The 265,282-nt window shown below is 43.0% G+C and overlaps 1 protein-coding gene across 5 annotated transcripts; it reads left to right on the plus strand.

Annotated features, from left to right (window-relative positions):
• Nucleotides 1–13,279: 13,279 nt before the first annotated feature.
• On the plus strand, nt 13,280–240,882 carry TAOK3 (TAO kinase 3). Of its 5 annotated transcripts, XM_040416022.1 has the most exons (22): nt 13,357–13,980; nt 19,258–19,529; nt 53,796–53,862; nt 56,485–56,693; nt 58,647–58,718; nt 61,703–61,804; nt 64,624–64,669; nt 70,563–70,659; nt 73,833–73,946; nt 75,421–75,512; nt 76,106–76,199; nt 86,189–86,270; nt 102,419–102,586; nt 107,987–108,193; nt 111,794–111,928; nt 171,930–172,166; nt 211,834–211,974; nt 225,053–225,256; nt 226,088–226,327; nt 232,080–232,292; nt 234,622–234,804; nt 238,156–240,882. In XM_040416022.1, the coding sequence occupies exons 4-22, from the start codon at nt 56,547–56,549 to the stop codon at nt 238,315–238,317; spliced, it is 2,736 nt and encodes a 911-aa protein (XP_040271956.1). In that variant the 5' UTR covers nt 13,357–13,980; nt 19,258–19,529; nt 53,796–53,862; nt 56,485–56,546; the 3' UTR covers nt 238,318–240,882. The 5 variants fall into 5 exon arrangements, with proteins under 5 accessions (XP_040271957.1, XP_040271956.1, XP_040271954.1 ...); XM_040416023.1 differs by lacking the exons at nt 13,357–13,980; nt 19,258–19,529 and adding an exon at nt 13,280–13,299; XM_040416020.1 differs by lacking the exon at nt 19,258–19,529.
• Nucleotides 240,883–265,282: the final 24,400 nt, after the last annotated feature.

Raw genomic sequence — 265,282 nt, forward strand, 5'->3', positions numbered from 1 at the left:
TTAAACCCGAAAAATGTGAAAAAAAAGTTAAAGTCCATAAATGGCGGATCCGTTTTTTTCCAATGCATGTTTTCAGTGTGATCAAAATCCTGATCAGGATTCAAATGTAATCCGTTTTCACACGTTTTTCCGGATCCGGCAGGCAGTTCCAGTGTCGGAATTGAACGCCGGATTTAAACAACGCTAGTGTGAAAGTAGCCTTAATTATATTCTGTAGGTTGATACAATTATTTTTAGACCAGTTATATTATTTTAATGTTTTACTACTTTTGCACCATAAAATCGCTTTTTTAAAATTAGAAATCAGTTGTATTTTGCATCACCATGTACTAACACCCATAACATTTTTATTTTTTTGTCGACGCAGCTGTGCAAGGGCTTGTATTTTTTGCAGGATGAGCTGTATTTTTTCTTGGTTCGATATTTGGGTACGTTTGATCACTTTTTATTACAGTTTTTTTTTGGAGGTGAGGAGGTCATAAATTTTTTTATGAGGTTCACCATGAGGTATGTATGATATTATATGATTCTGTGGGTTATGGTGATACCAAACGTATACAGTATTTTTGTTTTACTACTTTTGCTTCAAAAAAATTATAACCATAATTGAGAAAGAGAGACTCTCCACTGAAAGTTCCATAATAGAGAAATTGAAAATGGGTTCTCTAAACCAGGCAACCCTTCAAAGGAGTAGAGTTTTATTTTACTAAAGTGAGGGGAGCCATGTGTCCACCCCATTCTAGTGCTGCTGCTTAATCATCTTCACCAGACTGCAGCCAGTGATGTTCTGTATACTGCTGCAGCCAACAACCTGAGTACAGCATGTGACCACAAAGGCCAGTGATTGGCTACAGAATTATAAGGGACATCACCTCTGCAACCAAAGATTACATGCCTGGCTGCAGCCTGGAGAAGAGGACAGAGCGGTGTTGCTGGATGGGAAGTTTTTTAAATTATTTTACATGGAAAACCCCCGTAAGCCACCATGAGATAAAAGAGGAAACAGAATAAATTGGACTACAAAAGAAGGATAATTCTACTTAGGTCACAGTCACGATATAATGTATAATATTGGTTAGATGTTATATAGAGTACTTCTGCTACATTCACCAGTCACTGTGGGCCAGATTTATCATCAGCTCAAGTCAAAATAATGGAGTGAAAAAGTCGCTAATTTTGTTGCAATCGCTAAAACTGCGCAAAAATTTGCGACTTTTGTTGGCTCTGCGCTATGCTCGCCAGTTTTCTGAAAGTGGGCGTGTTTTCCTATGTAAATGAATCTCTAGACAGATTTACTATTGCGACTATTTAAAAAGTCGCAAAAAATTGCGCAAGTTCTCTCCAGTGAGGACCATGCTTATCTTATGCGACTTTTTAATATAACATGCGACTTTTTCGTAAAGACGTGCGACTTTTGTAAAGCCGCTTACTGAAGGATAAACTGCTACTGTATTAGGCCTCTTTCACACTACCGTATGGCTATTTCAGTGTTTTGCGGTCCGTTTTTCACGGATCCGTTGTTCCGTTTTTTGTTTCCGTCGTGTTTCCGTTTCATTTTTCCTTTCCATTTTTCTGTATGGCATATACAGTATACAGTAATTACATTGATAAAATTGGGCTGGGCATAACATTTTCAATAGATGGTTCCGCAAAAAATGGAATGGATACGGAAGACATACGGATGCATTTCCGTATGCATTCCGTTTTTTTGCGGACCCATTGACTATAACCACCTCAGGACCGCCGTACGCAGGATTGCGTCTTTGCGGCGGTCCTGTTGTTCTGGGTGGACGCGCCGGTGCGTCCTCTCGCGAGACGCGAGATTTCCTGTGAACGCGCGCACACAGGCGCGCGCGTTCACAGGATCGGAAGGTAAGCGAGTGGATCTCCAGCCTGCCAGCGGCGATCGTTCGCTGGCAGGCTGGAGATGTGATTTTTTTAACCCCTAACAGGTATATTAGACGCTGTTTTGATAACAGCGTCTAATATACCTGCTACCTGGTCCTCTGGTGGTCCCCTTTGTTTGGATCGACCACCAGAGGACACAGGCAGCTCAGTAATATGTTGCACCAAGCACCACTACACTACACCCCCCCCCCCGTCACTTATTAACCCCTTATTAGCCCTTGATCACCCCTGATCACCCCATATAGACTCCCTGATCACCCCCCTGTCATTGATTACCCCCCTGTCATTGATCACCCCCCTGTAAAGCTCCATTCAGATGTCCGCATGATTTTTACGGATCCACTGATAGACTGATCGGATCCGTAAAAATCATACGGACGTCTGAATGCAGCCTTACAGGGGAGTGATCAATGACTGTGGTTATCACCCCATATAGACTCCCTGATCACCCCCCTGTCATTGATTACCCCTCTGTCATTGATCACCCCCCTGTAAAGCTCCATTCAGATGTCCGCATGATTTTTACGGATCCACTGATAGACTGATCGGATCCGTAAAAATCATACGGACGTCTGAATGGAGCCTTACAGGGGAGTGATCAATGACTGTGGTGATCACCCCATATAGACTCCCTGATCACCCCCCTGTCATTGATTACCCCCCTGTCATTGATCACCCCCCTGTAAAGCTCCATTCAGATGTCCGCATGATTTTTACGGATCCACTGATAGACTGATCGGATCCGTAAAAATCATACGGACGTCTGAATGCAGCCTTACAGGGGAGTGATCAATGACTGTGGTGATCACCCCATATAGACTCCCTGATAACCCCCCTGTCATTGATTACCCCTCTGTCATTGATCACCCCCCTGTAAAGCTCCATTCAGATGTCCGCATGATTTTTACGGATCCACTGATAGACTGATCGGATCCGTAAAAATCATACGGACGTCTGAATGCAGCCTTACAGGGGAGTGATCAATGACTGTGGTGATCACCCCATATAGACTCCCTGATCACCCCCCTGTCATTGATTACCCCTCTGTCATTGATCACCCCCCTGTAAAGCTCCATTCAGATGTCCGCATGATTTTTACGGATCCACTGATAGACTGATCGGATCCGTAAAAATCATACGGACGTCTGAATGCAGCCTTACAGGGGAGTGATCAATGACTGTGGTGATCACCCCATATAGACTCCCTGATCACCCCCCTGTCATTGATTACCCCTCTGTCATTGATCACCCCCCTGTAAAGCTCCATTCAGATGTCCGCATGATTTTTACGGATCCACTGATAGACTGATCGGATCCGTAAAAATCATACGGACGTCTGAATGCAGCCTTACAGGGGAGTGATCAATGACTGTGGTGATCACCCCATATAGACTCCCTGATCACCCCCCTGTCATTGATTACCCCTCTGTCATTGATCACCCCCCTGTAAAGCTCCATTCAGATGTCCGCATGATTTTTACGGATCCACTGATAGACTGATCGGATCCGTAAAAATCATACGGACGTCTGAATGCAGCCTTACAGGGGGGTGATCAATGACAGTTGGGTGATCACCCCATATAGACTCCCTGATCACCCCCCTGTCATTGATCACCCCCCCTGTCATTGATCACCCCCCTGTCATTGATCCCCCCCCCCCCCCCCCCCTCTGTAAGGCTGCATTCAGTCTTTTTTTTGGCCCAAGTTAGCGGAATTTTTTTTTTTTTCTTACAAAGTCACATATTCCACTAACTTGTGACAAAAAATAAAATCTCACATGAACTCACCATACCCCTCACGGAATCCAAATGCGTAAAATTTTTTAGACATTTATATTCCAGACTTCTTCTCACGCTTTAGGACCCCTAGAATGCCAGGGCAGTATAAATACCCCACATGTGACCCCATTTCGGAAAGAAGACACCCCCAGGTATTCCGTGAGGGGCATATTGAGTCCATGAAAGATTGAAATTTTTGTCCCAAGTTAGCGGAACGGGAGACTTTGTGAGAAAAAAATAAAAAATATCAATTTCCGCTAACTTGTGCCAAAAAAAAAAAATTTCTATGAACTCGCCATGCCCCTCATTGAATACCTTGGGGTGTCTTCTTTCCAAAATGGGGTCACATGTGGGGTATTTATACTGCCCTGGCATTCTAGGGGCCCCAAAGCGTGAGAAGAAGTCTGGTATCCAAATGTCTAAAAATGCCCTCCTAAAAGGAATTTGGGCCCCTTTGCGCATCTAGGCTGCAAAAAAGTGTCACACATCTGGTATCGCCGTACTCAGGAGAAGTTGGGGAATGTGTTTTGGGGTGTCATTTTACATATACCCATGCTGGGTGAGATAAATATCTTGGTCAAATGCCAACTTTGTATAAAAAAATGGAAAAAGTTGTCTTTTGCCAAGATATTTCTCTCACCCAGCATGGGTATATGTAAAAAGACACCCCAAAACACATTCCCCAACGTCTCCTGAATACGGCGATACCAGATGTGTGACACTTTTTTGCAGCCTAGGTGGGCAAAGGGGCCCACATTCCAAAGAGCACCTTTCGGATTTCACTGGTCATTTACCTACTTACCACACATTAGGGCCCCTGGAAAATGCCAGGGCAGTATAACTACCCCACAAGTGACCCCATTTTGGAAAGAAGACACCCCAAGGTATTCCGTGAGGGGCATGGCGAGTTCCTAGAATTTTTTATTTTTTGTCACAAGTTAGTGGAAAATGATGATTTTTTTTTTTTTTTTTTTTTTCATACAAAGTCTCATATTCCACTAACTTGTGACAAAAAATAAAAACTTCCATGAACTCACTATGCCCATCAGCGAATACCCTGGGGTCTCTTCTTTCCAAAATGGGGTCACTTGTGGGGTAGTTATACTGCCCTGGCATTCTAGGGGCCCAAATGTGTGGTAAGGAGTTTGAAATCAAATTCTGTAAAAAATGACGAGTGAAATCCGAAAGGTGCTCTTTGGAATATGGGCCCCTTTGCCCACCTAGGCTGCAAAAAAGTGTCACACATCTGGTATCTCCGTACTCAGGAGAAGGTGGAGAATGTGTTTTGGGGTGTCATTTTACATATACCCATGCTGGGTGAGAGAAATATCTTGGCAAAAGACAACTTTTCCCATTTTTTTATACAAAGTTGGCATTTGACCAAGATATTTATCTCACCCAGCATGGGTATATGTAAAAAGACACCCCAAAACACATTCCCCAACGTCTCCTGAATACGGCGATACCAGATGTGTGACACTTTTTTGCAGCCTAGGTGGGCAAAGGGGCCCACATTCCAAAGAGCACCTTTCGGATTTCACTGGTCATTTACCTACTTACCACACATTAGGGCCCCTGGAAAATGCCAGGGCAGTATAACTACCCCACAAGTGACCCCATTTTGGAAAGAAGACACCCCAAGGTATTCCGTGAGGGGCATGGCGAGTTCCTAGAATTTTTTATTTTTTGTCACAAGTTAGTGGAAAATGATGATTTTTTTTTTTTTTTTTTTTTTCATACAAAGTCTCATATTCCACTAACTTGTGACAAAAAATAAAAACTTCCATGAACTCACTATGCCCATCAGCGAATACCCTGGGGTCTCTTCTTTCCAAAATGGGGTCACTTGTGGGGTAGTTATACTGCCCTGGCATTCTAGGGGCCCAAATGTGTGGTAAGGAGTTTGAAATCAAATTCTGTAAAAAATGACGAGTGAAATTCGAAAGGTGCTCTTTGGAATGTGGGCCCCTTTGCCCATCTAGGCTGCAAAAAAGTGTCACACATCTGGTATCTCCGTATTCAGGAGAAGTTGGGGAATGTGTTTTGGGGTGTCATTTTACATATACCCATGCTGGGTGAGAGAAATATCTTGGCAAAAGACAACTTTTCCCATTTTTTTATACAAAGTTGGCATTTGACCAAGATATTTATCTCACCCAGCATGGGTATATGTAAAAAGACACCCCAAAACACATTCCCCAACTTCTACTGAATACGGAGATACCAGATGTGTGACACTTTTTTGCAGCCTAGGTGGGCAAAGGGGCCCATATTCCAAAGAGCACCTTTCGGATTTCACTCGTCATTTTTTACAGAATTTGATTTCAAACTCCTTACCACACATTTGGGCCCCTAGAATGCCAGGGCAGTATAACTACCCCACAAGTGACCCCATTTTGGAAAGAAGAGACCCCAAGGTATTTCGTGATGGGCATAGTGAGTTCATAGAAGTTTTTATTTTTTGTCACAAGTTAGTGGAATATGAGACTTTGTAAGAAAAAAAAAAAAAAAGAAAAAAATCATCATTTTCCGCTAACTTGTGACAAAAAATAAAAAGTTCTATGAACTCACTATGCCCATCAGCGAATACCTTAGGGTGTGTATTTTCCGAAATGGGGTCATTTGTGGGGTGTTTGTACTGTCTGGCCATTGTAGAACCTCAGGAAACATGACAGGTGCTCAGAAAGTCAGAGCTGCTTCAAAAAGCGGAAATTCACATTTTTGTACCATAGTTTGTAAACGCTATAACTTTTACCCAAACCATTTTTTTTTTACCCAAACATTTTTTTTTAATCAAAGACATGTAGAACAATAAATTTAGAGCAAAATTTATATATGGATGTCGTTTTTTTTGCAAAATTTTACAACTGAAAGTGAAAAATGTCATTTTTTTGCAAAAAAAATCGTTAAATTTCGATTAATAACAAAAAAAGTAAAAATGTCAGCAGCAATGAAATACCACCAAATGAAAGCTCTATTAGTGAGAAGAAAAGGAGGTAAAATTCATTTGGGTGGTAAGTTGCATGACCGAGCAATAAACGGTGAAAGTAGTGTAGGTCAGAAGTGTAAAAAGTGGCCTGGTCTTTCAGGGTGTTTAAGCACTGGGGGCTGAGGTGGTTAAGGGAGCCACGGAACGTGATTTGCGGCCAAATATAGGACATGTTCTATCTTTGCACTGAACGGAGATACAGAAACACGGAAACGGAATACATACGGAGTACATTCAGTTTTTTTTGCGGAACCATTAAAATGGATGGTTCCGTATATGGAACGCAAAAAAAACGGCAAAACGGAAAAAAATAAACGGTAGTGTGAAAGAGGCCTTAAAGGACCATTAATAAATCTGACTTAGGCCTAGTTCACACGAAAGTTTTTTTTGCGAGTGTACGGGACGTTTTTTGGTGTTCCGTATACGGAACCATTCATTTGGCATTCCGTTTCCGTATTTCTGTTGAAAGATAGAACATGTCCTATTATTGCCCGCAAATCACGTTCCGTGGCTCCATTCAAGTCAATGGGTCCGCAAAAAAAACGGAACACATACGGAAATGCATCCGTATGTCTTCCGTATCCGTTCCGTTTTTGCTGAACCATCTATTGAAAATGTTATGCCCAGCCCAATTTTTTTTATGTAATTACTGTATACTGTATATGCCATACGAAAAAACGGAACAGAAACAGAAACACAACGGAAACAAAAAACGGAACAACGGATCCGTGAAAAATGGACCGCAAAAAACGATAAAAGCCATACGTTCGTGTGAACTAGGCCTTAGCCAAAAGTGACTTTGGAGATATGTAAAAGTGGAGTAAGGCTACTTTCACAATGGCGTTTTGGCTTTCCGTTTGTGAGATCCGTTCAGGGCTCTCACAAGCGGTCCAAAACGGATCAGTTTTGCCCTAATGCATTCTGAATGGATAAGGATCCGCTCAGAATGCATCAGTTTGCCTCCGTTCCGCTTTGGTGGCGGACACCAAAATGCTGCTTGCAGCGTTGTGTCCGTGTGACGAAACTGAGCCAAACAGATCCGTCCTGACACACAATATAAGTCAATGGGGACGGATCTGTTTTCTATGACACAATAAAAAACGGATCCGTCCTCCATTGACTTTCAATGGTGTTCAAGACGGATCCGTCTTGGCTATGTTAAAGATAATACAAACGGATCCGTTCTGAACGGATGCAGACGGATGTATTATCTGAACAGATCCGTCTGTGCAGATCCATGACAGATCCGCACCAAAGTAAGTAGCCTAAGATGTAAGTGTAATGATAAATCTGGCCCTGTGTGTTTAGCCCAAAAAATAAAGACCAGGCAGCACACTCACATGAAAAAAGCTGAAGCGTTTATTCACCCATGCTGGAAGTGCGACGTTTCAGCTCTATACTGGAGCCTTTCTCAAGCAACAAGTGGAAGTGAATACAACATATCTATACAATCAGATAAGCAATTAATAAGTAATCATACAAAAAAGTGTATACAGGGAGTGCAGAATTATTAGGCAAGTTGTATTTTTGAGGATTAATTTTATTATTGAACAACAACCATGTTCTCAATGAACCCAAAAAACTCATTAATATCAAAGCTGAATATTTTTGGAAGTAGTTTTTAGTTTGTTTTTAGTTTTAGCTATTTTAGGGGGATATCTGTGTGTGCAGGTGACTATTACTGTGCATAATTATTAGGCAACTTAACAAAAAACAAATATATACCCATTTCAATTATTTATTTTTACCAGTGAAACCAATATAACATCTCAACATTCACAAATATACATTTCTGACATTCAAAAACAAAACAAAAACAAATCAGTGACCAATATAGCCACCTTTCTTTGCAAGGACACTCAAAAGCCTGCCATCCATGGATTCTGTCAGTGTTTTGATCTGTTCACCATCAACATTGCGTGCAGCAGCAACCACAGCCTCCCAGACACTGTTCAGAGAGGTGTACTGTTTTCCCTCCTTGTAAATCTCACATTTGATGATGGACCACAGGTTCTCAATGGGGTTCAGATCAGGTGAACAAGGAGGCCATGTCATTAGATTTTCTTCTTTTATACCCTTTCTTGCCAGCCACGCTGTGGAGTACTTGGACGCGTGTGATGGAGCATTGTCCTGCATGAAAATCATGTTTTTCTTGAAGGATGCAGACTTCTTCCTGTACCACTGCTTGAAGAAGGTGTCTTCCAGAAACTGGCAGTAGGACTGGGAGTTGAGCTTGACTCCATCCTCAACCCGAAAAGGCCCCACAAGCTCATCTTTGATGATACCAGCCCAAACCAGTACTCCAACTCCACCTTGCTGGTGTCTGAGTCGGACTGGAGCTCTCTGCCCTTTACCAATCCAGCCACGGGCCCATCCATCTGGCCCATCAAGACTCACTCTCATTTCATCAGTCCATAAAACCTTAGAAAAATCAGTCTTGCGATATTTCTTGGCCCAGTCTTGATGTTTCAGCTTGTGTGTCTTGTTCAGTGGTGGTCGTCTTTCAGCCTTTCTTACCTTGGCCATGTCTCTGAGTATTGCACACCTTGTGCTTTTGGGCACTCCAGTGATGTTGCAGCTCTGAAATATGGCCAAACTGGTGGCAAGTGGCATCTTGGCAGCTGCACGCTTGACTTTTCTCAGTTCATGGGCAGTTATTTTGCGCCTTGGTTTTTCCACACGCTTCTTGCGACCCTGTTGACTATTTTGAATGAAACGCTTGATTGTTCGATGATCACGCTTCAGAAGCTTTGCAATTTTAAGAGTGCTGCATCCCTCTGCAAGATATCTCACTATTTTTTACTTTTCTGAGCCTGTCAAGTCCTTCTTTTGACCCATTTTGCCAAAGGAAAGGAAGTTGCCTAATAATTATGCACACCTGATATAGGGTGTTGATGTCATTAGACCACACCCCTTCTCATTACAGAGATGCACATCACCTAAAATGCTTAATTGGTAGTAGGCTTTCGAGCCTATACAGCTTGGAGTAAGACAACATGCATAAAGAGGATGATGTGGTCAAAATACTCATTTGCCTAATAATTCTGCACGCAGTGTATATATAGTGCAGAATATCCATATGTGAACATGATTCTAAAAATGGATTGTCAAACATGATTGTCAGAGCATGAGGATACAAAGTGAATAGTGTAATATACATAAAATTAATACATTCATATTAGTGAAGCAAACGACCCACACGTGTCATAAATCAATATGAATAGGTATCATTAGTTAGCAGAGAGGGAGGAGACTCACCTAATGGGCAACTATCGTTATACTATACTATACTATACACACGCTTTGTGTGTTTAGCCTGCTATGGCCAAAAGTGTGAAGACTAGACTACCTATGGGAAGAGAAAAACTGTAAGAAAAAAAAAAAGGAAAAAGTAACATTTTAAAAAGTAACATACTGAAAAAATTGAAAGATGTCACAACGGTGTTTAAGATGAAGATGAGGAGCGACGTGGGCAGGGGCCCCTGACATTTCTGATGCTGGCACTGCCTGACATCTGGATGGAGTGGTTCTATGGTCGGCCCTGTCATCTGCATAAATAAATACTTCCTGGGTCCAGTAATATAGCCGATAGTGTAGTTATTTATACATAAGCTGTGGAGGAACCTAATACCGTTCTGTGAAGGAGGTAACAGTGTCAAGCTGCAGAAAGGACCTCTGCATCAGGAGACTCTTGGATGGATGAGAAATCTTCTTTATGTTTTTAAAGGGAAGCCTAGCTTACTATCACAGGCTGTGCTACATGATTGTATTTGTATTGTATATTTTACTTGCCTTTTATTAGATGTGCATAGTCCGAGATCATGCATTTTTACATGCATAATAAGCTAGGACTAACCAAAGTGAAGTGCCAGTCGGGTGTGCAGGAATGGATAAGTTGCACAACCAGATGTAACCATTTTGCAGTGGCTGCCGCAATATTATTGCATGATATTTCCACTACATTACAAATCAACCTAGATCATTTCCAACGGCTGGTGTCATTGCATAGTTGAAGAAAAAGCGGTGCTACACAAGGCAGAGTTGTGGGCATGGGGCTGAAGCCTCACGTAGTTCCAGCAACCTGATACTATAGAGCCAAAGGCAATAAGCGTGCCGCCCTATGGTGGTTCTGTACATTGCCATATTGTGGAGGTATTCTCCAATAGCAGGAAAGGGGAGGATAGCGCCATAATACAGCAAGGCGTTATTTTCATTTCCTGATTCATGAAATTGGAGGCTTTTGAGGGCACAGTAGGGCCCCAGAGACCACTGTGGGAGCCGTATTAACCAGATAAGGCACAGAGCTGTAATAAAATAGTGGACACAAGCCCTAAAGCTTCAGCACTATTCTTCCTGATGAAACCTGGTAGGCCCTTTTATAAGTCAGTGAGGCCCATCAGGCATTTGGTGCTATAATCATGTCAGGGATCTGGCAGAGCGTTATGGCCTCCATTATAAATGCAAATTACAACAGTAGTGTGAACAGAGCCTGATATATCGTGTAATATGCACTGCACCATATTGCAAGCAAAACAACTCCATACTGGGTAACATCATAACTCCCAACTATCCTAGATCAGTGGGATAGTCCTGGATTTTGGCAGCTGTCCCACGGTCCCGGGAGGACTGTGGCATATCGCCAATTCAACTGTATCTGCGTCTGACATAATCATGCCTGCTGACCAGGAAAGCTCCCAGGGAGAGAATCATACCCTGGCCTGTGCTCTCTCCTGCTCAGCAGGTGTGATGACACACCACATCTTTGACTTCTCCCTGGCTAAGAGCGGTGCGCTCTGATTGGATGCGCTTCTCCCTGGCTAAGAGCGGTGCGCTCTGATTGGATGCGCTTCTCCCTAGCTAAGAGCGGTGCGCTCTGATTGGATGCGCTTCTCCCTGGCTAAGAGCGGTGCGCTCTGATTGGATGCGCTTCTCCCTGGCTAAGAGCGGTGCGCTCTGATTGGATGCGCTTCTCCCTGGCTAAGAGCGGTGCGCTCTGATTGGATGCGCTTCTCCCTGGCTAAGAGCGGTGCGCTCTGATTGGATGCGCTTCTCCCTGGCCAAAAGCGGTGCGCTCTGATTGGATGCGCTTCTCCCTGGCTAAGAGCGGTGCGCTCTGATTGGATGCGCTTCTCCCTGGCTAAGAGCGGTGCGCTCTGATTGGATGCGCTTCTCCCTAGCTAAGAGCGGTGCGCTCTGATTGGATGCGCTTCTCCCTGGCTAAGAGCGGTGCGCTCTGATTGGATGCGCTTCTCCCTGGCTAAGAGCGGTGCGCTCTGATTGGATGCGCTTCTCCCTGGCTAAGAGCGGTGCGCTCTGATTGGATGCGCTTCTCCCTGGCCAAAAGCGGTGCGCTCTGATTGGATGCGCTTCTCCCTGGCTAAGGGCGGTGCGCTCTGATTGGATGCGCTTCTCCCTGGCTAAGGGCGGTGCGCTCTGATTGGATGCGCTTCTCCCTAGCTAAGAGCGGTGCGCTCTGATTGGATGCGCTTCTCCCTGGCTAAGAGCGGTGCGCTCTGATTGGATGCGCTTCTCCCTGACCAAAAGCGGTGCGCTCTGATTGGATGCGCTTCTCCCTGGCTAAGAGCGGTGCACTCTGATTGGATGCGCTTCTCCCTGGCTAAGAGCGTGCGCTCTGATTGGATGCGCTCACAGCCAGGGAGAAGAGAACCGCCCCCAGATAAACTGCGAGTCTCTGCCTAGTATAACCGAGTCGGCTCATTATAATATAAGGCGCCGAAATCAACGGGGCCAAGAGCGGACGGACGTGGGGGGAGGGAAAATAAAAAAATGTGCCGTTGGCATCAGTCGGGGCCGCCCCCTGAGGTAAGACCATAATTAGACTATGGCTGAACTGATGAAAGGTCTGCTCCTGCTTGGATTGTATTCCCCTCTACAGAGTAGTTATTCATATGGCACCCAACTGATTATGCCTAAAATCCTGCATATACATGGGTGGATTGACCATAGACCTTACTGGGAAATTTCGCAGTGGGCCGATGCCAGGGGGCCGCCTGATCTCCTTCTCACGGCTGGCCAGTGAAAGTTTTTGGGGATGTATTTTGTGGTTGACCGTGGTATTTGGCTCTGTTGGGGTGGTATAATGTGCCACAATATGGTATTGTTGGCTCTGCCTTCCATCAATTTGGAACCCACTACTAAACGGGGCCACTTTTAGTTTTTTTTTTCCAGGGCAACTTTAAGTTACCAGTCCGCCCCTGTGCAATATAGGAATATACAGGGTGCACCAGTTAACCTCTGAGTGGCTGCTGCTTTTTCTTTCTGACAGTCTTGTAATGAGTCAGAACAGAACGATGCATTTTTTATGAAGTGGCTATTATTAAAAGCGCGCTGTTTCCTCGTTTCACAGGCAGGGGGCAGCAGAGCAGAGGGCTGACACATGTCAGGAGTAGAAATCAGGACGATTCTGCCTTTATTACGTGACCCAATTTCTCATCAGCCGCCCCCACAGATTTAGCGTCTCTATCATTACAAGAGTCGCATGTGCTCCGCTCGTCTGCTCCGTGCACGACAAGTTCCCGCGTTCCGTGGAGAAGACACGCTCGGTCCGTCTGAAGAACCATAACACGGCCAGTCGTACTTTTACACGACGCACCTATGTACTAAGTAGGTAGCAGCTGCGCGCCGCGCACATTCCATTACAACGTGTGACCACTTTACGCTGGCAGTTTTTGGGTTAACAAATAACCAATGGGCTAAAAATAGCGTAGAGACTTCAGCATGTCACTGAACGGGGAGGAGCCCGCGGCCTCACGTGGGCTCCAAAAATGTAATAACATAGGAAGCACGCACTTCCCTATTCTAAACGGCCAGACCAATCGAGCGCGCAGCCGTGGATTTTTAACGGTTGACCTGCCAGCGGTTTCTCTGCGTTCGGCTTCTTCTGCCTTGAGAGTCTGTTCTCCGAGCGCTGGAGGTTCCATTTTTTTTTCTTTATCAGTAAACTCTCCCTGAGGAGGGATGGGGGCCGCGAGGGGTCAGAAAGGTGTGCTTGAGCCGTGCGCGGAGCACTGACAGAAGTGAAAGAGAGCACAAGCCGGAGACTAGCGGGAAGTGCCGAATGTGGGAGCCTGCCCCCCGACTCGCTGTGACAGGAGCCCCTCCCCTGCCCCGCATGCACTGACGAGGACACCCCTTCGCATCCTGCCAGCACTTTCTTCTCGAGGAGTCGGCGCTCCCCCCTCACCAACTCACTTTGACAGGTGTCGTCTCCCTCCGCGCACTTTTCCTGTGACAGGACCCTCGCCTTCCAGCAGGAGTTTCTCTCGGAGTTGCGCCCATTGTGCGGTAAGACTTGGTGGGCTCCGCTCTCATTGCCGTCCCGTGTGGACACCTACCTGCGGGGGACGTAGTTTGTGTGCTGCCGTTAACCCCTCGCTTCCTGCCACTGCCGCCTGGCTTACTCATCTCTGCATCACAGTGTGAGGGTGGCTCATAGTCATGCGATTGGAAGTGAGGAATTTACCAATTATAGCCGGAGTGAGTCACCCAGGTGCCAACCACTCGCTGTGTCACCGCTCTGTGCTGCAGGATGGTAGGTACCTGTGTGCTGGCCACCTAGCGCTCCCCTTGGGGGGTTTCTTCTCCTCCTATGCATAATGATACTGTGCCCAAAGATGACTTCATCTCCTCCAAGAGTTCTCTGTAGCCTGTGCCTCCCATTAGAATTAGCAGGCTGACGACATGCACGGTGCTGGGCACAGATCAGGGCACGCTCGGGGTGAGTGACATTTATTGTGGCATCTTGACCTTTTTTCTTGTAGTAGTCAAATGGCATTTTAAAGGGACGGTGCGGTTGAATGGGATCTATTGCTCGCTGTTATCAGGTCTCTTCGGTGTACGCCTTTACCGGACCTCTCCAGAGATGTGGGTCTTAGAGCGTCTGTTGGCATGCATGAGCGGAAAGGGGGTTAGCGGCTACTTCTATTAGTTTTACTTTTATAGGGTTTAGACTTGAGTGTGGTGTGGACTGAAAGCGCTCGGACCCTCGGTGAGTCCTCTCAGCCTGGGTCAAAGGGACTGGTTGTCAGGGAAGGTGGTACATGTATGATCACTGGGACCATCACAGAGCGTAACGGGGGTCCAGGGTCCCCCATTGGTCACACATCAGCATATGCAGGGCTGGCCAAATGGGGAAGAAAGTGGCATGTGAGACTCTTTACTATCTCTAACTGGCAAAGAAGGGTGTCCTCTCAAAATGGCATGTATGGGGAGGGAACACTAAATACCATCATTTTAGATGTTATGTGTCATTGGCTATCCCTTTAAGGGGAATCGGTTATTATTGTGACCTCCCTGGGGCAGACACTCTGATTTCAGCATTCTGCTTTTGTGAGATATTACTGTATAATGTGGACAGGACACTCTGGAGAAGAGTCCGGCTTATTCACCGACTCCTGCTCCACCACTTCTGATACATTTTAATGCTGTACGGAACATGGGGTATTCCCATCTCAGACAATGGGGGCATATCGCTAGAATATGGCTTCATTGTCTGATAGGTGCGGGTCCCACCGCTGGGACCCGCACCTACAACGAGAACGAAGCGGGGAGCGCTGTAGCTGGAGGACCCTGGATTTCCCGGGGTTCGTCCACCACCAAACGCTGCTCCCATAGAAGTGAATGGGAGCGTACTGCACATGCGCGGCCCATGCTCCCATTAATTTCTATGGGGCAGACGGCAATAGCCGAGCCAGTGCTCGGCTATTTTCGGTGGCCCCATAGAAATTAATGGAGGGCGGCTGCTCCGTTCTCATTGTAGAGAATGGGACCCGCACCTATCAGACAATGGGGGCATATCCTAGCGATATGCCCCCATTGTCTGAGATGGGAAAACCCCTTTAACCACGAAGGTTTTGAACAAATTGACTTTGCATCTATGATCCGAAGCTTGACTCACTCAAGCCTACTAATGACCTATCCTCTGGATAGGTCGTCAGTATCTGATCAGTGGGGGTCCGACAACCGGGACCTCTGCTGATTATCTGGAGGCAGAGGTACTCACAGTAGTACAGCGGCCTTCTCGCAGCTCACCAAGCACAGCGCCATACAATGTATAGCGGTTGTGCTCGGTATTGCAACTCTGCCTCATTCACTTCACTGGAGCCGAGTTGCGCCTAGGCCATGTGACCAATGAACATGCCGTCACTGACCTAGGCTAAGCTGCAGAAGGCCGTGGCCCTATGGTGATTGCCGCTGCCTTCTCAAATGGCTGAACACTGGGGGTCCCAGGTGTCTGACCCCCACAGATCAGATATTGATGACCTATCCCGAACATAGGTCATCAATATGAGGCCTCATGCACACGGACGTTTTTTTTGCGGTCCGCAAAAACGGTTTCCGTTGATCCGTGTCCGTTTTTTCATCCGTGGGTTTTCCTTGATTTTTGGAGGATCCACGGACATGAAAAGTGAAAAAAAAAACCTAAGTCAAGTTTGCATTGAAAATGATAGGAAAAACTGACACGGATCACGGACGCGGATGACTATCTTGTGTGCATCTGTGATTTTTCACGGACCCATTGACTTGAATGGGTCCGTGAACCGTTGTCCGTGAAAAAAATAGGACAGGAAAAACGGATCACGGACGCGGAAGCCAAACAATGCATTTTCCGATTTTTCCACGGACCCATTGAAAGTCAACGGGTCAGCGAAAAAAAAAAACCCACGGAACAACGGCCGTGGATGCACACAACGGTCGTGTGCATGAGGCCTAAGTCTCAGAAAACCCCTTTAACTGTCATGGGAAGGCCTCTAGCCTGCATCGCCTCTTGAAAGATTCATACATGCCTGCTCCCGCTGCTCCTGTTCCTCCACCTTCCAGTTTCTGGCCTCTTTTCTTCCGGCTGAGACATGGGCATGACCATGTATGCCGCTGCAGCCAAGAACTGGCTTCAGAGGTGATGCGACCCCGGGTGAGACGTCATTGCTGAAGCCAGTCTTTGGCTGCAGCTGCTCAAGTGGCCAGAAGAAAGTCAACCAGGGACTTAAGATGGAGGAGCAGGAGCCAGCATGCAGAATTGGAGAAGGCACATATGAATCTTACAGGAGGCTATGGGCCTTCAGTTCATAGTTTTAATATTTTTGGAAAACTCCTTTAAACTAAACAAGACCAAGCCTTGAAAGCGGATGGCATGTGATAAGACGTTCCTGGAATGGCGGAATCTAGAACCGTGTGGCCTTTGAGCTGTGATCATGGGGAGTTCTTCTGCCGAGACTGGTTTGCTATGTGTTTGTTCTATTTACTATGACACCGAGCCCTCTTCATACATCGCGCGCCATGACTATGGACGACTCGGGATACCTGTGAAAATGCTGCTCCTCGACGTGTGAAGCAAAGTTGAATTGTTTTTCACTTAGTAACAGAAATCACACTTGTGAATGTGTTAATTTGAATTGGTGGCTGAAAATAGTAGCGGTGATGTAACCATCCTTGACTTCTAGCAGCTGCCGTTCCTCGCTGTCTTTTCATCATTGGCGCATCTATTCAGCTTCTTTCTTTTAGATAAATCAAAGATGTTCAGCAAGAGATCGGTGTAAGGCCTCTAGCACACGGCCGTTGTGGTTCCGTTCCGTGCGGTCCCCAATGCGGCGGCCGGGACGGATCCAGACCCATTCAACTTGAATGGGTCCGTGATCTGTCCGTTCTGCAAAAAAATAGAACAAGTTCTGTTTTTTGCGGAACGGAAGCACTCCGTAGTGCTTCCGTGGGGTTCCGCTCCGTGCTTCTGTTTCGCACCGCATCTCTGGATTTGCAGACCCTTTCAGGTTAGGCCGGCTTCACGTCATTTTATTAATTTATTTTTTCCTGCATAACAGACCAGGCGGATCCGGTATGCGTCCCATAGACTTCTATTATGACGGAATGCCTCCTAAAGGCCTTCAGTTATCCATTCCGTCATAGAATTTCCTTATGGCCCGTGGTATCGGAATCCATCGCGGAATTGTAGAAAAACAGGAACTGGAATTCGCTCATCCCTATTGATGATCCCTGTACTAGAGCCTTCAGCAGCCTGTGTGTCTGTGCCTCTGTCTCCCTCCAGCAGCTCACCCTTCCCTCCTCCCCTCTCCATAGACTTCTATGGGCAGCAGCAGTTTTGTCCCACAAGATGGAATTTGCCTGTGAATTGAAGGAGTTGTCTGATTTCAGTAATGCTTGGCCTGAAATGAATGCAGTGGTATTTACTTGCAGATCCAGCGCCGTCACGCCAGTTCTACTGGGTAGGTTGTGTTTATTTCAGGCTTCAGTGGGTACACATGGCAGTTGTAACGTGATCAGATGGTTTTTACCTCGTTTTGTGGATTTTATATATTTTTTTTTTGCTTCGGACATCCATTTGTTTTTGACCTTGTTTGAAAAATGTACGTGTCAGTGTGTTAAATTTTTGTGTAATTTGTATGGCTTTTTTTAAATAGCGATATACAGAGGAAGTGACATCAGAGGGGTACATAGTTTCCTCTTAAAAACACAAAGCTTGCTTTTGATAAAAGCCACAAAAAATGCACTGGCCCCCATTTCGTTCGTCCCCATAGGGAATGTGCTGCACTGAAACTATTATTTCTTATGCCGGGAGGCACTATGGGGGCCAGTATATGTACTGGTGGGGGAGGCGCTATGGGAGCCATTATCCTAGGGGGGCTATCTGGGTCATTATCCATTATGGGGGTACTACAGGGTTGGGGTTTAAAGAAAAAAAAAATATATATATATATATATATATATATATATATATAAAATTCATCATTTCTTAATGTCCGTTTTTACAGCCCTTAAAAAAAGAAAACTGATGCAAAACAGCTGTTGAAAAGAAATAAACGGACAGAAAATGGATGCATGCACTGATGTAAAATGGCCATGAAAAACTGACAGTTTATCCGTTTTTAACAGTTGTTTTTTTGTTTAATTTTTTTCAGTTGTGTGAATATAGCTTTAGTTCTTACACACTTGGCTGTATTACAGCTTTCTACATATGGAGCTGATCCGTTTTATAACAGGTTTAACCCATTGGGAGATATTTATCAAACTGGTGTAAAGTAGAACTGGCTTAGTTGCCCATAGCAACCAATGAGATTCCACCTTTAATTTTCCAAAGGAGCTCTGAAAAATTAAAGGTGTAACCTGGTTGCTATGGGCAACTAAGCCAGCTTTTGTTTACACCAGTTTTGATAAATTCCCCACCCCCATTATCTGCTTGTTTTGGTTGTGAATCCATTCTATTGCCGGGTCATTGTTAGGGTTTCTGAGGACGTCCACTTTTTTAGGTGGTTTTATGTGTGCGCCCTGTTAGTTGGTGAGTGGCATGGGCCGTATTTCCCGATCAGGGAGTTCTGCCGCGTCATTAGTGCGCTCCTTGCTCTCGCCTCCTCCTTTGAATACTTGAATATATTTGCATCCCGTTTCTGGTCTTGAATGTTATTACACCGTGGTATTTACTGCTTTTATCTTAACCAGTCAATCGCTGTCATTCCATTCCTATCATTTAGTGTCATGTATTTTTATGGCTTTTCTTTTTACTTTTAGACGCTTTATTTTTCTCCTTTAAACTGTCCTCTCGCTTCCTTGTAGCTTTTAGTCACGGGAGTGCCTACAGTTTGTCTCTGAGAAGGAACTTTCTGTGTAGTAAAAAGAGGAAAAAAAGTTAAATGCAGGAAGTTGTCTGAAGTGGGGGAAACGGAGCATCAAAGCGAAGTAGTAGTGAAACTGCAGGCTGACCTCTCGCTGCAGCTCTGGAGAGGCTAGAGGGAAGACCCTGCAGCTGCTTCAGGCCAGAAATAAAAGGAACATGAAGTGAGGTGTGGCTGCGCTGGATCCATAGCACTTCCTTTCTTCTACGTATGGTAAGACATTGCCCAACAGAACAGGCCTGCAGATCCTGATAAGATTGGCCCATGTGCTGTGCACGGACAGTGGTAGCTGGAAGGGAATACTTACTCTTTCTGGGTCATTTTTCACCTCGTACAGTTATGTTAATTGTCTAATACACTTTTTCTGGATTATAAAGTAACATGCTGTAGCTTACAGTGATTCAATGTAACGAACGGCTTCTGACAGGAGGCGGTTTTATTCGCAGCTGTAGGACATTTGCAGCTGCTTTACTTTTCTGGGTGTGTCAGATACAATCTGCTGATCTGTACAAATACTTTCCACCTTATGTTGTTTTTAGACTGTAAGCTGCTGTTTGCTGTTGATGACCTTTACTTGTACTGTAACCAGTTATCTTCACGTACACTGAGAACCTCTTTAAAGGGATTTCTTGGTACTAAGATGTTGACACAAATACACGCGCCGACTGAGCAGGCAATTATTGAGGGGAAAATGTTCCTTTCCAATAATTGCCTCCTCGTCAGAAGATGTGAGAGCTGCATTTCCATGCAGCAATCGCCTCCATAGCCCTGGGACAAGCGATGGCTACTGCATCATACAGATTAATTATTTCTGGGCAGTGACCAGATGAGTTAGGTGTCCGCATGAACGATGAATTCACTAGATGTGCAAGCGTTTGCTCATCCGTTGGGTGATTGCGGCACCTTTGCATGGGCTGATTATCGGGCAAGAGCGCTCGCACGAACATTCATTCCCAATTGGCACACTAATAGTTCCATGTCAATGCCCCTTAAGGCTCCATTCACACGTCCGCATCCTTTCCGCAATTTTGCGGAAAGGATGCGGACCCATTCATTCTCTATGGGGACGGAATGGATGCGGACAGCACACAATGTGCTGTCTGCAGCCGCAATTGCGGAGCGCGGCCCCGATTTTGGGTCCACAGCTGCGCAAAAAGATAGAGCATGTCCTATTCTTGTCCACAGCTTGCGGACAAGAATAGGCATTTCTATGGGGGTGACGGGCTGGTGTGTTGCGGACCCGCAATTTGCGGGTCCGCAACACACCACGGATGTGTGAATGTAGCCTAAGTCATCAATATCAAAAAAGTAGAGTGTCCCACTTGACACCCTAACTGATTACCTATTTCAGACACCCTCCAAAATGGAGCTGAAGAATGAGGTTCTGTCCACTGTGTAGTGGCCATGTTGGGGTACTGTAGCTCGGCTCCCATTAGAGTTATTGGAAGCTGCGGTATGCTAGTGCCGTAAACGACACAGTGGATATTCCCTTCTGGCCAATGGATACCCTCCGGTGCTGCCCGAAACAGCTCCATCTCTGCCACACTGATGCTGCTGTGCACTTGCAGTCCCTGACGCTGGACACATTGGGCGAGATTTATCAAGACTGGCGCTTTCTGTACCTGTCTAGACATCCCCTGCGCTGCCGGAGGATGCGCCTCATTTATGGTAAGGCACATGCCTCATCCTAAATTAGGCCCATTCTCCTGCAGTCCGTGCGCCTAATCAGAAATCTACGACAGCTCGGAGCTGATGTAGATTTCTGGCTTCATTTATGCCAGAAGACTGGCATAAATTAAGATAAAGTTGTTGCAGCGGCTGGCCACGCTCCCTTCCCCGCTCCTTGCCACACCCCGTTTCAGAAAAGTGGCGAGGGCGGCGAAAGTGACTTTTTAACACCACTTTTCAGACGCACCAGGAATGCTAAATCTGGGTGGATGTTAGAAGAGGGGATCAGCAGGGGGTGTCAGAACAAGTATATAACTGCAGTATGTACAGAGGAGCGTCCCTGGAGCGGCAGGGTTTGTATTGTCTGCTTTTTAAACCCCGCATTCTCCAGTTCTGCTGCTACGGTATGTGTTGTGTATCTTGTTCTGAGTGTCAAGGGCATCTTGATAAACTGAGATTCTGGTTTCACGAAAGAAGCGGTTGTACTTAACTAGAAGAACTGCCGAGGCTTGTGCACTAGTGACCTTTGCACACACGGTCCTTGTCGTGCATTTTCTTATGTCAGTCATGTATCCATAACTTTCGTAGCTATTCAAATTTCATCTTCATAGTGCACTAGCACATACATTGTGTAGTGACTGCACTTGGTATTGCCGTTCCATCCCGTCCACTTAAATGGGACTGAGCTGCAAAAAGGCCAAATGACCAATGGACGTGACCTCACCGGCAGAGGAAGTGGCCACAGCACTTGCTATCAACTTGACCTATCCATCCATATATAAAGGGTTTGGCAAGTCTCATACATTGGAGGCATATTGCCACCTCTCGGACCCACACGTATTTCTAGAATGGAGCCTGCAAGGTGAAGGAGAGCGGATTGTGTATTTGTGACCGCCCCCCCCCCATTCATTTTTATGGGACTGCCGAAAATAGCCGAGCAATGAAAGGAGGGCAGCTGCGAATGCACGGTCCGCTCTCCTTCACTTTGTAGGCTCCGTTTTAGAGATGACTGACCAGCACCTATTAGATATTAGGGACATATCCTAGTGATCTGCTCCCAATGTATGTGATGGGCCAACCCCTTTAAGTCCTGTACATCCCCTTTAATTACAGCATAGATTGTACCTTAGTGAGCACCTCTCGTATCAGTGTAATATAGAGTAGGTTTTGCTGCTTTGTGGTTTACCCAGTGTGCTGCAGGGGAAAACATGGAAAACGTAATTTTAAAAGGGAGAGTTAACCAAATAAGTAATTGTCATCAGAAAATGACTATTTGTTTATCCCGTTGACGCCATAACTTTTATTTTTCTGTTCACGTAGCAGTATGGGGGCTTGTTTTTAGCTGGACAAGTTGTACTTTCTAATGGCAACATTTAAAGGGGTTGTCCTACAAAAAATACTTTAAGATTTTCAAACCAGCACCTGGATCTGAATACTGTTATAATTACATTTAATTAAAAATTTAGCATAGCAACTAAGTTATTCAATAAAATGTATCTGTATAACGCCACCTACTGTTAGTTTATTTTCTTATTTCTCTGACCTGCTCACTGAGATGGCCGCACATGCTCAGTTTCATCCTTCAACTGGCTCCTGAGCTGTGATAGGAAGAGCATGGACACGCCCCCTCAGCTGCAGCAGAAAAGACACTCCCCTTGAGCTGAAAATGAAACAGCGGTGGCAGCATCTCCCATCATTCCATCTTTATTAGAGCTTCACAGCATACAAAAAATCAGCAACGTTTCGGCTGTACAACAGCCTTTGTCAAGCATGCCTGTGAAGCTCTAATAAAGATGTAATGTTGGGATATGCTGCCACCGCTGTTTGATTTTCACGTATTCTCTGGCTGATTGGATCCGCGGCTGGTGCGGGGCTGTTGCAACTCCCTACAACAAGGACGGACCGTTGAGTGCTGCTCCTGCACTTTTGTTTCTACTCCCCTTGAGCTGTCAGCTTAATATAAATCTAGCAGAGTAATGAATAAGGAGATCTCTGGTTCTAGCTTTGTTAGAAAGAGACTGTCATGTACTATATGATGTCTGGTTTGCATTTTTTACATTAATCATAGGGTAACTTCTTTAATGTTCCATACAATGTATTGTGAAGCTGAAAATTTATGGGTTACAACTCAATTACGCCATTGTTTATGGGTTTAATTTTTATAGCCTTTACTGTGCAGTAAAGATTGCACATGACCTTTTATTCTGCTGCTTGGTACCTATGGTGTTCACTTTATTAATAAATAAATAAATATATATATATATATATATATATATAGAGAGATAGAGAGAGAGAGATATATATATATATATATATATATATATATATATATATATATATATATATATATATATATATATATATATAATATATCTATCCCTTTTTTTTTTTTTTTTTTTTTTTTCTTTTTATTCATGGTAATGCAAACGGATCCGTTCTGAACGGATCTAAGCGTTTGCATTATAGGTACGGATCCGTCTGTGCAGATACCAGACGGATCCGCACCGAACGCAGGTGTGAAAGTAGCCTAACATGAAGAAAAAAAATATATATATATTTTTTTTATAATTTAAAACTTTTTTTAGCCACTCAAGAGGGCCTAAAGTCTTTGCCCAAATCATAGAATGAACCGAGCCTGTAGAAGGAAGTGGTTTTGCAAATCACTTGCCTGTCCGGAGAGCCATTGTTTCCACCCTCTGGCCATGTAAACGATTTCTTAGGCTAGGGCTACACGGCGACATGTGTCGCAGAAAAGTAACGCAACATTTTTATTTTTATATACTGCGACATGACCGTTGCAAAAAATCCATCCAAGTTGGATTTTTGTGCGACTGTCCCATTGCAGCATGTTGCAGTGCAACACCGTTGACTGAAAAAATGTCGCGCAACCTTGGTGCCGCATAAATGTTGCGCGACAGTGTAGTTGTACCCTTTTTGTCATGCGACACATGTCTGCTTATAGCTGGTAGACATGTTGGGAAAAGACCCTTGGGTCGCATCTCCATCAGAAGACATGTAGGCTGTTACCATACCGTTATCTATATGATGTAAAGGGCTGCTGCGGAAAGCACGGCCTGAAGAGATTTTAATGTTATGATTGTAAATCTGTTGGCAATAAGGCTACTTTCACACTAGCAGGGCTCAGCAAAAAACGCTTCCGTTACTGATAATTAGGGATGAGCGGATGTTTCATCTGAAATCGATTCGAAGTCGATTCGCATAAAACTTTGTTCCAATACTGTACGGAGCAGGAGCTCTGTACAGTATTATAATGTATTGGCTCCAATGAGCTGCAGTTATTACTTCATAAATTAATTTGTACTGTAAAAAACCATTTCTCAAGAAATGTATATATATATTTTTTTTATACAGTCCAAATTAATTTATGAAGTTATTGCGCTTCAGCTCATAGGCTCATAACTTCAGCTCATCAAGGCCAATACATTCTAATACTGTACGGGAGCTCCTGCTCTGTACAGTATTGGAACAAAGTTTTATGCAAATCGACTTTCGATGTTTCATCCAAAGTCTATTTGCTCATCCCTACTGATAATACAACCATCTGCATCTGTTATGAACGGATCCGGTTGTATTATCTGTAACATACCCAAGACGGATCCGTCAGGAACTCCATTGAAAGTCAATGGGGGACGGATCCGTTTTCTACTGTCAGAGAAAACAGATCCGTCCCCATTGACTTGCATTGTGGGTCACGACAGATCCCTCTTGCTCCACATCCCATGACGGAAAGAAAACCGCAGCTTGCTCTTCGGTATGGGAACGCAACCAAACGGAACGGAATGCAATTTGGAGCATTCCATTCTGTTCAGTTATGAATGGGGACAAAACAGAAGCGTTCTTCTCCGGTATTGAGATCCTATGACTGATCCCAGTACCGGAAAATAGAAAAGCTAGTGTGAAGGTAGCCTAATTCTTGTCTGCTGATGTTCAAGTTGCAGAAAATTATATCAGTTAAAAAAAAAGAAAAGAAAAACCTCCTACAAGAATTAGGGTACATTCACACTAGCTTTTCTATTTTGCGGTATTGAGATCAGTCATAGGATCTCAATACCAGAAAATAGAAAAGCTAGTGTGAAAGTACCCTTATTCTTATTTTTGTTAGAGGGTTGTTTTTTTTTAAACTGATCTATTTTTTTCTGCAACTTGAACATCAGCAGACAACACTTCATGTCTAATTGCCAGCTTCTAATGCCGTGATGTCCTTTGAAGTCTGGCGGCGTGTGATCAGAGAGAATATACACTTGGCAGTTATTTGCATCTCTGCACACAGTAGCATACTCTCCCCCTTATCCTGCTCTGCTTTTTTGGGACTGCTTCAACTTTTGCCCCTTTAAATTGAAAGATTTGGATTTATCTGTTGGTTTTTCTGCAGCACGGTTCATTCCAGGTTATAAAGGGAACCCTGAGCCATTATACGTCAACAGGATGTGTCGTGCAAACAGACCATACATAATGGATCAGTATGAGGACAGGCAGGTTGTCCTGCCCTGCACACGGTCACTTACAGCTGTGATTTGGGTAGCAGCAATGGGAGCAGTGATGGTGTCTTTCCTAACTTGGAGGCCCGTTTATGCACAGTTCTTTCAGCTTCTTATTGTTCTTTAGAGACCATCTTTGCCATTATTCCCCTGTTTTTTATGTGCAGTGTTATCTCTAATTTTCTGTTCAACCACCCTAAACAAAGGGATACTTTGGGTATGGCTAAAGGTTGGTCACCAATGTGACGTGGACATAGCCTAAGTTATTAGGAGAGACTAGTTCCTTGATTACTTGATGTGTGTGGTGGGCAAACACATTCTATGCAGCTAGACCCTCACCCCTCATTTGTCTCCTCTTCTAGGAGAAGCTCATAAAGTCAGAAATTTGGTGTGCGCCCTAATTTGTGGCTTTTTAAAAAAAAATAATTTACATCTCCAAAGTGTCTGAAATACTATAGTAAACCTGCCCCTCGGTCTTTCCTTTTGTGTCCTCCTTTTATAATATGTTCCTGGTTTGAGGAACATTCCCTAAAGGTGCCATTTTCAGGTGCTCATGAGACTTTCTCATTTATACAGTACCTCCCTCAATGTTTTTCCTAACAGCTACAGTAATATTTGGGGGATACTATTTCTCCTTGTGGAGAGCACCTTAATCGTCGTGAGGAGACCTATAGTCCATACATGCTCCTCTGGAATTTGGGGAAGAAAGGGATGCAAATGAGCTCTTAACAAGCTTTGCTTCGAATGCCACCAGCTAGAGTAGTAATAATGGTCTCCTGAACGCCTGCTGCTCTCATGCCAATGCTTTTCCGAGCCCCCGTTGGTCTTTGTTTACCAAGCTCCAGTGATGTAGTGACTTCCCAACACGTGACCACTGCAGCCAGTCCCTGACCGCAGCTGTGACCACAATGGTGTTGTCACTGCTCCAGCCAATATATTTTTTTTTTTATAGCATTTGCTGCCCTTTTGTTATTTCTTACAGGTCTGATAACTCCCCTTTAAGGCATGAAAGATTGATTTTTCTGTAAAGCGTTAATGTAGCTCATCTGGCTTCGTCTAGCCTTCATCCATATTTAACTACTAGCTTTTCATTGGAAGCCATGGTGAGCTGTTAAATCGGGCTCGCTCCATAGAATATATTTATGCAAGTGTGGGACTTCTCACCAAATGTCATGATGTCATTTTTTTAGCGTGGTCTCGGTCATCCAGCCCTAGAACTCCTCTTGCTATCTGCTCGCCCTGCGATTACGTACATGGTGTACCACCTACGGGAGGATGCTGCTTAATTATTAAGTACAATGGTATTCTCTGGTCCCCTGGGTCCATTTCCTCCTATACTCTCTGAGATGGCGTGCTGAGCTGTCACTGCTAATCAAGTTGTTTCTCTTAGCTCTGCTCCTAAACAGGTTTGACTGCTCACTGAAGTTTAATGAGGCTCTTTGTTTCCCATAAGAAATTGGCACAGTACCAACGGTACCATATGACTGATATGTGCGAGGGCCTGCATAACTCTTCCAGAGGCTTTACAATAAGCATCCCTACCAGTTATGTAAATGGTAAACTACCACACATCTAGTGGAAAACATGGCTGACGATGTAATACACACATGCTCAGTACAGCCGGTTTTCCTGGATGCTGCAAACACAATATATCCTCTCCAAGAATAGGGGTCAGTGTACATAGGATACAACTTCCAGTCAGATTTATAGATGTATTCATAGTGTGTTAAATCAACACTAGCCATTGTAAAAGCTGATGAGGTTAGAGGTTTTCAGATCACACACAGACCCATTCATTTCTATGGGTCTGTAACCGTGTGTTCTCCCTATCCTTGTACCATTCCAGAAAATATAGATCTTGTCCATTTTGCAGACACAATCAATCGCTTCTGGTGATGGGAGTGAGAAAAATTCTGAAAAATGGACCGTATCTATATTTTACAGATCTGTGGTTTGTGGACCGCAATATGAATAAGGTTGTGTGCATCTAGCCCTATGGTGAAACTTGAGCCATACAGATTAGTACATTTGTAAGTAGAAAGGTATTTCATGTATCGCCCATCCTCCTTTATGCCTCTAGAATAATGTCACCCATTCACATGAAACGTGCTGTAAATTTTTATTTTTATTTTTTGGAGATTTTCGGTCACCTGAGCAGACTGAAAACAGTTTGTCATCCCTACTGTATGGGTGTGTTCAAAATGCTCGTCACCCATTCCCACCTCTTTTGTCAGATACATATTTCTTAGTTTACATCACTGAATTATAAAAAAAAATCACGAGCACAATACGTTATGTCCGGACCTGAACAGACCGCTACAGCTGATCTTTCTCTCAGTATTATTGTGCTGTCAGTAATGTCGCTAGTTAGCGGGATGGCTGCATTCTCGTGAATGTTTGTTTGCTCTACAAAATGACCACCTCCACTGTGTGTGCACTGGTTATACTTTAACCTTATCTAGGGAGGCTTAAATGCTGCTTTCTCTTTATAATACTTGTATGAACCCACTCACCCAAACGGTGATATGTGGTTTGACCATGTTAGATTAAGAAAGATGCAAAAAGACAGAAAAAAATTACACTGTATGTTGGGAAAAAAGCATCCTGAAAGAAACCTTGACAAAAGAACACTTAACTATGACAGATGCCCCTTGAAATCCTATTGAAAGAAATCAAACAGGGTGCTAAAACATGTCTTCTTAAAGAACCAGCCTTGTACGTCACATTGAGGGGAAGGCAGAGGGGTCCTTTCTGTTGCAGCTCTCCCCCACCACATAACTGTCACAGCTTCTAACAGTACATACAGCTGTTGGCAGTTGAAGGATGGAACTGAGCATGTGCAACCACCTCAGTAGGTGGACGTGCACATTACTATACAGAATAAACACCAGTGAGCGCCACTGTAATGAACTAAGTGAAGCATTATTTTTTTTTCTTGCCTATGACTGCACCCCTGGAGAGACCGCCTCCTCCTCCTCAGGACAGGAAACAGGAACCAGAACCGCCTTTTAAAGGAGGGATCATCTCCTTTATCTCCAGTTCTTTTTCCTGTCAGGGCAGGATGGAATCGGATCCGCTGATAGAAGATTAGGATTAGAGATGCAGGGGCCCCGGCTATTGTAAATAGTGTGTAGAGGGTTACCCCATGCAGAGTAAGCCTCATCCGTGAGCCACTGCAGAAGTCTGGGCTCCCTTCTCTATCCTTACCCCTTCCATCCTCCTTCCCGCTTCCTGAGAGGGCTTGTCCTTCTGGGGCTCCTGCGAACCTTTGTGGAGTGTTCGTATGTTCGGCCGCCAGCCCGCGCGATGAAATTGCTACTTCTGGGTTGCGGTGCTAGGAGGAAGCTGATGCTGCGGTCCGGAAGGGGTTAGGGCTACTATGGGGTTGGAGGAGCAGAAGCCACAGCATTCTGTTCAGGACTCTGTTTGAGGGTTTAGGCCCCAAAAAGACAAGTGTTTGATGTACATAGGAACATTCAGGAGCTAATTGCCAGAGAATGGAAAAGACCGGATAGGAAGTTTTTTGTTCCTTCAGTGAAGCGGAAGTATCCATTTGAGAGATTGTCTGATCCTTGGATTAGGGCCCCAAAACTTGATACCCCGGTAGCAAAAATGTCCAGAAAAACCACTCTCCCCTTTTGAGGATATGGGTTCGCTCAAGGACCCAATGGACAAGAGGGAAGAGGTTTATTGTCTCTATCTCCCCAGACCGTAGATTCTTTGGGGTGGTGGATGGACCTAAAAAACCTAGAAAGAGGAGTTCTTTGGACCAGGGAGGTGGTTCTCCCCTTAACCACGGATGCGAGCCCATCGGGCTGGGGAGCCCATGTAGGGTCACTACTATTGCAGGGGAATTGGGACAGCAAATCTCTGTCCCATTCGCACAATTTCAGGGAATTGGATGCAATCAGAATAGCCTTACTACAGAGTCTCCCAGTCATCAGAGGCAGGAACGTAAGGGTCTATTCAGACAGCAGTGGCCTATATCAACTGGCAGGGAGGTACAAGCGCTCGGGGCCTAATGTCTCTCACTCAGCAGATTTTCAGCCTAGCAGAAGCTTCTCTATTATCCCTTTCTGCAGTACATCTAAGGGGTTCAGAGAATGTAAAAGCAGACTTCCTCAGTCGTCATCAACTATACCAGGGAGAGTGGTCCCTAGATCAGGGGTTTTCAATCAAGTAGCAGCATTCTGGGGAACTCCGAAGATGGATCTCTTTGCCACCAGGGCGAACAAGAAAGTATAGGTCGTCTTTTCTCTTTCACCAGAGGAGCATCTGAGAGCAGTGGATGCACTGGCCCAATTCTGGAGGTGGAGCCTTCTGTATGCCTTTCCCCCACTAAAATTGCTACCCAGGGTCCTCAAAAAGATCAGAGAGGAGGAAGCCACAGTAATAGTCCCTTTTGGCCAAGAAGAGTGTGGTTTTTCTGGCTCTGCAAAATGTGCATAGCAACACTGTGGGTGCTTCCAGAATCACAGGAGCTTCTGTCCCAGGCACCAGTTTCTCACCCAGACGTGAAGAATCTACACCTCACTGCCTGGTTTTTGAGAGGGAGATTTTAAAGAAAAGAGGTCTCTCCGAGGATGTGGTAAACACTGTTGGCCAGTCGGAAGAAGGTCATCTCTAAGATCTACCTTTTTCAGATTCGCCCAAAAAAAACTGTGGCTGTGCTGGAAGCTTCTGACACCCCTCTCGTTTTAGATTTCCTACAAGAGGGATGGAACAAAACACTTAGGCCCCTTTCACACGGGCGTGTCCGGATGCGTCCCGGTGCATTGCGGCAAACCCGCGCGAGCAGGAACGCAATTGCAGTCAGTTTTGACTGCGATTGTGTTCCGATGTTCAGTTTTTATCGCGCCGGTGCAATGCGTTTTGCGTTTGCGTTTTGCACGGCGTGATAAAATACCGACTATGGTTTACAGAAGTTCAGGTTTGGGATAGGTGTTGTGTAGATTGTATTATTTTCCCTTATAACATGGTTATAAGGGAAAATAATAGCATTCTGCATTCTGAATCCCAGGGGGGAAATAATAATGATCGGGTCCCCATCTAGATCGTCACCTAGCAACCGTGCATGAAAATCGCACCGCATCCGCACTTGCTTGCGGATGCTTGCGATTTTCACGCAACCCCAATAATTTCTATGGGGCCTGCTTTACGTGAAAAACGCACAAAGAGGAGCATGCTGCGATTTGCACGCAACGCACAAGTGATGCATGAAAATCACTGCTCGTGTGCACAGCCCCATAGAAATGAGTAGGTCAGGATTCAGTGTGGGTGCAATGCGTTAAACTCACGCATCGCATCCGCGCGGAATACTCGCCCGTGTGAAAGGGGCCTTAGGTCCAGTACTTTGAAGGTCCAGGTTTCTTTAAGCACCCTATTTGAGTTTCAATTAGCAGAACATTCTTGGGTTAAGAGGTTTATAACAGCAGTATCCAAGTTATCCCCGGTCTGTAAAAGTAAAATTCCTCCCTGGGATTTAAATCTGATCCTCTCCTCTCTCACTTCAGACCCCTTTTGAGCCTATTGCTAAAATCTCCCTAAAGTTGCTCTCCCTCATGCTTGCTTTCCTTCTGGCCATTACTTCGGCTAGAAGAGTTAGTGAGATCTCTGCTCTCTTGGTTGACCCTCCCTATTTGGTGATCCTGGAGGATCAGGTTGTAATTTCTCCTGATCCTTCCTTTTTTTTTTTTTTTTTTTACGAAAAGTCTCTTGCGTTTTCATCATTCTCAGGAGATAGTGTTATCTTCCTTCTGTGCTTCCCCTAAAAATAAAAAGGAATCGGAGTACCTTTGTCTAGATGTTAGGAGATGTATTTTGCAATATCTACAGGTCACTCAGCGTTGGAGATCCTCCTCTCATCTGCTGATTTTGTTTCAGGGAGCAAGAAAGGGTTCTGCAGCCTCTTCTCACACTATTGCTAGGTGAATTAGACAGACCATTTCCTAAAGTTACTCTTCTAAGGGAGTTGTTCAGCCCTCGGGGGGTGGGGGCTCACTCTCCGAGATCAGTCTCCACATCATGGGCAGAGAGCTTCTGCCTCTATAGAGCAAATTTGTAAGGCAGCTACCTGGAGCTCTCCGCATACTTTTTTAGGCACTATAGACTACAGTTACCTTCTAATGAAGGTCTTGCCTTTAGTCGTAAGGTCCTTTTTGTCTCGCTCTAGACAAATTCTTGCCTATTCTTCAGGGGTGCTGTCATAGGCGAGAAATAAATATTGGATTACACTTACCGGTAATCTGTTTTCTTTTTCTTTGAGCCTATGACAGCACCCGGTTAATTCCCAACCCTATGTAAAAATTGTATATAGGTGTGCGTATATATATGGATGCGTGTGTGTGTATATGTGTGTATATGTGTGTGTGTGTATATATATATATATATATATATATATATTAGTTAGGTTGTTAAGATGTTATGTTTCTTAGTTCTTGAGAAAAGGACTGGAGATAGAGGGGATGATCCACCCATCATATAAGTGCGGGACAATAGCTCTGCGGGCGGCCCACTCACAGACCGGCGAAGTATCATATTGTGTCCTGGCGAAGTATCATATGTGGTGTACACAACTGAAACTACAAGTCTCGAATACCTGGAGGCCACAGATTGCTGACCGCTACAGCGCAGCATCATTACACTATCTCATCCATCACTGAATCCACCTGCAATTTTCTTATAACTTCCATATTTATATTTTTAATAAAAAAGAAAAAAATTACCAGCTGAATGTTTTGGCTCTGAACATCTACTCTCTTCGTATCAAATCCATCTGATGTCTGTTTCAGGAATGAGTCAGTACAACTGCCAAAGCGGAGCCGGTCTTCAGGGAATTGTAGGTGGACAGCTTTTGAAAGCATTGCATTTCTTCTCTCCAGGACACCATGTATTGCAATGTTATTCTCTCGGTAATTACACTTGTACGAGACAGTCAGCTTTGTGGCTATGCATTTTGTGTAGAAGATGACAGGGCCCAATGTCTGCTCTTTCCACGGCTACAGCCTGAGTATTAAAAAGGAGTCTGTAATTGTATGTAGTTTTATGGATGTATAAAGTACTTTGACCCATTGATGTACACTGGACATCATGTATTACCCCCGGTGACTGGTGGTCTAACTAGACCCCATTATGAACTTGTATATACCTTTTATATTGTGAGCCCCATTGGGGACAGTGTGATGCTAATGTCTGTTAAGCGCTGCACAATATGTTGGCGCTATATAAGGGAGTTTAAAAAAACAAAACTATCTATACTTACAGACCAATCAACTTGTCTTTTTGGTCTTCAGGATTTTCCTCCTGCTAAATTATTTAAAGGGACTGTACAGCCACTTACATTTATAAAAAAAAAAAAAAACTCAGAATGCCAATGTTCAATGACAAACATTTTTAAGCCGTCCATGCTCATGCTGCAGACTGCAAACTGCAGTCCTAAATGCACGGGCACCAGCCGTGTAAATCCCGTATTGCTGTGCAGACCAATTGACTTGAATAGGTCCTTGACGAGCAATATACGGCAAAAGATGGGGCATGTCCTATGTTTTGTGTTGCGGAGGCAAGGACCAAAAAGCCCACTGAAAAGCTTCCGATCCGTGCCGTATCTTGAAGAATACGGACCCATTTAAGTCGATGGGTCCGCATCCGGGATTTGCGTTTGCGGTCCACAATACGGGCAGTCTACAGTCATTTGAATGTACCCTTACTTTGTAATTGCCATGCAACAGACTTAAATCTAGACCAGCTCCCTATCTGGTATAGATTTCAGCAATTTTCCACGCCAAAAAGTGGCGTGGAAAGTGACAAATGTGCCAGGCCAACCCACTTTAACGCCCACAATAGTGGCGTAAATATGTTGATAAACGATCCCCCCTCTTGTACTTTAGACGTTTTACTCGGTGAAACATGACACTTGTTTTTATCTAAGGTTATTACTATGAAGAAAGTTATACATTATTTTATTTTAAATCTTTTTATTGAGAAAGTTACACAGTTTTCCAGCCTTAAACCCCCATTTTAAACATGGCCAGGGCAGTGTTGTACCTAAAGGGAAAAACACATTTGCTCCCTGCAGCTCCATTCCAGTGCTGAGGGCCCATTGCTTCATTCAGCGCTCCTTAGGCCCCTTTCACACGAGTGAGTTTTCCACGCGGGTGCAATGCGTGACGTGAACGCATAGCACCCACACTGAATCCTGACCCATTCCTTTCAATGGGTCTGTGTACATGAGCGTTTATTTTTTTTTGCACGCATTGTGTGAAAATGAAAAACAATGCGTTTTTCACTGATGGTTGCTAAAAGATGTTGTTTGTAAACCGCCAGTTTTTCTTTTTTTTTTTTTTTATCCCGTGCGTGAAAAACACATCAAAACGCATTACACCCGCGCGGAAAAAACTGAACACAATCGCAGAAAAAACTGACTGAACTTGCCTGCAAAATGGTGCGAGTTTCACTGAACGCATCCGGAGCCAATCCGTCACGCTCGTGTGAAAGAGGCCTTAGGTTTCAAGGTATCTTGACAAGAGCACAGCGGCTTCTCCATATGAGCTGCTGAGCTTGGTACTTCAGCTTGCCCCCGTATACTTGTGTGAGCACAGAAGGCCTACCTTTATGCTGCAGAGAACACTTTAAAGGATCACTAAACCTAGAAATAAATAACAGTAGATGGTTTTTAGGATCTTCTACGTGTTCCCGAAACAAGCAGCCTTGACGAAAATACAGGGATTTGGCTAGGGAATGACTCAAATCTGGACCTAGCCAAGAGTGGGCCTATTAACTCTTTCCCTACTGCAGACCTAGCTGCCAGTTGTCTTTCAGCCAGATACAGGTCAGTGAGGCTGCACTCCTGGGGCACATATTGAAGATCTTTCATTGCAATATGAGCCAAGATGGGATCAAAGGCAAGGAGGAAATTAAGGGATTATACTTGTATCACTGTTCATTATTTTCTTTATTTTTTTTACTCTGTTTAAGGGTCCATTCACAAGTCTGTGTGTGTTTTGCGGATCCACGGATCTGTGGATCCGCAAAACACGGACATCGCCGGCACTTTAATAGAAAATGCCTAATCTTGTCCGCAATTGCGGACAAGAATAGGACATGTTCTATTTTTTTCAGGAATGGAATTGCGGACCCGGAAGTGGGGGTTCGCAATTCTGTATCCGGGCAGCACATCATGCTGCCCCATAGAAATCAATGGGTCCGCAATTCCGTTCCGCAAAATGCGGAACGAAATTGCGGATGTGTGAATGGGGCCTAAAGGTTGTTACACCTAACTTTCAGCAGTTCAGCTTTGAAAATTTATTTTATTTCAGCCAGCGCTATGTTCCCTTAATTGGGCAAAGCTCTGTATTTTAATAGCAGCTGAACTTTGTATTACCATTGCTTTTTTTTCCATTTAAATGAATGACCAGATCTGTAGCACCAGATAGAGCCGCTACTAAAAGTATAGAGCTGTGCCTACCAAACAATGAGGTGCAGCTGGTGCTTGCTAGAGAGCTGTGGCATCTTCAGTTGGCTGTTTGGCGGGGCTGCTGGGAGTCAGAGTGCCCAAACAGAAGTGTGAACAAGGCCTTAGGGCTCTTTCACACCTGCGTTCTTTTCTTCCGGCATAGAGTTCAGTCGTCGGGGCTCTATGCCGGAAGAATACTGATCAGGATTATCCTAATGCATTCTGAATGGAGAGTAATCCGTTCAGGATGCATCAGGATGTCTTCAGTTCCGGTACGGAACGTTTTTTGGCCGGAGAAAATACCGCAGCATGCTGCGCTTTTTGCTCCGGCCAAAAATCCTGAAGACTTGCCGCAAGGCCGGATCCGGGATCAATGCCCATTGAAAGGCATTGATCCGGATCCGGCCTTAAGCTAAACGTCGTTTCGGCGCATTGCCGGAGCCGACATTTAGCTTTTTCAGAGTGGTTACCATGGCTGCCGGGACGCTAAAGTCCTGGCAGCCATGGTAAGTGTAGTGGGGAGCGGGGGAGCAGCATACTTACCGTCCGTGCGGCTCCCCGGGCGCTCCAGAGTGACGTCAGGGCGCCCCAAGCGCATGGATCACGTCATCCATGCGCATGGGGCGCTCTGACGTCATTCTGGAGCGCCCGGGGAGCCGCACGGACTGTAAGTATACCGCTCCCCTGCTCCCCACTACTACTATGGCAACCAGGACTTTAATAGCGTCCTGGGTGCCATAGTAACACTGAAAGCATTTGGAAGACGGTTCCGTCTTCAAATGCTTTCAGTACACTTGCGTTGTTACGGATCCGGCAGGCACCTCCGGCAACGGAAGTGCATGCCGGATCCCAACAACGCAAGTGTGAAAGAGGCCTTAGTCCTGGATAAGCCCTTTATATTGTATGTAGTATTTATGTAGTTTAGTTACATTCACACTTCAGATGAAGTGTGATATTTGCCATCCTTGAAGTAGTCCTTGACCCTTGCCCCATCATAGTCTAATCTTGTTACCAGTGCATGTGTTAGTGGCATCAAGCACAAATATTTTTTTTATAATCTTTAGACGGCGATTAGGGTACTTCCACACTTGCGTTGTTGGATTCCGGCAGGCAGTTCCATCGCTGGAACTGCCTGCCGGATCCGGAAATCCATATACAAACGGATAGCATTTGTTTCCGGATGTGGGTCAGGCTGACAAATGCATTGTAACACCGGATTTTTCATCCGGAAAAACGGATCCGGTATTTCGAGAACACTTGGTACCGGATCCTGCATTAATACATTTCAATGAAAATTAATGGCGGGTCTGGCAAGTGTTCCAGAATTTTGGCCTGAGAAAATACCGCAGCATGCTGCAGTATTTTCTCCAGCCAAATACCGTAAGGCCTCATGCACACGACCGTTGTTGTGTTCCGCTCCGCAAAATGGGGTTCCGTTGTTACGAAAACGGAAACAGATCACGGATGTCTTCCTTGATTTTTGGAGGACCACCAGACATAAAGGAAAGTAAAAAAAAAAGTCTAAGTCAAGTTTGCCATGCAAATGATAGGAAAAAAACTGACGCGCGGATGACAATCTTGTGTGCCTCCGCGTTTTTTTACGGTCCCATTGACTTGAATGGGTCCGAACTTTTTTCCGTGAAAAAAATAGGACAGGTTATATTTTTGACGGACTGAAACCACGGATCACGGACGCGGATGACAAACGGTGCATTAGCCGAGTTTTCAACAGACCCATTGAAAGTCAATGGGTCCACTGAAAATCACGGAACAACGGACACGGAATAAAACAACGGTCGTGTGCATGAGGCCTAAGGGTGACAGAACTGAAGACATCCTGATGCATCCTGAACGGATTGCTCTCCATTCAGAATGCATTAGGATAAAACTGATCAGTTCTTTTCCGGTATTGAACCCCGACGGAATTCATACTGGAAAACTTTAATGCAAGTATGAAAGTACCCTTAGCTCAAGATGTGTTCTTTATGACCTGAAGGTAGCGTACACAAAGTGACCATCTATAGCGATTGCCCAGTAGTGACATCACTCCATTCCTCAAGACTTCTGTTTTTACCTAACGAGCGGAACAATAAACTTTCATGCATGCATGGACAGTCCTTCACATTTTTCATGTATGAACGATCAGTTTTGTCAGCTATGAACAATATATATATTTTTTTTATTCCTTCTGCTCACGGGACAATTATCTTTACAAGCATAATGGTTCAGAGCAGGATGGTAGCTAAGCCCTCATAATAAGGAAGGCACCTCCTTCTTCATCTTGTGGATGGGGGCATTGCCTTTGGTGACAGAACAACCAGGCTTCTATATGATGTAGTAGATGTTCTTAGTGATTCCCAATCCTGCATCTACATCAAAGGGCTATAGTGTTTAGTTTTTTTCTTTTTTCTTTATTTTCATCTGTAGGGATAAAAAATCTAAAAACCTAATTTGGAGTGAACATAGACAGCAGATACCAGTGCTTTGGTCAGTGGCACGACGAGCGTTCTTCTGGTGCTTAACAAATAGTTTAGTGTCTAAAAAAAAGTTGGGGTGGTTTATTGTGGGCCAACCACTCTAAACCTATGAATATATAAAAGAATATAGGATTAGCTGCTCTGTTCCTGAACATGGAGAGCTGACCCCCTGTAAGGGTACTTTCACACTAGCTTTTTCTTTCCCGGCACTGAGTTCCGTCATAGGGGCTCAATACCGGAAAAGAACTGATCAGTTTCATCCCCATGCATTCTAAATGGAGAGAAATCCGTTCAGGATGTCTTCAGTTCAGTCACTGGACGGACGGATCAGAATTCCGGATCAGTTGCCGTAATGCTGGATCCGGCATTAAGTTACATTGAAATGTATTAGTGACTGATCTGGCATTAAGAATGCCGGATCCGTCCTTCCGGTCTGCGCCCGCACAGACCGGTAAAAATGTGAAAAACAATAGAAACTGATCAGTTTGTCCGTATGACAGACTGAGAGACAGATCCGTTCTTGCAATGCATTTGTGAGACTGATCTGGATCCGTCTACAAATGCTGTCCGTTTGCATGCAGATTTCTTTATCCATCAGGCAGTTCCTGCGACTGAACTGCTTGCCGGATCACTTGGCCGCAAGTGTGAAAGTAGCCTTAAGATATATATGTGAACAGTCATCACAGACATGACCACTGCAGCCAATCGCTTGCTTTATCAGTCATATGTCCATGCAGCACCTCATTACTGCTAGCCTGTGAACAGATACCGGTGGGAGATCATTGCAACATATGCACTGGATCTTAAAGGGACTCTGTCACCACTTTCTAACCCCCCCTTTTCAAAGTATTGTTATCTGCATGGCGCCCCTGTGATTATAAATGTGTTGTTAGAAGTTAAATTCGCCGTCTCCTTTTGATAAAAAGAGCTTTTATCTAACCTGTCAATCTTCTTGATAAGGTGCCCAGGGCGTTTCTTTTCGTCTCAATCTGCCGCCCGCCGCCGCCACCGTTGGTGCCCAGCTCCTCCCCTCATGCTTTCAGCGCCGCCTGAATGTAATCAAATACGCCTCCGGCTCTCTCTGTGCCCCCTCCTCCTTTTCAAGGAGGAGGGCTGCAGTGCTCGTCTGATGAGGAGGTTGAGCGAAGTGCGCGCATGCGCACTTCGCTCAATGAGGCTGATTGTAAATGTCCGCACGGGCGCATCAGGCACAGCCCTGTGCGCACGCGCGGGATCTTTGAAAAGGAGGAGGGGGCACAGAGAGAGCCGGAGGCGTATTTGATTACATTCAGGCGGCGCTGAAAGCATGAGGGGAGGAGCTGGGCACCAACGGTGGCGGCGGCGGGCGGCAGATTGAGACTAAAAGAAACGCCCTGGGCACCTTATCAAGAAGATTGACAGGTTAGATAAAAGCTCTTTTTATCAAAAGGAGACGGCGAATTTAACTTCTAACAACACATTTATAATCACAGGGGCGCCATGCAGATAACAATACTTTGAAAAGGGGGGGTTAGAAAGTGGTGACAGAGTCCCTTTAAGGGGATTAAACAGGTGAGTAGTTTTGGGGCTTTTAGGGCTCTTTCACACGAGCGGATTCCGTGCGGGTACTCTGCTGCGTGAAAGTGTGCCAAGCCCCGTTCCGGACTGCAGAGACACAGAGCATTGACATGATTGCTAATGCTCTTTGCCTCTTTGTTACCTTTTTACTACAAAACCACAGTGACCACTTTCTCACTGTGATTTTGTAGTAAAAAGATCCGAGGCACGGAGCATTATCAATCATGTTAATGCTCCGTGACTCTGCTGCCTGGAACGGGGCTTGGCTCTCTTTCACACAGCAGATTACCTGCACGGGATCCGCTCGTGTGAAAGAGCCCTTAAAATGATAACCACTTGGTTACTGACGGGCACCATAGTTGTCAGGTGCCTGCTTGTTGCCTGCTGGACGTAGCAATGATTGAAAAACTTTCTCAGATGTTGTGTTCAAGTGCAACCACAAAATCTGAACTGTGACTTCCAGTGACCATCCACCCTCAGCAGGGCTTGATAGGAACATTTTCCCATAAACTGCAATGGTAAGTCATTGCTGTCGATGAACAAATGATCATCATTAGATTATAAGTCCCCAAGGGGGATAAAAAAAAAGTGAAAAAAAAAAAAAAAGGTTAACATTTTTAAAATGAATACAATTAAAACGTCACCTACTTTCCCCATATAAAATAAATGAACATTAAAAAGTAAGGGTGGTTTCACACTAGCGTTATGGAGTCGTTACTGCTTTCCGTTATAACGGAATCCATATGACGGAAGAGCGGATCCGTTTTGCTGCCCATAGACTTGCATTATTATGGAATGCAAAACGGTTGCCTTTAAAAGGCATTCAGTTTGCTCTCCGTCCTAATAGAAGTCTATGGGAAAACATAACTGATCCGTTTGGGTCCCGTTATGCAAGACGGAAAACAAAGTCCTGTGAACAGGACTTTGTTTGAAAGTATAACTGTCGTATTTTTTATTTTTTTTGGAGTATTGGATTGTGGTGATTAATATCTCCTTGGTGGCCCTATTTCAACTTTTCACTGTGTATTCAATTACCCCTTAATTCCACATTTTTGTCCCCTGTACTTCCTACTTTTACCTGTGCTTAAAATAGGGTTGCTAGGCATGGTCCGTCTCTGTTGAAGGATGGAGGACGCAGAAGCAGACTGCGCGCAAGGTCACATTACTGGCAGCCAGGGACTGTAAGTAAATGATTAAAGCCAGGTCCTCCCCAGCAGCTGATAACAGTGGCTGGGCTGTGTGCACTTCTCCCTGTCCCTGCGCTTGGCAGACGCTCCCTCACTCAGCAGAGCTGGAGAATGCAGAGTTGAAGCAGCGCACAACAGGGAAGGGAGATCTGCCATCTGCTCAGTGTATAAATGAAAGCAACATGTGGTAAGAGGACCCCTTTGTGCTGCAGGAGATTAACCCTTTAGGGGGAGGGCTCTGGTTACTGACACTTTTGGGGGGCTATTGTTACTGGCTAGTGAGGGCAGGCGGGATTAGCCTCAGGGTGAGGGCAGTGGCGGCCATCTTAAATGAATAGTGAAATTGCAGTTTTATGCAGACTGGTTGCTAAGGGCTGAATCTTATTAAATATGGGGTAAGTCAGTCTAATAGTAACTGATTCTGGAATATCATGTTGTTAGTAACTACATATATGAAAATTGAAATTAGGGTTTAATTGTGACAGTTATCTTTTAAGTCCTTGACAGGACTTTGTTTTCCGTCTTGCATAACGGGACCCAGACGGATCCGTTATGTTTTCCCATAGACTTTTATATTAGGACGTAGCAAAAAGGAATGCCTCTTAAAGGCTTCCGTTTTGCATTCTATCCTATGGATTCCGTCATGTTCCGTTATAACCCTGTTATAACGGAAAGCCATAACTGACTCCATAACGCTAGTGTGAACCCACCCTAAGCATCATTGGTGTAACTGCGTCCAAAATTGCACAAATTGTGGTGAATGGCGATACGGAAAAAAAAAAATTCCATAGCCAAATCGACTATTTTTTTTGGGTCACTTCACCTCAAAAAATAAAATTATTAAATATAAATTGAAAGTCAAACATACCCCAAAATCATATAAATAAGAACTACATATTTGAAGTATTAAAACATGAAGAAATGTAAATTTGGTATCACTGTGATCATACTGGCCTGCAGAAGAAAGGTAATGTGTCATTTTTACCTCACTGTGAACATTGTAAAAATTGCACTCTTAGAACACTGGTGCAATTGTTTTTTTTTTGTTTTTTTTTTGCAGCTCCTCCCTATTAAAAAAATAAATAAAAAATGTTCCCAGCTTCCCGAAACATTTTATAACAGGCAGTGAAAAACAAAAAATGGCTGTGGTGGGATGAGGTTAAAATGGTTATGTAGCAATTTTATATTGATGACCTATGGTTAGGGTAGGTCATCAATATCTGTTCGGCAGGAGGCTGACACCCGGCACCCCCGCCGATCAGCTGTTTGTTCGGTGCTCCATGCGAGTGCTGCTTCCTGTTCATTACACTGCACTTCATCTCGGAAGTTACGACCGTGCAGTGTAATGACGGGTGCCTGCTTCATTCACTTGCGTGGAGCAAGCACTTGTAATTGTACTTCCCCTCCACAGGAGACGACACATAGTGTAAAGACCCGGAAGCGGCGTTCGCTTGGATCGCTGACTCCTTGTCAAAGGTGTCAGCCCCCTGCTGATCAGATATTGATGACCTATCCCGACGAAAGGTTATCAATATAAATTACTGCACACCCCCTTTAAATGAAATAGTAGGAACACTTCTATATATTGGTAGTGGTGGTAGCCCCTTTTGATCCACTCTACAGCTGCACATTTGGAATGTCAGTCCCTTACCCTTAGCATTTATTTGTGTGGTAGTTTCATTTTATGTAACTAGTTAAAGGGGCTCTCAGTTCAACAAATGGCATTTATCATGTAGATCATGTTATCATAATTGCCATTTTGCAGGCGTAGATTATAACAAATGTGAAGGACCGTGCATCCCCTGTTCCCTACCCCACTCCGCTTTCTGGAAAGGTGCAAGCAGCAATCCCAACCCCTGAAAAGTCACAACAAACTTTGACACTTTTTTTTAGTTTTTGTTTCAGTTTTCTAGCGTACCCAGGAGAATAAATGTCCTCCATTGTGTCTAGCTTAGGCTACTTTCACACTTGCGTTGTTCTTTTCCGGCATAGAGTTCTGTCACAGGGGCTCTATACTGGAAAAGAACTGATCAGTTTTATCCCCATGCATTCTGAATGGAAAGCAATACGTTCAGTTTGCATCAGAATGTCTTCAGTTCAGTCGTTTTGACTGATCAGGCAAAAGAGAAAACCGCAGCATGCTACGGTTTTCTCTCCGGCGAAAAAAACAAGACTTGCCTGAACGCCGGATCCGGCATTTTTTCCCATAGGAATGAATTAGCGCCGGATCCGGCATTCAGAATACCGGAATGCCGGATCCGTCGTTCCGGCATGCGCATGCGCAGATCGGTAAAAATGTACAAGACGGATCCGTCGGTTCGCATGACAAGCGGAGAGACAGATCCGTCCTTGCAATGCATTTGTGAGACGGATCCGCACCCGGATCCGTCTCACAAATGCTTTCAGTCAGCGGCAGATCGGTGGATCCGGCGGGCAGTTCCGACGGCGGAACTGCCCGCCGGATCACACTGCCGCAAGTGTGAAAGTAGCCTTAGCTTGGCGAAATGATGCTAACGGCTCTCCAGTTTGACCACAAAGATGGAGAAGTACGGTAAATGGGTAGCTGGTATCGCCATACACAGTTTATTCTGAATGAGCTTGCTAGTTCATCTCTAAGGCCTCGGCGAGCAGGAACAACGCCCCCCCCCACCCCCCTCCTGCCCCTAGGGGCTAATTAGCATATTATAAAAGTTAGATTTCTGGCGTAACTGGGGCAAAGATAAAAGTAGGAATAGGCTAGTTAGGTTTACCTGACATTAGGACATCACTAATGTCAGCTAGCTTAATAGGGTTAAATCTGGTGACGGAAACCCTTTAAACAAAGTTTGTAATCTGGTCCCTCGTCACTGCCTGCTGCTGCCGCACAAGGCCCATACACACTACGTTGCCCTGAGCCAAGTTGAGTAGCACATGAGGAAACCAGAAAGTAGTACTATTTGTAGTGCTGCTTAATGGTTGAACTTGTCTGAAGACTGAAAACGCCCAAACTCTGCATGTGTCAAAGTGCAGAATATACTGTGACATGACAGGCGGAGTAATGGTGGAATGCTGAGGTGACCGGAAGGTTATGTCTCATGAATACCACAGCGGCAAGGAGGGGGCTCCTCTTTACCAGTTTAATTGCAAAGTAGTGTTGGTGAGGGATGAGCCGTGCTTTATTTATATCAAATTATAGCCCAGCAGAAGTGGGGCGGTCAAGAAAGAGGAGCATGAAATGGCACCAAATCCGTATAGTCAGGGACTTATCTCTGTAATGTGACCATACTTGTGCACTAGTATTCTATATGTATTATTATTTATTAAAGCGCGGTTCATTCCATAGCACTGTACATATGATATGAGGTATACATACATGTTACAGACTGGTACAGAAGGAGAGGGCCACATGGTATGGGAGAAGGACACGGTAGGAGAGGGTAAGGCCCCTTTCACACGGGCGAGTTTTCCCGCGCGGGTGCAATGCGTGAGGTGAACGCACTGAATCCGGACCCATTCATTTCTATGGGGCTGTGCACATGAGCGGTGATTTTCACGCATCACTTGTGCATTGCGTGAAAATCGCAGCAAGCTCTATATTGTGCGTTTTTCACGCAACGCAGGACCCATAGAAATGAATGGGGCTGCGTAAAAATCGCAAGCAAGTGCGGATGCGGTGCGATTTTTCACGCATGGTTGCTAGGAGACTATCGGGATGGGGACCCGATCTTTATTATTTTCCTTTATAACATAATAATAATAGCATTCTCAATACAGAATGCTAAGTAAATTAGAGATGGAGGGGGTTAAAAAATAAAATAAAGAATTAAACTCACCTCATCCACTTGTTCGCACAGCCCGACTCGCCTTCTTTTTTCTTCTTTGATGACCTGGGAGGAAAAGGACCTTTGGTGACGTCACCAAAGGTCCTTTTCCTCCCAGGTCATCAAAGAAGAAGAAAGAAGACAAGCCGGGCTGCGCGAACAAGTGGATGAGGTGAGTTAAATAATTTTTTTTTAGAACCCCTTCCATTTCTAATTTACTTAGCATTCTGTATTGAGAATGCTATTATTTTCCATTATAACCATGTTATAAGGGAAAATAATGAAATCTACACAACACCTAACCCAAACTCGAACTTCTGTGAAGAAGTTTGGGTCTGGGTACCAAACATGCCGATTTTTCTCACGCGCGTGCAAAAAGCATTAAAACGCTTTGCACTCGACACACCCGCATCCTATCTGGCCCTCACACGTGATGCCCGTGTGAAAGAGGCCTAAAGCTGGTCATGGCGATTATAGAGGCAGCAAGATCATTGGTTGTAGGCTTGCCTGAAGAGGTGGGTTTTCAGGTTTCTTTTGAAGGATTCCACTGTAGGTGAGAGTCTGATATGTTTGGGTAGACAGTTCCAGAGTGTGGAGGATGCATGGGAGAAATCTTGGAGGCGATTGTGGGAAGAGGTGATAAGAGGAGAGAAGGAGGTCTTGTGAGGATCGGAGATTATGTATGGGGATGTATTAATGCTTTATTTTACAATTTGTGCTCTTTGCCAAGTTATTTATTTTCTACTGATCACCACCTGTTGTTGGGTTATGTCTATAAGTATAAGCCTTAAGCCATTTGGCTCTGGCTAGACTATGGTGGGGAGCCTGTGAGATTTCCTGGTCCTCACCCATAACCCCCAGTTGCAGTAGGATCCTCAGGTTACAGTGCCTAGAGTAATGGATTGCTGGCAGTAACACTGGTGGAATAGTAGTAGCATAGTGAGGAACAGCTACAGGTTCTCACCAGTAGAGTCTTCGGGGTTCAGCCGGACAGAGGACTAGACTGAGGGCTCATGTACACGACCATACAGTGCTCCGGACAAAAAAAAAGTCGAGGAGCCATTGGCTCCTAATCTGAAAATTTTTGGAGCCAAATAAAAAAAAATTTACTCGCCAAATTTTTGTTGTAACATGAGGGTCAGAAACAGGGTTTTCTTTAGCCTCTTGGCTATTAGTTTTTCCATTCATAAACCTCCACATTGAGGTCCCAGCAGCAGATAGAAGCCTGTAGGTCACGCTTGCACTTCTGGTGTGACCTCACCTGGGCACATGGTCTTTACTCAGCAGAGGCTCCATTCCCGCCATGCTGTCCCTGGCATTACATGAGCAGTTAAATTATCGTGCGTATTCATACGCATTAGACATATTATTTTTATTTTTTTTTTGAGGGAAAAACTGTCTGTTCAGGCGTCCATGACGCTTGTACAGTCGTTATTGCGACTAGGGATGTGCGAATCGACTTCGCATAAAACTTTGTTCCCTAATTATGACCTCTCCCGCTCACCATGTCTGCGATGCTGCATGCCCTAACCCTGCTGTTCTGTCGAGACACCACCTGAAGCCTGGCAGGTAACAGCCATATTTTAATGAGGAGCGCCATTGGACCTCTCCTGCACATCTGCACCGTACTGTGCATACAAAAAGGATGGACTAAGTGCAAAAAAAAAAAAGAGGGGTGATAATGCTGTCCCAAATGGCCATTTATTACATAACCACAGGTTAGATAAGCCTGGGGCTAAATGGTGACTTTGGCCCCTTGCAGACGAGTGTTACTCCCACAGCGAATCCGCAACACCGCACCCGGCTGACCTCCCAGCACTGACGGGAACCACATAGCATTATATTGATTTATGATGCTATAACCCTTACAGTTCTGGAATGTATTGGATAACACGGACAGCATTATGTCAGTGTTAGGCTACTTTCACATTAGAGTTTTTCTTTTCCAGCATAGTTCCGTCACAGGGGCTCTATACCGGAAAAGAACTGATCAGGCATATTCCCATGCATTCTGAATGGAGATTAATCCGTTTAGGATGCATCAGGATGTCTTCAGTTCAGTCGTTTTGACTAATCGGGCAAAAAATAAAACTGTAGCATGCTACGGTTTTATCTCCGGCGAAAAGAAAACTGAAGACTTGCCTGAATGCCGGATCCGGCATTTTTTTCCATTGGAATGTATTAGTATTCAAAATACCAGAATGCCGGATCCGTCCTTCCGGTCTGCGCATGTGCAGACATTTAAAAATGAGAAAAAAATAAATACAGGATCCGTTTTGCCTGATGACACCGGAAAAACTGATCCGGTGTTGCAATGCATTTTTCAGACTGATCAGGATCCTGATCAGTCAGAAAAAATGACATGCGTTTGCATACAGTTTGCCTGATCAGGCAGGCAGTTCAGGCAACGGAACTGCCTGCCGGAATCAAACAACGCAAGTGGGAAAGTAGCCTTATCCAATACATTCCAGAACTGTAGGGTTACATAGCATCATAAATCAATATAATGCTATGTGACCCCCAGCACAGTGGAGGCACAGGGCACCCTCAGCACATGGAGCAGTGTACGCAGAACGCTCACTATCGTGCGTCGCATGACTGAAACCCGTCTACTTTAGCTGCCCCTTGTCTATGGAGCAGTCAGCAGTGAGCGCACTCCCTGTTTTCATAACTGAAAAGCAAGCGTCTGTGTTCAGCGCGGGAGAAGGGGGGGTGAGAGAGGAGCAGCCATTGGTACAGCAGCATGCTGATACTGACAAATCGGCAGCCTCCTCACTAATAACAGAGCTCTATACTGTGCGGAGCTCCGTTATTGGATATCTGTGTGTCTGCTGGATGAGAGAACTTTCTTCTTAAAGCGGCAGAGCAGCGGAGGGTCTAGGCGCAAATGGCGACAAGACTACAAAGTCTATTTTTGGTCGCCAACTTGAAACCCTGCCATAGCCTGTTTTACGGTCTGCAAATTGTGAATCCGCAAAACTTGGATACCGGCGGAACGTCCTGGCCTCTATAGAACAGTATTATTCTTGTCCGTAATACAGACAAGTATAGGACGTGTTCTGTCTTTTTGCGGGGTCAACAGAATGGACATATGGGTGCGGACAGCACACGATGTGCTGTCCACATATTTTGCGGCCCCATTGAAGTGAATGGGTCTACACCAGACCCACACAAAATGCTGCAGATCGGATGCAGAAAAAAATGTGTTTGTGTGCATGAGCCCTGAAGCGTACCGTAGTTAGGAACGGAGTCCACGGTCAGAGCCAAAGGTAGAGGGACAGTTACTAGATGAGCCATCCTAAGAGAGAAGCCGAAGAAATATCCAGAGAAGGGGTTCAGTGCATGGCATGGCAGGACGATTTCTCTTTAAATAGGCAGTCAGACCTGGCATCATTTTCAGGTCCTGATGCCACTGTGCAACCAGTGCTCAGGACTGCATCAAAAGACAGGAACCGGAGCAGCCAAGTAGGGTGGTAGGGTGGCAATTGGAGCTTATATACACATGAAAAAATTGGACACCAAAGATACAGTTGTCTGCTTAAAGAGAACCTGTCACCTCTCCTGATATTAGTAGATAATGCTTTTTCACATGAATGACCATTCTGGAGCAGCTTTTCGTATGACTCTATGTTGTGCTTTTCTGTTATTCTTGCTAGAAATTTTGGGATAAGAAGATGGGGGTTACCAGTTGGGGGGGGGGGGTGTCCCTGCACAGTCTGACCATGTGCAGTCAGTGTCAGACTTTACAGACAAACTGGCAATGCCCATCTGCACCTTTTATCCATAAACTTTCTGCAGAATGCACTGATATCCCTCTTTCAAAATAACAGACCCTACAAGGGAATCCAACAAGAACCCTTTTATAAGGCATCATGCACACGACTGTATTTTCGGCCCATGTCTGATCCACATTCTTGGCAGATAGCGCACAGACCCATTAATTTCTGTGGGTCTGCAAATAAACAGCATGCAGTTGTCATCTCTGTGCTGTCCACATCTGGAATCCGGATGTCCGTTCCGCAGATTATAGAACATGTCTTATTCTTGCACACAGAGGGCGTCTGCACTTTACGGATACGTGGTTTGCGCAAATAAATCCGGAGACGATAGTGTGCATGAGGCCTAAGCCAGTGAGTTCCACTATGCGCTGGTTATTTCTTACAACCAGAAATCCAGCACGGTTAGAAACCACAATGTGAACAGAGACTAATGCAGTAAGTACCTTTCTGTGGTCACATGGAAAAATGAAGTTTTACTATATGCAAATGAGCCTCTAGGAGCAATGGGGGCGTTACCATTACACCTAGCGGCTCTGCTCTCTGCAGCTGCGAATTGTGTTCCTGTCAATGTGATGAATTGACTATCAATAATATGTTAAACAGTAGGACCCCATAAGTAGTAGCCACAGTTTATATCCGTAGGAGCAACATTTGGTTAATGTGATCTGTATTTTACCCATGCCATCTGCAGAGGGGGAGGGGGGATAATGTAATGATTGGGAAGATATTATAGCTTGCAGTTTCTGGAAGAATTTGCTGTTAGATTAGGAAGGCTGCACAAACACACCCAGGCCACCTCCCATAGACTTGTTCAGAAGTAGCAGCAGTACTCCCTTGAGAAGAACTTGGGGAGACCGAGCAGATCTCCTTCTTGGTGGCAGTGACTACATAAAGCTCGTGCCCCCTGTATTTATATAATCCATCTCGGATGCTAATAGTGGATACATACATTGCAGCACAAGGTAACCCCCACCCCGAGATCATACAGAAGGTTTGTTTTCGGGGACATGTTTCACTTCTTCCTCATGAGAATGATCACATTTCCTGTCTGCATGACTTACAGATCTTGTAGAGCCACATTCTGATGTCCGTCACAGTCCATACCATTAAGGTGTCATTTCTGATCTGTCAGCAAGTGTTACATAAAGTTAAGTCATAGTGTATGAATATATTCATATTGCCTTACCCACTCGTTATTAACCACTTCATTACTAGAGTGTTTCCCCCCCTCCTTTCCTTACCAGGCCAATTTCTCAGTTTTAGCAATCGGCCTATCTAACTGGAAATAACTAATTAATTTCTGAGCCAACTTACATGTATTTGATATTATTTTTCAGAGGACACCTTTCTTTTGTGCCATTAGATGACAGATATTTAAAAAAATCACAATTTTCAGCTTTTTAAATATTTTTGCTTTTATCAATTTTTCTGACACTTAAAAAAGATTTCAAGACCAAACATTTCTAAAACTGCTACTGTATGTTCGAACCACGAAAATGGACGCTATTTCTGTAATTTATCTACTGACGTACTATTTTTGCCATTGCTAAGTCTATGGCACCGTATTACAACAGCAGGTGTTGTACAGCACCAAAACATTAGAACCATCTTCAAAGTAACCTTTTTTTATATTGACCCCCTAAGGTTTTTATTTTTTTCAAGTGAAAACAATATGCGAGCTTATGGGTACTTTCACACTAGGGTTTTTTTTTTCCGGCATAGAGTTCCGTCACGAGGGCTCTATACCGGAAAAGAACTGATCAGTCATATCCCCATGCATTCTGAATGGAGAGCTTTCCTTTCAGGATGTCTTCAGTTCAGTCATTTTTATTGATCAGGCAAAAGATAAAACCGTAGCATGCTACGGTTTTATCTCCGGCGAAAAAAACTGAAGACTTGCCTGAATGCCAGATCCGGCATTTTTCCCCATAGGATTGTATTCGTGCCGGATCCGGCATTCAAAATACCGGAATGCCGGATCCATCCTTCCGGTCTGGTAAAAATGTGAAAAAAGATACAAGAGGGATCCGTCTGTCCACATGACAAGCTGCGGACAGACGGATCCGTTCTTGCAATGCATTTGTGAGACAGATCCGGATGCGTCTCATAAATGCTTTCAGTCACATCCAGATCTGCAGATCCGGCAGGCAGTTCCGACAACGTAACTGCTTGCCGGATCACACTGCCGCAAGTGTGAAATTAGCCTTACACAACACAGTTCTTGCCCTTTGTTGGTTTAATCTGGTTTAGAATTTTTTTGTTGACGTTTAGCCCCTTTTTATTAAACTGTCAGATGCATCATTTCTAAAAGTAGGCGGTCAATTCATTGTCTTGACGGTGGACTTGATATGCAGGAAGACTTATGGTCATATGAGAGCTCCGCCATCTGCAGATATAGATATGCCTGTCTAGTTTATCCTTGGGTGTTGTAGTTGTTTGGGTTGGTAATCACTATTGCTCAACCATCCATCTTTTTTTTTTTTTTTTTTTTTCTTTGAGAAGAATAACTGGATGGTTTTAGTGTCATGCCATCCTCCCTTAGGCTCCATTCACATGTCCGGGTCCAAGGTATGTTTGTGACTGCACGGTCCGTGTTTCTTCTGTGGTTCTGTAATTTTCTTTTTTCAGTCTGTGTTTCACGGACACTGCTAGACTGAAAATTTGTTCCTAGAGCACAACATGGAATCCACTTTGTGTTGGTGGTTTTCAACATAGACTATAATACGCGTGAGGGATTCGTAATCATGAACAATATGGGGCATGGTTCCGTGTTGTCACCACGTTCTGTGGAAAACCATTGTTAGGCTACTTTCACACTCGCGTTTTGGGTGGATCTGTCATGGATCTGCAAAAAAACGTATCCGTTACAATAATACAATTGCATGCATCTGTCATGAACAGATCCGGTTGCATTATCTTTAACATAGCCAAGACGGATCCGTCATGAACACCATTGAAAGTCAATGGGAGACGGATCCGTTTTCTATTGTGTCAGAGAAAACGGATCCGTCCCCATTGACTTACATTGTGTGCCAGAACGGATCAGTTTTCCTCCACATCGTCAGGTGGACACCAAAACGCTGCAGACAGTGTTTTGGTGTCAGTCTCCAAAGCGGAATGGAGGCAAACTGATGCATTCTGAGCGGATCATTTTCCATTCAGAATGCATTAGGGCAAAACTGATCCGTTTTGGACCGAATGTGAGAGCCCTGAACGGATCTCGCAAACGGAAAGCCAAAACGCGAGTGGGAAAGTAGCCTTACACACATAAAAGTCAAGGGGTTTGTGTGCTGTCTATCAATCACTGACATGTGAAACAGGCCTAAGGGTGCTGCCATACTCTTAGGTTTTTTTATGTGGTTTTGAAGCCAAAACCGGCAGTGGATTTGAAAAAGAAGTCTTATCAGTCCTTAAAGGGGTTGTCCCACAAAGAATAGTCTACAGTTTTCAAAGCAGCGCCTGGATCTTAATACTTTTCTAATTGCATGTAATTAAAAGTTTAGTATAGTCGCTGAGCTACAGTATTCAATGAAATATATCTATTGCTAAAAAATACACCATTTCAGGTTCAGAGAGACTACACATACCACTGTTACAATAGTGAAATATATATGGAAATTTATAAAGGTAATAGCGATAATCAGGCAAATCAGCAAATTAAATAAATTTAAAGAATAGAAAACTAACAAAGCATAAGGGTAAGCTAAAACACAACAAATTACTACGGATTACATCCCCACTTATCTGGAGTCCTGACTACATCCAGAATGAAGGTACCTACATCACCAACTGAGTTATCATCTGACAGCGACACATCCGCGACAGAGTCTGTTTCAGAGAAAGCACTTGGAGACTAGATTGGGAAAACATCAATTTTTCTACCCAAGGACGCTCATAGGTGAACTCCAACTGCTTTTCGGAGAGTCCCAATTTTTATACCAGTTGAATAAAGAGCTTCACCCCCTAATGAAATGTAACCAGCTCATGCAGTCTATAAGGGTCGCTGTGTATATCTTGTTTATCTGTTATTATTTCGGACCTTGGAGTGGCCAATTCCCAGATCCACAATAAATCAGAATCCCAAAGTAACCTTGGCAGACAATGCTAACTCTCTTGCACACACACATTTCCAGAGAAGTCCTTGTTCATATAGAGGTCATCAGATCAGTGGGGACAGTACCTGGTACTAGGGGTGGGCGATATGGACGATATGAATCTGTGCAACGATACAGATTTTGTCCATATTGCATATATCGCCCACCCCTACCTGGTACACACATTTCAGACATTTCTCTTTGTTTAGTCTATCAGATAAAATGGACAAGGTCTCAAACAAACATGTCATACAAATTACATGGACACAGTTTAAGGCTACTTTCACACACTGGTTTTGGGTGGATCCGTCATGGATCTGCAAAAATGGATCTGTTACAATAATACAACCGACTGCATCCGTCATGAATGGATCCGTTTGTATTATCTGTAACATAGCCAAGATGGATCTGTCATGAACTCCATTGAAAGTCAATTGGAGACTGATCCGTTTTCTTTTGTGTCAGAGAAAACGGATCCGTCCCCATTGACTTACATTGTGTGCCAGGACAGATCCGTTTGGCTCTGATTCGTCAGGCAGACAGCAAAACGCTGCAGACAGCCTTTCGGTGTCCGCCTCCAGAGCAGAATGGAGACTGAACGGAGGCAAACTGATGCATTCTGAGCGGATCCTTTTCCATTCAGATTAGAATGCATTCGGGCAAAACTGATCAGTTTTGGACCGCTTGTGAGAGCCCTGAACGGATCTTACAAATGGAAAGCCAAAACGCCAGTGTGAAAGTAGCCTAACTATTCAAGTACAAGCATTGCCAAACAGTCTTCAGTTCATTCATAGGTGAGGATAGTTTAATCAGACACAATGAATTCCAAATGGCCAGAGACTCCATATTCACACTTTATTATAGCACCACCTACAGTTTTTTTTTTTTTTTTTCTTATTTCTTTGTCCAGGTCACTGAGAAGGCCACACTTGCTCAGTTTAATCCTTCAAATGCAGAAGAAAAAGATTCAGCTCACCTGTCTGGTGCATGAGACAAAGTCCCATTCAATAATCAAAAAGCGAAGATCTCAGCACCCTGTCCACTTTTAAAAACTTCCTTTTTATTTGAAAACTTGCATAAAATCAAAATACAGCCGAGTCCAGTGGCAGTATTTCAGCAGTTTAGCATGAAGAGCTGGTTGACGGGTTGACGCGATTTCAAACGCGTCTTGTTCCTTACTCATAACCTGCAAAAATCACTTTGTAAAACCAGCCCGAGCAGCGATAAAACTGCATGCAGTTTTTGTTTTTGCTGCATTTTAGCTGCCATCTGTGGCCTCAAGCCAGTTCTGCCCTTCAGGTGGCAAATGCTAGAAATTGAAGGTGCACATTAAGCTTCTGTATAATAATTTGCTAATGCTAGTTGGAGGATAGACGATGGTTGTGGCCAAACACATAAATGATAAAGCCCAATTCTGCAGGCGATTGTCGGGAAGGAAGCGCTCCTTCCTGGCAATTGCCTTCTCGCTAGTGGAGGAGATTGCTGCTATTACACGCAGTGATCTCCTCCACAACATAGGAAAGAGTGATCGCTATGCTATCGCTCGTCCCCATATTGTCAAGTTATTTGCCGGCAGCAGATCGTAATTAGATAGCATGCTGAAAGATCACGATTGCAGGATTTACAAGCATCTAGTAATCCATCGGGTAATTCCACTGCCGGATGATCATTAACGAGCGTTACTATGAACATCTGCCATTGGGGAGAGTTGGAGGCCACCGTGCACATTAGATGTCTGCTAATCCCACCAAAATCACCAAGTTGGCCGACAGATCTCTAAATGATATATCTAATGTGTATGTGTACATTCAGCTTGCCATCATGTGCTGTTTTTGGTAATTGAATCGTCTACTGTTAAATTGGGCTTGTCTCTATAGCTCTCATGGAGTATCTGGTGCAAATTTCATATTTAAAAAATAAAATTAAAATACTACAGCATTATAACTTTTCATTTGTTCTTCTTACAGATGTTCATATGGTCACTGGAGAATAGAAGACATTTTGTTTCCATGCTTTGTGCTGCACATATTTCAGGTATTAAACCTAATTTATACTCTGTGTTTTTGTTTTAGACCATGCTTACTAATACAAGGGTGTATGGGAGGTTAGAATACCAGATACCAGTGGGATGCAGATTGCAAAATGCATACGATTGTGTTTTGCGTACTCGCCCTGAAAAGGTGACCCTATTGAGTTTAGAAGCGTGTATGACGTCCTTCTTTCGCTATGCCCGTAATGCCCAGTTATGAAGGGCTAAAACAGAATGGGTATTAAACTACTGACTGCAAGGTGAACCCATAGCGTTGTCTACTGGGTTCATTCACAGTCCTCATTGTTGGCATTGGCACTAGTGTATGATGCTAGAAGCAGCCACTCAACAATAGTTGTATAAATCATCACTTTATCCCTCACAAATTCTCCCAAATCGGACCCCAACCAGTGACAGGCAAAAAGACAAAATTGCATGCCCTATTATTACATCGGGAAACCTTAAAGAGTTTGTCCCAAAATCAAATTTCTTTTTATGTGCTCCCCTCACCATTCATGTATATGTCCCCAGTACCTGTTTTTCATGTCTGTGCTTTATTTCCCCCTGTCTGGGCATCAGACTATCCTGGCAGATCAGTTTACTTTCCTAGTTTCCTGTTTTGTTGAATAGGTAACTTTATTGACACACAAGCCTGGCTGCACTGCAGAGTGATGGTCCCGCCCCCCACTGTTCAGTCTGCAGGAGCTACTTCCTACTACATGTGGCCTTGTTACTACAGCCAGACATGAATCCTGCTTGTCTATTTCTCACTCTGTGTCTAAATCCCATCACTGACAGTCCACAGGCCCTTCTCTCACCATCTCCAGAGTGCAATTAACAGCTAGGACAGAATAGGACATGTTCTATCTTTTGAGGAACTGACACACTGATGACGTTCATGTGTTTTCCATATCTGTATGCCAGTTCTGCAAAACATAGAGCATGTCCTATTCTGGTCCTCAAAATGCAGATCTCTAACTCATAGAAGTCAATTGCTCTGCAAAAAATGTGGGTCGAATACGGACAGTATCCTTATTTAGCAGATGCACAGATAGCACAACGCAAAATGGATACAATGGTGTGCTGAGGCCTAATCCTATCTTTTTCAGTCCTGCCTGCTGCAGTGTTTGTCTTGGCCCATCACGTGTGATGCACCGTGTGAGACGACCATGGTCAGCCCGGGGAACAGGCCGCATCTCCCAGGCCGACTGCACTCTCCTGACCTGAACTGACTGCATCACAGTGATGTATGATACAGCCGGTCAGGGGTTGTATCATACATTACTAACATACAGTCAGAAAAATGTGGCTGACACATGGACTGTGACATGGATTCCTGGGCCAATCACGGTCATTTGCATGAGCCCTATCACTTATACTGAGCCGCTATAACAGTGACTTCCACAGCACCCCATCGCTGATCACTATGCTGTGACTCATACACAGCGTTTACATTGCACTGTGTATGAGTCAGTACAGGCTTCATATCGAAGCCTGTACACTTAGAAGATGGTCGGCGATCCCGGCGCATGTGCAATAGTGTGCAGGCGTCGGGACAAGGGAAAGGCCGGCAGGAGGCGGTGACTTCAGTGATGACGCGCTGTCTCCTGCATTCAGAGAAGAAAACCCTGCAGGAGCTGTCACGTGACCATGAAGAGGACCCCTGTGCTTTGGAGGGTAAGTAAAGGATAGCTGTAATATTCTTCCCTTCCCAGGTAATTTTAATGGCCTAAATTTCAATAGGGGCTGGAAAACCCCCCATTTTTGACACAGTCCAATGTCTATGGGGAACTCCCAACTACTATTCCTACACCACCGGGGATAGAGACAATAATCATTACTGCAGTAGCTCTGGTTGATCTCTATACTATTTGCTTGGGTAATATGTGGCCTTGTATATCTAATTGCTTTATATCTAATTATTAAGGTGCTGTACATTAATATTTAATGCAGTTCTGTATCATTACTTCTGCTTTAGAACTGACACCACTGAAAGTTTATATGTCTTTTTATATATGCAATTTGGCAGAATTGTGAGTATCTTGCTTTTGTTTTCACTAACAATTTGGTATCACAGGTGCTGGTCGCAAATGTGGGCCACATAGATTCTGGTCTTAACTGAAGTAATAAATCTTAAGACACAAGGAAAGTTAGCTTTTTATACCATTTATATTTATAGAGATACATAAGTTAATTATAATATATAGCTGAAGATAATATATAGGAAGTTATACTGTAATATATCTATATAGTGAAGAGTATGATAAACCCAGCTTCCAAAAATATGATGCAGCCTTTATTGTTCGATGGGTATAAAATCCAAACTAGCAAAAAAGTCTACGCATTTCAGGTCAAACAAAGACCCTTAGTCATGATTAAGGGTCTTTGACCTGAAATGCGTAGACTTTTTTTTGCCATTTTGGTTTTTGTACTCATGGAACAATAAAGGCTGCATCCTATTTTTGGAAGCTGGGTTTATCGTATTCTTCCTTGTTGAATTTCTGCTATGTTCCTGGCATTACCCATGCTTCCATCATTGAGCTCAGCTATCACCCTCATTTTTTAATTGTATATCTATACAGTGTACTCCTTTATGTGTAATTCCTCTGTGGTGTTTTCTTCTTTAGGTACTGGCCTTCAAGCCAGATGTACATTCTGTGTAGCATGATCCGAATCAGGGGCTGAGAGCATGAGTGACGTTGCAATCCCATCCAAGATGAAGAAGGGGTTGCTGAAGGATCCGGACATAGCGGACCTCTTTTGCAAAGATGATCCAGAGACATTATTTGTAGACCTGCATGAGATTGGACATGGCAGCTTTGGAGCAGTTTACTTTGTAAGGAGATTTTCCATAATTAGCAGTTGATTTTATTTTATGCAGTTATTATCTTATGCAGCGGTGTAGTCTTCCTCCTCTATAGTTTACTTAAAAAAGGACCTGACATCTCATAAGATTTTTTTCATGAAATATAAATTCTGGGGCGTCCTGTTGTACCATTCTACTGTTAAAGGGGTTGTCTCACTTAAGCAAATAGCATTTATTATGTAGAGAAAGTTAATACAAGGCACTTACTAATGTATTGTGATTATCCATATTGTCTCCTTTGCTGCGTTGATTTATTTTTCCATCACATTATACATTGCTCATTTCCATGTTTATGACTACCCTGCAATCCATCATTGGTGGCCATGCTTGGACACTATATAGGAAAGTACCGCCCTCTCTGGTGTCCAGGACTGTGGGACCGCACATAGGCTGGTGCCTTTTTCCTATAGTGTGCAAGCACGGCCACCACTAATGGATTGTAGGGTGGTTGTAACTATGGAAACAAGCAGTGTATAATGCGATGGAGAAATGAATGAAGCAATATAGACAATCACAATGCATTAGTAAGTGCCTTGTATTAACTTTCTCTACATAATAAATGCTATTTGACGAAGTGACACAACCCCTTTATTCTTCCTACGGATTTCTGAATAAATTGAGTGTTACCAGTTTGGCCATGTTCCCACACTGGTAGAGACACACCAGTTTGACAAACAGAATGGTTCTGTAAGGGCTCCTTCAGACGGCCGTATATTTGTGTCCACATCCGTTCCGCAGTTTTGCAGAATGAATGCGGACCCATTTATTTCGATGGGGCCACAAAAGATCGGGATAGTACTGTGTGCTGTCAGCATCCGAACTTCCGTTCTGTGGCTCCACAAAAAAGGTAGAACATGTTGAATAGGCATTTCTATCAAGGCCTGGCCGTTCCGCAAAATGCCAGTATCTGTGTTTTGCGGATCATTTGCGGACTGCAAAAACTGATACGGTCATCTGAATAAGCATTCAGACACTCATTTGTCAATTTATCCATTAATATTCAGAAGAAATAGCAGAGCACAATGCAAAGTTATAAAAAAAAATGTCAGGAGTGGTGATGGACCTCTCAGCTCAATATGCTAGTAGCCAAATGGCACAAAACATTTGGCAGTGAAATAGTATAACGGATAGATAGTGTGTGAACCTGGTGTATTCATGAGGAGACTGTTCTCCGTGCCTCTCGGGTAGGTGCTTGACAGGCTGTTGTGTATATGTGCATATACATTAGCCTGCCCCTCTCTGCAGAGAAGGAAGGGGGGAACCGGCACCTCATGAATACACCAAACTGCCAGCTAGTACTTCCAGGAGCCAGAGGTCACTTTTGATGCTATTTGGCGTAGCATGGACCTGTACATTAAAGAGGACCTTTCACCACTCCTGACATACCTGTTTTAATAGCTTCATGCCTTCCCCATGTAGTAATTCTGAAGAATCTATTCTTATGTATGTATGTTGTGTCATTCCTTTATTATTTCTCCTAGAAGTTATGAATGAATTACTAACAGTCTGCAGTAAGGGTACAGAGGGGAGGTAACCAGTTGGGGGGGTGTACCTGCACAGAATTACTCTGCACGACACCCCTCTGTACCCTTACTGCAGACTGCTAGCAATTCATTCATAACTTCTAGTAGAAATAATAAAGGAATGGAACAACATAGAGACATAATTTGAGAGCAGTCACTACACAAAACTGCTTTAATCTTATCTCCAGTTTGCCTTTGTCATATTTAAAATTGATGTGATATGTTATGATCTATATTCTGCCTTATCTTCATATCACTATCAGTAGATCTGTACCTATGAAACTGGCTGACCTGTTGCATGTGCGCCTGGCAGCTGAAGGCATCTGTGAGGGGTGTGGCAGTTGCACAGAGAGCAGAGCCTCTCCTCTAGGAGTAACATTTTAATCTTTAACTTGTTTAGGCTACAAATTCCACAACTAATGAAGTGGTGGCTGTTAAGAAGATGTCCTACAGTGGAAAGCAGATGAATGAGGTAAGATCATTCACAACCCACGGCCCCTAGAGCCAAGGTTTGCGGCCCCTGTCCTACTGGACAGAAACGCAGCTGATCGTGCGATCAGCTGTGTTTCTGCCCGCAGCGCCGCACGATGAAGCATTACAGCTCCTGCTCCCACACTGTAGCAGAAGCAGGACAGGTCCCCGCCTGTCAGTGACAGCGAGGGACCTGAGGAGAAGGCCGAAGCAGTGTATCAGCGCTTCTGCCTTCTCCTCAGATAGGTGAGCGGTGCACTATTCAGAGTGGACCCGACTTGGGGGCAGAGGAGTGCAGAGCTGCAGGGTCAGGAGACCCTAATCAGCTCTGCCTGTGTACAATGTCCCCACAGCAGGCTGGTTTCCCCTGTAACTGGGGCTCCTTTGGATGCCCCACTGTGGAAATAGTGCAAAAAATGAAAGGCTGTGTCCCCAAAGGTCTTTCAGTGACCTCTTGGGGACAAATCATGCGGAACAAAAATATTTTAAAAAAATTATTGAAAAAAAAAACACAAGAAAAAATATGATGTGGCAAAAAAATAGAATACAAATAAAAGGAAAAATTGCAAAATTAGAGCGTCCACTATCCCCTATGATCCCTTGGGGGACACATTATGTTGCAAAAATATTATTTAAAATATATATAGAAAATTTAAAATAAAATACATATAAAAGAAGAAAAATTAAGTGCAAAATAGTAGAGTGTTCATTGTCCCCCCAACAGTCGTTTTATAACCTCTTGGGGGACATATTATGTGGCAAAAATCTATTTAAATAATAAGTAATAAATCAATTATAAAAGAAAATACAATAAAATATTAATAAAATACAAATAAAAGGAAAAAGTGAAAAATTAACCAAAAGTGTCAGTGTATTTGTAGCAGAAATGTATTAAAAATGAAGTTAAAAAAGATAAAAAATAATACAGAAAAGAAAAACAACCACACCAACCAAAACTGTCGCCGTTATTGCCCCATTCACGTGAAACTTTACATATTATATAACAAAACGACCGACTCAAAATAGGGAACTAATTATAAAAATTTATTTTGCTGTCAGATTGCATATTTAAAGAATAATGAGCTATAGTTTGTAAAACAAAACACTTAAAAAAAAGTATTTTTTTACATTTCCCCTCAAATAAAACAAAAAAATAAATTATAAGGCCCTATGTGTCAAGTGAAAAATTGTTGCAAAAATTCTTTTGGTAGTCCCAACACATAAAAAAAAGTTACAACTGTTTGAACTACCACATGCGCTAAATCACAAAAAAAAAGTGTCTGTTCAGGCCTGGTTATTAAAGTGTTAACCAATAAGTGCTTTCCCCACTAGTAAGGGAAAATGCCTACTGGTTATTGCATGGCGCCTGTAACTGGCAGGAGGTGGTTATAACTAGGGAGCGCCATCCTCTGCAGTCAAGGAAATAGCTGATTTATGAATAGGAGGCAGTTTTTCGTAAAAATGACTTTTAACAAGTTCCTGCAGCATGGCCCCTAAAACAGAAGATTCATACTTACCTGCTTCATGCCGCCCTGCCTCCATTTTCTGGTTCCTGCACTTTCACATCTGTCAGTGCATGGCCATGGTCACATACACCGCTCCAGTCAATGACTGGCTTCACCAGTGACACGGTGCTTGTGGCCACATCACCGCTGAAGCCAGTGATTGGCTGGAGAGGTGCATGTGACCATGGCCGTGCACTGCCAAGTAAAAACAGCTTGGGGAGCAGGTAAGTATAAGGGAGCATTCACACGACCGTGTTTTTCTTCCGCGTCCGTTCCGCAATTTTTGCGGACAATGCACGGACCCATTCATTTCTATGGGTCCGCAAAAATTGCGGAATGCCTTTCATTGTCATCCGTGTGCAGTCCGTTCCGTGTGTCCGTTGCTTTTATTTTAGAACATGTCCTATACTTGGCCGCAAATTGCGGTCCGTGGCCCCATAGAAAGTCATTGGGTCCGTAAAAAACGGATAGCACACGGAAATGCATCCGTATGTCATCTGTTTTTTGCGGACCCCTGGACTGAAAACATTCTAGGAAACCCCTTTTCAGTCCCATTTCAGTTTTTTGCGGACCGTGAAAAACGGATGACACACGGAAGCACCACGTCTGTATTATACGGACTTACGAAACGGAAAGATAACTGAAGACATACGGAACACACGGATCCGTTATTTGCGGATCGCAAAACCAACACGGTCGTGTGAATGCTCCCTAACTCTATGTGCGGCGAGGGAAAGATGCTCGCTGGCTGCCAACTTCCTCACAGCGCCTGTGCCGAATACTGAACGGCGCGAGATTTCACCAGAGGAGCACAGGGCTGGCAGACAGATGCGAGCGCTGCCTGGCCCTGTCAATCAGGTCTTGGAGGGGGGCGACAAAGGTGGGAGAACGGAGCCTCTAGGAGCAGGAACAACGCCCCCCCACCCCACCCCCCCCTGCTCCTAGAGGCTAATTAGCATATTATAAAAGTTCGATTTCTGGCGTAACGGGGGCAAAGATAAAAGTAGGAATAGGCTAGTTAGGTTTACCTGACATTAGCACATCGCTAATGTCAGCTAGCTTAATAGGGTTAAATCTGGTGACAGAAACCCTTTAAGCCCCTATTACACTGCAAGATATTCAGGTCAATTACTGGGAACAAGTGTTCATAAGAACGCTCATTCATGATAACTGGCTGGTATAATCGTGCCGCTCATCTCTCTGTGCAATCAGGGATGTACTACTGAGAATCAATATAACTAAATGAAGGAGGAATGACTGTGGTAGTGATCATTCCTCCCGAGTCACTTTACATTGGCCTGTGTAATAGGCTGATGCAAATGAGCGGCAATCAACTTTTTTTTTATTTATTTGCGGCCCCTTGAAATAGAGCAATGTAACAATGCGGCCCTCAGACCAAAAAGGTTGTGCACCCCTGTCATAGTGTCATGGGTGGGATCGGTTAGTCAGGTAACTTGACATTACTTCTTCTGTCTCACAGAAATGGCAGGACATACTCAAGGAGGTCAGGTTTCTACAGCAGCTGAAACACCCGAACACAATAGAGTACAAAGGGTGCTACTTAAAAGATCATACAGCATGGGTAAGTAATGGTGGCATACTCTTATCTACAACCATGTGATCTCTACCTTTTTTTTTATTACTTACTGTGACAAACTCCCCTCTTTTGAGGTTGCCACGTGTGCTTGGAGAGGACTACTTGCCAGCCTCTTACCATGTGATTATGGTCCCATGTTGAATGCACCGGTTTTGTGCAGAAAAGCCATAAGTACAGCCAGGCCAAAGAGACTTGTACTAACTTTTGAATTCCTGGTCTAATTCGTGCCATTTTGGGATGTGGTAAATGTCTATGTGTATTGTAAAGGGTGGGACATTGTATGTTTGAGTAAGTGATGTCTGTTCCATTGTCTCTCTGTGTGTATTGGCGATTGTCCTCTGTCCTGGAGACAACCGAGTTGTAATTCGATTGTCTCTCAGGACAGAGGGCAATGTGTATTCTCCTGCCTGTGTTGATTATGTTAACCATGGTCTCTATGTGGGTTGTAACCTTTGTGTTATGGGTTAATGTATTTTTGTTGTGGGTGTTTCCCTTGCATGGGAGCAGGGGATAAAAGCGATTGTATTTTTTCAATGTGAGGCCTTCCAGTAAAGTATTTCTAGCATTCAGCTTGGGCTAATGTATAGACTTATTTGGCGATACTAGCGATAATAGCGATTTATTGCTCGGTGGATTATTTGGCTGTGCTATTTCAAGGGGAGAAGGGAATACTAGACGGTGACACGGATGATACCGTCACACTTACGTTTAGAAATTTGCTGCAAGGTAAACATATTAAAGTCTGCAGATGGGATTTAGAAGTTAAAGGGCTTGTACAGGTTTAGAAAAAATATAGCTGCCTTCTTCTAAAATCGACACAAAACATGTCCACAGGTTTTATTTGGTATCTCAGCTCAACCCTATTCACTGTAAAGCCACTTACCAGCAATTCCAGAACAACCCATGTACAGATTTGGCAATGTACCTTGAAGAATTCAGCCAGAACTCCTTAATAACTGCCACCAGAAGAAGTCATCTCTTTAAAGATGGCACCCGCTCCGCAGCAGAGCGAAGACCATAACCTCAAGTTGCCCGCTGTTTCACACAGCAGACACCCGAGGCCAGAGATCGGTGATGGTTCTGCTCGCAGACATTTAACCCCTCAGATGCCGTAGTCAAATGTGACGTCGGCATATGAGAGAGGAAAACTGCTCCCCTGCGCTTCGATTGGGGAAGCTGTTGATGGTCTCTGAAAAGCCCCGGTTTTTCTGAACAAACCAGGGCTTTTAGCGCTGAAGTTCCTATGGAGCCCTGCAGATGGCAGCGCTCCATAAGAACATGGCAAATCTACAAAGAATTGTATTAGAAATTCAATGCAATATATTGTCAAAGCAATCTAATGATTTCTTCTTATTGTCAGGTAGACTTTATAAAAAAAAAAAAAAAGTTTAAAACGTTTTTAAAAATATCTATATAAAATTCAATTCTCCCCCATTTCTCCATAATTAACATAAACATCACAGGCATCACTGTGTCCCAAAATGCCTGAACTAATTAAATATATACTGTACATGTTTATTCCGTACAGTGAATGCCCCAATGGGGGAAAAATATATTTTCATCGCTTTTACCTTCCAAATAAATGGAATTAAAAAGTTATCAAAAAGTTATACACACTCCAACATGGTAACAATAAAAACTATAGATCGTCCTGCAATAAAAAAGTTATGGGGGTCAGAATATGGAGATGAAAAGACATATTTATTATTAATTTTTCCCCCCCCCAAAGCTTTTTTTTTTTTTTTTCCCCGGTATTAAAACACAAGAAAAAGTATATAAAAGTGGCATTGTTGTTGTAATCATATCGACCCAGAGAATGAAGGGCACAGTTTTACCGTATAGGCAAAGCTGTAAAAACAAAACCCATAAAACTCTGGTGGAATTGCATTTCTTTCCAACTCCACCTCATTTGGATTTTTTTTTCCCCAGTTTCCCACTATATCGAATGCAATATTAAATAGTGCCGTTAGAAAGTACAATCTGTCCCACAAAAAACAAGCCCTCATAAGGCTATGTGAATGGAAAAAATAAGAAATTATGTCTCTGGAAAGGCAATAAAGTGAAAAAAGAAACCACAAAAATGGAAAATTGCCTGGTCCTCTAAGGGTTAATCTCTGTATATGTTGCATCCCTATTGCTGCGTATATGGGGGCAGGTATGTAAACAAACAGTGGGATAGCAGTTGGTTTGATCAATTGATTGAGAATCATGATGGAGTTGGATGGCCAAGTTGACCGTCATGGTAAAAGCTGCCATTTGGCTATGTGACCTGGCCCCTTTTGCTTATGAAGAAGGAGGGGCTAACAGAGGAAGCGGGAGAAGCAAGGGTGCACAGAGTGGCTTGGGCCTGCCCATTTGCCTAGAAATTTAAAGTTCTTTTTCTCCAGAATGAAGCAATGGATCTGTAAAGGTACAACCACATGGTGGTGTTGTGTCGTGGCTGGGACACAGCTGTGTGTCTGTACAAGCCACATTGGGCTGTAGTTAAATTAATTAGGATAGCACTGTTTAGTCGGGCTGCTTTGTTAATGGCCCCGTGGTGTTGGGGGTACCCCTCAGCCGTTAACAATACAGACTAAACAGTGCGGTCCTAATTTAAAGTATCATGACATTCAGACCAGCTAGCCTTAGAAGGCATGGAGCTTGGTTTATCAGTGAATTTGATTATTACAATACCAATGAGCTTACCTAGTTTTTTTTTTTTTTTTTTTTTAAAGCTTTACTTTCCGTGTTACTATAATGGTATTTTTGTCAACCTTGTGACCTGTGCATATATTCAGATATTTATTTCTGATTTATTTCAGCTGATAATGGAATACTGCCTAGGATCTGCATCAGATTTGCTAGAGGGTAAGCGAATACAGACATGATGTTATCTAAACCTGTAATGTGATTGTGCATTCTGAAAACCTGGTTTTTGAAGAGATGTTATATATCATTTTCCTTGCAAACCACTATTTACAATGGTGCTTAAACGTTTTTGAACCTTTCAGAATTTTCAATATTTCTACATACATGTACCATAAAATTACATTAGATAAAGATGACAATATTTTTGATTCATTTGTTTTTATTTTTTTGAGGAAAATTATCCAATATCACATGTCTGAGTAGCAAAAGTATGTGAACCTTTATGATTAGTAGATGATTTTAAGGTAAAATTAGGTGTTTTTAGTAAATGGGATGATAATCAGGTGAAAGTGGGTGATTTATGTTTTATTTAAAAAACAGGGATCTATCAAAGTCTGATCTTCACAACACGTTTGTGAAAGTGTATCATGGCATGAACAAAGGAGATTTCTCAGGACCTTAGAAGCAGGGTTGTTGATGCTCACCAGGCTGGAAAAGGTTACAAAATAACATCTAAAGAGTTTGGACTCCACCAGTCCGCAGTCAGACATATTGTGTACGAATGGAGAAAATTCAAGACCATTATTACTGTACCCAGGAGTGGTTGACCCACAAGATCATGCTAAGAGCAAGGTGTGCAATAGTCCATGAGGTCACAAAGGAAACATTAGCTAATGTTAACGGTCATGAGTCCATCACACTGAACAACAATGGTGTGCATGGCAGGATTGCAAGGAAGAAGCCGCTGCACTCCAAAAAGAACATTGCTGCCTGTGTGCAGTTTGCTAAAGATCACCAGGACAAGACAGACTATTGTAACAATGTTTTGTGAACGTATGAGACCAAATAACTTTTTGGCTTAAATGAGAAGCATTATGTTTAGAGAAAGGAAAATGCTGCATTCCAGCATAAAAGCTTTATCCTATCTATGAAACACTGTGCTAGTATTATCACACTTTGGGCCTGTGTTGCTTTTGGTCTAGGAGGGTTCCCATCATTTATGAAACAATGAATTCGAAATTATACCACCAAATTCTCAAGGAAAATGTCAGGACATCTGTCCTTGAGCTGAATCTCAAGAGAACGTGGGTCATGCAGCAAGACGCACTGCCCGTTTCCCCTGAAGACGACAGAGTTTATCAGCGCTGGTGTGGGCACGCGAACACCAGTGCAAAAAAGAGAGACCCTGTCTTGCTGCTGAAATATTAAGCAGCAGACATATAAGGATATATCTATGCCGAGATTCTGTGTCTCCCACTGAGTTAAAAAAAAAAAAAAAAAAAAAATGACCTCACTAAACTATGCATGATTCTAATAAAATAAAATAAAAGTTAAGTTTTATATTAATTAGCAAGTGGGGGGAAAAAAGGGGTTGATTTTTAGTCTTAATGACTATATGTAAATAGAAACATGCAGCAAGACGACGACCCCAAGCAGACAACCATTCTAATAAAGTATTTATTTGGAATGGCCAAGTCAAAGTCCTGACCTTAAAGGGTTTCTACCCTCAGAATTACGGTTATGTAGCTGACTGACAGCGATGTGCTAATGTCCGCACTACATAACAGTATGTTTTTTACATTTGTCCCTGCAGCCGTTCTGATAAAATACACACTTTTGTAATATGCTAATGAGCCTTTAGGTGCTATGTGGGCGTAGATTCAGCACCTAGAGGCTCCGTCTACTCGCCCTTTATCCTGCCCAGGTCCTCCGTTCATCCCGCCCCGCTCCTCTTGATTGATGTCCAAGTTCCATGCATCATTGAGGAAATCTGTATTCGGCGCAGGCATAGCGAGTGAAGGCCGCGCTCCTGGTGCCGGCTTCCTCACTGCTCCTGTGCCGACTACAGAAGTGAACGGCGCAGGCGCGGGATTTCCTCAACGATGCATGGAACTCGGACATCAATCAAGAGGAGCGGGGCGGGCAGAACGGAGTACCTGGGCAGGATAAAGGGTGAGTAGACGGAGCCTCTAGGTGCTGAATCTACGCCGGCATAGCACCTAGAGGCTCATTAGCATATTGTAAAAGTGTGTATTTTATCAGAACGGCTGCAGGGACAAATGTAAAAAACATACTGTTATGTAGTGCTGACATTAGCACATCGCTGTCAGTCAGCTACATAACCGTAATTCTGATGATAGAAATGCTGACAAAGGACCTGAAGCAAGCAGTTCGGGAGCGTTTAGCTGCAGCTATTGCTGCACAAGGGAATCACACCAGATACTGAAGGCAAAGGTTCACATACTTTTACCACTCATGGACATGTGCTGTTGGATCACTTTCCTCAATATATGACCAGGGCTAATGTTTTTTTTAATTTTTTTAATTTTCTTAATATATCAAAACCGATTACAATGAACAAGAAAATTTTAAGTAAACACTCCACATATTCAATATATTTTCCCCTTATCCCTATTCCCCCAGACCAACCCCCCTCCCCCCCACCCTAAACTAGGGCTAATGTTTTTGACTAATTTATTTGACTTGGTTATCAGTATCTACTGTTAGGACTCTGATGCAGATTTAGGTTAAAGTTAAACAGAAATACAGAAAATTCTGGAGGGTTCGCAAACTTTCAAGCAATACCATATGTGTAACCCAAACCTAGAGTGTTGAACCTAAAAATACTTTGTGAAGTACCAATAACATTTAGTCTGCAACAAGCAGTGTGACTGCACTGGACATCTCAAGCATCTAATTTTGCCATTGTAACTTAAAGCTGGCAAATTATAGGTTTTTCTTACAGCTACCACAGCTGCTTAAGCAACTTTTAACTATTTCTATGAAGAACAAATGAATTTAGTTTAGTGTTGATGACTTGTATATTTTTAGGATGCCCGTTCTTGGCAGTGCCCAGTTGTGGTAACCACAGATGGGTCACTGCTACCTGCCAGGTTTCACCTGTACCTACAACTTAAACCACAGCAAGTGCAGATGCTGCTGGCACTTAGCGATAATCCTCATATAGTTACCATGGCCCAGATGCACCGTGTATGGGCACCCTTCTACTTGTCATCCACCTGATGAGAGGACCATTTGAACATTTATGTATTCCTCTGACCCGTGTCGCATAGGCACGTGACACCATTTTTGTTCCCCAGAATCATGTGGAATCGTCAGAAAAAGAAAACTCTGAGCAATATTTACTATGACCCCCTAGGCTAAAAACTGGCATAAAAAAAGTCACCAACCTACCAATTTAAATATAGGCTTAAATAGTGTTTCTACACTGCCCTCACCACTTTCAGGAAAGGGGAACTGGCGCTTGGGATGCATAAGGATGCACCTAATTTATGATGAGTCCTGTACCCTATAAATAAAACTGATAGTCCAGCAACGCAGGGGTAAAACACCAGTCCTGGATAAATGGCCCCCTGTGTCTCTATAAAATTAGATGCATGTAAAGTTCCAGAATAGGGGCATATAATTGTGTTGGCGCCATTATTATAGCTCTATATGTTATAAATTGTAACGCAGTGGTATGCATGAGCCTAAATTGAAGGGGGTTTCCCACCATTCTTATATATGAAATTATTACCTGTCCAACCTCTGGAACCCAAACCATCTGTAGAACAGTGACTTGCATTTCCTGCATAACGCCATCAGTTTCAGTATCAGTCATCAGTATCAGAGTGGCGGGTGTCCAACTCCCGTCACCCCTACCAGTTACTTTCACAAGTTTTGGCACCAGAACTACACCGTGTGCAGTGGCCATGCCTTGTTACCACAGCATTGCTCCCATTCACATGGTCAGAGCTGTGTTGTTCTGGTCCTGTCGCTGGAGCTTGTGAAGACAGATGATGGGTCAGTAAGTCCTGGAAGCACCTTTAATTACTCTAAATAATAATATCGCGTTTAGATGAGCAATGAGTCCTAATGTGAATTAGTCCTGATGGGTGTACATATCTTAATCTGTATGAGCATCACCCTTGATGTGTCAAGTGGAAGCAAACCATTGCACACTGTGGGGAAGAAAAGGTTCAGGTCCTATATGAAGTTTGCATTTTTCCATTGAAAACATGGGGCAGGAGATTTCAGTCATTGTCCTGGATTAGCTACACTGGTGTCCCTATGTCCTATTTATGTATACAGTGGATATAAAAAGTCTACACACCCCTGTTTAAAATGTCAGGTTTCTGTGATGTAAAAGGTTTCTGTGATGTAAAAAATAAAATAAAAAATGAGACAAAGATTAAATAATTTCAAAAGTTTTTCCACCTTTTAATGTGACCTATAAACTGTACCACTCAATGGAAAAACAAACTGAAATGTTTTAGGTAGAGGGAAGAAAAAATATAAAAATAAAATATGGTTCCATAAGTGTGCACACCCTCAAACTAATACTTTGTTGAAGCACCTTTTGATTTTATTACAGCACTCAGTCTTTTTGGGTATGAGTCTATCAGCATGGCACATTTTGACTTGGCAAGATTTGCCCACTCTTCTTTGCAAAAATACTCCAAATCTGTCAGATTGCGAGGGCATCTCCTGTGCACAGCCCTCTTCAGATCACCCCACAGATTTTCTATCTGATTCAGGTCTGGGCTCTGGCTGGGCCATTCCAAAATTTTAATCTTCTTCTGGTGAAGCCATCCCTTTGTTGATTTGGATGTATGCTTTGGGTCGTTGTCATGCTGAAAGATGAAGTTCCTCTTCATGTTCAGCTTTCTAGCAGAAGTCTGAAGGTTTTGTGCCAATATTGACTGGTATTTGGAACTGTTCATAATTCCCTCTAGCTTAACTAAGACCCCAGTTCCAGCTGAAGAAAAAACAGCCCCAAAGCCTGATGCTGCCACCACCATGCTTCACTGTGGGTATGGTGTTGTTTTTGCGCCAAACATATCTTTTTTTGAATTATGGCCAAAAAGTCCAACCTTGGTTTCATCAGACTATAACTCCTTTTCCCACATGCTTTTGGGAGACTTCAGATGTGTTTTTGCAAATTGTAGCCTGGCTTGGATGTTTTTCTTAAGAAAAGGCTTTCGTCTTGCCACTCTACCCCATAGCCCAGACATATGAAGAATATGGGAGATTGTTGTCACATGTACCACACAGCCAGTACTTGCCAGATATTCCTGCAGCTACTTTAATGTTGCTGTAGGCCTCTTGGTAGCCTCCCAGACCAGTTTTCTTCTAGTCTTTTCATTAATTTTGGAGGGACGTCCAGTTCTTGGTAATGTCACTGTTGTGCCATATTTTCTCCACTTGATGATGACTGTCTAAACTGTGTTCCATGGTATATCTAATGCCTTGGAAACTCTTTTGTACCCTTCTCCTGACTGATGCCTTTTAACAATGAGATCCCTCTGATGCTTTGGAAGCTCTCTGTGGACCATGGCTTTTGCTGTGGGATGCGACTAAGAAAACTTCAGGAAAGACCAACTAGAGCAGCTGAACTTTATTTGGGGTTAATCAGAGGCACTTTAAATGATGGCAGGTGTATGCTGACTCCTATTTAACATGATTTTGAATGTGATTGCTTAATTCTGAACACGGCTACATCCCCAGTTATAAGAGGGTCTGCCCACTTATGCAACCACATTATTTTATTTTTATTTTTTATTTTTCTTCCCTCCACCTAAAACATTTCAGTTTGTTTTTCAATTGAGTGGTACAGTTTATAGGTCACATTAAAGGTGGAAAAAGTTCTGAAATGATTTATCTTTGTCTCATTTTTTTACAGCACAGAAACTTGACAGGGGTGTGTAGACTGTTTATATCCACTGTACATTAATAGCTATGTATTGGCGATGATGTACGTCGTTTTACTTTATAATGTATGTAAGTTATGCTGGCAATTTTGAACTTTAGGTTGAATTCGAACAATACTATGGGTAGTAAAAAGCCTGAAGGGGTATATCTTCCTCCTCTAAATTTTTTTATTTTTCCGTAGTTCACAAGAAGCCACTTCAGGAAGTGGAGATAGCTGCCATTACTCATGGTGCCTTGCAGGGGCTGGACTACCTGCATTCACGCAACATGATTCACAGGTATGTATAGTTGTCATGTTCTCCGGCTGATGTGTTTCCTGTTTGTTCCGTATTTTATCCTAAAAGGTTAATTTTCAGCGCTGGTCAGTTTTTCCACCTGCCACTATCGTAATTAGGAATACAGTACTAATTGGTCTATACCTCCAGCGTATACTTTTACACATTGTTCACTGTCATTTTTGACAGCACAAAGTATATTCTAATGTTCTATTCTCACTGTCAAAAATACCAGAACCTGACAAGTCACATTATCATAAAGTATATTTATATCCGCAGTATATTTTTCTTTTATTCAGCCATAATTCTTTCAAGCAACTATTTGGTTTCTGCTGAAACCTTTCCTTTCTGTTGCGTTGCCTCCCACCCCCCGCTATTTGGATCTCGTTGTATTTCAATAAGATCCATCAGGATTCCTTTGAAAATAGGTCAGTCCTGACTTTTATGAATGGTAGCTTAGACTGTAGTGTGAACAAAGGCTTATTCATAAGATTTATAGATAGACTAAGTTACAGTATGTTTACGTTCAGATGCGTATCAAAGGCTCTGTCGCAGATGCCATCACTCCTCTGGTCTCTTGTCACCATACAAAACATACCTGTTTACTCAAGCTACACAGGGCAGTCATTGGCAAAGAGTATGTACGTTCATTTTGAATAAAAACCAAAATGCCTAAAGCTAACCAAGAGATAAGGGGTTCACAACAGTGCAGTCAGCGATAGAAGTAATTGGAAAAGATTCTTTATATCAGTTTGTATTATGATATGTAACAGGAATGTATGTTATCAATGCTATTTCTTTTCTGTTCATAAAAGAGTTAAAAACAACAACCCAAAATGCCTGACTGCAGATTTCAGGGGGTCAAGACACCCCTATACACATTACATTGCCAGCTGATCCTTCCAAATACATTGGTTTAGGCCAACCTTTATTTAATGTGATTATGGCCAGTGTAGGCTGCTTTCACATCTGCTTTGTTAATTCTGGTTTTTAGATCCGGCAGAGGGTCTCAAAACCGGAATTAAACGGGTCTGTGACATTTAATGCATCAGTTTTGGCAGGATCGGGTTGTATTAAATCAAAACTGAACAAACCAGATCTGCTATGAAATTCATTGTAAGTCAATGGCGCCGGATCAGTTTTCTTTTTTTATAGGTCATATATTCTATCTTTTTTGCGGGGCCGGAGAATGGACATACAATTGCAGACAACACATGGTGTGATGTCCACATCTTTTACGGCTCAATTAAAATTAATGGGTCGCATCCCATCCACAAAAAATGTGGATCAAATGCAGACCAAACATACGGTTGTGTGCATGAAGCCGTACGCAGAAACCTCCAACAGATATTGTATTGGTTTCCACTTAACAGATGCTTATGACATTGTCTGTGTTTCAGATGTAAGGAATGGGGACTAATGTAAAGGAATATATTCTTAAGGCTACATTCACACGACCGTATGTATTTTGCGGTCCGCAAAAAATACGGATGACATCCGTGTTGCATCCCTTCATTCATTTATTTATTATTTGCAGATCCATTGTAACAATGCCTATCCTTGTCTGCAACACAAACAAGAATTGTCACGTTCGGCTGTGGGAGGGGAACACCACACCGAAGATAAGAGGGAAAGGGGTGAGGGAGTAAGGCCTAGAAACTAGGGAAAGGAGATGGACACCTCCTAGTAAAACCCTAATCAGAGTCCTGACTAACTACCAGTATGAACAGACCCCAGAGATAGGCGAGTTCATACACAAGAATACCCAGTGTCTTAACTCTCCCTATAGGACCCTGGTACTAATGTCAGGACTGAGACAACCTGTTCCTCCAAAAGGAAGGACGAACAGGAGTCTCCCTTAGGCCTTAATACAAATAACAGGGAAATGCAACACACAAAATAACCCATACAAAAGGGAAAGAAAACACTTAACTTCAAGTGGCTATGGCAGCACCAGGAACTCAGCCGAGATCCACACACCAGCAATCCACAACTCAAACAGAAGCTATAAGCCGCATAGCCTAGTGGGAGAAACCACAATAAATAGAGAAGGATAAATGACCATAATAGCCATACCTGGGGAAAGAAGGTGTGGCAAGCACCAGAAACAACACGGACGTCATTTGATCCAAACGGAAAACATGTCAGATCAAACCACGTGTTTCCAGTCTCGCCGATCTCCTGCCACCTGTCGCGGGAACGTCCGTGACAAGAATAGGACATGCTCTATATTTTTTGCAGGGCTATGGAACGGACATATGGATGCGGACAGCACACGGTGTGCTGTCCGCATTTTTTGAGGAGCCATTAAAATGAATGGGTCCTCATCCTATCTGCAAAAAAAAACAAAAAACTGAACGGACATGGAAACAAAATATGTTTGTGTGCATGAGGCCTAATACTGAGCTGAGAATAATTTTAATGCTGTATAAATAAAATTTAAAAAATTAAAAAAAAACTAGGACAACATCGGTTCACTGACAATCACTTTCATCTTGATGACAGCTGAATAGTCCTGTGTTCAGCATTTGCACCACTTTTTACTGATCAATGTTAAAATCATTCAGTGAATGCATGGCACCAACAAAATGTTGATAACTGCTGAAAATAGTCACGTTAGAGAAGTATCTGTAATAGACTTGACTACAACCCCCTCTAGTGGATATATGATTCAGTGTTTGGGGCATATGCTACATCATTATAGGACAGCCTGTTAGTTGTGCAGCTTTATATTCTTATACTGTTCCTTGTAAATTGCAAAACTCAAATAGGATATTGGTTACAGAATACTATTAGCAAGGTACATTGGACACCTAAAGGCTGGGTTTGCTCATTGCTCTTTTTGTCCCAGTAAGGAAAAAAATAAAAACAAATCTCATAGTAAAAAATGTATGCCCGTGGGTAAATGCCAATGCAGTTTTTACAGGTGTAACTCTTTTCACCAGTAAAAGCCACAATTATGGTAAAAACTTGTGATTTTTTTTTATTTTTTACAATGCAGTTTTTGTTGCGCTTTTTACCGCACAAAAAATGCAAAGTGTATATGAAACAAAGATTGAGCAAAATCCCATATTTATAATGTATATATTCATCAGTTCAAAAAGATTACAGTGCCATATGTGTGTAATATCTATGTTCACAAATGGAGCATGACTCTTTGTATTTCTATTTTTAAGGGATATTAAAGCTGGAAATATCCTGCTTACTGAGCCCGGTCAGGTAAAATTAGCAGATTTTGGTTCTGCATCTATAGCATCACCTGCCAACTCCTTCGTGGGAACCCCATATTGGTAAAATACATCGCTATTCATTATAACGTATATATGTGCTTTGTTGGTGCACTGTGGCTGTCTATTACGGAGGTGTGTTCACCGTCATGGCTCTGTTCACATCTGCATCTGTCGCATGTTCCTTTGTTTGTTCCCAGAAAAAATATACTACTGCTTGAAGCGTGTTTTTTTTTGATTGAAAAAAATATATAAATGACCGTAAAACCTGATGGATCCCATCATAAATTATTGGTCTGTCAGGTGTCGTTGGTGTCCATCTCGAAGTGAATCTGTCACAATGTTGTGGCTTCTGTTATGAATGGAAGCCTCAACACAGATGTGAACAGGTCCTAAGAGCATCTAGAAAATCTGTTTTGCCCATCAGTGCCTGCAGATATCCTGTACAGCAGCGGGTGAGCAGTAAGGTGGTGGAACGAAGAGATGTAGAAAAGACTTGACCTAGAACGTAGAGCAAAAGTAACACATCATGTTATGGAGACTTGCATGGTTCACTGCCCTATGTGTCACATAGATGTAGTTTGTGATCGTGCCTAATATATCCCCTTAAGATCCAGGTGACATTGAAGAAGAAACAGGATGCAATGTAAGCGAATAGAGTATCTCCAGTACATGGTCCTGTGAAAAAAAAAAAGACCATAATGGACATGATCCAACATTGATAGTTATAAGAGCGGTTATAACAGTTGGGATAAAGCATCTACTGTATGTGTGTAAGGAAGTATAAAGTCCATATGTATCGAGAGAGATGTGAACATGATGGCGCCTGTGGGGGGCGCTTAACAAAGGGTATGCATCTTGTGCCGTAGAGAGATAAGAAACAGAAAACTGAACACGAAGGAGAAAAGTTCAACCTCCAGTAATAAACAGAACGTCCATCTCCCAGCAGAGGGATCTAGTTGGAGTATGTGAGGCCCTGCCAGGAAATTTGCCACATTTGTGGGATCTGGCCTTGGACACCTTTCTCCAAGGCTCAATCTTTGGCAGAGCAGGTAGGGGGATCTCTCATGTAGCGGTCATGCTTTATGCAGATCTTCCAGTGCATGGATGATGATCCTGCAGCCATTTTTCATCACGGAGAGGCCGAAGGGTTATGGCAAAGTGTATTGAAGGCTTTGCTTTCTTAAGGCCTCAAGCAAATGTTTTAGAAGTCATCTCTTAGCTTCATGCGGAGGACGCAGTGTACTGGAAGAATAACAGCACCTTGGGTTTTGACCATTGGGGATCTGATTTATAAAGGGATATGCTTTATCTGCAAAAATAGGATTTGGTTTTATATATTGAATACCATACCCACTCTTGAAAATATCATCTGTGTGCGTTTCTTGTGGGCGCATGGGCACTTTAAGACTTGATGTGCACAAAGGATTTTTGCTATGATTCAAAAATAGCTATGTGGTGAAAAAACAATCCAGTACAGTAAAAAAAACTTAACACATGCGACACTGAGGACCAATCGTGTATATTTTATTTTCAGGATGGCCCCAGAAGTTATTTTAGCAATGGACGAGGGGCAGTATGAAGGCAAGATTGATATTTGGTCTCTTGGTATCACTTGCATTGAATTAGGTGAGTAAAACAAATATATCTTTGAAGGTACTAAATGAACACCCGCACATTTTCCCTTTCACAGTGTTCTATATTATGGTGTAAGTTTTTATTCTCATGCATGATGTGTGCCGTATAAGAGGCTAACCTCGTTTCCACAACCCCAATAGGGTGTATGGATGCATGTCCAAGCACAGTGCTTCCCATAATTGACATGCATGCATTACACAGTTCCTATAGGCACCATATATTGCTTTATGTTCCCTGCAACAGCAAGAAAAGTCTGCTACTGGTAAGGGGTGTCCAGCTAGGTTATCAGCTAATGGCTATGCCGTTGGCGAGTTCAAAAGGTAAGTTTGCCAGGGGACAACCACTCTGCACCACTGTAAGGTTGATATAGGATATTAAGTTGTTACCTGTGGTGTTCAGTGGGTCCAGGGAAAGCGTAATTCCCTAGAATGACCTGGCAGATTAAAATAATTGGATTAGAGTGTGTGACGACGCTAAATACCTCTTCTTCACAAATGCAACACCTTAACGTTCTGCATGGTCCTAGCTTCTTCTTCCACTTCTGCTCATGTGGCTCACTTTTTCTCCTGTCTTTCAATGTACAGCTGAAAGGAAGCCTCCGCTGTTTAATATGAACGCAATGAGTGCCTTATATCACATAGCCCAGAATGAGTCCCCAACACTACAGTCAAATGAATGGTAAGTGCCTAGTGTTTAGTGTATTAACATACCTGGTGGAATTAGTATCACTGACTAGTTTCTAGCTATAATGCATGGAAGCAGCACCTCATCACCTGCATGTAGGGTGTGCAATCACAATCTGATGTCGCTGGTTTTATGTCATTTGTAGTTAGTGCTTCAGAAAATGTTACCATGTCCTAGAGACTCTATAGCTCCACAGATGACTCTTGACCTCACTGGTGCACTGATATCAACACCCTATTGACGAGGGGCACATGGCCACTGCAGCCAATTGCTGGCTGCAGCGGTGACCTGCTCCCTTTTGTCATGGCAGATGGTCACGTGACGCAATGACAGAGACCGAACTTGTATCTACTTTATGTCTGCATTATTTTTCAAGCATACTTTTATTTTTTGGGGTGGTTAAAAGGCTTATACGTTTAGCAGCAATTTATCATATTTTCACTAAAATTTCCAAAAACCTATTTTTAAAGGGACCAATTCAGTTCTGAAGTGTTTTTGAGAGACTTGTATATTAGAAATCCTCCACATTTAGAAAGTTTATTATCCTTTTAGGTGTTTCGCAGGAATTAAAGGATAACTGTCACATTTAGACCCTAATTTCAATTTTCATATATGTAGTTACTAATAACATGATAATCCAGAATCCGTTACTATTAGACTGACTTACCCCATATTTAATAAGATTCAGCCCTTAGCAACCAGTCTGCATAAAACTGCAATTTCACCATTCAGTTAAGATGGCCGCCACTGCCCTCACCCTGAGGCTAATCCCGCCTGCCCTCACTAGCCAGTAACAATAGCCCCCCAAAAGTGTCAGTAACCAGAGCCCTCCCCCCTAAAGGGTTAATCTCCTGCAGCACAAAGGGGTCCTCTTACCACATGTTGCTTTCATTTATACACTGAGCAGATGGCAGATCTCCCTTCCCAGTTGTGCGCTGCTTCAACCCTGCATTCTCCAGCTCTGCTGAGTGAGGGAGCGTCTGCCAAGCGCAGGGACAGGGAGAAGTGCACACAGCCCAGGCACTGTTATCAGCTGCTGGGGAGGACCTGGCTTTAATCATTTACTTAGTCCCTGGCTGTCAGTAATCTGACCTTGCACGCAGCCTGCTTCTGCGTCCTCCGTCCTTCAACAGATAGACGAACCATGCCTAGCAACCCTATTTTAAGCACAGGTAAAAGTAGGCAGTACAGGGAACAAAACTGTGGCATTAAGGGGTAATTGAATACACAGTGAAAAGTTTAAATAGGGCCACCAAGGAGATATTAATCACCACAATCCAATACTCAAAAAAAATATGACAGTTATACTTTAAAGGGAACCTGTCACTGGGATTTTGTGTATAGAGCTGAGGATATGGGTTGCTAGATGGCCGCTAGCACATCCGCAATACCCAGTCCCCATAGCTCTGTGTGCTTTTATTGTGGAAAAAAAAAACGATTTGATACATATGCAAATTAACCTGAGATGAGTCCTGTCCCTGACTCATCTCACATACAGGACACATCTCAGGTTAATTTGTATATGTATCAAATCGTTTTTTTTACACAATAAAAGCACACAGAGCTATCGGGACTGGGTATTGCGGATGTGCTAGCGGCCATCTAGCAACCCATGTCCTCAGCTCTATACACAAAATCTTGGTGACCGGTTCCCTTTAAAGCAAAATGAAGCTGAATTTTAAAAATGTATTTTTTATTGCTCCGTTTCAATTTTAATCAACCAGCAGGTGATAAAGAAAAAAGAAACAAAACTCATGCTTTATTACAATCCGAGACATGCAGGCCATATGTCCCGGAGCGGCATACATCGTGCGCACGGGAGCGCACAGCATCATAGGTTACTCTGATGCTGTGTGTATCGGGCCGCCCGCGGGGCTATTTTCCTGCACTCATAATATCATACGAGTGCGCTCCCGTGCGCACAATGTATCCCGCTCTGGGACATATGGCCCGCATGTCTCGGAGGGCATACGGTCGTGTGCATGAGCCCTAATTCTGCAGCTTGCCACATACTGCGATGTGACAGCTGCAAAAAAAAATCCTACTTGGATGGATTTCTTTTTTGCGACTGTCACATGGCAGTTCCAGCATGTAGCATGTCCCATAGCGACACCATTGAAATTCATTGCATGAAAGATCATGCAATACATGACGCCGTGTAGCCGGACCATTATAGAATTAATTAGTATTGAGGTTTAAAAAGTAAAAATTACATGTTTACAATAAAATTTAGTTAAAGGGGTTGGCCACTTTCTAATATAGCCTTTGACCATTTTCTATATTTCATAAGTTTATTTCATAAGTTATTTGCAAAGTATTTTGTGCGCTCCACACAGAGGTCCTATCCATAAAATGGCTGGAGGGTTATGTGACCAGGCAAATAACCTCTATGTGATGTCTCCTTCCTTCAAATACACTGCACCTGCCATCTTCACTTGTTCTGTTGGAACTTTAGTGCAGGTACAGTGTGTTTGAGTGGAGGAGACATCACATGGAGGTGATTTGCTTGGTCACATGTCTCTCCTTCAGTGGCCATCTTATGGACAGGACCTCTGTGTGTGCAGCACAAAATACTTTGTAAACAAGGGAGCATACCTTATGAAATATAGGAAATGGTGCAGAATAGCAACAAAGGTTATATTAGTAAGTGTTGTGTAATCATCCTACATAAACATTGATCAACCATAACGTGGCCAACCTTTTAAATAATTTCTCCCAAGTATGGCAATATCCCATTTGTGGTCATAAATGGCTATATAGGCAAATTGCAGGTCTCGGAAGGGGAGGAGCACCATATGGCTTCTTAATCGCTGATTTTGTTTGTTGGTTTGGGCTCCATGTTGCATTAGCAGCACCCCTGAAGTACCAGTACATTGGAAAGAAGAAACCCCCAAGAAATGCTCCTAGCTTGCTAATTAAACCCCCCCCTCCAAAAAAAAAAAAAAAAAATTCAGCTAGGCGTGTAGTAATGGTTTTCGCCTCATAAGTGTTGATTTAATAACTATGGACCATGAATATGAAAAATAATTATTTTTTTTCTCCAATAGTACATTGCTTCAGCCCCACAATTTTAACTTTTATAAGCACTGTAATAACGGTCACTCAATTTCTCCAGTACGGAAATACCTCATATTTAGTTATAGTCTGCTGTGTGGGAACACGGCAGGGCTCTGAAGGGAAGGCGCACCATTTAAAATCTAGAACATGGATTTTGTTGAAATTATTTTTTTTTGTTGACTTTTCACTTTATAAGACACACCTGATGATAAGATGCACCTACGGTTTAGAGGAGAAAAATAGGAGAAGAAATATTTTTAACTAAAAGGTGTGCTAAAATATGTGCAGTACATGGGTGTAATTCCTATGGATGAGGGGGGGTTATGGTCACATTTAATATAAACACTTAGGCCACTAATAGTACAGACCCTAGACAGTGTTTATATTAAGTGACTATAACCCCCTTCATCCTTAACCTGTTCCGGATATAGGGCGTACCGGTACGTCCTATGCATTTCCAATCACCTCCGCTCGGCTGGCGGTGATCGGAACCCGATGCCTGCTGAAATCAATCATTAGGCACCCAGGGTCAATGCTCCTTGAAACGCCTGACATCTGTGCTGGCACAGATGTCATGCGTTTAACCCCTTCCATGCCGCGCCTTTTCAGCCCTCGATGGGAGAGGGAGGGGGCCCCCCTCCCTCCCCATCACCCACTGCAGTGAGTGATGGTTACCATGGCAACCGGACGCCTGTTGTTCATGGTGCTGATCGGAGGCTGTCCATGGTGCTGATCAGACATCTGCTAAAGGCAGAAGTTTAATCAGACTTTGTAAAGTGAAAATACAGTACACTATATAGTGTACTGTATTATACAGACATCAGACCCACTGGATCTTCAAGAACCAAGTGGGTCTGGGTCAAAAAAAGTAAAAAAAAAACAAAAAAAAAAACATCACTGATTCAAAATGAAAACAATAAAATTCCCTACACATGTTTGATATCACCGCGTCCGTAACGACCTGATATATAAAACGGGCATGTTACTTTCCCCGCACAGTGAACGCCATAAAAATAAAAAAATAAGAATTATGATGAAATTGAAATTTTGCCCACCTTACTTCCCAAAAAAGGTAATAAAAGTGATCAAAAAAGTTGTATGTACGCCAAAATAGTACCAATTGAACAGTCACCTCATCCCGCAAAAAATTAGCCCCTACATGAGACAATGGCCCAAAAAATAAAAAAAAGCTATGGCTCTCAGACTATGGAGACACTAAAACATGATTTTTTTTTTTTTTTGTTTCAAAAATATTATTGTGTAAAACTTACATAAATAAATAAAAAGTATACATATTAGGTATCGCCACATCCGTAATAACTTTCTCTATAAAAATATCACATGACCTAACCCCTCAGGTGAATATCGTTAAAAAAAAAAAAGAAAAACTGTGTAAAAGCCATTTTTTGGCACCTTACATCACAAAAAGAGTAATAGCAAGCGATCAAAAAGTCATACGCACCCCAAAATAGTGCCAATAAAACCGTCATCTCATCCCGCAAAAAATGAGACCCTACCTAAGATGATCGCCCTAAAACTGAAAAAATTATGGCTCTCAGACTATGGGGACACTAAAAGATGATATTTTTTTGTTTCAGAAATGAAATCATTGTATAAAACTTACATACATAAAAAAAATAGTATACATATTAGGTATCGTCGCGTCCGTGGCAACCTGCTCTTTAAAAATACAACATGATCTAACCTGTCAAATGAATGTTGTAAATAACAACAACAAAAAACGGTGCCAAAACAGCTATTTCTTGTTACCTTGCCTCACAAAAAGTGTAATATAGAGCAACCAGAAATCATATGTACCCTAAACTAGTACCAAACTGACACCCTATCCTGTAGTTTCTAAAATGGGGTCACTTTTTTGGAGTTTCTAATCTAGGGGTGCATCAGGGGAGCTTTAAATGGTACATGGTGTCAAAAAACCAGTCCAGCAAAATCTGCCTTCCAAAAACCGTATGGCATTCCTTTCCTTCTGCGCCCTGCCGTGTGCCCGTACAGCGGTTTACGACCACATATGGGGTGTTTCTGTAAACTACAGAATCAGAGCCATAAATATTGAGTTTGATTTGGCTGTTAACCCTTGCTTTGTAACTGGAAAAAAAATTATTAAAATGGAAAATTTGCCAAAAAAGTGAAATTTGGAAATTGTATCTCTATTTTCCATAAATTCTTGTGGAACACCTAAAGGGTTAACAAAGTTTGTAAAATCAGTTTTAAATACCTTGAGGGGTGTAGTTTCTAGAATGGGGTCATTTTTGGGTGGTTTCTATTATGTAAGCCTCACAAAGTGACTTCAGACCTGAACTGGTCCTTAACCACCTCAGCCCCTATAGCTTAAACACCCTTAATGACCAGGCCACTTTTTACACTTCTGACCTACACTACTTTGACCGTTTATTGCTCGGTCATGCAACTTACCACCCAAATGAATTTTACCTCCTTTTCTTCTCACTAATAGAGCTTTCATTTGGTGGTATTTCATTGCTGCTGACATTTTTTACTTTTTTTTGTTATTAATCTAAATTTTAACGATTTTTTTTTTGCAAAAAAATGACATTTTTCACTTTCAGTTGTAAAATTTTGCAAAAAAAAATGACATCCATATATAAATTTTTCTCTAAATTTATTGTTCTACATGTCTGATAAAAAAACTGGTTTGGGTAAAAGTTATAGCGTTTACAAACTATGGTACAAAAATGTGAATTTCCGCTTTTTGAAGCAGCTCTGACTTTCTGAGCACCTGTCATGTTTCCTGAGGTTCTACAATGCCCAGACAGTACAAACACCCCACAAATGACCCCATTTCGGAAAGTAGACACCCTAAGGTATTCGCTGATGGGCATATTGAGTTCATAGAACTTTTTTTATTTTTTGTCACAAGTTAGCGGAAATAGATTTTTTGGGTTTTTTTCTCACAAAGTCTCCCTTTCCGTTAACTTGAGACAAAAATTTCAATCTTTCATGGACTCAATATGCCCCTCAGCGAATACCTTGGGGTGTCTTCTTTCCAAAATGGTGTTATTTGTGGGGTGTTTGTACTGCCCTGGCATTTGAGGGTCTCCGCAATCATTACATGTATGGCCAGCATTAGGAGTTTCTGCTATTCTCCTTATATTGAGCATATGGGTAATGAGATTTATTTTTTTCCGTTCAGCCTCTGGGCTGAAAGAAAAAAATGAACGGCACAGATTTCTTCATTCGCATCGATCAATGTGGATGAAAAAAATCTCTGCCAAAAAAAGAAAAAGGAGGGAAAAGGCGTCTGCCAGGACATAGGAGCTCCGCCCAACATCCATACCCACTTAGCTCGTATGCCCTGGCAAACCAGATTTATCCATTCACATCAATCGATGTGGATGAATAAATCATTGCCGGGATTTTTTATTTTTTTTTTATATATACAAAGTGTTTGCCAAAGCATATGAACACCGCCACCTCCTCAGCTCATATGCCTCGGCAAACGTATCTTTTACTGCAGAGGAGAAATCTCGTCTTGCAGCGCCGCATACACCGACTTGAGTGTAATCTGACAGCAGCGCAATGCTTCTGTCAGAATGCACATCAGTGCTGCAGCTAGTCGATCGGTTGGTCCACCTGGAAGGTAAAAAAAAAAAAAACCAGGCCGCAACACAATAAATTTTATTAACTTTATAATAACTTTTGAACAGATCATATATAAACTTTTTTTAAGTTTTGTAACTGAAGTTAACTTTTTTGCTTACTTTTTTTTTTTTTTTTTTTACCTTTTTATAGAACAAACCTCTCCTTCCCCATGGGACAATGTGCAAAGCGCAAATCGCCCAAAGATGTGGCCAAGTACATTATGCACTTTATCCCAGGTGAAAGGAGAGGTTTGCAGTAGCTGTGAGTGTAAGGGCCCTAATAGCCCTGTGTGCCTGTCCTGTGAGATGCAATCCCTATGCTAAGTGTACCTGTGTGTGGTACTTCCGGAAACACTCTCCAAAGCATAGGGCAGGGTGGTCAGGACAGAAATAGCGGGTGTCACGCCTTATTCCACTCCTGCTACAGACACGACATCTTTTTCGGGGTGACGGTTGGGTTGAGGTACCAGGAACGACACTGGGGAAATGTCGCTCGTGTAGACGGCTAACTACACTGGTGGATGGGGCCACGGAACCTTCTGGATACAGGAGGTTCTCGATGATCTCTTCCTGAAATTTGAGGAAGGATCGTGTTCTCCCAGCCTTACTGTAGAGAACAAAACTATTGTACAGAGCCAATTGAATTAAATATACAGACACCTTCTTATACCAGCGTCTGGTGCGTCGGGAAACTAAATACGGAGACAACATCTGGTCATTGAAGTCCACCCCTCCCATGAGCAAATTATAGTCGTGGACACAGAGGGGCTTTTCAATGACACGGGTTGCTCGCTCAATTTGGTTTGTCGTGTCTGCGTGAATGGAGGAGAGCATGTAAACGTCACGCTTGTCTCTCCATTTCACCGCGAGCAGTTCTTCGTTACACAAGGCAGCCCTCTCCCCCCTTGCAAGACGGGTGGTAACGAGCCGTTGGGGGAAGCCCACGCGACTAGTTCGCGCGGTGCCACAGCAGCCAATCTGTTCTAGGAACAAATGCCTGAAGAGGGCCACACTTGTGTAGAAATCGTCCACATAAAGATGGTACCCCTTGCCAAATAAGGGTGACACCAAGTCCCAGACTGTCTTCCCACTGCTCCCCAGGTAGTCAGGGCAACCGACCGGCTCCAGGGTCTGATCTTTTCCCTCATAGATCCGAAATTTGTGGGTATAGCCTGTGGCCCTTTCACATAGCTTATACAATTTGACCCCATACCGGGCGCGCTTGCTTGGGATGTATTGTTTGAAGCCAAGGCGCCCGGTAAAATGTATTAGGGACTCGTCTACGCAGATGTTTTGCTCTGGGGTATACAAATCTGCAAATTTCTGGTTGAAGTGGTCTATGAGGGGCCGAATTTTGTGGAGCCGGTCAAAAGCTGGGTGGCCTCTGGGACGGGAGGAGGTGTTGTCGCTAAAGTGCAGGAAACGCAGGATGGCCTCAAATCGTGCCCTGGACATAGCAGCAGAGAACATGGGCATGTGATGAATCGGGTTCGTGGACAAATATGACCGCAATTCATGCTTTTTGGTTAGACCCATGTTGAGGAGAAGGCCCAAAAAAAATTTAATTTCGGAAACTTGGACTGGTTTCCACCGGAAAGGCTGGGCATAATAGCTTCCCGGGTTGGCGGATATAAATTGTGTGGGATACCGGTTTGTTTCTGCCACGACTATGTCCAAGAGCTCCGCAGTCAAGAACAGCTCAAAAAATCCCAGGGCCGAACCGATCTGAGCTGTCTCAACCCGAACTCCAGACTGGGCGGTGAAAGGGGGAACTAATGGTGCGGCTGAAGTTGGTGACTGCCAATCAGGATTTGCCAGCACCTCAGGGTCTCTAGGGGCTCTACGGGCCTGTCTGTGCGGTGGCTGCGACGGGGTAACTAATGCACGTGCCACCGTACCAGCTACAACTGCCCTTCTGGTGCTCGCCACTTCACCATGTTGTACGGCAGTGCTGGTACTAGGTCCAGGGAGGGCTGCACTGCTGGTTTGACCATCACTATTTATAAGTTTGACCATCACTTTTTATACTTTTTTTTTTTTTTTTGCCAGGTGACCAAAAAACAGTTCTGCCATTGTTTTTTTTCTGTTTCTTTTTCTGCAACGTTCACCGTGTGGGATACGTATTATATAAGTGATATTTTTTTATAGATCAGCTCGTTATGGATGTGGCGATACCAATTAAGTGTCGTTTATTTTTTACCAACAATAAGGGACTGGATGTGGGGGGAGTGGCTTTTATTTTAAAGTAGAAATTTAATTTTTATCTTTCAAAAAGACTGTTTTTTTGTTTAGGCTGACTAGGGAACTTGAACTTGCGTTTATCCAATCCTAGATAAAATACTTACCTTCCCTATAGTAATATATTCTTGTCAGTATTAGGCCTCATTCAAATTTCCATTTTTCACGGAAATTTGCTGTTCGCATTTTCAACAGATGGCACACGTGCCCATTGACTTTAATATGTTTGTTCACACATCAGTGATCACCTGATCCTCTTCATTCAATTGCTGGCTTCAAGAGACACTTTACTGCTGAAGCCAGGGCTTGGCTAAAGAGGATCAGGTAACCATGTCCATGCCGGGGAGGAAGAAAATAAACCCCAGACCGGAAGATGGAGATGCAATCATGGAGGACCGGAGCAGCGGGTAGCAGGTAAGTATGCTCTTTTCATTGGGGAAGGCATGCTGTATTCCTGGACAACCCCTTTAAGGCTACATATGGAAATGTGAATGAGTCCTCAAAGTGTAATGCTGTATAACATGAGATTAATTCTTTAATCATTTTAAATAGAATTTCCTACAAATGGAAGAGCTGTATCTATTAGACATACTGATATCCAGTACTTGTGCTTCCATGCCTTTAGCGCTCCACTTAGGCTCCATTCACACGTCCGCAATTCTGTTCCGCATTTTGCGGAACGGAATTGCGGACCCATTCATTTCTATGGGGCCGCACTATGTGCTGCCCGACTCTGGAATTGCGGACCCGCACTTCCGGGTCCGCAATTCCCGTCCCGAAAAAAAATAGAACATGTCCTATTCTTGTCCGCAATTGCGGACAAGATTAGGCATTTTCTATTAAGTGCTGGCGATGTGCGGTCTGCAAAATGCGGAGCGCACATTGCCGGTGTCCGTGTTTTGTGGATCCGTGAATCCGCAAAACACTTACGGATGTGTGAATGGACCCTAATGTTGTGTATCTACTCTTTTATGTAACCACCAGTTGCATAAGCACAGCTTCCTCCTCTCCTGCATAGGGATCTGAACAGTTCTTTGCATTCAAACAGTTAGTTTTTTCCTTACTTTTCAGGTCAGGATCATTCAGGGGATTTGTGGACTACTGCTTGCAGAAAATACCTCAGGAACGGCCAACATCAGCGGAGTTGCTGCGGGTAATAAAGCACTACTTTTTTCTACTTATCTAGAGCATGCGGTGTTTGATAAGAACATTATTTAACTCCAAAACACCATGGACGTAGTTGTTTTCATATTTCACTGGCTACAAAAAATGTCATCAACGACTCTGCTAAAATCAGTTTTTTTTTTTATATTAGTAAAGGGAGTCTGTCAGGTCATTTTCACCAATATAACTAACAGCATTGCCCCTCAGAAGAACGCATTCCATACATACCGGTGTGCACTTTGTGACTTTATTCAATGTCCAGGAAAAGCACTTTTATTCTGCTGAAAAATGTGCCCGGCTGGGTGGACTTTGCTTTGGGCACTTGGAACAGCAAAGCCCTCCAGCTGGGCACTTGGGAGCCTTTTTTCTGCAGAATAAAAGTAGTTTTTTTCTGGACATGGAATAAAGTCACAAAGTGCACACGGGTATATATGGAATGCGTTCTTCTGAGGGGCAATGCTGTTAGTTATATTGATGAAAATGACCTGACAGACTCCCTTTAAACCTAAACCTCAGGACATAAAATCAACATAACTTATTGCGGCAAAACAGTCAATATAGCATAATTCCACATACTGCTGAATGTTGGGTTTGATGGGTCAGTGATGAGTAAATCAGTGTTTCAGTGTTAAGCCTCATTCACACGTCAGTGTTTGGTCAGTGATTTCTATCCGTGATTGTGAGCCAAAACCGGGTGCAGATCTTTCCCTTATACCTGATCTCTGTGGAGGCTCCAATCCTGGTTTTGGCTCAATCACTGATGGAAATCACTGACTAAAACACTGACGTGTGAATAAGGCCTCATGCACACGACCGTTGTGTGCATCCGTGGCCGTTGTTCCGTGATTTTCTGCGGACCCATTGACTTTCAATGGGTCCGTTGAAAACTCGGAAGATGCACCGTTGTTCATCCGAGGCCGTGATCCGTGTTTCCTGTCCGTCAAAAAAATATGACCTGTCCTATTTTTTTGACGGACAACGGTTCACGGACCCATTCAAGTCAATGGGTCCGTGAAAAAATACGGATGCACACAAGATTGGCATCCGCGTCCGTGATTCGTGGCCGTAGGCTACTTTCACACAGACGGATCACAGATGGAGGGAGGGAGGGGGAGCCCACTGGCCACCAATAAATGTACAGTAATACAGGGGAGGGAGGGGGGGCCGCACTGGCCACCAATGAATGTAATACAGGGGAGGGAGGGGGGCACACTGGCCACCAATGAATTTAAAGCTGGGGAGGGAGGGGGGGTGCCCCCTCCTGCCTGGCAGCACCCGATCTCTTACAGGGGGCTATGATACGCACAATTAACCCCTCAGGTGCGGTACCTGAGGGGTTAATTGTGCGGATCACAGCCCCCTGTAAGAGATCGGGTGCTGCCAGGCAGCAGGGGGCAGTCATGTACACAGTTCGTAGTATATTCTAACTTGAAACGTCCCCATCACTATGGGAACGCCTCTGTGTTAGAATATACTGTCGGATATGAGTTTACACGATCTAACTCAAATCCTATGGTATATTCTAACATAGAGGCGTTCCCATGGTGATGGGGACGCTTCAAGTTAAAAATATACCATTGGATTGGAGAAAACTCTGATCCGATGGTATAATGGGGACTCCTGACTTTCCATTGAAAGTCAAAGGGGGACGGATGTGTTTGCAATTGCACCATATTGTGTCAACGTCAAACGGATCCGTCCCCATTGACTTGCATTGTAAGTCAGGACGGATCCGTTTGGCTCCGCGCGGCCAGGCGGACACCAAAACGACTTTCTTCATGTCCGTGGAGCCTCCAAAAATCAAGGAAGACCCACGGAAGAAAAAACTGATACGGACCTACGGACCCCGTTTTTGCATGAGGCCTAAGGCTTTACTTTCTCTTTCACATAGTCCGTGTTTAGCCAGTGATTTCCTAGCGATATGCCCCCATTGTCTGTGATGAGACAACCCCTTTAATGACCGCTATTATACTTTTTTTATAGAGGTGATTAAGAGGCTTTATTCTAGAGTACCACCTTTTCGGAATAGAATAGGATCAGGCTGCAAACAGTGCTGAAATCGCCAAGCTGTCCACTTGTAGCTAGGGACTTGGAGATTGTACTGAAGACCAATTTGATTCATCGCCACAGCTGTGATCGATGTGAGAAACCAATCACAGCAGTCACAGCCCGCTGAAACGGCTTTCCTCCAGTCTCCGCCTCTTCTCGGAGAGGAGCTGAGAAAAGTCACTTCTGCAACTGAAAACCAGTTCCATTCACCTTTAATGGGGCTTGCAGAAATCCAAATGGATGGAACTGATTTTCAGTCGTGTGCTTTAGGAAGGTTTTTACTTCCACTTTTACACTTTGCTCAACAAGTAGTATGAGGCCATAATCTGTTTTTGAAAATAATAATTTCCTTTTTAAAATTTTAAATATAACAATATATTACTGTATATACCAGTCTAAAAAAACATACATCAACATATTTGGTATCCATGTAATAAGAACAAATACAGAAGTCTGAGGCATATGGAAGTAAAAAGTCTATTTACTTTAAAAATGTTATACATGAAATTGCATTTTTTAAAATCTTTTTGTACAATTTTTAAATGAAAGAAAAAAATAAAACGGAAAAGAGTACCTATAATATATACCACTAAATGACAGCAATGTTTCTCCTGCAAAAAAAAAGTACCAAACTCACAGGGATAGATAAAATTGCAACAAAGGTATAACATGTTAAATAAAGGCATAGCAAAGATGCTAATTTTGCTTTGGTTATTAAGAGGTGGTGGGTCATCAATATTTGATTAGCGGGGATCCGACACCTGGCACCCCCATTTGAGCGCTGCTTTTTCTTCATTACACTGCCCGTCATCTCGGAAGTGCAGTGTAATTACAAGGACTCACTCCGTGCACTTGAATGAAGCGAGTACTTGTAATTACACTAAGCTGCCGCTGCTGTAAGGGAGACTATGTGTGGTGTAATGAACAGGAAGCAGTGTTTGCATGGAGCGCCACCTCCACTGATTGTTGGGGGTGCTGTGTGTCGGACCCCCGCCAATCAGATATTGATTACCTATCCTGATGATAGGTCATCAAAATGTATGGCCTGCACAACCCCATAAGGCTCAGAATGCATTCAGGTGAAGGGTTTATAATGCTCCCCGATTACTTTAATCCATACCAAAAAAAGTATTATTAAAATGTATTTTATTTTTTATGTAGACATTTTATTGATATAAATTTAAAGTGCTCTTCCCGGAATGATTTAAAATGGCCATTAGCAACTTATCCTAAAATGTGAGGAGGACTGATTGCCTTAACTTGCAGAACTGCCTATGGAGGTGACTGGGCAGGACCTCAGTACAATGCCCAAAAATAGATAGTAATGATGTGATCCAGCTTATGATATTCCATCAACAGAGTAGCATTTCTAGGCAAAAGTGTTAAGGGGTTAAGCATAAGGACACAGGGCGTACAGGTACGCCCTGATGTCCTGGTACTTAAGGACACAGGGCGTACCTGTACACCCTGAGTATTTCCGATCGTCGGCAGGCGGTGATCGGAACCCGGTGCCTGCTCAAATCATTGAGCAGGCACCTTGGCTAAATGCGCAGGGGGGTTCAGTGACCCCCCCGTGTCAGCGATCGCCGCAAACCGCAGGTCAATTCAGACCTGCGGCTTTTACCTGTGGTTGCGGCGTGACATCGGGTCCCCATGCGGCTGTAGGGGGGACCCGATGGCATGGAAGGCAGCGCGATGCCTTCCGGTGATGAGCCTGTGAGATCCAGCTCCCTGGATCTCACAGGCCGGAAGCTGTATGAGTAATACACACAGTATTACTCATACAGCCAATGCATTCCAATACAGAAGTATTGAAATGCATTGTAAAAGGGATTAGACCCTCAAAAGTTGAAGTCCCAAAGTGGGACAAAAAATAAAGTAAAAAAATAGTTTCCCCCCAAAAAATTTAAAAGTTTAAATTAAAAATAAACAAAAACATTAATTTCCCCAAAATTTGGTAAAAAATAGGGGGGGGGGGAGAAAGTTGACATATTGGGTATCGCTGCGTCCGTATCGACTGGCTCTATAAACATATCACATGACCTAACCCCTCAGATGAACACCGTAAAAAATAAAAAGTGTGCTAAATAAACAATTTTTTTTTGTCACCTTACATCACAAAAAGTACAACAGTAAGCGATCAAAAAGGCGTATGCCCACCAAAATAGTGCCAATCTAACCGTCACCTCATACCGCAAAAAATGAGACCCTACCTAAGACAATCGCCCAAAAAATAAAAAAAACCTATGGCTCAGAATATGGAGACACTAAAACATAATTTTTTTTTTTTGTTTTAAAAAAACTGTTATTGTGTAAAACTTAAGTAAATTTAAAAAAGTATACATATTGGGTATCGCCGTGTCCGTATCGACCGGCTCTATAAAAATATCACATGACCTAACCCCTCAGATGAACACCGTAAAAAAATAAAAAGTGTGCTAAATAAACAATTTTTTTGTCACCTTACATCACAAAAAGTGTAATAGCAAGCGATCAAAAAGTCACACGCACCCCAAAATAGTGCCAATAAAACAGTCATCTCATCCCAAAAAAAAATCATACCCTATCCAAGGTAATCGCCCTAAAACTGAAAAAACTATGGCTCTCAGACTATGGAGACACTAAAACATGCTTTGATTTCATTTTTGAAAAATAAAAATTGTGTAAAACTTACATAAATTAAAAAATTGTATACATATTAGGTATCGCCGCGTCCGTGACAACCTGCTCTATAAAACTACCACATGAACTACCACATGATCTAACCTGTCAGATGAATGTTGTAAATAACAAAAAAAAAAAGTGCCAAAAAAGCTATTTCTTGTTACCTTGCTTCACAAAAAGTGTAATATAGAGCAACCAAAAATCACACTTCCACCCTATCCCGTAGTTTCTAAAATGGGGTCACTTTTTTGGAGTTTCTACTCTAGGGGTGCATCAGGGGGGCTTCAAATGGGACATGGTGTCCAAAAAAGCAGTCAAGCAAAATCTGCCTTCCAAAAACCGTATGGCATTCCTTTCCTTCAGCGCCCTGCAGTGTGCCTGTACAGCAGTTTACGACCACATATGGTGTGTTTCTGTAAACTACAGAATCAGGGCCATAAATATTGAGTTTTGTTTGGCTATTAACCCTTGCTTTGTAACTGGGAAAAAAATATTAAAATGGAAAATCTGCCAAAAAAGTAAAATTTTGAAGACCTAAATTTTGAAGACCTAAAGGGTTAACAGCGTTTGTAAAATCAGTTTTGAATACCTTGAGGGGTGTAGTTTCTAGAATGGGGTCATTTTTGGGTGGTTTCTATCATGTAAGCTTCACAAAGTGACTTCAGACCTGAACTGGTCCTTTTAAAAAGTTGGTTTTTGAAAATTTCTGAGAAATGTCAAGATTTACTTTTAAATTTCTAAGCCTTGTAGCGTCCCCCAAAAATAAAATGTCATTTCCAAAATGATCCTAACATGAAGACATATGGGAAATGTAAAGTAATAACTATTTTTGTAGGTATTAATATGTATTATAGAAGTAGAGAAATTGAAACTTGGAAATTTGCAAATTTTTCCAAATTTTTGGCAGATTTGGTATTTTTTATAAATAAAAATGAATTTTTTTTTACTCTATTTTACCAGTGTCATGAAGTACAATATGTGACGAAAAAACAATCTCGGAATGGCCTGGATAAGCAAAAGCTTTTCAAAGTTATCACCACATAAAGTGACACTGGTCAGATTTGCAAAAAATGGCTTGGTCCTGAAGGTGAAAATGAGCCCGGTCCTTAAGGGGTTAATGATCTGCTCTATATATCTATATCTATATATATATATATATATATATATAATCACATGATCTACCCTGTCAGATGAACGGCGTAAAAAATTAATGAATAAAAACCACTCCAAAATAGCCATTTGTGGTCACTTTGCCTTACAAAAAGTGTAGTAGCAAGTGGTCAAAAAGTACTATGTACCCTAAAATGGTACCAATGAAAACGTCAACTCATCCCGCAAGACTATTTGCAGAAAAATTTTAAAAAAATATAACGCTCAGAAAATGATGATACAAAAACAGGAATTTTGTGGCAAAAGTAATAAAACGTAAAAAACAAAAAGATATATAAAACTAGTATCTCTGTAATCATACTGACTAGCAGAATAAAGACAATCCTTTCCTGCACGGTGTTCGCCCCAATAACAAATCCCAAAAATGAATGGCAGAGTTGCTGCATTATCTTTATCCTGCTTCCCAAAAATCTAAATAAAAAGCAATCAAAAAGTTGTATGTGCCCCCAAATAGAACCGATGATAAAGCTCAGTGGAAAGAAAAATAAAATGTATGGTTGTCAGAAAATAGCTGTACTGGTTTTCAAAGTCTGCTCAATAGCAACATGGCGCCCTTAACCCCTTAAGGACATAGGACGTACTGGTACGCCCTATTTCCCGAGTCCTTAAGGACACAGGACGTACCGGTACGTCCTGACTTAAAATCTGTATTCCGGCGCCCGAGGGGTTAAACGGAACGGGATTTCGGCTGAAATCCTTCAGCCGGCATCCTGTGACAACGCCAGGGGGGGTCATGTGACCCCCCCGTGTCGGCGATCGCAGCAAACCGCAGGTCAATTCAGACCTGCGGTTTGCTGCGCTTTTTGCAGTTTCTGATCCCCGCGGTCCCTGACCGCGGCGATCAGAAACTTTAGAGTGGCTAAAATCTATATTTTTCACCCCCCCCTGCACCCCTGCATGATTTGATGCCGGCGGGTGGTGCGGGGGGGGGTGTCGCATGCGGTGGGGGCGTTGCGGGAGGCGGGCGGTGCGGCAGGCGGGATCGCGATCCCCCGCCCGCCTCCCCATGAATGATCGTTGGCTTCTAGTGGGTATACCAGGGTGCCAGCACATTGCTGGCACCCTGGTATAAACGGCTGACATCTGTGCAGATGTCAGCCGTTTAACCCTTTCCATACCGCGGTCCGTACGGACCGCTGTATGGAAAAAGTTAACTGTCATCGGTCAGGGAGCTCCCTCCCTCTCCATCGGGGGGCTGCTGTGCCTTTGCAGGCGTCCTGCGCCTGCTCAGGCGTCCTGCTGTCCATGGTGCTGAACAGATCTATGCTGAAAGCATAGATCTGTTCAGTGTAAGTAAAATACAGTACAGAACAATATATATTGTACTGTACTGTATTATACAGACATCAGACCCACTGGATCTTCAAGAACCAAGCGGGTCTGGGTCAAAAAAATGTAAAAAAAAGTGAAAAAAGTTAAGATAAAAAAAAATAACATTTATCACTGAATAAAAATTAAAAAAATTAAAATAAACTACACATATTAGGTATCGCCGCGTCCGTAACGACCTGATCTATAAAATGGTCATGTTACTTTCCCCGCACGGTGAACGCCATAAAAATAAAAAAATAAAAACTATGAGAAAATTGAAATTTTGCCCACCTTACTTCCCAAAAAAGGTAATAAAAGTGATCAAAAAAGTCGCATGTACGCCAAAATAGTACCAATCAAACCGTCATCTCATCCCGCAAAAAATGAGACCCTACTCAAGATAATCGCCCAAAAGCTGAAAAAACTATGGCTCTTAGACTATGGAAACACTAAAACATGATTTTTTTTTGTTTCAAAAATGAAATCATTGTGTAAAACTTACATAAATAAAAAAAAAGTATACATATTAGGTATCGCCGCGTCCGTATCGACCGGCTCTATAAAAATATCACATGACCTAACCCCTCAGATGACCACCGTAAAAAAATAAAAATAAAAACAGTGTAAAAAAAAGCCATTTTTTGCCATCTTACGTCACAAAAAGTGTAATAGCAAGCGATCAAAAAGTCATATGCACCCCAAAATAGTGCCAATCAAACCGTCATCTCATCCCGCAAAAAATGAGACCCTACTCAAGATAATCGCCCAAAAACTGAAAAAACTATGGCTCTTAGACTATGGAGACACTAAAACATTTTTTTGGTTTTAAAAATGAAGTTATTGTATAAAACTTACATAAATAAATAAAATGTATACATATTAGGTACCGCCGCATCCGTGACAACCTGCTCTATAAAATTACCACATGATCTAACCTGTCAGATGAATGTTGTAAATAACAAAAAAAAAAAACGTGCCAAAAAAGCTATTTCTTGTTACCTTGCTGCACAAAAAGTGTAATATAGAGCAACCAAAAATCATATGTACCCTAAACTAGTACCAACAATACTGCCACCCTATCCCGTAGTTTCTAAAATGGAGTCACTTTTTTGGAGTTTCCACTCTAGGGGTGCATCAGGGGGGCTTCAAATGGGACATGGTGTCAAAAAAACAGTCCAGCAAAACCTGCCTTCCAAAAACCGTATGGCATTCCTTTCCTTCTGCGCCCTGCCGTGTGCCCGTACAGCGGTTTACGAACACATATGGGGTGTTTCTGTAAACTACAGAATCAGGGCCATAAATAATGAGTTTTGTTTGGCTGTTAACCCTTGCTTTGTAACTGGAAAAAAAATATTAAAATGGAAAATCTGCCAAAAATTTGAAATTTTGAAATTGTGTCTCTATTTTCCATTAAATCTTGTGCAACACCTAAAGGGTTAACAACGTTTGTAAAATCAGTTTTGAATACCTTGTGGGGTGTAGTTTCTTAGATGGGGTCACTTTTATGGAGTTTCTACTCTAGGGGTGCATCAGGGGGCTTCAAATGGGACATGGTGTCAAAAAAACAGTCCAGCAAAATCAGCCTTCCAAAAACCAAACGGCGCACCTTTCACTCTGCGCCCCGCTGTGTGGCCGTACAGTAGTTTACGGCCACATATGGGGTGTTTATGTAAACAGCAGAGTCAGGGCAATAAAGATACAGTCTTGTTTGGCTGTTAACCCTTGCTTTGTTAGTGGAAAAAATGGGTTAAAATTGAAAATTAGGCAAAAAAATGAAATTCTCAAATTTCATCCCCATTTGCCAATAACTCTTGTGCAACACCTAAAGGGTTAACGACGTATGTAAAATCAGTTTTGAATACCTTGAGGGGTGTAGTTTCTTAGATGGGGTCACTTTTAGGGAGTTTCTCCTCTAGGGGTGCATCAGGGGGCTTCAAATGGGACATGGTGTCAAAAAACCAGTCCATAAAAATCAGCCCTCCAAAAACAAAACGGCGCACCTTTCACTCTACGCCCTACTGTGTGCCCGTACAGTAGTTTACGGCCACATATGGGGTGTTTCTGTAAACGGCAGAGTCAGGGCAATAAAGATACAATCTTGTTTGGCTGTTAACCCTTGCTTTGTTAGTGGAAAAAATGTGTTAAAATGAAAAATTTGACAAAAAAATTAAATTCTCAAATTTCCTCCCCATTTGCCAATAACTCTTGTGCAACACCTAAAGGGTTAATAATGTATGCAAAATCAGTTTTGAATACCTTGAGGGGTGTAGTTTCTTAGATGGGGTCATTTTTGGGTGGTTTCTATTATGTAAGCCTCGCAAATCGACTTCAGACCTGAACTGGTCCCTAAAAATTTAGTTTTTGTAAATTTCTGAAAAATTTCAAGATTTGCTTCTAAACTTCTAAGCCTTATAACATCCCCAAAAAATAAAATATCATTCCCAAAACAATTCAAACATGAAGTAGACATATGGGGAATGTAAAGTCATCACAATTTTTTGGGGTATTACTATGTATTACAGAAGTAGAGAAACTGAAACTTTGAAATTTGCAAATTTTTCCAAATTTTTGGTAAATTAGGTATTTTTTTGTGCAAAAAAAAATAATTTTTTTGACTTCATTTTACCAGTGTCATGAAGTACAATATGTGACGAAAAAACAATCTCAGAACGGCCTGGATAAGTCAAAGCGTTTTAAAGTTATTAGCACTTAAAGTGACACTGGTCAGATTTCCAAAAAATGGCCTGGTCCTTAAGGTGAAAATGAGCCCGGTCCTTAAGGGGTTAAACCATTCCACCAAAATCTACCCTCCAAAAACCATATGCACTCCTTCTCTTCTGATTTCTGCAATGTGCCCAAACAGCAATTTACGACTACAAATGGGGTGTTGCCATGTTCCACACTAAAAAATTCCATACTCGAGTGTTTCTAAATTCTATTAAAATCCTGTCGGTGAAAGTGGTAAGTACACCCTTCAATAAATTCCTTGAGGGATGTAGTTTCTAAAATGGGTCCACTTTTTTAGGGATTCAACTGTGGGGGTTTGCCTTCAAATGTAACATGGCCCCAAAAACCATATGGCGCTCCTTTCCTTTTGAGCCCTGCCATATGCCCATAGAGCAGTTTACGAGCACACATTGGGTGTTTCTGTATACTGCAGAATCAGGGTAGTAAATATTGAGGTTTGTTTGGCTGTTAACCCTTTCTGCCTTACAGGAAAAAAATATATAAAAATGTAAAATCTGAGAAGTCAAATTTATAAATTTCACCTCAATTTCCTTTAAATCTTGTGAAACATAAAGGGTTTACCCCGTTTATAAAATCAGTTTTGAATAAGCCCTCATTCACACGTCAGTGTTTTGGGCAGTGATTTCCATCAGTGATTGTGAGCTAAAACCAGAATTGGAGCCTCCACGGAGATAAGGCATAAGGCTCAATTCACACCTGAGCGTTTTACAGCGCGTTCCTACGCGCTGTAAAACGCTCAACAAGGAGAAACCAATGCTTCCCTATGGGAATGGTTCTCACCTGGGCGTTTTACAGCGCGTACGATCGCGCTGTAAAACGCCCGACGCTCACACAAGTTCGGTAGCGTTTTTTTGGGCGCTTGTCGCGCGTTCCCGTACATAGACTTTCGGGAACGCGCGACACTGTGTGCACACTTGTCTCTGTATGCGCGCTTGTAAACGCCCGTACAATCGCGCATACAGAGCGCTCGTTTCAGAACGCTCAGGTGTGAATTGAGCCTAAGGGAAAGATCTGCACCTGTTCTGTGTTTAGAGCCGCACCTGGTTTTGGCTCAAAATCACTGATGGAAATCACTGACATGTGAATGAGGCAGAACTTGAGGGGTGTCGTTTCTAAAACGGGGTCATTTATGGGTGGTTTCTACTAAGTTAGCCCCACAAAGTGACTCAATTGGTGAACCTGATTGGTGAAAGATTTGTTACAAGCCTTTATTGTGTATGTATTTAAACTTGTGAAGTGTAACATGTATTATGGCGTGAGAAAGCCTTGGCATAAGCCAAAATGTTGCCTTGTCTTATGTGTAAACTGGAATAAACTTGCAAAAGAGAAGACGCAGGTCAGTCGTTTTGTTCAAAACTTAATTGGTCCTTAAAGTGGATTTTGGAAATTTCCTTTAAAAATTTAAAATTTGCTTCTAGAAATGTAAGCCTTCTAACTTCCTAAAAAATAAAATCACATTCACAAAATGATGCAAACATAAAGTAGACATATGGTGAATGTTAATTAATAACTACTTTGAGGTATCGCTATCCATCCTCAAAGCCGAGAAATTCAAATTTAGAAAATAATGCATTTTGGATTTTATTTTTATTTTATAAATAAAGGTAAAACATTGACTCAAGTTTACCTGTAACATAAAGTACATTTTGTTATGAGAAAACAGTCTCAGAATGGCTTGGATAAGTAAAAGTGTTCTAAAGTTATTACTAGGGATGAGCGAATCGACTTCGGATGAAACATCCAAAGTCGATTCGCATAAAACTTCGGTCCAATACTGTATGGATCGAGCTCTCCGTACAGTATTAGAATGTATTGGCTCAGATGAGCCGAAGTTATTACTTTGCAAAGTTTTGCGTGACGTCACGTAGTAACTTCATAGATAAACTTTTACTGTAAAAACACATATCCCAAACTCTGGTTTGGTTCCAAGGTACCAATTGGAACCGAACCAGAGTTTGGGATATGTGTTTTTTTTACAGTAAAAATTAATTTATGAAGTTATGCGAAGTCAAGAGAGACTTTGTTAAGTAATAACTTCGGCTCATCTGAGCCAATACATTCTAATACTGTATGGAGCGCTCACTCCGTACAGTATTGGACCGAAGTTTTATGCAAATAGACTTCGGATGTTTCATCTGAAGTAGATTCGCTCATCCCTAGTTATTACCACAATAAGTGACACGCGTCAGATTTTCAAAAATAGGCTCTGTCAGGACGGTGAAAAAATGTCTGTGTCCTGAAGGGGTTAACATAGTTTATTTTTGTTTTGGGGGAAAAAAAGCATTAAAAACGCACCTTTTTCACATCCAATCAGAATGGGGCTGTTTTGGCAGCAATCATATTGATTTCTGCAAGTCCCATTAAGATGAATGGAACCAGTTTTCAGTCTCAGAAATTTTTGCAACAACATCTTCCGCTTGTGAAGGCACCCTAACCGGGCTAATTTCCAGTTTGAGTAAAAGACTATAAAACTAAAGGTAAAAAAATTTGAAAAATTAACACATTTTAGAAAAGATTAGTTACAGCAGTCATACTAAAAACAGCCAAACCGTGTCTGGTCCTGAAGGCCAAAATTGCTTTGACATGAACTAGTTAAACACTTTCATTAATTCGGCATGAACTATCATATGCTCTGGATTATCAGCCACTCGTGGATAAGTACTGTATATAAAATGTACCTGTCAGAAGCTACCATGCTCAGTACTACTGTATAGAAGATTTCTATATTTGGTTTTCACCTCTGGTGAGATTCTACATTATTTTGCCCCTCGGTGCCTAGAACACGTTCTGGACTATCAGAATGTCTGGATACTGGAAAGGCCTTACTTAATACTCTCTCGTTTCTAGGCTGGATCTACACAGTGGTTTTTATTTGGTTTCATTTTCAAAAAGGCAAAAGGATCCTAAACCGAGAATAAGGATACATAAGCGTTATACTTCATCTTGTGCTCTGATTTCTAGATTTATTAACCGCAAAACTACTCTGTGTGAGCACCTCAAAACAGTCTAATCCTCGGAGCATATAAAAGTTCAGAGTACTTCTTGTGATCGGACAGCCACTACATAGAATGTCACAACAGTGCTCTGCCAAAACGCACTGTTGTAGTGTCCCATCAGTGATCAGCCAAAGCCTGCTACTACACGTAGTATCATAAGTGCTCAGCCAGAGCATGCTGTTACATACCGTGCCACAACAGTATTCATTCTGAGCCTGCAGGTACTCCTGAAGAAGCTGCAAAGCTAAGCCGGACATTATGTGTAGCAGCAGGCCGCTCACAAGACGTGCTACAAACTTTTATACTTTATTGTAACTTTTATGTGCCACAAGGATTATACTCTGTTTTAGATTAAATTGCTCTGGATGTGCTGTGGACAGTTTCTCTCGTGCTAGCAATTCTAGGATCTGGGAGCTCTGTACAAACTATTTTACAAGATCTCCTCCTTTAAGTATTCTGCGTGATCTAAAGCCACGTGTCATCCCCGCATAGCAGGTCTGTTCTGTATACAAGGCCACAGATAATCTCCTAACAGGTTCATAGGTTAAGTCTTCAGTCTGCCTCCCCCAGCTTTTGCTCTCTAGTAAACCTACACATGGGTTCATTGCCGCATCTATGTGACCGCACTAGCCTAGATCTGTACTCCCTACCTTCAAATACAAGGTACCCGAAAGGTATAGTTCAGGATTTACATGACATGTCACCTGGATAACTATACAGTAGAGGGTTTGTACTACATTTACTTGTAGCCTTGCTTTGAGAGGACGATGGGTTCCTTGGGTGACTGATTTAGGTAGCATGCACACGACATGGTAAAACCATAGTATAGTACAGGACCAGAGAAGTGTATGATATTAGACAAATCTCATGCACACTTTGCTTTTTTCTTAGGTACAGAAATTGACCAGCATCATGGTGGAATAGATTACTGCTCACAGATGATGCAGTTCTGACCACCGAGACCACTGGGCTCTGTTCACACATCTTGTGATGCTTTTTTAAGGAACAGAATAGCAAGTCGGGCAATGCGGGCATCATACATACAAGAAATATAGTCAGTGTGGGAATGTGAGCATAACTGGTCTTTTCTTTAAAAATATAAATAAATAACTGAATTCATGATACCATATGAACACAGTGACACCACATGAAGAATTTTTTATTTTGAGGTTTTATTGTGGAGTACAAATCAAGGCATCACCACAAAATATATTCAAAAATATACAAATGGCCCTAAATACCCAGTGTGGTGTAAAAGGTGAAACTACAATAATTACTGAAAGAGAAATATGACCTATGACAAGTGTGACACATTTTATTACTAAATTCTAAGGCTGGGTAGAAACAGCGTTTTTTAGGCATTTGTTTTTGCTGTATTTTTTTAATTTTTATCGGCTTTAATAAAACCCAGAGGTCAGATACTTTCATAAACCTTTATATTGTTTAGTTGTGTGATTGGATTGTAGATGATACAAGAGTTTATTGCCTTTGTGGTCGGTGCATGTAAAAATGTGCAGTTTTCCATGAGAGAAAAAAAAACTCTTGGGCTGCAATCACAAATGCAGGCTTTGAGCCCAAAGTGGATCCAACAGGAAGGAGATGTATACATCCTTCACTTACAGTATATTATTTCCCTTTTCTTTTGCCTTTGTTGGTACAAAAACTGCATGTGTGATATCTAATGTCAGGCAAGTGGTTAGTTCTGACATTTTATATAGTGCAGTTTATGAGCATTGTTTCAAACCAAAACCAGACTGGTCCTATTTGAATTTGTTTCTCTCTGCAATCCATCAGTGGTGGCCGTGCTTGCACACCATAGGAAAAAGTGCCGGCCTCTCTGGTGGCCGGGACCATGGAGCTCACATAGGCTAGTGCTTTTTCCTATATTGTGCAAGCACGGCCACCACTGCTGGAATCCACTCGTGTTTTGGCTTTCCGTCTGTGAGATCCGTTCAGGGCTCTCACAAGCGGCCCCTCAGTTTTGCACTAATGCATTCTGAATGGAAAAGGATCCGCTCAGAATGCATCAGTTTGCCTCCGTTCAGTCACCATTCCGCTCTGGAGGCGGACACCAAAACTCTGCCGGCAGTCCACTTGACTAAACTGAGCCAAACGGATCTGTCCTGGCACACAATGTAAGTCAATGGAGTTCATGACGGATCCGTCTTGGCTATAGAAGACATAATACAACCGGATCCGTTCATGACAGATGCATGCTGTTGTTTTATTGTAACGGAAGCGTTTTTGCAGATCCATGATGGATCCGCAAAAACCGCTAGTGTGAAAGTAGTCCACATTTAGGCTTCCTCCACAGGTTTTTTTTTTTTTTTTCATTATCTCCCTTTTTCTGTAGTGTACTAAAGACTTTGAATTAACATCTAATAGATTTAGATAAGATAAAAACAGTAAATGTAAAAAAGAAACAAAAGAAAACCTATGTTAAACAACACTAAGAAAAATAACTGCACACTTTTAACATTTGTGCAAACTCTGAAATGACCCTTCTATCTATCAGAGCTTTCTGTAATAGACAGACTCACAGGTTTTATGTCTGGGGCAATGTATACTGTCATTATTAATGTTAGTGGTACTTGTATATCCCCAAAAATGATTTAGAAACCTATTATTCAGGTGTATGAATAGTGGATATTTATGTTGCTGCTTTCTACAATCTCTAGAACAATGTGTAATTATAAGGTGTGCATGGAAATTCAGCAATGAAGAAATGAGGCAAAATAGAGAAATGTAAAGCATGCAATATTTAGGTCAGTTAGGCTACTTTCACATTAGCGTTTTTTACGGATCCGCCATGGATCTGCAAAAACGCTTCCGTTACAATAATACAACCGCATGCATCCGTCATGAACGGATCCGGTTGTATTATGTCTTCTATAGCCATGACGGATCCGTCTTGAACACCATTGAAAGTCAATGGAGGACGGATCCGTTTTCTGTCCGCGATGGGAGCACAACCAAACGGAACGGAATACATTTTGGTGCATTCCGTTTCGTTCAGTTTTGTCCCCATTGACAATGAATGGGGACAAAACTGAAGCGTTTTCTTCCGCTATTGAGATCCTATGACAGAACTCAATAGCAGAATTGAAAACGCTAATGTGAAAGTAGCCTTAGTTGATTAAAACAATAAGAAATCATCTAATTTCTTCCACAAGTAACTTGTACCTTTCTTGGATTCTAGCATGACTTTGTGCGCAGAGAGAGGCCAGGCCGAGTGCTTATAGATCTGATCCAGAGGACGAAGGATGCCGTGAGGGAGCTGGACAATTTACAGTACAGGAAAATGAAAAAAATCCTCTTCCAGGAATCCCGAAATGGTCCACTGAATGAGTCTCAGGAAGATGACGAGGTAAGACATCCTGCAAGGTCCTCCACTATCTTCACCCAAATAAAACTGGTATGGATTTCATATTTTGTGAAAAATCTATTCAAATAACATCCCAATTCAGGACCGTAGCATCTCTGCTGGAGAATAAGTCTGGAAAGCTTACTTGTCTTTAGGCCACTTTCACACGGTATTAGTAAGTGAACGCTAGAAATGGAAAATACAGAGAAAAAGTACAATGGAAAGATTTCCACATATTCCTCGTTTTGGATTCACTCCTGGTTTTGGCTAGTTCTGAAAAATACTGACCGTATGAAGCGGGCCTAAAGGGATGACTTTGCATTGGTCCTCTTTTTTTGTCAGTAAAATTAGGATTTCATATTAAAATAAATGAGTGGATTTTATTTTGAGGTAATAAACCGGCAGTCAGGATACTAGTGTAGTGTGATGTTCAGGATACTTGCACCATTCTTATTGATTGGTCACAAGATGTGTTTGCAAGATTACTTATGGGCCTGGCTCTCTGCCATTATGTAGTATAGGCTGTTGACCATTTAATTAGATATTTTAGTACAGACTGTACAAGAACTGAGCTCTCTAGGGAATAGCTAGTGGACCGCCCTCTTTTCACTTGGGACTTGTATTATATGTAGAACGTTTATTACACTACATGGTAAAACTGACCAAGAAGTCTACTGTACAGGGAGTGCAGAATTATTAGGCAAGTTGTATTTTTGAGGATTAATTTTATTATTGAACAACAACCATGTTCTCAATGAACCCAAAAAACTCATTAATATCAAAGCTGAATATTTTTGGAAGTAGTTTTTAGTTTGTTTTTAGTTTTAGCTATTTTAGGGGGATATCTGTGTGTGCAGGTGACTATTAATGTGCATAATTATTAGGCAACTTAACAAAAAACAAATATATACCCATTTCAATTATTTATTTTTACCAGTGAAACCAATATAACATCTCAACATTCACAAATATACATTTCTGACATTCAAAAACAAAACAAAAACAAATCAGTGACCAATATAGCCACCTTTCTTTGCAAGGACACTCAAAGGCCTGCCATCCATGGATTCTGTCAGTGTTTTGATCTGTTCACCATCAACATTGCGTGCAGCAGCAACCACAGCCTCCCAGACACTGTTCAGAGAGGTGTACTGTTTTCCCTCCTTGTAAATCTCACATTTGATGATGGACCACAGGTTCTCAATGGGGTTCAGATCAGGTGAACAAGGAGGCCATGTCATTAGATTTTCTTCTTTTATACCCTTTCTTGCCAGCCACGCTGTGGAGTACTTGGACGCATGTGATGGAGCATTGTCCTGCATGAAAATCATGTTTTTCTTGAAGGATGCAGACTTCTTCCTGTACCACTGCTTGAAGAAGGTGTCTTCCAGAAACTGGCAGTAGGACTGGGAGTTGAGCTTGACTCCATCCCCAACCCGAAAAGGCCCCACAAGCTCATCTTTGATGATACCAGCCCAAACCAGTACTCCACCTCCACCTTGCTGGCGTCTGAGTTGGACTGGAGCTCTCTGCCCTTTACCAATTCAGCCACGGGCCCATCCATCTGGCCCATCAAGACTCACTCTCATTTCATCAGTCCATAAAACCTTAGAAAAATCAGTCTTGAGATATTTCTTGGCCCAGTCTTGACGTTTCAGCTTGTGTGTCTTGTTCAGTGGTGGTCGTCTTTCAGCCTTTCTTACCTTGGCCATGTCTCTGAGTATTGCACACCTTGTGCTTTTGGGCACTCCAGTGATGTTGCAGCTCTGAAATATGGCCAAACTGGTGGCAAGTGGCATCTTGGCAGCTGCACGCTTGACTTTTCTCAGTTCATGGGCAGTTATTTTGCGCCTTGGTTTTTCCACACGCTTCTTGCGACCCTGTTGACTATTTTGAATGAAACGCTTGATTGTTCGATGATCACGCTTCAGAAGCTTTGCAATTTTAAAAGTGCTGCATCCCTCAGCAAGATATCTCACTATTTTTGACTTTTCTGAGCCTGTCAAGTCCTTCTTTTGACCCATTTTGCCAAAGGAAAGGAAGTTGCCTAATGATTATGCACACCTGATATAGGGTGTTGATGTCATTAGACCACACCCCTTCTCATTACAGAGATGCACATCACCTAATATGCTTAATTGGTAGTAGGCTTTCGAGCCTATACAGCTTGGAGTAAGACAACATGCATAAAGAGGATGATGTGGTCAAAATACTCATTTGCCTAATAATTCTGCACGCAGTGTGTATACACCCAAAGATTTAGCTGGGCTACTGCATAGTGTAGTCAAAGCCAGATGTTCTGCTTTTTACCTCTAAAGCAGGGATCAGCAACCTCCGGCACTCCAGCTGTTGTGAAACTACAATTCCCAGCATGCTTCATTCATTTCTATGAGAGTTCTTAGAAGAGCAGAACAAGTATGCATGCTGGGAGTTGTAGTTTCACAACAGCTGGAGTGCCGGAGGTTGCCTACCTCTGCTCTAAAGCGTCTTTAGATGCAGGAATGTTTGATTTTATATTTTACTTTTTATGCAATAGTTCTGTTAATGATGCAATTTGAGGCCTTCATTTTCAGTAATTCTACCATTACTGCCTTGGGTATTTGTTTTTATTCAGTGTCAGTGCAATACACATATTTTACTATAGATGGTTGACTCTTTTTAAAATATCGAAACGCCTTTTAGAACTTTTCTGAACCTTTTGAACAAATTCTACATTGTTTGGTATTTTTAACATATTCATATTTAGCTGATTTTCAGGTTCAGGAATTTCTTCGGCAAATCTGCCTTATGTGGACAGACCCTACAAAATATTATTTCTTGTCTGCACCCTTTTTTTTTTTTTTTTTTGGTGGCCTTTTTGGTCAAACATTTTTGCATGCTTTTTTATTTAGGGCTCTTTCACACCTGCGTTATTGTCTTCCGGCATAGAGTTCCGTTGTCGGGGCTCTATGCCGGAAGAATCCTGATCAGGATTATCCTAATGCATTCTGAATGGAGAGTAATCCGTTCAGGATGCATCAGGATGTCTTCAGTTCCGGTACGGAACGTTTGTTGGCCGGAGAAAATACCGCAGCATGCTGCGCTTTTTGCTCCGGCCAAAAATCCGGAACACTTGCCGCAAGGCCGGATCCGGAATTAATGCCCATTGGAAGGCATTGATCCGGATCCGGCCTTAAGCTAAACGTCGTTTCGGCGCATTGCCGGAGCCGACATTTAGCTTTTTCAGAGTGGTTACCATGGCTGCCGGGACGCTAAAGTCCTGACAGCCATGGTAAGTGTAGTGGGGAGCGGGGGAGCAGTGTACTTACCGTCCGTGCGGCTCCCCGGGCGCTCCAGAGTGACGTCAGGGCGCCCCAAGCGCATGGATCACGTGATCCATGTGATCACGTCATCCATGCGCATGGGGCGCTCTGACGTCATTCTGGAGCGCCCCGGGAGCCGCACGGACTGTAAGTATACCTCTCCCCCGCTCCCCGCTCCTACTATGGCAACCAGGACTTTAATAGCGTCCTGGGTGCCATAGTAACACTGAAAGCATTTGGAAGACGGTTCCGTCTTCAAATGCTTTCAGTACACTTGCGTTTTTCCGGATCCGGCAGGCACCTCCGGCAACGGAAGTGCATGCCGGATCCCAACAACGCAAGTGTGAAAGAGGCCTTAGTTGCGGTATTTTTATTTATTTTAATTTTTTGGTCTATTCCATTTATTTATTTTCATAAATCACAGCATGCTGTTGATTTATTTATTTTTTTTTCCATGCGTTTCCCCTTACACTCCTCTATAGGGAAAATGAAATGCCTAAAACAAATCCACAACTTTAGACAATTTTTGAGAAAAAAAGACAAAGAAAAACCCCACAAATAAAGCAGTAAAACCTGCAGGTGGTTGTTCTGGTGTTTTATAGTGGATAAAAATATGTCAGACAACATTTGTGTGTAGGGACCTTACGGTGCTTTCAAGGGTCTTCTTCAAAAAGCTGCTTTTTTTTTCTTTTTCCGTTTTTAAGCAAAAAATGCAGTGACCAGATGTTACATGTTGGCCAACAGGAAATTTCATAAAAATGCCATACTAAGGCTACATGCACACGACCGTATGTGTTTTGCGGTCTGCAAATTGCGGATCCACAAAAAAAAACTGACATCCGCATGCCATCTTTTTAAAAAAAAAAATTTGTGGATCCATTGTAACAATGCATAAATCGGACAAGAATAGGACATGTTCTATTTATTTATTTATTGCGGGGCTACGGAACAGACATACTGATGCGGACAGTACACAGTGTGCTGTCCGCATTTCTTGCGGACCCATTGAAATGAATGGGTCCGGAAACAAACAACGTTCGTGTGCATATAGCCTACGGGTAATGTAACACACAGCTTTTTGTGGTAGTTTTTTGAATCAAAGCCAGACATGGATGCAGCTGGAAAGAGAAGTAGAAGTCCTTCCTTTATATTACTGCTGCCATCATAAACGGTGGGTGACCACGTAATACTGTTTTTAAGAGTGTTTCCTTGCATTTCTTGCTCCCGTGTGTTTTTTTTTTTTTATATACACTTTTATACACTCTTTATAGGGAAAAAAAAGTCTGAAAGAATGCAAGTAAAATGTTGCCTGACCGATGCCATCCCCAAAAAAGCTTGTAAAAAAAAAAAAAAAATGCATGAATTTCATGGGATCTTTTTTGCAAGCCAAAATGACAGAAAAAATGCACCTTTAGGCTACATTCACACCACCGTATGTATTTTGCGGTCCGCTAAAAATATGGATGACGTTCGTGTGACATCCGTGTTGCATCCGTTTTGTTTTTTGCAGATCCATTGTAACAATGCCTGTCCTTGTCCGCAAAACAGACAAAAATAGGACATGCTCTATATTTTTTGCAGGGCTACGGAATAGACATACAGATGCAGACAGTGTACTGTCCGTGTTTTCTGCAAACCCATTGAAATGAATGGGTCCATATCCTATCAGCAAAAAAAACAAAACGGAACGGACACGGAAACAAAATACGTTTGTGTGAATGTAGCCTTAAAAGCAGAGGTTCTGCTGCAGGTGGGATAGTAATGTATGTGTAGTTTATTCCTTCTAACTAGAACGTGTGCGTGGAATATAGTCAGCAAATGGCTTAGAATTTGCAGTGGCTTGAAGCGTAGTTGTATGAAGTTTGGTAGTAGAAAAGAGCTTTTTCTATGATGGACCCTTTCATGCCGCTGCTGTTATTTGACCCATGTGAACTAGCTAGAATATATTTACCAATAAAATCATTTAAAACTTGCTGCTTAAAACTTGAAAACTAAAACCCAGGTTTTTTGTTTTGTTTTATTACATTGTGTATTTTGGTCAATGATTAGAGAATAAATGTGAGAAATATGACGCATGATATCCTCGTATAACCCTTTACAGGACAACGAACACGTGACAAACTTGACCAGGAAGATGGACAGCCTCGGCAGCAACCATTCCATACCAAGTATGTCAGTCAGTACGGGTAGCCAGAGCAGCAGTGTGAATAGCATGCAAGAAGTCATAGACGACATGAGCCCAGACCTGAGCTTGATGCAAAGTTACAGCTGCACGTTTGATTCCACTTCTTCCTTGGTTCCCAAAAAGGTAAGTAGGTCTATTCAGTGGGGTAGGACAGATTTTTGCACGGGTTAGAAGCCGTTTTACACAAGAAAGTATTGGGTATAGAACGGATTCAGGCACAGCTTTTTAGTGGCACTTTTTGTAGCTTTTCTTTTTGCACATGCGATTTTTGTTGTTGAAAAGTAGCAGCTCCAGATGTTAGCCAAAAACGTATGGGAAATATGAAATGCAGGGTAGACGAGCGTTTTTTTTTTTTTTTTTGACAAAATGGAACTTTGTATTTGCCGTTCTTCATATACTGCAAATGCAAAGCAATGGGATGCCTGCTTTGTAGCTCCAGAGACGGCACCAGCTAAAAAAGAGAAGCCAGTAATCAAGCGGTGGTCCGATGGATGCAGTGGTGTCGTTGCTTTATGGGCTGCTATTAATACTCTGTCAGGGTATGTTGGCACACGGCAGAATGTTTGCAGTCCTGTTCCTATGCATTGAAGGTACGTGTAGTCCCAAAAATTTCTGCAACTCTGCTGTGTATTAACACACCCTTACCTGGCTACCACTGCCATACAACAGGAGGAGGACGTTATTACCTAAATTACTATGGAGAATATATGTGTGTGTGTGTGTGTGTGTGTGTGTGTGTGTGAGAAGCTCTAGATATGATATTAGTGTTAAAGAGACTGTCCAGTCACGACCTTAAAAATGATTATTGTAGGTGTATTTGAGGTTAGTTTTTAGAGCAGAGTTGTTATATGTACCTGAGCCAATTTCTGAAAGTGGCGCACAGTAATAATAAGATTGGCGTAAGTGCAATGTGGTTGCACGTATTTCACTAAAAGTATGCCTAGGATATCCTGGCGTGGAGCCGGGACTTTTTAAAAAGTCGCTCTTTGTAAATATGTCACCAATGTGACCAAATTTTCACTCCAAATCGGTGTGGCACTGGAAGGTGCAACGCTCAAAAAGTCACAAAATGTTTGTTTGCGCCACTGACCCCAAAAAGTCGCAAAGCCCCTACTTGCAAATATTTTAAGCCAGAATTCTGGCATGCAGGGCTTGATAAATCTGCTCCCCATAGGTACATTGGTACCTATAGAGGGCTCTTACCTGCTGTTATTTCTCTCAGATCTTGCTGCTTTTTAGCTCTATTCCATTAGTGCTGAGCTGTGTGATCGGTGACTACAGTTTAGCTACTTTGCCTACAGGGAGTATCAGGTAGTCTGAGACACACCCCCTGTCTCATCATTGGTTCATTGCTTCCCCATCCTGCAGCTCTGCCTCTTCTGATTGGCTACATGTATGAACACAAGTCTAATACAGGCCCTGCAGTGCATATAGCTGAGGTCTATATATATCTCCATCCCACTATTTAGGCTAGGTCTACACAATGACATTTGTCACGCAACATTTTGTTGCACCAATGTGGCGCGACAATTTTTATAATAATAGTCTATGGTGTCACACTGCGACACCATAGACTACCATTATAAAAATTGTCGTGCGACAAAATGTCCCACAACAAATGTTGCGGTGTACTTGTGCCCTATCTGTCGCGCGACACATGTCGTCGTGTAGACCTAGCCTATAAAGTCAGACTAAAATATGCAAAATTTTCCTCTAAAAACCAAGGGTTTTTTTGTGATTAAAAAGAAAATGAAAAATATCATAGAGCTCTGACCGTGTACTAATTGTAACGGTCACTGAGGTGGACACAATACAACAAAGCCCTTTACTGTGACAAATCCCAGCTAATTGGCTGAATGGTGCGATGCATGTGGACATCATCATGATGACAATGGCCTTTATTCAGCCAAGTCCATTCTTTGGCATCGCTCATTGTTGTGTGGACAGCAGTACACACGTAAATGTATTGTATGGGTCAGCACAGTAAACAAAGCCGTGCCCAGGTCACTCGCCAAGTGACCCTAAAACTGACTGGGTCACTTCTCAGTCCTACCCCATATAATGTGATGCCCATCCCAATGCCCATTACATGAAGAAGTGATTTTTGGATCCAGTGGAAAATAAATAGTATTAATTGTCCTAGTTGGGAGACGGCTTAGGCTGCTGCCACCCTTATAGCTACCTCTCAGGCCATAGGGCTGGATGCAGCGTGCAATGCTGACCACATGTCCATAGTGCCCATTTGCATCTGGCTGGGACAATTCAAGGGCTCATGCACACGACTTTTTTATGTGGGTCTGATGTGGACCCATTTCACTTCAATGAGGCCGCAAAAGATGCGGACAGCGCACTTTGTACCGTCCCCACAAAAAAATATTACATTTCCTAATCTTGTCCGTTTTAAAGACGAGGCTAGGGCACTTCTGTAGATGGCAGGACGTTCTATTCTGCAAAATGCTGAGTGCACATGGCCGGTTTCTGTGTTTTGCAGATCTGCGTGTTTCGGATCGCAATGCATGAGCCCCAACGGGTGGGACGACCGGGCCTGCGTCCATCAGGGCTACAGGTGGCCGGCTCCTGCTAATACAGGGCCATGAGCTGATATTCTAACCATGGCTGCAGAGGGTCAGTACTTTTAGATCACATTTAACTAATCTTCTATAAAGCGACAGTGGAGAGAGAGAAAAAAATAATAATTTTAAAGCTAAAATTTTAAAAATGTAGACGCCTAACCCATAAAACTGTCAAATCCGAAGAGTCCTGTCCTGAATTGAGGCAGGCCTGTGTACATCACGGTGCCACCATTTTGGGGGTGTTCCCTGCCTCTGACAGCTGTGGAAATGTCAGAGATTTAGTGATCCTGCTGCTGCTGTCTCTTTAAAGGAGAGAGGGGGAAAAAGCGCCGAGTGATCCCTCCTCAGCGAGGCTGGAAAGTGCTAGAACGGAGCGGGGTCTGGAGGAGCAGAGCCCGTGCGCCCCCAGACTGAGCGGACACCGGCTCCCCCCATAGAAGAGAGCACATAGATCTATTGCAGCCAGAAGGGGCGGAGACTGCACAACCAAAGCCCAAAAATAGAGCAGCAGCAGCAGCGGCGGCGGCGGCGGCATCATCTAAAAGACAAAAGGAGGCACTGGCTGCTCTGCACAGAGGGAGGGGGGATCTGCTGCCGGATCGGTGGGAGCATGCCAGGCACGGCTCCCCCCGCAGCTGCCCTGCTGCCGCCTGATCGCCGTGGATTTAGTGTGTGAGTGTGTGTGTGCGAGTGTGTACGTGTGCGATATAAATAAATATATCTCCATAGACTCCCTCCCCGTCCCCTCCTCCTCCGGCTGGATGGGATTGTGGAGCTAGGGAAGCTGCTGCCGCCGCCGTCGTGCTGGAGCCACACAAGCGTCTCTTTAAAAGGATCAGCTGACCCCACCGAGCTCCAGCTGCAATGGGCTGCCGCCTCTCGCCCGGTGGCCGCTGCAGGGACTGAGCCCCGGGCGCCCCAGAGACATCGGCGATCACCGAGCAAAACACAAGAGGGGGGACAACGGGGAGTGAGACAGCGGGAGAGAGAGGGGAGAGACGGCCGGGGGGGCGGGAGGGAGGGTGGGGGAATCACGTTAAACTATGCATCTCATAGAGCCGTGCTGGCGCGGACGGAGGGCTGAGAGACACGCTGCCGCAGCCGGGGCCACAGCACACTCCTCTCTCCTGCTTTTCACCCCTTCCTGCAGGATCATGCATTCATAAGGGATGAGGCGGACCACAGGGATCCCAGGCCTGAGCTGCGGCCTACCCCGTCAGTGCAAAGTCAGGCACTTCATTACCGGACCCGCGAGCGATTCGCTACAATCAAATCAGCATCTTTGGTAAGCGAGGAGCGGCTGCCCCGTATTCCTTATCTCCCTGCCGGTTATATGTTCTCCCATTGCTGCCATCACCCATTCCCCCCCCCTCTCCTCCTCCTCCCAGTACCCCCCCACCGTCTTGTGCTGCACCTTCCCCTCACCTCATCCTGGCACCCTCAACCCCATCACCCCTCCCTCCATAAAAAGAGATTTGCATCTCCTGGTTACCCTCCCCCGTCCCCTATCTGTCGTTCATGTTTTAATGTTTGTTGGCATAGCAACCAGGGCTTGCAAAGGAGGAATTCTAGCCCTGTGCATGGAATACAAAAATCCCCTCATATTGTCATAGAGCGCCTATGTGTGCCTACGATGTGGCGTGTGGCACCGAGGTGCTGCGGAGAATACTGCAATATTAAATACAAGCTGGGCAGGGAGATGGATCTCTTTGTGTGTGGAGGGCTTCCCCCCCCCCCCACCCCCACCGTAATGTCACCTGTGTGTGTGAATGCCCTCCGTTACACCTTTCCCTCTATCTACGGCTCTCTCCTTACTGATGGGTGGCGAGCTTTTTGTTGCTTGACCCTCCCAGGCTGGTGACGGGTGGTGTATGTCTAGTGTATGGAGAAGGGCTATACATGTTTGTGTTGTGATAAGACGGTATAACGATGGCTTTCTTCTCGTTACTGCCAGGCTCCGTCTCCATGCAGGGGTCAGCCGCGTTGCAAGCAGAAAATGTGTATATTTATGGAGCTGTCCGTTGCATAATCCTCCAGATATTCCCTCCTAAATAGATGGGTGTCCTTGCAAAAAAAAAGGGGGGGGGGGGCACGTCACACCCCTTTTACACATGCACATATCTGCACACAGACACATATATATATATATATATATGTGTGTGTGTGTGTCTATATCATTTACACATACATTATTCATTTCTTCCCCCCCTCTATTTGACTATTCTGCTTCTTTTTGCTTGTGATAGTCATTGCTACATGTACGGATGAGGGGCAGAGCCAGGTTCTGATGCTGGCTGGCACCAGAGTACCAATCCAATTCAAGAATTGTTGCTAGTTGGACCAGAGGCTGGCATATGCCATATTGTGTAGTTATTCGCAGACTCCGATAAGACTGGAAAGCTGTTTGCATGTACCTATTGCATTTGTAGTGTTCTCACAAGATGGTCATCCTAGAAGAGGAACCATTTTTAATTGTTCCTATTCTGCAATCCTCCAAAGTTACTGTTCAGGCACCCCCCCCCCCCCCTTTTTTTTCTTTTTCTTTCTGACATGGAAGGCAATAGAAGGGTTTTGTGCAAAATGCTTACTCATGTCAAAACCCACCAAATTTAAGCAGAGAGGACTCTTCTGTTACAATGCACATGGTAGTAAGCCAGCAGATCCGAGGCAAGGATTCCATGGTTTATGTTGCCATGATGTTTGCATGTAAACAGCCGTGTGGTATGTTGATAAACTCAATACGCTCCTTTTTGGTCCTTTTTTTTTGCACCACCACTTTGTCGTTGGCCTGAATGGTTATGTCTCTGCAGTGTGAACATGTCCACTTACCTGGTGTAGTGATGAGGTGACTTTATGGCTTCTTTTTCTGTGCATAGTAGAAATAATCACTTTCCATTATCTAAGCTTGTACACCCTATCCGTAAAGGAACAGCATTTGGGGGACAAGAGGCCTACACGTTCTATGTCCATAAATATGCAAAATTGGATTTGTGGGAAGGTTTTGACTCTTTCATAAGACCCATCACACTTCCTTCATAATCTCAGAAATCCCCGGGGACTTCGATCTGCCAAGAGTTTAATCCCTGATGCCCCTTGTGCCTACAGAAGTTACTTCATACCCTGATGTAACCTTGGGTTCTTTGGTCAACAACTAAGACTTTGCAGCTGATAATTTGCCACAAGACTTCCAGTGGTGGTCAAGGCTAGATACATTGATGGAGGGGTTATGTGGTTGACATTTTCATGTTATTTCTGAACATTGGTCTTGTAGGTATAGAGCAGTTGAGTCCAGTATGTGTTGGTGTGTTACCCATTTTTAATTTTTTTTTTCTGTAGGGACCTCCAGTGGTGCCAGGGAGTAGTCAAGTCGGTATAAAACTGATTTAAGCATGTATATAAGGGCACTGTCACATGTGTAGGTTTTTATAGTGGTACCTGCATGGTGCAAACAATGGCAGTCATCAGATATGTAGAGAGCAGTCCTTGGTATTTACGTACAACAGGAGGTCCGGCTGCAGTAGACATCCCTAACCCTGCCCATATGTGATGTCCAGGGGCAAACTATGTTGCCAGTTTTGCAGGACTTACCTTGCACATGCTGGACCATCTGTTCTTGACCTTATTCTGTCTGAATTGTACACTCCTTATTGGTGGAAAGTTTTGAATGAAAAGTTTTGAAGTTTTCTTACCTCTATGGGTCACCCCTCTGATTTGCAACAATGCATATGTTGACGTCTCGGTTGCCTTTTAAAGGGAGGAGGGATGGCTGTTTTGGCAGAAAGGACTGGTAGTTTGTAGCCAGAGTACCAAAAGCAAACCAGGTGGACGTAGGTGCTTGCATGACGTTAGGAGACCCAGTCCTCAAAACCCATCTAAATTTTGTCAAGATTCTCCAATGATCTGCCAATGACAAATATCAAAGATAACAAATCGGGCATGTTGGGTTTTAACAGCCCTAGTCCACGTGAAGATGAGCGGCCAGAGGTGTTATTCTCCTCTCCCTGTTGACCACACATGTTTATAGGGGAGAAGAAAGTGATAGCTGTCAAGCAAATCCCAATCATGTGATAATATACCACATTTTATTTAGTCTACTAAATCCAATTGTGCAAGGATCTGGTTGACAACCATTTCCTCCTGTTTATTATAGGCTGCTGTCCATGAGGTTTAGAGGATCAAGTCTTTCCTTCTCAGGTGGATCAAGTGAAGATAATGTCCCCCTGGATTATTTATTAGAATTCATTTAATTAATTACCTGCCAATATTTTAGTGATTTGATGTACACAGTTTATTGCTTGTTTTATATTTCATTAAGAAATGCAGTGAAAATAAATAATCCAGTGGGACATGATCTTCACTTGATCCCTCAAATTTTTAAAAGTTCTGTATTGATGCATGTGACTGTAGTCAGACCCAGGTGGCATGTCAGTCTGTTTCGGAGCGCACTTGCTTCATTATTGCGGCCCATCTTTGTAGTGTCCTAAAACAATGGCACTAGTAGAGGAGGAAGCTGACGGCACCAAATGATCTAGTGCTGGTTTTTGGTTGGCCTTGAAAAACAAAATCTTAGTTGCTGCAAGAAAGGAAGGAGAGGATTGTGGCGGCGTAGATAACGTAGTAAGGATTGTTTTGTTCGCTGCACAATGAGTAGTAATTGTTGGGTTACATACATTAAAGCCCACCATTTGTATACAGTGTAGTTTAATAGTTTTACACCAAAATGGGGGAGTGGGATAGTTTTGAGTACTGTTTTCTTCTGATGTGGTTCTGGTCAGCGGGAATCAAGTGGTTCTCCAGTCTCGGTCTATTACCGTCCAGCTTAGAGATCCAGTTAAAAATCTTGAGGAATGTACATACCAATAAAAGAAATGCCACTCATTTCTGACCGATGTTGGATCCTTACTGGATAGCTATTAGTAGGAATCTATACCATTACTTCGGTCTGAGAATTTTTACACTGTGGCTACCCAAATCTTTCTGGTCTACTAGATTGCTGACTGCTATGACTGCCATTCCCACTCCACAAAGAAACAGAACTATTTGGTTCTGTTGATCTATAAGCAGACTATCTCATAGATTTGGCAGCCCTTTGATGGTCATGGGTTAAAAGTAAATGGCTTTTTTAGAAATGGGCAGAATGAGACCCTATTTGGACCTTAGTTTGTACAGACTGTTTGTTTTAAGCCTCTTTCAGATGGCTGGTGGTGAACTTATCTGTGTTCCAGACAGTGAACATGGACACGCTTTAAAATGGATAACGCAAAGTCAGAACATGTGGTCCATGCAGAAAATAATGACTCTAAAACGTAACCATCACCCAGATGGAAGCATCACCAGTGTGACATTAGTCTCAGTATTTTTAGTGTAGGTAAGAACTAGCATGAAAATATCAAGAAAAGTAATCCACAACACTCCATTCCTTACCCCAGTGTTCCCAGGGTTGAGAACCTGCTGGTCAGTTCCAATTCCGATATCTCAAGGCTTGGAGGTCATTGTGCTCTTAGTCTGACGCCATCAGTTAACATTTGGGCAGCATAACAAACTATGACATGTAGTAAACGCATGTGTTGTAGAGCAGATGAAATGGGAGGAACTCAAATTACCTACAGTGCCTACATCAGTTCTACACATAGAATGACATTAGTAATCGTTGACTCTCTAATCCTGCCTGATTCATCCATTAGACATTAAAGCAGTCCACAAACATGTTACCGAAAAGCAGGTTCCACTCAGGAAGTGTAGATCCACCGCCTTGCACTGAAGTGGCAGTGTACCCATGGCAAGCAGCAGGGGACACCAGTTTGCCTCCCAGTTCCCAATATCCTGACTATTGAGGGACCTCAACAGATGGTCGAGAGAATGTTTTCCTCTCTGCTAAACCTACTTTGATCCCTACATCACATGACTTGGTAGAAGATGCTTCTGCAGCCGTTAATCTGAAGTAAAGTAGGTGCAATACCTACTGAAGAAATGATGGATTATCAAGCTCATTGTTTTGCTGAACCATGCTGGACAGCTCCTTGTAGTAACAGGTCACTTGTATGTTCCTGGCTGGCTTTGTGACTTTTCCATATTTTTTTTACATATTTAGTGCAGCGGATATAAATTTATGAAGGTTTTTAAAGAGATTAAAAATGCAATGCAGTATTTTTGTAGCTGGATGCATAATTATTTTTTAATTAAAGGTAGATGGATGTATTTGATGTAGAAATTAAAATGGCAGGAAAGGTTTCTGGAGACCTTTGATTATAGACCCCTTTGCTACCTTAACATATCGTCGATAGACTTGGTTCTCCAAGGATCCTTGAAGTATCTCTTTGGCTTCTTTCACACTTGTGCTTTGTGCAGATCCGTCATGAACGGATCCGTTCAGATAATACATCCGTCTGCATCCGTTCAGAATGGATCCGTTTGTATTATCTGTAACCTAGCCAAGACGGATCCGTCATGAACACCATTAAAAGTCAACGGAGGACGGATCCGTTTTCTATTGTGCCAGATTGTGTCAGTGAAAACAGATCCGTCCCCATTGACTTGGATTGTGTGCCAGGACGGATCCGTTTGTCTCAGTTTCATCAGACGGACACCAAAACGCTGCAGACAGCGTTTTGGTGTCAGTCTCCAAAGCGGAATGGAGGCAAACTGATGCATTCTGAGCGGATCCTTTTCCATTCAGAATGCATTAGAATACAAACGGACCTGTTTTGGACCGAATGTGAGAGCCCTGAACGGATCTCGCAAACGGAAAGCCAAAACGCCTGTGTGAAAGTAGACTCAATTCAAAATAAAAATAAATATTACTGTTAAGTTGTCCAAGGTTTTTCCTACCCACAAGACCATCTGAACTGTCCCCCCCCCCCCCCCCCCCCCCCCATACACCAGGGAATAGTACATAGGATAAGACATAGATGCCCCAGCAGTGCCCCCATGTCCTCTGCCAGGCACTGTGATTGGGTGATTGGCTCTAACTACAATTGTTTTGAGCTTTGGCAGCTATGAGACTAGGATATTAAGAAGATCTTGCCCCCCCAAGCAGATCATGTCCTTATCCTGGTTTATAACGGTCTGCATTGAGTTGAGCTTGGGCTGACTTTCTGCCAGATAGGACGCCTCAGGAGGTGCATCGCATTGCCCCAGCCATGTGAATTGGTGAAACCTTTGTGTTATCTTGATATATTCATTTTGAGTAGAGTGGGTCACACATTGGAAAGTTGCTGGAGGCATTGGAGGTCATTTATCACAACTAGGGATGAGCGAACTTGTGTTTTCAGTTTGGCGTACAAGGTTCGGGTTATCTAAGAATTCCATTATTGATTCCGCTACCATAACGGATTTCTCAGATAACACGAACCTTGTACACCGAACTTGAAAACGCAAGTTCGCTCATCCCTGATCACGACCCCCTGCACCAGTTTTTGCAGTAAAAGTCACAACTTTTTAAATGCTCATGTGCCTAAATTTAAGTGCGCACAACATTTTTACGGTGCGGGTGTAGTGGAGGTAGGGCCAGGGGATGAAGTACGTTTTGGTCTAGGCGCACAGCCTGCTGGAGCAGGTGCCTAATTTATGACCAGGCCTCTGCACCACATCGTAAATTAGGCAAATCCTCCGGCAGCGCAGGTGCTGTCAAAGCTTGGTGTAAAATGCTGGTGTTTGATAAATAACCTCCTTTATTATAAATTTTTTTTTAATGCTTTTGTGTAAAGTTTTGAGACCAAACAACCTTTACAGCTCATCTCTTGGCACTATATACTCTGCATCACAGCCGTTCTTATAATGTGGCTAAACCACATAGTGCCATAGTTTCATAGCACCCATGTGTAAAGCTTTTTTGTTTGTTTCCATGCCCCTGTCATTGCGGTTTCTGGGCGGCAGCTAGCTATTCTGTAGCCTTGACAATTTGCTTAGTCTCACCCCTGCTATTTTACTTTTTCTTTCTTTGACCACCCTTTTGGATTACTTTAAGACATTTTTGCTGCTTTCCATGGTTGTGGTACAAAATATGACATGTCGGTTAGACATATTAGATTCCTTATGTGACAAAATAGTATGTAGTATTCAGTTCTTGAATCAAACGGGTAATGTGTGCAATGCTGGATGACCTTGAGTAACCTCTTGAGTAGAGAATCTCAGTTTATGTATTTTAGGCTACTTTCACACTGGCGTTTTTCTTTTCCAGCATAGAGTTCCGTCACAGGGGCTCTATACCGGAAAAGAACTGATCAGTTTTATCCCCATACATTCTGAATGGAGAGCAATACGTTCAGGATGTCTTCAGTTCAGTCATTTTGACTGATCAGGCAAAAGAGAAAACCGTAGCATGCTACGGTTTTATCTCCGGCGCAAAAAACTGAAGACTTGCCTGAATGCCGGATCCCATAGGAATGTATTAGTGCCGGATCCGTCCTTCCGGTCTGCGCATGCGCAGACTGAAAAAAAGGTGAAAAAAATAAATGTCAGATCCGTTTTGTTGGATGACACCGGAAAGACTGATCCGGCATTTCAATGCATTTTTTCGACTGATCAGGCATTTTTAAGACTGATAAGGATCCTGATCAGTCTTGCTAATGCCATCAGTTGGCATACATTTTGCCTGATCCGGCAGGCAGTTCAGGCGACGGAACTGCTTGCCGGATCTCTCTGCCGCAAGTGTGAAAGTACCCTTAGTAGGTTGCGGAAATGCAATCAGTCAATCCTGTAATGATCATCGCAGCAATGGCCCTTTTGCCTTCCTCTAGTAGTGAAAATATTTCTCCACACTTAATCACAGCACACCCCCTTCCACTGGTGGTTGGAGCAGTGCCAACCTGGACCACCACCCCAGCACGCAGTCACACCAGGCTCAAGTCCCTTTCCTCGCTCCTTGGGCCAAGCAAGTTCCATTCCTACTCTCTCCTGCTTGGGGGCTACATGTCAGTGACCCATTTCTGCCTTTTGTATGTCACCTCTCACTTGAGCCTGGAAACAAAGATGGAAGTATGAGGAACACGCAGTGCTGTCATTCTATATAACCGCCTCTATATGCTGTGTCCACTACTGGCAGGAAAGATGGTGGGTGATGAGTATTCAAAACTGGTCCCAAGTCTGGTGCTGGCACATCATAAGCTGGTGATGCACAAGACGAGTCAATGTTTGATATTGATGACAAATGACTGTATAACATGCCGCAGAAAGCGCAAATTTGTGGCAGGTTTCACCCTATGCATTGCAAACGGTGAGATCCGTGATGAAAATCTGCAGATTTGAAGTCAAGACCACATGTCAATTTACATAGAGGTATTTTTGCCGCAGCGTGTGGGTGAGGTTTCTTAGGGTATGTTCACACGGTAGAAGATACGTTTTAGAAACGTCTGATGCATATCTTCTGTGAAATCCCAGGCTGACCCTTGGATTTCTGACATGGCTCTATAGTATACATTCAGTGGAGGTGGATCGACGAGCAGATCTCATCCTCATGGAAACCATGAATGAACATGCCCCCCTCCCCCCCGCAATATGGATTCCAAATATGCATGCAGGAAAAATCCTTGCTGCAGTTAAGGGGCTTCCCATTGTAATCTGTAGGCACTTTTTGCAGCACTTCATGTAGACTCGCTTAAAGGGGTCTTTTGTCTAGGACTTCACTATTGATGGGCTATCGTCAGGATAGGCAATCAATATCTTGTCATCGGGGATCTGACACCCCATGCCTTGCCAATCAGCTTCTTTTTTTTTGGGGGGGGGGGGGGTAGTGCCATTATTGAACAGCTCTGCCCACTGTGTAGTTACTGCAGCGCTGCAGTAATCCGCTCCACCCACTACAGTGGACGGAGCTGTGTATTTTCATCATAGACTTCCCAAAAGAGCACATCAGTGGGGTGTTGGGTCCCCGCCAATCCAATATGGAATGGTCTATCCTAAAGATAGGCCTTCGGTAGTAAAATCTCATCCATTTTGCTGCGGCAATTTGCCACAAATCCAGATGGACCTGCATATTCACAATGATTTATTCTGTCAGGTCAACCCATTGGCTGCTTATGCTTACTCAAGTGTGTAGATACTCTGGGTGTACACTAACTAACTTTTTGCTCCTTTTTTCCCCTCGATGTAGCGTTGTTTCATCACATGCAGCAGGGGGTCCACAACCTTCGCACCTGCAGCTGTAGTGAAACTCCAACTCCCAGCATGCACATATAGCTTCTCTTATTAGACCCATAGAAGTGAATGGAGAATTCTGAGAATCCCCAATGTCTGATAGGTGCAGGTCAATAGAAAGCGCACTGCGCAAGTGCGCTCACAGCTCTATTCACTTCTATGGGGCCGACAGATGGCTATTTTCGGGGCTTGAATAGGAATGAATGGAAGGCGGCCACGCATGTGCCCTCCTTCATTTTGTGGTCTCTGTTCTAAAGATAGTTGTGGGTCCCAGTGGTGGGACCCGCACCTATCAGACATTGGAGACATATCCTAGAGATATGCCCCCAATGTTTGATGTTAGACAACCCCTTTAAGTGAAACTTTTCTGGGTACTGCTTATGGCTTTCATAACTAAATATTAGGTCCCCATTTTGTCTTGACTGATACAGTTTTGGAAGTCAAAATCCACATTAAATGCAAAGACCTGCAGTCAGCTTCTATGTGATCGGACGGGAGAGGGGGGTGTGGCTGCGCGCCGTTAGTGCGGCTCCCTCCTCGCTGCCTGGTCATGTGACGTGATGGGCGTGCCTCATCTGGGATTGGGTGGCGCGCCTCTATGATGTCACGCTCTGCATCACTAGGCGTATGCGCTAATCAACTGCCAGCTGTGGACCACACTATTTAAAGATGGACACTGTTTGTTATCCTTACCTCCTGACGAAGCCTTTCTCAGCGAAACGCGCGTCGAGGTGCAGCTCTGGTCACAGACCTTGTGTTCCGGCATACCATGGGTAATTTGTGTTTTTGCACATAGCATCCTTGTTTCGCCCCTGACTGTGATACCATTTGGTCATCTGCATTTATCTGATGGTCATCTATGTCATTATAGGTGTACAAGTTTGCTATGGGTGACCACATTGACTCTTCTATTTTTTTGCATGCAGTACACACATGTTCATAGGTTACTTTGGGCGAACTTACAGCTCTCCCATTAGTATGCGGCTCTATACCCAGTGTCTGTGACCCTTTTTCCCTGTTAGTCGGGTATATGTGAGGGTGGTTGCTCTCAGTCCCATTACACGGGGCGTCTCACCACCCCTCTTTACCTTGTGCCTTTGTGTCATATTTATTGTTATTGATTTGTGTCTTTTAATAAACTACATATATTTTATATGTGTGCTCTCCTATTCTTTATGGGGTTATTGGTCTCTTTTTGGCCTCTTTCACACTTGCGTTGTCCGGATCCGGCGTGCACTCCACTTGCCGGAATTACACTCCGGATCCGGAAAAACGCAAGTGTACTGAAAGCATTTGAAGACGGAACCGTCTTCAAAATGCTTTCAGTGTTACTATGGCACCCAGGACGCTATTAAAGTCCTGGTTGCCATAGTAGTAGTGGGGAGCGGGGGAGCGGTATACTTACAGTCCGTTCGGCTCCCGGGGCGCTCCAGAATGACGTCAGAGCGCCCCATGCGCATGGATGACGTGTCCAATGCGATCACATGATCCATGCACTTGGGGCGCCCTGACGTCACTCTGGAGCGCCCCGGGAGCCGCACGGACGGTAAGTACACTGCTCCCCCGCTCCCCGCTACACTTTACCATGGCTGCCAGGACTTTAGCGTCCCGGCAGCCATGGTAACCATTCAGAAAAAGCTAAATGTCGGCTCCGGCAATGCGCCGAAACGACGTTTAGCTTAAGGCCGGATCCGGATCAATGCCTTTCAATGGGCATTAATTCCGGATCCGGCCTTGCGGCAAGTGTTCCGGATTTTTGGCATGCTGCGGTATTTTCTCCGGCCAAAAAACGTTCCGTTCCGGAACTGAAGACATCCTGATGCATCCTGAACGGATTTCACTCCATTCAGAATGCATTGGGATAATCCTGATCAGGATTCTTCCGGCATAGAGCCCCGACGACGGAACTCTATGCCGGAAGACAAGAACGCAGGTGTGAAAGAGCCCTTTGTTGGTTAGCTTCTATGTTAGACCATCGGTTTGCGTCTGCTTTCTATGATACAGGGGTTGTTTCCACTACTGTACTTGAGGGCTCATGCAAGCGACTGATTGGCCCAGGAAACACTATCCCTGGTTCTGCCGGATCTCCCGAGCCGACCGTGGCTCCCCTGCACTGACCGTATCAGTGTTTTATGATGCATTCAGTTTATATCTGATCGCAGATCTCTTGTAGAGAACTCCCAGTACATCCAGCAGACACACAGACCATGTGTCTCATGCTGGTCACAGTCTTGTGCATGGGCCCTTACAGATAGATTACTATAGAATTCACAGGCCAGTTAGACCTCTTCAGGAACTGGTTGGATTTTTTTATTTTATTATTTAACAATCAGGGCTGTCATTGATATCCAAAGTTAGGCACCAGCAATGAATTTCCTAGCGCCTTAGATTTGTCCTGCCCTGCTTTATACTACAGCATTGCTTGTTAAGATTGGATACTGTACCAGTAATTAGAGTGCTCATTTCCTTTGTGCTTTGGTCAAAAGATAAGTTGTCTGTAGTATTAAGGACTAAGAATCTGGAAAATTGGCATACAGAATGTTAGCACACACAGCCTCATCTGTTTGGCCCCTTTCTGGTTGGTTGAAAAAGGGGTATGGGAAGGCATGGCCTCTGAAGCCTGACAGATTCACCATAATGTATGCCAGAAACTGGTGTAAATTATAGCTCAAATCTGCGCCAGCTCATAGATGGTGTAAATTTAATTTTCTGGCACACAGGCAAAGATGCAACAAATTTATTAAGAGGCCATACATTTGATGCATTTTACTCTAGCACAGTTTGGACTGCATGTAAAATGTCAATCCTAGTAAACCACCCCTACCCCCCAGCTTAAAAAAAAGTTTGTACAAAGAAGCACAGCCATTATGCAATCATAACTGTGAAGGGATAGGTCTTTTTGGGGCTTCGCTACTGTCTTTTTCAGCCTGATTATTATGATCAGCTGCACAGCTAGATGCATTTCACACAAAAGCAGAGGGAGTTTCCTTTTTGTGAAACTTGCCTGCACTGCTGTGATGTATTTTCCCTTACTTCCTACTATGTTTGTTTTCAGCTCCAGAGCTTGCGGAACAGATGAGTGGGAGATTACACTTGTAGACACACAGTAGGCTCCAGTGTAGAAGCAGTTTTATTCGGCTCAGCTAGCTCTGACATGCCCCCATTTACTGTAAGTAATCTACTGTGAGTCTGTTACCAGGGACAGATCTTGCCTGACAACAGGCAGTGTACTGCAAATTAGGTGGAAGTAAGACCCACAGTGGCCATGACTTTACACATTTTTTCAGGTGGATACAAATTATATATATATATATATATATATATATATATATATATATATATATATATATATATATATATATATATATATATATAATTTTTTTTTTTTTTAATGAAGTGATGTAGAAATTTGCTAGTTACACCGTTCTCTATTAAATTAAATGAAAATTGGCAGCTCAGATTTAAAAATGTTTAACCCTTTCATGACCGGGCCCAAAAGACCCTGAATGTCCAGGCAACTTTTTGTGATTTTGTGCACGTGGTGGTTTAGTGACCGTAGCGTTTTTATTTGACTACCAAACTGATTTCAGATTTTTTTTTTTTTTTTTTCCTTGACACTTAGGCAGAAGTGGTAATAAACAGCTCCTGTCTTCTCCTCAGGGTCCCTGCTGTGTCTGTCAGCCGGGACCCGACCTGCTCCTGCTAGATTGCGCTGCCTGCACGCGTATATACGTGCTATCTGCACGGGGCATTTGCAGATAGGACGTATATACACAGTGGGCAGTCGGGGAGGGTTTAAGGCTGGAGCTACACAGCAACGTGTCCGGCGTCGGCAAGTCGTAGAAAAAGTCACTTCTATGCAACTTGTCGAAGCACAACTATTTTAGAGCTGTCATTTGGTTGTAAAAACATAGCCACGCGACTTACATTAAAGGGAACCTGTCACCTGGATTTTGTGTATAGAGCGGAGGTCATGGGTTGCTAGATCGCCGCTAGCACATCTGCAATACCCAGTCCCCATAGCTCTGTGTGCTTTTATTGTGTAAAAAAAACATTTTTAACCATAAGAAAATTAACCTGAGAGGAGTCCTGTACAGGAGATGAGGACTCAAATCAGGTTAATTTGCATATGTATCAAATCAGTTTTTTTACACAATAAAAGCACACAGAGCTATGGGGACTGGGTATTGCTGATGTGCTAGCGGCCATCTAGCAACCCATGTCCTCAGCTCTATACACAAAATGCAGGTGACAGGTTCCCTTTAAAGTCAATATCGTAAAAGTCTGCAGGTGGATAGCTCTGCCTCCAAAATGATGTTGCATGATATACACTGCTCAAAAAAATAAAGGGAACACTTAAACAACACAATGTAACTCCAAGTCAATCACACTTCTGTGAAATCAAACTGTCCACTTAGGAAGCAACACTGAGTGACAATCAATTTCACATGCTGTTGTGCAAATGGGATAGACAACAGGTGGAAATTATAGGCAATTAGCAAGACACCCCCAATAAAGGAGTGGTTCTGCAGGTGGTGACCACAGACCACTTCTCAGTTCCTATGCTTCCTGGCTGATGTTTTGGTCACTTTTGAATGCTGGCGGTGCTTTCACTCTAGTGGTAGCATGAGACGGAGTCTACAACCCACACAAGTGGCTCAGGTAGTGCAGCTTATCCAGGATGGCACATCAATGCGAGCTGTGGCAAGAAGGTTTGCTGTGTCTGTCAGCGTAGTGTCCAGAGCATGGAGGCGCTACCAGGAGACAGGCCAGTACATCAGGAGACGTGGAGGAGGCTGTAGGAGGTCAACAACCCAGCAGCAGGACCGCTACCTCCGCCTTTGTGCAAGGAGGAACAGGAGGAGAACTGCCAGAGCCCTGCAAAATGACCTCCAGCAGGCCACAAATGTGCATGGGTCTGCTCAAACGGTCAGAAACGGACTCCATGAGGGTGATATGAGGGCCCGACGTCCACAGGTGGGGGTTGTGCTTACAGCCCAACACCGTGCAGGACGTTTGGCATTTGCCAGAGAACACCAAGATTGGCAAATTCGCCACTGGCGCCCTGTGCTCTTCACAGATGAAAGCAGGTTCACACTGAGCACATGCGACAGACGTGACAGAGTCTGGAGACGCCGTGAAGAACATTCTGCTGCCTGCAACATCCTCCAGCATGACCGGTTTGGCATTGGGTCAGTAATGGTGTGGGGTGGCATTTCTTTGGAGGGCCGCACAGCCCTCCATGTGCTCGCCAGAGGTAGCCTGACTGCCATTAGGTACCGAGATGAGATCCTCAGACCCCTTGTGAGACCATATGCTGGTGCGGTTGGACCTGGGTTCCTCCTAATGCAAGACAATGCTAGACCTCATGTGGCTGGAGTGTTTCAGCAGTTCCTGCAAGACGAAGGCATTGATTATATGGACTGGCCCGCCCGTTCCCCAGACCTGAATCCAATTGAGCACATCTGGGACATCATGTCTCGCTCTATCCACCAACGTCACGTTGCACCACAGACTGTCCAGGAGTTGGCAGATGCTTTAGTCCAGGTCTGAAAGGAGATCCCTCAAGAGACTGTCCGCCACCTCATCAGGAGCATGCACAGACGTAGGGAGGTCATACAGGCACGTGGAGGCCACACACACTACTGAGCCTCATTTTGACTTGTTTTAAGGACATTACATCAAAGTTGGATCAGCCTGTAGTGGGTTTTTCCACTTAAATTTTGAGTGTGACTCCAAATCCAGACCTCCATGGGTTGAAAAATTTGATTTCCATTTTTTTATTTTTGGGTGATTTTGTTGTCAGCACATTCAACTTTGTAAAGAAGAAAGTATTTCAGAAGAATATTTAATTAATTCAGATCTAGGATGTGTTATTTTTGTGTTCCCTTTATTTTTTTGAGCAGTGTAGTTTTATCCTATTGGATGCATATGTTTTTTTAGCAGGTTCTGATGACTTGCATGTTATGCCATGATTAAAGAGGACCTTCCACCACTCCTCACAATCCTGTTTTTTAATAGCTCCGTGCATTCCCCATGTGATAACAGTTCTGGAGAATCTAGTCTCATGTCTCTGTTGTGCCATTCCTGTATTATTTCTACTAGAAGTTAAGTATGAATTGCTATTAGCCTTCAGTAAGGGTACAGAGGGGAGGTAACCAGTTGGGGGTGTGTACCTGCACAGTCTGAATCTATCCAATCAGTGCTGCTATTTTTACACTGTGCAGGGACACACCCCCAACTGGTTACCTCCCCTCTGTACCCTTACTGAAGGCTAATAGTAATTCATACTTAACTTCTAGTAGAAATAATACAGGAATGGCACAACAGAGACATGAGACTAGATTCTCCAGAATTGTTATTATATGGGGAATGCATGGAGCTATTAAAATAGGTATGTCAGGAGTGGTGAAAGGTCCTCTTTAAGGACATATTGGCGGTGCTGCTGCGTTGTGCTGGTCTTTTTATTTAAAAAAAATAAAAATTTATTTCATTTTTGTTCTATTTGGATTATCTTGCACAGGCCAGCAAGTGTTTCCTGCACCGATGCAGTTGGGACACTCGATGGACATTAACTGAAGCTTAAGTGGGCTCCATTTTATTTTATTTTTTTTGCACATGGAATTGCGACAATCTGGATTTTTTGTGACTGTTGTATCATGTCGTGTATGTCAATGGTGTCACAGTGCCAATCATTAGATCCAATGTCACCATGTAGCCCCAGCCATAACCTGGTTAAATTGGTCTTAAAAAGGTTGTGCAGTGATTTGTATTGATTACCTATGTCAGAATAGGTCATCAATATCTGATCGGCAAGGGTCCGACTCCTGGGACCACCATCAATCAGTTGTTTGAGGAGGCGGCGCTCCATGCAAGCACTGCTTTCTTGGTCATTACACTAAGGCCTTATTCAGACGGCCGTATGCTGTCTGCAAAAATGCTGATACCTTTTTGTTGCAGATTAGATGCAGACTAATTCACTCTTATGGGTCCCTATTCTTCCGTTCTAGGGCTATGCAAAACAAATAAAACATGTCCTATACTTGTCAGTGAAAATCAGGACGTGGCCCCATTGAAGTCTATGGGTCTGCAAAAATGCGGAATACAATCAGTTTTTTTTGCAGACATGCTTAACATAGTGTAATTACAAGTACTCGCTCCCTTCAAATGAATGGTGCAAGTACCTGTCATTACACTGCACTTCTGAGATGAAGTGCAAGGTAACAAACCGGAAGCAGTGCTTGCATGGAGCACCGCCGCCTCCTCTTCAAACAGCCGGGTGTTGGACTCCCGCTGATCTGATATTGATGACCTATCCTGACAATAGGTCATCAATATAAATTGTTGCACAACCCCTTTAAGATCAGAGACAGAATTAGTTCAAGTAGAAGCAATTAACCCCTTAAGGACTTAGGGCGTACCGGTACGCCCTATTTCCCGAATCCTTAAGGACTCAGGGCGTACCGGTACGTCCTAAGTTTAAATAGAGATTGCGGAGCTGCGGGGGTTAATCCGAACAGGATGCCGGCTGAAATCATTCAGCCGGCATCCTGTCACAACGCCAGGGGGGGGTCATGTGACCCCTCCCCGTATCATCGATCGCCGCAAACCGCAGGTCAATTCAGGCCTGCGGTTTGCTGCGCTTTCTGCAGTTTCAGGACCGCGGGGATCAGAAACTTTAGTGTGCCTAAAATATTGATTTTGCACCCCTGCAGGGGTGGGGTGGGATGGGGTTGGGGGCGGTGCGGAAGGCGGGCGGTGCGGCAGGCGGGATCGCGATCGCCCGCCTCCTCTTGAAAATTCGTTGGTGGCCAGTGGGTATACCAGGGTGTCAGCACATTGCTGACACCCTGGTATAAACGGCTGACATCTGTGCAGATGTCAGCTGTTTAACCCTTTCCATACCGCGGTCCGTACGGACCGCTGTATGGAAAAAGTTAACAGTAAGAGGGAGCTCCCTCCCTCTCCCATCTCAGAATGGCCTGGATAAGTCAGTGTTTTAAAGTTATCAGCACTTAAAGTGACACTGGTCAGATTTGCAAAAAATGGCCAAGTCCTTAAAGTGAAATAGGGCTGAGTCCCTAAGGGGTTAAACTACTAGTGCGGAGAAGGTTTATAGCAATTACCATTAACGCACATTTTGCACACGATGCTACTTTTTTGCATTTCAAAATAGACTCTGGTATCGTAATAAAGGCTGCGAAAGGGACCAGGTGTCGGGACCCGTTTTACAATATAAGCTAGGCCTCCTGTCCGCACCGTGCTGCCAGGGCCTTACGTTCACACATCGTCAGCGTGCTGGCTAGCGCTGTGTGTGACGTCAGGTCCCTCCCAGTGCATGCTGGGAAGAAGACGCAAACTCCTTATCAGCGCACTGCCAGTGCCAGGAAGGGGGATGATCTGATGGCACTGGGGAAGGGGGAATTGGTAATGGATGGCATGGAGGCACTGGGGAAGGGTTACATGGCAATGGATGGCATGGAGGCACTGGGGAAGGGGGACATGGCATGGAGGCACTGGGGAAGGGGGACATGGCAATGGATGGCATGGAGGCACTGGGGAAGGGGGACATGGCATGGAGGCACTGGGGGAGGGGGAGACCTGGCAATGGATCGGATGGCATGGAGGGGCTATTGGCAGTGGGGGGCATGGCATGGATGGGCGCTGATCTGATGGCACTTAGATACATTCTGGCAGAAGAACAGCCTGCTGGAGTATAACTTATTGGGTATAGCCAGATACAACCAGCTATATGCTCTCATTGACTATAATGTGGTCAAAGGCCATCTGGCCATGTTCTGGCATACATGCTGGGTATCGTCCAAAGTGTTTTGGTTTTGCCCGCCAAAACCTAGCTTGAAGGCTGTAACAAGGCAGGACCCCATTACAGTCAATTGCTGCAGCAGCCGGCATTATCCAGCTATACCCGATATGGTACATTCTGGCTGTTCTTCTGACAATGTATATTGCTGCTGCAGCTGTGAAAGAAGCCTTATATGTGTGCAATTATTTGCTATACCACTGTAAGTAATAAAAATATTTTTTATAAAGCAATATACGTTTTATTTTAAGAAGGTTTTTCTTATTAGAGTACTCTATTTAATCGTAAAAAAAATCGGTAGAATACTCTATTACTACAATAATCGTTTACTGCAGCCCTAGTATAAGCTTGTAGTAAAAACTGTTTCCAGTTGCAAGGTTTAGAACACAAAGTCCAAACATATCAATTATACATCATATATCAATTATGTGACTACCAGTTGGGAAATCTTAACATTTGATATGTCATTTGTTAGGCTCTTTATATGACACTAAGGGTCCATGCAGCGGACCGCAAATAGCAGTTTGCCTGCGTGGCAAGATTCAGTGCACACCTCAAAAAAACATTTATTGTTCTAAATCTACTTTTTGTTTTGTGGTGTTGAGGCACGGACCGAAACCCCACTCCATAGTGCGTCCGTTCTGTGCCTCTACTCTGTATCTTGCGGATTGTGGACCCATTCAAGTGAACCCGATGCTTGTGGGCCGCAGTAAGTGCATGAGCCTTAAGAGCCTCCTGTTGGGATATGTTAAAACTATCTCCCAACGTATACCTCCAACAAAAGGCGTAATGTATCCGACTGTATGGATATACAGTGGGATGTCCCACTATAGATATCTATACACAGTTGAGGTTGTCTGCACACGTATTCCTTGTTGCTGTCATGAGTAAAAGGGGAGATTTATCAGCGTTGCAAAAAGGGATGATTTTTGGCATAGGCCAAGGGTGGCATTATTACTCAAACTGCGTAGTTTGTGAGCTGTCTGCGTGCTGCTGTGGTGAGTGTATTGTGAGTGGACAAATGGCACCACTGTGAATACACAATGTGGAAACTGTCACTGATGTGAGAGGCGATCATTGGCTAAGTTCTACCCTGGTCGCCTAATTCCCCAGACTTGAAGAATCCAATTGAGCATCAGTGGGGCCACCTCGATTTGTCGTGTTCGCTCTATGGATCCTCCTCCATGCACTCTGCAGCAGCTGTGGGATGCACTGGAGTCAGCATGGCTTCAGGTACCTGTGACAACCTACCAGGAACTTATTGATTCACTCTCAGCCTATATATATAGATATAGAAAAATGGCAAAAAAAATCATATTTAGCATGGCTGGATCTTAACAAGGTTCCAAGTAGAGCTTCAACATGCAACAAGAAGAAATGGGAGTGAGACCAAACATTTTTTGAGCATTCAATTTAATAAAAACAACAAATAAACTGAAACAGGCTGTTTTTCAGCTGATCAAAAGTTTAGGACCACACCTCCAAAAAAAAAAACTAGCCCCCCCCCCCTTCCCCAAAACAGAAATTTAACTTCCAAACATGAATTCAGTGATGAGTAGCTCCGCCGTTATTTTTTATCAGTAGCGTTTCCATGAGGTGAGTGGGAACATTTCTCCAAGTGGTGAAGACGGCCACACGAAGGCCATCTACTGTCTGGAACTGTTGTCCATTTTTGTAAATTTCCCTTGCCATCCATCCCCAAAGGTTCTCAATTGGATTTAGATCAGGGGAACACGCAGGATGGGCCAAAAGAGTGATGTTATTCTCCTGGAAGAAGTCCCTTGTCCTGCGGGCATTTTTGGAAGTAGTTTTTAGTTTGTTTTTAGTTTTAGCTATTTTAGGGGGATATCTGTGTGTGCAGGTGACTATTACTGTGCATAATTATTAGGCAACTTAACAAAAAACAAATACCCATTTCAATTATTTATTTTTACCAGTGAAACCAATATAACATCTCAACATTCACAAATATACATTTCTGACATTCAAAAACAAAACAAAAACAAATCGGTGACCAATATAGCCACCTTTCTTTGCAAGGACACTCAAAAGCCTGCCATCCATGGATTCTGTCAGTGTTTTGATCTGTTCACCATCAACATTGCGTGCAGCAGCAACCACAGCCTCCCAGACACTGTTCAGAGAGGTGTACTGTTTTCCCTCCTTGTAAATCTCACATTTGATGATGGACCACAGGTTCTCAATGGGGTTCAGATCAGGTGAACAAGGAGGCCATGTCATTAGATTTTCTTCTTTTATACCCTTTCTTGCCAGCCACGCTGTGGAGTACTTGGACGCGTGTGATGGAGCATTGTCCTGCATGAAAATCATGTTTTTCTTGAAGGATGCAGACTTCTTCCTGTACCACTGCTTGAAGAAGGTGTCTTCCAGAAACTGGCAGTAGGACTGGGAGTTGAGCTTGACTCCATCCTCAACCCGAAAAGGCCCCACAAGCTCATCTTTGATGATACCAGCCCAAACCAGTACTCCACCTCCACCTTGCTGGCGTCTGAGTCGGACTGGAGCTCTCTGCCCTTTACCAATCCAGCCATGGGCCCATCCATCTGGCCCATCAAGACTCACTCTCATTTCATCAGTCCATAAAACCTTAGGAAAATCAGTCTTGAGATATTTCTTGGCCCAGTCTTGACGTTTCAGCTTGTGTGTCTTGTTCAGTGGTGGTCGTCTTTCAGCCTTTCTTACCTTGGCCATGTCTCTGAGTATTGCACACCTTGTGCTTTTGGGCACTCCAGTGATGTTGCAGCTCTGAAATATGGCCAAACTGGTGGCAAGTGGCATCTTGGCAGCTGCACGCTTGACTTTTCTCAGTTCATGGGCAGTTATTTTGCGCCTTGGTTTTTCCACACGCTTCTTGCGACCCTGTTGACTATTTTGAATGAAACGCTTGATTGTTCGATGATCACGCTTCAGAAGCTTTGCAATTTTAAGAGTGCTGCATCCCTCTGCAAGATATCTCACTATTTTTGACTTTTCTGAGCCTGTCAAGTCCTTCTTTTGACCCATTTTGCCAAAGGAAAGGAAGTTGCCTAATAATTATGCACACCTAATATAGGGTGTTGATGTCATTAGACCACACCCCTTCTCATTACAGAGATGCACATCACCTAATATGCTTAATTGGTAGTAGGCTTTCGAGCCTATACAGCTTGGAGTAAGACAACATGCATAAAGAGGATGATGTGGTCAAAATACTCATTTGCCTAATAATTCTGCACGCAGTGTATACACACTGCCTGTCTAAAAAAAAAATGTTGCCACCAAAAAAATAAGTCACACACTCTAATATTTCGTTGGACCGCCTTTAGCTTTGATTACGGCACGCATTCGCTGTGGCATTGTTTCGATAAGCTTCTGCAATGTCACAAGATTTATTTCCATCCAGTGTTGCATTAATTTTTCACCAAGATCTTGCATTGATGATGGTAGAGTCTGACTGCTGCACAAAGCCTTCTCCAGCACATCCCAAAGATTCTCAATGGGGTTAAGGTCTGCACTCTGTGGTGGCCAATCCATGTGTGAAAATGATGTCTCATGCTCCCTGAACCTCTCTTTCACAATTTGAGCCCGATGAAGCCTGGCATGGTCATCTTGGAATATGCCCGTGCCATCAGGGAAGAACAAATCTATTGATGGAATAACCCGGTCATTCAGTATGTTCATTCTTGGAGCACATACTGTTGCTGAACCTAGACCTGACAAACTGCAGCAACCCCAGATCATAGCACTGCCCCCACAGGCTTGTACTGTAGGCACTAGGCATGATGGGTGCATCACTTCAACGGCTTCTCTTCTTACCCTGATGCACCCATCACTCTGGAACAGGATAAATCTGGACTCATCAGATCACATGACCTTCTTCCATTGCTCCAGAGTCCAATCTTTATGCTCCCTAGTAAATTAAAGGCGTTTTTTCTGGTTTGCCTGACTGATTAGTCGTTTATTACGGCTACACAGCTATTCAGCCCCAATCCCTTGAGTTCCCTTCGTATTGTGCGTGTGGAAATGCTCTTACTTTCACTATTAAGCATTAGCCCTGAGTTCTACTTTTTTTCTTCGATTTTGATTTCACCAAACGTTTAAGTGATCGCCGATCACGATCATGCAGGATTTTTTTCCCGCCACTTTTCTTCCTCGAATACGATGGGTCCCCACTATCCTTCCAGTTTTTAATAATGTGTTGTACAGTTCTTAACCCAATTTTAGTAGTTTCTGCAATCTCCTTTAGATGTTTTCTCTGCTTGATGCATGCCAATGATTTGACCCTTCTCAAACAGACTAACATCTTTTCCACGACCACGAGATGTGTCTTTCGACATGGTTGTTTAAAAAATGAGAAGCATTTGCACCAGTTGGGGTTAAATAACTTGTTGCCAGCTGAAAGATAATCGCCCATGCAGTAATTATCCAATAGGAAGCTCATAACTGTTTGCATCTGCACTGAAATCCGCAGGTGTTCGCAGGCAAATCTGTGCGGTAAAGCCGCATCAATTGGTGCGGATTTTCTGCATGCGGATTTGGTGCGGATTTTCTGCATGCGGATTTTACTAAGTGAATGAAGAAAATCCGGTCAGAAAAAATAAAATAAATTTACATGCTGCGGATTTTAAAATCCGCGCTGAAAAAATCATCTGCATCGAATTTCAAATTCTCATAGAATAAAATGTACATGACCTACAGTGCGGATTTTCCGCATGGAAAATTCGCACGCAATCCTGATCGTGTGCATTTAGCCTTAATCTCCAGGCTAGATGGGGCTACCAGTATCATGTCTAGTGACTATTATGTCTGATTTCTGTATACAAGGAGTTAAGTCTCTGTGAGATCGGCAAAATACAGACACCGTCCCTGTGCCACCAACATTTTTGTTTTGCACACGGATGATATCCGTTCGCTGCCCACATGGGTATCTTTTTTATAGAATATGTCCTATTCTGGTCTGCAAAATGCTGACCATTGATCCATTGACGTCAATGAGTCCTCAATAACTACGTTATTGCCGTAAAGCAATTTTCTTAATGCTTTGTAAATGCTGTTAAGAACAGCTCAGGCAAGATGGCCGCCCCCATGATCATGTTCGGAAAATAGAAAAAAAATCTGTTATCAGAAAATAAAAATATTAAAACAAGTTTGTGTTTGCTAATGCAAAATGTCAGTGTGTAGGCACACTCCCTTTTGACAAGGGGAATGGTAACACCCAGTTGTCAATATACTCGTGTATTTCCAGAAACGTCACAATTCTTAAAGGGTAACCAAACCTTTGTAAAATCTAAGGGGTAGAACCGCTGCTTGGTGTTCTACCCCTTTTGGCTTTCATCGGCTCCAAGCATTTTGAGTGTGTGGATTATGGATCCCATGTACTGGTGACACTTCCTTTGTCTACTGAACAGCAACTGAATCACAGAGGTGCAGTGGTATGCTGTTAACGTTAGAATAAGGCCGTTTTTAAAAATGGTGGCATTTGGCAAAAGTGATATATAACGGCATTATCTGTTGGGCGGGATACATTTATATTAGTGTGTCACAACCCCTTTTAACTACTTGCATTACCCATGTAATAACCATTCTAGAACATCTATTATTATGACTCTATGTTGTGCCGTTCCTTTATTCTTGTTAGAAGGTATGGTTGAAATGCGTGCGGTTTGCAATGAAGATGTTCTGTGTTTTTGACCCGCACCTGGTTTTGGCTCACAATCACTGATGGAAACATGTGATTTAGTCCTAAGGCTGAGACTGCACTGTGACTAAGGCCTCGTTCACATCACCGTTTCTCCTTTCCGTTCTCCGGCTCAGTCGAGGAGCAGGAGAACGGAAAGGACAGATTCTGCAGATAACCGAGCCGTAACGGAGCCTAAAGACCCCATAGACTATAATGGGGTCCGTTCGGTGTCCGCTCAGAACATGATTTTTGAGCGGAGACTAAAGTCCTGCATGCAGGATCCGGAGAACGGAAAGGAGAAACGGTGATGTGAACGAGGCCTAAAGGTCACATGTAAATCACCAGAAGATCACGGTTGCAACATATGGGATAAAGTCACAAGTGATGCTTCTGTCCCTGTACTTTTACACAACTTCATTTCATTTAATAGAGAATGATGTAACTATCAAATTTCTAAATCCCTTCATTTAAAAAAAAATAAAATCTGCCTGCATCCACCTGAACAAAGTCATGGCCACTGTGGGTCTCACTTCCACCTAAGTTGCAGTCCACTGTCAGTCAAGATCCGTCCCTGGTAACAAAGACTCAGTAGACAGAAGGGCCATTAAAAGCATTTTGCCTTGGCCAGCTAGTTGAAAAAAATGAGTGAACCCCCTTTAACCTCCTCAGGACCGCCGTACGCAGGATTGCGTCTTTGCGGCGGCCCTGCTCTTCTGGGTGGACGCGCCGGTGCGTCCTCTCGCGAGACGCGTGATTTCCTGTGAACGCGCGCACACAGGCGCGCACGTTCACAGGATCGGAAGGTAAGCGAGTGGATCTCCAGCCTGCCAGCGGTGATCGTTCGCTGGCAGGCTGGAGATGTGATTTTTTTTAACACCTAACAGGTATATTAGACACTGTTTTGATAACAGCGTCTAATATACCTGCTACCTGGTCCTCTGGTGGTCCCCTTTGTTTGGATCGACCACCAGAGGACACGGGTAGCTCAGTAATATGTTGCACCAAGCACCACTACACTACCCCCCCCCCCCCCCCTGTCACTTATTAACCCCTTATTCACCCTTGATCACCCCATATAGACTCCCTGATCACCCCCCTGTCATTGATTACCCCCCTGTAAAGCTCCATTCAGACGTCCGCATGATTTTTACGGATCCACTGATAGATGGATCGGATCCGCAAAACACATACGGACGTCTGAATGGAGCCTTACAGGGGCGTGATCAATGACTGTGGTGATCACCCCATATAGACTCCCTGATCACCCCCCTGTCATTGATCACCCCCCTGTCAGGCTGCATTCAGATGTCCGTATGATTTTTACGGATCCACTGATAGATGGATCGGATCCGCAAAACGCATACGGACGTCTGAATGGAGCCTTACAGGGGCGTGATCAATGACTGTGGTGATCACCCCATATAGACTCCCTGATCACCCCCCTGTCATTGATTACCCCCCTGTCATTGATCACCCCCCTGTAAAGCTCCATTCAGACGTCCGCATGATTTTTACGGATCCACGGATACATGGATCGGATCCGCAAAACACATACGGACATCTGAATGGAGCCTTACAGGGGGGTGATCAATGACAGGGGGGTGATCACCCCATATAGACATTCTGATCACCCTCCTGTCATTGATCACCCCCCTGTAAGGCTCCATTCAGACATTTTTTTGGCCCAAGTTAGCGGAAATTATAATTTTTTTTTCTTACAAAGTCTCATATTCCACTAACTTGTGTCAAAAAATAAAATCTCACATGAACTCACCATACCCCTCACGGAATCCAAATGCGTAAAATTTTTTAGACATTTATATTCCACACTTCTTCTCACGCTTTAGGGCCCCTAGAATGCCAGGGCAGTATAAATACCCCACATGTGACCCCATTTCGGAAAGAAGACACCCCAAGGTATTCCGTGAGGGGCATATTGAGTCCATGAAAGATTGAAATTTTTGTCCCAAGTTAGCGGAAAGGAAGACTTTGTGAGAAAAAAAAATAAATATCAATTTCTGCTAACTTGTGCCAAAAAAAATAAATTTCTATGAACTCGCCATGCCCCTCATTGAATACCTTGGGGTGTCTTCTTTCCAAAATGGGGTTACATGTGGGGTATTTTATACTGCCCTGGCATTCTAGGGGTCCTAAAGCGTAAGAAGAAGTCTGGGATCCAAATATCTAAAAATGCCCTCATAAAATGAATGTGGGCCCCTTTGCGCATCTAGGCTGCAAAAAAGTGTCACACATGTGGTATCGCCGTACTCAGGAGAAGTTGGGCAATGTGTTTTGGGGTGTCATTTTACATATACCCATGCTGGGTGAGATAAATATCTTGGTCAAATGCCAACTTTGTATAAAAAAAATGGGAAAAGTTGTCTTTTGCCGAGATATTTCTCTCACCCAGCATGAGTATATGTAAAATGACACCCTAAAACACATTCCCCAACTTCTCCTGAATACGGCGATACCACATGTGTGACACTTTTTTGCAGCCTAGGTGGGCAAAGGGGCCCACATTCCAAAGAGCACCTTTAGGATTTCACAGGTCATTTACCTACTTACCACACATTAGGGCCCCTGGAAAATGCCAGGGCAGTATAACTACCCCACAAGTGACCCCATTTTGGAAAGAAGACACCCCAAGGTATTCCGTGAGGGGCATGTCGAGTTCCTAGAATTTTATATTTTTTGTCACAAGTTAGCGGAAAATGATGATTTTTTTATTTTTATTTTTTTCCCTTTCAAAGTCTCATATTCCACTAACTTGTGACAAAAAATAAAAACTTCCATGAACTCACTATGCCCATCAGCGAATACCTTGGGGTGTCTTCTTTCCAAAATGGGGTCACTTGTGGGGTAGTTATACTGCCCTGGCATTCTAGGGGCCCAAATGTGTGGTAAGGAGTTTGAAATCAAATTCTGTAAAAAATGACCAGTGAAATCCGAAAGGTGCTCTTTGGAATATGGGCCCCTTTGCCCACCTAGGCTGCAAAAAAGTGTCACACATGTGGTATCTCCGTATTCAGGAGAAGTTGGGGAATGTGTTTTGGGGTGTCATTTTACATATACCCATGCTGGGTGAGAGAAATATCTTGGCAAAAGACAACTTTTCCCATTTTTTTTTTTTTATACAAAGTTGGCATTTGACCAAGATATTTATCTCACCCAGCATGGGTATATGTAAAATGACACGTCAAAACACATTCCCCAACTTCTCCTGAATACGGAGATACCACATGTGTGACACTTTTTTTGCAGCCTAGGTGGGCAAAGGGGCCCACATTCCAAAGAGCACCTTTCGGATTTCACCGGCCATTTTTTACAGAATTTGATTTCAAACTCCTTACCACACATTTGGGCCCCTAGAATGCCAGGGCAGTATAACTACCCCACAAGTGACCCCATTTTGGAAAGAAGACACCCCAAGGTATTCGCTGATGGGCATAGTGAGTTCATGGAAGTTTTTATTTTTTGTCACAAGTTAGTGGAATATGAGACTTTGTAAGAAAAAAAATAAAAAGAAAAAAAATCATCATTTTCCACTAACTTGTGACAAAAAATAAAAAGTTCGATGAACTCACTATGCCCATCAGCGAATACCTTAGGGTGTCTACTTTCCGAAATGGGGTCATTTGTGGGGTGTTTGTACTGTCTGGCCATTGTAGAACCTCAAGAAACATGACAGGTGCTCAGAAAGTCAGAGCTGCTTCAAAAAGCGGAAATTCACATTTTTGTACCATAGTTTGTAAACGCTATAACTTTTACCCAAACCATTTTTTTTTTTTATCAAAGACATGTAGAACAATAAATTTAGAGCAAAATTTATATATGTATGTCGTTTTTTTTGCAAAATTTTACAACTGAAAGTGAAAAATGTCATTTTTTTGCAAAAAAATCGTTAAATTTCGATTAATAACAAAAAAAGTAAAAATGTCAGCAGCAATGAAATACCACCAAATGAAAGCTCTATTAGTGAGAAGAAAAGGAGGTAAAATTCATTTGGGTGGTAAGTTGCATGACCGAGCAATAAACGGTGAAAGTACTGTAGGTCAGAAGTGTAAAAAGTGGCCTGGTCTTTCAGGGTGTTTAAGCCATGGGGGCTGAGGTGGTTAAGTAGTCCCTCGGTGAGATTTTATATTTGTGTTGCACAGCTTGGGTACAACAACAATTCTATTTCAATACAGGTGCCTCTAGCATATGTCTCTTACAGGAGTTGTGTTCTTTGGACAGTCCCTCTTGTAATGGGGTACCCAAACGGTTGCATGTTTCCTGCCATAGGTAAGCCCTGCCGTAGTCTCTCTAATAACCGAGCAGCAGAGGAAATGTGCATTTACTAAGTAGCTGTTGAAATGTGCCTATCCTTCAACACTTTTAGATTATAAGACATACTGCAGTTTGGGAAAAACATTAACATGTCCTTGAACCACGTGGCTCTGTGCAGCGGTCTGTCAAGAAGGATTTTAGAAATTCCATCTAGCAAAATATATTTGCCAATGGTCAAAACATAGGCCGCCAAATGTGTACATGCCCCATCACGTGAGAGTGCCTTAAAGAGGACTTTTCATTGATTTGAGTTTTCTAAGCTAGTATGCCTACCAGATAGGTGAACGCCTCCACATGTAAATATATATATATATTTATTTATTTTTATTTTTTTTTTGCCGCTCTATGGGGACGCTGTGCTCTCCCTATTTTTGGCGTCTCGTATGTTAATTTCCACCATCTGTACATGGAGGAGGAGATGCCAGCATTTCTCAATGGGCATCTCCTTCGCATTGGAGCGCATCAGAGGAAGGGAGAAGGTAAGCGTTTTTTCCTCCCTGGCTGTGACGTGCTCCGAATGCTATCACTCACTGATGACCCCCCTCCCACATGTACAACTGAGATTAGAAATGGCTTAAGATATAAATGTAGAAATTATAAGTTTTAGTGAATCTTTTCCGACAAAATTATAAATTAATCTGTTCAGCTCCTCCTGCTCTATTACATGCTGCCTGCAGATTGCACTGCTTTTTTGAGTGACAGGTCCCCTTTAAATATGACAGATGGTGTTGAGCTGTTTAAAGCTATAGCCAAGTGATTTGGTTTTGACCCTTGTTCCAGGCTGTAGTAATAGCATGACCTCCTTTGTGCACAGTAGTATTTTGGAGCTGCCCAGTGTGGGGGGGGGGAATGTTTTGTTATTCACAGCCTGCTCTGTCTTTTATTTGTCAAAAAAGCTATTTTATTGCTATGTAAATTACCTTGATAAGGAGCCCAAGGGGTTGTCCCATGATCCGTTGGAGCCCGGCTGCGCCCATCGTTCCGGAGCCCAGCACCGCCTACCAGTTAGTTTATTTACTGCACTTGCCCTGATGTCATTCCTTCCAAGCGCCGTAATCTCGCGCACGCACAGTGTTCTGCCCGTGCGGACTACTGGCACATGCTTCGTCGATCCAACTGCGCATGCGCCGGCTCCCTGTGCACGCGAGATTACGGAGCTTGGAAGGAATGACGTCAGGGCAAGTGCAGTGAAAAAATTAACTGGTAGGCGGTGCTGGGCTCCGGAACGATGGGCGCAGCCGGGCTCCAACGGATCGTGGGACAACCCCTTGGGCTCCTTATCAAGGTAATTTACATAGCAATAAAATTGCTTTTTTGACAAATAAAAGACAGAGCAGTAAGAGTGGGATCATTTAATACAAAACAAGGAGACTGATGGGCACATATGAATATCTCTGTAGGGTAAATCCTGGTAACAGAATCCCTTTAACACCATTAAAGGGGTTGTCCGGGGCATAAAAAGTTGTTTGTTTGGTCTTTCAAATATAAATTTTGATAAAATCCTTACTAATATGGTTTAATTATGAGGGAGAATGGGCCTGACTTAGCTAATGAACTGAGCCGGACAGGCAGCCCCCTTCATACATGTCGCCAACACAGAGGGGGAGGAAGCTCTCTGTTGTAGCAGAACACATTAAATTTGAGCGTCCTCTACCTCTGTCGTGGGTCTGAAATCAGGACAACAGTGAAGCTTCCATAACTAAAGGGAATGTGTTATCAGAAATAAAAGGTGATGTCAAAGCTTATCTTCTCCCTCCTGACCTCTGCACAAGTCACAGAGCATATCTAGAAAATTCTCCCATAGAAGTCCAGTATATTGGATCTGTGGCCCTCGGGACAACTCCTAGAAAAAAAACTGACAAATATTTCACCTTGGCCAGTGTAAAAACAATATCATTTTTTTTTAATTTTTCTAAATAGGGGTGTGGAAAATAAAAACTTGACTTAATAGCTCATTTTCTGATGGCATATTCCCTTTAAACCTTATAGGCAATTTTTTTTTTTTTTTTAAGATTTGCATGCCAATCAAAGAATGTTTTGTCTCCGAACAGCCCCTGTGAGTTCACAAATTGCATATTTGTGCGGATTTTCAGTTGTAGAATCTGCCCTGACAAAGTGCAGTAAAATATGAGTGAATGGGGTTTTAAAGAAAATGTAATTCATTTTTAGCGTAAAATATGTGCAACAGGATCTAGACATTATACTGATTTTTAGGCCACACGTCCACATGTTGCATAGGTGTAGTGGATTTCAAAAATTTTGCTGTGGATTTGTAGACCGGTTTGACAGTTGTTAGGCTATTTCACACTAGCATTTGTGAGATCTGGCAGGAAACAACCTGACAGATCTCTATGGATCCTGCATTGCCGGAAACTAATTGATTACCGTCCGGTCCATTAACTATAATGGGGATCGGCGGAGATCCGGCTGCAACCTGGCAAATATGCCGCGCAGCAGTTTTAGTCTGGCCATTTCTCTGCATATTTGATAGATCTCCGCCGGTCCACATTCTAGTTAATGGGCCGGACGGTAATCAATTAGTTTCCGGCAATGCTGGAAACTAGAGACCCGGCAGGCTGTCCCACTACTGCTAGTGTGAAACTAGCCTTACTTTGTGTGTGTCTCTAGAGTTATACCCAGCTACCCCTACCACCATGCATCCTTCATCTCAAACGGTCTTTCAGCAGTACTCGTATGCATCTGGAAAACTCCTAGCACATGAAATGAACCTATAAGCCCCTATTCACTGGATATAGGTTGTATATGTCAAGATTGCCTCTTTTTTATATATATATATATATATATATATATATTTTTTTTTATTTTTTTTTGCAAAATGCGCAATTCCATCTAAACGCATCCTCCAAATATCCTATCTTTTTAGACGGATACCCTAATGGTCTTTGGGTGACTGTCAAAGGGGTTGTGCAAGAAGGAAGGGGGGCTTTCTCATACCTCCCACTTGGCCGGACCTGTAAAGGGAAGCCTAATTACCTGCTTCCTGGCGCTGGCTCCCAGCTCTTTGCCTGAGAGGCTCCGCTGGGCCCTCACTGTAAACATCCAGTTTAGTGCCGCCTGCAGCCAATCACTGGCCACTGCGGAGACCAAATCCCCTTGCTCCATGTGACCATTTGTCATGATGTAAGGGTAGCGGGTCACCACTGCAGGCTTGTCAAACTGGATATTTTCTGTGAAGGAGCTCAGTGGAGCATCACAGGCCTGGATGAGAAGGAGCGGGTAAGTCTGTTTCCGTTTACAGGTCCAGCCAAGTGGGGGAGGGCGGTTGCCAAAAGGCACCTGTCGCAGTTTCTATTTAACTGATATATTTTGGGAGCATTTCCCTGTGTATGTTTATCACAAACCTATAATGCCGATTTAAAAGACTCAAACAGATATATACCCATTGCAGTTTTTAGCTATTAAAGAGGTTCTCCGGGAATTAAGAAAATTAAGATACTTAAATATTACTTTATTATAAGTATATCCCAAAATACCTTTCATGAGTTATAATGGCTCATTTTGTCTGGGGAGTAGTCATTAGGAGAAATAAAATGGCTGCTATCCTATTAGTACACACAGAACCTGTCCTAATCGCACAGGACGACACATTACTTCACAACACTGACCTAAAGAGCTGCTTCATCTTCCTCTCTCCTCTACATGTCAGGGATTATGATGCTGAATACAGATAAAATCTTCAGCTTAATTTTTGTAGAAATGGTGTTTATGAGGAGACATTAAGTACAGAGAGGATGGACAGGACAGTGTGGTAATGTGGGGCTGTGGTAATAGTCTGCATACAAGTGCTGCTGCTCATCATCCACATCCCCACCTTCTCTCTGTACTTCATGTCTCCTCATGAACTCCATTCCTACTCAGATTCAGCTGAAGATCATATTAAACTGTATTCAGGATCATAATCCCTGACCAGCAGAGCAGAGAGGAGGATAAGGCAGCTCTTTAGCTCAGTGCTCTGAAGTAACTTGTCCTGGTGTGTGATTAGGACAGGTTTTGTGTACACTATGGACGGCGGGCATTTTATTTCCTCTAATGATTGCTTCCTAGACCAAATGAGCCATTATAACTAATGAAAAGTAATTCAGAATATATTTATAATAAAGTAATATTTAAGTGTTTTCATTTTCTTAATCCTGGAGAACCCCTTTTAATATCATAACCAGACTTTGTTATTTATGTGTTAGCTTGCATAATGTAGGACATAAGCATCATCTGCTGGCCAAACTCTTCACCCTTTGTAATATATTACAAACATTTATTATGGTCTACGTTTCTTAATCCATTCAATAAAAAAAAAAATGTTGGAGTGAATTGCATTAGATTTAGTAAAAGGCACATACCTCTTAATACACTTGGCTCATCTTAGCTTGTCCGAAAGTAACAAAATGTGCCAACATTGCGCCATTAATTGTTTTTCATATTAATTTTTTATGAAGGTTTTTTTCCCATCCCAGTAAACCCCTACCCCTTTTGCAATTTTGGTGAACATGGCAGAAAAATTGAAATTTTTGCTCCATTTGCAACTTTTTTAAGCAAAAAATAAAGAAAGCCACAAACCTGTTGATAGATTATAGTATAGTGTACTGTAAAACAAAAACTTAATAGGTGGAAGAGAATGACGGTGGATCGGATTTATTAATGCTCCCTATTAGAAATACAGCATAAACTTCTACCCGACAGACAGTAGATGCACCTAAGGTGGTGCATGCTGATTAAATTTGTTGCAAGTTTTACTCTTTCGCCTTCGTTATATTACTTTTGGGTGGTATACTTAACCACCTCCGGACCGCCTAACGCAGGATCGCGTTCCGGAGGTGGCAGCGCTGCGCACAGTCACGCATATACGCGTCATCTCGCGAGACGCGAGATTTCCTGTGAACGCGCGCACACAGGCGCGCGCGCTCACAGGAACGGAAGGTAAGAGAGTTGATCTCCAGCCTGCCAGCGGCGATCGTTCGCTGGCAGGCTGGAGATGTGTTTTTTTTAACCCCTAACAGGTATATTAGACGCTGTTTTGATAACAGCGTCTAATATACCTGCTACCTGGTCCTCTGGTGGTCCCCTTTGTTTGGATCGACCACCAGAGGACACAGGTAGCTCAGTAAAGTAGCACCAAGCACCACTACACTACACTACACCCCCCCCCCCATCACTTATTAACCCCTTATTAGCCCCTGATCACCCCTAATCACCCCTGATCACCCCATATAGACTCCCTGATCACCCCCCTGTCATTGATTACCCCCCTGTCATTGATCAACCCCCTGTAAAGCTCCATTCAGACGTCCGCATGATTTTTACGGATCCACTGATAGATGGATCGGATCCGCAAAACGCATCCGGACGTCTGAATGAAGCCTTACAGGGGCATGATCAATGACTGTGGTGATCACCCCATATAGACTCCCTGATCACCCCCCTGTCATTGATTACCCCCCTGTCATTGATTACCCCCCTGTAAAGCTCCATTCAGATGTCCGCATGATTTTTACGGATGCACTGATACATGGATCGGATCCGCAAAACGCATCCGGTCGTCTGAATGAAGCCTTACAGGGGCATGATCAATGACTGTGGTGATCACCCCCCTGTCATTGATTACCCCCCTGTAAAGCTCCATTCAGATGTCCGCATGATTTTTACGGATGCACTGATAGATGGATCGGATCCGCAAAACGCATCCGGACGTCTGAATGAAGCCTTACAGGGGCATGATCAATGACTGTGGTGATCACCCCATATAGACTCCCTGATCACCCCCCTGTCATTGATTACCCCCCTGTCATTGATTACCCCCCTGTAAAGCTCCATTCAGATGTCCGCATGATTTTTACGGATGCACTGATAGATGGATCGGATCCGCAAAACGCATCCGGACGTCTGAATGAAGCCTTACAGGGGCATGATCAATGACTGTGGTGATCACCCCATATAGACTCCCTGATCACCCCCCTGTAAAGCTCCATTCAGATGTCCGCATGATTTTAACGGATGCACTGATACATGGATCGGATCCGCAAAACGCATCCGGTCGTCTGAATGAAGCCTTACAGGGGCATGATCAATGACTGTGGTGATCACCCCCCTGTCATTGATTACCCCCCTGTAAAGCTCCATTCAGATGTCCGCATGATTTTTACGGATGCACTGATAGATGGATCCGATCCGCAAAACGCATCCGGACGTCTGAATGAAGCCTTACAGGGGCATGATCAATGACTGTGGTGATCACCCCATATAGACTCCCTGATCACCCCCCTGTCATTGATCACCCCCCTGTCATTGATTACCCCCCTGTAAAGCTCCATTCAGATGTCCGCATGATTTTTACGGATGCACTGATAGATGGATCGGATCCGCAAAACGCATCCGGACGTCTGAATGAAGCCTTACAGGGGCATGATCAATGACTGTGGTGATCACCCCATATAGACTCCCTGATCACCCCCCTGTCATTGATCACCCCCCTGTCATTGATCACCCCCCTGTCATTGATCACCCCCCCTGTCATTGATCACCCCCCCTGTCATTGATCACCCCCCCTGTCATTGATCACCCCCCCTGTCATTGATCACCCCCCCCTGTCATTGATCACCCCCCTGTCATTTAGCACCCCTCTGTAAGGCTCCATTCAGATATTTTTTTGGCCCAAGTTAGCAGAATTTTTTTTTTTTTTTCTTACAAAGTCTCATATTCCACTAACTTGTGTCAAAAAATAAAATCTCACATGAACTCACCATACCCCTCACGGAATCCAAATGCGTAAAATTTTTTAGACATTTATATTCCAGACTTCTTCTCACGCTTTAGGGCCCCTAGAATGCCAGGGCAGTATAAATACCCCACATGTGACCCCATTTCGGAAAGAAGACACCCCCAGGTATTCCGTGAGGGGCATATTGAGTCCATGAAAGATTGAAATTTTTGTCCCAAGTTAGCGGAACGGGAGACTTTGTGAGAAAAAAATTAAAAATATCAATTTCCGCTAACTTGTGCCAAAAAAAAAAAATTTCTATGAACTCGCCATGCCCCTCATTGAATACCTTGGGGTGTCTTCTTTCCAAAATGGGGTCACATGTGGGGTATTTATACTGCCCTGGCATTCTAGGGGCCCCAAAGCGTGAGAAGAAGTCTGGTATCCAAATGTCTAAAAATGCCCTCCTAAAAGGAATTTGGGCACCTTTGCGCATCTAGGCTGCAAAAAAGTGTCACACATCTGGTATCGCCGTACTCAGGAGAAGTTGGGGAATGTGTTTTGGGGTGTCATTTTACATATACCCATGCTGGGTGAGAGAAATATCTTGGTCAAATGCCAACTTTGTATAAAAAAATGGGAAAAGTTGTCTTTTGCCAAGATATTTCTCTCACCCAGCATGGGTATATGTAAAATGACACCCCAAAACACATTCCCCAACTTCTCCTGAATACGGCGATACCACATGTGTGACACTTTTTTGCAGCCTAGGTGGGCAAAGGGGCCCATATTCCAAAGAGCACCTTTAGGATTTCACAGGTCATTTACCTACTTACCACACATTAGGGCCCCTGGAAAATGCCAGGGCAGTATAACTACCCCACAAGTGACCCCATTTTGGAAAGAAGACACCCCAAGGTATTCCGTGAGGGGCATGGCGAGTTCCTAGAATTTTTTATTTTTTGTCACAAGTTAGTGGAAAATGCTTATTTTTTTTTTTTTTTTTTTTTTCATACAAAGTCTCATATTCCACTAACTTGTGACAAAAAATAAAAACTTCCATGAACTCACTTTGCCCATCAGCGAATACCTTGGGGTCTCTTCTTTCCAAAATGGGGTCACTTGTGGGGTAGTTATACTGCCCTGGCATTCTAGGGGCCCAAATGTGTGGTAAGGAGTTTGAAATCAAATTCTGTAAAAAATGACCTGTGAAATCCGAAAGGTGCTCTTTTGAATATGGGCCCCTTTGCCCACCTCGGCTGCAAAAAAGTGTCACACATCTGGTATCTCCGTAATCGGGAGAAGTTGGGGAATGTGTTTTGGGGTGTCATTTTACATATACCCATGCTGGGTGAGAGAAATATCTTGGCAAAAGACAACTTTTCCCATTTTTTTATACAAAGTTGGCATTTGACCAAGATATTTATCTCACCCAGCATGGGTATATGTAAAAAGACACCCCAAAACACATTCCTCAACTTCTCCTGAATACAGAGATACCAGATGTGTGACACTTTTTTGCAGCCTAGGTGGGCAAAGGGGCCCACATTCCAAAGAGCACCTTTCGGATTTCACAGGTCATTTACCTACTTACCACACATTTGGGCCCCTAGAATGCCAGGGCAGTATAACTACCCCACAAGTGACCCCATTTTGGAAAGAAGAGACCCCAAGGTATTCGCTGATGGGCATAGTGAGTTCATGGAAGTTTTTATTTTTTGTCACAAGTTTGTGGAATATGAGACTTTGTATGAAAAAAAAAAAAAAAAAAAAAATCATCATTTTCCACTAACTTGTGACAAAAAATAAAAAATTCTAGGAACTCGCCATGCCCCTCACGGAATACCTTGGGGTGTCTTCTTTCCAAAATGGGGTCACTTGTGGGGTAGTTATACTGCCCTGGTATTCTAGGGGCCCAAATGTGTGGTAAGGAGTTTGAAATCAAATTCAGGAAAAAATGAGGAGTGAAATCCGAAAGGTGCTCTTTGGAATATGGGCCCCTTTGCCCACCTAGGCTGCAAAAAAGTGTCACACATCTGGTATCCCCGTACTCAGGAGAAGTTGAGGAATGTGTTTTGGGGTGTCTTTTTACATATACCCATGCTGGGTGAGATAAATATCTTGGTCAAATGACAACTTTGTATAAAAAAATGGGAAAAGTTGTCTTTTGCCAAGATATTTCTCTCACCCAGCATGGGTATATATAAAATGACACCCCAAAACACATTCCCCACCTTCTCCTGAGTACGGAGATACCAGATGTGTGACACTTTTTTGCAGCCTAGGTGGGCAAAGGGGCCCATATTCCAAAGAGCACCTTTCGGATTTCACAGGTCATTTTTTACAGAATTTGATTTCAAACTCCTTACCACACATTTGGGCCCCTAGAATGCCAGGGCAGTATAACTACCCCACAAGTGACCCCATTTTGGAAAGAAGAGACCCCAAGGTATTCGCTGATGGGCATAGTGAGTTCATAGAAGTTTTTATTTTTTGTCACAAGTTAGTGGAATATGAGACTTTGTAAGGAAAAAAAAAAAAAAAAAAAAAATCATCATTTTCCGCTAACTTGTGACAAAAAATAAAAAGTTCTATGAACTCACTATGCCCATCAGCGAATACCTTAGGGTGTGTACTTTCAGAAATGGGGTCATTTGTGGGGTGTTTGTACTGTCTGGGCATTGTAGAACCTCAGGAAACATGACAGGTGCTCAGAAAGTCAGAGCTGCTTCAAAAAGCGGAAATTCACATTTTTGTACCATAGTTTGTAAACGCTATAACTTTTACCCAAACCATTTTTTTTTTACCCAAACATTTTTTTTTTATCAAAGACATGTAGAACTATAAATTTAGAGCAAAATTTCTATATGGATGTCGTTTTTTTTGCAAAATTTTACAACTGAAAGTGAAAAATGTCATTTTTTTGCAAAAAAATCGTTAAATTTCGATTAATAACAAAAAAAGTAAAAATGTCAGCAGCAATGAAATACCACCAAATGAAAGCTCTATTAGTGAGAAGAAAAGGAGGTAAAATTCATTTGGGTGGTAAGTTGCATGACCGAGCAATAAACGGTGAAAGTAGTGTAGGTCAGAAGTGTAAAAAGTGGCCTGGTCTTTCAGGGTGTTTAAGCACTGGGGGCTGAGGTGGTTAATCCAGTAATGTGCTCCTAAAAAAAACTGGTGCATTCCAGTAATCTTGCATACTTTATGACTCGACAAAGTCACACCCCTTTTTCTAGCCACTTTTTAAAGTGCCTAATAAGACAAACATCTGTTCTTTTTGCCGCAAACACATTATGAATTTCTCAGAATTGATTTGTGTTGAAATTGTAATGCAACGAAAAGGATAGTAACTGATGTTTTATAGAGTGATGCTTCATGTCAGTGACTCCATGCTTGCAGTAGTCTTGAAGGGATGTGTTGGAAGTAGGAACGTTTGACAAGTGTAAGATTTTTATGTGTGTTTCACAATGAGATTTTGTGAGGATATATTGTAGCAATGTTGGAAAGGCAGTATAGTTTTAGGTTTGTTGTTGGGTGTGCATGACATGTAATGCACCAGGTAAATGCTTCTTTCATGCAAATGTATATCAGATCAGTGTTATGGTCATATAGATAATTAAAAGGGTGTTCTGATGATAGTAAGTGATGGCATATTACTATGATATTTCAGCAGTTACTGATCGGTGGAGGTCTGAATGTTAGGACCCCCAGTTATCCTCAGAATGGAGCAGAAATACTGGGTAAACACTGTGGCTCCTTTATAAAAATGTCTCTGCACATTGACATTCACTTGAATGAAGCGGTGTTGCAGTTTCCTGTAAAGTAGGTGACCGGGAGGGTCACTATTCAGGGAGTAAACTGTAAGGCTCAGTGGGGGTTCCAGTGGTCTGACCACCCCAATGACCTATACCGGTGATATCCCAAAACATAACATGAGAACACCCCTATACAGTCATGGCCGTAAATGTTGGCACCCCTGAAATTTTTCAAGAAAAGGAAGTATTTCTTACAGAAAAGTATTGCAGTAACACATGTTTTGCTATACACATGATTATTCCCTTTAGGTGTATTGGAACAAAACCAAAAAAGGGAGGAAAAAAAGCAAATTGGACATAATGTCACACCAAACTCCAAAAATGGGCTGGACAAAATTATTGGCACCCTTAACTAAATATTTGGTTGCACACCCTTTGGAAAAAATAACTGAAATCAGTCGCTTCCTATAACCATCAATAAGCTTCTGGCACCTCTCGCCCGGAATTTTGGACTACTCTTCCTTAGCAAAATGCTCAAGGTCTCTCTTATTGGAAGGGCGCCTTTTCCCAACAGCAATTTTAAGATCGCTCCACAGGTGTTCAATGGGATTTAGATCTGGACTCATTGCTGGCCACTTCAGAACTCTCTAGCGCTTTGTTGCCATCCATTTCTGAGTGCTTTTTGACGTATGTTTGAAGTCATTGTCCTGCTGGAAGACCCAAGATCTCGGACGCAAACCCAGTTTTCTGACACTGGGCTCTACAGTACGACCCAAAATCCGTTGGTAATCCTCAGATTTCATGATGCCTTGCACACATTTAAGGCACCCAGTGCCAAAGGCAGCAAAACAACCCTAAAACATCAATGAACCTCCACCATATTTCACTGTAGGTATTGTGTTCTTTTCTTTGTAGGCCTCATTCCGTTTTCGGTAAATAGTGGAATGATGTGCTTTACCAAAAAGCTCTATCTCGGTCTCATCTGTCCACAAGACGTTTTCCCAGAAGGATTTTGGCTTACTCAATTTCATTTTTGTAAAATGTAGTTCATTTTTATGTCTGTCAGCAGTGGGGTCCTCCTGGGTCTCCTACCAAAGCGTTTCATTTAAATGTTGACGGATAGTTTGCGCTGACACTGATGCTCCCTGAGTCTGCAGGACAGCTTGAATATCTTTGGAACTTGCCTGGGGCTGCTTATCCACCATCCGGACTATCCTGCGTTGACACCTTTCATCAATTTTTCTCTTCCGTCCACGCCCAGGGAGATCAACTACAGTGCCATGGGTTGCAAACTTCTTGATAATGTTGCGCACTGTGGACAAAGGCTAATCTAGATCTCTGGAGATGGACTTGTAACCTTGAGATTGTTATTTCTCCACAATTTTGGTTCTCAAGTCTTCAGACAGTTCTCTTCTCCTCTTTCTGTTGTCCATGCTTAGTGTGGCGCACACAGACACACAATGCAAAGACTAAGTAAACTTCTCCTTTTTTATCTGCTTTCATGTGTGATTTTTATATTGCCCGCACCTGTTACTTGCCCCAGGTGAGTTTAAAGGAGCATCACATGCTTGAAACAATCTTATTTATCCACAATTTTGAAAGGGTGCCAATAATTTTGTCCAGCCCATGTTTGGAGTTTGGCGTGACATCATGTCCAATTAGCTTTTTTGGTTTTGTTCCAATACACACAAAGGGAATAAACATGTGTATAGCAAAACATCTGTTACCGCAATACTTTTCCGTGAGAAATACTTCATTTTCTTGAAAAAGTTCTGGGGTGCAAACATTTACAGCCATGACTGTAGGCCAAATTACCAGTGCTACCGAAGATCTGTCCCCAGGATTCCAGATTGCAACTCAAATTGTCACACGTGCAACCGAAATTTCCGAACGGTTAACAAAATGTTAGTGGCTGTTTGTGACTGCCACTTATTTTAATTTATGTTACTTCTTTGTAAAGAGCCAACAGTGAGGGAACCCTTGGTGGCTTTAGTTGTCATTAATGCCAGCACAATAAGCAGCGTTTATAGTTACATGGTAGGGTTGAAAAGTCCATCTAGTTCAACCTATCCTCCTGCCATGTTGATCCAGAGGAAGACAAACCTGCCCCATTATCCCTTCCCCCACAGAATATTGGTAGTCTTTAGGGTATGTTCATACAGTTAAAATCTGCCACTGATTTAGCAGCTGAAAACAGGCATTTTCAGCTCCGTTTCCCCACTGACTTTAATGTTAAAAACTGTACCTTGTGCACACTGTAAAATAGTAGAGGGGTTTTTAGTAGGTGATTTTAAAAACACATGAGAAGTGGCCTTTTAGTTCTTGGAAGCAGTTTGATTGAGTATTTCACTGGAAAAGTAGAGAAATCTCTACTAATACTCCTGTAAAAACGTCTCTAAAACCTCCACCAAATTAGAAATCTGCCACCAAAAAAGAGCTGTTTTCAGCTGATAATCTGCTACAGATTTTTCTGCCGCTGAATTTGCCATGTGAATTTAGCCTTAGCCTTCCAACATGGTGGCTTAGTGCAAAGAAGTGTAGTAGGTATATTAGAAGAGGCAGGAAATGACCTATTGTTTAAGACCACGTTTTTATGTTTTAACATGATTTTAAATAATTTTTCATGTCAAAATCTGTAAACAAAAACCATAAAATACTGCAGTTTTCGCACTGGCCGCAAAGCATAATATTAGGCGCCACTTCTTGGTCTGTACAGATCACTTTACTGCAGTTATCTGCTTATCTGTCATTCTAATCCTCCCTGTAATGATATCACCTCTGTGTATAGATGAGACAAGATCCACCATTCACAATAAGTGATTGTCAGAGCTCATCTATTCTTTCCTTGTACAATGACCTCTGTACAGATCACAGAGCATGCCCAGAAAACGGTCCCATAGAAGTCAATAAAGACCCCTCCTGACCATTGTGTCTATGGACCATAGGGGTGCCATAAAGCAATTTTCTTAATGCTTTCTAAATCCTATTTAGAACAGCTCAGACAAGATGGCCGCCCCCATAATCATGTTCAGGAAATAGAATTTAAAAATCTTCAATCAGAAAATAAAAACAGATGTATTACTGGATTATTATCTGGTTTTATCTGGCAGAATTCATTTTTGGTGATACATTCCCTTTGAACCACCTCCCCACACAATTCTTGTAGTCCCTGGTATACCTGTTCCCAGCTGTTGGACAGTGTTGGATGATTTCTACTTAAAGGGGTTGTCCGAGATTTGTTTTATTAATTTGGACAAGCCCACCAATAGCCTAAAATCACAAATTGTGGTATACGTATCCTTTTTCTTCAGCACTGTTCTCTGTGGCACTTGTCTAGTCCTCCTGCAGCTGCTTGTTTACAATCTGCAGCACTTATTTGTCAGTATATGGCATGCAACCGCTGCAACCAGTCACTGTCCTCAGTGGTCTAACTCTGAGATGAACTTCCATACACCTGCACATCACTGTTCACATCGCCAGCAATGTGATGTGCAGATTTACAGAACGTTGCCACTGTAGCCAATCACTGCCCTCAGCATTAGGGCCCATTCACACGACCGTATGTACGGATCCGTAGCCGTTCCGCAATTTTGCGGAAGGTCTGCGGATCCATTCATTTCTATGGGCGCTCAAAAGATGCGGACAGCACACTGTGTGCCGTCCGCATCCGTTATCCCGTACCGCGGCTCCGCAGAAAATATAGAACATGTCCTATTCTTATCCGCAATCGCGGACAAGAATAGGCATTTTCTATTATGGTTGCGGACATGTGCGGTCCGCAAATTGCGGAGCACACATGGCCGGTGTCAGTGTATTGCGGATCCGCAAAGCCATACGGTCGTGTGAATGGGCCCTTAGACTGCTGTAGACTGTGATTGGCTTGTGCCGACAGTTTGTAAACAAGAAGCAGCAAGAGGACCAGACCAGCATTTCAGAGAACAGCGTTAAGGGAAGGGGTGAGTATATCATGTGTTTTTTTTTTTTTTTTTTTTTTTTTTTGACAATTAGCGTATTTGTCTGAGATTTTTATTTTTTGGTCAACCCTTTTAAATACGTTGCTGGGGCTGTTGAACTCCTGAATATAATAGAGAAGACTTCCTGAGAGCTCAGCAGTCCTGACAGAGTATTTAGGTAAAACGTTGCTAGTGCACAAAGGGAGTGACAGTCTGAAAATAAAAAGTAACGATCTGGACCACCTGATTTTGGCACAATACTGCTGCACGTTTCAGCCCACCCTTTTTCCATTGTGTCTCTTGTTTAGTGAGGCACATTAAAGTATCTAAAGCACATAGTAAATGTAGCACAAGGCATGTAAGCCAGGGTTTCTGCACAAACTTAGCTACTTTGTCATCCAGCTCTTCTGGAAGGATAGCCCCTTTACCTTCCTGAAAATGGAGGGGTATCTGATACAACCATCACAGTTTCCCATTATAATGCACTGCACCTACAGATGAAAGCATGGTATAACACAGATGTGGTGCGTTACATTGGGAGACACTGGTAAATCGGATAGAGCGAGTGTTTTTAGGAACAGAGATACAGGGCTGTCCTCCAAGAAGGTGTAGATGACAAACGGGCAGTGAGTCACAGTGGAGAACAGGGCAGACTATGAAAGAACTTTAGCAAAATTGTATGCCAGAGTTCTGGAATTTTTAAAAGTCACGATTTTTGAGTAAGCAGTATTTTGCTCAAAAATGTGAATTTTTTTTCCATTTTCTAACTGCTCACGCCATTTTCAGCCATCTTAGCCCAACACATCATCATTTTCGTAAAAAGCTGCTGTGAGTTTTAGATGAAATCTACATCCGGCCATAGATTTCCGTTTGTGATGCATTGATAGACGTGCCACTCTTAATGCATTCAGCACATTTTACTCCAACATGATTTACGTCTTTCTACAATCTTTGTAAATCCGCCCCTATGTGTTGGTGCAATAAGTTAGTTATTGTGACAGTACAGAAGTAATACAGACATTTTTTTTTTAACATGTAAGATTGTCCATTTTATTTTGGTGACTAACTTTGGTCTGGAATCCAGGTCAGTGTGAAGTCTTTCTGTTAAGATCTAGTTTAATGTTTGTTAGGCTTAGTTCACATCAGCGTTCAGCCTTTCCCGTCTCCTGCTCCGTTATAGGAGCAGGAGAACGGAAAGTACGGATTCGGCACATAACTGAGCCGAACGGAGCCTACGGACCGCATAGACCCCCATAGACTATAATGGGGTCCGTTAGGTTTCCGCTCAGAAGATGATTTTGGAGCGGAGACAAAAGTTGTGCATGCAGGACTTTTGTCTCTGCTCCAAAATCATCTTCTGAGCGGAAACCTAACGGACCCCATTATAGTCTATGGGGTCTGTAGGCTCCGTTTGGCTCAGTTATGAGCCTAATCCGTCCTTTCCGTTCTCCTGCTCCTATAACGGAGCAGGAGAACGGAAAGGCTGAACGCTGATGTGAACTCTGCCTTATAATGGTAGGACTTCTAGGTCCTTCATTCTCAGAGGATGGCCTTTATAGCCTTTTGTCTTTCTCTTCTCTGCCAATGTGAGTTGCGCAAAGCTTGTGAAAAGCTAAACTGCAACATTGCTGTGTGCAAGGTCCTGGAAGGGCTATAGAGAAGCTGCAGTGTGGATTACTTGGATGGGTGGGTCACTTTAAGAGGACCTTTCACCTTGAAAAACATTGTGAACTAAGTATGCTGCCATGGAGAGTGGCGCCCGGGGATCTCACTGCACTTACTATTATCCCCGGGCACCGCTCCGTTCTCCCGTTATGCCCTCCGGTACCTTTGCTCTGTAAGTTATAGTAGGCGGTGTCTTCCCTTGTCCTGTGGGCGTCTCCTCTCCTAGGCTGCAGCTCTGGCCAATCGCAGCGCACAGCTCACAGCCTAGGAGGTTTTTTTCTCCCAGGCTGTGAGCTGTGCGCTGCGATTGGCCAGCACTACAGCCCAGGAGAAGGAGACGCCCACAGGACAAGGGCAGATACCGCCTACTATAACTTAGTGAGTGAAGATACCGGAGCCTATAACGGGAGAACGGAGCGGCGCCCGGGGATAATAGTAAGTGCAGTGAGATCCCCGGGCGCCGCTCTCCATGGCAGCATACTTAGTTCACAATGTTTTTCAAGGTGAAAGGTCCTCTTTAAAGGCTATGTACACCTTTTGGGAGCATTTTTATTATTTTTATTGCATTGTACTCCTTTTTAAGCTAAAAATCATTTTTTAAATTAGCCTTAATTACAAATATGGAGCCCTTTTTTTTTTTTTTTTTTTTCCCTGTACAGGGCCGGGATGCTCTAATAGAGGGGTCTGAATTTTCTCTGTGCTCCGTCAGGTAGCTAGCTAATCTGACGGGCTCCTTATCTCTGCTCTCTCACATTTTATAAATCAATGGGGCCCACAAAAAGTATGGGATGCACATGTACACAGGGGCTCGTTTATTAAGACCAGCAGTTTCATTTATAAGGGCCACGCTGCCTTTTCGCAATCTGTAAGTAAAGTGGCCTGAGCGGGGAAAAAAATCACAGGTTTTGCCACAAAATGGCGGCACAATCTGTAACTGATATACTCCACAAAACTGGCATATATCGGTTCATAAATTAGCCCTGCAATCCATATTTACATATCCTGATCTGCGATTTTGTGGACCGGATACGGTTGTGTGAATGCCCCCTTACTAACCTGTCACCTCCCTTCTTTGAGGGCAGTCCAAAGTATTGACAGACATGCCAAAATCACCGCTTTGTCACTTATCTGATAAAGTATTACAGCTGCTGAGAATTTGCAGTTTAATGTTGGCAGCGGTGGAGAGTCACGTGCTCCCAGAGAAGAGTCCGGCTTAATCATGAGCTTATGCTGTCTCTGCCCACCTGCCGATTCTTTTTTTTATTTTTATTTTTTCTATAAATTCTCTCCCCAAATATTCCCTGTGAAATAACCATTCAAGACAAGCCTTTGTCATAAGTATGTGGTGTCCCTGTGCCTCCTAAATATTTATGAAGATGATCAACTGTTACCATTCCCCTTGTCAAATTGATGTGTCCCACCTCCATCTATTTGGACTCGATTGAACCAGGCAATAACTTGGTTCACTAATTATGTACTTAAAGGGGTATTCCAGTTACGTAAGTTATCCCCTATCCACAGATCATTTGAACAATCATTATGCATCACCTGTCTTGTGGATAAATAATTTTAGTGATGACCCCATTTAGAGGCGATGGCCACTTTATCATTATTTTCAGTGATGTATATGAAATAGCATTTTAAAGGGGTTCTAAATCCCCTTAAAAGTGACGGCCTAGTCTTAGGATAAGTCATCTCTATCTGATCTGCCTCTGGAGCTACACTAAGGCAGCTGATCGGTGGGGTGTCGGATAGTGATAGCCTATTCTAAGGCTACATGCACACGACATGTGATGGACGTGTTGTTTTTTGGTTTTGTTTTTTACAGCCATCACACGTCTGTTTTAAGACAAATGGTAGTCCATGGGGTTATTCACACGGCAGTTTTTTTTAACTGCCAGTGAATAACGAACGTCAAAAAATAGATCCTGTTCTATCTTGACAGTTTTTTTCACTGACCGACTGCCCCCATACAATTGAATGGGTCAGTTTTTAATGTCCGTTTCTCAGAAAGGCATCAGTGAATAAAACGTCTGTTTAAAAACCGACAGTTTATCCAATTTTAACTGACTTTTTTTTTTTTTCCCCCCACTGTTGTGTGCATGTAGCCTAAGGATGGGCCCTCACCTGTGAAGGGTTAGACACCCCCTTAAGTCACTTACTGAAATATTGTTCTTAGGAAATCAGCACCAATGTCCTAATTTGTAAAGCGCTACACCCTTGTTTAGTGCAGTGGTCTTTACTCCCAGCCCTCCCGCTATAGACTGACTATAGGCTGCCTTTAACAGAAATCTATATTATGGAATTGTTTTAATAGTCAATGAAAAATATAACTACAGGTTCATTATGGAAACATTATGAGCAAATCAAATGATGAACTAGATTCTGACTAAGAAAGTGAAGTGAAATTCCACCTTTTGGAGGCGGCCTACTGTGTAGGGTCATTATGCGCTGTTACCTAATAGTATGCATTAGTTGAATCCCCCTTTGCAAGTGGGGCTGAGTTGAGTAACGGAGAAGAAGATCGTTAAAATTCAGTGCAGCTGCTCTTCGAGCGCTGTCAGCAAAATACAGGTGGTGTTTACAGTGCCTGCGTTCTGTGAATGGGAAGAACAGAGGGGCTGTTGTGATGGCTGACAGCACACTGCGTCAGCCGCTCTGCTGTCTGCTCGCACAGAATACGAACGCCGTAAATGATGCATGTTTGCTGCAAGGGGCTCAGGGCTGCCGCTGCAGGAAACATGTAGTCCCACTGCTGCACGCTTTAGTTATCTGGAGCACACTAATAGATGTATGTCAAGAAAATTTTGAATGCGATTTCCAAGATCCAAGAAAAGGTGACCCGACCTACTTTTAAAGGTTTTTTGACGACTAAAAAACATTGGCAAAAATGTAAGAATAATAAAATTCTCTGTTTACCTGGCTTAACTATTCCTCGCTGTTGCTGTTTGGGTCTTTCCCCCACCACCGCAACTGTGTATACCCCTTCGTAATGATGTGTCGTCATGGGCGTATACTAGCCAGTCACAGGCTGGTGCGGTGACTGGTCACCCATAGTGGTGCCCCAGCATCGGCCCGTGATACGTCATTCCTATGGACGATGTCAGCAGGTGTGTAGCTCAGCTAGCAGTGGTAACATTTTGCCAACCGAGTCAGGAGAAAAGTTTTTGTGATGTTGGACTTTTTAGAAAGATTACATGCTGTACTGCGCTTGGGTCATTGAGGTAAATGGCTATGTACGCCCAGGGTCTGTAAACTGAAAATGGCATATGGTAACAGTGGTAGTAAACCCACAGTCAAAAAGTGAATTGAAGATTTCTGTAGTTTGTAGGAACAAATTGGCAGTGAGAAGTATTGATGTTTAAAGGGTGTGTCTTCAGAAAATGACATATTGTTAAAGATATATATTTTTTTTAGTTTCTTTTTTTTAAAATCTTAAATGGGTCCGCAATTCCAGAGATGCGGAACGGAGTCACGGAACACCGGAAGCACTACGGAGTGCTTCCGTGGTGTTTGTTTCCATTGTTCCGCACCGCAAAGAAATGACGTCCTATTTTTTTTGCGGTGCGGACAGACCACGGACCCATTAAAGTTGAATGGGTCCGGCCCACTGCACGGATGTTGCCCGTGCATTGTGGTGCATGAGGCCTTAAGCTGACAGATCTACTTTTAAAGAGAACCTGCACGTTACTCACAATCCAAGGTAGCGAATGATCTGCTTGTATTGCAATATAAGGAGAGACTTCCTCCCCATTCTGGAATGGCGGTTGAGTAATATAAGGTCATGTAATGCTTCAGATGTTCGCTACCATTGCAGGTGAGTCAGATTGTACACAGCTGTCATTGATGCGTCATCTTTCACTATAGAATGTAGTGATCTGTTTTATATTCATTCAGCTGGTTTCTTTTCAGGTTTAGTTAATAACACAATGCAATTCAGACAGACATATCCGTTCCAAGTGGGCAAAATAATCTGAATGCCGCATATCGTCTGTGCGATCACTGCTGAAAATGTCCACTGAAGCAGTCTTACACACTAAGGCCATACATGAGTATGGGTAGAAGTCTGTGATTGTGAGTAGAAGTGCATAGGTATTAAGACTTTCATACGTCAGTGTTTTGGTCAGTGATTTCCATCAGTGATTCTGAGCCAAAACCAGGATTGGCGCCTACAGCTATAAGGTATAAGGGAAAGTTCTGCACCTGGTCTTTGTTTAGAATCGCACCTGGTTTTGGCTCACAATCAATGATGGAAATCACTGACACTGAATAATGCATTACAGGTGTAGCTGTATGTCATCAGTATCTTATCAGTGGGGTCTGACAACTGGGACTCCCGTCAATCAGCTGATTGAGAAGGCAGCGGCGCTCCTGTGAGCACCATGGCCTTTTTGCAGCTTTTCCTAGGACGAGTGACGTCATGTTCATCGGTAACGTGGCCTAGGAGCAGCTCAGCGCGATGCCAAGCACAGCCGCTATACAATGTAAGGCACTGTGCTTGGTAAGCATGGAGAAGGCCGTGGCTTCCCCTTTAACCCCTTTCACGCCCAATGACGTACATATAAGTCATCGGACTGGTCTTTAAACATGGGCCCGATCGCTGGCGCCATAGCCGTGGGTGGCCGTCTGTTTCTTATAGCGGACACCCGTGGCTCATGTGCATAACCGGCAGTAATGCAGATCGTGGACGTTTAATGCCTCAGATGCCGTGGTCAATTCTGAGCGTGCCGATCGGAGGAGCCGGAGTGTGTGTGCAGCAGCCCGTCTTTGTGAATAACAGGAGGCTGCTGCACAGTATTTCCTATGGTGCCCTTGCCTGTAATAGGGCTCCAAAGGAAAGTAGTAAAATAATCATAGACTCTAATGCAAGTGCATTGGAGTCTATGATAATAGCAATCAGATGATTGATTGTTACAGTCCCTTATGGGAACTAAAAAGTGTAAAAAATAGAAATATAAAAAAAAGGTTAAAAAATAAATAAATAAAAATTCAAATCACCCCCCCCCCCCCCCCCATTCTCCCAAAATAAAAATAAAAGAACTAAAAATATTTTTAAAATACACATCATGGGTGTGCAAAAACGCCCATAGTATAAAAATATATTTCCCATACAGCAAAACGGAAAAAAGAGTCCAAATGGCCGATTTTGCCGTTTTTGGTCGCTTAATTTTCTACAAAAAAATGTAATAAAAAGTGATAGTCATACACAAAAAAAAAAATACACAAAAGTCATACACAAAAAAAGTGATGGTCACACCCCAGAATGGTATCAATGAAAAGTTCAGATCGCCCTGGAAAAAAATTAGCCCCCATACAGCTCCGTACACATAATCGCAAAAAAAGTTATAGGGGTCAAAATATGGCGACAAATAAAACATATTTTTTCCCACTTTTTTTTTTAAATAATTGTCACTATCAAAATGCAAGAAAAACTATACATATAAGGTTTCACTGGATTCGTACTGATCTGTAGAATAAAAGTAACTGGTAAGTTTATTGCACATCAAACTTCGTAAACAGGGTGGATTTGATTTAAATCAAACTGATTTAAATCACAATTTAAATCACTAGTCAGTAAGGCTTGATTTAAATCATAGTTTTCTACATAAAGACTAATTCTTGCTGGTATAACTTATAATATGCAAGTAGATGAAGATTTTTAGAATAACAACTTTTCATATTAGTTTGATTAGGTTGATTCTGCATTCATAGGTTTGTAGAAGTTAGGATTAAGATATTTTTCTCAACTCTGTTCATGTTATAAAATTTTTGCTGTGAAGAGGCATGTGATCTCTGCTGAGTCAAATTCAGTTTTAAGAACTGCAAAAGTAAACCAAGCATCTGTGATAATATCTTGTAGGGAGAGAAACTGACCAATAATCTTACAAAGACCTCTGGAAAAGCATGACATTGTGAATGGATTAATGGAATTTATTTACCAAAAAAATTACACATATAGAAACATAGAATGTGACGGCATATAAGAACCATTTGGCCCATCTAGTCTGCCCAATATACTGAATACTATGGATAGCCCCTGGCCCTATCTTATATGAAGGATGACCTTATGCCTATCCCATGCATGCTTAAACTTCACTGTATTTGCAGCTACCACTTCTGCAGGAAGGCTATTCCATGCATCCACTACTCTCTCAGTAAAGTAATACTTCCTGATATTACTTTTAAACCTTTGCCCCTCTAATTTAAAACTATGTCCTCTTGTAGCAGTTTTTCTTCTTTTAAATATTCTCTCCTCTTTTACCTTGTTGATTCCCTTTATGTATTTAAAGGTTTCTATCATATCCCCCCTGTCTCGTCTTTCTTCCAAGCTATATATGTTAAGGTCTATTAATCTTTCCTGGTAAGTTTTATCCTGCAATCCATGTACTAGTTTAGTAGCTCTTCTCTGAACTCTCTCCAAAGTATCAATATCCTTCTGGAGATATGGTCTCCAGTACTGCGCACAATACTCCAAATGAGGTCTCACTAGTGCTCTGTAGAGCGACATGAGCACCTCCCTCTTTCTACTGGTAATGCCTCTCCCTATACACCCAAACATTCTGCTAGCATTTCCTGCTGCTCTATGACATTGTCTGCCTACCTTTTAAGTCTTCTGAAATAATGACCCCTAAATCCCTTTCCTCAGATACTGAGGTTAGGACTGTATCACTGATTTTATATTCCGCTCTTGGGTTTTTACGCCCCAGGTGCATTATCTTGCACTTATCAACATAAAATTTTCGTTTCGCCAGATTTTTGACCTTTCCTCTAGTTTTCCTAAATCCTTTTCCATTTGGTGTATCCCTCCAGGAACATCAACCCTGTTACAAATCTTTGTCATCACAAAAAGACACACCTTACCATTGAGGCCTTCTGCAATTTCACTAATAAAGATATTAAACAATATGGGTCCCAGAACAGATCCCTGAGGTACCCCACTGGTAACAAGACCTTGGTCTGAATATACCCCATTGACTACAACCCTCTGTTGTCTGTCCCTCAGCCACTGCCTAATCCATTCAACAATATGGGAGTCCACGTACAGCCTTATTCTACATAATTAAAAAACTAATCTTTTATTTCATGATGGAATAACCTTTGGATGGTAATATATTTTTCCTCCAAAAAGCATTTTATATCAAAAAAATAAAATTATTTTTTTATTTATTTTTAATCATTGATTTTTATCCACCCTGTTCATAAATAAACAGTTTTTTTTTTTTCTTGTTTTTTTTTTTTTGCAATTTCACCCCATTTGGATTTTTTATTTCCTGCTCCCTACTAAATCATAAGCAATATTAAATGGTGATGTTGGAAAGTACAACTTGTCCCGCAAAAAACAAGCCCTCATATGGCTATGTGAACAGACAAATAAAAAAGTTATGGCTCTGGGAGGGCAGGGAGCGCAAAACGAAAAAAATAAACACAAAACAAAACGCCTCTGGGGGTGAAAGGGTTAATCACTCCCCTTTAATCACTCTCCATACACTTCAGTGGACGTTTTCCTTACACAAAAAATAAGAAAGTAGTGCATGATGCATTTAATATATGCCTATACATTATATCTTCATGTCGGTGCTCATAATGCTTAACAATGGCTCCATGTGTGAAAGTAGCCTAAAATGGGTATTCCGAACACAGACATTATAGATATGTCCATAAGATGAGCTATATATGTCTGTAAGGCTACTTTCACACTGGCGTTTCTGGGTCCGCTTGTGAGATCCGTTTCAGGGCTCTCACAAGCGGCCCAAAACGGATCAGTTTAGCCCCAATGCATTCTGAATGGATAAGGATCCGTTTAGAATGCATCAGTTTGGCTACGTTTGGTCTCCGTACTGCCTTTGAGGCAGACACTAAAATGCTGCTTGCAACATTTTGGTGTCCGCCTGACAATGCGGAGCCAAACGGATCTGTCCTGACTTACAATGCAAGTCAATGGGGACGGATCCGTTTTCACTGACACAATATGGTGCAATTGAAAACGGATCTGCCTCCCATTGACTTTCAATGTAAGTCAAAACAGATTTTTTTGTTTGTTCATGGTAATGTAAACGGATCCGTTCTGAATGGATACAAGCATTTGCACTATAGGTGCGGATCCGTCTGTGAAGATACCAGACGGATCGGCACCTAACGCATGTGTGAAAGTAGCCTTACATGTGAGTACCACCTCTTGGATCTGCCGATATGTGGTGTATGGGGGTCCTCCAACTCGCCTGATGAGAAGGGGGCTGCCGCGTCCAGGCAGAAAATAAATGGAGAAGTGGGTATTTGTGTGTGGCTTTCTCCATTCAATCTTCAGGGAGTTACCGAAATAAGCGAGCAGATTTGCCAGGCTGTTTCCGTAACTCAGGAATTGTTAAGATATACAGTCTGCTTATCATGCATCTTGTCAGGAACAACCTAAATATGTTTCATCTTCAACCCATTGACATCTCACATTGCAGAGAATTCTGCAGCAATACTGTCACTGGGCTGTGATAACACTGCAGCAAAGTTTTATATAGTAGAGAGCAGAAGGCAAACAAACCAGTTCCCATTGTGAATAGAACAGTGCTGCTTCTAGGGCCCACCAATTTTAGTTAATTTTTTTTATGGACTTTAGTTGGGAAACACACAACCCCCAAGTTGCATGTCCCATTTTCCCATGAAACTGCTGCACCCAGAAGAGGTGTAAGCAAGGCCTGTGGGTTTATGATACTTTGCTTTATTGAAAAACCAATTGTTAAAATGTACCTAATCACTAGGGCTCATGCACACTGTGGTTGGGTCCGCATCCGATCTGCGTCTTTGGACCTATTTACTTCAACAGGACCACTCCGTGTGCTATCCGCACGTCCATTCTGTGCCGTCCACAACATTATAGAACATGTTCTATTATTGTCCACAGTACGGACAAGGATAGGACTGTTCTATTGCCGGCCGTTCTGTTCCGCAGAATGCACGTGGCTGGTATCGGACTGCAAAACAGCTACTGGTCGTGTACATGAGCCCTTATACAAATGCAGTGAAACCACTTCAGAAGACCTCTTCTTTGAGAAGACCAGTCCATTATGGATAAACTCATTTTATATTGTTGTATTCTTATAAAAAATAATTTTACCGAAATTCCACTTTAAATGGTACAATTCAAAATGTGTCATGTGATCGGCATGTAATAGAGGCTAAGTTATGATAAGGGCCCCTCTAGGGTTGAAAAATCACCAAAATCGGATAATTGAACATTTGGTAGGAATATTTGGAGATTAGGAAATTGGAAGTCTTGAGTTCTCTGCAAGATTTTTGTTAATTAGCCAGATACAACATGGGCTATTATTCAAGAATAATGCTGAAACTCTTGTGTGTGTATACCGGTTTTAATTGATGTGGCATATGGGCCTGCTGCCATCTTGGCTGCTTCTTCCCCCTCTAATGTGGTTCCCCAAATACAGCCTACATTTCCCATCATGCCTCTGGCTCTTCAGATACAAAGGGCTGTGAAGTCTCAGCACACTGCAGTTGCTCTGCTTGGAGTATTTTCTTCGGCTAATTTCACACCTGCGGTGTGAATTCCAGCAGGCTGTTCTGGCAAAGAACAGCCTGCCGGTATTCAATGCATCCGGCACTGCCGGATGCAGACGGAATGTCTGCCGGCTACATTGAGTATAATGGGGCCCAACTGAGATCTGGCTGCATTCCAGCAGACAGTCTGGAGAATTGGCCGGACACCAACTGTTTGCTAAGGTTTGTGTCTGGCTAATTCCCGGCATTGTCTCCTTAAACAGCCTGCTGGAATTCATACCAGAGGTGTGAAACTAGCCTTTGGAGAGTGATGGAGAACTTCTGTCCCCTCATACTGCAGAACATCAGTGTATTCCTATGTCATATAGCTTCAGCCTGTTTCCCCTGCCCCCTGCTTGGAATAGATTACTCTGTTAATTCTTAGAAGCAGCAAACAAAGTGAAGCAGCATCTTGTAGAAATACTTTGCAGATTTTGCACACAGGTAGGATAGTACAGGCAGGTAGTGTAGGGCTACTTTCACCCTTGCGGTGGAGGAATCCGGCAGGCAGTACCGGCAAAACGTATGCCAACTGATTGCATTTTAAGACTGATCAGAATCCTGATCCGTCTTAAAAATGCATTGCAAGAACGGATCTGTCTGTCCGTTTGTCATACGGACAAACGGATCCGTTTCGATTTATTTAATAATAAAAAAATTCACATTTTTACCGCTCGGCGCGGATCAGGCAAGTCTTCGTTTTTTTTTTTTTTTGTCCCGAGATAAAACCGTAGCATGCTGCAGTATTATCTTTTGCCTGATCAGTCAAAAAGACTGAACTGAAGACATCCTGATGCATCCTGAACGGATTGCTCTCTATTCAGAATGCATGGGGATCAAACTGATCAGTTCTTTTCCGGTATTAAGCCCCTAGGACAGAACTCTATGCCGGAAAAGAAAAACGCAAGTGTGAAAGTACCTTTAGTCGGGTGATTTATAGCTCTGTCATTAATTATTGTATGGCCTTACCTGTTATATCACTACACTCTTGGCCTCTTATATAGGGCATAGGTCTTCAGTAGCACTCTACTTGGTGGGGACGGGAATTCTCTGGGAGCTGCCAGGAGGGACCTGATAGAGGCTGATGTAATCCTCTAGTTAACAGGAAATCCTCCACACATGGAGGCTGACATCCTGTCTACACGGGAGAGCAAGGACAGGACTGGTGGTAAAACTGATAATCACGTGGCAGAGCTGCCTGTAATGAAGGCAAAGAGTATATGGGACCCCAGGAGGTTGAGGTCATGGTGTGGAAAATGCTGGCTTTTTGGGTGCTGTGGGTTTTTGTGTACGTTAGTGGTAGAGATTTGCAATGAGGGTTGTTTAGCTGGTAGACATAGGTTCTGAGGAACAGTTTAGGCAGAACTATAATGAAAGCGCTCAAACAACTAGATGCAACATATCAAAAAAGCTGACATTGCTAGAATATTGCTAGTTAGTCAATGTACAGTTGCAAGAAAAAGTATGTGAACCCTTTGGAATTATATGGATTTCTGCACTAATTGGTCATAAAATGTGATCTGATCTTCATCAGTCACAATAATAGACAATCACAGTCTGCTTAAACTAATAACACACAAAAAATTAAATGTTACCATGTTTTTTATTGAACACACCATGTAAACATTCACAGTGCAGGTGGAAAAGGTATGTGAACCCTTGGATTTAATAATTGGTTGAACCTCCTTTGGCAGCAATAACTTCAACCAAACGTTTCCTGTAGTTGCAGATCAGACGTGCACAACGGTCAGGAGTAATTCTTGACCATTCCTCTTTACAGAACAGTTTCATTTCAGCAATATTCTTGGGATGTTTGGTGTGAATTGCTTTCTTGAGGTCATGCCACAGCATCTCAATCGGGTTTAGGTCTGGACTCTAACTGGGCCACTCCAGAAGGCGTATTTTCTTCTGTTTAAGCCATTCTGTTGTTGATTTACTTTTATGCTTTGAGTCGTTGTCTTGTTGCAAGACCCATCTTCTGTTGAGCTTCAGCTGGTGGACAGATGGCCTTAAGTTCTCCTGCAAAATGTCTTGATAAACTTGGGAATTCATTTTTCCTTCGATGATAGCAATCCGTCCAGGCCCTGACGCAGTAAAGCAGCCCCAAACCATGATGCCCCCACCACCATACTTCACAGTTGGGATGAGGTTTTGATGTTGGTGTGCTGTGCCTCTTTTTCTCCACACATAGTGTTGTGTGTTTCTTCCAAACCACTCAACTTTGGTTTCATCTGTCCACAGAATATTTTGCCAATACTGCTGTGGAACATCCAGGTGCTCTTGTGCAAAATGTAAACGTGCAGCAATGGTTTTTTTTGGACAGCAGTGGCTTCATCTGTGGTATCCTCCCATGAAATCCATTCTTGTTTAGTGTTTTACGTATCGTAGATTCGCTAACAGGGATGTTAGCATATGCTAGAGACTTTTGTAAGTCTTCAGCTGACACTCTAGGATTCTTCTTCACCTCACTGAGCAGTCTGTGCTGTGCTCTTGCAGTCATCTTTACAGGACGGCCTCTCCTAGGGAGAGTAGCAGCAGTGCTGAACTTTATCCATTTATAGACAATTTGTCTTACCGTGGACTGATGAACAGCAAGGCTTTTGGAGATACTTTTATAACCTTTCCAGCTTTATGCAAGTCAACAATTCTTAATCGTAGGTCTTCTGAGAGCTCTTTTGTGCGAGGCATCATTCACATCAGGCAATGCTTCTTGTGAAAAGCAAACCCAGAACTTGTGTGTGTTTTTTATAGGGCAGGGCAGCTGTAACCAACACCTCCAATCTCATCTCATTGATTGGACTCCAGTTGGCTGACACCTCACTCCAATTAGCTCTTGGAGATGTCATTAGTCTAGGGATTCACATACTTTTTCCACCTGTACTGTGAATATTTACATGGTGTGTTCAATAAAAAAAAATGGTAACATTTAATTCTTTGTGTGTTATTAGTTTAAGCAGACTGTGATTGTCTATTGTTGTGACTTAGATGAAGATCAGATCACCTTTTAGGACCAATTTGTGCAGAAATCCATAGCATTCCAAAGGTTTCACATACTTTTTCTTGCAACTGTATGTATAAAAAAAGCATTGCTGGTGTGCTACACTGGACATACTCCGATGCGGATCTGACAGTGATTCACCTTATGCATCGCAAAAGGTGATTTCCAGTGTAGAAATTGACATACTGGGGATTTCAAATGCACATGTCAATTACTGCAGGCATTATTTCTGCAGCATCTATTTAGCTACTACTGTAAAATTCTGCAGATATTCCACCCTCAGTTTTACAGCAGACATACCGCAGCGTACATGCCCTGTGTGAACGTACCCTTAATGAAGTCTTGCACTCTAAAGGCCTGAAGTAGTGCCATCTGTAACACCCAAATCCAGTGAGCACCATGCCACGACGTATAGCAGTATGTAATGTTCTGTGTGCTGTCAGTGCTGCTGCATGCTGTCTCACTGTCCACCAGCATTTTTTTTTATAGTACATGTGCGAATTGATTTAGAGATTACTAGTGTCGGGACTATTAAGGCGGGTTAAATCCGCATTATATTCTGTATTGGATCCTAATTCTTTATCATTTGAGACTTTTGTTTAGCGTAGTTAATTCTTTGGACCTTCTGATTGCTGTGGCATGGTAATGCTCAGGTTTTTTTTTCTCCCTCCTCAAAGCTGCAGTGGAGAGTCAGGGTAAGAGCCAATAATGCATTTTACATTTGTGCTTCATCCATGTACACATGCGAGGTCTAGAGACTGTTCACTTCTTGTCACACCAGCCTATTATTTCCTGACTGCAATTGTCCACCCTTTAAAAGGGGGTGACTATATAAAATGTAGTTGTTTTTTTTTTTGTTTTTTTCTTCTTTTTTTTTGTGGTCTCATGGAGTGCAGTACTCATCCATTCAAAGTTAGAAAACCTTCAGTTTCACTACTGTGCACTGGTCGTTCATGCATGCCTAAGATCACAGTGGTTAGACGCATGCCAAGGGTGCTCATGTGACTTCAGAATTTGACATTTTGCCTCCCCAGTCATTGGTGACTGAATGCGGGCTTGTTTTCCCATTGATTATCTCTTGCTTCTGAGGAGGCAACCCGGAAGTACTGCAGATGTGTTTAGCGTGCTCACTGAAATGCATTACTGAATGCAAAGATTGCACCTTTCCAAAAGTAAGCATGTGGTTTGCATAATCATTTATTTATTTTTTTGTCAATTGCATCCACTTTTACACAGTTTATTGAAATATATTTTAAATGTAAGGGGAGATATATCATCTTTCTGCTTACTTGATGGCCGAGAGGATAGCCATCCATGCACATTAGACATCTGTTGGCCAAATGCTAGTTCAGCCACAGCTATGTCTCCTTGCCCCTCATGCTGGGAGAGGGGAGAAAGCCTCAGGTAGTGACTTATCTTTCTGGGATCAGGCCGTTAAAATCCAATTGTCCGGTCCTCATCTCCCCTGACCTCTTCCTTCAGGAAAGTCAGGAGGTCCTATACACATTTAATGGTCAGTTGGTCCTGCAGAAATTTGTGGTTTCTGCCTACATTTATCTAATATGTATGGCCAGCTTTACTCAAAATATACCGCATTTTTCGCTTTATAAGACGCACCGGATGATAAGACGCACCCCATTTTTTTCATCAAACCTCATATCAAATCCTTAGATCAGAACCCCATAAATATTAGGACATCACATTAGACCCCCATATCAGCCCTCCATGTCAGAACCCCATCAGCCCTCTGTCAGACCCCCATCTGACCTCAAATTAGCCCTTTATTTCTGACCCCATTAGACCTCAAATCAGCCATTTATTTCTAACCCGCATCAGACCTCAGATCAGCCCTTTGTTTCTGGCCCACATCAGACCGCAGATCAGAATAAAATAAAAAACTCTGTCTCTCCTGCGCCGCGGTTCATCTTCGGCAGAAGTCACTCTCCCCTGTCTTCTCCAGCCCGCGCTGCACTACGTCCTGACGCTGTACGGGGTCAGGACAGTGCAGCGCCGGCCCCACCAAAGAAGACCAGTGAGGGTAAGTACGAGAAGCGCTTACAGTGCTTCTTCCCTGGTCTCGACACCTAATACATACTAGTGAGTGCTTCCATAAGATGGGGGGAGGGGGGTGCGTCTTATAAAGTGAAAAATATGGTATAAACCTGTCATTCACCTGTAAACATGCACCTTCAACCAATTGTGCGTGTTATTTCTGTGAGCGAAGGTTTGTAAGGCACGGGTCCTCTCGAGCATATAGGAATGGAAGAGAATTGGGCAAGAATAGAAAATCTAATATGGCCTCTAGCTACACAGTTTATAAAGTTTTTAAAGGGAACCTGTCACCTCCAAAAACCATCTGAAGCCTCCAGCAGTACTTGAGTAGCCAGCAGTGTGTTTCTGACTATTGTTTTGTTCCTGAAGGCAGATGCGGCAAAAGCTCTGAAAAACGTTCCTTTATCCCCTGCTGATGCACTTCTCTAGACATGCTTGAAGTCAAGAGGGTAGCGGTCTCCTTGCTTTATGTCTAGGTAACCACACACCCTTCCCTGCCCCTTCGCTATGACTGACAGCCGGCAGTTCGGCTGGCTTTGCCGAACTCTCGTGCATAAGCGCTGTCAGTCACAGGGAAGGGTGCATGGTTACCTTGACTTAAAGCAAGGAAACCGCTGCCCCCTTGACTTCAAGCATGTCTAGAGAAGTGCATCGGCAGGGGATAAAGAAACGTTTTCAGAGCTTTTGCTGCATCTGCCTTCAGGAACAAAACAATCGTCAGAAACACACTGCTGGCAGCTTCAGATGGTTTTTGGAGGTGACAGGTTCCCTTTAAGTAAGTTGCGTGTGAGTCATTCAAAGATGCAGGATGATTCTGGGGTCACATGTTCAGATTTCCGTTCGTGTTTGGGGGTCAAAAGCTGCTATTTCTTTCTCGGGGTTGGACTGCATTTGCATAAATCTGTATGAGATGCAACCTAGTAGATGGCACTACTGCTATTCATTATAAATCAGTCTTTACCAGCAGAGGTTTTTCTAGAATGGGAATAAGTTTTTGTTTTTGTTTTTCATTTACACTCGTCATTTTAGGCTGGGGCTAAGCAATATTGTTTGGTGCAGTGTGACAAGTTTGGTCCATATGAACACATTGAGTTGCATGTACATGCAAGTAAAATTGAATTCAACAATGTTCTAAAAAGAATATTAATATGGACTTCTTTGTCCATATTTTTGGTTTTGTGGATTTATGCTTGGTTTTGTGCTTGTTGGGTGACTTCTTTTGCAAAAGATGACATTGTGGTGGGCTGAAGATATGCTGATAGTAAATGGAAAGCGTGAAATTTATTGTCTTAAGTCTGTACATTGTATTTTTGCTCAATCCAGTAGTCTTGGATAAGAAGTGTACAGTATTGGATCATTTTTGTGGGATTTTGTGCTTTAAGATCTTGTCCTCTTTGATGGTTGGTCCTACTGTTTACCTTTTGTCAACCTTTCCTTGTCTTAAAGAAACCCAATGGCAAAAAAATATTGCCTAGGCTAGTGACTTGTAAAATTTGTTTTGGTGAATGTTCAGCTGTTTCTGGTTTTGAAGCCCTCTTTTATCTAAAATCTCGCCCCCGTGCCGCCTACTAACTCTAGAATTCCTCTGTTAATTTTTTCCTTAAACTTCTAAATGGATGCTAACTCTGGTTTTGTTTATAGGTTACAAGGCAGATCCATGAGCATGAGCAGGAGAACGAGTTGCGGGAACAGATGTCAGGATATAAGCGGATGCGGCGCCAGCACCAGAAGCAGCTGATCGCCCTGGAGAATAAGCTGAAGGCTGAGATGGACGAGCACCGCCTTAAGCTGCAGAAGGAGGTGGAGACTCATGCCAACAACGCGTCCATCGAGCTGGAAAAGCTTTCCAAGAGGCAAATCGTAGGCATGGATAAAGAGGTAAATGGCAGGTTTTTTTTTGTCCTAAACCTGTTACTTATACGCAAAATCTGCTTTTGTACAGTGAATTAGGTTAGACAGCCTCTTTAAAAGTAATAGGTTTTCATAATTTTTCATATGGCCAACATTATCCAGAAGCTTACAAACAGTAAAGTGACCATTGAAAAGTCAAAACAAATCAGACCTGAGGAGAGTGGTCCTTGGCCATCAGAGCATACAACCTAAAGCCCATTTTCCACTGCATGGTACCAGCTGTACCCCACTGTACTCATACCTCGTTTTCTACTGTAGAAATTGTACCCTCAAAGTAGCTGGTCATCATAGCGATGAACTGTAGCAATTAGTAGTTAAAAACCCATATCGGCCTTGTCTCACTTGGATCCTTGTCAGATGTGGTACCAAAAAAGTACCCGATACTACAACTTTTGCGTAGTGGAAAACAAAAAAGGCGTAGTAGTCAAATACAGTTGAGCCAGTTCCATGCAGTGGAAAAGTCTTAAATGGAACAACTAGAGTGACACAATGGTGCCTATTTTATCCAAGAGATGAGCCGTTGTTTAAGCATAGGGAGTATTAATATAGCTGTAGGAACTACCATCTAGTAACTGACCTTACTCGGAAATAAACAGATGTTACCTAGGACAAAACAGAGTGGAAATACATGCGACCAGGTCACAACGTGTATGATCCATGTACTGTGGTTACGTAAAACACGGGCCTCCTGGAAGAAACTAGTTTTTTAATGGCACCGTTAAAACCTGGAGTGTTAGGAGCAAGGCAAATGGTCTCAGCGGTTAGTTCCTGATAATGGGTGCAGCGTGGGAGAAGTCCTGCAAATGGGTGGATCAGAGTAGTACATCATTCACTGAGCTGAGATCTCAAGTAGTTAGAAAGATGTAATTGAGAGAGTGGAGATGTATGATGGTCCTGCATTGTGAAGAGCCTTGTAATATAGCCAGTATAACACAACTGATTGCCATGCTCAGACTGTACAGACTTTTTGGTTAGTAGAATGGCAATTGCTAGTGAGTTGCAGTAATCTAAGCCAGGAATGATTAGGGCCTCGATTTGTGTTTTGTCAGTGATGAAGTAAAGACTATGAGAGATATGATTGCGACAGGATTTGACAATGGATTAAATGTGAGGAATAAGGACAGGTTATAGTCAAGTATAACTCCATACATCAGGTTTTAGGTCAGGGGAGGACGGTGTTAGACAGAAAGGAAGTTTAGGTGCAGAGGATGATGGCGAGAAGAGAAATTGGAAAAATAGTTTGCATATGGGGAGGACATGGTAGCATGTATAGCCGACAGATAACATTTCTTTTTATGTGAGCAGGAGAAATGTCCAGGGGTAATGTATATAGTTAAATGTCTTCAGCTACTGAAAACTAAAGCATCTGATAGTCTGCCCAACTGGGATTGTGTTAAGAGAAACAGGAGGGACCTTGGAGAACCCTGACAAAGAGAGTAAGCAGAACCTGAGTTAATAGAAGACAATTTATCCTTGTTAGATGTATTTAAGGTTCGTTTTTGGACTGGAGTTGTTATGCTCACTTGCACCAAATTTATGAAAATGGCGCACTGCAAATGGTAATGTCAAACATTTGTAATGCGCTTTCTTACAGGGACTCTAAGCACAAGGATTATTGTGTGGCTGGTGCCTGGGAAGTCGGTGGCTGCCATATAGGCACTCCACCCCAACACACAATAGGGTCAAATTTGTAGTGAGCCTATTTGTATATTTTTGGAGTAGTAATAAGTTTGGCGCAAGTACAATGTATTTGTGCCTATTTCAGTGAAAGTACATGTGGAGGATGCCTGGCTTGGCGTTGCGACTTTTTGAAAAGATGCGACCCTTGAAATCCTGGCCAAATTTGCACTCCACATCTGTAAGGGGTGCAGTGCACAGAAAGTAAAAAAAATAAAAATAAAATTCATGCAACTGACCCCAGAAAGTCGCAAAGCCCCTATTTGAAGACAGAAATATAAAGTGTATGGCTTGATAAATTCCCTCCCCTTGTTTATATGCTGATCTACATGTCCACATTATAACTAATGGGCTTTATATGGTCATCAACATTACTACTGCAACCCAGTCCACCATGTTTTGTAGCTCAATTTTAGTTGTTCTTTTTAATCTTCTAATTTGACCTGTGCGTTTTGTTAAGGTTAAGTGTATTGTACACATCTTATTTAACGGGAACCTGTCAGCGGGATTTTGTGTATAGCGCTGAGGACATGGGTTGCTAGATGGCTGCTAGAGCTATGGAAACTGGGTATTGCGGATGTGCGGTGTGCTTTTGTGTAAAAACACTTATGCAAATTAGGCTACGTTCACATCACAGTTCAGCCTTTCCGTTCTCCTGCTCCATTTAGGAGCAGGAGGACGGAAAAGGCACATAACTGACGCCAAACTGAGTCAAACGGAGCCCTTAGGACCCCGTAGATTATAATGGGGTCCGTTATGTTTCCGCTCAGAAGATGATTTTTAAGCGGAGACAAAAGTCCTGCATGCACAACTTTTGTCTCCGCTTAAAAATCATCTTCTGAGCGGAAACATAACGGACCCCATTATAGTCTATGGGGTCCTTAGGCTCCGGTTTACTCAGTTTGGCGTCAGTTATGTGCCTTTTCCATCCTTTCCGTTCTCCTGCTCCTAAACGGAGCAGGAGAACTGAAAGGCTGAACGGTGATGTAAACGAAGCCTTAACCTGAGATGAGTCCTGTCCCTGACTCCCCTCAGGGACAGGACTCATCTCAAGTTAATTTGCATATGTATCAAATAAGTGTTTACACAATAAAAGCACACAGAGCTATGGGGACTGGGTATTGCGTATGTGCTAGCGGCGATCTAGCAACCCATGTCCTCAGCTATATACACAAAATCCCGCTGACAGGTTCCCTTTAACCCCTTAACGATCCATGATGAGAATGCTCGTCCTAAATCGAAGGCACTTGGCACTAGAGGACGAGCGTTCTCATCCTGCAGTCGTTTCCCCCCGCGCGCGCGTGCGGTGCCGCGATCAGCGGCAGAGATCCGGGTGTTACTGACAGCCGAATCCCTGCTGCATCCACCAGCATCGGCGATAACGCCGATGCCGGTGGATTAACCCCATATATACCTCGGTCAGCGCTGACCGCGGCATATGGGAGGTTTGCGCTCCCTCACCATCGGGTCCCCATGCTGCTGTGGCAGGGACTTGATGGTTGCCATGGCAGCCCCAAGCCATTCCAAGGCTTGGGGCCTGGCATGTACGGAAGCCTAAGAGGCCCAGCCCCCAGGCTGGGTCTCCTAGGCAACTGTTAGCGTCTTACAGTGTAAGACACTAAATAACACAACAAAGAAGGAGTGTGCAACACACCAATGTAAGGAAATAAAAATCTATTTTATTAAAGTATCAATAAAATGTATATAATGCATAATATATATAGGTAATATAGGCAGGGACAACCACAGTCCTACATCACCCTGTTATCAGCCCAGTCATATACAATGTGAAAACAATATCTCAATATTTGAAAATGTGGGTAACAGTTCATCGAGAAGATGAATAGCAGGAATAAGCAAGAGATATCTATGATAGGTGTCTAAGCCCTAACACTACTAAACTGCAGTACGGCCTGGATCCAAGTAGAACAAGTGAAAATGCCAGGTCATGCACTAAGGCCTCTTTCACACTTGCGTTGTCCGGATCCGGCGTGTACTCCACTTGCCGGAATTACACTCCGGATCCGGAAAAACGCAAGTGTACTGAAAGCATTTGAAGACGGAACCGTCTTCCAAATGCTTTCAGTGTTACTATGGCACCCAGGACGCTATTAAAGTCCTGGTTGCCATAGTAGGAGCGGGGAGCGGGGGAGCGGTATACTTACAGTCCGTGCGGCTCCCGGGGCGCTCCAGAATGACGTCAGAGCGCCCCATGCGCATGGATGACGTGATCCATGCGCTTGGGGCGCCCTGACGTCACTCTGGAGCGCCCGGGGAGCCGCACGGACGGTAAGTATGCTGCTCCCCACTACACTTTACCATGGCTGCCAGGACTTTAGCGTCCCGGCAGCCATGGTAACCACTCTGAAAAAGCTAAATGTCGGCTCCGGCAATGCGCCGAAACGACGTTTAGCTTAAGGCCGGATCCGGATCAATGCCTTTCAAAATCCGGCAAGTGTTCCGGATTTTTGGCCGGAGCAAAAAGCGCAGCATGCTGCGGTATTTTCTCCGGCCAAAAAACGTTCCGTTCCGGAACTGAAGACATCCTGATGCATCCTGAACGGATTTCTCTCCATTCAGAATGCATTAGGATAATCCTGATCAGGATTCTTCCGGCATAGAGCCCCGACGACGGAACTCTATGCCGGAAGACAAGAACGCAAGTGTGAAAGAGCCCTAAGTGGTAAGGCAGCATACCTATGAGGCTGGGACTGAAGTCAGGGCAATGGCGCTCCTCCTACAGATGTATTGTGCTGCATTGAAACAGGGATCAGACCCTGTAATGTTGAAGTCCTAGAGTGGGAAAAATAATAAAGTGAATTTTTTTTTAATATTATTTAAGTTTTACAAAAAAAAAAAATTTCAAGTAAAAAAAAAAAAAAAAAACGCCCTTTTCCAAAAATAAAGTAAAAATTAGGGAAAAGACATATAGACATATTAGGTATCGTCGCGTCCGTATCGACCAGCTCTATAAACTTATCACATGACCTAACCCCTCAGATGAACACTGTAAAAAAAAAAAAAAAAAAACTGTGCTAAATAAACATTCTTTTTTGTCACCTTACATCACAAAAAGTACAACAGCAAACGATCAAAAAGTTGTACGCCCACCAAAATAGTACCAATCTAACCGTCACCTCATCCTGCACAAAAGGAGCCCCTACCTGCCCAAAAAAAAAAAAAAAACTATGGCTCAGAATATGGAGACACTAAAACACTTTTTTTTATATATATTTTTTGTTTCAAAAATGATATTATTGTGTAAAACTTACATAAATAAAAAAAAGTATACATATTGGGTATCGCTGCGTTCGTATCGACCGGCTCTATAAAAATATCACATGACCTAACCCCTCAGATATGCACCGTAAAAAATAAAAACTGTGCTAAATAAACAATTTTTTTGGTCACCTTACATCACAAAAAGTACAACAGCAAGCGATCAAAAAGGCGTACGCCCACCAAAAATAGTCACCTTTTTTTGTTTCAAAAATGAAATCCTTGTGTGAAACTTGCATAAATAAATAAAGTATGCATATTAGGTATCGCCACGTCCGTGACAACATGCTCTATAAAAATACCACATGATCTAACCTGTCAGATGAATGTTGTAAATAACATAAAAAAAAAAAAACGGTGCCAAAACAGCTATTTCTTGTTACCTTGCCTCACAAAAAGTGTAATATAGAGCAACCAAAAATCATATGTACCCTAAACTAGTACCAACAAAACTTCCACCCTATCCCGTAGTTTCTAAAATGGGGTCACTTTTTTGGAGTTTCTACTCTAGGGGGGCTTCAAATGGGACATGGTGCCCAAAAAATCAGTCTAGCACAATCGGCCTTCCAAAAACCGTATGGGACTCCTTTCCTTCTGCGCCCTGCCGTGTGCCCGTGCAGCAATTTACGACCACATATGGGGTGTTTCTGTAAACTACAGAATCAGGGCCATAAATATTGTTTTGTTTGGCTGTTAACCCTTGCTTTGTAACTGGAAAAAAATAAAATTAAAATGGAAAATCTGCCAAAAAAGTGAAATTTAGAAATTGTATCTCTATTTTCCATTAATGCTTGTGGAACACCTAAAGGGTTAATGACGTTTGTAAAATCAGTTTTGAATACCTTGAGGGGTGTAGTTTCTAGAATGGGGTCATTTTTGGGTGGTTTCTATCATGTAAGCTTCACAAAGTGACTTCAGACCTGAACTGGTCCTTAAAAAGTTGGTTTTTGCAAATTTCTGAGAAATTTCAAGATTTACTTCTAAACTTCTAAGCCTTGTAATGTCCCCTAAAAATAAAATGTCATTCCCAAAATGAACCTAACATGAAGTAGACATATGGGAAATGTAAAGTAATAACTATTTTTGTAGGTATTACTATGTATTATAGAAGTAGAGAAATTGAAACTTGGAAATTTGCAAATTTTTCAAAACTTTTGGCAAATTTGGGTATTTTTTTATAAATAAAAATGATTTTTTTTTACTCCATTTTACCAGTGTCATGAAGTGCAAAATGTGACAAAAAAAACAATCTCAGAATGGCCTGGATAAGTCGAAGCGTTTTAAAGTTATCACCACATAAAGTGACACTGGTCAGATTTGCAAAAAATGGCTTGGTCCTGAAGGTGAAAATGAGCCCGGTCCTTAATGAACATTAAAAAAAAAAAAGTAAACAAGTCTATTAACCATCCTGGTGTCGGTATTTTGAAGCACAAGAGATTGTTTAAGAGGTTCTCCATCTTATACCTTAAATTTAAGTTAATAATTTAGAGTTCAATATCTCCTTATTCTGATGTGTATCTACGTAGCAATATTTTTGCCCATCACATGGTAGCCAAATTAGCATTAACTAAAGCTGGCCATACTAGAGATTTTAGACTGCTAAAAATGCCTATTTAGACTCTTTTCTGCTAACTATGAGCAACTTTTTATAAAGGCTCATCATTTTTCATTTGGCCAACATTATCCAGGAGCTTACAAACAGTAAAGTGACAGGCAGACATCACTCAAAAGGTTGATCTGCCATTTTGGATTTTTTTTTTTTAAGTCGATTTCAGTTGCTTTTAGTTGAAAAGTTATTCATGCTGAACAAGAGGCTTTAAAGAGATCCTCATCCCATCAATGAAAGTCCACACCAGGCCACAGATCATGCAGAAGTAGAAAGAAAAAAGAGGTAAGGAAGACCAAAAAACACCCCTAAACCAGTTAAACATTCAGTCTTCTAGATAGGAATAGCTAGGATGTTTCTTGTCGCGCTAATATTTAGCACACCACAATAATAGCTGCAGGCTTCAGAAGTAAACATCCCTTAAAATGAACCTTTCATCAGGATTTAGACCCCAAACTGCCACCAACCTGTTGCACAGGACAATGATTATCTTGTTTGTTTTGAGCAATTTGGCGAGTCAGAAAAATAAGTTTGCTCTATTCCAATGTCAAGAGTCATGGAGGAGGAGCCGCTATTTAGTAGAGTCATGATGGCCAATCCTTCTCCTGGCTTGATTGATGTCCCGTAAGCTGAGTACATTACCACAATCCACTTCTGGCAGCATCTGGGACTTTTGCAGTAAAATAAGTTGCACTGGCCTTTGCTTCATTTATTGTGAGTCAAAACCAGGATTGGTTGGAGCCTCCACAGACATAAGGTATAAGGGAATGTTCTGTGTTTAGAGCTGCACCTGGTTTTGGCTCACAATCACTGAAGGACATCACTGACCAAAACACTGACGTGTGAATGAGGATTTAATCACTCATAATTGTGATGCCATCACCACCCTGGATAACAGGTAAGTGGCACCAGTTTTGGGGCCTGTATCCTGGTGACTGGTTCCTTTCCTGAGGACTGCTTCTGGAGCCTGAAGCAGATATCATTGGTGTCTGTAAGACTTGATATATCTGCTTTTCAGTTGTGCCAAATATCATAGCACTGACTGACTGACTGTTAATTCTGCTGCATGTGTACCTCTTATGCAAGACTATGTAAATGCAGCAGAATTAATAGTCACACTTGGTGAGTTATCACATCTAATTAACGTGTTATGACTGAAAGTTAACTCTGCTACATCTGTAGTGAACGTGTTGTGACTCTTAACTATGCTCCATCTGTATTGTGAAAGGGGCTTAACACAATTATTGACCCAGACAGACTCCTATAGAAGGAGGGTCTCATTGCTTGACCTTTTTCCTCTAGTACCATATTGTCCTTACACAATGAAGAGTTTTTATAAATTCACACTTCTAGAAACTGCTCCAGGAAAAGGTGGTAAATACATAGCGGCCATTCAGATGAATTTATGCCCCTGTAGTACATGAATGGCTCAAGACCACCAGAGGACATTGCAATAATTTTTTGGTTTGTAGTGGGGAGTAGATGGTTAAAGGGCTTGTCCAGGATAAGGCCTCTTTCACACTTGCTTTGTCCGGATCCGGCATGTACTCCACTTGCCGGAATTACACTCCGGATCCGGAAAAACGCAAGTGTACTGAAAGCATTTGAAGACGGAACCGTCTTCAAAATGCTTTCAGTGTTACTATGGCACCCAGGACGCTATTAAAGTCCTGGTTGCCATAGTAGGAGCAGGGGGGCGGTATACTTACAGTCCGTGCGGCTCCCGGGGCGCTCCAGAATGACGTCAGAGCGCCCCATGCGCATGGATGACGTGTCCAATGCGATCACGTGATCCATGCACTTGGGGCGCCCTGACGTCACTCTGGAGCGCCCCGGAAGCCGCACGGACGGTAAGTATGCTGCTCCCCCGCTCCCCACTACACTTTACCATGGCTGCCAGGACTTTAGCGTCCCGGCAGCCATGGTAACCATTCAGAAAAAGCTAAATGTCGGCTCCGGCAATGCGCCGAAACGACGTTTAGCTTAAGTCCGGATCCGGATCAATGCCTTTCAATGGGCATTAATTCCGGATCCGGCCTTGCGGCAAGTCTTCCGGATTTTTGGCCGGAGCAAAAAGCGCAGCATGCTGCGGTATTTTCTCCGGCTAAAAAACTTTCCGTTCCGGAACTGAAGACACCCTGATTCATCCTGAACGGATTTCACTCCATTCAGAATGCATGGGGATAATCCTGATCAGGATTCTTCCGGCATAGAGCCCCGACGACGGAACTCTATGCCGGAAGAAAAGAACGCAGGTGTGAAAGAGCCCTTAGAGAAACATTTCTGCATTCTTCCAAAAACAGGGTCACACCTGTCCACTGGTTTGTGTGGTATATTATCTCAGCCTCGTTCATTTTAATAGAGCTGATCTGCAGTTCCAGACACAGTCGATGGACAGATGTGAAGCTCTTTCTGGATGAAAGTAGCCATGTTTTTATGAGAGTGAACTATCCCGTAAGGGTATGGCCACACGTGGTGTATAGGCTGCTGATAATCCACAGCTGAATAATGTGCAGGACAATTTGCAGGGTTTATACAGTCCTGATCAAAAGTTTAAGAACACTTGAAAAATGGCAAAAAATCTTATTTTACATTGTTGGATCTTAACAAGGTTCCAAGTAGAGCTTCAACATGCAACAAGAAGAAATGAGAGTGAGACAAAACATTTTTTGAGCATTCAATTAATTGAAAATAACGATTAAACTGAAACAGGCTGTTTTTCAGCTGATCCAAATTTTAGGACCACATGCCTTTGAAGGGCCAAATCTGTGCAAAGATGTGGATTTATTGTCATTTTCTGTCAGGTAGTCACACGTTGTGATGGCAAAGGCAAAAAACTCTCCCTTTTTGAACGTGGTCTGGTTGTTGAACTGCATAAGCAGGGTCTCTCACAGCGCGCCATCGCTGCTGAGGTGGGATGCAGTAAGACAATCATTTGGAATTTCTTAAATGATCCTGAGGGTTATGGAACAAAAAAGTCAAGTGGAAGAACCCAAAAAAATTCAGCCCTGAGCCGGAGGATCCAATTGGCTGTCCGTCAAGACACTGGACGATCCTCGACCCAAATTAAGGCCCTTACTGGTGCTGACTGCAGCCCCATAACCATCAGACGGCATCTGAGACTGAAGGGCTTCAAAAACAAAAAACGTCTTCAAAGACTTCGTCTCCTTGAACGCCACAGAACTGCTCGTTTGGACTTTGCAAGAGAGCACCAAACATGGGACATTCAAAGGTAGAAGAAAGTTTTATTCTTTGCTGAGAAAAAAATTAACCTTGATGGTCCTGATGGTTTCCAACGTTACTGGCATGACAAGCAGATCCCACCTGAGATGTTTTCTACGCGCCACATTGGAGGGGGTGCCATAATGGTCTGGGATGCTTTTTCCTTAAGTGGAACAATGGAGCTTCAGGAAGTGCAGGGGCGTCAAACGGCGGCTGTCTATGTCCAGATGTTGCAGAGGGCCCTTGTCTGTGTGGTAACGACTGGGTTTTTCAACAGGACAACGCTACAGTACACAATGCCCGCAGGACAAGGGACTTCTTCCAGGACAATAACATCACTCTTTTGGCCCATCCTGCGTGTTCCCCTGATCTAAATCCAATTGAGAACCTTTGGGGATGGATGGCAAGGGAAGTTTACAAAAATGGACAATAGTTCCAGACAGTAGATGGCCTTCGTGCGGCCGTCTTCACCACTTGGAGAAATGTTCCCACTCACCTCATGGAAACGCTTGCATCAAGCATGCCGTAACAAATTTTTGAAGTGATAAACAATAACGGCGGAGCTACTCATTACTGACTTCATGTTTGGAAGTTGGATTTCTGTTTTGGGGGGGGGTGTTTATTTTTTTTTTTGGAGGTGTGGTCCTAAACTTTTGATCAGCTGAAAAACAGCTTGTTTCAGTTTATTCATTGTTTTCATTAGATTGAATGCTCAAAAAATGTTTTCTCACTCCCATTTCTTCTTGTTGCATGTTGAAGCTCTACTTGGAACCTTAAGATCCAGCCATGCTAAATATGATTTTTTTGCCATTTTTCAAGTGGTCTTAAACTTTTGATTAGGACTGTATTAGCAGCAAAAAATCTCATCCACACTATGCGCAAAGTATTTGCCATGACATGTGAACACAATGTGACATGGTCTAAATTTTAAATTTCTAGGCTTCTGATATTGACTTGTTCTCAGAATAGGTCATAAAACCTTATCGGTGGAGGTTCTTCACCCCGCACCCACACTGATCGATTGTTCCCTGCAGTCTCTGGCGCTGGTACTAGCCCTTGAATAGTACAGGAAGCACAGCATCTTTCAAAGTGTAGTGTCCATAAAAGAAAATTGAAATAGCACTAAATACAAAGGTTTTCTATAAACTAATATCCCATTTTTAATATGATAAATAACCCCTGAGCTTCTCGGCAAATATATTTTGATCAAAACACATCTGTACCTTAGCCCAGGCAGAAACCTACTCTTTTTAGTAGCCATCTCTATTCCAGTGGGCATCTACAGTCAGGAGAGCAGAATCTGCTTATATGCGGTGCTGTGACTTGTTGACTTTGTGTGCATTTAAGCATCCAATGAGAGGAAGCGCAAATTCTGCGCTAATATATATCTATATACACTGCTCAAAAAAATAAAGGGAACACAAAAATAACACATCCTAGATCTGAATTAATTAAATATTCTTCTGAAATACTTTGTTCTTTACATAGTTGAATGTGCTGACAACAAAATCACACAAAAATTAAAAAATGGAAATCAAAATTTTCGACCCTTGGAGGTCTGGATTTGGAGTCACCCTCAAAATTAAAGTGGAAAAACACACTACAGGCTGATCCAACTTTGATGTAATGTCCTTAAAACAAGTCAAAATGAGGCTCAGTAGTGTGTGTGGCCTCCACGTGCCTGTATGACATCCCTACAACGCCTGTGCATGCTTTTGATGAGGTGGCGGACGGTCTCCTGAGGGATCTCCTCCCAGACCTGGACTAAAGCATCTGCCAACTCCTGGACAGTCTGTGGTGCAACGTGACGTTGGTGGATAGAGCGAGACATGATGTCCCAGATGTGCTCAATTGGATTCAGGTCTGGGGAACGGCTGGGCCAGTCCATAGCATCAATGACTTCGTCGTGCAGGAACTGCTGACACACTTCAGCCACATGAGGTCTAGCATTGTCTTGCATTAGGAGGAACCCAGGGCCAACCGCACCAGCATATGGTCTCACAAGGGGTCTGAGGATCTCATCTCGGTACCTAATGGCAGTCAGGCTACCTCTGGCGAGCACATGGAGGGCTGTGCGGCCCTCCAAAGAAATGCCACCCCACACCATTACTGACCCAATGCCAAACCGGTCATGCTGGAGGATGTTGCAGGCAGCAGAACGTTCTCCACGGCATCTCCAGACTCTGTCACATGTGCTCAGTGTGAACCTGCTTTCATCTGTGAAGAGCACAGAGCGCCAGTGGCGAATTTGCCAATCTTGGTGTTCTCTGGCAAATGCCAAACGTCCTGCACGGTGTTGGGCTGTAAGCACAACCCCCACCTGTGGACGTCGGGCCCTCATATCACCCTCATGGAGTCTGTTTCTGACCGTTTGAGCAGACCCATGCACATTTGTGGCCTGCTGGAGGTCATTTTGCAGGGCTCTGGCAGTGCTCCTCCTGTTCCTCCTTGCACAAAGGCGGAGGTAGCGGTCCTGCTGCTGGGTTGTTGCCCTCCTACGGCCTCCTCCACGTCTCCTTATGTACTGGCCTGTCTCCTGGTAGCGCCTCTATGCTCTGGACACTACACTGACAGACACAGCAAACCTTCTTGCCACAGCTCGCATTGATGTGCCATCCTGGATAATCTGCACTACCTGAGCCACTTGTGTCTCATGCTACCACTAGAGTGAAAGCACCACCAGCATTCAAAAGTGACCAAAACATCAGCCAGGAAGCATAGGAACTGAGAAGTGGTCTGTGGTTACCACCTGCAGAACCACTCCTTTATTGGGGGTGTCTTGCTAATTGCCTATAATTTCCACCTGTTGTCTATCCCATTTGCACAACAGCATGTGAAACTTATTGTCACTCAGTGTTGCTTCCTAAGTGGACAGTTTAATTTCACAGAAGTGTGATTGACTTGGAGTTACATTGTGGTGTTTAAGTGTTCCCTTTATTTTTTTGAGCAGTGTACATATATATATATATATATATATCTCAAAGTAGTCTGTGAGATAGGAGTGCAATTAGACTTGGAGGTGGCCACACCTCAAAGTGTTAATTGCAAAGAAAAAAAAAATGCTATAAAATGGATAAAAACATCCTGCCGGATATGGTAAATAAAGATGCGGATGTACATATCCACCACTAAAGAAAAAAGAGAATATAAAAACAGCACTCTCATAGCTCTGAATACAAAGGTTATATATAAACGAATACCTCATTTTGATATGATAAATAACTGAGGTTCTTAGCAAATATATTTTGATGAAAACACATCTGTGCCCACCTAACGCATGCGCACATAACTTGACATGAGATCTAAACTGTAAAGGGGTTTTCCAGGCTCCTGGTATTGATGTCCTATCCTCATAATAGGTCATTAAATCTGATCAGTGATGGTCTTACACCCTGCACCCCCACTGAGCCGATGTTCCCTGCAGCCTCTCACCCTGGTACTAGACTTTGGATAGAACATGAAGTATGGTACTGTTCAAATTGTAGTGGTCGTGCTCAATTTTTTAAATTTTTTTATTTAACATAATTTTTATTACATTTTTTCACCAACAGTATCCATAAATAAATGAAATACAAACATCTATGCATTGTTCTTTACATGATCAGGATATGACATGTCAACAACATTAGTCAATAAATGCATAGCATAACATTGCAATATAAACCATCCCCCCCACCCGCCACCCACCTCCTTTTACCCTCGCACCACCCTTATGGGGGGGAGGGAGAGGCGGGACGTGAAAGAAAAGCATCTCAAATTTAATTCATAAAAAAAATATATACACACGTTGGCATTCATTGTCCCCTCAATGAATTGTAGCTCCCCACAGCCGGCAGCGCCCATACAGCCCCAAACCATGACACTCCCACCACCATATTTGACTGTAGGCAAGACACACTTGTCTTTGTACTGCTCACCTGGTTGCCGCCAGACACACTTGACACCATCTGAACCAAATAAGTTTATCTTGGTCTCATCAGACCACAGGACATGGTTCCAGTAATGCATGTCCTTAGTTTGCTTGTCTAAAGCAAACTGTTTGCCGGCTTTCTTGTGCATCATCTTTAGAAGAGGCTTCCTTCTGAGATGACCGCTATTCAGACAAATTTGATGCAATGTGCGGCATATTGTCTTAGCACTGACAGGCTGACCCCGCCACCCACTAAATCTCTGCAGCAATGCTGGCAGCACTCATACGTCTACATTTGAAAAGACAACCTCTGGATATGATGCTGAGCACGTGCACTCAACATCTTCGGTTGACCATGGCGAGGCCTGTTCTGAGTGGAACGTGTCTTGTTAAACCGATGTATGGTCTTGGCCAACGTGCTGCAGCTCAGTTTCGGGGTGTTTGCAATCTTCTTATAGCCTAGGCCATCTTTATGTAGAGCAACAATTTTTATTTTTATAGATCCTCAGAGTTCTTTGCCATGAGGTGCCATGTTGAACTTCCAGTGACCAGTATGAGAGTGTGAGAGTTAACTCCAAATTTAACACACCTGCTCCCTATTCACACCTGAGACCTTGTAACACTAAGAAGTCACATGACACCAGAGAGGGAAAATGGCTAATTGGGCACAATTTGGCAATTTTCACTTAGGGTTTTACTCACTTTTGTTGCCAGTGTTTTAGACATTAAAGGGGTTATCTAAACCCTATAATGCCCCCTCTAGTGCCCAGGTCCCTCACACAGGTTGTACTTAACTTGCTCCATGGCACTTGCATCGCTTCTGATAAATCTAAGTTTCTTTCTTAGCAAATATATTTTGATCAAAACGCCTCTGTACCCACCTACTACCATGCGCACATAACTTGACATGAGGTCTAAATTTTAAAGTTTTCCATGCTTTTGATAATTATGATCTATGCTTGGGATAGGTCATTAAATCTGTTCGGTGAGGGTCTGACACCCTGTACCCCCACTGATAGACTGTTTACTTTAGCCTCTGGTGCTGGGTACCAGCTCTAGAAATTAACAGGAAACACAGTGCCGTTCATAGTGTAGTGACCATGCTGGGTTACTGCAGCTTAGCCTCCATTTACTTCAATAGAAGATGAGCTGCAGTAACTTAGCACAGCCACTACACTTTGAACAGAGCTGTTCTTCCTGCTCTATTCAATGTGCTAGTTCCAGTGCCAGAAGCTTCAGGAAGGAGCTAATTAAGGGGGTGCAGAGCCCACAATGATTGGATATTGATTACCTAGCATAAGGATAGGTCATCAATATCAGGAGCCTGGAAAATCCCTTTAAATTTGCAGTATGTCAATTTAGGATTTCACTCCTGGCCCCTCAACGAGATATGCTGCCAATTTTCCCCACCATTTGTGGCCGAACCCATAAAGCTCTGTTAAGACTTGTATTATTTTTTTTAGTTTTTCATAATAATTTTTTTTAATTACATGCAATTACAAAAGTATTCAGATCCAGGTGCTGGTAGAATATTTTTGTAGGGCAGCCTCTTTAACCACTTCACAGCCCCAGTTACAGGGGAAATACACCCCCCAGAGGGGCTGTACAGCAGAAATACAATGCTGTACAGCCTCAGTGCAGGGCTGATCGAGGTCTGTAGAAGACCCAACCGCTCCTGCACTCTCCCAGCCCCGGCAGTCACATGACCACCGGGCCGGGACAGGAAGTGCACAGGGCTCGTTGAGCGCTGTGTATACAGCGATCTAGAAGGCAGGGACACATGGGAACTGTCCCTGCCTTCTCTCTGGGTTTCCCTGCTGTCACTGACAGCAGACCCCCTGCTCGGCAGCTGCACAATTAGCGTGCAGCTGCCATCTCCTGAATGGATGCAAAATGTTTTTTGGTTAGCTTGCCCCACAAAAAATGTAATATACAGCAATTAAAAATTATATGTACCCCAAAATAGTACCAATAAAACTGGCACCTTTTATCCCCTAGTTTTCAAAATGGGGTCACTTTTTGGGAGTTTCTACTGTAAGGGTGCATCAGGGGGGCTTCAAATGGGACATGGCATCTAAAAATTAGTTCAGGTAAATCTGCCTTCCAAAAACCATACTGCGCTCCTTTTCTTCTGCGCCCTGCCATGTGCCCTTACATCAGTTTACGACCACATGTGGGGTGTTTATGTAAACCACAGAATCGGAGTAATATATATTACGTTTTGTTTGGCTGTTAACCCTCGATGTGTTAAAGAAAAAAAATGCATTAAAATGGAAAATCTGCCAAAAGTGTGAAATTTAGAAATGTCATCTCCATTTAATTCCTATGGAACACCTAAAGGGTTGACAAAGTTTGTAAAATCAGTTTTGAGTAACTTGAGGGGTGTAGTTTCTGCTATGGGGTCATTTATGGGGGTTTCCACTATTTAAGCCCCACAAAGTGACTTCAGACCTGAACTGGTCCTTTAAAAAGTGGGTTTTGGAAATTGTCTTAAAAATTTCAAGAATTGCTTCTAAAATTCTAAACCTTCTAACTTAAAAAATAAAATGACATTTCCAAAATGATGCCAACATAAAGTAGACATATGGGGAATGTTAAGTAATAAATATTTTATGAGGTATCACTTTGTTTTAAAAGCAGAGAAATTGAAATTTTGAATATTGCTAATTTTTTAAAGTTTTTAGTAAATTTTGGATTATTTTATAAATAAAGGTGAAATATATCGACTCAAATTTACCACTGTCATGAAGTACAATGTGTTACGAGAAAACATTCTCAGAATGGCTTGGATAAGTACAAGAGTTCCAAAGTTATTACCACAGAACGTGATACATGTCAGATTTGCAAAATTAGGCTCCGTCAGGAAGGGGAAAATGGCCCGGATGTGAAGTGGTTAACAAAATCATTGCCACCTTCTTTATTGTATCCATGTTCAAGATTGTTGTGTGACCTATTAGAAATAATTTCTGATCGCCGTTATGGCTCTATCCATTTTGTATGAAAGTTTATCGTTATGGAATAAGCAATTATGATGACAACTGTGACTTTTTTTTTTTTCTTCTGTGAAATTGTTCCCAGTCTAGGAAAATACCTTCATTTAAATAATCAATTATGCTTTCTTTCCAACTTTGCATAATATGGCAGTATGTAAGTCCAGCATAAAACATGTGTTAAGCGCATAACATGCTGTTTGTATGTACAGCACTAGTTTACATCTGACCGTATACATAAAATAACAGTAACGCTAACAGGAGGCCGTATTCACATTAGATGACTGGTTCAGCTGACTTATCTGTGTATGGTATCTTTAGGGTCCATTCACACGTCCGTAGTGCATTGCGGATCCGCAATACACTCGGCCGGCACCGCCATAGAAATGCCTATTCTTGTCCACGTGCAGCGGGCACCATAGCCGTCGGGTTTCTGCTATTTTAATTAGCAGAGACCCGCGGCACATGTATGCGATCAGCCATAAGGCTGATCACATACATTTTCCCTTTTCAGATGCCGTGGTCAAATGTGACCACAGCATCTGCGCAGTTTGGTAGCGGAAGTCGCGCACTTCCTCTCCTGTGACAGTGTTCCCTGGCTGAGATCGGGAAACCTGTTACATTGATCTAATAGGCTGAAGCCTCATGCAGGCTTCGGTACCTATTAGATGACTATACCAATACAGGCCACTAGGTGGCAGCATTGTATTGGTATAGTGCAGTGCTTCTCAAATAGTGGGGCGCGCCCCCCAGGGGGGGCGCCATGCTCTGTAAAGGGGGGCTCGTTCAGGGCCGGCCTTTGGGGTGTGCGAATTTCTTCTGTATAATGCCGGCAGGCCGGGCGGCCGGCGCGTCCCTCAGTGATGTCACGTGCCTGCTTTATGAATGAAGCAGGCGGCGCAGACAAGTGACGTCACTGAGGGACGCGCCAGCCGCCCGGCCCTCCTGCCGGCATTATACAGAAGAAATTTGGATATACGGTACTATTAGGAGTGAGGGGGGCATGTTTAATAACTTTAAACGGCGGCGGCGGGCACACGGAATCTGTGGATGGCACAGTTAAGGGGTGGGGGTCTGTGGATGGCACTGTTATGGGCTGGGGGGGCACTGTGGATGGCACTGTTATGGGGTGGGGGGTCTGTGGATGGCACATATATAACAGTGCCAGCCACAGATCCCCCTGTAACAGTGCCAGCCACAGATCCCCCCCCATAAGTGTCCATCATCCACAGATCCCCCCCCCATAAGTGTCCATCATCCACAGATCCCCCCATAAGTGTCCGTCATCCACAGATCCCCCCATAAGTGTCCGTCATCCACAGATCCCCCCATAAGTGTCCGTCATCCACAGATCCCCCCATAAGTGTGTGTCCGATCCACAGTTCTTTCTTTTTTTATTCTCTTATACGTTAATAAGGATACAGTGTTATGCAGAGGTGTACTTATAACAATTTTATAGAGAAATGATACTATTTACAGTCGCGCGGGGGGCGCGAAATGTTTTCTTCTTCCTAGGGGGGGGCATGACAGAAAATAATTGAGAAGCACTGGTATAGTGCAAATTAAGTGTTCAATGGTGTCTATATAGACATCAATGAACACAATAGGCAATCTAATGATTGCCAGTTATTGTCACCCGAGGTGACTTAAAAAAAAGTTTTTGCAAATATATAAAAAATAAATAAGTTTAAATCCCCCCCCCCCCTTCCTCAAAATAAAGATACTAAGGCTACTTTCACACTAGCGATGTTTTAATCCGGCGTTCAATTCAGACACCGGAACTGCCCGCTGGATCCGGAAAAACGTGTGAAAACGGATTACATTTGAATCCTGATCAGGATTTTGATCATAATGAAAAAATGCATTGGAAAAAACGGATCCGCCATTTATGGACTAACTTTTTTTCCACATTTTTCGGGTTTAACATGCAAAAGCCGGATCTGGTTTGACTGAACACACAGCGCCGTTAATGCAAGTCAATGGGAAAAAGACCGGATCCGGCGTTCATTCAAGGTGTTTTTGGCCGGAGGTAAAAATACAACATGCTATGTTTTTCTGAAAAGTCTGATCAGTCAAAAAGACTGAATTGAAGACATCCTGATGCATCCTGAACGGATTACTCTCCATTCAGAATGCATTAGGATAAAACTGATCTGTTCTTTTCCGGATATGAGCCCCTAGGACGGAACTCAGCGCCGGAAAAGAAAAACGCTAGTGTGAAAGTACCCTTAAACAATAAAAATAAATAAACATCATAGTAACATAGTACATAAGGCCGAAAAAAGACATTTGTCCATCCAGTTCGGCCTGTTATCCTGCAAGTTGATCCAGAGGAAGGCAAAAAACCCTGTGAGGTAGAAGCCAATTTTCTCCACTTTAGGGGAATAAAAAATTTCTTCCCGACTCCAATCAGAATAACTCCCTGGATCAACGACCCCTCTCTAGTAGCTATAGCCTGTAATATTATTACGCTCTAGAAACACATCCAGGCCCCTCTTGAATTCCTTTATTGTACTCACCATCACCACCTCCTCAGGCAGAGAGTTCCATAGTCTCACTGCTCTTACCGTAAAGAATCCTCTTCTATGTTTGTGTACAAACCTTCTTTCCTCCAGACGCAGAGGATGTCCCCTCGTCACAGTCACAGTCCTGGGGATAAATAGCTGATGGGATAGATCTCTGTACTGACCCCTGATATATTTATACATATTAATTAGATCTCCCCTCAGTCGTCTTTTTTCTAAAGTGAATAGCCCTAATTTTGATAATCTTTCAGGGTACTGTAGTTGCCCCATTCCAGTTATTACTTTAGTTGCCCTCCTCTGAACCCTCTCTAGCTCTGCTATGTCTGCCTTGTTTACAGGAGCCCAGAACTGTACACAGTACTCCATGTGTGGTCTGACTAGCGATTTGTAAAGTGGTAGGACTATGTTCATATCACGGGAATCTATGCCCCTTTTGATGCAACCCATTATCTTGTTGGCCTTGGCAGCAGCTGCCTGACACTGGTTTTTGCTGTTTAGTTTGCTGTTTATTAAAATTCCTAGATCCTTTTCCATGTCAGTGTTACCGAGTGTTTTACCATTTAGTATGTACGGGTGACTTGCATTTTTCCTTCCCATGTGCATAACCTTACATTTATCAGTGTTAAACCTCATCTGCCACTTATCTGCCCAAGCCTCCAATCTATCCAGATCCCTCTGTAGTAGTATACTGTCCTCTTCAGTGTAAATTACTTTACACAGTTTAGTGTCATCTGCGAAAATTGATACTTTACTATGCAAGCCTTCTACAAGATCATTAATAAATATATTGAAGAGAATAGGGCCCAATACTGACCCCTGAGGTACCCCACTAGTGACAGTGACCCAATCTGAATGTGTACCGTTAATAACCACCCTCTGTTTTCTATCATTGAGCCAGTTACTTACCCACATACAGATGTTTTCTCCCAGTCCGAGCATTCTCATTTTATATACTAACCTTTTATGCGGTACAGTGTCAAATGCTTTGGAGAAGTCCAGATATACGACATCCATTGATTCGCCGCTGTCAAGTCTAGAACTTACCTCCTCATAGAAACTGATTAAATTAGTTTGACATGACCGATCCCTCACGAAGCCATGCTGATATGGCGTTATTTGCTTATTTCCGTTGAGATGCTCTAATATAGCATCTCTCAGAAAACCTTCAAACAGTTTACCCACAACAGATGTTAAACTTACCGGCCTATAGTTTCCAGGCTCTGTTTTTGGCCCCTTTTTGAATATTGGCACCACATATGCCACGCGCCAATCCTGTGGGACATTCCCTGTCAGTATAGAGTCTGCAAATATCAGAAATAAGGGTCTGGCTATGACATTACTTAATTCCTTTAGGATACGGGGGTGTATGCCATCCGGTCCTGGCGATTTGTCTATTTTAATCTTTTTAAGCCGCTGATGTACTTCTTCCTGGGTCAGACAGGACACTTTTAATGGGGAATTTATTTTTGCATTCTGCATGTCATCTGACAATTTATTTTCCTCAGTGAATACATTGGAGAAAAAAATATTTAACAGCTTTGCTTTCTCCTCGTCGCTCTCTGCGACTCCCCCCTCATTACTCTTTAAAGGGCCAACACCTTCAGCTTTATACTTTTTAACATTTATATAATTGAAGAACATTTTAGGGTTGGTTTTACTCTCTTTGGCAATTAATCTCTCGGTCTCTAGTTTGGCCGCTTTTATTTGTTTTTTACATGTTCTATTTTTTTCCTTATAGTTTTTCAGTGCTTCCGTGCAACCCTCCTGTTTTAGTGTTTTATATGCTTTCTTTTTGTCATTTATTGCTTTCTTTACAGTTCTATTTATCCACATTGGTTTCTTTTTGTTCCTTAACCTTTTATTACCATACGGTATGTACCTCTGACAATGAGTTTTTAGGATGTTTTTAAAGATATCCCATTTTGTGTCTGTATTTGTGAGGACTTTGTCCCAGTTAGTTTGGCCTATGGCCTCTCTTAGTTGGCTAAATTTAGCTTTTTTGAAGTTTGGTATTTTTGTTCCTCCTTGTAGAAACGCTCTTTTGAATGATAATTGGAAGGTTATTACTTTATGGTCACTATTTCCCAGGTGTCCCCCGACCTGCACGTCTGTTGTTCTGTCAGGTCTATTGGTTAATACTAAGTCCAGTATGGCCGTCCCTCTAGTCGGGTCCTGAACCAGTTGGGAGAGGTAATTGTCTTTGGTTATAGCCACGAACCTGTTTCCCTTATGAGATATACAAGTTTCAGTTTCCCAGTCTATATCTGGGTAGTTGAAGTCCCCCATAATAACCACCTCATTATGATTTGCCGCCTGGTCTATCTCGTTTAGTAGTAGATTTTCTGTGGACTCTGGTATATTAGGTGGTTTATAGTAAACTCCTATTAGTAATTTATTGTTGTTTTTAGCTCCATGTATCTCTACCCATAGTGACTCCACATGTTCATGTCCCTCACTTATATCTTCTCGGACTGTGGGCTTTAGACAGGACTTTATATAAAGGCAGACCCCTCCCCCTCTCCGGTTTTGACGATCCTTTCTAAACAGACTGTAACCTTGTACATTAACTGCCCAGTCATAGCTATCATCCAGCCATGTCTCAGTTATTCCCACTATGTCATAGTCCTCCTCACACATCACTAATTCCAGTTCACCAGTTTTATTAGTCAGGCTTCTGGCATTAGTATACATACATTTGAGAGGTTTATGTATATTTTTTACCCTACACCTTTCCTTCTGAATTGTTCTAGTCCCTCCTTCCATTCCTCCCCCATTCTTATTACCTTGCCCCCGGTCTCTATCTGCACTATCTTCCCCTTCTATAGTGTAATTACCCTCCCCCCCAGTCCCTAGTTTAAACACTCCTCCAACCTTCTAGCCATCTTTCTCCCCAGCACAGCTGCCCCTTCCCCATTGAGGTGCAGCCCGTCCCTACGATAGAGCCTGTTGCCGATAGAAAAATCGGCCCAGTTCTCCAGGAACCCAAACCCCTCCATCCTACACCAGTTCTTGAGCCACTTGTTAATCTCCCTAATCTCCCATTGCCTTTCTTGTGTGGCTCGTGGTACAGGCAGTATTTTGGAAAATACTACCTTAGAGGTCCTTGCCCTCAGCTTTTGACCTAAATCCCTGAAATCATTTTTAAGGACTCTCCACCTACCTCTAACTTTGTCATTGGTTCCGATATGGACCATGACCGCTGGATCGTCTCCAGCCCCTCCCAGTAATCTGTCAACCCGATCCGCGATGTGTCGAACTCTAGCGCCAGGAAGACAGCACACTTTTCGGCGATAGACATTTCTTCGTGCGAAAATGCCCATACTATTAAAATATTACAATATTAATGGCATACGGCAAATAGTGTAATGGGAAAACAAATAGGAACAGCCAATTTGCCATTTTTTTTGTCACTTCAACTACCCAATCATTTTTTTTTAGAAAAAGTGATCAAAAAGTCGCACACACTTAAAATTGGTATCACTGAAAAGAACAGATCGTCCCGCAAAAAATTAGCCCTCACACAGCCCCGTACACATAAAGTACACAAAGTTATAGGGGTCAGAATATGGTTCTAAAAAAAATATAACATTTTTTTCCTGAAAGTTTTTTTTATTTATTATTTTTTCAGTATTAAAACGCAAGAAAAATTATAAAAGTGTGGTATCGTTGTAACCGTACTGACCTGGAGAATGACTATAACAGGTCAATTTTACCGCATGGTGTATAGTGTGAAAAAAGAAAACTTAATCAGAATTGCGTTTTTTTCCCAATTCTACCCCATTTGGAATTTTATTCCCGCTTCCTACTACATGGTATGCAACTGTAAATGATGCCATTATAAAGTACAACTTGTCCTGCAAAAAATTAGCCCTCATAAGGCTATGTGAATGGAAAAATAAAATAGTTAGGACTATGGGAATGCGGGGAGTGAAAAACGCAAAAATGGAAAATCCCAGGGTCCTTAAGGGGTTAAAATGAGTTTGTGTCAAACAAATTCATATTTTGAATCTGCACACTCATTTTAGTATAAATCAAGTTTTTCTCTCAGTAGCAAAATCATTGTTGCGCGATGAAATCAATGCATTTTGTAACTTTTCCTACAGTGCTTTAACAGATGCACATGCATGCCATACCTCTGCCCCAACATCAGACACCAAAAACAATGCCTAGGAGCTCGCCAATTGTTGGATACCTTCTTCTTAGGCCAGACACAATGGTCCTGTGATTCGGTTAAAAATAGGTCTCATCGATGTGGTAATAAACTTGCCAAATTGTTAGCTTCTTTGACTAAACCCCTAAAAGCCCTTCAAAGAATCTTAAAACTTAAGCTATCTGCAACCAGGGACTACATTACCAAGTCCAAACAATAAATATTAGTCCAGCTCACCCAACTCTTCCATGCACGGACCAAGCCAAGGCCGGCTCTTCACATAGGCATAACGAGAAACTATTTTTGCAATGGGATAGCTCATAAGTTGCTGCATTTTTATTCCAGTATTCACATGACAGGTAAAACATAGTGAACTTCACCTCCCATCAGATCGACAAGTTTTGAACCTCCCGGTTCTTGATCATGATGGGAGGGGGAGGGAGGTGAAGTTCACTACGTTTTACCTGTCATGTGAATACTGGAATAAAGACGCAGCAACATATGATCTATCCCGTGCTGGAATTTTTTCTTGTTATGACTACATTACCAACCCTTCACTAATCCAACAGGAAGTCACCTACTACTACTATACACTCACCTAAAGAATTATTAGGAACACCATACTAATACGGTGTTGGACCCCCTTTTGCCTTCAGAACTGCCTTAATTCTACGTGGCATTGATTCCACAAGGTGCTGATGGCATTCTTTAGAAATGTTGGCCCATATTGATAGGATAGCATCTTGCAGTTGATGGAGATTTGAGGGATGCACATCCAGGGCACGAAGCTCCCATTCCACCACATCCCAAAGATGCTCTATTGGGTTTAGATCTGGTGACTGTGGGGGCCATTTTAGTACAGTGAACTCATTGTCATGTTCAAGAAACCAATTTGAAATGATTCGAGCTTTGTGACATGGTGCATTATCCTGCTGGAAGTAGCCATCAGAGGATGGATACATGTTCTCATTCTGTTTACGCCAAATTTGGACTCTACCATTTGAATGTCTCAACAGAAATCGAGACTCATCAGACCAGGCAACTTTTTTCCAGTCTTCAACAGTCCAATTTTGGTGAGCTCGTGCAAATTGTAGCCTCTTTTTCCTATTTGTAGTGGAGATGAGTGGTACCCGGTGGGGTCTTCTGCTGTTGTAGCCCATCCGCCTCAAGGTTGTGCGTGTTGTGGCTTCACAAATGCTTTGCTGCATACCTCGGTTGTAACGAGTGGTTATTTCAGTCAACGTTGCTCTTCTATCAGCTTGAATCAGTCTGCCCATTCTCCTCTGACCTCTAGCATCCACAAGGCATTTTTGCCCACAGGACTGCCGCATACTGGATATTTTTCCCATTTCACACCATTCTTTGTAAACCCTAGAAATGAATGTGCGTGAAAATCCCAGTAACTGAGCAGATTGTGAAATACTCAGACCGGCCCGTCTGGCACCAACAACCATGCCACGCTCAAAATTGCTTAAATCACCTTTCTTTCCCATTCTGACATTCAGTTTGGAGTTCAGGAGATTGTCTTGACCAGGAGCACCCCCCTAAATGCATTGAAGCAACTGCCATGTGATTGGTTGACTAGATAATTGCATTAATGAGAAATAGAACAGGTGTTCCTAATAATTCTTTAGGTGAGTGTATGCTTTACAAAGCCCCTTCTTATGAGTCCCAGATAATGTGGGACCTACCTAAACGTTCTCTTTAACAGCAGACCCAGCTATCTCACCCTATTTCTAGCGAGGAAATCGAACAAGTTATTTCCCATCTACCAAATCATAAGTCTGCAGCCCCGAATGGGCTATACAGAGAATATTGTAAATTCCTGAAATTACTTATATTATACACCTTTATGTCCTTGTATAATCTCATTTTAGGAACAAAATACCTCCATCTCATTTCTATTTATTTTTTTCATACCATTCCTATTCCTAAACCAGGTAAGGATCCAACTTCAGTGCAATTTTAAAGGCCCACCTCTTTGCTCAATCTGGCTACAAATTCCTTACAAACGTCTTTAGTTTACAGGCCCTCCTTCCCACTATTCTTACTGCATCCCAACTAGGATCCTCTACAAAACTGTCATTCCTCTAAAGCAGCGGTTCTCAACCTAAGGGGTCGATCGGCCCTTTCCGGGGGGTCGCCTGAGGCTTCCTATTGTGGGTCGCCCGCACAACGGCAGCGGCCCCTTATCCTCGCGCACAGGAAGTGATGTCCTATCACTGCCTGTGCTTGAAGGAGCCTGACGTCTGGACGGGTAAGTCGGGCCGCCTATCTGCTGAGGTCCGAGTTTTTTCGTTAATGACCCCGCCGCTGAGCACCACTGCCACCAATGATTTAATTGAGCCTGGCTAATTTTATTTTAATTATTTGGCTGAGCAAGGCTTAATTTATTTGGGGGGGACATGAAGCACCGCTGATTTATTTATTTGGGGGACCCTGAGCACCATTGATTTATTTATTTGGGGGAAACCTGATGCACCACTGATTTATTTATTTGGGGGGGACTTGAAGCACCACTGATTTATTTATTTGAGGGGTACCCTGAGCACCACTGATTTATTTATATATTTTTTTGGGGGGGGGGGGTACTGTGAGCACCACTGATTTATTTTTTAGGGGGTATTTGTTGTTTATTATTTATTTTAAAGTTATTTATTTGGTTTACAAATATTTTGTATTTATGCTAAAGTTCTGTGGTTATGAATGAATACTTGTGTATTTGAATTAACATTTGGTGTATTGGTGTATGTGCGTGTTTTTGGTGGGTCATCATAACAGTAGCAAAATTAGTTATGACGTAGCAAGGAAAAAAATGTAATGGTTGGGGGTCACCACAACATGAGGAACTGTATTTAAGGGGTCACGGCTTTAGAAAGGTTGAGAACCAATGCTCTAAAGGCATCAGACAAGTGATTGTAAATGAAGGCTTTTACTTTCTTTCTCAGGTAGGGCCAACCTACTAAAACTTGTCACGTTTTCTAAATTATTATACTTTTTTCAATCCCTTCCTATAAACTTTGGCATTAAAGACTACTCCTGACCATGCTTAGAACATTTATCTATAAGGCAATTCCTGGGAGGAAACCCTTCAAGGTCCACCAACAAACTAGACATAATGGGGGAATAAATTTCCCGGATATTCACCTCTTTATAATGCAGCCAATATCAGTATATTTACTGACTGGGTTCATAATTTCTCCACTATTATGAATACCCTTTTAGACGCTCAATCCGCCAAAACATACGATCTGCTCCATGCTCCCCTAGACGGACTCCCGGGGAGACCTGCCTCAACCGCATCCTGTCCAGCGTAATCAAAACTTGGCACTCTATCAGAAGCCAGGCTAACTTGCCGTCGCACACATCTACATTGTTACCATTCTTAAGAAATCCTCAATTATAGGATAGAAGAGCGGCGAGACTCTTTGGGTGCTGGGCTTGGGTGGGAGTGAGGCGAATCCCATGGCTTATTAAAAGCTAATGGTCTTACCCTACGCACGTTTGGAAAAATCTCCTTTCCCAAGTTATCTTTTCCTTCCTACAGGCTTCTAGTTAGGCTGCAAAAATTATTCCTGACACTTGAACAAATTCAACTCAAGACTTAATTGTCAATCTTTTATTAACCACAAGGCATACACACAGTAAAATATTGAGATACTATAATTTCCTCCGGCCTATCATGGATTATTTTAAGGCTACTTTCACACCGGCAGGGTTCAGCAAAAACGCTTCAGTTTCTGATGATACAACCATCTGCATCCATTATGAACGGATCCGGTTGTATTATCTTTAACATAGCCAAGACTGATCCGTCATGAACTCAATTGAAAGTTAATGAGGGACGGATCCGTTTTCCCGGTATGGAAATGCAACCAAACGGAATGGAATGCATTTTGGAGCATTCTGTTCTGTTCAGTTACGTTTTGTCCCCATTGACAATGAATGGTGACATAACTGAAGCGTTTTTTCCAGTATTGAGATTTGTCATTAATGCTAGTGTGAAAGTAGGCTAAGTTCTGTAAGGTGTGGGGATCATCTCAAACAGTGACTTGAGGTGTCATTTAAACAATAGTCTTTTATTTTGTTCAACACAGACTTAACAAATGCTCACTTACTTCAGCGGGTAAACACAAAGAAGCACAGTCCATATGAAATGGTACATCTCACAGTCTTCTGTAGTTCCACCACCCGCTGGAGAGGGGGGAAAAGAGTAGGCAACGGCAGGCTTATCCACAACAACACACCACACAGCTTTAGGCCTATTGCACACGACCGTATGGCTTTTTCAGTGTTTTGCGATCCGTTTTTCACGGATCCGTTGTTCCGTTTTTTTGTTTCCGTTTTTGTTCCGTTTTTCCGTATGGCATATACAGTATTCAGTAATTACATAGATAAAATTGGGCTGGGCATAACATTTTCAATAGATGGTTCAGCAAAAAACGGAACGGAAACGGAAGACATACGGATGCATTTCCGTATGTGTTCCGTTTTTTTGCGGACCCATTGACTTGAATGGAGCCACGGACTGTGATTTGCGGGCAATAATAGGACATGTTCTATGTTAAAACGGAACGGAAATACGGAAACGGAATGCATACGGAGTACATTCCGTTTTTTTTGCGGACCCATTGAAATGAATGGTTCCGTATACGGACCGTATACGGAACGCAAAAAAACGTCCAGTAAACGGGGAAAAAAAACGTCCGTGTGCAATAGGCCTTACTCCCAGTCTGTTACACTTCCAGACTAGGAACCACACCCTTAGCTCTCCTGGGATTCCTGGCTTAAATAGGCCAGCCAACACCTGGCCTGGATACGTGAGAGTAGTCATCCCACCCTGCTGTCAGTAACCTAGGGTTACTGACAAAACATTACCGGTTCATTTCACTGAGGCCAGGCACCTCGGTGACACGTATCTATCATCTATTATGGCACCTTGTGCCTTCTCACATATCTCAGTTTTCTACTCTGGTATATCACTGGGTGCTTTTCTCTATTCACTACCTGAGACATGACTGCACCCAGACCCACATCGGAGGCATCGGTCTGGACCACAAACTCACGGGAGAAATCCGGGGCTATCAACACGGGTTGCTTACACAGGGCCTGTTTAAGCTCTTGAAAGGCCCTTTCCGCTTCTGGGGACCACCTCACCATAGCAGACTTTGTGCCCTTTGTCAGGTCAGTCAGGGGAACTGCTATTTCTGCGAACCTGCGGACAAACCGCCTATAGTAGCCCACAATACCCAGGAATGCCTTGATCTGCTTCTTAGTTAGTGGGTGGGGCCAATTCTGGGGGTTTCCTCCAGCTGGGGTTTAATCTCCCCTCTCCCCACTACGTAGCCCAGGTATCTAGTTTCCTCCATGCCTAGGGCACATTTGGCTGGGTTTATCGTAAACCCCCGCCTTCCTTAGCGCATCAAGGACGGCCTGAACTTTTCTGAGATGGCTTTCCCAATCGCGACTAAAAATGACAATGTCATCTAAGTACGCCGCGGCATACTCCTTATGGGGCCGTAGTACTTGGTCCATAGCCCTTTGGAAGGTGGCAGGGGCCCCCTGCAAGCCAAACGGCACTCTTACATACTGAAAAGACCCCTCAGGTGTAGAGAATGCAGTCTTCTCCTTAGCCTCTTGCGACAGTGGGATCTGCCAGTATCCTTTAGTGAGATCTAAGGCGCTAATATACCTTGCAGGGCCTAGCCGTTCGACCAGCTCATCTACCCTGGGCATAGGGTAAGTATCAACCGTGGACACTTCATTTGGTTTTGGCACGAACACTATGGGGCTGGACCAGCCACTTTTTAACTTTTCAATCACCCCTAGCTCCATCATCCTCCTAACCTCTTTGGAAATCACGTCCCGGCGGGCTTCAGGGATCCTATAGGGTTTTAAGTTCACCCTCACTTGGGGATCTGTGAGGATCTCATGTACTATCACATTGGTACGGCCAGGGGTTTCTGTGAAGAGATCCGTATTCCTCTGCAGCAGTTCCCTAAACTGTTGTTTTTGGGAGGGAGATAGGGTCTCTGAAATTTTAACAGCTTCGATGGTGGACCCCTTTTGAGCCACCAGGCAAGAAGGTTCAGGTGGGTCTCTCTCCTTCCAGAGTTTGATCAGATTGACATTGTATATTTGGTAGGGCTTTCTCTTCCCTGGCTAGTGTACCCTATAGTTGACCTCTCACACTTTTTCCACTATCTCGTAGGGACCCTGCCATTTGGCTAGGAATTTGCTTTCGACAGTAGGGACTAACACTAACACCCGATCTCCCGGATTAAACGGTCTTAGACAAGCGTACCTATTATATACCCGGGCCTGTGCCTCTTGAGCCTGAAGCATATGTTCCTTTACAATGGGCATCACCCTCGCCATCCTCTCTTGCATCTGTGCTACATGCTCTACTACACTTTTGTAGGGAGTGGCCTCACTTTCCCACGTTTCCTTTGCCACATCCAAGAGACCTCTGGGGTGTCTGCCATATAGTAATTCAAAGAGTGAAAAACCTGTGGAGGACTGGGGCACTTCTCTAATAGAGAACAGTAGGTATGGTAACAGACAATCCCAGTCCCGCCCATCCTTCTCTACCACCTTCCTTAGCATGGCCTTTAGGGTCTTATTAAAACGCTCCACAAGGCCATCTGTCTGAGGATGGTATACGGAGGTTCGCAGCTGAGTGACTCTTAAAACTTTGCACAGTTCCCTCATCACTTTTGACATAAACGGGGTCCCCTGATCTGTAAGAACCTCTTTGGGAATACCCGTTCGGGAGAAGACATGGAACAACTCCCGGGCAATATTTTTGGATGTGGGGTTCCGTAGGGGAACAGCCTCGGGGTACCGGGTAGCGTAATCAGCGATTACGAGGATGTACTGATGCCCCCTAGCGGACTTCACCAATGGGCCTACCAGGTCCATTGCTATCCTTTCAAAGGGGACCTCAATGATTGGTAAGGGGACGAGAGGGCTACGGAAGTGTGCTACCGGGGAAGGGACCTGACAAACTGGACACGATTTACAGAATTCCCTAATCTCTCTGTAACACCCCGGCCAATAAAATCGTTGTAGGACCCTCTCAAGTGTTTTGTCTGCACTCAGGTGACCACCTAACACATGGGAATGGGCCGTGTCCATAACCATACGTCGATATGGTCCCGGGACTAGTAGCTGCTCTATCACTTCGTCCCGTATCTTGGTTACCCGGTATAATAGGTCCTGATTCAGGGCAAAGTGTGGAAACCATTAGTCGACCCCGGGCTCTTGCGGAACCCCATTAAGGACCTCCACATTCTCTAGTGCCCCTTTTAAGGTCAAAGCTCGAAGTTGGGCCGTACCAAACTTTCCCCGGGATACCTCCAAGTCGGGGACATTTTCCTCTGTGGTATCCTCTTCCTCATTGTCTCCTAGCAGGACAGTCAGAGGAAACCCCTGGGTCGCCTCTGGACTCCCACCCTCAGGGTTGCATGGGCCTGTGGCGTGATTCGGCATTGCAATCTTTGCCCACAGGTCCTAGAACAGGGGGCAATCACGACCAATATTAACCTCATGCGGTAAGCATTTCACTACTCCCACATGGTGGGTCAGGGCAGCCCAGCCCGTCTCCAGAGTAACCTGGGCCACCGGGTAAACTCTGGTGTCCCCATGAATACACGCGACCCCCAGATTTTTCCCAGGGACCAACACATGAGGAAGAGACCGAGATCAGGGTGACCAGGCTCCCTGAGACCAGAGTTCCATTGATGGTTAGCGTACACATCTGGGGTCCCTCCCCCTGTGGGTACGGCGCTGCAAGCTGGCTGCACAAAGAGGGAACTGCGCCGGCCCACAGAACAGTCCATGGGCTCCGTGGTGAGGGGACACTGGGCTACCATGTGACATAGGGCCCGACATCTCCAGCAAATGATTTCCCAGGAAATTCCTCTGGGTATGGGTTCGGGCATCCCCCTGGCCCTGACACGACCCTCTCGAGTAGGCTTGGCCCCTAGTCTCTGACTATCTGAGTCCTTCTGGGCCCCCCAATATGTTGATTTCAGGTTCCCTGGACCGCCCAGAGACTTCTACATGGCATTGAATCTCTCCACTAGTCCCACCAGGTCATCTGCTGTCTGGGGGTCACCCTGTGTAAAAAACGATCTGCAAGCTAATGGCCATGCTGAGGTTCTGAAAGTCCGATTTGACAGGAGGTAATCCACTGAAAAATCAGCAGCATGTAGATCGGGAAAATCTCTCCGACTTGGTATTGAGCTGTATTTTGCTGCCCTTAGGGTTAGTTCATTTATCGGGTAATGCTTCTGGTACTCAACCCACATAAAGATCTGCACCTAAATCTTCAATGGAATCCATTTGTGTTACATGCAGATTTCATTGTGAATTTTGGTGTAGTTTGGATTTCACTCCTTGCAGAGGTATCGCCCAAAGGCGAGAACCATCTCGCCAGCGCCACCTATTGGAGCATTGCCAATTAGTCTCCATACCAGGGAGTACGTCCAGGAAGTCTCCATACGTACAGGCCTAAACTCCTTGCACGACAATGAATGAAATCTGCTGTAAAACTTCTCAGCATTTCTCTAATAATAATCCGCAGCATGACTTGAATATCTGGTGGATTTTTGTTAAAAAATTAAGTGTACTTTGCTCAGAAATTTGAAAGGGTTGTCTGTTTTTTATTTATTTTTTATTTATTTATTTATTTTTTAAATCTCTCCTTTTGATGCTGGGCGAGCGCTGCCCTCGCTGGTCTAAATAGGTTGCGAGCACTTCTGGAATCACATGTCATACATTGGGCACATTATCCAAGCCCGTTATCAACCCCATTGAGGCTTGAAACTGGGCTCAGATCACGTGTTCATTGTACAGGCACGCGATTCCGGAAGTAATGCCATACTGGAATTCCAGAACAAATACACATTGTGTGAACTGCCCCAAAAAAATCAGTAGGCGCTGTATCTGCAGGACCGCACACCCTGTATCATTGATGGAAGGGGGCGGCCTCTGTAGATGCTCCTGATTGGGGACCATGCACATTAAAAAAATGTGTTAGGCTACTTTCACACTTGCGTTCGGGGTTCTGCTTGTGAGTTCCGTTTGAAGGCTCTCACAAACGGCCCCGAACGGATCCGTACAGCCCCAATGCATTCTGAGTGGATGTGCATCCGCTCAGAATGCATCAGTTTGGCCTCCGTTCCGCTCAGCAGGCAGACACCCGAACGCAGCTTGCAGCGTTCGGGTGTCCGCCTGGCCGTGCGGAGCCAAACAGATCCGTCCAGACTTACAATGTAAGACGTTGACACAATATGGTGCAATTTCAAACGGATCCTTCCCCCATTGACTTTCAATGCAAAGTCAGGACGGATCCGTCTGAACAACTTTTAGACTTCGTTTTTTTTTCTGAAATATAATGCAGACTGATCCGTTCTGAACGGATACCATCGTTTGCATTATAGGAGCGGATCCGTCTGCGCAGACAGCAGACGGATCCGCTCCGAACGCAAGTGTGAAAGTAGCCTTAGTGGTAGAAGTTGTATTTTTAGGACACTGCCGCACATGACATATAATTATGTATGATATCCGCAGCGTGTACAGTAGCAGTGAAGAGACTGAGATTTCCAGTGTCCGCACATAACTAGATGTGGTGCAGATTTTAAGTCCACAGCATGTCAACTTATGTTTCCGATATCTGCCACGGATTTCAGCTTTTGCAGTGCAGAGTGAAATCTGTGGCACAAATGCAGGGCGTCCACACCAAGATTTGTTGCAATTCACACTGCTTGGTATGAATTCCCCGCCGTGCACTTGGTGCCATACCCTAAATCTGCCATAAAATACTGGTACGTTTCTCCATAGCATTCCCCCCCCCCCCCCCCCCCCCCCCCCATCCTAATGTAGAGGAAGAGCTAAGTTTGCATTTGCAGCTTTCTTCCCATGAAGCAGAATAAATCCATGGTCTTGTAGATGGAGGGTGAGATCCAGAAGCCTGTCTTCCCTGCTGCATTGGTGCTGTGTGATGCATGTCTCTGCAGAGACGAGCCCCTTCCCCGTGTGATAAATTATAGTTGTGAAACGAATGCTCCACTCAGCAAAACTTGCACACCCTATTATCCTGCTACCATAGGTGTCTCATGCACACGATGTTCAGAAATGGAGCAATCGGGCTCAGGCTGTTGTCATGGATACACTGAACCTGTCTCCCCACTCAGCTGTCAAACAGCTCTTAGACTTTACCATTCATCTGCAGTTTAAGGGGGGGATGTTGTGTTTTTTTTGCCCTGCTCGCTATATCGCTCACATGTAGCATTTTACATTTTAACTGTTTTGACTTCAGATGTGATATTTCAGCGCTGGAATATTGTAAATTATCAGTGGCAAATGCAGAGTCCCTTATGGCAGCTGCGTCTGCTGTGTAACCCTTTGTGCCAGCCACCATGTTAGCCTTTCTGATGTGTTTCAGGAACAGTGAGCTGAATGTCTGTACCATAGTGCAGTCACCACAGCCGTCAGATGGTCTGTGCCACATCCCTGGAATATATAGTGTGTGCAGATTAATTGCTGGCGTCGCCCAGAATGGATCTAGCTGTATACAACAAGCAGATCATGCACTGCAAAATGACAGGACCTTTTTTTTTTTTTTTTTAAATGCCATTTATCATTGTACTATGAGATTTTACAACTTAATTATTTTTTTTCTATAGATCTCACTGTAACATGGTAAAACTGCATCCGTCGGTGTACTGCAGAAGGCAGATGCCATTTTGTTTAAACCCCTTAGCCTCTCCTCCACTTTAACGGAGCATGTGCAGAAGGCATGGTAGTGACTCTGTGGAAGGAACTGACTTATTAATGTGTCGAGTATTTGTGACTGGTTGCAGCTATTCACACGATACTGCAAGGCCAAGTAGTAATAGTAATATCATACACCATGACATTACTGCAGCGTCTTCAGTTTCCTCTTAGGGCTTCATTCACATCTGTGCTGAATAGATCTGTTGCTCTTTTCCCTTGTAGGAGTAGAAGGACAAAAAACTGACACTCTGGTCCATTGCATAACTGAAACAAACTGTGCTCGATGGACTATAATGGGGCATGTCGGGTTTTCATCAAGTGTTTTACTGGGCAAAATGGCGCAGCATGACGTGCTGTTTGTCCAGCTTTCTGCATAGGATCTGGGTTGACTGGACTCAAAGTTGGATCTAAGGTTCTATAATATTTAGGTGAATTTCCCCTTAAGGAATATTTCATATATAGTAAATATTCAGAAGGAATGACAGAGGAACTGCTCAGAGCAGAATTATGCAAAAAGATGCTCGAGAATTATTTACCCAAACAGACCTGTCAGGAGTGGTGACAGGTCATGTTTAAAGGGGACTCGTCACCAGGGACATGCAGCCCCATCTGCAGGCACAATGTTAAAGAGCAGGAGGAGCTGAGCAGATTGATGCATAATGTTGTGGAAACATGGTTGTTTCTTTTGTTTGGCCATAAACACGGTTACCAGATGTAACATTTAAAGGGAACCTGTCACCAGGAAAACGAATCTGCCAGCAGCATGTTACAGAGCAGGAGGAGCTGAGAAGATTGATATTGTAAGTAGGGATGAGTGAATCGACTTCGCATGAAACATCCAAAGTCGATTCACATAAAACTTTTGTTCTAATACTGTACGGAGCAGGAGCATGTTTCATCCGAAGTGAATTCGCTCATCCCTAATTGTAAGCCCTGGCGGGCAGAGCCCTCTCTCCTTCTGTACCAGTCTGTAACTCGTCTTGTTCATGCTTAGTGCAATTGTCTGTATTATATATGTGCACCCTTTATCATATGTACAGCGCCATGGAATAAATGGCACTTTAATAATAAATAATAGTTTTATAGGAAAGACATGTAAACGTGTATTACATTCATTTAAATTCCTTGTCATTCTGAGCTTTTCAGTCAAGGAGGCGGACCTATCGGTGATTGACAGCTCTCTCTGTATACACAGTCATAGTGAGAGCTGTCAATCACTGAGAGGACCGCCTCCTTGACTGCAAAGCTCAGAATGACAAGGAATTTAAATAAACAAATGATGTTATCTAGGCTTTTTTTTTTATTCAGCATTTTCAGATATCAATCTGCCCAGCTCTTCCCGTTGTATAATATGCTGCCTTCAGTTCAGATGCCATGTTAACCATGACAGGTTCCCTTTAAAGTGAAACAGTTATGGCCACCGCACTCTTCCTAATGTCTTTTGTAGGTGCTCGTCCCCAGGTTAATCCCTCTCCACCTGGAGATCCGTATTCAGCTTTTGTATATATGGTTGAAGACAGCACACCAATGTATTTCTTTGGATTGCTTCTTTTATTTAATTCATTTCAACATCAGTGGTCATTAATAGACATCAGGGCAACGTTTCGGGCCCTTTTAAAAGTCTTGGACATACATGGGTGGCTGGTGCACACACTAGCCCTTTTACAGTATATGTGTTTTTCTGTCAGTTTAAAGGGCAGAAAAAAATAGTGTGAAAAAGGCCTAAAAAGGGTGTTTGCTGCATGATGTGCTAATCTGGACCTGGAATTAGAAAAAGTGAGATGTCCTCTAAAGTTGGCCAAACCCACCAACTATTGTGTGTTTCCCAACATCTATCTTTGGGCTTGGGGGAATGATCAGTCATATTGCTCAGTCCTTTGTTTATGCAGGTGATAAGTAAAGTAACCAAGTGTGCGTGTTCATGAGATAGGTGTTGGCCAAACAAACCAATATATCTTATCCATGCTACCCTAAACAAGATTCATCTCCCCAGTCTAGCTCGTAGATGGGTGCAACTGTGGGACCCTCTTCTGTGAAGTTCAAGCCATTGTAACCTCGTTTATAAGTTTACTATTTATGCTACTAATGAACTAAATACATCAAATATATGCACCAAATTTATCAACCAGCACAAGCCACATAGTCTAACCTTACACCATGTTCAGTTTCCCGCAAACATCATCTCTTTCCAGTATGCCAGTTTCTTGCCGCAAATTAAGCCAGAATGCAGCTTAGTAAATGTTCCCTGTTTTTTTTTGGTTTTTTTTTACCGACAACAAGAATGTTGTCATCTTTGAATTTGCTTCTAAGAAAATGATGGTAAACTGTAATGTCTGCAGAATGCAGTTTTTACACTGCTCTGTACTGGACACATGGGAGGTATGGTCTTGTACATGGACTCGAACACGACCTTGTACATGGACACGAACGTGTGACCCGTGCCCGTGCTGCAATGCACGATCGCCGGCCGTAGGTCAGCCGCATCGGATCGCGGACCCATTCACTTTAATGGGTCCGCGATCCACCTGTTCCGCAAAAAGATAGGACATGTTCTATCTTTTTGCGGAACGGAAGTACGGGACGCAACCCCACGGAAGCACTCCGTAGTGCTTCCGAGGGGTCCCGTTCCGCAATTCCATATTTGCGGACCCATTGAAGTGAATGGGTCTGCATCCGTGATGCGGAATGCACACGGAGCTGTGGCCGTGTGTTGCGGCCCGCAATACGGCCACGGATCACACACGTTCGTGTGAACTAGGCCTTACTCCTGTCTAAGGGGGCCTTCATACGAACGTATGTATTTTGCAGCCCCCAAAACACAGATCCACAAAAATAACAGATGACGTCCATATTGCATTTTTTGTTTTTTTTCCTGACCCATTGTAACAATGCCTATTCTTGTCTGCAAAACTGATAAGAATAGGACACGGTTTATCTTTTTTGCATGACTGTGGAACAAACATACAGATCCACATTTTTTGCACCCCATTAAAATGAATGAGTCCGCAAAAAAATGTGGATTGGATGTAGACCAAAAATACAGTCTTGTGAATGGGGCCTAAAAGTAAGACTGTCTGAGCTTAGTCTTAAAGGTGCTAGATTTATCACAGTGGCTGATGCTGGTTGAGAAATCCGGTGCCTATAGACGGTCTAGTCTGAGTTTACTCCACCTACTCATTGCACTTTTTTGGTAAATTAAGCCAAACATTTTGGCACACGTTACATTTGTCATGTCTGTTTCCTGCTAAGCCACTCTCCCTTGTTGGACGAGTCGATAAGTGCCTTAAACCTTTAATAATTATGGTGCGTAGCATGTACCCAGTTTTGGGCATGAGTTGGCATCTGTGTTGATCCCATGTTCATATGTGCCCGCATTGCTGAGAAAAATGAAGTTTTAATATATGCAAATGAACCTCTAGGAACAACAGGAGCGTTGCTGTTACACCTAGAGGCTCTGCTCTCTCTGCAACTGCTGCCCCCTCTACACTTTGATGGTCAGGTGTGATGATTGTTTCACTGCCTGGACTTGTCAAAGTGCAGAGGGTGCTGCAGTTGCAAGGAGAGCAGAGCCTCTAGGTGTAACGGTAACTCCCCCGTTGCTCCTAAAGGCTCTTTTGCATATAGTAAAACTTCTCAACAATGAAGGGACCTATGAACATGAGACCAACACAGACGCCTTCAGCTGCCAAGTGCACATGTAACAGGTCAGCCAGTTACATAGGTACAAATCTGCTGACAGGTGTCCTTTTAAATCACATTTGTGTAATTGCAAAGACACAATTGTACATCCATGACTTTTCAACTGGAAACTAAGATTATAAGCAGAAGTCAAAAAGCTTGTAAATTGCTTTTATTATAAATTGTCATGGGGTTACAAGTTACTGTTAGCAATGTGAGTGATTCCATAGTGTGATCCATAAATATGGTGTGTCATGGGTTTGCATGTAGACATGTCTCTGTCCACTCAGGGTATGCCCCTGAAGAGTTGCCCAATGAAACAGGATACACTCTTGATTTGAGTAGTGTAAGGCCTTATTCACACGTCCGTTTTTTCTTTCCTGATCTGTTCCGTTTTTTGCTGAACAGATCTGGACCCATTCATTTTCAATGGGTCCTGGAAAAAAACGGACAGCTCAATGTCTGATTTTTTTCAGGACCCATTGAAAATGAATGGGTCCAGATCTGTTCAGCAAAAAACGGAACAGATCAGGAAAGAAACAACGGACGTGTGAATGGACCCTTACTTTACATTGAGGCTCAGGTTCTGGACATGGTTGCCCTTCTCAGGACAGGAGCTCTGTATAACTTTCTTAGATATTTTGTTGGTTTCCTGCACTAGCATATAATAGGGACCTTGGGTTGGTCCGCTTGGCTTCTGGACTTCTTGGTTATAGGGTCACTGAGCTTTTACAACATTTTTGATATGTCATAGCAACATAGCCTGCGCCGATGACGTCTTCTCTTTCGGTGATGTCATCGGCGCAGGCGCACTAAGGGAGTGCTGAGGAGACGAGCCTCCTCATCTCAGAGCGCCTGCACCGAATGACCAGAGGCGCGCGATTTTTGAAATACTGACAGGGCCGGCCGGAGGAGGAGATCCCGGCTGGCCCTGTCAATCAACACGGCGAGGGGGCGGTTTTCTGCTGCGGCTACCAGCAAGTAGACGCCCTACTTGCTGGTAGAGCCCTGATTTACATATTATAAAACTTCGTTTTCTAAAGAATCGGCCGCATGAAAGTAAGTAAGACTATTATATTCTCCTATATCGCGCTATAAGGAATATAACTATCCAAAAAAAAATAATGAGTTTTGTGGGGTGACAGAAACCCTTTAAAGGTGGAGGTCAGTGTTGAGACCTTCACCAATCGCTAGAGGAGACAGAAGCACTTATTGCAGGAGATAGAATTGAGATGGGCCCAAAGGCTTTCTGTTGAGCTTGTCTCCTGCACTGAGGAGAGAGAATATGGTATGCGAGTGCTTCTCTCTAATCGTTCTAGCGATTGGTGGGGTCTCTGCTCTGAGACCACCACTAATCAAAACCTTGGTGTCGCTTTGACATACCAGAAATTTTTTGTGAAAGCTCAGTGAGACTTTAACCATAAATCTCCAATGCTGTCGATAAGCCTCTTCCAGTTTTTACCACTGCACAAGTATTATTTTGGACACTTCTACATAGTATTGTCTGTTCAGAGCGTCACAGATCCAGCGTTCCATGTTTTAGCTGTAAACTGTTTTCTTGTGACCCTTTTCACTAGTATTTATTAAAAGATGATGTGTTGTTTTTTTTTTGTGTTTTTTTTACTGCTGCTTTTGTCCTCGATTTGGGTAGCGAAAGCAGTTATTGTTCATCATTTATGGGATCCATTCTGTCCTCTCCTGCAGCAAGATTCAAAGATTGTAAACAATTGTATCCAAAAATGAAGGGTTCACAATTTGTATGTTTGTTGTGAAATATATGTAGAAAAATTCAAATGTTTTTTTTTTTCTCCACAGGCAAAGTTGGCTGCAGCGGATGAAAGGAGATTTCAGCAACAGATCATAGCCCAACAAAAGAAAGACTTAACATCCTTCTTAGAAAGTCAGAAAAAGCAGTACAAGATTTGCAAGGAAAAGATTAAAGAGGCACGTGCACAAGTAAAGTTTGCTCTGGGAGTCACCAACAGAATATTTGAAATTGTTTTCCTGCTTTAAACTTCAGAAGACCTTCATCATACCTACCGCTCATCATTGTTGGCCAGTTCCATAGGCTGTTGTCGTTGGAGCTTACTGTGCCATGGCCGGGGAAATGGTCTCCCTTTTGGGGGATAATTTAAGTGCAGCAAATCCAAAGTCTTTTTTTAAATATTTTTTTTTAACCATCACAAATAATAATGAGGTTGAGTAGCACTGGTGATGTATCAGCGGCTGTGAAGGGGTGATTGGTAACTTAATGTTGACCACCTAATGGTAAACTCAGAATTCAGAACATATTGCACCTGTGATGCAATATCATGGTAACATCGAGTTGCGCTCTGAATTCTAATATTTGGCGATTCCTGTATTAGACTTGCTGTAAATGTCTTAACGTTGAATATTTTGAGGTAAAAAAAAAGTTGATCTGTTCCAAAAGTTCCTTTTTATACAGCAGCTGTTTTTATGCTCATGTTTTTAAACTGCATTTTATTCAGCTTTATGGAGAAGAAGGAATATCTGATGCGGAGTAGACACTTTAGGGCCCTATTACATGGGCAGAGGTATCGGGGCAATTATTGGGAATGAACATTTGTACACTCTTTTCTGATAATTGACCTGGCTAGGACTACATGGCGATATGTGTCGCAGAACATTCGAGCACCATTTTTTAGAATGATACTTAATGGTGTCGCAATGCGACACGGCAGTCTCAAAAAATCCATCAAGGTTGTTGCATTGCAACACCATTGACTATCATGACAAAAAATGTCAGGCGACACATGTCACAAGGTAGTTGTACACTTTTTGTGAGGCGACACGTCACTGTATAGCCCTAACCTAAATGTGACGTTGATTGGCTCATCTGTCATGCCACACCAGGAATCCTGGTCAGTCGGCAGCACATCACCCTCTGCAAATGGGGATGTGCTGCCAACAGCAGTGGAACTGTAGGGGGATGGACAATAGCAGTAATGATCATTCTTCTCCATACGGGAGCGCTCATTGTTGGAATCAAAATATATGTGTGAATGTAATGCTGATATATGTAAGCGATTATAGTATTAGAGTGGAAGGAGTGGGCTTGTAGATCCGCACACTCCTAGGTTGGCAGAGTTGGTGCCCCAGCTGTTTTTATAAATGCTTGACTGGAGATACATCTGGTGACTGGGCAGGCAAAGAAAGTGTTGCAATTTGGTGGAGAGATTCCTGGGAAACCCTTGCTGTGGGTGAGTGAGCATTATCTGCTGAAAAATGCCAGTTGGAAGCCCTGTCATAACAGGCAACACACACATGGCCGTAGGATGTCCTGCATGTATTGCTGAGCTGATAGTGTGCCTCTTATCATTGCTAAGGCTGACCGACTGTCATATGCGTCGGCTCTCCAGATCAACACCAGCAGTTGAGGCTGTGTGTAGCTCCACGGCAAAGACAGGATTGAGGCGCTCGCCACCACCCAACAATTGTCAAATCCCAAACAGAACCTGATAGTGTTGAGCGAACTTGTGTTTTAAGTTCGGCGTCTAAAGTTCGGGTTATCAAAGAATCCCGTTATGGATTCCGCTACCACGGACCATAACTGAATTTAGAATCCATAACGGGATTCTTCGATAACTCGAAGCCGAACTTTAGACACCGATCTTAAAACATAAGTTCTCACAACACTAGAAGCTGAATTTGTTTCTAAAGGCAATATAGTTGGAGTTCAGGTTTCTTGTTCACAACATAACTGCAAACAAAGGCGACTGGCTGTCAGGGGCAGGACACGTAATCAGCGCCATCGCATCAGATTTCCTTTTGCTAGGTGTGAGGAAATGGTTTGGGAAGAGACAGGGCTGTGTAATGAAGGTGCCATCTGTGTCTGGATGGTGGACAATGCGAGAGCTGCTCATGCTATCTGGGCAGTGACCTACCACCAATAGAGGCAGACCACGCAGCTGCTATGGGACCAATGAGGGATAGGGGTGAATCCGTGCACCCTAATTACACTCATTACTGTCCAATTCGTCTAGTATCCCTATCATCAGTGGAGAAAGCTAACGGACCTGTGATGATGTTAACACAGGTCCTGTACAGCTAGTAAAGGAACTGCACAAAGAGCATTATTACAGATCCCTCAGCCCCCAACAGCAAGCAGAAGAACTGCAGGATGAGCTGTCATCCTCCTTTCTCTTCATTTGTACCCCATTCCCTATTTTTAATCATATCTCGCTCATATATAAAGTACTGCACACCTGTAGACAGTTACAACCACTATACCCACATGTACCTCACACAATAACCGTATATATATATATATATATATATATACAGTACAGACCAAAAGTTTGGACACACTTTCTCATTCAAAGAGTTTTCTTTATTTTCATGACTATGAAAATTGTAGATTCACACTGAAGGCATCAAAACTATGAATTAACACATGTGGAATTATATACATAACAAACAAGTGTGAAACAACTGAAAATATGTCATATTCTAGGTTCTTCAAAGTAGCCACGTTTTGCTTTGATTACTGCTTTGCACACTCTTGGCATTCTCTTGATGAGCTTCAAGAGGTAGTCCCCTGAAATGGTTTTCACTTCACAGGTGTGCCCTGTCAGGTTTAATAAGTGGGATTTCTTGCCTTATAAATGGGGTTGGGACCATCAGTTGCGTTGAGGAGAAGTCAGGTGGATACACAGCTGATAGTCCTACTGAATAGACTGTTAAAATTTGTATTATGGCAAGAAAAAAGCAGCTAAGTAAAGAAAAACGAGTGGCCATTATTACTTTAAGAAATGAAAGTCAGTCAGCCGAAAAATTGGGAAAACTTTGAAAGTAAGGGCTATTTGACCATGAAGGAGAGTGATGGGGTGCTGCGCCAGATGACCTGGCCCCCTCAGTCACCGGACCTGAACCCAATCGAGATGGTTTGGGGTGAGCTGGACCGCCGAGTGAAGGCAAAAGGGCCAACAAGTGCTAAGCATCTCTGGGAACTCCTTCAAGATTGTTGGAAGACCATTTCAGGGGACTACCTCTTGAAGCTCATCAAGAGAATGCCAAGAGTGTGCAAAGCAGTAATCAAAGCAAAAGGTGGCTACTTTGAAGAACCTAGAATATGACATATTTTCAGTTGTTTCACACTTGTTTGTTATGTATATAATTCCACATGCGTTAATTCATAGTTTTGATGCCTTCATAGTCATGAAAATAAAGAAAACTCTTTGAATGAGAAGGTGTGTCCAAACTTTTGGTCTGTACTGTGTATGTGTGTGTATATATATATATATATATAATATATATATAATGTGTGTAAAAAAGGCCAAGGCAGCACTCAAATATCAGTGAAAAAAGGGTATTTTAATAACCCATGTGAAGACCAAATTTTTTTATACAATTCTATATATCTCTACACAACTGCCTGGCCAAAAATAAGTCAAACTATTATTTCTTCTATTGTTTTTCTACAATTTGATTTCACCAAACGTTTACATGATCGCCGATCACAATCATTCCTTCCTCGAAGATGTTTCCCCACTGTCCTTCCACTTTTTAATAATGTGTTGGACAGTTCTTTACCCGATTTTAGTAGTTTCAGCAATCTCCTTCTATGTTTTCTCTGCTTGATTCATGCCAATTATTTGACCCTTCTGAAACAAATTTTCTTAGTTAAATCCAGGTGGTGCCTTTTTTTTTGGCCAGGCTGTGTGTGTATACATGCATGCATGCATGCATACATACATACATACATACATACATACATACTAGGGCTGCACGATATATCGCAAAAATAATCGAATTGCGATAATCGACAAATGCGATTTGGCGATTCGGCCGACCCGAAAATGCCGCGATTATATATGAAGGGGCCCCTATTGATAAAATGTCCTCTGTCCTATTGATAAAATGGCCAGCCTCTGTACTTACTTTCACGATGAATGCACTGCAGCGAGCGGGAGCGAGCGAGGCGGCCGGCGCGTGACTGACGTCACTTAGTCACGCTCCTGCTTCCTGAATTAAGTGGGAGGAGCGTGACAGTGACGTTAGTCACGCGCCGGCCGGCTTGCTCGCTGCCACTCTCTGCAGTGCATTCATAGTGAAAGTACAGAGGCTGGCCATTTTATGAATAGGAGAGTTATGTGCGCAGTTTAGGACACATGAGGGGACACATAGGGCCATGAGGGGGACCAGCATAAGATGCTATATGTGTGTCTTATGCTGGCCCCCCTCGTGGCCCCATGTGTCATAGCACACATCCCCTATAATAGTGCCATCCACAGGTCCCCCATAACAGTGTCCTCCACAGGTCCCCCATAACAGTGTCCTCCGCAGGTCCCCCATAAGTGTCCTCCACAGGTCCCCCATAAGTGTCCTCCACAGGTCCCCCATAAGTGCGTCCTCCACAGATCCCCCATAACGGCGTCCTCCACAGATCCCCCACATAACGGCGTCCTCCACAGATCCCCCACATAACGGCGTCCTCCACAGATCCCCCACATAACTGCGTCCTCCACAGATCCCCCACATAACGGCGTCCTCCACAGATCCCCCACATAACGGCGTCCTCCACAGATCCCCCACATAACGGCGTCCTCCACAGATCCCCCACATAACGGCGTCCTCCACAGATCCCCCACATAACGGCGTCCTCCACAGATCCCCCACATAACGGCGTCCTCCACAGATCCCCCACATAACGGCGTCCTCCACAGATCCCCCACATAACGGCGCCATCCACAGATCCCCCACATAACTATGTCATACCCAGCCGCGTCAGCGGCTCATATGGGAAAATCCAAGCAAATAGACCTCTAGCACAATTCCCTTTAAAATATCGCGTCGCATACCGTTATCGCAATTTTTAGGGCCCTAATTGCAATCGCACAAAATTCCCATATCGTGCAGCCCTAATACATACATCTATTATACAGTATATTAGATGCAGTGGGTACAGATATATAGTATATTCAGCAGTGTACTGTTATGTGAGGTACGAGGTATAATAGATGCAGGGTGTACAGGTATATATTATATACTTCAGTGTACTTATGAGGTACAAGGTATAATAGATGCAGTGTGTTAAGATATATTCTATATACAGAATTGCACTGTGATATTTTGTTTTTGAGCTGTATTTTATACCTCATAGCTCACATATCAGTACACTGCTGTATATACTGGCCCCAGGAACAGGTCCAGGGAGGGGCTATGATAGTGCATGGGGGGCCCAATTTAGATTCTTGCTATGGGGCCTAGTGACTTCTTTGTACGCCCCTGTATCTGGGTAGTTTGGTTTTTGAGTTTTTTATTTTTTTTTAATTAATGTAAATACTCTCTAGCAATCTATAAATAATTTCAAGGAGGGCATCCAGACCACTTTTAGACTGAGGCTACACCTAGACTTTTTTGTCTTGCTGCAAAAAATTGTTGTGAATTCACCCTCCATAGGGAATGGAGCAGCTTGAAATCACTGCATCTATGTGAGTAGCCGGAGCAATTTCTCAATTTATTGACGATACATTTTTCCTGTTACTCTGGAGGGAAAAAGTAGCTTGGAAATGGCTCTGAAATTCGCCATGAGTAGTTTCTGTCCACAGCTATTTTATCTCTAACAATTAAAGGGGTTGTTCATCTTTGACATTTTTGTACAGACCCCTCAGCATGGTTAGACCTGCAATGGTAATCATACTTAGGCTACTTTCACACTCGGGTTTTGGGTGGATCCGTCATGGATCTGCAAAAACGGATCCGTTACAATAATACAGCCGCATGCATGAACGGATCCGTTTGTATTATCTGTAACATAGTCAAGACGGATCCGTCATGAACGCCATTGAAAGTCAATGGGAGACGGATGCCAGATTGTGTCTGAGAAAACGGATCCGTCCCCGTTGACTTACATTGTGTGCCAGGACGGATCCGTTTGGCTCAGTTTCGTCAAGCAGACACTAAAACGCTGCAAGCAGCGTTTTGGTGTCAGTCTCCAAAGCGCAATGGTGACGGAACGGAGGCAAACTGATGCATTCTGAGCGGATCCTTTTCCATTCAGAATGCATTAGGGCAAAACTGATACGTTTTGGACCGCTTGTGAGAGCCCTGAACGGATCTCACAAACGGAAAGCCAAAACGCGAGTGTGAAAGTAGCGTTACCTGATCCCTGGCACTGTGCTCTGGCTTCATCACTGCCCCGCCAAATCTGCAGGTTTCGGGTCTCCTTGCATCATCATCCAGTTTGTCCGTGACCACTGCAGCCAATGACTGACCTCAGCAGTGACTTGTCCCCAAGCAGCACGTGACTCTGCAGTGATGTGCTACTTGGGAACATGTCACTGCTAAAGCCAGTATTGGCTGCAGCGGCGCATGTGACCCCACCTGACTGTAAGTTTACAGGACAGAGACTGTAAGGAAACTGTGGGCTGTTAGAAAAATACCAAAAGCTGGAAAACCCCCAGTTTTGCCAGAACCACAGTGATGATCAGACTTACCTGATTCTGAGTTCCAGCTCTATCGCTGTCCCACTGGTTCTGCAGGTCATTAGTCTCCCCGCATCAACATCCGATTTGATGTGGGGCTGGTGATCGCTGCAGCCATGTGCCCTGAGTCAAACCGGATGTTGGCATGAGAAAACCAGGGATCTGCAATGCCATCGGGGCAGCGATGGACCCAGAAGTGTGTATCAGGCAACTATGATAAAAAATTTTAAAAAATCATCCTCAAGGTGAACAACTCCTTTAAGGTGGTTATACACTTAGGTTAACCAAACATGCTTATTTCAGCTGGGCCAGCCAGCCTTCTAAAGTGTATGAAATGCTTGGCCAACATTCTTCCTGCATATGTCGGTGAAAGAAAGGATTGTGCATGTTTAATTTCAATATGCCTGCCCTTTTGTTCTTAGGAGAGATAAGCTTCTGGCTGAGGCTTATTCATTATACACATTGGAAGGACATGCACACTCAGCCAAACCAAGCATTGAGGTTCACGGGGAGTTTTAGACCAACAGCTATTGAACGTATATGGCTCGTTTTAAAGGGGTTGTGTCACTTTTGCAAATAACATTTTATTATGTAGAAAAAAGTTAATACAAGTCACTTACTAATGTATTTTGATTGTCCATATTGCCTCCTTTGTTGGCTAGATTCATTTTTCCATCACATCATGCACGTCTTGTTTTCATTGTTACAACCACCCTGCAATTCATCAGTGGTGGTCGTGCTTGCAAACTATAGGAAAAAGCACTAGCCTATGCACACTCCCACTTTCCCAGCCTCCAGAGAGGCCTGTGCTTTTTCCTATAGTGTGCAAGCACAACCACCACTGATGAATTGCAGGGTGGTCATAACAATGGCAATGAGCAGTGTGTAATGCGATTAAAAGAATGAATCAAGCCAGTAAAGGAAGCAATATGGATAATAACAATACATTAGTAAAGGTATTGTATTAACTTTCATGACATGATAAATGTAATTTGCTGAAGTGAGACAACCCCTTTAAGCTTATTAACAACCAAAACTTCCTGTGCCTGCTTTTACAGTGAGGCCACTTACACGTCAGTATTTTAGCATTATTATTTCTGAGCCCAAACTAGAAGTGGAAGCTGCACACGGCAAAAGTACAGTATAAGGGTCCATTCACACATCCGTAATTTGGGTCCGCATTCGTTCCGCAATTTGCGGACCCATTCACTTTCAATGGGGCTGGAACGTTTGCGATCCGCATCCGGTTTTTCAGGATCCGCAATTCTGTTCCTGGAAAAAAATAGAACATTTCCTATTCTTGTCCGCAAAAGGCATTTTCTATTATAGTGTCTGTGATGTGCGGTCCGCAAAAATGCGGATCGCACATTGCAGGTCACAGTGTTTTGTAGATGGGTTCACATCTGCGTCCTTAATTTCAGCATCTGTTCCTTCGGGGGAACAGACTGCCGGAATTCACGGTTTCCGGCGTACATGCCGGCCCTCAGCCAGACAAAAAAAAAGCTACATGCAGCATTTTTTGTCTGGCTGAAAGACTGCACATATGGTGGTAAGCGGCCGGATTGCCACCGGATTCGAATACAGTGAATGGAAATACGGCGGTGCGCAGTGGTATCTGGCTGGGCCAGATACGGTAAACTTTGGCAGTCTGTTCCTCTGCCGGAGACAAAACTTCAGGTGTAAACCTAGCCTAAGGGTCCATTCACACGTCCAAGTGTTTTGCGGTCCGCAAATTGCGGATCCGCTTAACACGGACACTGGCCATGTGCGTTCCGCATTTTGCGGACCGCACATGGCCGGCACTTTAAAAAGAAATGCCTTTTCTTGTCTGTGTCTGTGGACAAGAATAGGACATGTTCTATTTTGTTGCGGAACGGAAGTTCGGATGCGGACAGCACAATGTGTGCCGTCCATATCTTTTGCAGCCTCATTGAAAATGAATGGGTCCGTCTAATTTTGCGGACGTGTGAATGGACCCTTATGGAACCATCTCCAGTTTTTGGCTTGCAGACACTGATGCAGTGATGAGTGTAAATGGAGCAGCAGTTGAGCATGATGATGTGACCTTGGTCTAGTCTAGTTAAACGTAACAGCTCTGTCAACTGACAGTTGTCCCAACTATGGGCTTGACACTAGGACTAGTAGACACAGCCAAAGTATTAAAGGGGTATTTCGGTAGGTAAAGTTTATCCCCTGTCGACAAGATAGCGGAGAACTAGCAGATCGGTGGGGGTCCTACAGCTGGAACCCCCACTGATCTTGAGTACAGGGGCACTGGATCCCCCTACAGGCTCCCTGCTGCTCCCCTGAAATGACTGGGGAAGCTGGTCACTCCACTCGGCTATCTCCGAAACTTCCATAGAAATGAAAGGAGCTGCCACACACATGTGGGACTGGCCGCTCTGGTCATTTTAGGGGAGCAGCAGTTGGTACAGGACCCCTGTTCTTGTGATCGTGAGGGTCCCAGCGGTAGGACCCCCACCGATCTGATGGTTATCTCCTCTCCTGTGGACAGGGGATACCGCTTTAAATAAGTAGTAAAAGAAATTGTGCTGTGACGCAGTTCCCCTTCCATATGTCCTTTTATAGCATGAGACTGTCCCCTGTGAACAAAGGTGCACAGCCCATACAGTACATGGCGGCCTGCTGCTGCATAGGAAATGTTAGACCAGATACTTCTTCCCCTAGTGATATCCGCTAATTGCTGGGGGTTATAGAAACCCAAACCAGCTTATCGTTGGACTGTATTTTGTTTGAAGAGCCAGTTAGAGACAACTCCTTTTAAAGGGGTTGTTTAGCCTTGGTGGCCAGTCACAGATGGCAGCGGTCACAGCAGTAATGTACTGTGCAAAGCACTGCGCTGTGGCCTGTGATGGACTGCGGCCACAGAACCAAGCCGCTTCCTGAGGTGGGACCTCGGACAGGTGAGTGGGATTTATGGTCGGGGAAACAAGGGTGCACCCCAGAGGTTGTCTGCTCCAAGGCCGGACAACTGCTTTATTATATGACTGGATAAGTGTAATCATTGCATTGTTTGCAAGTTTATTTTATACTTTAGAGATGGAATGGAAACCATATGATATTTCGTACAGCTGAGTGTTTGTTACAAAGAATCCAATGTAAGCAATCTCTTAGAGATATATCTCTCCTGAGGATTTTCTATAACCCGTGAGTATAAGGGCTCATGCACATGAACGTGTGCCGCCGGTGCTGGCCCCTTTTATTGTAGTATAAAGATATAAGTATTGATAAAAATTGAAATCTCAAATCTGATTGGTTGCTATAGTAAGTATAAAATCTAGGCAGTCATCTGTGAACGACACGGTTCTGATTCCAGGCTGTTAGCTCATACTTAGGGCTCATACACATGAACGGGTGCCTGCCGTACATTGTGGCCCTCTCAACTTGAATGGGTCAGCAATCCGTCCGCACCGCAAAAATATAGAGCATCTTCTATTTTTTGGGGGGGGGGGGGGGGGGGGGTGTGATGGCACGGACCAAAATGCTTCCGCTCCGTATCTTCAAGATTGCTGACCCATTCAAGGGAATGGGTCCGCATCCATGAAGCAGTGCGCACATGGCCGGTGCCTGTATATTGTGGACCCGATGTTTGTGGGCTGCAATACGGATACAGCTGGCACAGGTTCGTGTGCATGAGCCCTGAGTATGAGCCAGCAGCCTGGAATCAGAACTGCGTCGCTCATAGATGACTGCCTAGATTTTATATTTCCTTTAGCAACCAATCAGATTTGAGATCTCCGTTCTTATCAGTACTTATCTTTATACGATAATAAAAGGGGTAATCTATCCCACAAATTTTTATACATAGCTATCCAAAGTATTTTAACTATATCAATGCAAAAACACTGCTCTCCAGTGAATTTAAACCCTTTTTATGTTCTTTACTCATCCCTCTGCTGCTCTTCTCTTTTAACTTTCTGTGAGCCAGGAGTGCATTTCAGTCAGCTCTCGTTAACTCCTTCCTCCCCTGCATAGAAAATAGTCCCTCACACACAGCCCCAGGGATTCCACTAATAAATAGCGCTATTGTATACAATAGCATAGCTATATTTTTCTATAAATTTAGTAGGGGTGCACCGAAATTCCGGCAGCCGAAAATATCGGCCGAAAATGGGCCTAATCCATTTCGGCCGATATTGGTACATATCGGCAGAAAATATGGGGTTTGGGATTTGTCGCCCCATAAGACGCACTTTTTCTTCCCCCAAAATGGGGGAGAAATGCCCCTGCGTCTTATGGGGCGAATGCTTGCCGTTTTACATCGCAAGCTGCGATGTAGGAGCGAGCGGGGACTCGGGGAGGGACTGGGAGGAGGATCTGGGGGCTGGCAATAGCGGCGGGGCGGTGCAGTCAGTGTAGTATAGCCCCGCCGCTACGGTATACTAATATAAGATGTCATATTCATTTATTGGTTATTAAACATGCCCCCTCAGTCCTATTACTACCTTACATCCTAATCGCATCTGTAGAATTCAGGCAGGCCAGGCGGGCGGCAGCGTAACTCTTGTCATGTGCCTGAATGAAGCCGGCGTCGCAGGCAAGTGACGTCAGTGAGAGACGCGCCGGCCGCCCGGCTTGGGCTGCCTGAATTCTACAGAAGCGATTAGGATGTAAGGTAGTAATAGGACTGAGGGGGCATGTTTAATAACCAATAAATGAATATAACATCTTATATTTGTATACTGGCGGAGACGGGGGGCGATCTGTGGATGGCACAGTTATGGGCTGGGGGGGGTCTGTGGATGTCACTGTTATCGGCTGGGGGGGGTCTGTGGATGTCACTGTTATGGGCTGGGGGGGGTCTGTGGATGTCACTGTTATGGGCTGGGGGGGGTCTGTGGATGTCACTGTTATGGGGGGTCTGTGGATGGCACATATATAACAGTGCCACCCACAGATCCCCCCAGCCCATAACAGTGCCATCCGCAGATCCCCTTCTGTAACAGTGCCAGCCACAGACCCCCCCCCCCCCCCCCGGTAACAGTGTCCGTCATCCACAGATCCCCCTGTAACAGTGTCCGTCATCCACAGCTCCCCCCATTACAGTGTCCGTCATCCACAGCTCCCCCCATTACAGTGTCCGTCATCCACAGATCCCCCCATAACAGTGTCCGTCATCCACAGATTTCCCCATAACAGTGTCTGTCATCCACAGATCCCCCCCATAACAGTGTCCGTCGTCCACAGATCCTCCCATAAGTGTCATCCACAGACCACCATTAGTTCCAAACACACAGCACACCTTTTGGTTAAAAATATTTTTTTTCTTATTTTCCTCCCCAAAAACCTAGGTGCGTCTTATGGGCCGGTGCGTCTTTATAGGGCGAAAAATACGGTAATATGATTTATTAAATTCATGAAAAAGAATTATTTAATAAAATCATTAAAAAAAAAAGTATTTTAAAAGTATTTGGGCAAAAAGGCAGTTTCGGTTTTCGGTCAAGGGCATCCTGAATTTTCGGTTTCGGACCAGAATTTTCATTTCGGTGCACCCCTAAAATTTAGTATTGGGGAAGAATGAATGAAAGGTATCTTGGTCACTTCACTATGAGATCAGTGCATTGGTACTGAGAGGAGACAAAAACTGGGAAGCTGCTGAGCAAGTCTGATCTGTCACTGAAAAGTGGACCAGAATTTTGGTCACAGAGTGGAAAATGTAACGTACATAAAAAAAAAATGTTTTTATTGCATTTATATTGCTATAATACTTCATTTGAATGCCTTATTCCTTGCATGGTAATGTGTCTTGTGGGATAACCTGTTTAAATTACATCTAAAAGGGTTTTCCAGGGAAAAGAAAAGCAAAGAAGAATCATTACTCACCTCTACCATTTCATTTCGCCGCTGGTCCATTCCCCGTTGCTCTCCATTTCCTGTCCCGGCTTGACGAGCCGTAAATGCCAGCTCAGCCAATCACTGGCCTTAGCCGCAACCCACCTCAGCCAGCGAATAGGCCTTTCCTTTAATTTCCAGGGAGTCAAATCAGGACAGGAAGCTGGGATCAGAGCAGCGTTAGAAAATCAGTGATAGAGCTTTGTAATGTTTCTTTGTTGACCCTTTAAACAAAAAAGGGGGGGTTAGTAAACTACCCTTTTAACATGAGTGCCCTGCTAAAATCATTGCAGTCAGTGGTGTGGTTTTTGTTTTGTTTTTTTAGCAAGGAATGTACAAGTGTAAGGGTTCATTCACGTCTCCAGTAATGTGATGTGGCAGTCTGTTCCAGGAGGGAACAGTCTGCCAGAGTTTACTGTATCCGTCGTTGCCGGATTCTACCACTCACCACCGGATCCCCATTGACTATAATGGGATCCGGCAGTGATCTGGCCACTTTCAGGCAAAAAATGCCAGGTTTCGGACTGACGAATATTGCTTCATGCAGGCGTTTTTGTCGAAACAGGCTATGGGAAGACCTTGCCAGATTTAGAAACGCAACTGTGAATGAAGTCTAACACAAACTGAAATGAATGTTCCCAACTAATCATACCAAAACTTTAGTTCAATATAGTATATTATGAATGTGACCATATCAAATCCGGTGTTGGTGACTGGTCACCTCTTACATGCAGGAAATGAATGAGGACCATAGCACGCCCAAGAAAGAAAAACAGGAACGCATATCAAAGCATAAAGAGAACCTCCAGCACACTCAGGCTGAGGAAGAAGCTCAACTCCTTAGCCAACAGAGACTGTACTATGAGAAAAATTGCCGACTCTTTAAGAGGAAGATAATGATTAAAAGGCATGAAGTTGAGCAGCAGCACATCCGTGAGGTAAAGTTCTATACTTCGTAACTGCACATTTCTCAAGTCTGTGTGGGCTTTGTCATGAAGATTGCGAGCATGGCAGGTATATATATATATGTGGTGGTCTTGTTTGCAAATTCCAAAATGTTTTATATAATCTGCAGTATACTAATTGTTTTCATGCATCTTTTTAGGTCTGCGGTAGTCAAAGTAGATAAAGCACAGTGTGCTACAGATGATAGATGGTTAAGTGGCCTAGAACAGTCCGTAAGCGTAGTGGACTAGAACAGGAAGAGTCAGTAAGTACTCTAGAACAGTCCGTAGTGGACTAGAACAGGAAGAGTCAGTAAGTACTCTAGAACAGTCCGTAGTGGACTAGAACAGGAAGAGTCAGTAAGTACTCTAGAACAGTCCGTAGTGGACTAGAACAGGAAGAGTCAGTAAGTACTCTAGAACAGTCCGTAGTGGACTGGAACAGGAAGAGTCAGTAAGTACTCTAGAACAGTCTATAGTGGACTGGAACAGGAAGAGTCAGTAAGTACTCTAGAACAGTCAGGGAGTCACAACCACAGTGGCCAAACAATGTTAAATGAAAGGTGAGGGTCAGCAATTTTCTAGCTGGATGTGGTCTGAAAGGACCAAGTAGGTGCTCATTCAAGGTCTGTGGATAGTGCTGTACATTCCAGCCATATTGCAAGTCTTAAATATGTAGGTAATAGATATTGTGCATTTATTTGCGTTTAGGCTGCTACCTGTAGTGCAGCACTTTGATCCCTGGTGTTTAGAACGCAGATGGGGCTGGCAATGGTTTCCATCCTCTTCAAAGCGGTCTGCATATAACTAGAATATCCTTCTCAGGAGCTCAATAAAAAGCGAACCCAGAAAGAAATGGAGCATGCCATGTTAATCCGGCACGACGAGTCAACTCGGGAGCTGGAGTACCGGCAGCTGCACATGTTGCAGAAACTTCGGATGGACCTTATACGTCTGCAGCATCAGACTGAACTGGAGAATCAACTGGAATACAACAAGCGCAGGGAAAGGGAGTTGCATCGGAAACATGTGATGGAACTCCGGCAGCAACCCAAGAATCTTAAGGTATTTTCCTTCTCTGTTCACATAATGGTATTTTTTTTTTCTGTATTTGCGTATACCGCTCATATAAATTAGATTAAACCTTTTGTGACCAAGGCTTTTAGTGCCTAAATTCCCATATCAACATTTCTTGGTTTTTTATTTTTTTTATATAATTTTTTTTCATTCTTGGTGGCTCAGATTGGGCTTTCATATGGTACCAAAACAGGGCCCGTGTCTTCTAATTTGAAGTCTTATGTAGAGTAAAATTGTCAAAAATAGTTTATTTATTTCCATTTGTAATTCAGCATAATACATTTCAGAAAACAAATTAATGCAAAAATATATCCTTCTCTTGTGTATAACAATACCAAATATGTGTACTATGTTTAATTTACATCATCGCTGTAATAGAGTAAAAGGTCCCAATTTTTATTTGTGCGCTAGGCTTAGCTCTTTTTGTGACCAAGAGCTGATCATTTCAACTCGGTCAGGATCGGCCTGGCAAAGTGCTGGCTCAATCTCATTAGTGGTGGAGCACTATGCAGTGAGATTCGCTATTAAAGTGTTGGATGAACTACTCTTCAAAAGTTTTACACCGAATGAACAAAACATATATAAATCAAATCAAAATTTGGTGTGACCATCCTTTGCCTTCAAAACAGTATCAGGTCTTTTAGGTAGACCTGCACACAGCTAGGAAAGTTTTTCCAACATCTTGAACTAACCACAGATCTTCTGTGGATGTAGGATTGCTCAAATCCTTCTCTCTCTTCATGTAGTCCTACATCCATAGCAGATCTGTGGTTAGGTCTCCAAGGTGTTTGGAACAACCTCCCTGCCAAGTTCCTTCAAAAACTGTGTGCGAGTGTACCTAGATGAACTGATGCTGTTTTGAAGGCAAAGGGTGGTCACACCAAAAATCTCATTTTAGGTTTCTCTTTTTTGTTCATTCAAATTGTATTTTGTTACCTGGTAAACACACATGTGCTGGGTAACTTGCAGAAAACCCACAAAAATTTTAGTGCAGGTTTTTGTGCATTTCCACACCAGAAACCACAATACATAGTTGCGGTTTTGATGAGAATTTTTTGCAGATCTCACCCGTCTATTGAAAAGAGTGAAATCCTCTCAAAGAAAACAAAACAATTATTGACAAACTGCGGATTTCAAAATCTGTACAGCAGGTCAATTTCCTCACCTAAGAAAAAAACAACAAAATGTACATGAGATTTGTCAAATCTCATACTCTTTCGTGGTACTGTATTATGCTCCGTTTTTTTTATGCATGAAAATCCACATGGAAAAACTGCTCATAATCCACTGCTGCCTAAAACTTTTGCACAGTACTGTGTGTCTACATGTGTATATATATCCTTGCCCAAACCAAGTGTACCTGACCGTGAGAAAGTTGACAGGCATTTAAAAGCTGTTTTAGGTGTATGGCAAGCTTTAGTAGCCTCATGGTTAACCCTTTAACAACATGCACCATAGCCACCGGTTAACTACTGTTTTACACAGAACATACCGAATGTCCTTTTAGGCTCCAAGAGTAATGCATTGCAGTCTGTGGGAGAAACGATCAGACGATTGCATGTTTAAGTCCCCAAGGGGGACGTAAAAAAAAATAAAAAATTAAGATCCTAGGCATCACTGCATCCCAGAATGCCCAAACTATTAAAATATAAACATTTATTCTGTACAGTAAATGCTGTAACAAGAAAAAAAAAAATCAAAATGGCTGATTCAATGTTTTTTTTTCTTTTTGATTTTTTTGTTTTTCTTCAACTACCAATAATATTGAATAAAAAATGATCAAAAAGTCATACACACTGCAAAAACTGCAGGTTACCCAGCCAAAAAATTATCTCTCTCCCAGCTCAGTATACGTAAATATGAAAAAGTTATGGGGTCAGAATTTGGCGATTAATAGAAAAAAACATTTTTTTCAATAGTATTAAAACAAGATGGGTATCGCATTAATCATACTGACCTATAGAATGAAAGTAACAGGTCAGTTTAACTGCTTAGGAAAGGCCGTAAAAAGGAAACCCATAAAAATATGGCAAGCTGGTGTTTTTTCAATTCCACACCCTGTTTGGAATTTTTTATTTTTTGCGGCTTCCCACTACATCGTATGCCGTATTAAATGGTGCTATTTGAAAATACAACTTGTCCAGCAAAAAGCAAGCCCTCATGTGCATGGGGAAAAAAAATAAAAAATAAGTTATTGCCCCAGGGAGGCTGGGAGTAAAAAAAACGGAAACACAAAAACAAAAAAATGGTTCAGTTCTTAAGGGGTTAATGACCTCTTTCAGAGCTGTTCCATATTTTTGCATTACACAAGCTTAGGTTTGTCCATTTACAGTTCAGCTATTGGGGAAGGTTCACATGTAGCAGGGATGCTGTGGACTTTACCCCTATGTTTAAAGGGAAAGTATCGCCTATACATTTTTTCCAACAATTAACTTTCATAGCGAAACATATACCTGAGCGGTGTTTTTTATTTTTGGATTGTCGTGTTTTTTTTTTCTATAATTGATTGAGGGCAGCCATCTTGCCTGGGCTGTTAACAGCATTTAGAGAGATGCTTTACAGCAGCCATGTAGTTAAAGGCACGACAGACACAAGATGCTCATTGATGTCTGAGTTTTCAAGGGGGACCTTTGCAGACAAGTAGAGTAGATAAGCTGTGACCATCACCTGTTGTGAATAATGGATCTTCTGATGATAATGAGATGACTGCTGAGAAGTGATCATGTAAACGTGATGCCTTGGCATATTATTAGGCTTAGGCTACTTTCACACTTGCGGCAGAGAGATCCGGCAAGCAGTTCCGTCGCCGGAACTGCCTGCCGGATCAGGCAAAATGTATGCTAACTGATGGCATTAGTAAGACTGATCAGGATCCTGATCAGTCTTAAAAATGCCTGATCAGTCGAAAAAATGCATTGAAATGCCGGATCCGTCTTTCCGGTGTCATCCGGCAAAAACGGATCCGGCATTTATTTTTTCACCTTTTTTTCAGTCTGCGCATGCGCATACCGGAAGGACGGATCCGGCATTCCGGTATTCTGAATGCCGGATCCGGCACTAATACATTCCTATGGGAAAAAATGCCTGATCCGGCATTCAGGCAAGTCTTCAGTTTTTTTAGCCGGAGATAAAACCGTAGCATGCTACGGTTTTCTCTTTTGCCTGATCAGTCAAAACGACTGAACTGAAGACATACTGATGCAAACTGAACGGATTACTCTCCATTCAGAATGCATGGGGACATACCTGATCAGTTCTTTTCCGGTATAGAGCCCCTGTGACGGAACTCTATGCCGGAAAAGAACAACGCAAGTGTGAAAGTAGCCTTAGTGGCCAGCGTGAAAACTGCAGGGTTTAAGGATATTTATTAAAATATCAATGATGACATAGTTGTGGTTCACCTGATTTAAAACGCTGTTTTTCTTTTTGTTCCGCTGCCTTATTCCCTTTGCTTCAATATGCAAATTAACCCTTTGGTGCAATGAGGGAGTCGCCATTACCCATGTGGCTCCCAAGCTCCACTCATTTCTGTGAACAAGCCCCTTCATCACTGCTTTTCAGTGGAAACACAGCAAGGGAGGGGCTGGCCTAAAAAAGGAGCTTGGGTGCAACAAGAGCAGCGGTGACGCGGTCATTGCACCAAAGGTCTAATTTGCATAATAAGAAAAAGTATAACTCTGGAATGGAGCCACAGATCAGCAAAAGAAAAATAGTATTTTAATCAGGTGAACACAGTAAGGTGTCTATGCAAACAGTTGGATAGGGATTTCGCTGGTGACAAATTTCTTTAAAAACTTGATTTAAATATTAGGTAATTTTCCAATGACCTGATCTCTTTAACATTTCACATTCTAGAAGTCCGCCACCGGTTGAACGAGACAGACATGATTCTATGTTCTTGAATGTATTTTGATGTCTAAAATCTTTGTAAATACACTGATTTAGGCTACTTTCACACTAGCGTTGTTTAAATCCGGCGTTCAATTCCGAAAACCAGAACTGCCCGCCGGATCCGGAAAAACGTGTGAAAACGGATTACATTTGAATCCTGATCAGGATTTTGATCACAATGAAAAAATGCATTGGGAAAAAACGTATCCGCCATTTATGGACTTTAACTTTTTTTTTCAAATTTTTCGGGTTTAACATGCAAAAGCTGGATCCGGTTTGACTGAACACACGGCGCCGTTAATGCAAGTCAATGGGAAAAAGACCGGATCCGGCGTTCAGTTAGGGGTGGGCGATATATGCGATATAAATTTGGGCCACGATATGGATTTTCGCCATATCGTCTATATCGCCGGACCGCGATATGATCGCGCTCTCTGCGCGCACCATTTTCTCCTGATGAGCCGGCACAGTGGAGAAGGGCGCCGGGCGCTCCTTCTGTCTGTGCGGCGGATTGCTAATGCTTATAGCATTAGCAATGCGCCGCACAGACCTATGAGAAGGAGCGCCCGGCGGCCACGGCGCACGTGAGTATAATGCTGCTCACTAACATACCATCGCAGCCAGGACTTTAGTAGCGTCCTTGCTGCCATGGTAACCGATCGGAGCCCCAGCATTACACTGCTGGGACTCCGATCGGAACTGCCCACTGCCACCAATGATGGGGGGGAGGGGGACCCTGTGGCCAGATCAGGCTGGGGCACATCAGAGGCTGGAGGGGGGCACATCAGAGGCTGGAGGGGGGGCACATCAGAGGCTGGAGGGGGGGCACATCAGAGGCTGGAGGGGGGGCACATCAGAGGCTGGAGGGGGGGCACATCAGAGGCTGGAGGGGGGGCACATCAGAGGCTGGAGGGGGGCACATCAGAGGCTGGAGGGGGGCACATCAGAGGCTGGAGGGGGGCACATCAGAGGCTGGAGGGGGGCACATCAGAGGCTGGAGGGGGGCACATCAGAGGCTGGGGGGGGCACATCAGAGGCTGGCTCCCATGGTCAGCTCCCTGCTGTTGTGTGCACACAGCACAGGGCAGCAGGGAGAGTGTAAAGTCCTATTCACCCTAATAGAGCTCTATTAGGGTGAATATGACAAGGGTTCTAGCCCTTAAGGAGGCTAATAGTTAATAAATAAAAAGTTTAAAAAAAAAAAAAAAAAATATTTAAACCCCCCCCCCCCCATATAGAAAACAATATATCGTGATATATATCGCACATGCTTAAAATTATATCGCAATATAGATTTTAGGCCATATCGCCCACCCCTACGTTCAGTCAAAGTGTTCAGGATTTTTGGCCGGAGGTAAAAATACAACATGCTACGGTTTTCTGAAAAGCCTGATCAGTCAAAAAGACTGAACTGAAGACATCCTGATGCATCCTGAACGGATTACTCTCCATTCAGAATGCATGGGGATAAAACTGATCAGTTCTTTTCCGGATTTGAGCCCCTAGGACGGAACTCAGCGCCGGAAAAGAAAAACTCTAGTGTGAAAGTAGCCTTAGATCCTTGAATCTGGCTGAATTATAACGTGCCTTCTGCTCATTTTAGCTCCTTTTATTTAAGGCAGTTTCTGTTCTCTGCTCTTTTTTGTTTGTTTTGATAATTGTTGTTATTGTAAAATCGTGCAATAAAATTGCATTGCTGCTTTGACCAGATTACTAAACAAATGTCTTTCTCTGCCACACTAATGACAGGGGTTTCTAGCTTGTCCAAATATGTAAATCTGTATGTCATTATGTGCACAGATCAGAGTTTTACCTGGATATACAATTATCTTCCATTTTTATTACATAGGTCATGGAAATGCAGATTAAGAAACAGTTTCAGGACACATGCAAAGTGCAGACCAAGCAGTACAAGGCCCTGAAGAATCACCAGCTGGAGGTATCCCCAAAGTGTGAGCACAAGACAATACTCAAGTCCCTGAAGGACGAGCAGACACGCAAATTGGCCATCCTTGCTGAGCAGTATGAGCAAAGCATCAATGAAATGATGGCCTCCCAAGCGGTAAGCAGGTTTCTAAATTGTTTTCATCCAGGTATTTAGAGGTATTGACTTGATTCACAAGTGAAGTTACGTATACATGTCTCTTAAGGATGCATTGTTGTATCTTACATTTAAATATAAAAAAAATTTAGAATAAGAATTGTTTTGTGGTTGCTAGATCCTACCCTTTATCACGCCTTGCCTCATTTTCAGGCATAAAGTGTGATGGTTGTATAGGAAATTATCACTTCAATCTACCATTATCCTTTGGACTGTAAGTCCCCTTTCACACGAGCGAGTTTGCCACGCGGGTACAATGCGTGATGCTCCCGCACGGAATTCTGACCCGTTCATTTCAATGGGGCTGTGTACATATGCGTTGGTTTTTACGCATCACTTGTGCGTTGCGTGAAAATCGCAGCATGTTTTTTACTCTGTGATTTTCACGCAACGCTGGCCCCATAAAAGTGAAAATCACATTGCGTCCTCAAGCAAGTGCGGATGCGATGCGTTTTTCACGGATGGTTACTAAGAGATGTTGTTTGTATACATTCAGTTTTTTATCGCGCGTCATGCAAAATGTTTCAAAATGCATTGCAGCCGTGCAATAAAAACTGAACAATTGAACGCGATCGCAGACAAAACTGAATGACTTTGCCTGCGAAATCGCGCATTTTTCACTGAACGCATTCGCCTAATCCGGACACGCTCGTCTGTAAGGGGCCAAATGCACAACAAATTTTATCAGTACAGTCTGACTATCCAATCGGTGCTGCTGGTGTCAGACTGTGACACCCCCCACTGGTTACCTCCCCTCTGTACCCTTACTGAAGGCTAATAGTAATTCATTCATAACTTCTAGTAGAAATAATACAGGAATGGCACAACATAGAGACATGAGACTAGATGCTCCAGAATTGTTATTACATGAGGAATGCATGGAGCTATTAAAACAGGCATGTCAGGAGGAGTGGTGAAAGGTCCTCTTTAAATCAAACTATAAGGCTATGTGCACACCTTGTGGTTGTGTTGCTTTTTTGTTTGTAATTGTCATAAAGATTATGGGGGTCATTTATCAAACTGGTGTAAAGTAGAACTGGTGTAGTTGCCCACAGCAGCCAATCAGATTCCTCCTTTCAGAAGCTGTCCACAATGAAAGGTGGAATCTGATTGGTTGCTATGGGCAACTAAGCCAGTTCTACTTCACACCAGTTTAATAAATGACCCCCATAATCTTTAGACAAGCTGTGAAGTGGTAATGTCTTAGATATACCCATGGCACGTATTCATATCATTTTTGCCTGATGTGGCTGTTCACACAGCTCAGAAGCTATCCCCGCTCAGTGAACGTCTGCTCCCTGATCTCTCCCATTAATGATCCGCCAGAGGGACCTTAAATCACTCTGCCTGACCATAGAGAGAACTGTGCAGCCATAGAGTTAAAGCCTCTCTGCACTCATCCTCTGATCAGTACAGGAGGAAACAGGAAGCTGAACAATGTTCAGGTTACATACAGGACAACGCTGGAGTCTGAAGAGGTAACTATTGGACCCCAGTTATGCAGCATTAACCATTCCACTGCCATCTACTAGGAATCTTAGAGGTTTTCCGAGACTTTAATATAGGTGACCTGAGGATAGGTCTTAAGTATGTGATTGGTGGGGGTCCAACACCCAGGACCCCCACCGATGAGCTGTTCAAGAAGGCAGCGGCACTTGCAGCAGCGCCACGGCATTCTCTTTGCTTTTCCTAATCCAGTCATATGGCGTAGGTGCAGCTCAGCCCAATTGAAGTGAATAGGGCTGAGCTGCGATACCAACTACAGCCTCTATACAATGTACGGTGCTGTGCTTGGTGAGCAGAGAGAAGGCTGCGGCGCTACTGTGGTTCCTTCTCCAACAATTGATTGGTGGGGGTCCCAGGTGTCCAGGGAACCTCCACCAGTCAGATTAAAATCTCGGAAAACCCTTTTATAAAGTAAACATTTCTCTGTCCCCGACACTAGGGATGCTGACACTAGCACCCTAGACCACCAGGGTTGTAGACAACCAACTTCACGGTGCTAGGCCTGAGTGCCTGATTGCAATGTGACACTGTATATCTGCTGTTTTATAGCTAATTATTAGGGTGTATGTTAATATTTATTTGATTTGGTTCTGAATTGCCTGGCTTAGAGGGGGCAGCACTCGGGTCCCAAAATGCCCCTCCAGTAGTTTCAAAAGTTTAGTGGGAACTTTGGTGGTTAGACATTTGATTTGATATTGTCCCAAGGAAGCCACATTTAATTTTTTCTAAATCTAAGCAATGTCGACCCTCCTTTTGTGTTACATTTGCTATGTTACTGTTACAGTTGCGCTTGGATGAGGCTCAAGAAGCAGAATGCCAGGCTCTAAGGCAACAGCTTCAACAGGAAATGGAGCTGCTCAATGCCTACCAGAGCAAGATCAAGATGCAGACGGAGGCACAGCATGAGCGTGAACTGCAAAAGTTGGAACAGAGGGTGTCCCTTCGCAGAGCGCACCTGGAACAGAAGGTACTAATATTTTTTGCAGCTAAATTAGGGTATACTTTGTAGCTCCATACTGATGTGTGTTAGGACATGCATTGGATTCCCAAATCCACGGCATGCCTTTATAAGGCTACTTTCACACCTGTGCTTTTTCCACTATTGAGATCCATCATAGGATCTCAATAACGGGGGGGGGGGGGGGGGGGAAACGCTTTAGTTTTCTCCCCATTCATTGTCAATGGGGACAAAACTGAACTGAAGGGAACGGAGTGTACCAGAATGCATTGTGTTCCGTTTCATTGCGTCCCACATGACTCGCACAAAAGCTCTGCAGTGTTTGTGAGTGTGTCCTGGGATGCGGAGTAAGACGGTTCCGTCATGACTCACAATATAAGTCAATGGTGATGGATCAGTTTTCTCTGACACAAAGGAAAACAGATCTGTCTCCCATTGACCTACAATAGTTTTGTAGACGGATCCGTCATAACTATTTTAAAGATAATACAACCGTCGGCATCTGTTCTGAACGGATCCGGTTGTATTATCATGACTGAAACGTTTTTTTGCCTATCCATGACGGATCCAGCAAAAACGCAGATGTGAAAGTAGCCGAAGTGTTGGATTCAACACTTTCTGTTCACATTAGCTTCATCAGTTCTTTTATTAACAGACCAATAGAAACTTTCATGGATCTCTTGAAATAGATTATAACACATTTTGGCTGAACCCATCGACCTATACTGCCTCCATCAGATTTCTTGGGGTACTTTCACAGTAGCGTTTTTGTTTTCCGGTATTGAGTTCCGTCCTAGGGGCTCAATACTGGAAAAAACTGATCCGTTTTATCCTAATGCATTCTGAATGGAGAGCATTCCGTTAAGGATGCATCAGTTCAGTCCCTCATAAATTTTTTGGCCGGAGAAAATACCGCAGCATGCTGCAGTTTTCTCTCCGGCCAAAAATCCTGAACACATGCCGGATCAGGCATTAAATTTGCATAGAAATGCATTAATGCCGGATCCGGCCCCAAGTGTTCCGGCAAAACGGATCCGTTCTTTCCATCCGCGCATGCGCAGACCATTACATTTATGAAAAAAATAAATACCGGATCCGTTTTTTCAGATGACAACCGGAAAGACTGATCCTGTATTGCAATGCATTTGTGAGACTGATCCGCATCCGTTTGCGTCCAGATTGCCGGATCCAGCAGGCAGTTCTGGCGATGGAACTGCCTGCTGGAATACTCTGCCGCAAGTGTGAAAATACCCTTACTGGTTAGAGTTTTTTTGACGCCAAGTGTAATGCTGCAGACTACGTTATTCTTGCCGTTACAAGGCCTTATTTTGTTTCTCTTATTTAGGGCTCATTCAGACGACCTGAAATTTTGCGGAACAGGTGCGGACCCATTCATTTTATTGGGGCTGCAAAATAGGCGAACAGCACACCGTGTGCTGTCTGCATCCGTAGTTCCGTTCCGCAGCCCCCCAAAAATGATAGCGAATTTCCTATCTTTTTTTTATCATAATCTATCATGGTACTGGCCATGTGCGGTCCGCAAAATACAGAATGCACGTGGACCTGTAACCGTATTTTGTGGACCGCAAAACACTACAGCTATCTGAATGAGCCCTTATCTTCAAACACGGTCTCCAAGAGTCCGGAAAAAGTTAAGCCATCTGTTACATTAAAATCAAATATGTTGTGGAAATCTATGGAGGAATATTTGAACCTTAGTAAATGTCCCATTCCTGGTCCAAGCATGTTAAATCCTTTTCTTTTCCGATGTCATAGACTGATTGATGGACCCCCATCGATTCTATCTAATAAAAGAAGTTGACCGCGCTCCTATAAACTTTGCAATTAAAGGGATTATCCTAGATTTTTATACTGATAACCTATCAATATCTGATCAGTAGGGATCTGACCACCGCTTATCAGCTGTTTGAGAAGGCAGCAGAGCCATGGACTTCTCTCGGTTTTTCCTATGCCAATGACTATATGTTCATTTCACGTGGCCCAGGCGCAGCTCCTCCCCATTCAAGTGAATGGGGCTGAGCACAATACCAAGCTCGGCCGCTATACAGTGTACAGCACTGTGCTTGGTAAGCTGTGAAAAATAGCTGATCGGTGGGGATCCTGGGTGTCAGACCCCCAGTGATCAGATACTGATGACCTAGCCAGAGGATAGGTCATCAGTATACAGATGTAGAAAAACCCTTTGAAATGTCAGTGTTTACCGTTGTTCTGGTAAAGCAGAACATTTGTCACACTACAAACTGCCATAGATTTCAGTTTAGCTTCACCGAATGCTGGACAATGTTTAATTTATGATGAGGCCTGCACCTCGGTAGAATTAAGTGAATTGTCTGGCAGTGAAGGGGTTATCAAGCCCGTCTTAAATCTCCTTTATTGTGTCTTAAGTCAGTACATGTAAGGGGGCATTCACACGACTGTATCCATTTTGTGGTCTGCAAATCGCGGATACCGTCTCTGTGCATCCCACACTTTCCCCTTCCTCAGGTCCTGCACTAGGTAACAAAACGGACAACAAGAATAGGACATACGGTAGTTTTTTTTTTTTTGTGTGGCCATGGAACAGACCTACGGTGCACAGCACACGGTGTGCCGTCCTTCTCTTTTGCGGCCCCATTTAAATGAATGGGTCCACATCTGACCCACAAAAAATGCAGGCCGAAAATACGGTTGTGTGACTGCCGCCTTAACCATAGGCACTGGTTTTGCCAGTAACTCTGGGTGCATCCCATTTACAATCCTATCAAATAAACGTTCTTCCTGTACATCTTCTTCAAGAAATATAGAGGTCCGATACATTAGGGCTTCTCAGTAATTGTGTGCTGTGAGAAATGCAGCTTGGAATCCGTATTCTAGCATCCAGAATAGCAGACTGTGCACTGCACGCTCATACCGTCCTCCAGCAAAGAATTTATATTAATATACATACTCTAAAATCTGCTACTCATCTTCACCGACAACCCTTTGCTGGAAACTCCTAGCAACAGGTGATGTCATCACTGGCCGCCTCTGACTGGCTGAAGGGATCCAGCCAATCACCGAAGGTTAGAATTCCCAGCTATGCCAAACAATGTGCTGTCGCTGCAGTTCATTGCAGCCCATGACTTTGTCTGGTGCAGTACTTAGCATCCTTCTCCACGGACCCTTAAGTATGTGCATAAGAAATAAAGCCTTACACTTAAATTACTTTGAGATAAGCTTAACGAAGGGATGAAAGTAGCGCATGAACAGTGCAGATTTGAATGTTTTATTGTACCTGGAATAAAATAAGAAAAAAAATATATATATATAAGCTGAAATGTCGATCAGTAGCATGAAAGGGTGATTTCTTACTTGTTTTAGATTGAAGAGGAGTTGGCAGCCCTTCAGAAGGAGCGCAGTGAGAGGATCAAGCATCTTTTTGAACGCCAAGAAAGAGAAATTGAAACCTTCGATATGGAAAGTTTACGGATGGGCTTTGGAAATCTGGTGACGTTAGAATATCCCAAGGAGGACTATAGATGAGAGAGGCCAGTTTTTGCCATTCAAATAAAAGAACAATAATATTATTAACAATGACAGCAAGGAGAACCTGCAAAACGTACATTCCCCATTTTAACGGGCGTGCTCTCTCTCTCTCCCTCCCTTTCTCTCTTTTTCGCACCTCCTCTCTCTTTCTCTATCTATCTCTGACGTCCGTCGGACACTAGTGCCTGTAATTCTTTTTACTCACCAGGGTGCCTCTGGGCAAATCTGAGCACGGAGCAAGCTCCCTGGCATACCTCTCAAGTGTCCCTGATTGTCACTCAAATTTTCAATCCATCAGAACATTGGTGCTTGTTATACAAACCGAAGATTCAAACAGCGGGAAGGAGTCTTGAAGTAACAGTTGTGTTTTGTGTCGAAACTCTTCCTTTATTCATAACCCCTTTTGTGGAAAGAGATAACTTGATTATTCAAAGTTTTGTCCATGATGTTCCTTGGGGAAAATGGTGAGAGGTATGTGCTATTATCTCAGTGTGAGGATTAAGAGGTATGTATTTCCTATGCCTCTGTTGGAGGGCTTGTGAGGCTTATGTGTCTATTAGCCTGTATTTGGACGAAGGTGAGAGGTGCGAGTCCCTGGTGTCTTGAGTACTCTGAGGGGTGAAAGCTATGTGTTCACAGTTCCTCTGCTGGGACTCGCCTATGTGTCCTGCAGTACAGTGAAAAGTCCTACTTTGTGGAAGATGGCTGCCCACAATTTTAGTCTGTTTCATAACCCATGATGCACAACAGTTGTCGAAGTCTGTGATTAACCCCTTCAGCCCTGAGCCAGTTTAGTGGTGGTGTTTAAGTAAGATCTAGTTATGACTTTTACCTTCTTGGCACTTTCAGAAGTTTGGTTAGCAAGAAAACGCCTCTTATGCTGGGTCAGCATCCAGTGAAGACAAAAACCTTCCAATCTTCTAAAGTGCCTCACACTTCAAACTAAAACTCAGGGATGAAGAGATTAATTTATTGATGTTCAATAACACATTTGAGAGACTAGAGAGAAAAGAGGAGATAAAACTTAACGACAAACCAACAAAAATGTGAATATCTGTTGGTTCCTACAAACATTTTGTTCTGTTAAAGTACAAGCAAAAAAAAATATATATACAATTTAATACATAAAAGAGAGAGAGAAGCATAAAACTGCAGCCTTAAGGTTACTGCTGCTGCGTTAAACATTGTTGTTTTTTTGGTATTTGTTCGTCAGGAATAAAAAAAAAAAGAAGAGATTTTATTAAACTATTGAGGTTTGATACATTTTACAGAAACCAATCATGTTGTATATATATATAGACATATTGTTGGGGGGAGAAGCAGAACTGGGGTGGGGTTGTTTGGGCAGATGGGGTGGGTAGAATGTCTTGTGAAAATATATAATTTTTTTTTTCTTCATTTTTTTTTCTTTTTTTTCTTTTTTTTTTTAAATATTATTTTGAAAACTTTTGCTGGCAGGAGCAGAAATTGACTTTGAATTTTCAATGCACTTTTGGCTCTAAATCAGCGGTACTTTCTACTCCAGTCCTGGTTTTCTTATATGTATATACCAGATGTATTCTTTACTGACATAAGGCAGCTGGGAAATTAAGACCAAAATACACTATTTACTCAAAAGCTTTGGTACCTTATTGTACCAAAGGGTAACTTTTGCTAAACCTTTGCAATATATTGCTAATGTATACCAGGATGTAAAAAGAAAAAAATGTTTATTTACACTGTGTATCTGGTAATACAGCAGTTTGAACATTGGTAAAAAAAAAAAAATGATTGTATTTTTCAACCCTCTCCTCCTATAGGTTGTATTTGAGCGTCCTTGCCTAAGCACAGTCAGTTCATGTGCCTAGGTATAGACGCGACACTTATAAAACTGGACTTGAAAAGAGTACTCAAGGCGAAGGTTTACAATTATTCCTTCCCTAGTCCTGATTTAGATGTTAACTCTTAATTTTAAAATATTAACAAGCTGTGAATAGATATGCCACTACGGCTACATTTTGTATATACCCGATTCCCACCATTTTCGTTTTGATCTAAAGCTTGGTAAGAATGACCCTATCTATTTGAGAGCACTTGTTCAAAACTAGTTTTGGCCCACTGAATTTTATTTGGAACTTTCAAAGCTGTGAGGACACGAGGGATGGATGTTTGATGTTTTTGTTTTACTTTTTTTATACTTCTTTTTTTTTTTTTTCTCATTTTTCTATTCTGTTTTGGGAAGGGGCATTAAAATTTAATAGACGATGGCTGTGATGTACTGAGTCAGTGTTTCCTCAAAGAGCAGCGTTTTAAAGCATTCGTAAAAATGGATAAAAAAATATAAAAAAATAAATAAAACATCTTCTATAGAGAAAATATTTTTGAAGATGAAAATATGTAAAGAAAATGCTGTTAGACGATTAATGTATTGTATTTGTTCAAGAGTATTATTAAAAAAAAAAAAAGACAAACTTTGCAAAGTATTTTTGCCACAGATGAGTTGGAGACTTTATTACAATTGTTAACATTTGAATCAGATAAAAATATTCAAAGTCTCAATCAATAAAAATTAATGTTAATATTTTTTTTCTCATTATTTTTTTTAATAAAGATATCCTGGTCGCCGCCATTCATAGTGGCAATTACAGCTTTATCCTGTTTGGATTCCAGTTGTCCAAATTTGTAATGATTTTATTACCTCTACTCTGGCTTAGTACATCTTGGTCCTCATGAATTAGATGGAAAGACGTCCTCTGGTATTGACATTTTCAGTACATATAATTTAATTCAGTTACTAATTCATAGAATCGTCTGTTCTTTATGGATCTATGTAACTGTATGTTCACAAAGAGACACCTTTTTTGCCACACTGCACCTGTCACATAAAAAGTGTACAATTTTGAAACTCCTAATAGTTGCATTTTTATTTTGTGTTTTCTTATTTCATGACTATTTGCTTTGAGTTCATAGAATGAATCTATTAACAGAATATTTTATACGGAAATTTGACCATTATATTGATGATGATTTTTGGACACCAAAGCCAGTATCTGAAAAAAAAAAAAAAACAGATTTGTTTTCATCATTTGAGTGCATCCCTGTAATGATGAGAAACCTGAATTTAAGGTCAAGCATATACAATATTTTGCAGTATTTATTTAGTTTTTGGGAATTGGCACAATAATACACAAATAAACCTGAAAATTGATGCAGACGGATTTATTATTTGTGCTAAATCAAATATTTGAAGAAATATCCGAAATTTCTGGACCAACTTAAAAATGGTGGTGTTTTGTGTATGACGATGTATTAACTGAGCCTGGGAATTGTAAGTGCAATATTTATACAGATCTTCTAGGAGCTGGAATAGAAATGTAAAACCAGGACTGGGTACGTAAATCTGAATTATGGAGTACAATAAGCTTTCTGCAGTGTATGATTTCATGCACCTTTAGAACACATCTACACCTTTCCATAAACTGTGCTCATTTGGGCCCCACTCTCTTTGGAACAAAACAAAAACAAACCTAACCTTTGTGGCTGCAGGCTTTTTCCCTTTTTCCCAAGCAGCTCTAAATAGTTCATTGCTTTAAATGAATAATGGTACTGTAATTTTGTTGCTGCTATTGGGACATATGACTAGTGACGCAGCAGTGCTTTTTCTCTATAGCAAAGGAACAGTATCATTTTGTCGAATAAACCTGTTCTGAAGTAAAGGTGCTAACATTGTGTGGAACTGGGTGGAAGAATGATTGATTGTTTATGCTCTTTTTTTTTTTTTTGTGATGCCTTTTGGAACAGAAACCAGGCGGTATACAGATGACATTAGTCAAACCGTTGTGCCCTCATTCCATTTTGTTACTACAGAATGCTGTGCGGTAGTTAAGACTTTACTGTTACATGCCATGTTAAACACTGACGCGTACCCTTCGATACAGAAGGGCGTTTTTTGTGGCAGTAAAGCATTCTCATAAGCTCTTTCAGTCTCTTTGGCAGTCTATTATTTCCAGTCTTCTCTTTACGTATGGTGATTGAATGGATTGCCATCTACTGATGCGTTTTCTACAGTGTACCACATTCTTGTTGCAAATTAAACGTTAGAATTATTGCAACACTTAAAAATACAAAATGGGTGCTTACCCCCCCCCTGGTAATTCATGCGCTACAATGTTGTGTGTGTGTGTGTTTGTGCGTGTGTGTGTTTTATCCATTGTTTTACATAATCATTACTATGCATTGTGTTACATGTTTTAAAAACTCTGCCTCTAGAGGCAGATGTTATAATCACTGCCGAAAGACCCACTACTACTGGGTAAATGAAGGAGCTTTTAATTGTGCTTTTATCAGGTATATTCTTGCACTTACTGTTCTGAAGAAGTTGTACTGCTGTTTTTTGTGGGGGAGGGGGGGGGGGGGTTTTGCCGTGAAGTTGTTCTGTACGTAAAGAACCTTATAAGGTGGCTTTGTGGGATATAATGGACTGATGCCTCTTGTTTCTGTATATGCTGTACATGTTCTCTCATTACACACCTCTGGAGCAGTGCAGAAAGCAGTGTTCTGGGGGTGTGATGGTGCTTATTGTCTGTATGGTCTGCAGCCTCAAAAATGTATTGAAGCAAAAATCTGTAAAATGTTTATGCTTCTGGCAGAGCCTCACTGTGCAGGCTTCTACAGCACAGCATAAAGATTTTATTTTTTTTTCTGAAGGGACTCTGCCTTTAAATTGGCCAGAGAGTGGACTCTGAATAAGCACAGCCCATTTCAAAGCAATGCTCTGCTCCACTGGTTTTGCTGCTGTAACAGTTGTTAAGCAGAGGGTGTGTGCACACAGCATCCCAGCGCCCACTGTCCCACTAGCACAAAAACCACACGGGGACCGTGGCCAAAAATCATGTATTTTCTGTATAGAATGAATTTAAGGAGAGATTTTACATATTTTCTTATTGTATTTTAACAGCTGTTATTCAGATCAAAAAAATTAAACTTTATCTCTCTCCCTCTTTTGTTTATTATTTATACATTTTTTTATTTATGTAATTATTATATTTTTTTGTTCTTTTTCCAAACGGGACGAGGGATTCTTTTCCAGTTCAGTATTTAAAGATGGGAAATCTTAACGCAATCAGCCCAATCTTTTTTAATATTTTTTTTTTTTTCCCCCCTCTGCCCTGTCCCCCTCCTGTCTTTTTGGTCTTTTAAATATTACATTATCCACGTTTTCAAGCTGTGTATTTTCTTACAATAAAAAGAAAACGTTTAAAAAAATCGTTGAAAGAAAAAAAAGGCTTTTAATTCTTTTTTGCATGCACTTTAAAAGAGAAAATGCGTTTCAGGTCCTTGATGGGGGGGGGGAGCAGGCGTGACTCACTGAAATATTTTAGTATATTTGTAAATAAAAAAATGTTCATCACCTGCCTGTCTCATCATTTGTAATGAGGATTTCATTTGTAAGCTGGTATTGTGCCATTCAGAAACTATTATTTTCAGTTAAGAAAAATCTTTTTAATGTTTTGTCACAAATGTATTTAATTTTTTAATATTTTTAGAAGCAATATATTGTGCTATATTGTCTTCAAAGGTAAGTTTAACTTTTAAACATCTTCACCCAGAAGAGAAGTCTACAACCTGGGCACTGAATATACGGTATGTTAAGAATGAGTACTTTTGAAGAACGTTTAATTTGTTTTACACTACAGATGTACTACATTTGACAATACAAACTGCATATAGATCTGAATTTAGCTTGATGAGCCTGGTAATTACTTTAAGAGTGGCTGTCTTTTTGAAAGTTTTCCATCCTGATATTAAAATAAGCATTTTCAGTCCAAGTGCATTCATGGTTAAACTCTGTCTCCTCCCACCTATCCTGACACTCTGTTCAGTACAAGCTGCAGGGAGGGGGTACAATGGAAGAAGCTTACTAGTTTACCAAGGTGAGTGGAAATAGAGTTTAGCACATGGATACAGCTGGGCTCATATAATGTTATTTTATCATATCAGACAGGACAGGAAAACATTGAAAATATATATTGAAACAATATTTCATAAAATAAAACATGGTAGCAAAAGCTCAATTCCCATTTTAACAAACCTAACTTAGATGATCTGCCGCCTCTCCTAAAATGCCTATTTTAGTAAATACTTAGTAAAATTTCATGATATAAAAATCTATATACCTCTGTTCTTAAATCTGTGTTGTGCTTTTCTTCTGTTACTCCTCCATACGATTTATGAATATATTTAAAACTAGGTGTTACCAGTTTCCTACACAGTCTGGCACTTTCCAGTTAGTGCCCCGAATGGTAACACCCAGATGTCAATGTATTCATGGATGTTCAGGACGAATAACAGGAATGGCACAATGCAGAGTTTTGAGAAAATGAATTATGTGGAATGGAAGTATTTAGTGAACAGTCATGTCAGGAAGGGCCTCCGTTAAAGGGGTTGTATATTATTGGAAAAACATGGCTGCTTTATTCCATAAGCCCACAGGATGTCTGGGGGTATAGCAAATATATGTACATAGTTGTGTGTTAAAGGGGTTATGTCATATGGGAATTTATGGCATTCAACGAGATATGTCATAAATGTCCAAAAAGTGCAGGCACAATCAGGTGCAAGAATGTTGTTCCTTTTTGTGGAGAGTAACAATATAGTGGGGTTTTTGTTTTTTTGCTATCATTTTGGTTTTATGCTATATGGTATACATGCCTTTTAATTATTGCTATTTATGCTGCGGTTTTAATTTTCTTTATACTAGGTGGTAGGAGTCCCATCTTATTTTGATATGGGGCCCTATGAATTAAAGTTAACCCCCTGGTAGCTGCTATATTCAGTGCTTACCAGAAAATAATTTTTTGGGAATAAATACATTTTCACAGGTGCTCGCAGCCTGCCTTCACTATGTAAAGAATCATACTTACCTGTTCCCTGCAGCTCCAGTTCTGCGCACTGGCTCCCATGTGTCCAGTTCACAGCTTGGGCATGATCATGTGCTCTGCTGCAGCCAATGACTGGATTTAGCGGTCATATGTCCACAAAAGTTACATCGCTGCTAAATCCAGTTATTGGCTGCAGCAGAGCAGATGATCATGCCCATGCAGGGGACTAATTAAGCCACGGCCTGGAAGATGGACATACAAGAACCAGCAGACAGGACCGGATCAGCGGGGAGTAGGTATGATTCTTTCCATAGCAGAGACAGGCTGTGGGCACCTGTGATAAGTTACTTGTTCCCAGATAGCACCTTTAATATGGTCTTCCTGTTCTGTCTAGCAGTTTTGAGATGACTGCAAGCTTGCCCGATAGTGAAATTCATCCTTTTGGTCTTTAGAGAAGAAACTTACTATTGAGCATGTGCAGCACAGTTTCAGGCATTGTAACTACGGGCCTTGGAGCAGCATGAAGATACCTAGTATAAGGGACAGGAGAGGTGAAAACTGATTATGTATCACCACTAGAACATCCTGCTGATCACTCTTTTTGATTAAAAAAAATAAAAAGGACCTTAGATTAATAGAACATAAAATATATTTGATTAACATCTCTAAATTTGAGTTAATAAATTGATTACTTAAAAAATCTGTTATTAATATTAAGTCTGAGTCAGTACATTTCTACTAACTCCAGCCAAAACTAGCTTTGACTCAGACTCCACAGCTCTGTGCACTCCAACCTCTCCTTTCAGGGTGGAGCCCCAAACATGAGCAGGACCCAGAGGTATAGTGATGAGAATGTACCGTATTTTTCACCCTATAAGACGCACTTAGGTTTTAGAGGAGAACAAAAGGGAAAAAAATATTTTCCATTACACCTCAGGTCAGACCAGCAATCAGACCTCAGCTTACAGCGTCAATCAGACCTCAGATCAACCCCTTAACCTTCAGCCATCTATCAGCCCCCATGTCAGCCAGCAGCCCCATAAGGTCAGCTATCAGCCCCATATATCAGCCCCCAGTGCAAATAAAATAAAAAAAACTCGCCTCTCCCGGACGCCACCGCTCCTCACCATCGCGATCCTCTTCATCCTGCTGTTGGCTGCGTGCAGCCCTGCACAGCCGAGCTGAGGACCAGGAAGCTGAGTGTACAGAGCCTTCACTGCTTCCCAGTCCTCCGATACTAATGAAGCGCTTCCATAATGGAAGCGCTTCATTAGTGTTCGCCCCTTAAGATGCAGGGGGGGGGTGCGTCTTATGGGGCGAAAAATACGGTAATTTGCAGATACTCCAATTAGAGATGAGCGAATTTCATATTTTGAAATTTGTTCACGCTTCGTTTGGTGGTAAAAGCAGAATTCTGTTATGGATTCCGTTACCACAGACCATAACGCAATTCTATTACGGTGAGTCCTCGCCTGCATAACGGAAACGGGACTGATCTGTTATGCAGGCCATAGACTTCTATTATGACGGAATGCCTCTAAATGCATTCAGTTATGCATTCCGTCATAGAATTGCGTTATAGTCCGTGGTAGCGGAATCCATAATGCAATTCTGCTTATACCACCAAACGAACTGTGAGCGAATTTCATAACCTGAAATTCGCTCATCTCTAACTACAAAACATTTTTTTAATAATCTTTTTATTTTACATAATATACAGTGGGGGAAATAATTATTTGACCCCTCACTGATTTTGTAAGTTTGTCCAATGACAAAGAAATGAAAAGTCTCAGAACAGTATCATTTCAATGGTAGGTTTATTGTAACAGTGGCAGATAGCACATCAAAAGGAAAATCGAAAAAATAACTTTAAATAAAAGATAGCAACTGATTTGCATTTCATTGAGTGAAATAAGTATTTGAACCCCTACCAACCATTAAGAGTTCTGGCTCCCACAGAGTGGTTAGACACTTCTACTCAATTAGTCACCCTCATTAAGGACACCTGTCTTAACTAGTCACCTGTATAAAAGACACCTGTCCACAGAATCAATCAATCAAGCAGACTCCAAACTCTCCAACATGGGAAAGACCAAAGAGCTGTCCAAGGATGTCAGAGACAAAATTGTAGACCTGCACAAGGCTGGAATGGGCTACAAAACCATTAGCAAGAAGCTGGGAGAGAAGGTGACAACTGTTGGTGCGATTGTTCGAAAATGGAAGGAGCACAAAATGAACATCAATCGACCTCGCTCTGGGGCTCCACGCAAGATCTCACCTCGTGGGGTGTCAATGGTTCTGAGAAAGGTGAAAAAGCATCCTAGAACTACACGGGAGGAGTTAGTTAATGACCTCAAATTAGCAGGGACCACAGTCACCAAGAAAACCATTGGAAACACATTACACCGCAATGGATTAAAATCCTGCAGGGCTCGCAAGGTCCCCCTGCTCAGGAAGGCACATGTGCAGGCCCGTCTGAAGTTTGCCAATGAACACCTGAATGATTCAGAGTGACTGGGAGAAGGTGCTGTGGTCTGATGAGACCAAAATAGAGCTCTTTGGCATTAACTCAACTCGCTGTGTTTGGAGGAAGAAAAATGCTGCCTATGACCCCCAAAACACCGTCCCCACCGTCAAGCATGGGGGTGGAAACATTTTGCTTTGGGGGTGTTTTTCTGCTAAGGGCACAGGACAACTTATTCGCATAAACGGGAAAATGGACGGAGCCATGTATCGTGAAATCCTGAGCGACAACCTCCTTCCCTCTGCCAGGAAACTGAAAATGGGTCGTGGATGGGTGTTCCAGCACGACAATGACCCAAAACATACAGCAAAGGCAACAAAGGAGTGGCTCAAGAAGAAGCACATTAAGGTCATGGAGTGGCCTAGTCAGTCTCCGGACCTTAATCCAATCGAAAACCTATGGAGGGAGCTCAAGCTCAGAGTTGCACAGAGACAGCCTCGAAACCTTAGGGATTTAGAGATGATCTGCAAAGAGGAGTGGACCAACATTCCTCCTAAAATGTGCGCAAACTTGGTCATCAATTACAAGAAACGTTTGACCTCTGTGCTTGCAAACAAGGGTTTTTCCACCAAGTATTAAGTCTTTTTTTGTTAGAGGGTTCAAATACTTATTTCACTCAATGAAATGCAAATCAGTTGCTATCTTTTATTTAAAGTTATTTTTTCGATTTTCCTTTTGATGTGCTATCTGCCACTGTTACAATAAACCTACCATTGAAATGATACTGTTCGGAGACTTTTCATTTCTTTGTCATTGGACAAACTTACAAAATCAGTGAGGGGTCAAATAATTATTTCCCCCACTGTAATCGTCCAATTATAGATCTAAAAACTAGTACAGAATTACATCCCTGATACCCCAACCTGGTGGCTCCAGACATTAGTTAATATTGTATAAAATAAAAAATCACATAAGTCCATCAAATTCAACCAAGGCATAGGTGGGGATGGGAATTTTAGAAAAAGGAAGTGAGACCCAGATTTCTACACCTTTTTGTAAGCATTAATGTAATTTTACTTTTAAGAATTCATCTAAGCCATTTTCTGGAACTGGAATGGCTCTACCGTCTGAATACGGAAAGACCTAAAGGACTTAATGAATTTAGCAGTTTTACATGCTTCATTGACTAAGTAGTCACGTACAATGCGACAAATACGTGAATGGATGTCTGCTGTCTCATCATGCATCAGTAGTGATGGCATCCGTCACTGCACACCTAGTTTATGATCCCCCTTGGCGTCCGATAATGGTGCACTGATTGTCTGTTTTCCTTTGAAAAAAAATATATTATCAGAATTTTTAAATACTCACTCCCAGATATATTAACAGCCTCAGTTTGTCTGTTTGTTGAGCTGCATATATGCATCATGTCTATATTCTTTTGATATGTCCTACTCATTACTCCTTTTAGGCTTGGTCTTGACCCCCCTGTCTTATGCTTTCAGCCACCTTTAGCTCCCCAAATAATCCACATGAAGGAAGAGAGACATACATACATATGAACACTTGGCTTGAGGAATGGATGGAAGCACAATGTTTAGCCACGCCCACCTCACCCTCATCGGTCCAAACGGACAGCGCCTTCTCCCTCCACACTAGGGTGCAACAGTATATATTGAGCAGAATCCGGCGGGCGCACAAGGCCACCATAGTGCCGATCCGCTGCACAAAGACATGTGCAGCGTTCTACCGCCGGCGCCGATTTAATAGCTACATTTTTCCTCTCAGCCCTCTGCCCTGCTCCAGACAAAGTGCCGTATTCCACTAGGGCTCTCTCATTTACCGTCTCCTTTAGCGGCCTTATTAACACCGCAGTACGGAGCACACTAATTCTTTCAGGATAAGAGCATGTGACAGCAGCTTTTACTGTGCTATTTCACACTCTTTTTGTTACTTGGAGCCTAAGTACACGTTGGCTCCTAGGCTTGTTTGCCCCCTGATAGCGGCTTGTTAATACCGCTTGTGGGAGGATAAACCTTTTTCAGTGGGGAGGCACAGTGGATATACTGGACCAGCAGTGAGAACACTCCATAAACATTCGGGAGTTTCTCTGCTCAGCACTGGTATCCAGTCTATATCATGCGGGTATTGGGACAGGTGGTTAACATTTTTCACACCTGCTCATGACCGCTAACTCGGTGTGGGAATATACCGTTCACAACACACTGTGCAATAAAAGTTGAGGGCCTTTTCAAATAAAGCAATCCCTCAGCAGTGTGGTGACGGTGGTATTGGAAGCTGGGTTAATATTTGCTGTATCCCTCCTTCCATAACATCCCACTATTGCCGGTCTCTGGAATAAGAGAAACAAGTGTTTTGCCCATTTTATACAAGAATTTCTAATAAAGATTTATTATTTTTGTTTTAAACTGCTTATCAGGCAGTGACATAAGCCCTTTTCAAAACTACCCACTGTTCCTGTTGTGACCACATCGGGAGGTAATCTATTCCACAGATTTACAGTAAAGAAGCCTTGATGACTTTGGCGACTGACCTTTTTTTTTTTTTTTTTTTCAGACGGAGGCAATGACTGGATGTGGAAGGGTGAAAAAAAATCCCAAAAAATATAAGAAATTAGGGATACGCCCTATAATCATCAATCCCACATCTTATAAAGTCTCCCCAGTTGATTTGTAGTAGCAGTAAAATTGTAGTAGCATATTTAACTGTATTCTGCCAATTTTCACTTGATTGAACCAATCCCGAAAGCCAAATCCTAAGGCTACATGCACACAACACTTTTTTAATTTTTAACTGCCACCCCATGTCCATTTTAAGACCAATGGTAGTCTGTGGTGTTGTTCACACTCTGGTGTTATTCACTGGCCATTTTTTCTATCTTGTTTTGTACGTAAAGAACCTTATAAGGTGGCTTTGTGGGATATAATGGACTGATGCCTCTTGTTTCTGTATATGCTGTACATGTTCTCTCATTACACACCTCTGGAGCAGTGCAGAAAGCAGTGTTCTGGGGGTGTGATGGTGCTTATTGTCTGTATGGTCTGCAGCCTCAAAAATGTATTGAAGCAAAAATCTGTAAAATGTTTATGCTTCTGGCAGAGCCTCACTGTGCAGGCTTCTACAGCACAGCATAAAGATTTTATTTTTTTTCTGAAGGGACTCTGCCTTTAAATTGGCCAGAGAGTGGACTCTGAATAAGCACAGCCCATTTCAAAGCAATGCTCTGCTCCACTGGTTTTGCTGCTGTAACAGTTGTTAAGCAGAGGGTGTGTGCACACAGCATCCCAGCGCCCACTGTCCCACTAGCACAAAAACCACACGGGGACCGTGGCCAAAAATCATGTATTTTCTGTTTAGAATGAATATAAGGAGAGATTTTACATATTTTCTTATTGTATTTTAACAGCTGTTAGGGTACTTTCACACTTGCGTTGTTTGATTCCGGCAGGCAGTTCCGTTGCCTGAACTGCCTGCCTGATCAGGCAAACTGTATGCAAACGCATGTCATTTTTTCTGACTGATCAGGCATTTTTCAGACTGATCAGGATCCTGATCAGTCAGAAAAATGCATGATCAGTCAGAAAAATGCATTGCAATACCAGATCAATTTTTTCGGTGTCATCAGGCAAAACGGATCCGGTATTTTATTTTTTTTCTCATTTTTAAAGGTCTGTGCATGTGCAGACCGGAAGGACGGATCCGGCATTCCGGTATTTTAAATGCCGGATCCGACATTCAGGCAAGTCTTCAGGTTTTTTTTTCGCCAGAGATAAAACCGTAGCATGCTACGGTTTTCTCTTTTGCCTGATCAGTCAAAATGACTGAACTGAAGACATCCTGATGCATCCTGAACGGATTACTCTCCATTCAGAATGCATGGGGATATACCTGATCAGTTCTTTTCCGGTATAGAGCCCCTGTGACGGAACTCTATGGCGGAAAAGAAAAACGCTAGTGTGAAAGTAGCCTTATTCAGATTAAAAAAATATTGAACTTTATCTCTCTCCCTCTTTTGTTTATTATTTATAGATTTATTTATTTTTTAATTTATGTAATTGTTATATTTTTTTTATTCTTTTTCCAAATGGGACGAGGGATTCCTTTCCAGTTCAGTATTTATAGATGGGAAATCTTAACGCAATCAGCCCCAAAAAAACGGACGTGTAATGGACTTTTTTTTTAACGGCCATCCCATGTCCATTTTGAGACCAATAGTAGTCTATGGTGTTATTCACACGGCAGTTTTTTTGATGGCCAGTGAATGACGGATGTTCTATCTTGTCCGTTTTTCACTGACTGACTGCCCCCTTACAATTAAATAGGTCAGTTTTTAACGTCTGTTTCTCAGAAAACCATCAGTGAAAAAAACGTCCGTTAAATATGGATAGTTTATCTGTTTTTAACTGTTGTGGGCATTTAGCCTAACTATTGCCAATTGAGCTAAAAACAGACACCTTAGTGGGGGAGATTTCAAGTTCCAGTTTCATGTTAAGCATACAAGTATCAGCCAAAATATTACATAGGCAGACCACCCCACCTTTATCCTGTATTATCACAAGAAATTAATTCCAAATCATCTGGATTTCAAAACCATTCCAAATAATGTTGGAAACATTCACATTCCCCTCCCAAAATGAATGAATTCCTAGATGTTTTACATAAAAAAGTGCTGGTGTATCATTTGTGTATAATGTTAAAGGGGTTGTCCAAGATAACTGAAATCATGGACAATCACTAAGTTTTAAAAAAAAAAAAAAAAAGTCATATGCTGACTTGTTTCTCCAGCGCCATTCCCTGTGGCTCTGGTCCGCTACTCCTACTGCTGTTTGTTTCAAAACAGCACTGGTGATTTGCCTTTTATATGGCTTGTTACCACTGCAGCCAGTCAGTGTCCTCAGAAGTGACCCTTCACCACTGCAAACCAATATACACTCACCTAAAGAATTATTAGGAACACCTGTTCTATTTCTCATTAATGCAATTATCTAGTCAACCAATCACATGGCAGTTTCTTCAATGCATTTAGGGGTGTGGTCCTGGTCAAGACAATCTCCTGAACTCCAAACTGAATGTCAGAATGGGAAAGAAAGGTGATTTAAGCAATTTTGAGCGTGGCATGGTTGTTGGTGCCAGACGGGCCGGTCTGAGTATTTCACAATCTGCTCAGTTACTGGGATTTTCACGCACAACCATTTCTACAAAGAATGGTGTGAAAAGGGAAAAACATCCAGTATGCGGCAGTCCTGTGGGCAAAAATGCCTTGTGGATGCTAGAGGTCAGAGGAGAATGGGCCGATTGATTCACGCTGATAGAAGAGCAACGTTGACTGAAATAGCCACTCGTTACAACCGAGGTATGCAGCAAAGCATTTGTGAAGCCACAACACGCACAACCTTGAGGCGGATGGGCTACAACAGCAGAAGACCCCACCGGGTACCACTCATCTCCACTACAAATAGGAAAAAGAGGCTACAATTTGCACGAGCTCACCAAAATTGGACTGTTGAAGACTGGAAAAATGTTGCCTGGTCTGATGAGTCTCGATTTCTGTTGAGACATTCAAATGGTAGAGTCCGAATTTGGCGTAAACAGAATGAGAACATGTATCCATCCTCTGATGGCTACTTCCAGCAGGATAATGCACCATGTCACAAAGCTCGAATCATTTCAAATTTGGTTTCTTGAACATGACAATGAGTTCACTGTACTAAAATGGCCCCCACAGTCACCAGATCTCAACCCAATAGAGCATCTTTGGGATGTGGTGGAACGGGAGCTTCGTGCCCTGGATGTGCATCCCTCAAATCTCCATCAACTGCAAGATGCTATCCTATCAATATGGGCCAACATTTCTAAAGAATGCTATCAGCACCTTGTTGAATCAATGCCACGTAGAATTAAGGCAGTTCTGAAGGCAAAAGGGGGTCCAACACCGTATTAGTATGGTGTTCCTAATAATTATTTAGGTGAGTGTATATTATACGGGTTGTCCCAAGATTTTTAAATGCCTTGGACAACCCCTTTAACTGAACCACACAGTGATAAGAATGTTTGATACAATTCTACATCTAGAGAAGGATTTACCCCTTCCTGAGATGTATGGTGGATGTTGAGTCCAAGGGCCAGATTTATCATTAGCTCAAGTCAGAATAATGTAGTGAAAGACGCATATTTTTGCGCAATCGCTAAAACTGCGCATAAATTTGCAACTTTTTTCGGCTCTGCTCTATGTTCGCCAGTTTTTCTGAAAGTGGGCGTGTTTTTTTTTTATGTGAATGAATCTCTAGACAGATTTACTATTGCAACTATTTGAAAAGTCGCAAAAAAATGCGCAATTTCACTCCAGTGACTACCATGCTTATCTTATGCGACCTTTTTTACTGGAACATGCGACTTTTTCGTAGAGACTTGCAACTTTTGTAAAGCCGCTTACTGACGGATAAACTGATACCGTCAAACCACATTTATTACAGTCTTAAAGGGCCGATCATAAATCTGACTTGGCTAAAACTGACTTTTAGCCATATGTGAGTGAGCTGTCCGAGTAATGATAAACCTGGCCCCAAGTGTTTAGCCATTTTATATTAGTTGCTGGTAACAGCACATGCATACAACTAGTAATGAACTGGATTCTGTCCATCGGTGGCCTCCATTCATTTACATTGAGGATGGTCTGTGCATGGTCTCATGTCCCTATTAGTCCCCATCAGCGGCCATTTTCTCAGCACAGTCCCAGTACACAGGTCATGGGACATAACATGAATTATTATTTGAACCTCAGTACCGATGGTTCAATAATGCTTTTTACTAGTTGCGTGCATGTGGTGCTACCAGCACATATGCTGCTATTAATATGAACTGGCCAAGCCCTTTAAACATGGTGCCAACTCAGGGGCCATAGCTGTCGAGTAACTGCTGTTTTACACAGTAGACATTTGGCAGTCGCTCAAATCGGAGACAAATCTGGTCATAGATATTTAACCTCCTCAAATGCCATGGTCAATTGTGAGCACAGCGTCTGAGGTAATTTATTGGGAGGGGGCTCCTTCACTCGCATGACGAGATCACAGGAGCCGTTTGGCTTCTATGGCTTCCAGAGCTGCCATAGTAATGTTCCTATTAAGCCCTGCCTTTCCCCATGTTATATGTAATAATAAAAATGGACATCATTGGTATGGTATCGCTTTCATAAAGCCAAAGCAAAAAGATTGAGAAGCAATTGTATGAGATATTAAATGGTGCCATAGAAAATACAACTTGTCCTGCAAAATTATAAATGCTGCGGAAGGTAGTCAAAGAACACTTTAGTAGAAAGGGTACATAGAGGAGGGGGGAGAGTGCCAGAAATTATCTCTAAATAACCAAGTTGTGTATATAAAAATTCTCAAGTAGTATGTAATTAAATTTTTTATTTTTTACTGATGACATATCCTCTGGTAGGTATCTGACATCCAGGACCCACGATCAGCTGTTTGAGAAGGCAGCAGCACTCGCTGTAGCGCCACAGTCTTCTCTTGGCTTACCAAGCACAGTGCCGTACATTGTATAGCGGCTGTGCTTGGTATCGCAGCTCAACCCCATATCCAGAGGATAGGTCATCAGGGAAATTTTTTTATTTTAAAAATCTCTTATTTGGACTAGTTTGGCTTGAGCAGAAATGAATGAATAGATCACCAAACATTGTTTGACCTGTTTTCTACCTAACCAGACAGCAGGGCTGTGGAGTCAAAGGCAAGGTTCCCTTTAAGCAGACAGAGAACCTATCGCTTCTTCCATGCCTGGAATCGATGCTACGAATCATCCGCATGCAAATGTGTAGATGTTAATTTTTAATTTCCCCCCCCCCTGTAGTAAGTTGCAAATGGAGGTTTTTAAGCTGCCTATGGCCAGTCACCACAACAAGTTCATCTTCATTTACGCCAGTTTTTTTTTACTCTTGCCTTGATAGATCTTACCCCTAGGGCCCTGATCACATGAGTTGGGTATATATCAGGAGGAACTCATGATGCATACTTCCAACGGACAGCTGCTACATATCCCACTGTATAGGCATACAGTGGGATATGCCTAAATAATAGGCTTTAATTGTAAAGAAAAAAAATACTGTGCAGTATACATTTTTACTGTATACCGGTGTATGGAATAGCATAGTCTACTATGCTATTCAATATAGCAAAAAAAAAAAAAACTGTCCTGGACTAATAAAGGCTAAAAGGACACCCCATATGCTTCTTTCACACATCCTTGTCCATGCTGACCTCAGTAAAGATCTGTGAGGAATCGGTGTTTGGTCTGTGTCCGTTTTTTTTGCCCTAAATGTGTCATCCGTATTCCACGCACACTGCTACCCTGATAATTTCCAGAGCGTCTCCTACCACTAGTTCACAGAGCCATAGATTATAATGTGTGTGTCAGGGATCTGTAATCGTAGACAAAATAGGGCAAGCTTTTGCAGTGTCAGACTCGTGCGTGGAAAACCACTGATGCGTAAATACACATTCAAACTCTATACATGACCGGTCCGTGTAGACTAAGGACAGCTCATGTCAATGATGTTTGAATAAGGCTTTAGGCCTCCATCAGGTGGAGCCCTATGGATACATGTCATACTGTATATGCCAGGAGATTCTCTTTGTAACTTCTGAACAGAGCCATAACCACAACATAACTATTTACTACAGGGATCTGAAAAGACTGTGTTCCCTAGGCTGGTAGGTAGAGATGAGCAAATTCAGTCTAAATTAATTGAATTTGTCATGTGTTTCACAAAAGTTCTTATGGCAAACAAAGCCAGAGTTTTGGCAATTTGCTTTGTATGAAAGACGCAAAATAGCGCCTGCCATTTTACATTTTAAAATTCAGTAGACTAGTGAGGGAAACAGGAAAATGAAGGATCATATGACCCCAGGTAGGGCCATGGCCGGCGGGCTTGCCCACAGAGCTTTTTTTTGGTCATCCTCAGTCAATCGTGAAGCAGAATATTGGCTGGGGTATGAGGCTCCGTTAGCTCAAGTACATACGCCATTGTGAGCTGAGCCACAGACACACAAACCAGCCATTTTAGGGTCTTTCGGGGACAGTGTAGGGATTGTGACATTTTTCTACAGTTTATAATTGAGCATTGCCATAAGCGTATTTTAGTGCACCAACAGCAGTGTACTTTGGTTGCACCTGTTTTTTTCCCCCCATAAAACCCATTGCAATTTTTCGACGGTTTATAAGTGCACATTGGAATAAGCATATTTTAATTCATCAACATGCATTTTGGTGGCACCCAGGGAAGGTCGGTTGTGCCTTTGTTTTGTTTTAAATATTATTTTTTTTGCTCAAATCTGCTGTAATTTTTCTAGTTTATAAGCAAGTTAGGCTACTTTCACACTAGCGGCACGGACTTCCGGCAGGCTGTTTCGTCGGTTGAACAGCCTGTCGGATCCGTCCTGCCGCTAGTAAACGTGTGCCCCCGGACTGCCGCTCAGTCTCCATTGACTATAATTGGGGCGGAGTTCCAGCAGCACATGGCGAGAGGCTGCCGGAATAAAACTACGACATGTCCGACATTTATTCCGGCATCCTCTCGTCGTGCGCTGCCGGAACTCCACTAGCCACGCACCCCTAAGCATGGCGTACTTTAGCCTATATCCCTGCACCCTCTGTTCAGTTATTCCCGCGCTAAAGTTACAGCACCACACCTGTCAATCAGAAGTGACGAGCTACAGAGCTGTGGCCAGTCACTCTTTTGCTAGGGGCAGTTTTTCATGAGGCCTTTTAAAGAGACTGCAGTGCGAACTGGGAGTTCTTACAAGACAATGCTTATCATAGTTCCCTCGTGTCGGCGTCTCACTCAGACTTGGCTGCAGCCAGGAGATGTCCAATTGTCTGTTTTTTTTCCCCCAAAAAAAACTGACAAAGCTTCTACAGTTTGTGTATAAATAAGCCTATTTTCCAGCATCACTGACCGCATATGGTTTTGCCGCAGACTGTGTCCAATTTTTCCCCAAAACAACTGTTGAAAATGTTATTACAAAAATTCTGTTTAGCACAGTAGTGTGCCTTAACCGACATACTGGTCTGCATCATAGTTGCTGATTGCTGTATATTTATATAGTGAACTCTGTTGGTGCATGTTCAGAGTCACACCTCAGGCAAGCTCGGGTGGCAGGAGTGGTGGTGATAGAAATATGATCTTTGTGGGTATCTCCCATGTGGTAATTGTTATTCAATTGGACCTTATTTTTTTTTTCTAAAAATTGTTTAACCTCTGTGCAGCCCCTGTATGTTAATGGAGCATGAGACGAGATTGGAGCTGGGTCACTGCCGGCTGTATGGTACAAATAGCACCCGGCCACAATTACCAGGATCGACGATAATGTAGATCTGTCATTTAACCCCTCAGATGCCACAGTCAAGAGACTGCGGAATCTTAGCAGTTAGACAAAAGGAGTGTGCTCCCTCTGCCCTATGTTTAGAGCCCCTACAGTGAAATCTCAGGCTCAAGTCCATTGCTATGACAGCCTGGGGCCTTGTGAAGGCTCCCAGCGTGGTCATAGTGAGCTGACTGCAGAACTGTAGTTGTAGTATTCTATTGCAGTCTATAGTACAAGCCAAGCATGCTCAACCTGCGGCCCTCCAGCTGTTGCAATACTACAACTTCCATCATGCCCTGCTGTAGGCTGATGGCTGTAAGCTGTCTGGGAGTTGTAGTTTTGCAACAGCTGGAGGGCCGCAGGTTGGGCATCCCTGACAAGCAATTGCATGTACATTTTCCCTATGGGGACTAAAAATTACAGTTAAAATCTAAAAATATTTTAATTTGAAGAACACAAATATTAACTATTTATTCTTACGTATTTTATATGTAATATTAAACAAAATGGATATTTCCATGTCCGCACTATAAAAATATAATGGATACAAAAAAATTCACTAATATCAAATTACTTATTTATATATTTGGCACCTTGCACCTCCCAAAAAATTGACTCAGTCATATGTACTCCAAAATAGTACCTTTAAAAATTAGAGCTCATCCCGCCAAAAAAAGCTATCATAGTCCTGTAAAAAAAAAACAAAGGTATAGGCGTCCAAATATGGTGATAAATATTTTTTTTTTCAAAGGGTTTTTAGTTTGTTTTAAAGTAACAAACTACATTAAATATTGGTATGGCCATAACCGTAGTGACCCGCAAAATAAGCTCATCATGTAATTTTTAGTGTGCAATGAATGCCATAAAAGTAAAACCATGGAGGAAATGCTTTGTTCATTTATTTCGCCTGAAAAAGAATTTGATGTTAAATAAGCTATAGAGGGACATTTATTAAGACCGGTGTTTTCCACGCCGTTCTCAAGTCCCTTTCTGCTGCTGGAAGAAGCGCCAAAGTTAAGTAGAGGCTCAAGTGTCATTGGTGGTTTCAGGAGATTTAGCGAGATGACCCAACTCCATGATGATAGAAGTACAATGAGGGCTCATGCACACAGATCCGCAAAACACGGATACTGGCGTGTGCATTTTGCAGAACGGAATGTCAGAGAACAGTCCAATCCTTGTCCGTAATGCGGACAAGAATAGGACATGTTCTATATTTTTGCGGATGTCACGGAACTGACACAGATGAGGACAGCACACAGTTTTCGTTATCTCAGAGTGCAAATCCAGCTTCCCAGGGCAGATGGGCAAACAGGCGCGGCCCACAGACGTTTTTCCATGCCAAAGCAAGGAAAATCTTAACTCCCGCACTATGACAGAGACTGGAATATAGGGAGGGTGAGACAAGGCATAGAACTCTGCTGCAGCTCCTAATAGAGACTTATGCCACTTAGGGTAACCCTCCATATAACTCTCCACAGGGTCCCTGCAGGTCCCTTCAGTGATTCTAATTCCACCTGTCCTCCCTTAGGACAGGAAACATAACTGGGGATAAGGGGAATGTTCCCTCCTTTTAAGCGTTTCTGGTTCCTGTTTCCAGTCCTGAGGAGGAAGTGGTCTCTGCATGGGTACTATCATAAGGCGAACGGGGAAAAATACATTGTACAACTATGGAATTTGTATAGACATGTCTGTATAGCGATATGGATGTGTGAAAAGAGCAATAGAATAGCATTAGCAGACTAATCAGGACTTACTCTATGTTGGATGAATATAAACCTGAAATATGCAATTGGGAATGAAGTGTTTAGGCTGGTGTCACACAGTTTTTTTAGCATATTTAGGCTAGTTTCACACTAGTGGCAGGGGAGTCCGGCAGATGAACAGCCTGTCGGATCCGTCCTGCCGCTAGTTCACGTGTGCCCCCGGACTGCCGCTCCGTCCCCATTGACTATAATGGGGGTGGAGCTCTGGCGGCAGCACGGCGAGAGTTAGCCAGACTAAAAGTACTGCATGTCGTACTTTTAGTTCGACTGCCTCTTGCCGTGCTGCCGCCGGAACTCCGCCCCCATTATAGTCAATGGGGACGGAGCGGCAGTCCAGGGGCACACGTGAACTAGCGGCAGGAGGGATCCGACAGGCTGTTCACCCACCGGAACAGCCTGCTGCTAATGTGAAAGTATCCTTAGAGTTTTCTCACTGTGTTTTTTAATGTACACTGGCAATCAAAATTATAGAACAATTTATGAACACTTGATTTTTTTCAGAAATATTGTAATCTACATTGATCGTCAGTTGAAGGATTTTTTGTAAGGGGTACACCATGCCATTAGAACAGTGTTTTCCAAAATAACCAGTATATCAACATAAAACCTTTATTCTTCAAAAAACCTGATGATCATAATTAGAGAACAGCAATGATTGTAGCACAGAGAAAGATTCTAACAATTTTCTGAAGGTTACACCAGTCACCAATCAGTAGGAAGTGCACAGGCCCTTGCTTTGAATGACTTCAGCACATCTGCGGCCACAGGACATCACTAGTCTCTCACACTGCTCTGGTGTGATTTTGGTCCACTCTTCTTCCAGTCTCTTCAACAGTTCTGTGACTGTTGTGGGTTTCTTGACCATAACTTTATCACCAAGGATTTTCCAGAGGTTTTCTGTTGGGTTTAGTTCAGGACTCTGGGCTGGCCATTTCATTCTTTCAATGTTTTCAGTTTCAAGGAACTGCTTTTACCCATTTAGCTGTGTGACAGGGGGCATTATCCTTCATGAAAATTGCTGGCTGATTGAGTGATGAACGCAAGGAAGGAACCATGTGTTAGTGAAGAAGGTTCTGATAGACACTTGCATTCACTCTGCCATGTAGCTGTATGAGTCCAACTCATGCTGCAGAAAACATTCCCCAAACCATGACACTTCCTCCTCCACCTTTCACTGACTTTTTTTACACACTTTGGGTTCAGTCTTTCCCCAGTTTGTCGACTAACCTAATGTTTCCCATCAGACCCAAATAAATTAAACTTTCTTTCATCACTAAAATGAACTCTGGACCACTTTTCCTCTGTCCACACAACATGCTCCTCAGCAAAGGTGAGTCTAGCCTTTTGATTCTGTCTGCTAATGAGAGGTTTGGTCACTGCAGAGTGGGCTTTCAGTCCAAATGCTCTTAAACTTCGAGACACTGTATGACTAGACCGATCCTTACCCTGTTCAGTGCTAAACTGACGAGCAATTCCAGCTGCAGTGTTAAAACGATTACCCATGGAGATTCTCCGCATTATCCTGTCCTCGCATTTGTTTTTCGAGGGCGACCAGTCTTCTTGGGGGATTTGAATGCGTTTGGGATGTTGTAAAGAAGCAATATTCTAGAAATCACAGACTTGGAACGACCAACTTCTCTTGCTATGGCTGATGGGGGTTACCCCTTTGCCTTTCATCTGGACAACCTGCTGCCGGAGGATTTCAGTCACTTTGGAACAGCACACCATTTTGGCAAAGCCAGTGAAAACTAGAAAGTTAGGCTGCCAGTTAAATAGGGTTTTGTCAGATCATTAAGGAAATTAGCACCAGTTGCCAGATTAACACCAATAACTTGCAGGTATCTGAAAGTGTTCTCTAATTGGGATCAGTGTTCTTTTTCAATTATCTCACTTACATTTTTATTCTGTGCTTTGGAAAAAGTACAATTTATGAAATCTTAAAATACTGCTATTTTACTCATGTTAGTATATATTCACATAGGACTACTACACTATGACCTTGACATTTCCGAAATTGTGTGTTCTCTAATTTTGATCGCCACTTGTATGTCTAGATACCGTATTTAACGTCACTAATGCATTATGAGTTGCATTAAATGTATGCATTTTTGCAAAATGCAACATGCTCTGTATTGATATTTCTAAGCATTATTCTGTTATCTCTTATTCTGATATCTCTATGGGAGTCTAAATGGCTTAACCCCTTAAGGACACAGCCTTATTTCACCATTTTTTGCAAATCTGACCAGTGTCACTTTAAAGGGTTTCTACCACCTCATTTTGACCTAATTAGCTAGTGTCTGAGAGCTAATTAGGTCAAAATGAGGTGGTAGAAACCCTTTAAGTGGTGATAACTTTAAAACGCTTTGACTTATCCAGGCCATTCTGAGATTGTTTTTTCGTCACATATTGTACTTCATGACACTGGTAAAATGAAGTCCAAAAATTTAATTTTTATTTATAAAAAAAAATACCAAATTTACCAAAAATTTGTAAAAAAAAATAGCAAATTTCCAAGTTTCAATTTCTCTACTTCTATAATACATAGTAATACCTCCAAAAATAGTTACTTTACATTCCCCATATGTCTACTTCATGTTTGGATCATTTTGGGAATGATCTTTTAATTTTTGGGGATGTTACAAGGCTTAGAAGTTTAGAAGCAAATCTTGAAATTTTTCTGAAATTTTCAAAAACGCAATTTTTAGGGACCAGTTCAGGTCTGAAGTCACTTTGCGAGGCTTACATAATACAAACCACCCAAAAAATTACCCCATTCTATAAACTACACCCCTCAAGGTATTCAAAACTGATTTTACAAACTTTGTTAACCCCTTAGGTGTTACACAAGAATTAGTGGAAAATAGATACAATTTCAAAATTTCACTTTTTTGGCAGATTTTCCATTTTAATAATTTTTTTTCCAGTTACAAAGCAAGTGTTAACAGCCAAACCAAACTCTATTTATGGCCCTGATTCTGTAGTTTACAGAAACACCCCATATGTGGTCGTAAACTGCTGTACGGGCACACAGCAGGGCGCAGAAGGAAAGGAATGCCATACGGTTTTTGGAAGGCAGATTTTGCTGGACTGTTTTTTTTGACACCATGTCCCATTTGAAGCCCCCCTGATGCACCCCTAGAGTAGAAACTCCAAAAAAGTGACCCCATTTTAGAAACTACGGGATAGGGTGGCAGTATTGTTGGTACTAGTTTAGGGTACATATGATTTTTGGTTGCTCTATATTCCACTTTTTGTGAGGCAAGGTAACAAGAAATAGCTGATTGGGAACCGTTTTTATTTTTTGTTATTTGCAACATTCATCTGACAGATTAGATCATGTGAAATTTTTATAGACCAGGTTGTCACGGATGCGGCGATACCTAATATGTATACTTTTTTTTTTATTTATGTAAGTTTTACACAATGATTTCATTTTTGAAGCAAAAAAAAAAATCATGTTTTAGTGTTTCCATAGTCTGAGAGCCCAAATTTTTTCAGTTTTTGGGCGATTATCTTATGTAGGGTCTCATTTTTTGCGGGATGAGATGACGGTTAGATTGGTACTATTTTGGTGGGCAAACGCCTTTTTGATCGCTTGCTGTTGTACTTTTTGTGATGTAAGGTGACAAAAAAATTGTTTATTTAGCACAGTTTTTATTTTTTACGGTGTTCATCTGAGCGGTTAGGTTATGTGATATGTTTATAGAGCCGGTCAATACGGACGCGGCGATACCTAATATGTATCCCTATTTTTTACCCATTTTTTTTTTTTTTACTTTATTTGGAAAAAATGACTTTTTTATTTTTACTTGAAACTTTTAATTTTTCGGGGGGAAAACTTTATTTTTTCAACTTTTTATTTCACTTTTTTTTTGTCCCACTTTGGGACTTGAACTTTTGGGAGTCTAATCCTTTACAATGCATTCCAATACTTCTGTATTGGAATGCATTGGCTGTATGAGTAATAATTACTCATACAGCTTCCGGCCAGATCTCACAGGCTCGTCCCCGGAAGGCAGTGCGGCGGTGATCAGAAATACACATGACGTACCGGTACGTCATGTGTCCTGAAGAGGTTAAAGGCTATGTATATACCTTTTGGGGGCTTTTTTTATTTTATTTTTTTTGCATTGTACTAATTTCGAGCTAAAAAAAAAACATTTTTTCAGTTGGTCTTTATTAAAAATGTTCAGCCGCTTTCTCTACAGCATTGAGATTCTTTAGTAGTAAGCTGTCTATGCTGTATTCAGTCAGGGAACTCAGCTGCCTTGTAAAGCCTTATATTTTATTCCTGACAGCTCATAAACCCTCATTATACACTGCCTGTCCAAAAAAAACAGTCGCCACGAAAAAAAAAAAGTCTTTAGCATTCCCTGTGGCATTGTTTCGATAAGCTTCTGCAATGTCACATGATTTATTTCCATCCAGTGTTGCGCTAATTTTTCACCCAAGATCTTGCATTGATGATGGTAGAGTCTGACTGCTGCACAAAGCCTTCTCCAGCACATCCCAAAGATTCTCAATGGGGTTAAGGTCTGGACTCTGTGGTGGCCAATCCATGTGTGAAAATGATGTCTCATGCTTCCTGAACCACTCTTTCCCAATTTGAGCCCGATGAATCCTGGCATTGTCATCTTGGAATATGCCTGTGTCATCAGGGAAGAAAAAAATCCATTGCTGGAATAACCTTGTCATTCAGTATGTTCAGGTAGTCAGCTGACCTCATTCTTGGAGCACATACTGTTGCTGAACCTAGACCTGACCAACTGCATCAACCCCAGATCATAGCACTGCCCCCACAGGCTTGTACAGTAGGCACTAGGCATGATGGGTGCATCACTTCATCTGCCTCTCTTCTTACCCTGATGTGCCCATCACTCTGGAACAGGGTAAATCTGGACTCATCAGACCACATGACCTTCTTCCAGTGCTCCAGAGTCCAATCTTTATGCTCCCTAGCAAATTTAAGCCTTTTTTTTTTTTTCCTGGTTTTCCTCACAGATTTGTGGTTTTCTTACCGCTACACCACTGTTCAGTCCCAATCCCTTGAGTTCCCTTCCCATTGTGTGTGTGGAAATGCTCTTTCACTATTAAAGAGCACGGAGTTCAATTTGATTTCACCAAACTTTTTAAGTGATCACGATCATTCAGGATTTTTTTCCCGCCACATTTCTTCCTCGAATACGATGGGTCCCCACTATCCTTCCAGTTATTAATAATGCGTTGGACAGTTCTTAACCACTTTCCGTCCGCCCATAGACTATAAAACGTCCTATGGGTGGATCTCTATTTCTGAACGGACGTTCCAGAACGTCCGTTCAGAAAGTGCAGCTGCACACTAATCGTGCAGCTGCTGATCGGGCTATGCGCTTCCTGTTCCGGCCCGGCGGTCATGTGACCGCCGGGACCGGAGAGTGCAGGAGCTGTGTGAGGTCTTTCAGAGACCTCGATCAGCCCTGCACTGAGGCTGTACAGCCTCTCTGG

Source organism: Bufo bufo, chromosome 2, assembly GCF_905171765.1.
Source record: "Bufo bufo chromosome 2, aBufBuf1.1, whole genome shotgun sequence".
In the NCBI taxonomy this organism is placed as follows: Eukaryota; Metazoa; Chordata; class Amphibia; order Anura; family Bufonidae; genus Bufo; species Bufo bufo.

What these genes read in the sequence shown, in the direction of transcription:
- TAOK3 (XM_040416023.1), top strand. Translation starts at nt 56,547, where the DNA reads ATGAGTGACGTTGCAATCCCATCCAAGATGAAGAAGGGGTTGCTGAAG. An exon ending in CAATCAAATCAGCATCTTTG is followed by an intron (nt 111,929 to 171,929) that starts GTAAGCGAGGAG and finishes TTTTGTTTATAG; the next exon opens with GTTACAAGGCAGATCCATGA. An exon ending in TTAAAGAGGCACGTGCACAA is followed by an intron (nt 211,975 to 225,052) that starts GTAAAGTTTGCT and finishes TCTTACATGCAG; the next exon opens with GAAATGAATGAGGACCATAG.